This window comes from Ochotona curzoniae, unplaced genomic scaffold, assembly GCF_017591425.1.
Source record: "Ochotona curzoniae isolate NIBS_2020 unplaced genomic scaffold, NIBS_Ocur_1.0 contig_3819, whole genome shotgun sequence".
NCBI lineage: Eukaryota > Metazoa > Chordata > Mammalia > Lagomorpha > Ochotonidae > Ochotona > Ochotona curzoniae.
This window is the reverse complement of record NW_024466004.1, coordinates 58493878-58782235: the sequence shown is the minus strand read 5'-3', so window position 1 is coordinate 58782235 and position 288358 is coordinate 58493878. Positions and strand designations below refer to the sequence as shown.

General features: G+C 41.0%; 3 protein-coding genes, 1 long non-coding RNA gene and 2 pseudogenes across 6 annotated transcripts; 3 read left to right on the top strand and 3 right to left on the bottom strand.

Annotated features, from left to right (window-relative positions):
• Positions 1-73221: 73221 nt before the first annotated feature.
• Positions 73222-237303, top strand: REV3L (REV3 like, DNA directed polymerase zeta catalytic subunit). 3 transcript variants are annotated; one of them, XM_040983899.1, is made up of 33 exons: positions 73893-75111; positions 82757-82884; positions 124593-124782; positions 129274-129348; positions 134583-134743; positions 138133-138229; positions 145082-145176; positions 146110-146214; positions 150329-150413; positions 150498-150646; positions 153951-154070; positions 156951-157188; positions 160401-160543; positions 164761-168910; positions 177272-178176; positions 182546-182628; positions 183899-184024; positions 189107-189299; positions 190241-190352; positions 192887-193002; positions 199125-199243; positions 202445-202563; positions 205012-205153; positions 207068-207312; positions 208116-208224; positions 210373-210579; positions 223863-223972; positions 228065-228179; positions 229370-229507; positions 231255-231445; positions 231928-232174; positions 233261-233470; positions 236187-237303. In XM_040983899.1, exons 3-33 carry the CDS (start codon positions 124688-124690, stop codon positions 236325-236327), a joined length of 9141 nt encoding a protein of 3046 aa, XP_040839833.1. In that variant the 5' UTR covers positions 73893-75111; positions 82757-82884; positions 124593-124687; the 3' UTR covers positions 236328-237303. The 3 variants fall into 3 exon arrangements, with proteins under 3 accessions (XP_040839831.1, XP_040839833.1, XP_040839832.1); XM_040983897.1 differs by lacking the exons at positions 73893-75111; positions 82757-82884 and adding an exon at positions 73222-73468; XM_040983898.1 differs by lacking the exons at positions 73893-75111; positions 82757-82884 and adding an exon at positions 118865-119480.
• Positions 106174-106329, top strand: LOC121158874 (annotated as a pseudogene).
• Positions 157213-159899, top strand: LOC121158823 (annotated as a pseudogene).
• Positions 237304-254501: 17198 nt separating the features above from the next.
• Positions 254502-276737, bottom strand: LOC121158824. Its single transcript, XR_005884219.1, has 2 exons — positions 276132-276737; positions 254502-256397 (listed from the first exon to the last, which is right to left on the bottom strand). It is a non-coding gene; the product is annotated as an uncharacterized LOC121158824 (long non-coding RNA).
• Positions 261587-270019, bottom strand: LOC121158822 (sodium-dependent glucose transporter 1B-like). The gene is made up of 4 exons (XM_040983901.1): positions 269978-270019; positions 266252-266420; positions 264769-264885; positions 261587-262831 (listed from the first exon to the last, which is right to left on the bottom strand). Exons 2-4 carry the CDS (start codon positions 266415-266417, stop codon positions 261615-261617), a joined length of 1500 nt encoding a protein of 499 aa, XP_040839835.1. The 5' UTR covers positions 266418-266420; positions 269978-270019; the 3' UTR covers positions 261587-261614.
• A 4471-nt stretch (positions 276738-281208) lies between the features above and the next one.
• LOC121158821 (sodium-dependent glucose transporter 1B-like) lies at positions 281209-287312 on the bottom strand (the record flags this gene model as incomplete). The annotated part of the gene is given in 5 exon segments (XM_040983900.1): positions 281209-281644; positions 281646-282633; positions 284829-284945; positions 286260-286428; positions 287238-287312. Coding segments are annotated over 5 exon segments (1572 nt in total), but the record flags the coding sequence as incomplete, so codon positions are not given.
• Positions 287313-288358: the final 1046 nt, after the last annotated feature.

Below are 288358 nucleotides of genomic sequence, written 5' to 3'. Positions count from 1 at the left end.
ACTTTACGCATACCAGGGGGTCTATGGGTTAGCCCTATTCAGTTCACCTCCTGTCCTAGCAGGAACAGTGGCTTTTCCTGACTGGCCTTCAACCCAAACTGGTTCTTGTTGGATGTTTCAGCCCAGCCATGGTTTGTCCATACCCACATACGGTTCACACATGGCTCATTAGGGGTTGAGAGCTAGTCTAGTCTGTCCCACATCTACCCTGGTCCTCCAGAACACCAGACGGTGTTGGGGTCTGGCCTGGCTTGGTGCATCCAGTCCCAGTCCACACTTGTGCCAAGGGAGACTACAACTGTTTCCTGATCAGAATACAGCCCCCACTCCAGCCCATGCGCCACTTGGTGGGAACCTCAACCCAGTTAGGATGTCCCCTTAGCTCCCCAACCGGGCCTGTTCCCAGCCACAGATCACACACATGCCAGTGGTGGCACTGACTCTTCTTGGCTCAGTCCCTCACCTGTCTTGACCTCTGCCTTAGACACTGTGGCTTGGTGTTCCTGGCTCATGCAGACCAGTAGGTACAAGAGCCTAGCTCGGCCTGAGCTGTGCTCCATCCTGGTCTCTAGTTTTGCTTGTAGGCTAAGGTTTGCTCAGTCCTGCCCAGTACATCCCATTTCATTACCAATTCACAAATTAGCCAGCTGTTGGAGCTACTTTGCCCAGCTTGTCCAACCCCCTGGTCTGGACCACATGTTCACCAGGGGGAGCTATGACTCGCCAGGGGAGTTTCCCAAGTTCCTCCATTTGACCCACTCCCAGACCCAGTTATCATACATGCCAAAGGGTTTTAGGCCAGTGCCTGGTGCAGTCTGGCCTTCCATTTGGCCTTGTATGAGCTGGTGGGCATTGCAGCCCAGCCCACCCCACACCCTATTCAGGATGCACATTTGAGTGTTGCTGCCTTGACCTGCTCAGACTGTTGCAGGTTCCTTTACCTGAGATTGATGGCAGGCTCCTTGGTCACACCTAGCTTAGTCCATCACCACCCCAACTCTTGAGCTAACCAATGGGGCTGGAATTTCCACAGGGTTTGGCCCACACATCCCCCACAGAATCTACCCCTGGATATGGGTCTTTCTAGTGCTAGTTAATGTCATGGCCCTGCCTACTGTGACCCTTCTGCTGATCCATCATCATGTAAGGTAACAGTATATCCTGCTGGACAAGCCCCGAGTCTTAGCTTTTGCATGAACTGGTGTTTAGTGCTCAGCATTGTTAAGTGATTACAAGTCTGCAAAGGAAGAGTTGCTGTCATTGGGAATCTTAAGGATTGATTCACATCCCAGAAGCACAGTGGGTTCAACCTGGAGCTACCTAAACAGTGATTCAAAGAACCAAAACCCAGAGAACCAAAGAACCAAAGAACCCAAAGAACCAAAACCCAGAGCTTCCCGGCTGGGTGACTAGCAGGTGGAGCCCGGCGCCAAATGGGCACTGGCTGGAAGGCAGCATTCTTGAAAATGGATCACTAGTGTGGGATGTTGGAGTCAAAACAAGTTGAACAGGGAATGTGAGATGCAGACACTTGGTGGAATGATGAGAAAGTCTGTATTAGGAAACAGCCCATCCTGGGCCATAGGAGCCAAAGCAGATGCACCATGTGACATGACACGATGAGAAGAAAAAACAAGAACACAGCAGGCAAAACACAGAATGAAGGGCATGCTACAGGATGGCCCAGATTCTTCAATGTGCTCAGAGCAAACAATCAAGGAAAGGTGGAGGAACTATTCTAGACAGAAAGAGACAAAATGTGAAGGAACAAAAAAAGAAAAGAAAATGGTAACAAATAATTGCAATGTGTGATCTGAATCATAATCCTGCTGGAAATGATCATACATTACTGGAAAATAGAGAAACTTGGCTGGGCTGTGAGGATTAGAGCCCAGCAGATGGATCAGTGTAACTTCGCCAATTTTTTGCTGTTTATATTGTGTTATGCCAGTGAATGTCTCTATTGAAGAAATGGTCACTGAGGTGATAGGAAACTCAAACCAGCTACTTTCTTTCACATGTTTTAAGGTGAGGAGGGGAAAAGAGTCTGAAAATTTGAGATTGTCTCAGAAGTTGCACAAGGTAACAAAAGAAATTCCAAGAAAGGGATATGATTAAGAAATGTATTTATAGTGAGAGGAAAAATACTATGTAGCCTTTAAACATGTTTCAGGAGGGCCTGGAACAGCTGCAATAGCCTAGGGGCTGAATCCTTGCCTTGCATGCACTGGGACCCCATATGACCACCGGTTCATGTTCCAACTGCTCCACTTCCTATCCAGCTCCCTGTTTGTGGCCTGGGAAAGCAATAGAGGATGGCCCAAGGGCTTGGGACCCTGCATCCATGTGAGAGACCCAGAGAAGGCTCCTGGCATTAGATCAGATCAATTCTGGTCATTGCGGTCAATTGAGGCTGAACCAGCAGATGGAAGATCTTTCTCTCTCTAGTCCACCTTCTCTTTGTAGATCTAACTTCCGAATGAAAAAAATAAGATCTAAAAAAATTTTTTAGGAAAAGTGAAACAATATTCAGAGTTTTAAAATAGAGGATAAAAATTCATGTATAAATATGAGCTACTATGTAGAAGTATCTTGTAAGGGCAAGGGCAGCAATAGGGTGGATTTCATAGCCCAAACCCCCACCAGTGCCACATCAGGCGCCATTTTGAATACTTTGCCAAAGGCTGTAAGACTGGAGGGACAACAGTGAGCTGAGCATGCATTAAGCCAGGAGCAAACTCAATTTTGGCTCAGTGCATTGCACTGGTCCCCCAGGGAAAACAGAACCAAACTAGAATCCTGTGGGATCTACCCAAAATAGGTCCAAGTAGCTACCAGACCTAATGACCAGCAGACCCAGAACACCATTTTGTGTAATGTGGCAAAGGCTATCAGACCTGAGAAACAGCAGTAAGCCAGGAGCAAACTCTGGCTCAGCCCTTTGCCCAGGATACCAAGCATAATCAGTAAAATTAACCTGTAGATCTGTGGGTTACACAGCATAGAAATCAGAATAAAGGAGAAGAATCTGCTTACTGAATAGCAATGACCAAGAACAAAAAAAGAGACAGAGAGGCGCAATGAATATTACTGATGCCTTCTCTCCAAGGGAGCAAAACCTTTGCCAGCCTCAGAGTTCTGAGGAATACATAGAGCAAATGGGGGTGAAGAATTTTGAAAATTTGAAAAGTTACAAAACTTCTTATCAACAGCAAAAAGCATATACAGAAGTTCATGAAACTTAAGAAATAAGTTATACAGGGAATAGCAGCAATGAATCAAGTGAAAGCTGATATGTTAGAAACTAATAACACACCACTTGAGCAGAACCCTTAGAGCATGTTGCATATTGGGGACCCTGGGAAGACACTGGGTAGCCATTCCCTATCCCTGGGTACTGAGGAGGTTGGGAGGCTGGGAGGCTGGGAGGCTGGGTGCAGCCAGCATCTCTCCTAATCTCCCTCTTTCCCCCAGATACAAGAAAAAGAAAAAGAAAATTTGGAAACAATTGTCTCACCCACTATGTAAACATCATTAAAAATAAAATGAAATAAAGAAATTAAGAAAAAAAGGAAGCAAATTAAAAGTACAGTAGAAAGGCTCAATAATAGAATGAGTGAATCAGAAACAAGAACCTCAGAATTGGAAGATATTTCTTGCCACAATGGGTAAACAACCAAAAAGCTGGAAAAGGAACCTAATTAAGAAAAAAAAAAAGCACATGTTCAACAATTAACAATCACTATTAAAAAGTCAAATATAAGAGTTATGGGAGTTCCAGAAGATATAGAAAGAGAAATTGGGTTTAAGGATACATTCAATGAGATAATAAATGAAAATCCTCTGAATACGAAGAAAGAATTGGTCAACAACATACGGGGGAAGGGGAGCACAGAACTCCCAGGAGAGTTGACCAAAAGTGATTTTTAACACAACACATGAAAATCAAGCTTTCTTCAGTCAAACATAAGGAAAAGATCCCTCAATGTGTACTGAAAAATCAATTGACATATAGAGGACCCTGATCAGACTCACAGTTGACCTCTCAGAGGAAACCCTATAGGCCAGAAGAAACTGGAGAGACATATTCATATTTTAAAGGGGAAAAATTGTCAGCCTAGAATACCTTACCCAGCAAAGCTGTCCTTTGGTTTTGAAAATGAAATAAAATTCGTTCACAGTAAAGAAAAGCTCAAAGAACTCACTTCTTTCAGACCTGTCCTACAAATGACATTTGAAGATGTTCTTCTGACAGAGAAAAGGAATAGCACCTACCAAAACCAAAGACAAACGTGGAGAACATCCCAATAAAATGACTACAGATGATTAAATCAAACAATGAAAAACCCATTGCTAAAATGACAGGACCAAATTACTACCAATGCATAGTAACCCTGACTGTAAATGGCTTAAGCTCATCAACCTGTTGCCTACAGGAGACACTTCTCACCAACAAAGATCAGCAGAAACTGAAAGTAAAATGATGGAAAAAGATATTCCAGGTTGATGGAAAAGAAAAATGAGCTAGCATAGCCATTTTCATATCAGATAATACAGACTTTGATGTGAGAAACATGAAGAGATGAAGAAGGACACCACATAATGATCAAAGGATCCGTTCAGCAAGAAGAGATCATAAACGTATACCCACCAAATGCCAGGGCACCTAGCTATGTGAGACAAATATTAATAAACTTAAGTTGAGAAATCAACTCCAATACAATAATAGTGAGGCACCTTAATATCCCATTAACAATAATGTGGACAGATCCACGGGACAGGGAACCAGCAAGGAAAAAACAGAGCTCACCCAGACACTAGAGCAAATGGACTTAATTTATATCTACAGAACCTTTCATCCTGCCAAGAATACACTTTTTCCATCAGTACATGGAATTTTCTCCGGGATTGACCATATCATAGGTCACAAAACAAGCCTCAGTAAATGAAAAAAAAAAAAAAAATCCAAAGTATACCATGCATCTTCTCAGACCATCATGGAGTAAATTAGAGACCAATAAATCAAAATATCCCAGAAGATATGCAAAGACCTTGAGACTGAGTAATATGCTACTACATAAACATGGATTATAGAAGAAAGCAAAGGAGAAATTTAAGAATTGCTTGAAACAAATGAAGGCGTCAACACAACACAAATTATATTGGGAGGTCTCCTAAAGTTTATGAAAAAATTTCAAAGATTAATCTCCTCAATCATTTTCACATTTTGGGAAATTTTACACTCTTGTTTTCTAGTTATTTTGAAATATAGACTTTTTAGAGGAGACTACAGTTACTCTAATACGCTAAAAAAAGGGGGGGGGGAGGGTATTGGTTCTATTGGTGTTTTTCTTCCCATTACTTAACATCTTTTCATTCCCTACTCACCTGACCCTTCCTAGCTTTTAATGACCAGTGTTCCACTTTCTATTTCTATAAAATAATTTTTTTTCTGTTTCCACATGTCAGGTAAAACATGAGAGTACTTGCCTTTCTATGTCATGTATGTACAGATCATATATATATATATGAAATAAAGGAAAAATGGATATGTACATAAAAATGCAATTTTAATTTCATTTTTTCAAGAGGTTTTATAAGTACTTTTGTATATGTTTGGAGAAAGACTGGGCATTAAAATAGATAGATGTCAAAGGTGAGTTAGTAGATATTTTATCTTTATTCTTTCCCAGGCTTTGCCAATCTTCAGCAAAGTGTTTCACTCACATATTATGTTTATGACACTGTCTCTACATCTGATATATTGTAGAAACTCAAGAATATTTGTGGAATGAATCAATTCTTCTCAGTACAAATATTCCCCAAATACAGTTTTTAAAAACACTACTTAGGAAAGTTGGCATTGTGGTGCAGCAAGTTAAGCTGTTGCCTGTGCAACCTGCATCCCATATAATCATTGGTTCAAATCATTGGGGAGCTACTGGCAGGTGGAAAATTTTTTCTACCTTTCTATCTCTCCGTCTTGCTCTGTAACTCTTTTTTTTTTTTTTTGAAGTGTTGGCCTTTGTTGATTTATTCTTTTATGGTAGTGGACAAATGTTACACTCAGTGTATGCTTCAATGAGCTAAAGAAGGCAAAAAAGAAGGTCCATGGCTGGCATTAAGCTGCAGAAGGTTAACTTGCCACCTACAATCCTGGCATCCCATGTAAGTGCCTATTCCTATGCTGGCTGTTCCACTTCCTATCCAACTTCCTGGTAATGGCCTGAAAAAAGCAGGAGATGACACAAGTACTTGGTCCTGTTGTCTAGGTGGGAGACCTTGCAAGAAGCTCCTGGCTGTGGCCTGGCCCAACCCTGATCATTGTGACCATTTGGGAAGTGAACCAGAGGATGTGAGGTCTGTGTCTCCTTCTCTCTTTGTAACTAGAAGTACTGGGTATAATCTGAGATTTTAGTTGATATTTGCCATATGATGATAATGAGGGGAGTCATGTTTTAGGAAGATAGAACAACCAGAGCATGGAAGACCACAATATTGTTTTACTGTATTAATGATCTCTGTATCATCTATTTCCAGGAAAACTGGAGGTGACACATTATTCTACTTTGCACATGCACTGAAGGGGGAATTGCATGACAAAGAGCCAAGTGCCTTGGTAGTGAAGTCTGTGGTTATGGAAGAATGGAAAGGTGAGATGATGTGCTGTAGTTAAATCCTACACTCCTGACAAAAATGGCTGTACAATTCATTTGTAGCCAAGGCTAAGCACCATAGCAGTGTTGCCCAACCCGAAGATTCTCAAAGACTGCATCTGGTAGTCCTACTATGTATTCTATATCTACCAGATCAAATCAACTTTTGAAGTCGTCCTCTTTGTCTTGTACTCCACTCTAATTCATTGACACACTCTGTTACTCGACCTTCAAACTCTAGTAGGTTCAGAATCTGGCTACTACCTACCAAAGATGACTGAAGTTTTAAATTACTCCTGACTTTAACAGAGGCCCCCTGATCTGTTTCTCCCCCAGCAGCCAAGAGAATCTGTTTAAATCTAAGTCAGACTTTGTCTTCACAGGAACACCTTGTGACCACAGATAGCGCTTACCAAACAACTCAATTTATGTCCCATACCTCTGTTTTTTCTCTGACGTAATATTCCACAGTTTCCCCTCACTCTCTTCACTCTAGCCATGTTTCTGAGACATCAGTTACATTTTGCTTTTGACAATTCCTTTGTAGAAAGTTGTTCCTACCTCCATCCAGCTTTCTCTCTCCCCCCTAAGATTTCTTCTCAAATGTCATATCATCAGAGAGAGCTTCTTTGCCCAACATCAAGAAGTGTCACTTCAGGGGCCTAAGCTTTTAAGCTGTTTTTTTTTTTTAAGATTTATTTACTTGTATTTGAATAGCATATTTTACAGAGAGAAGAGGTGGAGAAGCAATTCCATCCTCTGCTTACTCCCCAAAATGGCCACCATGACTGGAGCTGAGCTGATCTTAAGCCAAGATGCAAGAGTTTCCTCCTACATAGGCACAGGGTCCCAATGACTTGGACCATCCTCCGCTGCTTTCTCAGGCCACAAATAGAGAACTAGATCAGAAGTGGAGCTGCCAGGACACGAACTGGATTAGTATATTGCACCAGTGTACTAGTTGTACCAGTGTGAAACTCACCACTCTATCATCTCCCTTTTTCACACAGACAAGCCAGGTTCTGATCAGCTGTGTATGTGTGTGTGTGTGTGTGTGTGTGCGTCTGTAAGGGGAGGAGGGACACAGTCTTCAAGTGGCCTTGATACAAACATAAAGTTGCATGAAGCAGAACTCCCAGCTGACCTGAAACTTTATAGTATTTTTTAAAGTTTATTTATATTTATTTGCAAGGTAGAGTGATACATGTATATATGTGTGCGTGTGTATAGTATATGTATATAGAGAGAGAAAGAGAGAGGGAAAGACAGAGAGAGAGAGTGAGAGAGAAGAAAGAAAGATGGAGAGAAAGAGAGAGAGAGATCGATCTTCTATCTGCTGGTTCACACCCCAAATGGCTGCAATAGCCTGCACTAGACAACGTCAAAGCCGGGAACCAGAACCACATCTGGATTTCTCATGTGAATGGTAGGGATCTAACTACTTAAGTCATCATTTGGTTTCTCCTAGAGTATGCACTAGCAGGAAGCTGAGAAGAAGAGATGGGACTGGGGTATCCCAAGCATTAGCTTAACTCACTGCACCGGAACTTTGCTGTAGGTCACCAATATACTGAAGTGTTATTGCTACAAAATCACCTAGTCTATCCTGATTGATAGACTCCCTGGCATACTTACAGATTTTTATCTGTGTCCCTGTAAGGAGTTATTCGAATATCCCACCCTGGACCCGGCACCATTTCATCTTCCTCACAGCTCATGAAATTCGTGCCAGTCCAGCCGTCCACCAATCAGATGTAACCCGGCATTTCACCTGAGAATCCCACCCCACTTCTCCTAGCCGCTTCCCCAACTCGGCTGCTTACCAATCATTCTTGGGCAATCACCTGTGATGGTCTCAAGCACCAATCCCTTGGGGCCTGCCCTCAATCCTTCCCGATCCCCGACCCTCCCCACACACTTTGCCGGCTCACCTGAATGACATAAAGGCCACCAGGTGCGGCTCTCTCTCTTCTCCTTCCAGCTCCCCTCATCCTTCTTCTGCTTCTTCCTCGCTGCTCCACCACCACCCTGTCCCGTCCCTGCCCGGCTGGAATAAACCTAAGGTACCTCGTTGCGTTTGGGGTTTCAGCTCACGGTAAAGAACCAGGCTCTGAGAATTTGTTGTGTTTGGGGTTTCAGCTCACGGTAAAGAACCAGGCTCTGAGAATTAGCCGTGTAATATCTTAAAAACTAGAACTGTAATTGTTTTAAATAACAGCCCCCTTCCCCAGCTTTAGATTATAATCCCCAGGATAGTAGGACTCTAGGTTCACTGCTAGATCCCTGAAGCCTGAACAGTGCCTGATACACCATAGGTTTTCAATAATCGGTGTCAGTCCACCGAAGGCCTCATGAACAACGATTTCATGAGCTGCAATAGGCATCCTGAAGCCCAGCAGGTGATTTCTAATTCTGAACTCATTGACTGTAAGCATCATTCTACCTGATGTGAATGTGAACCAAACGGTGCCTGATTCAAGAAGTGTGGCTGCTTATCTCACCCGCAGCAGTCTGAAAGCACGGCTAGCCTGCGGGTACCTCGCATGGCTGGTCATGAAAGCACACACAGTAGCTGGAGTTCCCCCACACGGGCAGACCGGGGGTTCAGGGAGGGTCACAAATAGAAAAGCAGCAGGAGTGTCAGCTTCTCTCCTTTTCCACCCCCAACCCCCGCGTGGACATTAGCATTTGAAATGAACTGAGATTGGGCGGCTGGGGGGATTTTGTCTGCTGTTATCACAAACTGGTGTGGAAGCCCCTCTAAGGACTTCTGCAAAAGCTGTATGTGTGTGCTTTTGTGCGCGGCTTTCTTTTCACGCGCTTCCTCCTGGTCTGCCTGAGTTTGGATGGAGATAATGCATTTCCTGTATCATGTGGTCCAGTACAAGGAAACTCATTGTATCCCTCCAGAGGAAGAGTACATCTGTAAGTAGTTTTGAAGAGGGTACTGAAGGATCTTGTTAGGGTGACTTATTCTCCCAGTTCCATTTGGTTGATGAAGTGGGTCACATGACAGATGTGCATAATGAACTGCTTCAGCCGCTGCCAGTGGGAAGCACAACCTACAAAATGGAGAATCTCATGGAACCATTGAGGGTGCGATCGCCTAAGAGAGAAACTGTGTTGAGGTGTCATTTCTTGCAGCTGCGTACAATGCACCAGTGTTACCAGGCTTTCGAATTCACACTCTTTCTTCCCAAACTAACTGCCTTTCCAGTTTGTTCCTAATTCAGACTGGAAAAGACAGCCATTTCTCCATACAATTCCCTAGGAACAAACATGATTAAGAAATCATTATATACATTTGCAAGGAATCTTTAGTTTTCTCATTAAAGAACAAAAAGAAGCATTGTATCAGGGAACAAGATAGGTGGGGTTTTATGCTTCTTATCTCTTTTCCTTTCCTTCCTATATTTCTTTTCTTTCTCTGTTGCGCTAATATATTTTTATACTTTTCATTGCTAATTTCCTAATGATTGCAACCATAAAGGGTGTAATTTATCTCCCATTTTCCATGGTGAGGGGGTGGGTGACACAGAACAGTGGTGTCCTAGCTAAAAAGTCAAACGAACCAACCAGAAGCTGGGAAACCCATTCCAGGTGTGGTCCAACTTGAAGTTCACACTGGATGCTGCTGAGTCAGTCAATGAATAGGAAGAGACTATGTGAACCTTGGTTCCCAGTATGATGCTTGGCATGATGATCCAAAAGTCTGAGTTCAGGGCCAATGCAGTGATGTAGTAGGCTAAACCTTTGCCTGCAGCACTGGCATCCCATTTGAACAGCAATTGTCCTGGCTGCTCCACTTCCGATTCAGCTCCCTGACTGTGACTTGGGAAAATGACAGAGGATGGTGCAGGGCCCTTCGGCTACTATACCCACTTGGAAGAAGCTTCTGGCTCAGCTCTGGCCATCGCAGCCATTTGGGGAGTGGACCAGTGGATGGAAGATCTCTTTCTCCCTGTAACTCTGTTTCAAATATAACTAATTTTTTTTTTTTTTAAATGAAGGCTGTGAGTCAAAATCCTCTGATTTCTCCTGTGGTGATTCTGCGTGTGCTCAGCACTATACTAGACCCAGCCAGTGTCAGGAGCTGAAGCGGCAGAGCACACGGCCCAGATGTGAACAGCCAGTGAGTAAAGGGTGACAGCCAAAGCTGACAGCAGTGGCACACGTATTAGGGCTTTAGGTGTTCCCAGGGGGAGGACTCCAGTGTCAGGAAAGGCTGTGAGCAGGAGATGAAGCTGAACTGGCCCTTGGGAGACAGATCGGTTCTAGCTGCTATCAAAGCAGCAAGCGTTCTCCAGAAGAGGTCAAGAGTGCATCACAACCGAAATCAGGTTCAGCAACAGGGCCTCCCCGGCTGTGCGGCCCCAGGTCTCCAACTAACCACACGTGTCAGGAGGTCAGGTCATCCGAGGGACATTTTTCAAAGCACTCGGAAAATGTTAGAGTACAGCAATTAATCACACCAGAACGTCAGAGCTAGAAGTTTTAAACTGATCATGAAGACAGTAGAATTATTTACTTTGAATACCACTAAGTCTCATGGATTAAGTGCTGCTGAATTGAAAGGAAATAGAAAATGGAATCCAAGAAATTACAAAACTTCTTCTGGGGGAGTTTAACATACATCAGATTCAGCCTGAGTGAGTTGTGTGAATTTAGCTCGACAGGCAGGAAGTTGGCCCTGGGACACTTAACAATATAAACTCCCTGGGCATGTCAGCCACCTTGCTGCCTTCTGCCAGCCCAGTGGACTCAGGGGAAAGCTGCTGGCTTTTGCTTGTAGGGGAAAGCAAGGCCTGGCTGTAACTGGTGTGAAGGCAAGCGTCAGCTCAAATGCTAGTGTTTGACTTCCTGAACCTTCCAGAGAAATTGTAGCATTCACAAGTTTAATCCTAATTAGAACACTTTTGCGGTGGCTTTCCCGGCCATGAGACATGCCCCTTTTCACTGTTACTTCTCCAAAGACCCTTGTGAAGATCTGAACTAGTGGTTTCGGTTCCAAAATAGCTACCACCTAGAACTTACTTCCAAAAATAACTCGTTTCTATTTCACTTATTTCAACAACGTGGTTTGGGAGGCCCTCAAGAATCCGGGCAACTCATCTGCTGGACAGAAGTTGTAAAGACTCGCAGAGTTCATATTGACACACCCTCCTGATTCTGAAATGCTCTGAATACACACACATTCTCACACATCACCTATTTTATGGAAAATACCACAATTGGGTAAGCTTTAACATATTTTTAAGATTTATTTGTTTTTATTGGAAAGGCAGATTTACAGAGAGGAGAGAGAGGTCTTCCACCTGCTGGTTCATTCCCCTAACGGCTGCAACTGCCAGAGCTGAGCCAATTCGACACTAGGGGATAGGAGCCTCCACTGGGTCTTCTATATGAGTGCAGGGTCCCAAGAGCTTGGGCTATCCTCTGCTAATTTCTTAGACCACAAGTAGGTCCCTGGAACATGGACCAACTAGCACCCATATGAGATGTGGGAGCCAAATGGTGGAGGAGCAGCTTGTTGAGCCATGGTGCCAGAGCCAACTTGAACTTTTTTAGTGCTAGCTTTAGCTTTTTGTTGGTGAGTATCTGAGAGGCACCTGTTTGCAGGTGGCTGAGGGCAATGCTCAGTGGCCTGAAATCTGAAGTTAGGTGCCGTGGATGATTCTCTGAAGAGACACTTCCCTCTTCTCCCCACTCCATCCCCTTGGTGTTTTCTTTCCAAATTCTGCTAGCTCCACTTCCTGCAGGGATCGAAGTCATGGCAGACAGACCTTAACAGGGACCCTCTGGAAAACCAGCAAGCAAAAGGTGCTGGCCCCAGGATCCAACAGCAGGAGGAATGCCAAAGACCTAGAGAGTACCTTGAGGGCCCTTGGCTTCCTGTATTTTAAAATGTCTTTTGCTTCAGTCTCAAAATCAGAGAAATCCAAAGAAATACATTAACCATGTTGCCGTTACAGTCTTTACACACATGCAGTGGTTTTTTGTTAGTTTCCTTTAAAGACAGTGCAAATTATGTGCTGTAACGTAAAAGCCCTCTGAATCATCAGAGTGGGTAAACTGGGTAGCCCTGATACTGTATGCTATGTGAATCAACTTTCATTATTCTTTAATGATGGTTTGCAATTATCTTTTTCTAAAACTTTGCAACCTTGACTTGTCTTCACCTTGCTGGGGAGCACTTTAAAGGGCATTTCATCTAGCAGAGGAAAATGATAAATTATAGATGCCAAATCATATAGTAGTGATTTAGATAGTGCTAGCATGATGTTGTCAGCAATAAAATAAAAATCTTCCCAATCAACCTCTGCCTTAGGATAAAAAAAAAAAAGAAATAGCTGTCTGCTTAATTAAAGAGAGATATGTCAACATATTCATTAATATGCTAAGATTAGGAGCTTTTAAGAAAACTTGAAATTGGGAAGCAAAATACTGGCAATTTTTATCAGTGTAAGTGAAGAAGTTCTGCATTTATGATTGAGAACAGAGTAATTTTATTTTAAGTGTTCAGTAAAAATACAGACATCAAAGAAGGGGAAAAAAATACCCCCACACACCCCAACAACAACAGCAACAAAACCCCTTAGGCTTACTCTGCCGTGTGTGTGTGTGTGTGTGTGTGTGTGTGTGTGTGTGTGTGTGTGTGTGTATGCGCGCGCGCTGTGGGGGGAGACAAGGAGGCAGCTGGGAGTTTTCCTGGGTCTGAATTCTAAGGCCCTCCTTAGCTGTGTGGCCTCAGGCAAATCACTTAACTTCTCTGGGTTTTAGTTTGCTCATTTGTAAAAGTAAGTCTTTTAGGGATTCCCACTTCATAAGGGCTACATAAATTACATAAAATAGACTACAGGAGACCAAATTGACCTGCAACATACCTTCTTGTTTCTTGGCCCAAAACTCTCTAAGTTCAACCTAGGGCCTTGCCCTGTCCAAGGGCTCACGTAACCGGGCTGCATTTCTCCTTCCTTTTCCTGACCTCTCCCATCCCTGGCTCAGGCCTCTTTTCCTGACTGCTCCGTGGGCAAAATGTGGACATCCTCCCAGCCTTGGACCTATGTGGTAACTCTCCCACCTGCCTTGGGCCTTCAGGTCTTAACTTCAAAAGCACCTCCTTCCCTGTGTCACCTAAGTAAAATTTCAACAGTACATCGCCAGATACTTTATGGCACTTTATTGTACTTTGCTACTTTGTGTATGTGTGTGTGTGTGTTTTAGTAGTAACTACTGCAGAGACTATACATTTACTAACTTACCTGATTTTTTTTTAATCTATCTCCCATTAGTGTGAACTTCAAGAAGATAGGATTTTTTGCTTCCAGTCAAAATTGTATGTTTGGTGTCTAAAGCTGTGTTTGTCACAACAGCTTATTGCCAGTAACTCTTTAATGGCTAAACAGATACATTGTCCTGAATTCTACAAAATAACACTTATAACCTATAAGTAAGAGTACTTTTTCACTCCAAAGCTTAATGACAGGTATTTTGGGGGAGGGGGGGTAGGCTTTTGACCTGGAGGTTAAGCTGCTGCTGGGATGCCCACATTCCCTAACAAGTGCTAGAGTTCAAGTCCCAGCACCACTTCTGATCCAGCTCCCTGCTCACGCATATCCTGGGGAAGGGCACAGGTGACAGCTCAACAGGCAGGGCTCCTGCTACACAACTGGGAGACATCCACTGAGTTCCCATCTTCTGGCTTCAGTCAGACCCAGTCCCAGTCATTCGGAGGCACTTGGAGAGTAAAATGGGAGCTTTCTGCTTATCTGTCAGTTGGCTTACCTGTCTGTATCTGCTTTCAAAATAAGAACATTATCTAGGTAGGTAGGATAGTTGTCAAGCACAGCAATAACAACAACCATTCCTTTTGTTAAAATGCATTTCTAATGTTGTTTACATAGTTGAGAGGGATGCATGCTCATGAGGGCCACATGTTAGGATGTAGAGGGTCAAGGTATGAATGAAGGAGGTTGGGACAAATGTTTCCATTTTTTTGTTTTTTCCTGTATCTGCAGGGGATGGGGAAGGAGGGTGAAGGGAAAGGGCACTCCTTGCTGCCAAATTACATCAGCACCCGGAGATGGGGGGGGGTGCTCGTTTGATGTCATCTTAAAGACCCCAACGTGGGGAAGAATGTTTAGAGGCTGTTACTTCAGTGAGATGTTGATTTCATTGCTCCAAGGTTGAGAATGTCTTTCCAACCTTAGTGCATTCACAGACCCAGGAACATGCTGAGAAATTAACCAGGATTGTTGCCCAACCGGTTCTGCTTTCCATCCTATGACATCCCCTGCTGGCCTAGATGCCTGTCATGTCCCTCATGTGCACCTGGAACAATCATTCCTTAAAGATCTGATAATTTTGTACTGAAATTAAAAGGGTGTGGTTAGGCCACCTGGCCACAATGAAGCTGTGCCTTCTAAGCCTTCACCAAGTAGGGGTAGGCCATTTGGATGTTTATAACATGGCCATGGGCCACACAAAATCATCAACTTAAAAATTAGCCTGCCAAAGATATATCAACTTTCGAGTCCCACCTGCAGTTGCCTTGGCAGGGCCAGACGAATTATTATGTGGTTCTTATATGGCTCACAGGTGAGACACTCCCCACTCCCTGATAGAGGAGGAAATTAAGATGCTTGCTGGACTCTTGTCCTCCAATTCCTCCTCCATCCACAGATAAGTCAGGAACTCCCACTCTTGTGATTTGCCCTTTCCACCCGTCCTCTTAGTAGTTATGAGGAAGAGGAATCTCCTTGAGAAAACAAGACTTGTAATTTCTAAAATCTGAATGTAGTCAAGGCAAAATATATAGAATACTGCAAGTTGTCAGGATTTTTCCTAGGGTATTTCTAAGCTGGGACATGTTTAGTGGGACAGGACATGAGCTGGAAGATAAAATTTCCCTAATGTCCTATGTCCCTGGCCCTTTAACACTGGCTACTCAATCTAGGAAAAGTTATATAGGCAGCACATGACCAGTAAAGACCCCAGTAGGGAAAGGAGAGTAGCAAATAGTTCATAGAGACAATTTGCAATTGATTTAATGAGGTTGGTAGGAGCAGAAATGGGGAAAGGACTGGACAGGACTCATGACAGAGGCAGAACAAATGAATTTGATTTGGGAGAATGAGAAGGGAAGGAAAGTCACAAATGAAGGGCGAGCAGGTGTGGTGTAATAGTTAAAACAGATCTGTATGCAAATCCCAGATCCCATCCATTTACTGTATGACCCTGTATTCATCCCATATGAGGCAGGCACTATTCTGGGCACCATGGATATCCTCGTATCAGAGAACAAAATGGAAAGATTCATGCTCTTCTGGAACGTACACCCTGTCTTAGCATTACTAAGCCTCAGTTTCTTCAGACATAAGATAGTATCCATTTGTATAGCAGCTGTGATGGTTACTCAAATGAGACTAGTGACAGTATGTACATGTTTGGAGTCTGGGTAATAGGATAAAAAGGTGATATTCACAGAAAGTGTGAAACTGGAAATATAAGATAGACTAAATTTTGGGCTTTTTATCACCCCAAGTTTCTAATAATGTGTGGCCCAGAAATGTTACAGATTGGTCTGACCTTGAGGAGGGGTGGTCTTTAAATGTCCTTTAAATGAAGAAGTTGGAACTGTCGATTCTTGGCCTGTGCCAGGGAAGCTAAGTGGTCTCAGTAGGAGGGCAGTACGGTTGATTGGCAGGCAAAACTAGAGACTCCACCATTCTCTGAAATGAACTTTGGAGCTTAAGATTGTATCACAAAACAATAGGGCACCTTTAAGAGGCTGAAGACAGTGTGGCTCAAGACTGGCGACTTCTCACCAGCATTCTGCCCTATGGCAGTAACTATATCATGGGGGGGGGGGGAGGACAAAGATTAGGGAATGCCCACCAATTCCTCAATTCCTTGTGGGAACAATTGTGAAAGCAACCTGAAACAGCCAACAAGGCCTAAAAACATCCAGTTCACCCAAAGCTAGATGTGTAGTCATCAGCTATTCTAAGTGCGGTCCCTGGATTAGCAGTGTTAGCATTATGTGGAAGCTTGTTGGAAATACAGATTCCTGGGCTCCATCCCAGAGGGCTTCTAGAATCTCCAGAATGAGGCCTTGCTGGGTCTCCCCCACAGATTCCTTTAGTACCCAGTTGCCGGAGGGGATGAGCCTGCTGCCTGCCACCCAGCCTCCCGGCTCATGAGAGACAAACAGATGGACAGGGGTTGTGTCTAAGCAGTTCTGATTTATTGGGGAAATTCAATTTCTTATAAATGGTAACGGATAGCCTCAGGCCGGGAATTTTGGGAATTCCAGGAGGGGAGGAACTAGGAGCCAATTACCGGAGAATGACTGCAGAAGCCTCCTCCCATAGACCAGTGGTAGGTGAGCAAGATGGCCCTGGTTAATCAGTATTTCCTTGGGGCTACGTGACTCCTGCCCTGGTTCATGCCCAGGGCTCCGTCCTTGGCCACCATCTTGCCTGCCACTGACCTGGACTGTTAGTCACCATTTTAGTGACCTCTTTGTCCCGAACCCCACAAGGCCCAGCCATCTGTGCTTTCCCAAGCATTCAGAAGACTCTCTGGTGTATGCTGAAGTTTGAGATGTATGGAGATAGATTGCTGAGCTGAAAGATCTCTTCCTCATTGGGGGTCTCCAGCCTCCCACTGCCTTCCTCCCAATATGTCTCCCTAGAGGCAAGCAGGCTCTCTCCACATTGACAGTGTTAGCTTGCTGCTTCAGGTGGCTCCATAGGTAAAGAAATGACCTTCAGTGAGGTCCTAGAAGGATATCAGTGAATGAAAACCCTAAACTATCTTTTTTTTTTTTTTTAATACTTGAAGTCATTTTTTTTTAAGATTTATTTTTATTATTTTTTTTATTGGAAAGGCGGATATACAGAGAGGAGAGACAGAGAGGAAGATCTTCCGTCCGATGATTCACTCCCCAAGTGAGCGCAACGGGCCGATACTATGCCGATCCGAAGCCAGGAGCCTCTTCTGGGTCTCCCACGCGCGTGCAGGGTCCCAAAGCTTTGGGCTGTCCTCGACTGCTTTCCCGGGCCACAGGCAGGGAGCTGGAAGGGAAGCGGGGCTGCCGGGATTAGAACCGGCGCCCATATGGGATCCCGGGGGTGCAAAGCGAGGACCTTTAACCACTTGCGCCACCGCGCCGGGCCCAGCTAAACTATCTTTTAAAGCCTGGCAAGACATACACATATATTTTCCTTACAGCGTGTTCCACTTATTTTCATGTTCAGTAGTAAGACACTTCTAATTTTTCAGTCTTCTCTGCAGGACTGTGAATACATTGAATTAGACTCAATATGAACTAGAGGAATTTAGGATAATAGGAATTACGGCAGCAACTACAACTGAATGTTTATTATGTCATGGGCTCGGTGGTATGTTTAAAAAGACTTGCTTAATTCTTTAACAACCCATTGTTAAACTCTCACTATTCCATTTGACAGATGACCATATTGAGACTCACATAGTTAATTTTTTTTTCTCAAGGGTCAAAGATCATGAAATGACATGCCTGTAGTTTGAAGCCAGTTAAAATGGATCCCAGAGCTAAAGTTTTTAATCACTATAACTTAATATCAGGACTACTGGGGGAGTGTTTACAATGATTTTGTGTTGGGGCTAGTGCCCTGCCTGCGGCATCAGCATCGGATATTGGCACCAGTTCATGTCCTGGCTGCTGGGGTCCTGATCCAGCTCCCTGCTAATGTGCCTGGGGAGGCAGTGGAGCAGGGCCAAGTCCTTGGGCTGCTGCACCCATGTGGGAGTTATAGAAGAACCTGGCTCTTAGCTTTAGACCAGGCCAGCTCTGGCCATTGTGACCATCTGGGGAGTGAAATGGCAGGAAGAATCTCTCTGTGACTACTCTACTTCTCTTTCTGTAATTCTGCCTTTCAAATAAAAATAAAGAAATCTTTTAAAATAATAATAATAATTTAAAATGCTTTTATGTTATTCCCACCCCCAGAGATTCTCATTTAAGTGGCTTGGGGGTTGGGCCCAGGACAGATACTTTTTCACAGTATCCAGGTTGAGAACTGGCTCAGTACACAATACAGTCTCTGTGACTATGCATTCTACACAAGGCCAGCTGTGTTGGTGGAGCCCATTTCTTTCTTTCTTTTTTGAAAGATTAATTTGTTTTTATTGGAAAGGCAGATCTACAATCTACAGAAAGAAGGAAAGACAGAAATATCTTTCATCCACTGGCTTATTCCCTAAGAAGCCGCAAAAGTAGGAGCTGAGCCAATCAACAGCCAGGAGCCAGGAGCCTCTTCCAAGCCTCCCACGCTGGTGCAGGGCCACAAGGCCTTAGGCCATCCTCTACTGCCCTCCCAGATCACAAGCAGGCAGCTGGATGGGAAGTGGAGCAGTTGGGACACGAACTAGCGCCCACAGGGGATCCTGGCTCATGCAAGGTGAGGACTTGGTAATTGTGCTGGGCCTGGTGGAGATGATTTCTAAATTCAAATATGTATGGACTCAACGTTTGGTTCAATCATTGCCATCACCTTGACCAAGACATTTTCTATTCACTTTCAAAGCACCTCATGTCTGAAGGAGCCTCACAATGTGCACAGCAAATTCAAAGGCACAAAAAAAGTAAAGAAGTCTTTAGGGGACCTGGCCTTGTGATACAGCCTGTAACGTCAGCACCCAACATGAACACACGGATCAAGTCCCGGCTGCTTTACTTCTGACTTAGCTCCTTGCTAAAGTACGTGGGAAAGCAGCAGAAAGATGACCCAAGTACTTGGGTCCCTGCTACCCACGATAGAGACCCAACTCCTGCCATCTGAAGAGTGAACTAGAAGATGAAATTCTTCTGTCTATCCCTCTCTTTCTGTAACTCCACCTCTTGTTTCTGTTTAGAAACAAAACCAAGTCTTTAGCTCACATAGCTTATGAAAACTATTGTTTTCAAAAAATAGTTTCATGATTTTCTAAATAATCTAATGTCTTAAAAAAAGATTTGGCTTCTGAAGAGTCTTCCAAGAATAATGGCAAAATACAAACTTTTCCTGTGTTCTTATAAACTGAAGTGGTTCTTCAAGGCAAACAAAAACCTTTTCAACTACAATTTTAATTGTGACCAATTTTGGTGCCCTGGGAATTAGCTCCAATGTTTGGCTCTGGTTTTCTGGCACTGAGCATTGGGCCTTGTCCTCAGGCCTGCACGGGCTCACCTAACAGCTCATCTTGGGGCAACACGTTGCCCTGTGGTTTACCAGCACACGTGGAGCCTGGGTGTGGAGCCTGGGTAAGAGAAGCATGCTAGAATGACACTGTAGCCAACAAGGAGGAGTCATATCCTATAGCACTGGAGCATCCTCTGACCTTTCTGGAAGAAAACTAGAACTAGTTTTCAAATAACAATGGAGATGCGTGCTCCTCAATGCTTAATTTACGGACTAGAAGGTCATAGATTGGTATGATTACTGTAGAACAGGAAAAATTCGTAACACTTCCATGAGCAGTCAAGTTTGTAACAGGTGTTTCAGAAATAGAGAAGACCAGGGACAGTGATCCTGCCTCAGGGACCAGAAAAATCAGGGTTTGAAATATGGTCTTCCTGCTAACCAGCGAGGGAATTTGGGACAGATATCTTAACCAAATGGTGCCTCACTATCCTCATATATAAAATAGGAGTTTGATGCATTAAATGATTTCTAAATTTTAGTCCTAAAATTTTATTATGTGTACATATGCATATAAAAGAGATCCTTCAAAAAGTTCATGGAAAATGAAAGATAAGATGTTTTAGGTGCAGGAAAGTTTTTGAAATTTATGTAAATTGTTTCAGAATATGCATTTCACATGAATTCTTAAAAATTTACTTATGTTGGGCCCAGCGTGGTAGCCTAGTGGCTAAAGTCCTTGCCTCGTATACACGCCCGGAATCCCATATGGGCACAATTTATAATCCTGGCAGCCTCGCTTCCCATCCAGCTCCCTGCTTGTGACCTAGAAAGCAGCTGAGGATGATCCAAAGCATTGGGACCCTGCACCCATGTAGGAGACCCAGAAGAGGCTCCTGGATCCTGGCTTCAGATTGGCTCAGCTCCAGCCATTGCAGTCACCTGGGGAGTGAATCATTGGACGGAAGATCTTCCTCTCTGTATATCTGACTTTCCAATGGAAATAAAATAAATCTTTAAAAATGTTACTTACGTTTCTTTGAAAGAGAGAGGGAGAGAGAAAGATACCCACTGGTTCACTGCCTAAATGCTCAGAGCAACTGGTACAGGGCTGGGCTGAAGCCAGGAGCAATGATTTCTGGGTTCCTACCTTAGGTGGCAGGGGTCCACATGGGACATTCATCTGTTGCCTCCCAGCTGTATTAGCATGAAGTTGGGTGGGAACTAGAATAGCTGGCATTCATACTGGCACATCCTGGGAGTCAGGGTGTGGCAAGCACAAGAAGCAGCTTAACCAGCTATGCTATAATGCCCACTCAATTGTCCATGAAAATTTTGAAGACCTTTCTTATTTTTATAGCTTTTCTATTGTAGTGTGACTGCTTGAAATCCATCCTTTGCCTAGATAGATCTGAATATCTAATAGTTGGATATTATCATTAAATATTGAATTTAAGAAAACAGTTTTACCTATAGGAGACTATTATGATAATTTAGTCAGATTTCCTCATTTTATCTTCTTCCTTCTCTCTCTTTCTTCTTTTGTCAAAAAATATTTTGAGTTCTGGTAGACTTGAAGCATTGAGTTAAGTACTTAGGACCAAGATGGAGTCCTTAGTCTTAAGGAGATAAGCAGGTGATTAATATGCAATGATGTGGGCCTGGTGCCATGGCTCAGTGGCTGAATCCTTGTCTTGAATGCACTGCGCTCCCATATGCATGTCGGTTGGTGTCCTGGCTGTTCCATTTCCCATCCAACTCCCTGCTGCTGGCCTGGGAAAGTAGAGGAGGATGGCCTTGGAACCCTGTACCTGTGTGAGAAACCCAGAAGAAGCTCCTGTCTCCTGGCTTTGGCTCAGCTCACCTCTAGCCATTGAGGCCACTTAGGGAACAAACCAGAAGTTGGAAAATCTTTTTTTCCTGTATCCTTCTCTCTGGAAATCTGTCTTTCCAATAAAATAAAATAAATCTTTTTTAAAAAATGCAATTAAGTAAAGGGCTGCAATAGAGGGGCCAAGGCCAGTATGTATGTGTTGATGGTAGAGGGGCTGGGATGTTTCTAGGCAGAAAAATAACAATTACCTGTGTCTATTGGGGGTGGGGGACAATGTAGAGCCCTGAGATTTGCCCAAGGGCATACAAGTGGCTGTAGAATGATACTCAAGTACCTGACTCCAAAACCATAGGCTCAAATAAAAGTTGAAGACCAGAATTCAAGGTTTTTGGGTTTGGGGTCAGTTTTGCGGTGCAGTGGGTTAAGCTACTACACGTGACACTTGTATCCCATTTAGAGCACTGGATTGAGTCCTAACTGTTCTACTTCCAACCCAACTCCCTACTGATATGCCTTGGGAAGCAGCAGACAGATGGCCTAAGCAGTTGAGACCCTGTCACTCATGTGGGAGAGCTAGACAGAGCTCTAATGCTCTTAGCTTTGACCTTACCCAACCCTGGCCACTGAATGGAAAAGATCATCTCTGTCTCTCCCTTAAACTCTGCCTTTCACATAAAATAAATCTCTCTCTCTCTTTTTAAATTTATTTTTGCTTTGGGGCAAGGTGAAACGTTGCAATGACTGCCTTTTCTGCTACTAATTTAAGTAAGACTCATGTTCTTTCTTGGCCTCTAGACTTGGGATTTCTTCTCTTCTGGCTCTGGTGTCTTCCATAGTAGCCCATCAGCACAAACATCACAGGCCTGACATCTGAGAGGCACCATGGCTAATCTGTCACGATGAGGACCCTTCCCTGACTCAGGGCATGCTGGAGATCTTGGCTGCTGCTGGTCTAGGAGACAACTCTTGGAACCAATAGCTCAGTCACATAAGACACTTAACCATGATGACTGTCTCCACATGCTTGAAGAACTGCAGGAGGGATTCCATCATTCTGTGTATGTTGGAGGGGGAAGAATAAGAACCAAATGGAGAGTTGGGATATGCATTAAGAGTATTTCCCCAAAATAACATGAGGCCAGTGTATTGTATATAACAAGTATCTCTACACCAAAAGTGTTTAAAGTAAGGGCAGAATGGGCCACTTCCTGGGGATGTGACAAAGGGGATTTGTGCCTCCAGTGAGAACTGGAGGAGTGAGGCCTGATCAGATCCTTCCAGCTAAGAGCTTCTGTAAGTCTGTTTTCTTTCTTCTAATTTACATTGATTTTATGCTGACTTCATTTTCCCAGCCAGAAGGTTATACTTAGTCAGCTCTCCAAAGAAATCATTTCCTGCCATGCCACCTCCTCTTGGGGCTCAAGAATGGCTTATTCCTCTTCAGTGAAGATCATCTTGATGGGACCAGGGGTGTTCAGGAGTGAGTTAGTCCATCATGGGTTCAGCAGGTACGATGGTGCATCTTGGGGGCTTTGCTCATCTTGACATGTTCATTGACCAGAGACTCTACACCCAAACCCTTAAGGTCAGTGTTACTCTCTGTAGTTATTAGGCATGAGCAACAGAAATGCGGCATTGTTTTACGGACCATCTACCACATATCTAGCCCTACAGGTTGGTGTAGGCACATCTACCAACTCTGCCTTTGTAATGGCAGAATGGGCACACTTTGCTTCTTTCATGTGACATAGGTGATTTTTTAGGTATATATACCCTTGATGACCTGGATAGTCTTTCAGGTATTCTTTTTTTTTTTTTCTTTAAGATTTATTTATTTATTGGAAAGTCAGATATACAGAGAGGAGGAGAGACAGAGAGGAAGATCTTCCATCCGATGATTCACTCCCCAAGTGAACTCAACGGCCGATGCTATGCTGGTCCGAACCCAGGATCCAGGATCTTCTTCCGGGTCTCCCTCACGGGTGCAGGGTCCCAGAGCATTGGGCCGTCCTTGACTGCTTTCCCAGGCCACAAGCAGGGAGCTGGATGGGAAGTGGAGCTGCGGGGATTAGAACCGGTGCCCATATGGGATCCCGGGGTGTTCAAGGTGAGGACTTTAGCTGCTAGGCCACGCTGCCGGGCCCTCTCAGGTATTCTTAAGGTGAACACAAATATTTGAGCATTTAAATATGCACAATTTTCTGGAATTTTCTGGGTCAAACCAAACCATTTTCACAAATCACCTGAAGCTGCTTGCAAAGAGTCTGTATCTTCCACACTTGGCCTAAGCCGACTGAGGTCTCATCATTTTAGCCTCTCATCCATTTGTCATGAAGTACGGACTCTCAGGTCCAATTAATCAACATTTAAAGCAAATTATTTTTACATTTATAATAGAAGGCACATTTATGGAATATTGTAATATTTGAGAAGGAAATGTACTATTTTTTCTTCATATAATGCATTAACACAGGTTCTGCTAGGTCATAAAACAGCAGCACTTCTATGCCAAGTTTGGCACATGTACATGCCCCACACCCATGCACAGGCTCAGGCATACTGCTGCATTTTAAGTATACTTTACTTGTGATTCACACCCAATGGATACTCATATCCGTCCTCTCACACACTCTACAGAAATTTAATAACTTCTCCCTTTCCTTTATTTTGCCCTGCCCCCCTTTTTAAATTGTGGGAACTGTGCTGCTGAAATATCTGTTTCTTTTACCTGAAGATATGAAGGAGGTGGGGGAGAAGACAGTAAAAAATGGACACTATTATTGGCAGCTCTTACAGGTGCAAGTTAGATTTTGTAAACCTCAAGTTATTTTGGAAGAGCAGTGGTAAGAAATGATTTATATTGTTTTGTAAGGCAGATAATTCTGTTGCCAGCACAGTAAAATGAAACATACAATTTGTGTTCACCTGAGTCCTATGCGGGTATGTGAAATGAGTAATAAATCAAGTATGCTAAATAATTATTTTGTTTTAAATTAGCATTTGTATAATACAATGCCTAAAGCTTAAAATACTTTTTTAAATAATTGCTTTTTTCAAAAAGAGAAAAAGAATTCAAGCACATTTTTTAAAATAAAAAATTAAGCATATTCAAAGGATTGGTCCAAGTGTGGGTGTTTGACACAGCGAGTGGCCAAGCTGCTGCCTGGAATGGCTGCATCACATGGTGAAGGGCCTGGCTTTCAGTCCCAGCTCCCTACTAATGTGTGGCTGGGAGGCAACAGGTGATGGCTCATGTACTTAGGACCCTGCCACCCATGTGGGAGATCCAGGTGGGTTCCAGGCTTCGGGTTGACTCAAACCTGGCTATAGAAGACATTTAAGAGAATGAACCAGAGAATGCAAGATCACTCTCCCTCTACACCCCTCCCCATTCTTCTGCCTCTGGAAAAAAAGAAAAAAGGAAAAGGAAAAGACTTTAAACAGAATGGGAAAAGCAAGTGGACCCTAGGCCAAATGCCTTGCAATCACTAGGAGCCAGAACCCAGATGGAGCACTGCGCAGAAGGTGGCAATGGGCCATTTTGAAAGAAAATAAAGGACAACTGGGAGCAGAGGACAGTGGTAAGACATACCAAGCAGGGGAGAAGACAACAAGAAAATGTTAAGGCCGCTGCAATAGTCACCTCTGTTTCAGAGTAGGGGTAACTGGGCTTAGCTATGAAAGGCAGGGAATAAAAAACATGGGATGCCTCCCGTTTCTAACCAACTGGAATATAATCTTCATAAAGCTCATCCTGTTCTCATGAGGTGGCTATTTTTAGGACTCAAATATAGGCAAAAGGCTAAGCAGCCTAGCCACAAGCCCAGTGGGGTCCTTCCAAATGACTGAGAGTGCATTGTAATTTGTAAAGCAGATTCTAGAAACAAACTTATAGCTGGAGCCTTGGGCATTAGAAACCGTAGCAATTTAGCAGCATGTGAGTTGTGGCCTCAACTGTTTCTGAACTCATAAGATACTCTGTCATATATTACCTTATTATTCATAGGCTTTCAGGTTATTATTTCTTGCTTGTTTGTCTCTATTCTTCTTCCTTTTTTGTTTTTTTGCTTGCTTATTTGTTTTGTTTTGTTTTTAGAGGCAAAGAGATGGACAGAGAGCAGGAGTCCCTGTCTGCTGATTCACTGGAGTCCATAAGCCTACAGGAACCAGGAACTTGATCCAGGTTTCTGACATGGTGTCAGGAACACAAACAATTGAACCATTACTATTGCTTCCCAGAGTCCACATTAGCAGGCAGCTGGAGCCAGGAGCAGAGCTGGCTAGCTTCCCCATACTCTGTGTGATATGGAGTGCAGTCTTCTTAGCAACTAAACTGAATGGCCATTCCTATTTCTTTTTCTTTCTTCTTCATTTTTTTCTTAGATTTATTTTTAATTTATTTGGAGGCAAGGTTCGAGAGAAAGAGAGAGGTCTTTCATCCTTTGGTTCACTCCCCAAATGGCTGCAATGGGAAGAGTTGAGCTAGTCAGGAGCCAGGATCACCCATTTGAGTGCAAAGGCCTGAGATCTTGGACCATCTGACTCTGCTTTTCCTAAGCCATGAGCAGGGAGCTGGATTGGAAGTGGAGCAGCTGGCTCTCAATTGGTGCCCACATGGGATCCCCAGAGTCACAGGCAGCAGTTTTCTCCAATATTCCACAATGCCAGCCATCTCAGATCTCCATTTTAAACCCAGTACAAATAAAGGGAGTTGGTCCATTCGTTCTGAGATGGATTTCCAAGAGCTCTGACTCCTCTTGAACTTTGTATTCTCCTGAGACTTAGCTTTGGTTGACTTGAAATCATGGTGAGGAAATAATGCCGTGCTGGGGACGAGGATGGATAAACAGGACACAGCTCCCCTGGCCGCCCCCTGCTTTCTCCAGGAGCCACAGGCATGTTACACAGCAGTTTCAGCCTCTTGAAAGCAGAAAACACTTAGGATCAGAAGTAGATGTCCTCCACCAGTGTCACCAAAGGGGAGGAAAAAGTGAACATGTGTGGTTCCTGGACTGTTTTACACATGAAACCTTCAACAGGCTCGTAAAGATTTAGTAATCTGCCTAAAGCCACGCAGGAGAGTCAGCACTGAATAAAGTTTGTGGGATTCCAAAGCTTCTTGCTATTACAAGACAGCATGGTGGTCTCAGAATTCTACAGTTAATAAATACAGACAGGGAACACAGGCTTTGTGGATTCACACAGGGTTTAAGCTATTTCTTGGCTCTAGGTCTTCATGAAGCTGGGATACACTCTTGCTTGCTCTCATCACTAGTTACAGCCACTCACATTTACTCTGCTTCTAGCCAAGTTTGGGCCAAAACCCAGCAACAGCAGCTGCACCATCTCCCAGCTTAATTAACAGCACACAATCTGGATTGAGAAGAGGGAGGGAGTGGGCAGCAGAGAAGGTGGTTGTAGTCTGAGCAGCCCAGAACAACCAACATATAACCAAATGCAAAACTCTTTGTTCTATCAAGGTATGTTCTTATCACAAAGTTTTGAGAGTTGCCCTATTTCCACAGAGCACTTCAACTATCAAAATATCAAACCTGGTCTTTAGCATAAAGCTTTATTCTTCTATTCAATTTTTTTTAAGGTTTGTGTATTTAACTTGAAAGTGTTACAGAAAGAGAACTAAGAGAGAGAGAATCTTCTATTTGCCGTTTTACTCCCCAGATAACTACAATGGCCATTGCTTGTCCAAGTCAAAGCCAGAAGCCAAGAGCTCCATCCAGGTCTCCCACATGGGTGCAGGGATCCAAACATCTGGTCTATCTTCAACTGCTTTTTTCCAGGCCATTAGAGAGCAGCTGGATCAGAAGTGGAGCAGCCTGGATGTGAAATGGTACCCACATGGAATGCCAGGATTACAGATTATGGGTAGAGATTTAAACAATAAGCCATATTCACAATCTGGTCTCACCTGGTCTACTGGTAAAGCATTTCCAAAATTTGGGTTTTCCACTCCTTATTCTCATGAGATCCCTTGTTCTTGCCTTCATTCTGCAAGCTGATGTTAAACTCTCCATCTGTGAGGAGCTGAAGACTAACGAGGCCCCATTTTGGTTCACCTAAAGTTTCGAATTTGGTTTCATTTCTGTAAAGTCTCCTGCTATTTAGCTACACGCCCAATTTTGTCTTCTGCCAATCCGCTGTAACAATGCTATTCACCGGGCCCGGCGGCGTGGCCTAGTGGCAAAAGTCCTTGCCTTGAACACCCCGGGCGGGGTCCCTTATGTGCGCCAGTTCTAATCCCCGCAGCTCCACTTCCCATCCAGCTCCCTGCTTGTAGCCTGGGAAAGCAGTCGAGGACGGCCCAAAGCTTTGGGACCCTGCATCCGTGTGGGAGACCCAGAAGAAGTTCCTGGCTCCTGGCTTCGGACCGGCATAGCATCGGCCGTTGAGTTCACTTGGGGAGTGAATCATCGGATGGAAGATGTTCCTCTGTGTCTCTCCTCCTCTCTGTATGTCTGACTTTCCAATAAAAAAATAAGTCTTCAAAAGAAAAAAAAATAATGCTATTCACCAATCTAATTTGCTGTAGCCTCAGGGTACTACTGATGGCCCTATCCACCAATCCCTCATGGCCCTGTGTTCCCAATAGCTGTCCACTTTCTATGGAGTGCGGAGTCTCTCATCTCTCTCCTGCCCTCCTGCCCTCCCGTTGGCCTCGCTTGGAGTCTCCTCTTGTCACAATGGCAGAAGACCTCTCTCTTCTCTCTTCCTCTCTTTGTCTTTGCTCCTTTTCCATGGCCACCTTCCTCTGCTCTCTCTTCTCCCCGCAGGCTGCCTCTCCCGCTTGAATAAAGACCTCCTGTGTGACTCTATGCGTCTAGCATCTTGGGTTAATAGCAAAGATTCCTAACATCATCTAAAATGCCTTTATGTGTCTGCCCAGCAAACCCCACTCACCCCTTTCAAAGCCCACCTTCTCTATACTAAGTTTCCCTTGGTACATCAAGGCAGGAGTGGCCTCTGCATCCTTTACAGCCCTAACCATGTTTCCACTCAACATTTTTGGATTGGGTTACTTTCAGCCTAGACTGTGTGCGCAGCCTCTAAGCTCTCCTCATCACATTGTTGTAAATCCTCTAGTCATCCAACTGTAAGCACCTTGAAAGTAGAGGCCCTGTCAACTGGCAAAGGGCACACCAGAGCCGTAATTCCCAATTCCAGTTTATTCTTATTTTAAAAAGTTTTTAAAGATGTATTTATTTTTATTGAAAAGTCAGATATACAAAGAGAGGAGGGGTGACAGAGGAAGATCTTCCATTTGCTGATTCACTCCACAAGTGGCTGCAATGGCTGGAGCTGAGCCAATTGGAAGCCAGGAGCCTGGAGACTCTTCTGGGTCTCCCATGCAGGTGCAGGGTCCCAAGGCTTTCCCAGACCACAACAGGGAGCTGGATGGGGACTGGCACCCATATGGGATCCAGGTGCGAGTGAGGCGAGGACTTTAGCTGCTAGACTACTGTGCAGGGCCTTTTTTTTTTTTTTTTAATTTTTTAAAATTCAGGCTTAAGTTAGTTGTTAATGGAGAGATGTCGCTCTTTTTAAATTTTTTAATATTTATTTATTTTTATTGCAAAGTCATATATACCAAGAGGAGAAGAGTCAGAGAGGAAGATCTGTCTGATAATTCACTCCCCAAGCTGCTGCAATGGCTCGAGCAGAGCCAATCCGAAGCCAGGAACCTAGAGCCTCCTCCAGGTCTCCCACAGGGGGCAGGGGTCCCAAGGCTTTGGGCTGTACTCACCTGCTTTCCCCAGTCGCAAGCAGGGAGCTGGATGGGAAGCAGGGCTGCCGGGATTAGAACCAGAGCCCATATGGGATCTTGGTGCATTCAAGGTGAGGACGTTAGCCACTAGGCCACTGCACCATGCCCAAGTTGTTGTTTTTTGATATTAAACTAAGTTGGCTCAAATCTCATTTCTTGGTGGGGGGTGCCCCTGCCGGGTCGGACCCAATGCGGGGGACTCACGCCAAAGACACTGCCACAAGGCAGTGAACGAGTCCTCGGCCTCCCCCAGGACCCAAGAGAGCTCTTCCCTCAGAGCTAAGTCCGCCATGAGGGAATGGGAAATGGGTGGAAATTCCTAGCTCGCCAGCTGCTAATACATGGGTGTGGGAGTTTGGGAGGAGTCGGTTCCTTGGGCTTGGGCAGGCACACTGCGCTCCTGAGTGGGCGGAATGTGGGGGTGCCCTGCCGGGTCTGACCAATGCGGGGGAACTCACGCCAAAGACACTGCCACAAGGCAGTGAACGAGTCATCGGCCTCCCAGGACCCAAGTGCTCTTCCTCAGGGAAAGTCAGCCATGAGGGAACTTTGGGAATGGGTGAAGATTCTAGCTCCGCCAGCTGCTAAGACCATGCGGTGGGGGAGTTTGGGAGGAGTTCGGTCCTTGGGCTTGGGGGCAACTGACGTCTGCAGTGTGGGATGTGGGGGGTTGCCCCCTGCGGGTCGGAACCCAATGCAGGGGTACTCCCGCCAAAGACACTGCCCACAAGGCAGTGAACGAGTCATAGCAGTGCACCAAGTGAGTGCCAGGTTTGCTGCTGCGCCGGAAGGGCAAAATCTGGGTTTTCAACATATGTAATTGCTGCTGGTACTCAGGACTAAGTCCTAGGTTGAGTGTAGGTGGCAAAGTGAAATTTTGGGTATTCTCTGTGACAGGGTCTGAAAAGATTTAAGGAGGCAAGGGGACCAAGACTAGTGGTTTGGGGGAGTGTCCAGAAGATAATTTTAGAAGAAGATGCAAGCTCAGTTTTGAATACAGAGTTGGGATATTAGTATAGAACTTCATGATCACATATTGTAGCCACACCGAAGCTATGGATGGGTGCTCTTTTGGCAGTGTTGGGGTACCATTGGCCCGACTGTGTGTTGGAGGTTGTGGAGTGGTCACATTTGGCAGGATCAAGACACTCTCCAGCAACTAGAGAACTGGGATGGGGGTAGGCCCAAACCTTTGGAATAAAATCCCCGGGTAGTTCCCAAGTCTGGGGTTGCAATGGTTAAGTAGGTGTGAACGCCATCTGCCATCATCATGGGTAAAGGAATCCACAAACAGTCAGGGTAGGTCAAGGCAGCGGGCACCAAATTGTGCATCTTTAAACAGGATGTGGGGTGGGGGGGGCGGCCCACTGGAAAGGGGACTGAAGGGGGCAGGTGAACAAACTTAACTCGCAAGTAACAAACGAAATCAGGTTGGATGCACAGCTCATGGCCAGGTTGTCCTGGCACATACTGATCTGTGTGAGGCAGAGGCATAAGCACAGCATCCTAGGGGCACGGACAAGTGAGGGGCTCATGCAAGCGGAGACAGAACAACCACCGGCCTACACTGCTATATGGCAGGGCTGGAGACCCGGTTGGGGAAATAACCGGACACCCTAGCTGGGTTGAGTTTCCACCAAGAGGATGGGTGGAACTGTAGGCTACATTTGATCAGGATACGATAGTAATTCTCACTTGGCACAATTGTGGACTGGGATGGGACGCACCAAGCAGGCCAAAATTCAACACATCGGTGTGCTTGGAGGACCGGGGAGGGTTGTGTGACAGACTAGGTATAGTCTCAGCCTTACTGAGCCAGGTGTGAGCTTGGTAGGGGTATGGAAGAGCATGGCTGGTTGAAATATCAACAACAAGAACAGTTGGGTCGGAGGCCAGGCAGGAAAAGCCATGTTCACATAGGATGCAGGCGAAACTGAATAGTGCTGCTCTGGAACATGGTATGCGGAAAACTGGCATTGGGACAGGTTCTGGTGGAGGAGCCCGGGCAATTTCTCTGGCGGCACAGTCCATGCAGGTTAAGCGCAAGCAGCTAATAGAAAACCCAAAAACAGGCAATGAAAATTATCCACTGGATAGACACATGGCAAGGGTTGGGGGCTGACCAGCCTGAAATTGTTCTCATTACCTTCTGGTGAATCCGAGCCACCAGAAACAGAGTGTGGGTCGCGCCAGGTTTGGTTGCAAAATAAGAACACAACAAGTAATGCAAGGTGGATGAGCCGTACCGATGTGGCGCAGCACACAACAGCACATGTGACAAATCAGGGAGGAGGCAAGCAACAGGGGAACGTGGGGCACCCTGCTGGATAAACTACTTCCATTCGGGGAAAGTGGATTACGGATGGGGGCAGTTCAGATAGGCAGGCTTTTAGCACTGATGGGCTCACGGTGTGCTGACTGTTATGATGGTGCAAGTTAAAATTAGGAGTGGGTGATGGGGGTTTTTGTTTGGCTTACCCACGAGTTAGTGGCAGGGCTGGTACTAGGGCAATTCTGACAAGTCAAATGCTCAAACTACCTGGAGATGCTACTCTAGGAGTGGTGTGGCTAGTGGGAAAATAAGTGGGGCACCTCCTCGGGTTACCAACCTTCATGGACAGCACGAAACCCAGGCTGTAGGAGCAGGGTGGCTTGGACAGAAAGGCACCTGCCAGTGGGTGTATGGGCTGGATATAGGTTGGTTGGGTTGAACCAGGCTTCAAATGTCATTGATTGTAGTGGAGAGCTAATTGGGATGTGGGACAGACTGACAAGCCTGCTGTGCATATGGCAATGAATTGGGAACAGGGTAGGGGGCAGAACTGGTAGGGTTTTGGGGAGTGCCTTCAACTAGCTGCAGCTCCAATGGTTTGCATGAAGACCGTGTATGAAGTGGGTAGATCGAGCTGGAACGACAACTCCCATTGGTTCACAAGGAGACAGGGCTGGAAGCCGATACGGACTAGTTTCGCACGCCCAGTTGGCAATAAGCTGATTGGTATGACGCACGTGTTGGAGTCTGTATAGCAAATCATCAAGAATCAGATCTGGGAATCAAAACTAAGATATGAAGTTTCTTTGGATTTATTTCTCGACTGAATGTGATCTTGGAACCCAACCATAAGAAGGATGTCAGCCTGTTGGATCTGATGGATTTCATTGGTTGGGACGGAGAGATTGGCAGCAATCCCAGAACTGATGAACTATCAATACTGGTATGAGCTGGACCTTGGACCGCGCGCCTCATGTTGGGATGGGGGGATGGGTGGGAGGTAGGGTGGGGCTTTCCCCTTTGTTACTCCCCTAACCTAGTACAGCGGCAAATGATTATATTAGTGTGGAAACAATGATATTACCCACTTTCACCCTGTAGCCCGTGACCCTTTGTACCCTAATAAACTAAGATTATTTAAAAAAAAAAAATCTCATTTCTTGTTGCAGTGGGAGCCTTCATTCCTTCCATCCTCCTGCATGGGGTTGTTGTGGTTCAAAATTTTTTTTCTTACCCCTCTTTGGGTCCAAGTTCTTGCTTTTGTAGATCTAGTTCAAAGACTATGAGAAGCATATTGCTGTCCCTGAGCCCAATATCTCCCTGATATGCAACTCAACTCCTTTTTCTGTTTCTGTAACAAGGGCCAGAAAAGGAGTAATATTTTCTCTTTGGAGAGAAGCCAGAAGTATAGCATGTGTGTCGTAGGTCTTCCAACAGTAATACTTTACCATGGGTACTGCTTGCTTTTGAAGCCTTAGGAGAAAAACACTTTGTACTAATTAACCCTTGTTAACACAAGATATCATTCTGGAAATTTCTTTTCCATTCTTCAAAATAACTACTTGTGGCATAACAAAGGAAAGACTAGAACAGTATTTGTATTTTCACATGTGACAGTAATAACATGTCAGCATATTCAACGCATGTAGAGGAACGCCTTCTCCCTGTATTCTCACAGGACAAAAATATGATGGTGTCTCTCCAATACCTCTTTTAAATGGGAACTAATCATCTTATTTGTTATCTCCCAAAGTCCCCCTGCTTTTTAAAACATTTATTTGAGAGGCAGACGGGGAGAGAGAGACTCTCATCTCCTGGTTCACTCCCCAAACTCCCATAGCAATGGCTGGAGAGGCAGAAACTGGGCACTTGTACAGGGTCTCCTTAGTGGATGGGTGGCAAGAACTCAGCACTTAAACCATCACTGCAGCCTCCCAGGGTCTTCACATACCAGAAGCTGGAGTCAGGAACTAGAGTGAGACATCAAAATCAGGTGTTCCAATATGGGATCCAGGCATCTTAGTCAATATCTTACTAACTAGGCTGAATGCTCCCTTGCCCCGACCCCATTTTTAATATCATCACCTTGAGGTTAGGATGTCAACAGAGAAACTTGAGAGTGGAAGGGAATAATCATTCAGACCATGGCAGGGGTCAGCTGTAGCAGCTGCAAGCCAAGCGAGGCCTTGGAAAAAACCACAACTACCAACCTCTTTACATTGAACTTTAGCCTTCAAAATTCATGTAAAATAGTTTGTTATCTAAGCCACTCCATCTGTGGAATTTTGTTATAGCAATCTAGCAAACCAACATGGGCACTGAGATTAGACAGAACCTCCCCAACCCCCCGAAAAAAAAAAGAAAGAAAACATCGTGAGAAACAAATGGTTTGTCTGATAGCACTGAATTGGTAAGGTAAATCCAAGAGATTTCAATTTTTGTAAAGGTGATAGCATATTGGTTTGGAGTGCTGTGTTTCAGTATAGTTCAGCCATTTTCTAGCAGTGTAACTTCAGGCAAGCAAAATCTTAAAATGCAAGTAAGGACTTACATGTAAGTGGCAGCAGTTCCTGGCTATGTCAGGACTGCATGAGAAAACGTGCAGCACAATGCCTGGCACATTATAAACATCCAGTTAATCAAATTCTACCTTTTCGGACTGTGTCTCTAGACACTTCTGATGGGCAGGAATTGTGGATGACATTTTCTCAGGATCTAACATTTTCTGCCTTTCTTTATATGTACATTTTAAAAACCCAGAAAGGGAAATGGAAGCTTATAGAAATTAAGTGGGGTTCATTTATGTGGTCATACAGAGTATGAAGGAGTTGGGATTAACACAGGTCTGTCAATTCCAAGACTTCTTGTCTTGTCACTTTACCATATTTCCTTTCCCACTAATTTTCTAGGACCTATAGATTTGAGTATACTGTGTATGTATGTGTACTTTTATGGGTGAAAGACTTTTAGAGCCCAAGCATTAGAAAATGAAATGCTATTTTCAAATCATCACATATATGGAGGAAAAACAAAACAAGGTCCAAATGTGAAGGAGAGGTAGAAGCACTAGTTTTGGTAGTGCTACAGATGGGCAATGAAACAGCCATGTTATAATGGCCTCATAAGTGTGTGCCACCAGTGATTTATATTCTCATACTGCAGTGTCCTGATTTGAACCAACAGATAAAGTTTCTAACGGATTACAAATTGTGCAGCTATTGGACTAACCCCAATGTCTAATTTTAGCATAAAACTTGCTCCTGCAGCATTTAATCCTAGTTAGATAAGCAGAGTGTGTTCCTGATTGCTGAATAATAGCTCTCCATTTCATGTAACTTTGCCATACTCCAAGTTAGAATATCTATGCAGTTAGTGTAAGATATTCCAATATGGCACTTTTTCTAACTAGTTTCTTTAACAAAACAATAAAGGAGTCATTTCTTGAATCATCTGATCTTCTTAAAATTAGCTCCCAGGAAAATGTATCTTTCATTTGTGGTAACAGTCAAGTCACAAATCTTTATTTTTGATAAAAACAGTATGTGTGTGGTCTTTAGCATAGAAAATAAGGGTACTACATTACACATTTGAGTGCCTGGGTTTGATACCTGCCTTTGGATTCTGACTCTGCCTTTCTACTAACGTAGTGACAATGTCTTAAATATTTGGGTTTTTGCCACCCATGTGGGAGACTTCAGTTGGAATTCTGGCTCCCAGGTTTTTGTCCCATCCCAGCTCTGGATCTTTTTTTTTTTTAAAGATTTATTTATTTATTGGAAAGTCAGATATACAGAGAAGAGGAGAGACAGAGAGGAACATCTTCTGTCCGATGATTCACTCCCCAAGTGAGCACATCTTCCGTCCGATGATTCACTCCCCAAGTGAGCACAATGGCTGGTGCTGTGCCAATCCAAAGCCAGGAGCCAGGAACTTCTCCCACACGGGTACAGGGTCCCAAAGCTTTGGGCCGTCCTCGACTGCTTTCCCAGGCCACAAGCAGGGAACTGGATGGGAAGTGGAGCTGCCGGGATTAGAACCGGCGCCCATGTGGGATCCTGGCACGTTCAAGGCTGGACTTTAGCCGCTAGGCCACGCTGCCGGGCCTACAGCTCTGGATCTTTGCAGGCATTTGGGGAGTTAACCAGTGGAAGGGAGTTCTCCCTTCAGCTCACAATTAAATGAAAATTTAAAAAGTAACACTTAAGGGCCCAGCACAGTGGCCTAGTGGCTAAAGTCCTCGCCTTGAACATGCCAGGATCCCAAATGGGCGCCGGTTCGTGTCCCGGCAGCCCTGCTTCCCATCCAGCTCCCTGCTTGTGGCCTGGGAAAGCAGTGAAGGACAGCTCAAAGTGTTGGGACCCTGCACCTGTGTGGGAGATCTGGAAGAAGTTCCTGGCTCCTGGCTTCAGATTGGCACAGCACTGGCTGTTGTGGTCACTTGGGGGGTGAATCATTGGATGGAAGATCATCCCCTCTGTCTCTCCTCCTCTCTGTACATCTGACTTTGTGATAAAAATAAAATAAATCCTTTTTTAAAAGTAGCACTTAAAAGAGATGATATTGCAATATCAGTTCTAAAAATGATACCAGCAAGGATACTGAAGGCAAAAAAGGAGGAGCTGAGGTTGCTAGCTCTTTCCTCTGACACCTCCTACTCCACTCTACCTCCCATCCTTGAACTGGTTTCAACTAGACTACTGTCCAGGACAAGAGTCAATGGAAAAATAATAGCAGTCAGCATTTCCACAATGACCTATTACAATATCATAATAAAGTGAACATGGCTGACACTTGCTCTGTCTCCATGAATCCAATACCATGACAATTCTGTTTCCAAAAATGGGTATTGGCTAAACCCCCTCCATTCCCCAACATTTCCCATAAACAGTCAATTAAACCCTGTCCCAGACACCACCCTCTACACCTCTAAATCATGTAAAGGGATGTTTTGAAACTTGTTGGGTGTAAGCTGCACTCTTCCTCAAGTGCATATTTATACTTAATTAACAATCTCATTTCTCTGCTAATTTTTACCTGTGTCTCATTTCCAAATGCTTTACTACATCAAAGATGAGAACTTGGACCAGCCAACCCATAACAAAATGTCTCAATAACAATGGCCAAATATATGTTTATACCACTTCAATTAAAAATAAAAGATCAGAGGCTGGTACTCTTTGCATAGCAATTTAAGACTCTTTGCCTGTGGCTCTGGCATCCCATATGAGATCTAGCTCCCTGCTTATGGACTGGAAAAGTAGAGGATGCTGGCCCAAGTCCTTGGACCCCAGCACCCATGTGGGAAACCTAGAAGCTGTTGGTTTCAAATGAACCAGCTGATGGAAGTGTTGTCTGTCCTTCTCTATAAATATACCTTTCAAATAAAAAATAAATAAAATAAACATTTTTAAAATATGGTAGAAGTATTAAAAATGTGTTCTGTAAATTGCAATGTTAGTCTGAAAGATCTGAAAATGTTTTTTTAAAACATATTTATCTATTTTAATAGTTGAAAATCAAAGTACAGAGAAAGAGAGAAAAAAAAGAAAGGCACAGAGAGAAGAGAAAAGAGGGTGAGAGAGATCTTCCATCTGCTGGTTTGCTCTTGAAATGACCACAACACCTAGAGTTGGACCAGTTTGAAACGAGGGGCTTCTTCTGGATGTTCTACATGTGTGCAGGGGCCCAAGGACCTGATGCATCCTCCACTACTCTCCCAAGCCATTAGCAACCAGGTCTGGCCCAAGTCTAGAATTGGTACCCATATGGGATGCCAGTGTTATAGGTAGAGGATTAGTTTGCTATGCCACTACGCCAGTCCCAGAAAATGGTTTCTAAAAATCTTTTTATCTAGGATATGGGCAGGGTGGGGATGGGTGAGGAAACTCCACGGAAGCAGAAAAGTTTTTCTTCCTTTTGTCCACTGGGTTGTTACTTTCTGGGAAGATGACAAAATTATTTCAAAGTGTCTGAAAATCCACACATTACCTCCAAACAGATTGAGGACTACATGAAAAAGGGCTCTCTTTTTAAAAAGAGGTAGAAAAACACTGACTTGTCCCTGCTTGTTTGACTTTTCTCCTATGATCTTCAAGAATGGAGGGTTAAGCAGAAGAGCATAGCTGAAGTGGAAATGTGGAGGAAATCATGGCACTGGCAGATTCATCATCAGCCAGAGGTATGAGAGGGAGTAAAGCTGGGATGCTTTTCTTCCTTAATCTATTCTGGCTCAACCCCTGGGTTATGATGGCACCAGAGCCGTATGGAATCAATCACTTTATGGAAAGTGATTATTCTTCATCTGAATTGCTTTTCCTTTGGGGTTCCTCAAAATGACTGGGAGGGCTTAGAGATGTTGGTGACTATCAAGCTGAGACAGAACATGTAGTTTCCAATCAAGGTGGCATGATGAATTCATGTTTCAACTCATCCAGTGTACTCTAAACACAGAGTGACAGTGAGGAAACCAAAAGCCCATTGCAGGACTTAAAAAAAAAAAAAAAAAAAGGAACATCTTTGAGAACTAGAAACACTGCAGAAATGTAAAGCAGAGAACTGGGCAATTTATTTAGGATAGATCTATCAGGATCTGAGTCTTATAAGCAGTTAATGGGCAACTGAAAATTCAGTTTTTTTGGAACATGTGGGCAAAAATGCTCTACAAAAGGTGGCAACCAAAGCCAGCTTTTTATTATTGAAATCCAGAAACTGGAGCAGGACTAAAGTGAGCATTTATGAGATCTAGGAGGGCAAAAGAACAAAAGAAAGAAAAATTACTACAGCCACTGAGCTGAGACAGCGGCTCACTCAGGTACTGGATTGGTCAGTAAGGAGCAGGAACCCTCTAAAAGCCTTTTAAAAACTGGTTCTGGACCAGGGTATATCATGGGGAAAAGGGCAGGTGGAAATAGCCATTAAATTGAGAGATGAGGTAAGAAAGGATGAATAACAATAAAAGTATCTCCCATGAAAAGTGATTGTGCAAAACAAAATTCCAAGCATATAAAGAAGTAAATGCTAATGAGGACAGACCTAATGAGGGATTAACTAGTATGGAATTACTTCTCCTGTAATGGAAAAAATGCTAACACAGATACAATATACAAAATAAATATTTTGAGAGGCTGAATACCAGGTGATGTGGGAGTATGATCCTGGGGAGAAAAAAGAAAAAAAAAAGTTGAGTTCCACAACTGTCTCATTTTTCTGCCTATGGAATGATTTAGAAAGAAGAAGCCAAGAGTACAGAGGTTTCATCAGACTTAAGAGAGAGAGGACAGAACCTAGGTAATTGCAATTTGAGAAACAGAGTACCAGAGGAGAGAAAGCAGTGATGAGAGTTCCAGAAGTCCACATAAGGGTCATGTTGAGATACACATTCATGAAGTAGAACTCCACAAAACCAAGGCCAACAATGACTATCCAGAGGACAGCAGAGCTGAGACCTGAGAAACACTTTCACAAGGCAGGGAAGTACTTCAGTTACAACCCAGAGAAAGACCTCTCGGACATCTGGTTGCTAAAAAGGCAATCCCTATGGCATTTCTACAAACTTTGAGACAGCTCTTGTTCCAGACTATCTTTCCAGGAATGTCTGTACAGCCAGCAGTGTTTGAAGGGCATAGAGTGTCACCCTCTGAGACTGAAGGCAGGTTGTTACCTGACCAGAATAATAGAGAGTAACTCCTGTTGGGGTCAAGAATTAGCAGACTTAGAGATTTCCTAAATTCAGGGATCTCACATGTGATTCAAACATGGGTGTAATATTCACCTGGACATACTCTATATTGTTTCCATGGGGTCTAGGCACCAAGGGAATCAATGCAAACATGAAATTCATAGTATACTTTGCTGTGAGTAATAAGGTCCTTTGCCTCTGAACTAGGAATCATACTGCCAGCATCTGTGAAACTTTGACAAGCTCATTTTCTAGCTTTCAAGTAGAGCAAAATCTCAGACCCTGATTGTAGAGACATGAGAGGACGTACTGTGATTACAGTAGCTCCAGAGTAAAGAATTCTTCAGGACAAGGGTAAGCAAATCCAACTCACAGGCCAAATTTAACCCACAGCCTAATTTTGTATAGCTTCTAGGTAAAAAATATTATTTACATTTCAAAGGGTTTTATTTTAAAAAAGAAAAACATGCAAAAGAGACTTACAGGGCCATTAGCTGCCTAGCTGGGGAACTGAGCCAGGGAGGATGGGCTAAGAGTTAAAAAAAAAAAAAAGCAAGAGAGACTGCAGGTCTTGAACTATTTGCTATTTGGCCAATTTAAGAAAAGCTGTATTCTGCTTTATTTTAGAACCATCTTAATAAAGCATAAAAATAAGATTAAAAAGATCAAACCCATCTGAAAGCAAGTGGACTACATACTGGAACAGAACACTCTTGGAGGAACGATAAGAAACTACAGAACACAACAACATGATCAGCACAATGTCCAGCACCAATAAAAACATTATTGGACACATAAATAAGCATAGAGACATAACCCATACCCATGATAAATCAGTCAACAGAAAGACTCAGAACCGACAGAGATGGTGAAATAATAGAAGACGTTAAAGCAGCTATTATAAATATGTTCAGCATGGCTTGGAAAATATGAAATAATCTCAAAACACAGATTGTACCCATCTGGTGTTTTGTTCTCCAACAACCACAATAACTTGAGGCTAGGTCAGGCCAAAGCTGGGAGTTGGGAACTCATTCCTGGTTCCCCATGTGACTGGCAGGGATACAACCACTTGAGCCATTACACGCTGCCTTCCAGGTGTACATTAGTGGGAAGCTGAGCTGAGACTTGAACCAAGGCACACTGATACAGAATGTGGTTATCTTAAATGCTAGGCCAAATGCCTGCCCTAAGTTGCATATCTGTAAGTAATCCATAGGTCAAAAGAGAGATAACAAGGGAAATTACAGGAAAATATTTTAAACAGGATGATAATGGAAATACAATAAATCAAAACTTATAGAATGCAGTTAAAGCAGTGCTTAGAAAAAAAATTTATAGCAATTCTAAGCAGGAAAAATAAAAAGAGTATGTATAAATATGTGCATGTCTGAAATGAATTTTTAGAAATTTCAATAGCAAGCTACTGAAAATAAATATATACCTCATCTCAAGGCACTTTTCTTCTAAAGTACACAAGAGGAAAGTCTCAGAATTCCTAGAAGAGGGAGTGACTATAGAAACCCATATAAAGTGAATACTGTATTCAAATTACATATATAAGCAGAATTGGTGAAGCAAATTTTCAAAAATTTGGTTTGCATGACTGACTCACAGATCATTTTTCAATTACTTTTATAAAAATTGTTTGTTCTATACCAGATATTGAATACCTACTAGGTTCCAGGAAAGTAGCAGTAATATGGGAGGGTTCTAAAAAAGAAAAAAAAAATTCTAGTTACTCATAGATCTTATTTGGAAAGAGGGATTGAGGGAGACATAACATAAGCCATTAACAAGCAAAAATAGTGTTTTGCAACACGGAGATAAGCATATTGAAGAAAATAGATCAGGAGGAAGTTATGACTTTAAAGAATGGGGAGGGAAGTTCTTATTTATAAGTTGACATCTGAGGAAAGATTAAGAACAAAAGCAAAGGAACAAGTTGTGAACAGCTGGAGCAAGTGGCAAAAGTATATCTCTGTGTTTCCGGAAAAATAAAGGAGCAGTTTGGCTTAGTAGCTCAAATGCCTGTAAGGACACCTGCATCCCATGCTGCAGTGTTGAGGTCAAGTTTGGGGTCTTCTTGATTTCATCATTCAAGTAATGGTCCTTGCCAACCACTTAGGTAACTTGGGTCAAGTTCCTGGCTGCTGGTTTCCATCTGATCCAGGCCTGGCCATTGAGAGCATCAGAGACTGCCCTGCATCAGTGGATGAGAGCTCTTTTTGTCTCTCCAGTAAATAAATAAAAAAGTAGTTAGTGTGGCTAGTATAGGGTGAGTTGAAGCAAAGGGAAGGATATTAAGTTAGGTAAAAAGAAGGAAAGGGCAGGAATACCAAGAGGTTTTGTAGGGACTTTAACTTTCATGGCCTCTGGAAGGTTCTGAGCAAAGGAGTGATAAAATCTTCAAGTTTAGCTGATTTGTTATGGTTGTTATAATAGATCAAAGGAGAGGGATGTCTTAAAGGAGAACAGTTAGAAATCAGGAAAGAACTGATAGTTGCAGTTCAACTTAATTGGGATGATCCAATGGGTGCATTGGAATGGTAAAACAGGTGAGAGGAGAAAGTGGCTGAATCACTGTGTTTGAGTAGAAGGGATGGGATATCATGAACAACTTGCAGGGGTATGGAACAAGGAACATTTCATTTATATGAACAAGCAGGCAGAGAATAAAGGAACAATTATACATAGCTTGTTTATAGTGGTGGTGGTGGTGAGACAGTGGCTTGCAGAACTTCTTTGCGGATTACTTGGATTTCTCAGGGAAGTGGGAAATGGCTGAAAAGGAAGATGGATGAGTGAGTATTGATGACCTGGGGAGATCTGAAGCAGCTGATGGTGAGAACAAAGTGAATAGCTTTACCATAATTGGTCTTTTCAATCTAAGACACAATTGGAAGAGTTTTCTAATTTTCTGCTCCTAAGTCTATGTACCCAAGTCTATGATGTGAGTCTATGATGTAAGTCGTATCAATGTCTACCCGTATTCATTGTGCACATGCTACTGCAGAGACAGCAAATCCTTCATCTCACAAGGGTGGGTATGCCTTGGAAAGGTAGAGCAAAATGTGAATTTCTGAATTCCTTTTTTTAAGGGTTTATTTGAAAAGGCAGAATTATAGGGGTAGCACAATGGCTCAACTAGCTAAGCTTCCGTCTGCAAGTGTCATCATCCTATGTGGGCATCGGTTCATGTCTGGGCTGTTCCACTCCCCACCCATCTCCCTGCTTTAGATATAGGGAAGCAGCAGAAGATGGTCCAATGCCTTGGGACCCTGCACCCATATGGGAAACCCAGAAGAGGCACCTACCTCCTAATTTCAAAAAGGCTCTGCTCTAGCCATTGTGGCCATCTGGAGAGTAAACCAGAGGATGGAAGATCTTTCTCTTTCTCTCTGTAAAATTTTCCTTCCCAGTAAAAATAAATAAATCTTTTATTTTTCCTTAAGGCAGAATTATAGAGAGAGAATGAGAGAGAGGGAGAAAGATTTTCTGTTCACTGGTTCACTCCCCTAAATGGCTATAAAGGTAGAGGCTGGGCCAGGTGAAAGCCAGGAGCGTGGAACTCCATCCAGATCTCCCACATGGTTCAGGTTCACAAGTGGAACGGCTGAGATGCAAACCAGTTTTCATATGCCATGCCAGCATCACAGACAGTAGTTTAAAGTGTTATGCCATAGGACTGGCCCTTGAATTCATTTCTTACTAAAAGACTACCTTTGGGCCCAGCACAGCGGCGTGGCCTAGCGGCTAAAGTCCTCGCCTTGAATGCGCCGGGATCCCATATGGGCACCGGCAGCTCCATTTCCCATCCAGCTCCCTGCTTGTGGCCTGAGAAAGCAATCTAGGATAACCCAAAGTCTTGGGACCCTGCACCCGTGTGGGAGACCTGGAGGAAGTTCCTGGATCCTGGTTTTGGATCGCCACAACACTGTCCATTGCAGTCACTTGGAGAGTGAATCATCGGACAGAAGATCTTCCTCTCTGTCTCTCCTCCTCTCTGTATATCTGACTTTGCAATAAAAATAAAATAATTCTTTTTTAAAAAGACTACCTTCAAAATATAATCAATGCATTATAAATTTAAATGTGTTTATATTTCTCATTTATCCCCAAAATTATTGTTGGAATGAAAACTCCCAGAAAAAAAATTAATTCAGAAGGGAATGTGCTTCAATGTAAGAGGTCAGAATATTAAAATATTTTCAAAAAGACCATGGAGCTTTCTGCTGATAGCCTCACACAGAAAGCTTAGAAAAGGAAATCATGGCTTCTGTTCCTAGCCTGCAGGTATCTAATACAATTTCAAATAAATAAAAGTACACGTTGTGTCATAAGTAGGCTACACATCAAAATTAAAAATCTATAAAATCTTTGATGAGGTGATGAGAGTCTAATTATCATTTTTTGTGTTTTTTTTAATTGATGCAACTGACGAAGAGAGAACAGCAATTTTACTGTTTTACAAGACAAGAACAGTGTGTTAACGCCCTAAAATGCCTGGTAATCTCCTGAAACTTCATATTTGAGAAAAAGGAACTCAAATCTAAATTGCAATATTGGACTACACTTCTATGTGTATATTTTTACACAATCTGACCCTTTTGTAAATGTCATGTTGAAAATGCTCCTATTATGGGACCTTTCAGCAGGTGTTCTGAGACAAGAATACCCCGTACTCCCCAACAGTGCATTCAAAGGAGTGCTATCTACAACTCACAATTATTAACAATAAAGTGATGGACTGTTTGTATGTGTGCATGCATGCAAGATGGTAGATTTTTATTTAGGGAAAATTTGGCTACTTCCCACCATATAATTACTATTCATGCATGGGAATGAGCTGTTAAAATAGAATCATTAGGAATACTCAAAAGCAACCAAAGGCTCAGTGCATTCCATTTTCTTTTGGTTTATGAATGAAGCAAAATTAACCAGACTAATTGGTTCCTACAACATTGAAAGGTCTAAAAATGGCATTCTGATTGCTCTCACAGGCACAGGAAAGCAGAATTGAGCAGAATTGTTTATTCTGCTTAGTTCAGGTTTTGGTTTTGAACAACTTTAAGCCGTTTTTTCATTCCCAGGCAGAGTCCACACAACCACTCCATGATAGCTTTCACTTTTTCCAGATCTAGATAATTTTGAAAATACTGGCTGAAAGTGAACACTATTCAAATGAGGTCCAATCTGTGATCACAGGGGCCAGAGGTCTGTGCATGCAATCAGGAGGCTTGTCCCCTGAAGGAGCTACAGACGCATCCAAGGAGACCTGCATCCCCTCACTGAAATACTATAAATGAACGAAACATAATCTGTATGGACCCAGATTTTAACGAACAAAGTGCTTTAAAGGGCAATTCATATTTTCAGCCCATTCTACCTCTTGAAGAAGTAATACTCCACAGGCTTCATTATTTACCTTAAATTTGTCATTTCATTGCCTCACAGAAGGGAAATGTAACTCAAGAATAAATTCCAGTCATAATGCCTCTAGTGGAAGATGTTCCTAATGAGTTTTTAAAAAATAATAACTAAAACAAGGTTTCTGTTTCCCTCGCAGCTTTTAATCATCTCAGCAGCTCTGGCTCCTCATTTGCACATGTAATTGAAGGTTGAACGTGCTACCACCACACTTCAAATTTCATTCTGCTACAATCAATCATCTTCAAACTTTCAAAGTGTCTCCGGCCTGAATTTCTTGGCTTTCTCACAATAGCGAGTACATCCATGTTGTGTAGGGAAGGAGAGGAGACAGTATGTCTCACATTGATAGTTTCAAGGAAAAGCTAATATGAAAGTCTTATTTTGACCAGTCATATCAAATGGAGGAACCTAGAAGCTTAGGAAATCTTTTTTTTTTTCTAATGTGGTTTTTTTTTTTTAAGATTTCTTTATTTTTATTACAAAGTCAGATATACAGAGAGGAGGAGAGACAGAGAGGAAGATCTTCCATCCGATGATTCACTCCCCAAGTGACCGGTGCTACGCCCATCTGAAACCGGGAACCAGGAACCTCTTCCAGGTTCCCCACACGGGTGCAGGGTCCCAAAGCTTTGGGTCGTCCTCGACTGCTTTCCCGGGCCACAAGCAGGTAGCTGGATGGGAAGTGGAGCTGCTGGGATTAGAACCGGAGTCCATATGGGATCCTGGCACGTTCAAGGCAAACACTTTAGCCACTAGGCCACACTGCCTGGTCCAGGGTTAGGGAATCTTAAAGCTAACCCTATTGATAGCAGCTGTTCTGATTCTTTCTCAAGAAAATGGAGTCTGTTGGCCCCATCCCCTGTGTTTGAGGGGAGTGCTGTTAACATACTGTGTGGGTGCTGTCACAATCTAATGCCACCATTCTTAGCTTCTCCAGGAAAAGATGCTCACCCAAATCACTTAGCTGTCACCCAAGTTCCTATTCTGTAACTTGCCTATATTGAATACCAAATATACCTTTGTCAGTTCCATCAATAAATAACTTTGAACTTGATGATCTTAAAATTTCTTGATCCTTACTTGTCTCAATGTCGATTTCAACAGTTTCTATGGATGTTTATGTTAATACAAAGCAGTTGTCAAATTGGTCACTAATACAGCTCTAATTCTCTTCCGTAATTTTGTTGATGATATAAGACTCAGAATGAAGTTTACACACGGCAAATCCTGCTAACAGGTACTCTAGGTCCAGCACTGTCCAAGTGCAATATGATTCAAGCCAAAAATACAAACCATAAACATTTTTCAAGTAACCATATTAAAATACTAAAAAGAGGTAAAATTGATTCTAATATTTTATTTTACACAAAATGTCAAGCAATATCATTTCAATATGCAACAAATATAGAATGATTAAGATATTCTTTTTTCTGTATTAAATCTTCAAAACACAGAGTGTACACTTATAGCATAACACTGACTCAAGTTTGGGTATGAACATAAAGAAGTTTAGATTGCTATGAGAAAATTTTAGTCTTTTAAATGGATGCACTTTAGGATTTGAAAATACATGCACATTTATTTACTTACTATATCAATACATTATTGAATGCCTGTACTGTTCCAGACAATGAAAATTTGATGAACCTATTATTGATTAGTGTCAATCTTAATTCTCATGGGATCAGTTCCTAACTAAATCTCTATTCATGTACACGTAAGTTATTTCCAATTCCCCCAATGAGTTTTTAAAAGAGACTTATTCTTATCTGAAAGGCAGATTTTCACAGAGAAAGAGGTCTTCTATCTCCTGGTTCACTCCCCAAAAAGCTGCAATAACCAGAGTTGAGCTAATCTCAAGCCAAGAGCAAGAAGCTTCTTCCTGGTCTCCAATGTGGGTGAAGGGCCCAAGGACCTGGGCCATCCTCTGCTGCTTTCCCAGGCCACAAACAGAGAGCTGGATCGGAAGTGGAATAGCCAGAACATTAACTGGCATCATATGGGATGTTGGTGCCAGCAAGTGTAAGACTAACATAGTATACTACCACACCAGCACCCTCTCCAATTTTTTTTTTTTTAAGATTTATTTATTTTTATTGGAAAGGCAGATATACTGAGAGGAGGAGAAACAGAGAGGAAGATCTATCTGATGGTTCACTCTCCAGGCAGCTGCAATGGCTGAGTTGAGCCAATCTGAAGCCAGGAGCCAGGAACTTCTTCCAAGTCCCCTCACGGGTGCAGGGTCCCAAGACTTTGGACCATCCTTGACTGCTTTCCCAGACCACAGGCAGGGAGCTGGGTGGGAAGTGGAGCTGCCGGGATTAGAACCGGCATCCACAAGGGGTTTCCAGAATGTTCAAGCTGAGGACTTTAGCCACTATGCTATTGCACCAGTCCCTCTCAAATAAATTTTTAACTTCAATCATGACTGATAATCTGCTAATAATTTTCCCTTAGGATTGGTTGAGATCTGGGGCCAGCACAGTGGTGCAGCAAGCTAATCCTGCTCCCTGTGTCTCCAGCATCTAATTTAGGCAACAATTCAAGTTCAAGTGACTCCACCTCCTATCGAGCTCTCTGCTTATTCCCTGGGAAGGCAGTGAACAATGGCCCAAGTCCCTGGGACCCTGATTCCATGGACCAGGCCAAGATCTGATAACATGGAAAACCTGGAAGAAGATCCTGGCTGCTGGTTTTAGATCTGGTTATGGTCATTTGGGGAATGAATCAGTAGATGAAAAACCTTCTCTTTCTTTCCTCTCTCTATAGAATCCGCCTTTCAAATAAAAATAAATAAATCTTTAAAAAAGACTGTGTTAGTTCTATTTATGTAAAAGGCACAGAGATAGTTATCTTCTAGCTGACACGCCAAATGCCTGCAACAACTGGAGTTGGGTCAGAGTAAAGCCAGGATTCTGAGACTCCATCAGAGTCTCCCACATAAGCAGCAAGAACCATACTATTTACTGTTTGTGTATCAGAATGAGCTGTTAAAATAGAATCATTAGGAATACTCAAAAGCAACCAAAGGCTCAGTGCATTCCATTTTCTTTTGATATGAGTGAATTTTGCTTCATTCGTTCCTGCAACACACTTAAAGGCTTAAAAATGACATTCTGATGCACCTACAAACAGGAGAGCAGAATTGGAGAGACCATTATCTGCTACCTCCCAGGTGCATTAGCAGGAAGCTGGATCAGAAGCAGAGACAGGATTTGAACCCAGTTCTTCTGATATAACATACTAGTGAATGCTCAATCTGCTCACTGCACAATGCCAGGCCAAGATCTGACAACATTTTCCTAGAAATTCTCAAGGGAAAAAATGGGTATGTAGGCGGCATTCTTGGTAGAGAGAACTGCATTGCTATACAGCACTGTTGAAGATAGGGAGGTTAGAATCTAGCTCTAGACAGCTACCGCAAGCTTCATGTAGGGAATGGGGTTCATTTTTCATATTCCTAAGGCCACTGGTTTTCATACTTAAATGGACACCAGGATCACCCAGTAGGGTTGTTAAAACAGATTACTAAACACTGCTTCTGATTTGGGAGATCTGAAATGGGACCAAATAAATTGCCTTTTATTTTTCAAATGTTATACAATTTTTATTTCATCTCATTTGAGAGAAAAGAGAAGAAAGAGGAGGGAGAGAGACAGAGAGAGGAAGAGTGAGAGAAAAAGTGGGAGGGAAGGAGAGGGAGAGAGAGAGAGAGATTCTCACTTCACAAATATCTGAGATAGCCAGGGCTGTGCCAGGCAGAAGTCAGGAGCCAGGAACTTCATTTAGGTCTCCCACAGGGGTGACAAGGGTCCAAGTTCATAGGTCATCATCCATACCTTTCCCAGGCACATTAGCAGGAAGCTGAATCAGGAGTGGAGTAGAGGGATCCTAAGTAGCATTCCAGTACGAAATGCCAGCGTTGCAAAAGGTGGCTTAACCCCATGCCATGATGCCACAATGGGCTCATTTATTTCCACTATTCATTTTATAGCTTATTCTGGGAGGTTTGTAGTCACCAGTTCAGGATCACAGAGCATTGTAATCTTTAAAACTCTGGTTCTGTGCTGACCTTATTTTCAGTTATCCACCTTTTATGAATTTTGTCTCTGCTCTATTCTTGAAGAACTTACTGCATTACTCTTCTGAGTTTGTATGTATATAAACAATGAGGGACAGTTTATTATTTGATTCTTTGTAAAAGCTTTACTTAGAGAATGGTTTGGAACTGAAGGTAGATTTTATTGATTTATTTGCGCTTCATAGCAACAAAGCTTTTACTCTCTAATTCAGTCATCACCAAATAGTATCAGGTGCAAGTGGGAGACAGGTCTTCCATGTGGGTGGCAGGAACTAAACCACTTGGATCATCACCTCTGCCTCCTGGGCTTTACGACAGCAGGAGCCTGCAACCAGGAGGCAAAGCAGGGCCCTAGTACTTGGGTTGCTGCCTACCATGTGGTAGACCCAGATGGAGTTCTGGGTTTCTGTCTTCAGCCTCACCCAACCCTGGAGGTTGTGGCTATTTGGGAGAATGAAGTGAAGTTATTCTGACTCTGCCTTTCAAATAAATAAATAAGTCTTAAACAAAAAAGAAAAGGACCAGAAGCACACTTTTTAAAATGTCTGTAAAATGTGAACTTTAGAATACCACAGAGTGTTTTACAAGAGAAGCAGAAGTAGCAGAAATCCAGTGGAGACAGCAGTGGGGCAGCAATGCACTCTGTCCTTTATTTCCTAAGGCCATTAGAAAAAGTGATAAATCATTTCAGAATGGCGTATACAGAGTACATTGCTGCCCCGTTACTGTCTTCACTGGATTCCTGCTACTACTGCTGCGAGAGCGAAGGACCGGACACACACTTGATGTCTGTTCCACAACAGCCTGACTCCCACTTTCATGATACCCCCATTCTTACTAGAGAGAATGAGTAAGCAGTGTTCTCTGCAAGTCCAACTGTTAAGAAGGCATATTCTCATTCAAGGGATGTGGGTTGTTTATCCTTAACTGTGATGAATTAAGCAAGTTACAGAGAGCCAGTGTGCAAGGGGCTTAAAAAGTTTCTTGGAGGAGCTGACATTTAGCTACATCCCATAAAGGACTGTGGTTACTGACCCCCAGCTTGAGATTCTGACTCCAGCTTCCTCCTAATGCAGATCCTAAGATGCAACTATAATGCTTCAAGTAACTGTGGTGCTGCCATTCATGTGGGAGATCTGGAGAGCATTCCAGCTCCTGGCTTTAGTCCCACCCTGGCAATGGTAGGCATTTGGATAGAGAATCAGTGAATGGGAGCTGTCTCTGCCTCTTAAATAAGTATTTAAAATTTAATGGAAAATGTAAGGCCCAGCACAATAGCCTAGCAGCTAAATCCTCATTTTGCATGGTGTTCTATTTGGAATCCACTTCCCATCCAGCTCCCTGCTTGTGGCCTGGGAAAGCAGTAGGGAGAATGGCCCAAATGACACTGCATCCACGTGGGAGTAACCTGGAGGAAGCTTCTGGGTCCTGGCTTCGGATCAGCTCAGCTCTGGCTGTTTCGGCCACTTGGGAAGTGAACTGGCGGAAGGTAGATCTTTCTCTCTAGACGTCTCTCCTTTCTGTAAATATGAGTTTCCAATTAAAAAAAGAAAAACCTTTAAAAAAGTTAATGGAAAGTGTGCTTTTTATTTGAAAAGATTTATTTATTTGTAAAGAAGAATAATAGGGAGAGAGAGAAAGGTTTTCAATCTGTTGGTTCATTTCCTAAATGTCTGCACCAGCCAGGGCCGGGCCAGGCAGAAGCCAGAGGCCCACACTCCATAGAGCTCTCCCACGTTGGCAGGGACCCGAACACTTGGGCCATCAGCCATTACCTTTTCAAGTGCATTTGCAGGAAGTGGATCTGAGGTAGAGTAGCAGCCTGCATTTAAATGGGCACTCATACACGGGTTGTGGATACCCTCGGCTACATGTGCAGGCTTAACTTGCTATGCTGCAAAAGTGTTCCTGAATTACTTTAATTGTATTTTTGTGACCTTTTTGAAGTTCCCTTGTAACCATTCTAATATTGTTTCAATGAGAAATATTTGAAGGTCTGAATGTTGACTAATTACCAAAGAAGATACAACCTGTCATAGATTGGGAAGTGGTTAGATATTATTAAAAGTTTGATTTACACAAATTCTTCCACAAGTGCACTAAACACAAGCATTTCTGGAGTTCTTGAACAACTGCTGAATAATCATAGTCTCAGAACTAACATATAACTAAAAGCACAAAGTTAACTTAGAGTATCATCATATTATCTCGCTTTACTTTTATGTAAAATATCTATTTTTTTTTATAACAAAGAAGTTAAAAATACCTTTAGATCATAAATTTCACAAATCCCCAAGGATCAATCTAAATCAAAACTGAGTGGCAATGAAAGAAACTCTAGCAAAAAGCAAAAACTTAAATTTTGAAATGCAACAATACAGATTGCAAGGCAACTATCAAAATGCTATGAACACCCGAAACAATGCATCCACTTTAGATTTTATATCATTATTGTTTTTACTTATGAGTGTCTTTCAAATACCAATGCATGACATTTTTAAAAATCATTACACGGGCCCAGAGTGATGGCTCAGTGGTTAAATCCTAGCCTTCACATGCTGGTTCATGTTCTGGCTGCTCTGCTTCCCTTCCAGCTCCCTGCCTGTGACTGGTAAAGCAATGGAGGATGGCCCAAAGCCTTGGGACCCTACACCCATGTGGGAGACCCAGAAGAAGTCCGAGGCTCCTAGTTTTGGATCAGCTCAGCTCTGGCTGTTGCAGTCTTTTGGGGAGTGAACCAGTGGATGGAAGATCTTTCTCTGTCTCTCCCTCTCTGTAAATCTGTCTTTCCAATAAAAATAAATAAATCTTTTTAAAAAATCAGCATACAACAATAAAAACAAACAAACAAAAATCCAGAACTAAATCGAGGCAGGTCTCCTTACTAAGTTGGGTGTATAGCAAAGATATTTGCACAACTGGAAAGATAATTTCATTTTAGATTTTACTTTGACATCTTATGAAGCATAAGCAAAATATGTATTTTTATCAACATTTCAAATATAAAGTCTCAACAGTGACCATCTTTGTGATCTGCACTTTAAAGTATCCAAAACTGATTGCAGTTAATATAAGAAACAAAAACTACAATTTCCAACATGTTTTTAATGTATTTATTTCTTTAAGATGCAGTTTAATGGAAGACAGATTTCCTGAGACATAATTTTATCAAGCTCAGAGTTAACACATTTTCTCTTTAGACATCTCTAGCCAATTAATACATTTCTATAACATGTTTTCAAAAACAAAATATTTGAAAAGCCCACAATGACACGATATGAGAGCAATAATTATAGTAGACAAAATAATAAATGAAACATGATATGCCTTCTGCTATGTACCTATGAGTTAAACAGAATAATCATTACAACAGATGTCCTTAGAGAACAAAGGAGAATGAGAGTACGAAGGTGGGGGAGGCATGGGAGATATTTTCTGTTATCTTTCACTGTGTGGTCTTTTACTGCGCTATTCTTTAAACAGGAAAAGGTCTCCTCAAGGGCAAGTCCTGCTGCAATGTCCTCTTACTCTCTTGACTACAGAATAATGTGTTTGTGTAGTATATGATTACACCAGACAAGACTGCGAACACATGTGATTTACTCAATGATCCTATTCTGTTTCCTTTTAAAGATAAAGAATGCATTTAGGTCGACTGTGTATGAGACTGTGGTAATTCCTTAGAAGGCTCCCTTCACACAGAGAACAATATTACCTTATTTTAAAACATCAAGCACATAGCCATTTTCTAATCTTCAGTTTCTTCCCATATAACACCACCAATTAATAATTTTATTTATTTTAGGACAGAAAGCTGTAACAGTAACACACAAATAATTACTTTATATAATTTTCTTTTTTTTTCTTTGAACAACTAAGTATCTTCATAAAACTTTCACTTTGGCTATGACACTAACTTACAAAAATTCTCTGTATGATTGAAAAAACAACTAAGATAACACAACACAACCAACTTCCCCACTGCAGCTCCTAACAGTAGACCAGATCAAGGTGCAGATCTATGGAAAACAAGCTGCTCACATTCCCAGAACCACAGCCCCCTGGGAGGAATCACATCTTCTTGAACTTGCTGGGTGGTGGAGCCCAAAGGAATTCCTCAAACTAACAAATTCCCAGAGTGTGATCACCTAGGGGGAGAGCAGACAGACATGCCCTGAGCATGGTAATGATTTTCTTGTCACCACAATAAAGAAAACAATATTATGCGATCAAGGTCATGTGAGCTTCAGCTTCAACAGGAAGGTAATTGTGTGCGTGTTTGCCAAACACAACATTTGTTAGCCAAGGAGGAGAATATCTCATGTTAACTTGCCATTTTTTCTTTGAATTCTCTAAAGCACTCATATACACTGATTGTGGATTTAAGTGGCATTTTTCAACATTAACTAAAAGAAGATTTATTTGAAGAGCTGAGTGACACACACATGCATGCAGGTATGTGTGCACAGGAAGGGGTATAGAAGGTTCTGATACCTTCCACCCATTGGTTCATTCCGCAAAAGGCCACAGCTGCCAGATCTGTGCCAGAACTTCACCCTCACTCCCCAGGATGGAGGCAAGAGCTCAACCACTTGAGTCATTGTTCTTGCTCCTGACGTCTACCTTAGCAGGGAGCAGGATCAGGAGCCTGAGGTGGTGACTGAACTCCAGTGCCCCAATATGGGAGGCAGTCATCTATACCAATTTCTTAATCATTAGGCTAATTGCTTGGCCCTTAAACTGTATTTAAAATAATAGAAACCAGCCAACAGGTGAGGGCTAAACTATGTGTCAGAAGTATTATTACAGGTACTTCACATGGTTTATTTCAGTTAATCTTTACAATATCTCTAGGAGGGTAGAACCATTATTATTTCTATTTTACAAATACAGAACTAGGAAAATAAGAAGTTAAGTTACTTGACCAAGGTCAACCAAATTTCAGAATCAAGGACCCTGTCTGCACAGCTCTGGTTCTACAACCTGAAGTTGGATTTTATGATACAGAACACGTCCTCCAAGATGTTAAATTCACATTTTCAACTTCCTTCCACCTGATTCACTGTGACTGCTGCCCTCTCAGTTCCTCCCATTTAACCTGCTGGTTTTGCCTGCTTGCCTGAGCAGCCTGGAGCCCAGTCATTTCAGTTATGTACAAGACTCATGCCCAGGTCTCTCCTGTTGAAGTCTAACCAAGGTGGTCCCCTGTAGCAGCAATCTCTGCCACTATTTCTTCCCAGAAGTGAAATATCACTGCTGGTTTATAGTATTTCTTTAAATATTTATTTATTTTTATTGCAAAGTCAGATATACAGAGAGGAGAAGCAGAGAAGATCTTCCGTCTGCTGATCCACTCCCCAAGTGGCCACAAAGGCTGGAGCTGAGCCAATCTGAGGCCAGGAGCCTGGAGGTTCTTCCGGATCTCTGACATGGGTTCAGGGTGCCTAGGCTTTGTGTTGTCCTGGACTACTTTCCCAGGCCACAAGCAGGGAGCTGGGTAGGAAGCAGGGTTGCCGGGACACGAACAGGTGCCCATATGGGATCCCGGAGCATGCAAGGCAAAGACTTTAGAAACTAGGCTACTGCGTTGGCCCCTTACTGCTGATTTAATCCAACAAAAAGTAATGCTGTTTTCAAATGGGACCTTACTACCATGCAGCAATCCTTTCATCAACACTTCACAGTATCCACAGCAGCTGTTTCAAACCTTTTCCAGGGCGAAATCCCTAAATGCACCTATCTATTGCTTTGTACATCATTTTAGCACAATTTATTTTTAAATTCATCCAAGGTAGGGTTGTCTAATAAAATACACGATGTCCAGTTAAATTTGAATGTCAAATAATAAGGAATATATTAATGCAAGCATATCTCAAATATTGTATTATACACTTACATGGTATTTAATTTACTTAAAAAAAACAGCACATATAAGAGCAAATATTCCATGAAACACACTTTCTACTGAAGTTATTGTTTAATGAAAATTCAAATTTAATTAGGCATCTGGTATATTAATCTGCTAAATCTACTCAATATTCTGTTCTTTCCATTCCCCAAAGTATCCTTCCTCCTCAAAGGTTAATTCTCTATACCATCATCTCTTCTCCCTCCCTTCCTATTCCTTCCCCGCTACTTTCAGGCACATTCAGGCCATCTCTACTGTGGCATTAAAGGTACTGATTCTCCACACTCACACACACACACTCTTTCCCCACTTGTTGATTATGGCTAGGCCATGTGAAATGCTTTGGTCACAAAAATGAGGCACACGTGCCAGCCTGTCCGTTTGAAACCTGAGACTCTAGAAGCCTCATGTGTTTGCTTCTTGAAACATGGTTGTCTTCTCCAGGGAAAAGAGGCCCAAGCACACGAGAAAGTCCCAGGAGGATAGCTGAATCCCCCAACAGTGGTTGTCACACCACTAATTTTTTTTTAAATCTCTATGTCTGAACTCTCATTGAAGCTCTAGTTCATCTGGTTCTCAAAGTGTAGTGTACATCAGAATTACCCAGTGGGCTTGTTAATACATTTCTGCGGCCCCATTTCCAGAATTCCACATTCACTAGGTCTGGGATGGGCTTTCAGAATATGCATTTATTTTAATTGGAAAGTCAGAATTTTAGGGAAAGATTTTTCATTCACTGGCTCACTCCCCAAATGGCTGCAATGGCCGGAGCTGACCCAGTCTGAAGTTGGGAGCCAGGAACTTCTTCCAGGTCTCCTACGTGGATACAGGGCCCCAAGGACTTGGGTCATCTGCTGTTGCTTTCCCAGGCCACGAGGAGGAAGCTAGATGGGAAGTAGAGCATTTGAGATATGAACCAGCACTCAGAGGGGATGATTAGATTGTTATACCACTGCTCTGGCCCTCAGAATATGCCTTGCTAACAAGTTCCCAGGTAACCCACTTATGCTGCTGTAGGCATTGAGGTGACTACATTTCTTCTGGTTTCCTGTTTCCAGGTATCCTTCAGCCTCTGGCTGGTTATCCATAAATGCCTCAAATCACATAGGATGTCAATAGGGCTTTTTTTTTTTTAAGGGTAAACCCTAAGAAATAATTTTGCTCACTAAAACAAAACCAAAAATTTATCAAGGGTTTCAGAGAATCAATGTGAAGGCTTCAGAACTATGTTCAAGTAAGAAAGGGACCAGAAAAGAGACTACTTCACAGTAGGAATATTGATCCCATGTCTGAAGAAGTAAACTTTCCTGCGGATTTGTGTCTCTTTGTTCAACAATCAACTCCAAACAAGAGTCAACTGCCAACTCCTTAGTCACACCATGGGAATGGCAGGCAGGATTACAGTGGAAACAGTAAGGTAAGACTTCTTCCTTTCAGCTTGTCTTAGCTTAGGGCTAGAAAAGGTGAGTTACTACAAAGGCCTCTTTACTCTTTGTTTACTCCAATATAACTGTCAATTCCCTGTCTACATCATCTTCATTGATCTCTTTGAGACGCATGTTGTTTTCTCCTTTGCCTTATCTGGTATAGCATTCTTGTCTTCTTTAAGTAAGAAATTAATTGCCTTTTTTTTTTTTAAAGGCAATCGTTAGTCTTAGTGGATTCAAAACTGGAAGCCATTCTGGAGCATATGTAATATATTCATCATGCAGTGAAGGCCCGATTCCCAGGTGTTCAGGCAAGGGTCAGAATTAGCATACCAAAGTTTTGCAGCGATCTCCTCTAGGAGCCTTTGAGATCAATGTCTCACCAGACTTTGGCAAGGATCTAGTCCTCACTGCACCCCCAGCACCTCACACAGAGAGGTGCTTAATGAAGTGAACAGTCTTCATTTCCAGATGCTTCCTACTTCAGATTACTAGTCTACAGTCTCTGCCAGCCTCTTCTTCACCTTCTGACTCTCAATAGCTGCTCACCAACTCTACACTCATCAGTACTCAGAGCCTTCACGGACCAAATTAGCTTTTCTTTCATGCCTCACACTGTTAACCAGTCTGGATGCATAAGCTTTCTATAACATGATTCACTTTTTGTTGTTGGCTCACTTTTTGAAAGTGTCTTTCTCACAGTACCTCCCTAGCTGATACTTAGTCTCATTATCATCTCTGGGCTAAAGGAGATGTGGCGTAGTAGGTGAGGCTGTTGCCCATATGGATGCTGGTTGGAGTCCTAACTGCTTCATTTCAACACAGCTCCCTGCTGCTGTGCCTGGGAAGACAGAGGAGGATAAGCAGGTGCTTGGGCCCCAGAGCCCATATGGGAGACCAGAAAAGGCTCCTGGATCCTATCTTGGGATCAGCCTAGCTCTAGTCATTGCAGACATTTGGGGAGTGAACCAGTAGCTGTCCCTCTGTAACTCTACCTTTCAAATGAAAAATAATTTTTATTAAGATATTACCATCTGTCAGTGTTCCCAGTCTTTTTAAATCCATCATCCACTACTCCATGTTCTCATTGGTAATATTTGCATGCATTCCATTCTCCTTAAACTCTTAATTAAAACTCTTTCTATTGTGGCTTTTGTTAATCACTATCCTGTTTGCATATATAACTCCCTGATAGTTGGAATACACTATCTTAAAATATTATGAATACTATGTATTATTTGTTCTATATGATATTAGAATCATTTTGGAGATTTCTGAAGACAACTCATCTATGTATCACCTAGAAATTTCTATAGTACCTCACTTAAGGTGAGTGATGAGTAGAAATTGTGGAACAGATGAATAAATGACATTTATAATACAGAACTAGTGCTTGAGATAGGTACCCTTGAGATAGCCAAGGTCGTGTGTGGCTCTGTCAGGACTTTATATACTGCCAGATTTAGCTAATATAAATCCTAGCAGCTTGGAACATGAAGCTGAGTCTAAATCAAAGATGACCAGGTTGAGCAGAGATTCAAACGCCAGGAAGCCAAACACAAGCTTCAAGTGAAAAGGTGCAAAAGATGGAAGTAGAGATGAACTGTACAGAAAGGAGTATGGAGTCAGGCAGAGACTTAGTGAAAGCGAAACCAGTGGAATAGGTTGACCAGGACCTGGGATGGTGGACTTTTTTCTTTTGGGGGTGGGATGAGGGGATCTAAACAACACTTATCAAAATGAGTGGTAAAATGCAGTTGCCGAAGAATTAGAAGTTAGGTTAGCAGTCATTTATCACCTCCAGCAAAGAAACACATACATGAAAATGAAAAATTTATAAGAGCAAATGCAGAGAAATTAACAGACACCAGCTTTGAGAAATGGATTGAGGTTGAGTTTGAGCTCCATTTTCTTGCTTCTGTCTCACCACACTAATTTGTTTCCCACATTTGCGTGGTTCACATAGAAACTGCTTTTTGTTCATCTGTATATGGATCAAAAAAATACATTTTTAGAAAGAAAGTGAAGTTTTCATTGCTAAATGAAATGCATGAGGCAGACTAATTCTGCAAAGAAAAGGTTTCTTTACCTCATTGTTGTAGGGGCTCAAAGGCATGGGCTGACATCAGCTTCATTCTAGCGAGGACCCTCTTGTCTACTTCACATGCAGTGGAAGGAGGAGGCAATTGCCTCTACATACAGAAAGCAAGATACAGTTGGGTGGGGCCGTGTTCAGTTTCCACAGCAACTCTCACAAGAGTTAACTGCCACTGGGTCACACAGGGCTACTTAACCTTAATGTTTTTCCTAGGCATGTCCCAAACTGGACCTCCCATGAGGCTTAACCTTTAAAAAATTCCATCTCCTCCCAGTATTACCACTCTGTGGACCACACTTTATAGTGGTTTTAAAAGAACCCCTAATGGGTATAGTAGACTAGGCCTTTACCTATAGTGCCAGCATCCCATATGGGCTCCAATTTGAGTCCCAGCTGCTCCACTTCCATTCCAGCTCCCTGTTTATATTCTGGGAAAGCAGAAGACAATGGCCCAAGTGCTTGGACCCCTGTACCCATGTGTGAGATCTGGAAGAAGTTCCTGACTCCTGGCTTCAGATTGGCTCAGCTCAGCTCTGGCTGTGTTGTGGCCACTTGGGGAGTTAATCAGCAAATGGAAGACCTCTTTCTCTGTCTCTCCTTCTCTTTGTGACCTTGCATTTCAAATAAAAATAAAATAAATCTTTAAAAACACCTAAAATGTAAAAAAGGCACCCTATTTATAAGAAGTGTGTATTTTTATATTGAACACACTGCAGTTTTAATTTCTTACAGCTACCTGGGCTACAATCATTTGTTTGCCTGTCAGTCTGTGAGATTGGATTGAATAGCTCTCTGTCATACACAGCTTTTTCTTGTACTAATTAGTACCAAGCAGTGTGGTAAAGACTAATATCCACATGAGGAACACAGCAAAACTCACCTGAAATCCTATTGTATAGATGCAAAAGGCCTTTGTGTGAACTGTAAAAGAAATCTGTCATTTTGAATTAAAATAAATGCTGAATAAATAACTACCTTATATATCACAAAATAATAGGCACTATATGATATAACTATATGAATATAATTATTTTACAATATAATAGTATACATAGATTATGTATTATTCTTCATGGTATTAGAAGAATCAACTCTTATGCTAGCGATTTTGTCATATTAGTTTCTTTAAAAGTTAGTATGTTTGTCAGGTAGTGTATAAGAATAGGAAGATCACCTCACCAAAGCAGTAGGTAATTTGGATCCCGTTTGTCCTGTGGGCGCTCAGACAAACCATTTACTCTGAGTCTCAAACTCCTCATCATTAAGCTGAATTGTTTCACTGGTTCGTGATGTGGGAGACTGCAGTAGCCTTGCCTAAAAACATTCTGCCTTGGTAACTGTGAGGGCACAGGGTCTGAATAAGGTGCCTATCCAGCTCCCCTCCAGTGATTCTGATGCATATGGCTGATTGAGAACCAACATCTTAATAATTTCTCAGGTCTTTTGCAATTTTAAGAGTTGACTTTTTATATCCAATCAATGGAATTTTAGTAGCTCCTAATTTTCATCATTACTTTCTTGTTAATGAATAAGTATATTTTAGGAAATAGAGAAGCTGATTCTAAATCATGAAGAGCTTACCAATTTAAGATATTAACTAATTGAGCTTGGGTAATTCAATTCATACAACACGGTGAGGCAGGTATTAGCATTACCTCCTGCTTACCACAGATGGAAGAAGGAGGTACAGAAGGTAGTGTGTCCAAAGTCACCAGGCAGGTGAGGCAGGGAAACTGGCCTGCAGAGCCTGAACTCTCACCACCTTCCAGCAAATGACCTATAGAGAGACAGCGCTTATCATTATTCCTCACCCACATAACGCTGCTTGCTATGGGGGGAAGAGGGTTGCAGGTTGTAGAAGAATGATTTTTAGCAAATCAGTAGAATCAAAAATGATGGAAAGAGGAAAGGGTGGGAGAGGCAAAAAGGAAGTGAGTCCAGGGATCCGAGCCTAACAAGCCGACCATGATTTACAACACCTAGGGAGTGCCTCATCCTACCAAAGCCTCTGTAAGCAGCAGTTTCCTTCAGTTATCATTTCACCTCCCAATGTCAGATATTTCTTGGTAACTAATCTATTTAGAAGTACTATAAGGCCCAGCGTGATGGCTCAGTGGCTAAATCCCTGCCCTGAATACTCTAGAATCCCACATGGGTGCTGGTTCATGTCTTGGCTGCTCCACTTCCCATCCCGCTTCCTGCTTGTGGCCTGGGAAAGCAGTAGAGGATGGTCCAAAGCCTTGGGACCCTGTATCCATGTGGGAGACCCAGAAGAATCTCCTGGCTCCTGGTTTTAGATCAGCTTAGCCACAGCCATTGCAACCACTTGGGGAGTGAACCAAAAGATGGAAGATCTTTCTATCTCTCCTCAGTAAAATGGCCTTTCCAATAAAAATAAAGAAAACTTTACAGGCCCTGCATGGCAACCTAGCGGCTAAAGTCCTCACCTTGTACCCGTAGGGATCCCATATGATGTCAGTTCGTGTCCCAGCAGCCCTGCTTCCCATCCAGCTCCCTGCTTGTAGCCTGGGAAAGCAGTTGAGGACTGTCCAAAGCCTTGGGACCCTGCATCCATGTGGGAGACCCAGAAGAGGATCTGAGTTCCTGGCTTCGGATTGGCTGTTTCAGCTGTTGTGGTTGCTTGGGGAGTGAATCAACAGATGGAAGATCTTTCTCTGTCTCTCCTCCTCTCTGTATATCTGACTTTCCAATAAAAAATAAAATAAATTTTAAAAATCTTTATAAAAAACTTTTAAAAAAAAGTATCACAAAAAGAAGTATTATAAAATTACCTTATCAGATGAGCCAAACTGGATACTGTTACAAAAAACAGGAAAGAAAGCACAAAAGCTAAATTACAGTGTCAGAGAGTAATGATAACCAACATGATTTGATTCATTTCTGATTTCTGCTGTGCAAGGAATAATATATAACACCATACCTTGGCATATAGGGTATGAGGTTCAAATGGCAAAGATATATATATTCCAATGTATAACCTTCTCTTTCCAATGGCATGGATAGAGAGGGATCTAGGTGAAGTTTGAGATCCTGAGTACACAATGTTGAAAGGCACTGCACAGCAGTGAGGTTCTTTTTTTTTTTTTTTTTTTTTAATGTTTATGTATACTCAGCAGTCTGCCTGTCAGCACACAGTTGGATTTGGTGTTTTGCTAGGTGAGTGACAAGCAGGGTAACAAAAACGACGTATTTGTGGTTCCTGGCAAGAGAGTGGTAACCTAATTTAATATAGGGTGCAACAAGAGATAAGGGAAAGGGAAGGCTGAAGTCTGATCAGGAGAAAAACAAAACAAACAACCAACAATAACAACAAAACCCAAAACTGGAAGTCCAAAGTTTGAGAAGTCAGTCAGAGAAGAGTGACTTGCTCATTTTAAGAGAGGGAAGAGCACTGGAGATGGGTTGTCAGGATGAAATGAGAAAGGCAATAGTGGAAGGAACGGAGAGGGTTGACCTGAAAGCTGTGGCCCGAGACTGTTAAGACTACATTTGCAAAACTGAAAGTGAAGTACCTTGCACTGCCAAAAGGTTCAAGGTGTGGTAACAGAAGTGGCTGAACAAAAGTGGAGGTTACTGGAGACAAGCATGCCAAGGAACTGCTCATACTGATAACACCACAACCTGACTTCTCAGAGATGAGGTTCCCTTTTCAACAGTAGTAACAGGTGGGCTACTTGCTTGGGTGATGAACTTACTCAAGATGAATGTGAAGCTATGATAGAACAAGACTATAATAGAAGCCAATTGCTAAAGTCTTTTATAATTTAGGTCTTGAAAGACTTTGGATATGCTTAGGCAAGGGAGCAGATTTTCTAGAATGGGAATCCTTTCCCTTGTTCTACAGGCTTTCATTATAAAACAGTTCACACAAAGGCAGAAGGTAAGCAGTTGCTTGAGAAAAATGAGTAATGCTTTCCTTCATTCACACAACTAATCTTTGTTCCACTTTTTAGACTTGGCAAGCACCTCTGGTTCACATGTTCATCCTAAGGCTAGATTTTCTTTGCTGAACACGAATGGAGAATGAAATTGCCTGCTAATTCAGGCAAGAAACAGCTCATCTCCTGCTCTTGTAAATCTGTGAAAATAAATGTTTTAAAAATAAATTACAACTCAACTGCTCCATTTCTGCTTTGAAGATATTTAGTAAGACCACTGCAGTTTCCTACTATTTTTTTTAAAGTGTAAGACAAAAGCTTTTTTTTCCCCTCCCAAGATGATTTTGAAAGGACAGAGTCGCATGCTTTACCTGATAACCTGACCTTTACACAAAGGACCTCTACCTTCAACAAGCTGAGCATTATGCATACTGATGGCTTCGGATTATCACTGTCTATCTCTGAGAGCAGCCTTTTCGTCCAAGTCATAAAGAAGGGGCTAGATGCACATCATCTGCTCACCAAATGGCGTGACACAGAGGGCACGGAGAAATGATTTCCACAGTACTAACCGCAGGTCTTGAGCTTACGGCCACATCCTATCTTTTATGAAATCGAAAAAGTCACTTGCAGTGGCTAGCATAGGACTTTATAAACATCAATGAGTGAATAAAAATTCAAAATGAGACTTAGAAATGTTTGATATAGGTGACTTAAGTGATGGCAGTTGAGCTGATGTCATTATCTATGAATCTCAGCTACAAAATCTTGCTTCTATTCTCCTTTTATAATGTTTTTATTCTGAGTATGTACTGACAAAGGGAGACACAAACTCTTGTTCATTTTAATCTTTAGAGGAAAAGGCCGGGTCAGGCTTTGTTGCAGGCAGGACATGGAACTGGGCTCATCCTATGCTGGGTAAAGGGTGTCTGAATTCTCACCTGTATTTCTTCCAAGACAGCCAAAAAACAACCTCATTCAAGCCTCCAAAACTAGTGACCAACTTGTTCCTGAAATGTTTCTTCTGGGATTTTCATAAAGTTCGTGACCTTTAGACCAATATTTCCCAATACACATATTCCACACATCCACAGTTGTCCAGTCCAAAGTGTCTGTAAGGTTTTAAACTTCATGGCACTGCTACACCTCATTGATTGTTCCTTCTGTTTTTCTGCCAACATTCCTTCCTCTGGGGAAGTATTAGGTGCTGAATCTGCCTTCTCACTCCATACATTACCTTCACACAAGGTTCATCTCCCTCTTCAGCAATCATCAAGTTGAAGAATGAATTTCTGTTTAGGCTTTTCCATGCTTTACATGTTCACTGAGCCTGTTGCCCCTAATTTATCCAGGTAACTTCTCTTCTTCCTCAAATCTTAAAGTCATTTTCCTCAAGAAAGCCTTTAATCCTCTCCCTTTACCAGGCTAGACAGTTCTGCCATGTGACTTAATTACACTTGTCCTTTCACTTTGAAGTATTCATTATTCCAAATGATCTGTTCAGTGGATGACTTGTCCACTAATCTAGGGGTCAATAAGCAATAGCAGAAGGGTCAAACCCAGCCTGCTGCCTACCTTTTTTTTTTTTTTTAAGATTGATTTCAAAGGCATATCATCATACAAAGGGAGACAGAAAGAGACAGAGATTTTCCATCCTCCAATGGTTCATTTTCTAAAGGGACACCATAGTCAGGGCTAGAACAGGTGGAAATCAGTAGCCAGAAACTTCATCCTTGTCTCTCATGTGGGTGTCAGGAACCCAAGCACCTGGGTCGTCCTTGCTGACTGCTAACTCCTGGTTGCATTAGCAGGAAGCTGGACTGGAAGAATGGAGTAGTTGGGAATTGAACCATGTACTCTGATGTGATATGTGGGCACACTAAGTGATAACTTAACCCTCTGTGCCATCATGATGTCCCACTGCCTGTATGTTAAAGAAAGTTTTATTGGAATCCAGCCACATGGTTATGCATTATTTGTGATAGTTTCTGCATTATGTGACAAAGTTGAGAAACTGTGTGAAAGATGGGTGGCCTAGGAAGCCTAAAATACATACCACCTGTTCCTTTACAGGAAAAGTTTGCAGACTTGCACTAATCGTGGGACTCTAAGCTCATGGGACTGTGAGTACCATGAAGGGTGAAGTCAAGTCTGTCATTTTCACTCCTACATTCCAAGCATCTAGTATAAGGCAAGGCACAGAAAAATTTTTTGCCTAACTTTATTTCAATCTCAACATTTTGCTCATCTTGTTACAGCAATATAAACAATATCACATTATTGACTTGTGTTTATAACATTATAATCCCTGCTCATTCAAATAATAATTGCAATATTTGAGTCCAAGAAAAGAAAATGAAATTAAGCAAATAATATACAAATAAAAAGATCAGGACAACCAGAGGTAAATTCTATGGGACCACAGTGTAGATAGAAATGTTAACAGAGTGCCATAATCAAACATAAAAAACGGGAAGGGTTCTCTCAGGAAGTGATCTCTGAACTGAAATCAGAGTAAACCGGGCAGTGGCCAGTGTTGTGGCAGAGGAGGTAGGGCTGCCAGGCGCTAGGGATCAATTTGTATCATGGCTGTTCCATTCTGACGCAGCTTCCTTCTGATGACCTGGGAAGGACAGTGGAAGATGGCCCAAGTGTTTGGGTCCATACGACCCATATGAGAAACCTGGATGATCCTCCTGGCCCCTGGTTTCAGGGTGGCTCAGTGGCTACTGCCATCATCAGGGCAGTGAGCCAGTAGATGGGCAATTTTCTTCTGTCCGTTTCTCTCCCTCTCTCTGTAAATAAAATCAATCTTTTAAAAAAAGTTTAACAAAAGAGACAGGAGAAAAGGAAGAGGAAATCAGGAAGAAAGGCTATCACCCACAATTTTCTCTTTTGCAGAGAAAATGGCATTTACCAGAAACTGTTGTTCTTGTTAAATAAGGGACTTTATGGAGCCTAGTGTCACAGTTAAATTGGCTAATCCTCCCCCTTGCAAATGCTGGGATCCCATATGGGCACCTGTTCAAGGCTTGGCTATTCCACTTTCCATTCAGCTTCCTACTTCTTGCCTGAGAAAGCAGCAGAGGATGGCCTGAAGCCTTGGGACCCTACATTCACATGGAAAATCTGGAAGAAGTTCCTGGCTTCGACTTAAGATTGGCTCAGTTCTGGCCAGTGCAGCCATTCGGGGAGTGACTCAGCAGACGGAAGCTCTTTCTGTCTCTCCTTAAAAAATAAATAGTAAATAAACAAAATAAACAAATAAAAAGAACTTTATAAAGTTCCTCAAGTAGTTAAGAATAAGATCCAATGTGAAACAACATGTTCCATCTAAAATTGATTCCCAAGATATTATGTTACCTATTTTAGAGGCAGCAAGAGAGAGTTCCATTTTACTGGCTCTTTCCCCAAATGCCAGGTCTCAGCCAGGCTGAAGGCAGGAGCTAGAAGCCCCATGTTTACTTGAGCAACCACCTTCTGCCCCCACCCCCAGGATGCTCAATAGCAGGAAGCTGGAATCAGCAGAGCCAGGACTTGGACACATTCTAAAGTAGGATGCCTTAATCATCAGGCTAAATGACTTGTACTGATACTTACAATAATACAAAATTTAAGTTATTCTGTTGTTGGCTAATAGTGGGAAAATGGTTGGATAATTTGTCACATGTCAATAGCATATTCTGTAGTCATTACATATACAATAATGTATATGCACAAATCTTAATCTGCTTGTGCTATCATGCAAATTTAGAAAACTAGGACATTATTTCTATCATGTATTTATAGAAAAAGCTTCCAAAAAATGGACTAGAATGTTAATCAGATGGACTCTTGGAGGGCTGAATGTTCCATATTTTTTATGCTTTGCATGTAAAACTTTGAAAGTTAGAAAAGTAGATTTTATCAAGAAAACATGGAAATACATGGGGGTTGATCTTTATGTATGCATCTGAAAAACTTTCTTGGTCTCTAGTATGAGGTTCAAAATCCAAGGGAATTCATTGTCAATAACAGAATATTAACGGCAGTTTTCCTGGAATTTTATTTAAGCTGTGCATATGAAAGTGCAGTGGGGGCTCTGAAGACACCCTGAGAAACACTGCTCCAGATACTTGTCTTTAATATTTTACACCTTAATTATTTAAATTGAGAATTTATCCAATTCCTACTTGGTGCTTCTTCTCTTCCAGCCTATATAATCCATCAGAAACCTCCAAGTACCAATTCTAGATAGATGCTTTAAATGAGGGTTCTGAAGGGCTCAGGCATCAGTTCTAACATACTCTATTATGACAATTTTTAAATTTTTTGTACTTTTGTTTATTTGAGATTTATTTATTAAGTTGCACAGAGAAGGGAAAGACAGACATTTTCCATACGTTGGCTCACTCCCCAAATGGCAACCAACAGCTAAAGTTGGGCCAGTTGAAAGCCAGGAGCCTGGACCTTCTCAGAGGTGTCCCATGTGGGTGCAGGGACTCAAGTGTACTTGTGTCTTCCTTTGCTGCCTTCCCAGTAACACTAGCAGAGTTGGATCAGAAGCGAAGCAGCCAGAACTAGAACTAGTGGCCACATGGTATGATCATAGTACAGACAGAGGGCTAGCTTGCTGAGCCACCATGTCTGCCCTGCTATTAAAATGTTTGTTCTTCAAACATCATATTTAATTTACAGGTTCACTGGTTCTTCCCTTAAATTGTTACTGCTGGCCTTGGCATGATGGCACCATGGTTTAATCCTCAAGTTGCAGGTACCTGGATCCCATTTGTGTCTGGCTGCTCCACTTCCCATCCAGCTCCCTGCTTGTGGCCTGGGAAAGCAGTAGAAGATGGTCAAAAGCCTTGGGACCCTGCACCCATCTGGGAGACCCAGAAGAAGCTCCTTGCTCCTGGCTTTCAGATTGGCTCAATTCTGGCCAATGCGGCCACTTGGGGAGTGAACCGGCAGATGGAAGGTCTTTTTCTCTGTCTCTCCTTCTCACTGTACATCTGCTTTTCCAATAAAAAAAAAAATCTTTAAAAATTATTAGGTAATTTATGTAAGGAAGAGTTGTCCAGAAAAGTTTTGCTTCTCCCAGTAATAGTAGATTAATCGGTTAAAAAGCTAACAATACAGAGATCTTTTGTTCAAGAAATTCAAATACCACCACATGATCAATTTTACTTCTGTTCGGTTTAAAAAGAAATAAAATTCCATTTCTTGGGTCAAGCAGCATTTTATTAATAATTCATGAAATATTTATCTGCCTACCTCATACATAGGTTAGTGCTAAGGATAAACCAGAGACCTGCATGAAACCTTCTGGGACTGGACAGAGCTGAGAGCAATTGCCTCCAGAGTTTGGTAGACTTAAGGTTTTTAAATCCCTCTGGGAAGGAATGAGGTTTGCTTTCATACTCCTTCCTAAGGGCAAAAGAAGGGCTGGGTAAAAATTTCCTTAGATTAGACCAGCGTTTTTTAACCCCTGCACTACTGACTTTAGATTAGGTAACTCTGTTGTAGGGACCATTGTTTGCATGTTTAGCCACATCCCTGTTCTCTTGCCTAAGAGACACCTGGAGCAGTCTAGCAGAAATGCTAATCCAAAATGTTTCCAAGGGCAGGTGCTGTGATGCAAACGAAGCAAAGCAGATGGGCATGCCATTAGACTGAGTCTCCTAGATGCTTCCCATCCAGTTTCCTGCTAATGTATACCCTAAGAAGCAGCAAATAAGGAGTTATGTGTTTGTGTCTGTGCTACTCATGTGAGAGACCTGGATGGAGTTCCTGGCTCCTAGCTTTGGCATGGCTCAGCCCTGCTACCATCGGTATTTGGGGAGTGAATTAGTGGAGGAAGATCTTTCTCTGTTGCTCTGCCTTTCAAAACAGACAGGCTTTTCAAGAATTCTCAATTTTACTAAATGTGTATGTATATTGAGTGGAGGGAACAAACATTCCTGGCTAAGAACCAGACATCAGACATCTGATCCTGTAGCTGTTAAAAAACCTGAATTCTATGAGAGTAAAGGGATGACCAAAGGTTCATTTATCTTGGAGTCTACTGAAGTTACTAAAAAAAGAATAAACAAATGACTGAATAAGGAAGAAAATACAAATCTTGCCCTTGTGCGTCTGGGCATGCCGTCCACTACACAGGCTTCAGCAAGTGAGGAAGGCTCGTTCTGACACGTGTACTCCATGGTCAGACCACAGATCCTGTGGCTGGAGTTTTGAGTCCAGTGGTTCAACTGGCAGGGTGGTAGCTCTTTGTGGCTATTTATGATCAGACGAGATTGGGTATGTTCAGGGTGGCATGGCTGTAGACTTTTTGTGGCTATTTAAAACATAAGTGGGATTCTCTTTTTTCTTTTTTTAAATTAGTGGGTATACTTTTATCTTTTCATTTATTTGAAAGTCACAGTGACAGAGATCTCTCATCAGTTGGTTTTCTCCTAAAGTGCCTACAACAGCTGGAGCCACCAGTTAGGACCTCAATCTGGATGGCAGGAACCCCAATAATTGAATCATTATCTGCTGCCTCCCAGGGACAGCAGAACTGGGACTCAAACCCAGCCACTGATGTGGAATGTGGGCATCCAAAGTGGGATCTTACCCACTGTGCCAAACGCTCAATCCTTTATGAGGGATTTCTGACTCTCACAGTGGCAATGTAGTACCCAGGGAGTTTAAATATCCTCTGCAATAAAGAATGATTTTACCCAAAACGTCAAATTTCTTAGAGAAGCTCCCATATTATGGGCAGGTGTGCAGTCATACAGGGCCTGGTGCTTGGCTGAATGCCCTGGAGCCAGCATCTTGAAAACTTTATTGTTCAGTGTGTTTTATGAGTGTTGAGTAAACCCGCTTTGATATCTACCACAAGACTACAGTGGTCACAGCCTTCTGCTCTAGCTAAAGCTGCTAGAGGGCAGTTGCTAAGATGTCAAATTGTACTGGTACAGAATGTTAGGCATGCTTTTACTAAAGGCATTACACGATGCCCTTAGTAACCTAAGTTATAAATTAGAACAGACAGTAAAATATGAACCAGTATGGTTACAATTTTTTCTATCATGCCGCACTATATGCTCACAGACCAGGGACTGCATTTGTCTTGTTTCTTTCCATATCGCAAAGCAGCTGGCAAATGGTGGCCACTCAAAAAAAACAAAACAAAACAAAAAAACCTTCAATACTATTACAGTGATCTTGACATTTCTCATATGGTGCATAACAAAGGCAATTACAAATGCTTATTGCTCTTTTCAGATGAGTTAGGCTTCTGCATATGAAGTTTACAACAATACTTTCCCATTCATTATTTGAGCCCCAAGATTCTTGAGAAGTAGGAATTTCTATTCAATCCAGAGATGAGGAAATAAGCTCCAAAAAATCATCTGTCCAATTCACTGAGGTAGTGAATGATGGCTTCTTTTTCTGTGTTCCAAATAAACATTTTAAAAGCTCTATGTGTGCACGCAGGTGTTTGGTGCAGTGATTAAGGCACTTTGGGATGTGCGTGGATTGAAGTCCAGGCTCTGCTCCCAATCCCAGCGTCCTGCTAACTTACACCTCAGCAGGCAGCAGGCGATGATACAAGTAGCTGGGTCCCTGCCACCCAAGTGGGAGTTCTGAGTCTGAGCTCCCAGCTCCTGGCCTTAGGCGTGGCTCAGCTCTCGCCGTTGCAGGCACAGTAGGTAGTGAACAGGCAGATGGGAGATCTCTGTCTTTCAAATAAAATACAGGAAAAATTTCATTCTGATTCAAAATTGCAGTACTTACTTACTCCAGGAGTTATTTATAACAAAAGCAGATGATAATTAATGGTTGCTATCAGGTGTTTAATAATTAGCTTTAAATTACACACAATTAATAATACAATCCCAAGTTCATGCTGTGTTTTTCTTCAAGAGCAAACACTCTTTCCCTGGATTTTGAGAAGGATCTGAATTGTGGTTACTGCTGCCTTTTCATAAATAATGCTGATTCAAAAGAAGGTGGGGGAGGGGGCAGCTCTTGCTCTAATAGCTAGAAGGCCTGAGACTCACATCAGAATAAGGAATTCCATTCCCGACTTTGCCTATGGTACCTGCTTCTTGTAACATAGGCACCAGACATGGATTGAGTTCCAGTTCATAGCGCAGTGTGGGTGTCCCGCAGAGCCAGAACTAAAAAGATTTAAGCAAAGCTGGTGCTGCGGTATAGCCAGCATCGTCATGCTTTGTGGTGCTGGCATCCCATTTGGGTGCTGTTTCTAAGTCCTGGATGCACCACTTTCAATCTAGCTCTCTGTAAATGTGCCTGGGAAAGCAATGGAAGATGGTCCAAGTGCTTGGGGTTCTGCACCTGCATGGAAGATCTGGAAGAAGCTTCTGGCTCCTCAGACACTCAGTACATGGAACCTCTGACTCTTCCTAACTCTGCCTTTTAAATAAATAAGCTCTTTAAAAAAAAAGAATTAATGGGAAAGAAATCTTAAAGTAGCTAATTCATTATTTTTATGCTTTTGCCTTTTTCTAGTTAGAAACAGGATAATGTATGATGAACTGATTCAAATTATAATATAGTACAGGTGTTTTCAATTTTCTATTGAGTTCTTGGCACTTCCTTCAACCTAGCCCAGCCCCAGCTGTTGCTGGCATTTGGGAAAAGAACCAGAAGAAAAGGATCTCTTTCTTACCAGCTTTCAATTAAATAAATAAACCTTTTAAAGAAATACAGGGTTGGCAGGTGGGGTTGCTAACAATACAGACTTGAAGGAACCATTCCCCAAAATGTTAATTCAATCTGGGCCAAATAAGAACACCCTAGATTCCACAGAACATTTTGAGGATCACTGATAATGTATATTCAATATTCAGGTTGTACAAGATCTTAACAGAAAATGAATTTTAAGACGGTAGACATATTTTTAAGTCATTTCTACAGCCTTCTAAGATTTCAAGTCAATTTTAGGAGATTTTGCCTCTTTAGACCATTATTAAAGTAATTTCCACTACATTAGCAGAAATTTTGCCACCTATGTTTATAATCATGCTCCGAGGCTAAAAACTGCCGGCTAATTTACTGCGGTAATCAGTCTCCATTCCCCGGGAGCCTAAGTTTTTATTAGCATTTCTATGTTATGGAATTTATACACAGCGCCTCTCCGTGACCTGCCCCTCTTCATTTTCATGTTTGAAGACCCGGGCTGGTTCCAACTGAGCAGCTTCAAATACCTGACAACCTAAACATTAAAAGACACCTGTACAATACAGCTGCATTTAAGAACCACCCCTACTTGGAACTGAAAAAACAAAATCGACCGTCAAAAGACCTGACTCCTTGACAAATTTCCAACATTAAATGATGGTTTCTGCTGAGGATGGCTTAAATCTTTCCGAGGGGAAGAAACCTTTAAGGATCGTCATGACACAGGAGAAAACTGAGGCCCAAAGAAATCCAATTAATCGTCCAAGGTTACGCCCATTATTGATCAAGTGAGACCTCCCCCTCCAAAATAAATAAATAAATAAAACCCGCCATCGGTTCTCATTTAACAGCCGCCCACTTCTGTTTCAAATTCCCTGACTGCCGCCACTTCACCCTCTCTGGATTTCTGACTGAAGTTGTCTAACGGTCTTTTGCCAGGCCGCTGGCGTAGGGATGCCTGCGGGTGGTGAAACCTTGCACAACATAAAATGAGTCACATGAGGAGCCCACGTCTAACGCGGTGACTTTCACGGGCCTTGTTCTCGGGCCAGCATGTTCTCTCGCAAGGCTCGGAACGCCACATTCCGCCAGGGGAGAAGGGGAGGGAGGCGGCGCGGGGCAGGTCACGGCGAGCCGACAAGTCCTTACATGTACTTGCGGCATGCCCGGGCTTAACCCGAAGGGGCCGGGAGGAAACCAAGCAGGGCCAGCGCCGGGACGAACAAGACAAACAAAAACCACGGTGGCGATGGTGGGAAACCCCTGCGCACCGGATCTGCCAAGCCCGGGCCAAACGGAGCGGAGCCGCGCGTGCATAAATCTCATTAAGTGGCCGGGCGCAGGCACTGCAGCAGGGAAGGAGGCAGTCCCGAGGAGGAGGGGGCGCCGGGGCGGCCCTTTTATAGGCCGCGGCCCGCGCGCGCCCCCGCCCTCCGCGCAGCCGCCGCTCTCCCCGACGAGGCCGTCGCCGCCCGCCCGCCCGCCCTTTCTCCCGCCAGGCCGCAGCGGCCGCGGGACCGGCGCCTGGCCTCCCTCCGCCCGCGGGCGGGTCTTCTTACCTGCCGTAAAACCGTCTGCTCGGCCTTCCCTCCACACGCTCCCTCCCTGAGCCCCTCTCCCGGCCTCTTCGGCAGGATCTGTAATGGCGCTCGGCCGGGCGCCTGGCAACATCCGTCGCAGCTCCGGCTAAGCCCGCGGAGCCGCCTCCGCGGCCCTGAACCCCGCGGCGACCCCCGCGCCTCGCCGCCAGCCTCCCCTCGGGGTGTGTGTGGGGGGGGGCCCATCCATGATCTCGGCGCTCCGCCGGCCGAGTCATCGATCCCCCCCCGCCCCTCACACACGGGCCCCGCTCTAGGGCCGGCCTCCAGCCCGGGGGAGGGGGCGAGGGAGAAAAAACACCTTCTCGCCCCCCACCTCACCCCGCCCCTCACCTCCTCACCCTGGGTCCCGCCCAGGCGCCCGCCCCGCTCCCTCCTCTTCCTCCCGCCGCACCCCTCCCCCTACTACTCGCAGCCCTGCCCGCGCCCCCCCCTCACACACACGCACTCCCCTCCCCCCCTCCCCCAGTGGTTGCGTCCGTGACATCATCATCATGGCAACAAGAGCTGCAGCCTGGGACGGAGGAGCCCGTGTGATTCCCGGCGGCGGCAGCGGCAGCACCGGCACCGACGACCTGGCCAGGGCTCCTCTCGCGCCGGCCGTCGCCGGGTGCTCCTGAGGGGGCGGCCGCCGCGGCAGCAGCAGCAGCGCCTTCCAGCGCCCCGCCCGCCCGCCGCTCCGCACGGCGTCTGTGTGTGACGGTCACACGGTGTGTGACGGGAGGGGGCGCGGACGCCGCCGCCGCTGCGGACGGAGCTGCCGCCGCTCCTGCCGCTGCCGGTCGCCGGGGAAGGGGAGGCGGCGGCGGCGGTGGTGGCGGCGAACATGTTTTCAGTGAGGATAGTGACTGCCGACTACTACATGGCCAGCCCGCTGCCGGGGCTGGATATCTGCCAATCCCCCCTCACCCAGCTCCCTGTCAAGAAGGTGCCGGTGGTGAGGGTCTTCGGGGCGACCCCGGCAGGTAAGCGGGCGCGGGGAGGCTGCGGGGCGCCCTGGGCCGCCGTCCCCGCCGCGCGCGGGTGTGTGACTGTGTGTGTGCGCGCGCGCCGCCCTCTCCCGGCTCGCCTGCCGCGTCCCCTTCGGCTTCCCTCGCGGTTTCCTCTCGTGCGTGACAAGAGGCGCAATTAATGTGGGTCCGCGTGAGCGCGCTCTCTTCTTCCCCCGCTTTTCACAGCCCCCCGATTCCCCCGGCCCCCGGGGACGGCGAGGCGGGCCAGCGCCGGGTGTTTACACTGCGGGCGGCCGCGGGGTCAGTGCCCCGCTGTGCCCCGGGACGGTGGGCCGGGTGGCCGCTCCCGTGTCCTCGCCCCCCGTGTCCTCGCCCCGTGTCCTCGCCCCCCGTGTCCTCGCCCCCCGTCCTCGCCGGCCGAGGGGTTCCCAGGGCTGGGCGGCTGAGGCGGTGGCGCTGGTGGTGGAGGGCGGACAGCCCCTTGCTCAGCCCCTGGTGCATCTTCCAAGTGCCCCTTTCTGGAAATGGCTCTGGTGGGGAGAGGGGAAGTGTCGGCCGTGTGTGTGGTGTGGCAGTCGCTCCTCGCGCGCTCTGCCCCTTCCGGGGACGCGGAGGGCTGGGCGGCTGGCGGCGCCCGGGGCCCTGGTGACCCTGAGGGCCCTGCGGGTGAGGGCAGGTCGGGTGACCCGGGGGCAGCATCCTCGGGGCGCGGCTGTAGCCCCCCAAGGCCCACCCTCAGCGGGCGGTGGGTCACCAAACGCAGCCTCACGGGTTTTTTAAGAATCACCCGAGGCCAGGTCGTGGGGTGGCGTTTCACACGGGGGGATGTGTTCTAAAAAGCAAACTGTTTTGAAGCCGGAGTGTAGTGAGGACTCCCAGCAGTGACAGAAGCGGCTTTCTCAGCAGCTCCCGGGCGTTCTTGGTACCATCAGTAGGCTAGTGAGCACGTTTCCTCGACGGTTTTAAGTTGGGCTTTTCTGCACGCTGGGAACTGCGTGCCGGGAGAGAATGGAGACGCCTCCTTGGACAGGGATGCTCTCCCTCGGGCTCTGTCGCGCCCGCTGGGATTGTAGCGCGCACCTTCCACTTGGTGCCCTGGCCCCTCGCCTGCCTTCACCTGCCCCGGCCCGCCTCCGTGGGCTGCCCACGTAGCAGCAGCACGGGCCCAGACACCCGCAGGCCCTCCAAGCGGTGGTCTTTTCATGTGGAGTCTCTGTTAAACGCGGCAGTGTCATGAGATCTGGTAACATGATTCTGTTGTGAAATAGCGAAAGCAATTTTTAGTGCAGTTGAATCTTGATAAGATAGGTCTTGGCTGTTCACAGATTGTGGAAAATTAACACTTGAAACTTTGAAGTGTGGAAACCGGCGCAGTGCATGTCTGAAGGATAGGAATTGTGCATCCTTAAAAAGAGTGATGCTGTTTTTCTAACTGGAACTTCATTGTGATACACGATTTGTTTTCACTTTAGATTCAGAGGAAGAATAACATAGTGAAGTTGATGTACCTCTGGTCAGCCAGATTTCCAAATCATGAAGTTACATGCCCAGTAGGACATACTGTGGTATTTCTGTGTTTACAACTTGCATCGTTTGTGTTACTTTTGTACATCAGAATGCCCTTATGTGAATTTCAGGCTCCGTTTCATGGGAAAGTAAGCTAACCTAATTCTATTATGTGAGAGAATATTCTTTTAAAAATTAAAAAAAAAACAGGATATACTTATTTTTTGAGGTTTTTAAAGAAGCTATTCTGTGATAACTATTTATATTCTGCTGGACATTTAAGAGTAGATTACCAGCCCCTCCCTTAAAAAACAAAAACCCATGCTATTTTATTTATTTATTTTGATATATACTTTGAAATGTGTAGTGTAGATGAATAATAAGATTTTTTGGTACATACACTGAAAGACATAAAACTCAGTACAGAAAAACCCAGACTTCAAATTATTAAGGATTATACAATTCAATTTGCTGTAATTCAAAGTTCACAATTTAAAGTTTCATTTGTTTAACAAGAGAAAGGAAAATCCCAAACCCTTGGCATACATTTATGGTTTACAGCTTTCATAAATCAAGTCAGTATTTTAGCGTGCTAGGAATTCCCAGTGAAATTAAATTAATGTAATCAGAACTCCAGTACCTGCGTTTGAATGGTCTCCCTATGAAAATGAGCTCAGACCATCCAGTAAAATAAAACTTCAAAGTAATTAATGTGAAAGAGCAGTCTGGCTTAATAAAGTATGCCTTCTAGAATTTTTAATGAAGACAGGTTTATTATTTCAAGATAAAAACTATGTCTTGATTAATAAGTAAAATAACTCAGTGAAAATTTGTTATAGTTAACGTACTTGTAAAATACTGTAAACATAAGCCTTAAATAAAATACACATGAGTCTGTTTTGGAAACTGGTTTGTAGAAAATGTTTTTAAATTGAGGTGCTTTACAATTGAGATCTTGAAAAATAGCCATGGAAGAAATTTCTTTGAAAATAATGTGGCCATACCATTCCAGAATAATGAATTCCAATCTGATTGGATTAATGCATTAGACCAGTTTTCCTATTATTCCATGAAAAGTGTTTTTCTGCTTTAGAAAACAGTCCAGTTGACTTCTGATTGTTCTGTGTTTTGAGGACTTTTATAATTATAAGAAAGAAAGAAATTAACTCATGGTTATAGAGCTCCGATATCTTGAGTTGGTGAAATTTGAAAAGGTGTTTTAAGAAGTGACATTCAAATTTGAGTAGTAAATCTTGACAGACTTAATTTTTTGCTGAGGGTTCCTGAGAGAACCTTACATGTTTTTCATGTGAGAGATGGGATTATTCAAAGTAAACAAAAACTCAAGAAAGCCTTTCTTGCTTTTAACTCATTTTTAAAACGTCTTGAACATTGTTTTGATACAACTGCTAAATGGCATTGTCTGTAAAGTTAATAGTTAATTTTTTTTGTCTGTAGGTCTATTTTGGTAATTTGTTTCAGTTGGGGAGACGAAGTTATGAATAAAGTGGAAGAAGAAAAATTTTGCACTTACATTTGAATATGGGCGATGACTGCTCAGAAAATTCCCTCAAAATCCTCAGGTTTCTGGGCCCTGTGTGATAGTGTAGCGGTTAAGGGCCTCGCCTTGAATGCCCTGGGATCCCATATGGGCACCAGTTCTAATCCCGGCATCTCCACTTCCCATCCAGCTCCCTGCTTGTGGTCTCCTGCGCAGGAGACCTGGAAGAAACTCCTGGCTCCTGGCTTTGAATTAGCTCAGCTCCAGCCGTTGCAATCACTTGGGGAGTGAACCAATGGACGGAAGATCTTCCACTCTGTCTCTCCCCCTCTCTGTATATCTGATTTTGCAACCAAAATAAATAAATACTTTAAAAAAAAATCTGTGTTTCCTTGTGTGGACCTGCCTCTTGCTTAGTTGTCTGCTGTGACTCACCTCATGCTGGTAAGCTGATAGCGCTCAGTTTTCTCAGCATCAGGTTGAACAGAATTTTCCTTCCAAAGAGTTTCCCAGTGGAGATGCAGAGTAGGAGTAAATTGCAGAAGTCCACAGAGTGGGCTGACTAGACCCTAGAGGGAGCTGTGTCAGCCGAGGAGGACTGTAAGGAACCACTACTTTTCCTTCTGTCTTTTGCTCAGTCTTTAACTCAAACACAGCATCTAATTTTCCAACAAAAGGAGCTGATAATTTTGAAATTCACTGTTTATGTGGATGCTTACCACATTATATATGTTTGTTATTTTTATTTTTACAAAATTAACCACAATAAACTATCAAACAGGCCTCATTTTTTTAAAAAGATTTATTTTTATTGAAAAGTCAAATTTACAGAGAGAAGAAGATACCAAGAGAAAGATTTTCCATCCGCTGGTTCGCTCTCCAAGTGGGTATGATGGCTAGAGCTGAGCCAATCCGAAGCCAGGAGCCAGGAGCTTCTTCTGGGTCTCCCACACAGGCACAAGGTCCCAAGGCTTTGGGCTGTCTTCTGCTTTTTTTCCCTGCTTACAAGCAGGGAGCTGGGTGGGCAGTGGACCAGCTGGGACATGAACCAGCACCCATATGGGATCCTGGTGGCTGCAAGGCTGCATACTGGACCCTATTTTTTCTTTTAAATTGAAACTATAGCATTTATCAAAATCTCATATTACAAAAATTTCTGAGGTGACATTTATCTGCTCATACCTCCCCATTTTTGTTAAACTATTGGAAAATATTTTAGGATTACATAGCTGTTACATTGTAATTATTAGAAATTTTCAGAAATACTAGGGAGAATTAATGACTCATCACAAACAGAATCGTCCACCTTTCCTTAGTAGGTACTTGAAAGCCCTTAAGAGCAGATTTTGTTAGCTTCTCATATTTGATTGAAGTCACAATCAGTAAATCAGAGGCTTAAGCCAGAACCCTCTTAAATCTGTGGGCATAGTAGAACGTGGTGATGAATGACATGGTTCATCTGGGAACACTTGGTGAGTGCTCATTGTGGATCTCAGGTTGTTATTAGAGAAATTGACTCTCCAAAGGCTCATGTGTAGTAGTGAGAGACACATAGTCAAACGTTAGACAATCACAGAAGTGTTTCTAAGATGTAGTAAGGACTCAAAAGAGGACATGTGACCACCAAACAGGCAATGAAGAAAGTACAGATTAAGTCATTTTAAAGGAATTTTGAAGAACTTCAATTTTCTGAAAGAGGAACAGATACAAAGTGATTCACAAATGAAGGAATCTGTTCTCTATAAAGTATTGCTTGGCAATGTATACCTGAATTCTTGAAGTTTTTTTTTTTTTTACTTTAGTGATTGTAGTTTTGGGATTTTAATCTATGAAGAGAAATCATTTGGCAAATATGATTGTCTTGAATCTACTTTTCATTATCCATCACCACCCTAGTTGGGGCTACTAGCACTTTTGGATGGGTATATTCTAATAGCATCTTAATCTTGGTTAATGCTAATCCACTCTGTCCCCTTCTAATCTGTTTTCTACATGTAATCAGAAAAGTCTTTTCAGAATACAAACCTGATTACATGAAAGCTTGAGTAGCTTTTCATTGTCTTTAGGATGCGGGTGAAACTCCATGTCTTATGTGGTGGCATCTACTTGTCTTACAAAGTCTTCTATAGTGTAGCCCCTGTCTTTCTGCCTAGTTGTGGTGTGAGCAATGTTCTTCTTGCCTTGCTCTTTGTGTTCAGTCATAATGGTGTTATTTCAGTCCCTTATTCTTGCCATGCTTCCTCCCAGAATGAGGGCTTTGTACCTGCTGTTCCCTCTACCAAGAATGTTTTATCTTTTCCTTCACCTGAACTCCTTAGGAGAGCTTTCACTGTCATAAACTCTCAAAACTCTATGAACTCTCTTTAAAGCACTTGCAATAATTGTATTATTATCTGTGTTGGAGAGTCACATCTGTTTTTCCCAATAAGTGATAATCTCCAAAAATGCTGGTAATGGGTTTCCTTTTGCTTACCATAAAAAGCTGAATGCTTACCATAGTGCTTGAAATGCAAGTGTTTGTTGCAAGAATTAATAGATGGTCATAACCGAACAGCCCCAAATATCCTCAATTGGAAAACAGTTGAGTAAATTGGATATATTTGTATTCTAGAGTATTATATATCATTAGAATAACATTTTAGAAGAATAGATAATGAGATAGGGACATATTGCCAGTATGATATGTTTTTTTAAAAAAAGTTTTAAAAAGCCACATATTAAAAATACAGAAAGATATACCAATATATAAAGGTTAGTTATTCAGAAGGTATGTTTTATATGTTTCAAGGTTTATGTAGAAAACATGTACTAACTTTATAGTTAAAACTTTCCTTGAACAAAATTAAGGGGAAATGAAGGTTTTTAGATATTAAAAAATATGGCAAAAGGCATGCAGTTGATAATGGATGTCAAAGTAAAAGCTGGCCAAAATGCATGACTGCATGATGGTAGGATTGGACTGGATTGTATAAGTTCTGTGTAGAGTTATTTAAAACTGTTCGTCATCTAGAAAAAGATGTCTTCCAACAGTCAAAGATTTTAGTAAAAAACAAAATGTGTGTTTGTTTTATATAATTCAGAAATGGTGAGGGTTTTTCAGTGTAAGCAGAATTGAAGCTAGATTGTTTTTTGTTATAAAAATAAAATTCTACATGGGGAAAGCATAAATGAAATAGAAACTGACTAGTAAAACTTGTGTTCTTTTCAGAAAGGACTAATTACCTTGTAGTTCATGAAGAGCTCCTAGGAAACATGCCAATGGAAAAATGGGCAGAGTTCATATGAAAAGATATATGATTTTATTTATAAAATATGCAACTTAAAAGCTGCAACATATGACTTATGTCAGCTTAGCAGACATAACCATCAGATTAGCAGATTGGTTATGAGTTTTGGGGAGGATGGAGGGGAGTTGGGTACCCTCATACATTGCTGGTGAGAAGTGTAATGTCCTGCTGGAAACAATTTGGAAACTGTTTTTAAAAATTTACATGTACACTTACTTTTGGCCCTTCTATTCTAGATTCTCATCATCTAGAAGATTTTGCTTGTGTGTTAAGTAAATATGTGAGAATGTTTGTGACAGCATTTTTGTCATTACAAAAGATCTAAAACAACCTAAACACAAATCAGGAGGGGAGTAGTTAAGTGAATTATGCTGTATCTATTCAGCGGAATTTCTAAAAACAATGAGACATTAGTGTATGGCTGTGATGCTGTGTGTGATTTAAAAGAGAAAAAAAGATCAAGATTCTATAGTATCTTGCCATTTCTATAATTTAAATGGGGTGGGTGAGAGGGTAGGTTTGTGTAACAGATAGTTGTGGCTGTGGAGTATAATATGAGTGTACAGTTCTTTGTGACAGGATACTTCAGAGTTTTCTAACAATAGTAACCTCCGGTGGGAACTGGTTCCTGGAAGACAAATGGATTAACTTTTTTTTAGTGTGCTGTTTAGTAATTTTTAAAGATTATTTTTGTCATGTGCAAGCAGTATTTATTCAGTTAATACTTTTAAGTTTGGTTGTGCTTACAGGAATTGGTAAGGCAGAGCAAAAATAAAAGACCATTGTAGTTGCTGTAAACAGTCAAGTAATTACTACAGTAGTGTGCTTAATTTAAGTTTTGTTAGAAATCTAATTCAGTGCTTTTGGTTCATGTTACAGGGCTCACTGAAGAGTGGCCCTACTGGACTAGTGGTTGAAAAAGGTTCCTTTGAGCAGATGCAGCCTGTGAGAGACAACCAGCACTCACAGATCTTTTTGATGTTTTGAGGCGTTGAGGAAATGCTTACTCCTTGGGCTTTTACCTCAGCAGCCAGCACCAGAGGACGTAGCTACTGCCTCTTATGGGAGAGGAATCTTGGGGTTGTTGGATTTGTATTCAGGATGCCTCGGGAGCATCAGGCACAGGAAAGCAGGGTGTCTCCTGGGGCTGTAGTTCTAGGCCTGAGTCTGGGTTGGGTCCTGCTTGCCATGTAAGGTGACTGCCTATGTGTACTTCTACAGAAATATAACATTGTTTTGAGGTTGTGTTTTGATGTGACAGTGTTTTGCATTCCAAACTCATGCATACTAGCAAGAATTTAGCATTATGTGCATGGAAAAAATGAAATTAAAAGCAAAGTTTATTTTGGGGTAAAAAAATTGAAATCCATGAAACTCTCCCATAATACATGTTACCATGAACATTTGTATCGTTCTTTTGGTCTCTATTTGGCTTATTTCTTCCCTTATTTTGGTTATTTCTTTTTTTTTCCTGCTAATCTTGGGGTTGCTTTGCTGCTGTTTTTGTAGCTCCTTCAAATGTATGATTCGCGTATTTACTTGTTGTTTTTCTAATTTCTTAACATAAGCATTGATTGAGAACATGAACATTTTGAATACCTTTATATCAGAGATTATCTACCTTGATACCTTGAAATCTAATTTTTCTAATATAATTTTATAAAGAAAATATGATTAATTTTCACCAGTCTCCATGGAAATGCTTCCATATGCTGTAATGTTGTTCAGTACATTTTAGTGAGGACTGGGTATAAAAATTGAGCATCTTGACTTTCAGCTCTCACTGCTTCACACTAAACCTGAGAAAACATGGGAGAAGGCATTGCTAATAGTTGAGAGGCAGAAATATAGAACATTGGAGGAACTTAAGCAAGAACTGCATGTATGTAGATTAGGAATCTTTGAAGGCTTGCCATGTCCAATTAAGAGTCTTGTTGTATGATAGATTACTGTGTTGATTGTCACTATGTCCTTTAAGAAAAGCATAATAAAGATTAAGACTAGCTATGACAATTTATGTACAAAAATTGATTTGAAAATTACGGTTTTCAAGAAGGTCTTTTTAAAAAAGCCATATTTTACACATGAAGTTCCTTTATTAAGAGGAATACTCAGAAACTTACTGCAATATGGGATATGGTGTGAGATTTGTCACTGTGGTGCCTGGCTGCCACAGTAGCGTTATTAAGAGGGGGAAATAATAGGAGTTAAAGTACAGTGAACATTGGCTAGATTGCGTTAACTTTCCATTTCCCTGTAAATACAGATAAGTTAGGACTGGGTGTCTAAAGTCATTACGGAGAAGTGTTTCTAAGAACAAAAATATGAGGAAGACCCTTTTGGTGATGGTCTTTTTGATATCGTTGTTTATCATTTAAGCTTTCCAGATGATCCTCTGAGTTTCTTGCAGTTATCTGTAAATCTTTAAGTGCTTCATTTTTTTACAAAAAAAAAATTGTTTTGTTGCTTGAGTTGTATTGGCAAACTGGACTGTTTTCTGTAGCAGAAATTGAACATACTCCTAGTAAAGCAAATTTTGAGAAAAATGGGTAGTAATTGTTAATGGAAAATTTAGATTTTTTTTCTGGCCAATTCTGTTTTCCTTTTAAATGACAGTTTTGGGGACTACTGAAAATTTGAGGTTAATTTCTTAGAGGCAGTTATTTAATTTTCTTTGGATTCAGAGAACATTTACTGTATAAACATTTCAAATAAAAGAAAGCGTGTTACCTCAAAAATGCCTGTGTAATGTATAACAGTTTGCACGAGTTTTATTTCCATTCATTACAATTACCAAAGAAGTATAAGTATTAAAATAAATAACTTATTTCAAATATATTTATTCTTCAGAGTATTTTATATATTAAATTAGTTTTGTTTGAGATGTAAAATGGAAGACTGTAAGTAAGGATACATGTTGATATGTGAAAGAATGTAAAGTACAACATGTTGGCATACTGCTAGTTTCTCAGAATAAAAAAATGACTAATCTAAATTTCATTTCAGAATAAAAACCAAGACAAGCCACATAAAAGCAACCTAAAAATTAAACTGTCATCATATTATTTGTTTTAAAGCTATGGAATAATATATCTGAGGAAGATTTCTCTCAAAATTGTTTTTCTGAATTTCAAGTAAGTAATTTATTTTGGTTAATATATTGTGGGGGGGGTGGGGGTGAGCCTTGACATTGAAGTTGATAAATCCCTACTCATCATCAAAATAACAACTGAAATAGGAACCTCTTTAAAACCTCTGACTCCTTTGTCCACACTCAAAAGATTATCTCGTTGGTTTCCTAAGTCCTAGCCCCCTTCCACATTATTCTTAAAGGATTTACTACACTTGAGTATTGGGTTTGGCTATAGGAGTAATTACAAGGCACTACCCTGCTTATGTGGCCCTCCCTCCTACAACACTCCAACACCACACTGCTATGTATTGCTGAGTGTTCCTGGGCAAGTCATTTTTTACTTTTATGAGCCTTAATTTCCTCTGTAAAATAAGTAACTTCTACTTCATAGGACTATTATGACTGAATAAAATATCAGCATATACCTGGCAGATTTACAGAGAAAAGGAGAGATGGAGAGAAAGCTCTTCCAGCTTCTGGTTCACACCCCAAATGGTCACATTGGTCAGAGTTGAGCTGATCTGAAACCAGGAGCCAGGAACTTCTGGGCCTCCCATTTGGGTATAGGGTCCCAAGGCTTTGAGCCATCCTTTACTACTTTTGTAGACCACAAACTGGGAAGTGGAACAAAAGTGGAACAGCCAGGACACAAACAGGCGTACATATGGTCTTGGCACATGCAAGTTGAGGATTTAGCTACAAGGCTATCCGCTGGACCAATATCTGGCATTTATAAGGGAACATAAATACTAGTTTCTGACTCTTCTGTCTTCAGAATCTGCCACAATAAGTTTTATATACTAAATGCTCTTTAAATGGAATTGGATGAAAGTGGAAACTTCTTTATTTGAAAGTCTGAGAGGAAGACTCTTCCATCACTGGTTCACTCCCCAAATGGCTGCAATAGCCAGAGGTAGGCCAAGCTGAAGCTAGGCACCAGTAACTCCAACCAGGTCTCTCACCTAGGTGGTGGGGGCTTGGGTGATCTGCTGCTGCCTTGCCAGGAGCATTCTTGGCAGGAAGCTGGATTGTAAGTTGGAGTAGCTGAGACTTGAAACTCGTCTTGGTTATAGAATCTAGTTTTGAGAGTGGCAGCTTTACCTATCACACCAAAATGCTGATCTCAAAAATAGAAATTTTTATGCTTCTTTATTGCTTACACTAGTATAAATTGGAACACCTGTACATTGTCACCTTATTTTTTTTTTTTTGTTATTGCCTTTTCTTTTTCAGTCAGTTGCTGACTCATATCTACAGTCTAAATAATTCATTACCTATTGAAAATAATTTTTTCTTAGTTGGTTTTAAGTACCCCACCTAGGCCTGACTTTAAAAATTTTTAACAGTTGGTGTATATGCATAAGTACCTACGTCTTGACGTTGTAAGTTTTTATTTGAAAGACAGAAATCTCTTGTCAGTTGGTTCACTCTTCAAATGCTAAAGCAGCTGGGGCTAAGCCAACAGGGAGCAGGAGACTCAATTTGGGCCTGCCTGCCTGCCTGCCTGGATAGAAGGAACTTAAACGCTTGAGTTATCATCTGCTACCTGAGGTGTACAGTAGCATGAACCTGGAATCAGAATCAGAGCTTGGACTCAAACCCAGACAGCCCCATGTGGGATGTAGGTGTGTCCCTAGCCTTGTCTTAACCGTGAAGTCAAGTGCATGCCTCAAGGCCCTCATATTGCTTTGAAATAAGCAATTTTGAGCCATTGAGCAAGGAGTAACTGTTTTCCACTGCCACAGATAAAGTATATTTTGATGTATCACACCTTGGTTGATGATACCTTAGTGTTTTCAAAAACTTTGTTCTTGGCAGCTGAATAAATCTGGAGGTCTTGACTTCACCAAGCGTGAGAGACCACCAGGTGTGAGCCCTGTGTAGCCTGTTCTGAGTGACCTGATCCTCACAGCTGTCCTGTGAGACAGTGTCATCTCCTTTTACAGTTTAGCAAATGAGGCATGAAGGGGTTAATAAACTTTGGCTAAGCTTCTGTAGTGTAATATTTACCTTACTGCTTATGAAGATTAGTGAGAGCATGATAGGCCATTACCTTTTCAACAGTAAAAACAGTGTGCATGTGAAAGAGGTAACTCCTAGTGCATTTGGAATTCAGTAATAGCCATTGTTGAGTCAGGCAGTGACCCCAAATACATTCTTATTCTTTTTTTCATGGTAGTGTTCCTTGATACTCTGTACTGACTTTTTTTCTAATCGGTATTAATGTTTCCTTTAAAATTTATGTTTCTGTTTAGACTGAAGTATGTATGTGTGTTTATAGGGTGATGGCAGTACTGTATTATAGCACCAGTCTATTTTTTGTAAGTCTAGTTTTAGTTAACTGAATAATGCGTGAATATGCAATTGGTCCTCCATAGATGAAAGTTTGGTTAACTGCAGATCCAACCCATTGTGGCTTGAAAGTATTCAGTAAAAGAGAAATGTACCTTAATAAACATGTACAAACTTTTTTTCTTGTCATTTCCTTATATTAGTATTATAAGTAATCTATAAGTATGTGCATAAGTTATATACAAATGCTATGTTATTTAATATAAGGGATTTGAGCATCCATATCCATAGATTTTAGTAAGAGGGGGTCTTGCCTCTGGATAAGAAGGGATGACTTTTATTCTTAGTGGGAAATTAAAAAGACAGAAGGAGTAAAGCAAAAAAAAAAATTTTTTTTGACTTTCAGTTTTTACCCTTCCCACTTGTATCAGCTCTTGATATTACGCAAACCTGAAACCTTAGTGCTGTAAGTATTTGCCATTTCTGAAGCCCACAATTCTAGGCTCAGCTCAGTGCAGCAATGCTATTCCTAGTACTGTCTGAATATACTTTTATGGCTATGGTCAACTGATGGGTCTAGGATAGCTTTACTGATGTGTGTGGAAATTTGTGCTGGCAGTTGGCGGGGGGTAACGAAGGGTTCTGTGTAGCTCCAGCAGGCGAGCTATGTCTCCTTTACTTGAAGGCAGTAGTGGAGTTGACAAGGGCAGCAAGTAGAAGCAAGCCCCAAATATTTTCTCTTGTCCTATGGGTCGAGACACCACATGGCCAAGCCCAGAGTTTGCAGGGAGAGATTTGCCAGGGGAATGTGGCAGTTTAGGGGACAACTACTGCAACTACCTTATTATGCTATTGGCTGATTCCGTTTAGTGGAAGGATTTGCCAGTGTGACGTTTTCCCTTTATTAAATGATGTTTAAATAAACAGTTCATTCAACAGCTAAGACAAGTTTAGCTAATTCCTGATCTTGTTTTTATTCCATTCTGATCGCCTCTTAGCATCAATTCTGCTTCCATTCACTCAATAAATATGTCCTGAACACACAGTAAGCATACAGTAAGGGATTGTGAAGTGAGTAGTAGCATTTGGAGAAAGACTACTGTATTCATCACCCAAGATTCATTAAAGTTGTCTACTAGTCTGCTTCAGTAATGAACAGACTTCTTTAAACAATTGTTTTTTTGAAAATTATCTACAGCCCATGCCAGGAGACCAGGCTAAATATATCTTTTTTTTTTTAAAGATTTATTTTTATTATTATTTTTTTTTATTGGAAAGGCAGATATACAGAGAGGAGAGACAGAGAGGAAGATCTTCCGTCCGATGATTCACTCCCCAAGTGAGCGCAACGGGCCGATGCTATGCCGATCCGAAGCCAGGAGCCTCTTCCGGGTCTCCCACGCGGGTGCAGGGTCCCAAAGGCTTGGGCCGTCCTGACTGCTTTCCCGGGCCACAGGCAGGGAGCTGGAAGGGAAGTGGGGCTGCCGGGATAGAACTGGCGCCCATATGGGATCCCGGGCGTGCAAGGTGAGGACCTTAACCACTGCACCACCGCACCGGGCCCGGGGGTTAAATATATCTTATATGTTGCTTGTCTAAAACATCCTGTAAGGATTTCTTCAAGCTTTTTAATCTGTACTTTTTCCATGTCTTCACCAAGATCATATTTTTCTTTTTTTTTAAGAGTTAATTTTTACTTGAAAGAGACAGAGACAGATCTTCCATCTACTGCATCACTCCCCAAATAGTTACAGTGGCCAAAGCTGGGCAGATCTGAAATCAGGAGCTTCTTCTGGGTCTCCCTCCTGGGTGCAGGAGCCCACTGACCTGAGTCTTCCTCCACTGCTTTCTGAGGCCATCAGCAGGGAGCTGGTTTGGGAGTGGAGTGGCCAGAACTCGAACCGCTGGGATGCCTACACTGCAGGCTGTGGGGATTAGCACCACACCGGCCCCTTGCCAAAATCGTACTATAAAATGTTTTGATCAATGTTAGTCTAACAGATAAAAATACAGGATCTCAGTGTAGTTTTAATTTGCATCTATGATATGAGCATGGTATTCAGTGTCTTTTCAGGTGCTTGAGAGATGTTTATACTTCTTTTTCAGTGTATTTGTCTTTTATCCATTTTCGCTTTCTGATTTTTGGTCTTTGGCTTACTGATTTTAAGAGCCCTAGTACTGTAAGAATATTTCAAAAAATGTGGGAAATGCACATTTTCAAATAACTATGGAGGTCCGTGGTGCTTAAAGTCCTCGCCTTGCATGCGCCGGGATCCCATATGGGTGCTAGTTCTAATCCCAGCAGCTCCACTTCCCATCTAGCTCCCTGCCTGTGGCCTGGGAATGCAGCTGTGGACGGCCCAAAGTCTTGGGACCCTGCACCCATGTGGGAGACCTGGGGGAAGTTCCTGACTCTTGGCTTTGGATTGGCTCAGCTCCAGCTGTTGCAGCTGCTTGGGGAGTGAACCACTGGACAGAAGATCTTCCTCTCTGTCTCTCTCTGTATATCTGCCTTTCCAATAAAAATAAATAAATCTGAAAAAAAAAACCCTATGAATAGATGCAAAAATCTGTTTCACTAAAACTAAATTCTGTTTTCCCACAGACTTCTTGCATCTTCATGTAATAGAAACATTGGCTTATTTGAATTGAATTGCGAATACTTTTTTCAATCTGCATTTATACCAGTACCTTTTACTTAAGTAATGTTTTCTTTCATTTTATAAAGATTTTTTTTATTAATAAGATTTTAAATCAAATAATAATGAACTTAGTTTTAAGCATTAGGCGTGGGAATGGGAGAAAAAGATCCCAACATCACATTCTATTTAAGGAACTTTAAAAATTGTGCGACTAAAAATGGAGAGATGTAAAAGGAGCCCATTTAAAAAGAAAAAAGTATATTAACAATTTTGTTTGTCTTAGAGAGTTCGCTTCTGTAAACTGGCTCACTTCCCCAGCTGGCCACAACAAGTGGGAGCTCTGTCCTGGTCTGCGATGCAGCTGGCAGGAACTCAGGTTCTTGAGCCATCATCTGCTGCTTCCCAGGTGCATGCATTAAGTGGGAACTGTCTTGTAAGTGGAGTAGATGGGACTTGAACTGGTACCTGATAGGCGCTGGAGCCTGCCTAAGCAGCCCCTTAGAGTACCGTGCCATAATGCCTATGCCAGGATTCCGTTTTCCATTTAGTTTTTTTCTCAGTAAATATGACTCAGTTATGAGACCATTCATTTTGACAGGGCAATCCAAGAAGTAGAATGACTGTTTTTAGATGATCAGATTATGTATCAAAGGTAGAAAAGACTTGGTTAACAGTGCATTGTGGTGGTGTTTTTAGCTTTTATGTGTATGCTCTATGTGTACAGCATGTGTATATATATATATATATGTATATATATATGTATGTATATATATAGTGTTGATTAAAGTGATTCAACTTATATATACAAGGTTACTTTGAAGTTTCTGTTGAATATAATTAAAACATGAATTTATTTTGCTGCAAGAAAATTTGAAGTCGACCAGTGTTTCTTTGATAATACACATTTCTGTGAATATCTTTTCAAAAAATTTATTTATTTGAAAACATAGTGACAGAAAGAGAGAGGAAGAGACAAATATCTTCCATATAGTGATTTATTCTCCAGCTGACTCAAACAGCCAAGTCTGGACGAGGGTGAAGTTCAGGAGCCAGGTATTCTGTTCATGTCTACTGCCCAAGTGGCAGGCACTCAGGTGTTTGGGTCATGTTGTGTTGCTTTCCCAGGTGCCTTAGCGGGAAGCTCAATTGGAAATAGAGCGTCCAGAACTTGAACAAGTGCTTGAACATGGGATCTTGTGGGTGCTTAGCTTGTTGTGCCACAGTGCTTATTTGTTTATATATATATATATATGTATATATATATAAGCATATAATAATATATTTATTAAACATACAATAAATGTATTAACATAGACTAATATATTAAATATATATTTGCATATATGTTTAAGTTAAAAATTTTAAAATTTAAAGGCAGTTACAAGGAAAAACACAGAGATCTTTGATCCATTGGTTCATTCAAGTGGCTGTGACTGCTGGAGCTGTACCAATCTGAAGCCAAGAACCAGGAGCTATTTCCTGATCTTCCACATGGGTGCTTGTGACCAAGGACTTGAGCTATCTTCCACTGTTTTCCCAGGCTATTAACAGGTAGCTGGACTGGAAGTATAGCAACCTGTACACAAACTGGTGGCCATATGGGATACCAGCATCAGAGTACATTTTGCAAAAGCCAAAAGCTGAAGGAAAGATAAAGTTACTTAAGTATTTACAGAGGCCAGTGCCATAAGGTACTAGGCTAAGGCCTTGCTTGCATTGCCAGCGTCCTGTGTAAGTGCCTCTTTTGATCCAGCTCCCTGCAATGTCAGGGCTGCAGGTGGAGGCTTAGCCTGGTATGACCTGGCAACGGCCCCCAAATATACTTTTTAAATAACTTTATTCTACTGTTTTTGGCTGTTGTAGCATATACTGTGTCTTTTTCTTTTAAAAAGCTTGAATACAAAGATGATTTTTAAAAATATACCAAATTCAGTTTTAATTTTAAAACTCAAAAGAGAATTAGAGCATTTTCTTTACTACTAATTGAATATCCCTTATCTGAAATGCTGGAGGCAAGATGGATTTTTTTTTGTATTTTTGATTATGATTTTATAAAATATTTTTAGTGCTGCCTATGTTTTGACCCAAGATGAGGTGTAGAATTTTGTACTTGTGGCATTTTATTAGCCATCAAAAAGTTTCAGATTTGGAGCATTTCTCATTTTGAATTTTCAGATCAGGAGCGTTCAACCTGTGTAAGAAATTTAGCTTAGTTTAGGTTTTCAAGACTCTTAGCTTCCCATGGTGATCTGTAAGAGTAGTTGTAAAAGCTGACTTTTAAAAAATACATATTTGTTTAAGAGAGCAACAAAGAGAGAGGGATTGTTGCCTTCTCCAGATAGCTATACCAGGTGGGCCTTGGCCAGCCTGCAGCCAGGAGCTGGTGACTTCATCTGGCCTTGGTAGCAAGGGCTACCAAGTTCTTGGACCGTGCTGATCTGCTTCCTGAGTGCATCACTAGGAAACTGAGTCAGGAGTTGGCACTTGCACCAGACCTCAGGTACGGGGTGCTGTTGTTGCAGGCAGTGCCTTAGCTCATCACAACTGAACACCAGCTTTGTGGAATAACTGTTGTCTTTGTAAAAAAAAAAAAAAAAATTTAGCGTATGTATTAAATTTCAATAAGATAATCTGGATTCAACACTTTGTATTAATTTGCTTTGTATGTTTTTTAAAAATTAGACTTTATGTCTATTCTATTTTTTTTGAAAGATTTATTTTTATTATTATTATTTTTTTTATTGGAAAGGCAGATATACAGAGAGGAGAGACAGAGAGGAAGATCTTCCCAAGCGAGTGCAACGGGCCGATACTATGCCGATCCGAAGCCAGGAGCCTCTTCCAGGTCTCCCACACAGGTGCAGGGTCCCAAAGCTTTGGGCCGTCCTCTGCTGCTTTCCCAGGCCACATGCAGGGAGCTGGAAGGGAAGCGGGGCTGCTGGGATTAGAACCGGCACCCATATGGGATCCCGGGCGTGCAAGGCGAGGACCTTTAACCACTTGTGCCACCGCACCGGGCCCAGACTTTATGTCTATTCTAGTTTGTGTGTAAGTGTTTTTATTTCTTCAGTCTCTTCGATTTAATTTTCTCTGTGAAAGATGTTCTACAGAAACCTTATTTTCTTGAATCTTACTGACTTTTTACAATTCTTTTTTTATTTAAATTATCACAGATTTTATTCTTTGGAGATTTTTTAAAAGATTTAAAAATATTTATTGGAAAGTCAGATATACAGAGAAGAGAAGCGACAGAGAGAAAGATTTTTCATTTGCTGGTCGCCACAATGGCTGGAGCTGAGCCAATCTGGAGCCAGGGGCTTCTTCCAGGTCTCCCAGTGTGTTTGCATGATCCCAAGGCTTTGGGCCATCTTCATCTGCTTTCTCAGGCCACAAGCAGGGAGCTGGTTGGGAAGCAGGGCTGGCACCCATAGGGGATCCCGGTGCATGCAAGGCAAGTTTTAACTACTGGGTTACTATACCAGACCCTCTGGCAGTTTTGATGAGAAGATCGTTGCCGCTGAATGTCTCTATAAATTCTGTCTCATGCTTATCCCTTCTGTGTACAAGAGACCAGACTTTGTATTTACCAATAGGCAAGGCATGGCAAGTTCGCTTAGTCATCTTCATTCTTCATTCGTATGCTTGATAGTATTGCCCTCCTTGATATTGAAAGTTAATGATTACATATAACCCAGTTGGATGAAAACATTGATCCAGTGTTAAGTTCTTTCCTTGTTCTTACTGCAGGATTCTCTGGCATGTAGGAACTAACATACCTGGATAATCTGGAATAGTGTTTGTTTGCTTTTATTTTAACTGGAGATTTGCATGAACATGTTTAGATTATAAAGGTCCTCAGGACTCTTGGTCATGTAATTAGCTTGTGGAAACTGTTTATTTGCTTTGGAAGCCAGTTAACACCCCATGGTGGAGAGAACTGTGTTCCATCAATTATGTTGCTATTAGGCACTAGGTTTTTTTTTTTTAAAGGATTTATTTTTTGTTTTATTTGAAAGGCACAATTCAGAGAGGAGAGTTGGAGGCATCTTTGCATCTGCTGCTTTACTCCCCAAGTGGCCACATGGCTGGGACTGTGCTGATCTGAAGCCAGGAACCAGGAGCTTTTTCTGGGTCTTCTGCAGTGATACACAGGCCCAAGAATTTGATCTATTCTCTGCAGCTTTCCCACGCCACAAGCAGGTAGTTGGATGGGAAGTGGAGTTGGGCTTGGCTTAATGGCTAAAGCCTCAACTTGTTTAATGGCAAGCCCTGGGATCCCATATGAGCACCAGTTCATGTCCAGCTGTTCCACTTCCCATCCAGCTCCTTGCTTGTGCCTTGAGAAAGCAGTAGAGAAATTTGCCCAAAGCCATGGGATCCTGCACCCATGTGGGAAACCCAGAAGAGTCTCCTGCTTCAGGCCTCAGATAAGTTCAGCTCTGGCCATTGCAGCCATTTGGGGAGTGAACCAGTGTTTAAGTCTTTCTTACTATATTTCCTTCTCTAAGTAAATCTGATCTGCCTTTCCAATAAAATAATATTTGATTTGGAAAAGGTGGAACAACTGGGGCTCAAATTCGTGCCTCTTTGGGATACTAAAGCTGCAGGCAGAGGATTAGTTTGTGATGCCATGGCGCCATCCCTGGTACTAGAATTTTTTGAATAAATAAAGAGTAAAGTATTGAGAAGAAGAATATAAGTTTAGATATCTTAGAAAGTTTTTAGTTGAGGTCTGGTTTCTGTGGAGTAGACTATGTCTGTAGTTTAGAGAATAAGTTATCTTTTTTTTTTCTCTTGTTATTTTCATGGTACAGATTCTCCCTTCCATCTTCCTTTCTCCTTGCACTGTTTTCCTCCATGTTGTTACAGTAGTGTAGTTCTTCAGTAACAGTCACAAGTCCAGTGTTTTGATGTGTAAGTGTATCATGGCACTGTAGGTATAAATGGTAGATAGTCTGGTATCCTATTGTCAAAGTATATTTAACAGTTTCAGTGAGGGAGAGTCCTTTTATTTGGGAGTAGAGTTGGCATATTGCAATTTATCTTCACTTCCTGGTATGCTAGTCTTCATTATACAATTAATCTTTGAGGATATATGTATAAACATATTTACCTGTGTATCTGTTTATCTTATATTTTGCATGAAGGTAGCCTTATAATGGACAGAACGTGTGATATTTGTGGTTTTTGGATTGCCTTATTTCACTGAGCATAATGATCTCTAGTTGGGACCATTTTGTTGCAAATGGTGTAATTTTGTTCTTTTTAATGGTTTAGTAACATTCCGTGGAATAGATACACCAGGTTTTTTTTTTTTTTTTTTATCTATTTCTCTTTTGACGGGCATCTGGGTTATTTCCATATCTTTGTTATTGTGGATTGTGCTGCTAGGGTTGCAAGTCACTTTATGTACATTTTGTTTCCCTTGGATATATTTGCAGGAGTGGTATATCTGGGTCAAATGGTAGATCAATTTTCATTTGTCTGAGCACTTTCCATACTGATTTCCATAGTGGCTGCACTAGTCTACATTCCTACCAATAGCAGAATAGGGTACATTCCCAGGGTTTTGAGTATAAGGCAATCTCACAGAAATTAGATGGAACTTCAGTGTGGGTTTTATCTGTTTAGCTAATGGCTAGTGAGCCTGAGCATTCTTTCATATGTGTATTATTTATCTTAAAGATTTTAGTGAAAAATTGGGAGATAGTTTGTTCTGTATTCAATTGATTCTGATGTGTGTACAAGTTTCCATCCTTCTCCCACTTTTGCATATTGGTAGTTGGAATGTGTTTTATATTCAGTGGTGTAACAGGTTTAGTTTATAGAAATAATTAGTAATAAAAAGTAATAAAATCTTAAAACCTTTGATATCCTAGCTGTCTCACCCACTTTCCCCTAGTCCTCATCCCTGTCCACTCTAATCAACTGTGTAAACGTCAAAAAAAAAAAAACTTTGACATATTTGATTTGTGAAAAATATTAGAAGATGTATAGCCTAGTGCCATATTTGTTATAAAAAGAGGGTTAACATTAACCTGCATTTGTCACTTTTGACCAGCTTTCTAGCTTTGTTCACTTGGAACCTGAGAAGATTGAATGCCTTTTGTTTAACCAAGTGCATAAAAAATGACCTGTGAGGACTGAGTGCTTGGCAATACTAAACAGTTGAGACACGGCAGGACTGGTGTTTGGCAGAAGAGTTAGGATGCCACTAAGGATGCCCGTGGCCATATCTAAGTTACTGGATTCAGGTCAGCTCCATTTCTGATTAAATTCCTGCCAATGTGCTGGAGACACAGGTAATGGTTCTAATAGTTGGACCCCTTCCATTCATGTGGAAGACTGAATTTGAATTTCTGGACCCTTGCTTCAGCTGAGTTCAGGCCCAGAGATTCTGTGGGCATTTGGAGAGTGATCCAGAAGATTTCCTTTCAAACAAATTTAAAAAGAGAGGCCCAAGTCCCAAGTCAAAGTACCTGAGTTACAGTCTTGGCTCCAGTTTCCTAGTATACTGACCTTATGAGGAAGAGGTGATAGTTCAAGTCATTGGGTTCTTGCTACGCACCTGGGAAACCTGGATTGAATTCCAAGCTCCCTGCTTTGTCCTGACCCTACATGGCTGTTGTGAATGTTTGGGGTATAAACCATTGAGTAACAGCTGTCAGTCTGTCTGTATCTCTCTTTGCTGTTGCTGCTGCTTCAAAAACAGTTGACTCATGATTAGTAAATCATGTATGGACAGGAGAGCTGTGAATCAACCGTAAACACTTGTGGGAAGCTTTAGTGTTGCTTTTCCAATATAGTATAGTTGTTCTAATTGAGCAAGTTGGTGCTGAGACTCAGGAATCTGTGTACAGATGGAGAAACTGGCTGCTAGTTGGTACCTTTAAGCTGGAGTTGTTAATGCATTAATCCTGTGTTCTCTTTCTCTGCACTTAACCTGTTACCTGGCATGGTCAAACGGAATGTTTAATACTGCTTTGTTGGCATGTTGTTAAAGTTTTATATCTTACTAGGAATAATCAGTATTTTGTTGCAGAATGGATCTCGTGATCATTATGTGGTGTCCTTCATCTCTTTTAATGCTTTTCTCATTAAAGTCTGTATTATCTGATATAAGAATACCTACACCAGCTAGTTTTTCCTTTCAATTAGCCTGATTGTGGCCTATCTGGATTGTGTGAGTCTCAGTGTCTAGTTGAGCCTAATAGGGCTGTTGTGCCTGTGCTCCGTGGTTTTATTATTTGGTTTTTCATTTGAATCCTGAACAAATTTGTTTTAAGATTTATTTCTCATAAAAGTTTTAAATTATATCTAAATTATTAATGCCAGATTTTTTTTTCTTAAGTGGTTGTACTAGACTGTAGACCACCAACGATGTGTGAGAGTTTGTTATGTCCAGCATTATTAGTAACATTTAAAATTGTCAGGCTTTGTAAGGTTTTAATTCTTAATTTAAAACATCTCACTGGTTCTATATTTTTCTCTCAGTAGTGAGATTGATTTTTTTTCAATTTGTCACCTGTTTGTTCTATAAAATACTAAGGAGATTGTTAAGATCTCTAGTTTATAGCTTTGTTTGTTATTCCAGTTTTTTTAAAATAAATCTTTAAAAAAAAATCTCACTGTATCTCCGGAACACACTTGAGGCCAGAGAGTCAAACTTCCATTGACAATTCTGTCTACCTTGTTAGTTGTTGAGCACTGACAGGCAATTTGTATTTGCTGTGCTGCAAAGGGAGACTTTCTAAATTACTGAAATGTGATTGGAATTCTGCTCCTACCCATACATAAACCCAGCATATAGAAAAGTGCAAATAGATAATTTTTTTTAAGATTTATTTATTTATTACAAAGTCAGATATACAGAGAGGAGGAGAGACAGAGAGGAAGATCTTCCGTCCTATGATTCATTCCCCAAGTGAGCGCAACAGCCGATGCTATGCCGATCTGAAGCCAGGATCCAGGAATTTTTTCCGGGCATCCCACACGGGTGCAGGGTCCAAAGGCTTTGGGCTGTCCTTGACTGCTTTCCCAGGCCACAAGCAGGGAGCTGGATGGAAAGTGGAGCTGCTTAGAACCGGCACCCATATGGGATCCCAGGGCGTGTTCAAGGTGAGGACTTTAGCCGCTAGGCCATGCTGCCGGGCCTGATAGTATTTTATTATACTAACATTTTCTCAATAATTATTGTTTGATACATGATCAAGTTTTGGTAAATATTTGTTGAAGAAAAGGGGATAAATTATTTCTCATATGTAATCTTAAGTTGATGACAATCCCTTGGACGTAGATTATGGACTTTCAGATCTATTCTGTCCATTTCCATTGCTAACTACTTTATTTGAGCTCTCTTTATTTTTGCTTAGAACTTCAAATGGCCTCTCTGCTTGCCTCTGTCTTTGCTAAAGTGGTCTTTCAGAACTTCAGATTTCATCCGAATGTTGTCATATCAGCAGTGGCAGAGAACTGCAAGTGGAAAATTAGTAATAACCCACATGTTCCAAAATGAGAGATAGGATACATGTGGTTTGTCATGTCACTCTAAATTTTAGTAAGAATAGCAGGGGAAAATGTTTACTTTTATAAATAAGTTAAAAATCGGCTTCACAATGGTTATACCGTGTGATTATTTTTACTTTTAAAAAAAGGCATGTAATGTAAGCACACAGGACAATAATAATATACACTGGGATCTAAAGCACTGGTATGAGTTTTTTTCTAGTTATTTTAAAAAAACATTGCTTTGCACTTAGGAAAAAATCAATAACACCAAATTGTAACCTATTCAGATAATTTTTCTGCTTGTAACCATCATCAGCTTCCTGTATTCTAATGGTATTTCCTCAAATGTAACCCCTGTGCACATGTCTGTCTTAGAATCAAATCAAATTCTTATTGATACTATAGATTCCCAAAATTCACCCCACACAGAGAAAATGGAAATCTTTAAGGTTGTTCTAGGAATGTGTACACAAGGACTTTAAAAAGTTCATGGAAGATGTAATTAAAGAAAGTAAGGGACCAGCCTTGTGGGCAGGTTAAGCTGCTGCCTGTAATACGAACACCCCACTAAAGGTGCTGGTTCAAGTCGCCACTGTTTTGCTTCCAATCCGACTACCTGCTATTGTGCCTTAGAAAGCAACAGAAGAAAGTCCAAATACTTAAGCTACTGCCGCCCACATGAAAGACACAGATGAAACCTCTGGCGCCTAGCTTCAGTCTGGCCCACCCCTGTCATTGTGGCCATTTGGGGAGTGAACCAGCTGATAAGAGGTCTATCTCCAGTATCTCCACAATCCCCCTGTAGCTGTGCCTCAATGAAATCGTTTTTAATTGAGTTTTTCATGAGCTTTATGAGGATTTCTTATGTACTAACAGGTACTACATTTTCTAAAGTTCTGATACTGACTCAGTGTGAAACAAAACTCTGAACATATAGGGTTTCTGTGATGTGACATCTGACTACTTTTTCAGCTCCTCTTCTGTTTCATCTTCAAGTACTTTGCTCCTCAGCCTGAATTCTTGCTGTTTCTCAAATGCATAGCTCATGGTTTTGCATGTGCTTTAGTTAAACCAAGCAATCAACCAACCAGGGACCTTGGCTGTGCGGTACTGTACAGTGACCAGCATATTGTCATCGCTCATTAAATGTTTGAGACAGTGAATGCGTTTCTTCTGAATAGAAATCCCTTGTCCTTTGGGTGAATTCTTCATACTTAAGGGTTGTCCTAAGTTGTCATTTCCTTTGTGAACTTTTCTCAGTGTTAATTTGTATAACTAATGTACTTTGTACCTGTATTACTCACATAGATTTGTGAGTTTGTGTTTTTTGGTCTGGCTTCCCTGGTCAGAATGAGTTTAAGGTAGATCGGATTACTGACAGTCTTAGTCTTAGTGCTTGTTAACTAGGCATACAACAAAAAGTTAAAATCTCATGAAAGAAAGACAAATAAATGATTCTAATTATATGAGCTGTTTAGTATAGTCATTCATAAATAAATTGTTGGTGACCTGAGGTAAAGGTACGGGATTTATTGGTTTTTTTTGGGTATCGTTCGAGGCAGTAGGAACATTCTGGAGATGTATTGTGGTGATGATTATGGCAGTGTTCATGTTAATACAACCGAGATGGAAACCCAGGAAGGATTAAAATGGAAAAACTGTGTCATATGTGTTTTGCTACTTTATCACTTTTTTTTTTAATTATTTATTTTTATCGGAAAGTCAAATTTACAGAGAGGAGAGGAAAAAATCTTCCATCCGCTGGTTCACTCCCTAAGTGGCCACAATAGCCAGGGCGGAGCTGAGCTGAAGCCAGGAGCCAGGAGCTTCCCCTGGGTCTCCCATATGGGTGCAGGGTCTCAAGGACTTGGGCCGTCCTCTACTGCTTTCCCAGGCCACAAACAGGGAGCTGGATAGGAAATAGAGCAGCTAGGATACGAACCGGTGCCCATAAGAAATCCCAGCGCATCAAAGGTGAGGACTTTAGCCTATAGGCTTTTGTGCTGGGCCCTACCACACTTTTTAAAAAGACAAAACTAGCCTATTTTCTCAGCTTTATTCTTTACATTTCTTGAAATCAATAAAGTTTGGGGTTTTTCCTCACTCAGGGCTCCTTCCTGTCACTATGCAGGAGTCCTCTCTCTTAAATAAATCTTGTTTTGCACAAAAAAATAAAATGTATAAAAGAAAGGAGAAGACAGCATTTACCTTTAAAATATGTAAAGAAAGTATTTTGTGATATTAGAATTAACATTCAAGTGACTGTCCCTGGTGCTTAAAACCAGAAACAGTATGACATTGTGTGAATTCAGCCTTGAGATGGTTAAACAGTTTTTTTCTCCTGCTTAGAATTGTCTTTCCTACCTGAGTCAAAGATGATTGCAGAACAGTACAACATTATCTCTCATGTCCTAAGCAGTTTTTCTAGATTATCTGATCGGAGCCTCTTATGTTTCCATGAAGTAGGGATAACTGTCACTATTAAGGAAATCATATGTGCTTATTGGACTCAGTCATCCCAACTTAGTATATGCCTAAAACCACAGATAACATCATATCCTGCATTTTCTGTGTGCTCACTACATGTCCCCTCTTTGTGTTAAAGCTCAATTCATGAATTGGGTATAGTAAGAGATTAGTAACAGTAGGCAATAAATGGAATAGTTATAATAATATACTTGAATAAAACGTTATGTTAATGTGGTCTCACTCAGAATAGCTTACTGTTAGTTTACATTAATTTTGTTCTTTAGTTTCTGACAGGCCCAGCAAGTGCCAAATTTCATACTCCTCACTCCCCAATTATTTGGGTCCTAAAAAAATTATCCTAGTCATTTCCTTGATACATTAGCACACTAGCTAAAGGATGTGACATTGAGGCCAGTGTTGCAATCCCAGCATCCCCATATGAGCACTGGGTTGAGTGTGAGCTGCTGTGCTGTGAACCAGCAGATGGAAAATTCCTTCTCAGTTTCTGTCTCTGTTTCTCTGTCTCTCACACTCAAGTAAATAAATCTTAAAACACCAGTTATCTTTTTCTGAATGGATTTGACATTTTGTATATTCTAAGGCAATAAACTAAGTAAAAACCTGCAACCTGGGGTAGCTGCAAGTCAGGCCTTGCTTCCTGTTTGTCCGAGAGTTTGGTGAAGAATGGTTGACCGGCTGTGGCCGGTGTTTTTCAGTAGGAAATAAAAAAGTTAGCAAGATATTTACTAATTACAGTTGATTTCTTACTGAGATTGTTTTGACATACTGCAAAGCCAAAGAATATGATCTTTGTGTGCCAGGGCTAGAAACATAAAAGGGAAGATACTGATGAAAGGTAACAAAAATGGTAATCATGGAAAGTGAATAATATCTGGATTATGTTAAGGTGTTGACATGGTGTTGGGGAGATGGCTAGATCATCCTGTGGAGAATGTTTTTACTTTCTAACATGGCTCGTAATCTCAGACATTTTTGTTCTTTTGGACACAGATGAGACTTCATTCATTTGTTCGTTCATTCATTTGTTTATTAATATTTGTTTGATCTTTCCGACTGCTGCTCTTAGGTTTCTGTTAGTTCTTGATTTTGGTCCATGATATTGTCTCAGGCTGTTAAAGTAAAGGATGGTTGTTAAGGCCAAAAATCAAAGCATTTATGGGAAATTAAAGAGAATATCATACTGTATTTTTATCTTTGTACTTAAAGGAAGCATTTTAATGACTTCTGTTAGGCTTATTTAATTGTCAACATCACTATTACTGTACTTTGGGACCCATAAGTACAATAAAGGTTCCTTGGACACAGGCAGTGGTATTCCATGACATTTGAACCATATATGTATATGTATGTATATGACTTTGGTATTCTGGACAAAGAAATGATTAATATTTGGGATAGGGCAGAACTGAATGACACAAGATTTCAGCATGCTGCTCAGAATAGCCTGCAATTAAAAAAGATTTATTTGCTTTTATTGGGAATGCAGATATACAGAGAGGAGAAGAGTCAGAAAGGAAGATCTTCTATCCCCTGCCTGGTTTATTCCCCAAGTCACCGCAGTGGCTGGAGCTGAACTGATCTGAAGCCAGGAGCCAGGAGCTTTCCAGGTTTCCCATGTGGTTGCAGGGTCCCAAGATGTTGCTTTCTCAGGCCACAGCAGGGGAGCTAGATGGGAAATGGGGCCTCTAGGACATGAATTGGCAGTCATATGGGATCCTGGTGGGTGCAAGGCGAGGACTTTAGCCATTAGGTTATTGCACCAGGCCCAATAAGCTACAATTTAAAACATATTGTTTATTTCTGGGATTCTCTTTTGAGTATATTAAACTGTAGGTGATCATTGGTAACTGAGGCTGTGGAAACAAACCCAGGATAAGGGGGGATACTTTACCATTGATCTGGAATCATTGCAGATCCACTTGATGTAAGTGTGCACACTGTATTACATACAGATCTCTGCAGCAGTGCTTCACTTAGACTATTTGAAAAATAGTTTTTAAAAATATTTATTGTATTCATACAAAAAGCATAATTACAGAGAGGTGTAGAGATAGACAAAGATCTTCCATCTGCGGATCTACTCCTCAAATGACCCCTGGAGCCATTCCCAGTTTTATTCCAGTTCTCCCACAGGGGTTCAGGGACCTGAGGGCCTAGATCAAACTCTGCTGCTTTCCCAGGCACATTAGCAGGGGCTGGATTGGAAGTGGAGCAGTGGGGACTTGAACTAGTACCCATATGGGATGTAGGTGATTGCTTAATCTGTTGTTTTTTTTTTAATTACTTTTATTGAAAAGGCAAATATACAAAGAGAAGGAGGTACAAAGAGGAAGGTCTTTTGTCTGTTGGTTTACTCCCCAAGTACCGTAATGGCCAGAGCTGAGCTGATCCAAAGCCAGGAGCCCGGAGCTGCGTCTGGGGTTCCCGTGCAGGTGCAAAGTCTCAAGGCTTTGGACCATCCTTAACTGCTTTCCCAGGCCAGAAGCAGGAAGCAGGATAGGAAGTGGAGCAGCCAGAACACAAACTGGTACCCATATGAGATCCCAGTGCTTGCAAGGTGATGATTTAGCCACTGAGCCATCACAGCGGGCCTGATTATTCTTTTAGAAAGTACTTTTGGAGATTATTTTGTTCATGGTCTTACCGGCTTTGAGGTGACATTATAAAACTTCCCTCTAGTATTTGGTCAAAAGTTTAGTTTAGATATGCACAGAGTATTAGTACAAAGCAGCACAGAACTATTTTGTATCCTAGTGTTATAAATTCTGATGTTTGATAATAGTTCATTTCTGTGAAGGGATAATTACTCTTATGGTAACACATTCATCACACTTAAACCAGCTTGGCAGTGTAAAACTGAAAGTGTTTACTCATTTTCTGAGTTACTAGTATGAACACATATTTTTGCCTAAGTGAAATAGAATGCCTTTTGTTAGGGAATTTATGGTCTAGAAAAGGTTGTAATATGGCTAATGTATAAAGATGAATGACAAATCCAGTTAAAATGTTCGGTAACTCAGCTTGCTGTATATAGAACCATATAAAAACTTGTGAGATATTCTGAATTAGATACAATGTATGCTTGGGATTTTCCTGGTTTATGACTCCATGGGTTGACCTTGGCCTCTGGAATTGTGGTTCCTTACCTCATTCTCACCTCAGGTCCAGGGTATCTCTTTTCATGTAGAACTATAAACCTACACGTCTTCACTCCCCAAATGGCTGCAGTGGCCAGAGCTGAGCTGATCTGAAGCCAGGAGCAAGAAGCTTCTCTCTGGGTCCATCACACAGATAAAGGAACTCAAAAACTTGGGACATTGTCTGCTTCCATTCTAGGTCATAGCAGGCATCTTCATCAGAAATGGAGCAGCTGGGACTCAAACCGGTTGCCATGTGGGATGTCAGTGCTTTGGCAGAATATTAGCCTGCTAATGCCAACATGCTGACCCCTCTTTCTTATTTTTTAGAAGAATTATTTATTTGAAAGGCAAAGTCAGAGAGATAGGAAGAAAGCGAAGGATTCAGAGAAAGTGAGTGAGAGAGGTCTTTTGTCGGCTGGTTCATTCCTTAAATGGGTACAACACCAGCTCTGGGCCATGTGGCAGCCTGGAGCCCGGAACTCTCTGTGTCCCACCATGGTGCCAGAGGCCTAAGTGCTTGTGTTCTCCTTGCTGCTTTCCCAGAGACATTATTGGCAGGGAGCTGGATGGAAAGTGCAGCTTTTTGGGGACTCATAACAGGCTAGGCATGCCAGTGTGGGATGCCAGCACTGTAAGTGATACTTTAACTAGCTGTGCCACTTGTCTGCCTCTCTTAGTAAGGCAGCCCTTAGATTGACAAGAATGTGAAGCAATTTGTTTTCATCATTTTAAAAAATAATCTGAATATAGAACTTTTCTCATTTCTTTCCTCCTATACATAAATGTCATACCATCCTGAATGTGCCCGATCTGGTAAAGCTAACCAGGGCCAGGCCTGGTTAGTACTTGGTTGGGAATAGCCTATTGTGCCCCCACAGCAGTGAGCCAAAGAAGATAACCTGTCTTTGGTCCATGATGGCAATTGAACACACACACAGCCATATATTTCCATATCCATATACAGGCAACTGTGCCTAGTCATGCCTTCAAATTACTTATATGAGTTTATAGACAAAATGGCCCAAGGTCAGAGCATTAGGTAACACTTGGGCAGCTAGCCAACAGATGGACCTGTTAGTTACAAACACCAGTTATCATATAAAGACAAGTAAACCGGAGCGTAGAGATAAGGGGCAAGAGCGAAAGGTATGGAAATTTGATATTTTCACTTTCTCAAGTTCATCTCAACAACTTCATTCTGTGTAGTTCTCTTTGGTGCCCTAGCAGGCAAATCCTAATCTGTGGGCCTTGCAGCTTTGCTTCTTCACCTCAGGAAAAGTGGCAGGTTTCTCCGAGTTGTTCCTCCCTTTGCTTTCTGGAAACTCCACATGGGCATCTGTTGGTAGGGAGCTCTCATTGCGTTCTCAGAGATAACTGTCCTACATTGGGCAGTTTCTACAAACCATTGTTTGATATTTTTGCTATTTTTTAGTTGTTTCCAGCGTAGGATCTGTTAATTGCCTGTTGCTTTGTCTAGTTTAGAAATTCTGCCTACTCTTTTTTTTTTTCTTTAATCTTTAGCTCAAGCCTTAAGTCTTCTCCACAATGTTTTATATTCCATTCATTTTCTGAACAGTAGTTACTTTGGTTGCAAAGCACAAGAGCTGTTTCAAAGAAAGCTCACACGAAAGAGGAATTTATTATTACAATACAGAGAAATCTCACAGATCTTCATTGCACAGTACAAACAGGCTTCACTTCTCTAACATTCTGTTTACTAGATAGCAGTTTCTCCAGAGTTCTTCCTGCTTTCCTTTGCTTTGCTCTTGCTAACTCTAGCCTTAACTCAGCTTGACCTTCCTTCTCCATTCCTGGTAGTAGGTAGTAGCGTGGTATGATGAATATGCCTAGGAAGCCAGGAAATCAACATTAATCTGAGAAGCATGATTAATAATGCAGTTTGAGTAAAACTGCTTGTTTTAAGACTTAAAAACAAGAATTTTGTGTCAGAAATATCAACTGATAAATTTTAAATTAGGAAGTTAGAATTTCAAATAATATTCGGTAAACACAATGCTTATGCCAAGTTAGCATTTCCGTTTTGCTTGTTTTTGTTGTTTGTTTTTAGATTTGAGAGAGGGGAACTTTCACCTGCTGATTGACTCCCAGAGTACTTGCAGCAGTTGAGCTTGTGCCATGTCAAAGATAGGAGCTGGGATCTCAAATCATGTGCCCCACTTGTGTGGCAGGGATTCAACCATCATCACATGATGCCTCCCAGGGTGCACATTTGCAAGAAGCAAGGATCAGGGGCGGAGCTAAGACTAAGCACTCCGATATGGGATGCAGTCATCCTAACTGGCATTTTAACCACTAGGCCAAATGTATGCCCTTGCTGAAGTTTTGATTATTAAGGAATAGGATTCCTATATAAATACTCACACATAGATTGGGTATCAGGCACTGCCCAACACAACAGAGACATAAAAACTCATTTTTCAGAAAAAGGATTGACAACTTGCAGCTTGTGAACAAAATCCAAATCAGCCACCTGTATTTTGTTAGTGAATTTTTATTGGATTACAGCCCCTCCCATTCGTTACATTATTATCTGTTAGTGTTACCATGCTTTGATAAAAGATGACTAAAAGCATCAGGGACTCCAGGATCCACAAAGACTAAAATATTTATTTTTTTGGCCTGTTTTGGAAACCTTTGGCATTAACTGATAAAGGGTAACAAAAAGTTGGGGCAATTGTTTGACCTTGGGGTTAAGCCATTGATTAGGAAGGGCCCTTACATCCCACATTGGTTAACCTAAGTTCAATATCAACTTCCAGTTACTGATCCAGCTTCCTGCTAATGCCTGTGTGGGAGGCATGCAGCAGTGATGGCTCACGTAATGTGGTTCCCACACCCACAGGGATCCTGGATGGAGGTTACCGTTGACACTTGGCTCCATATGCAGCCCAGCTCCCAGCCTTGTGAACATTTGGGAGAGTGAATCAGTGAATGGAAGTTCTTTTTCCATCTCTCTGCCCCTCAAATAAGTGAAAAAAAGTTAAAAACATGTAAAAGTTTGTGTTGATATAGTAAGAAGATTTTCTGTAATTGGGTCTTAGACTTTTGCTAAATTAATAGATTATATTATTTACCCAGAGTCTTCACATTAGGTTACACAGTCTTGGTCTCATTCTTTCATTAATATCATAGGATTGTTTTGTCTCTTAGTTTCTGTTTAGTGCTAGTGAGATTGCTTCTTTCTCTATAGTGATTCCTCTTTGCAAGAATGTGGAAGTTGGACTTAAATTATCTCACCATGTGGACCTCTGGGTTTACTGGTGACAGTATATGAGCCATCTGCTGCTACTTTTTCAAGGCATGTTAGCAGGGAGCTGCATCAGAAGTGGAGCAGCCACCCGCAAATCAGCATCCATATAGGATGCTGCTGGCTCCCTTCTCGTTAATTCTTGAAAATGAGGTAATCAGTTGTTTGGATGCCTAGTTCTTTGAGTTTATCATTGTTTTCCATGTTGCCCCCTCCCTTTGTCTACTATTTTCCAGAGAAAAGTAGGATTAAAAGTATCTGAGGAAAGAATTCCTTAAACATTTCTAGTGGTAGGAGTTGGGTTGGTTTAACAGAGGGCAAATGATATTACAGCCTGAGTATTTTTCTTTCACCCAAATCTTTGTGAAAACTGGGGTAAGAGAAGACTATAACTAATTCTTTAGATATGTTATCTTAGTTGCATCAAATTTCCTTTTGATTTTAGAATTTGGACAAGCAATTTAAGTTATTGGGTTGATATGCTTGTATTTCATTTTAGTGGGTTTAGATTCACATCTTGGCTTTGCTCCTGATTCCAGCTTCAAGCTAATGCAAACCTTGGGAGACAGCAAGAGAAGACCCAAGTGGTTAGGTTATTGTCATCCACTTGAGACTTGGATTGGGTTTCTGACTCTCAGCTTCTGCCTGTTCAACCCTGGGGCCTTTGAGGGCATTTGGGAAGTGACTTAGTATATTAGAGCTCTGAGTCTCTGTGTGCTTTTTTGACTCTCAGATAAAAGAAAAAAGAAAGTTCTGAGTGAAAGCAGAAGTTCATGGGGATTTTCAAAATCTAAAACCAGTTCTCAGTGACTGCCTATTTTAACAATCTATCATGTGTGTGTGATCTAGTGACTGGAAATTGGAAAGTTTCAAAATTCTTTTCAGTGTTTTTATCACATCCTAAAGTTTGAGTGTCGTCCCCCCCCACCCCCCGTGTAGTATTTCACATAGTTGCTTCTCAGCCTTTTGGCTAAGATCAAGTGTAGTATTTTATATGCATTACAAGGTACGGATTATGACTTTTAAATGAAATAGGAGATCAGTTGGTTTTATCTACTGCAAATTGTTGCATAGTACATTCTTGGATTATGATAGGGATAAAATCTGAGGTTAATCTGTTCTTACATTAGGAGAATTTAGCATATAGCTCAAAAGTTATACCTTAATCCCTTATTTGTTGTGAGAACATTTCACATTAGTGTAGCATCTAAAGATATTAATGTTTCATAAGACAGTTAACATTTCATCTAGACTATCTGAGAGCTCTGAAACCTATTAGAACTTCTGCTGGAACTTAACATCAATTATAATAGATCATAGAGTTGCTTATAGCCTCTGAGGAAGATATGTCAATTTCTTCTAGTTCACTCCAACTTTAATTAGTTCACCTGCATTAGGCAGAAGGGCTAGATATGTTTGAGTAGGCAGATGGTGAGATAGATAAGCAAATGGCAGTCTCACTTTGAATGCTTCCCTTCTTTTGACTCCTTAGATTTAAATGGTGCCACCATAGTCTTTCATAGTGAGGAAAAGGAAGTAGCTTTTTTTTTATTTGAAAGGCAGATTTTAGAGAAAGAGGAGATACAAAGGTCCTCCATCTACTTGTTCACTCCCGGAATGGTCATGAAGACCAGAGTTAAGCTGATCTAAAGCCAGGAGTCAGGAACTTCTTCCAGGTCTCCCACATGGGTGCAGGGTCCCAAGGTCTTGGGCCATCCTCTGTTGCTTTCCCAAGCCGTAAGCGGAGAACTGGATTGGAAGTGGAGTAGCTAGGATGGATACAAACTGGCACCCATATGGGATGCTTGCCTCAAGAGTGGAGGATTAGACTGTTGCACCATCGTGCTGGCCCCAAGAATATATCTAAATAGGTGATTTATTTGATGATTTGACAGATTTAAAAGAGAATTGGGAAACAGGAAGTTGTCTAGAAATGCTGGAATTTGAGGCTGGTGTTGCAGTATGGCATGCTAAATGATTCCTGTGATTCCAGTCTAGCATTTAGGTGTTGATTAAAGTTCTGGCTGCTCCATTTCTGATTCAGCTTCCTGCTAAAGCAGCAGAAGATGGCCCAAGTTTTTAGACCCCTGCATCCACATGGGAGACCTGAAAGAAGCTCCTGGCTTCTGTCTGGCCCAGCCCTAACCATTGGGATCATTGAGCCAACAAACAGAAGATTCTTTCTCCCATCTTCTCTCTCTGCCTTTGAAATAAATACAAAACAGTTTTAAAAAGAAGAAGAAATGTGGGAATTGAGAGAATGTACCTCCTGAGACATTATAAGATTTACCAGGAGAAATTGGTGAATGTAAAATATTTTCACATTAAGATGGAATCTAAGGCTTAAATGCTTAGGAGACATTATTGGAGAAGAGCCAAAAATCTGAAGTCAGCAATGGCAGAAGTAAGAATTAGGATGGAATATAGACAATGTTGCTAATTCTGTAGTTTTCCTTAAAGATTTTAAGTGTATCCAGTTCAATTATCTTTATTCATTTTTTAATCTGTGAGGCAGAGCAAGCATTTCCATCTGCTGGTTCAGTTGTCAAATGCCTGCCAGGGTCATAGGCAGGCGTTGAGGTGAGGAGCCGGGAACTCAGTCCAGGTCTCCCAGATGGCTAGTAGGACCCTAGTCATGGGAGCCATCACTACTGCCTCCCTGACTTCTCATCAGTAGAAAGATGGGGTTAAGAGCAGCCTAAGCCAGGTACTCCTTTATGGAACACAAAAATTCTTTCTTACTAAAATACATTATTGCATTCTTAAAGCTTTATTGTGGCAATTTTTCTAAAAAAAATCACAATACATCTGTGATCACAAAGAGAATGCTTCTTTATAAATTAATTTATAATTTTATAACTAAAGTTATTTTATAATTGTGTAAATTATATAATTTATATGATTATTTTCTAAATTAGTTTTATATAATATGCATATTCCAGTTTTCTTTCATTTTATTTGAAACAGTATGTTGGTACAGTGAAAAGAACAACAGATTAACAGGAACTTTGGGATCTTTTGATCCTAACTCTTTCCCAATTTACTGGAATTTTAGGCACTCAGTCTCTCTTTCTATAAACAATAAATAAAATGAAATTGGAAAGACAGGCTTTTAATAGTTAAATACACAATGAACTCAGTTTTCCTAATTGTTGATGGACATTGATGCTGTGGCCTACATTTGACTATTATAAAAGAATATTGTAGTGCACATTCTTGTACATGTTTATAAGGTATATGTGTGGCACTCTAACTTCTGGTCTGTGGTGTATATACTTCTTCAGTATTGTTTGTTTATTTATTTGGAAAAGTGGGGAGGTCTCATCCATTATTTTTCTTCCCAAATGCCTACAGAGGCAGCTGTTGGACCAGCCCAAAGTCGGAAGCCAGGAACCCAGTTCAGATCACGAACTGCCTTCCAGGGTGCTCAGTAACAGGAATCTGGAAGTGGGAATGGAGCTGAGACTTGAACCCAGACATTCCTGTTTGGGATGCAGATATCTGTAACTGCTAAGCCAGTGCCCACCTTCCTGTAGATGGCAGAACAACTCCCACCTGAGTGACAGGAGCCTGAACAACTGAGCCAACTCCTGCTGCCTCTCATTGTTTACATTAGCAGGAACCTGGGTCCTAAATGGGGATGAAACAGACTCTTGCACTCCTAGATGGGATGTGTATGTTTCAAGTGCTGCGCAAATCACTATAGCATACTACCAACCTTTGCGTTTTTTAATTAATTTATTTGAGAGATAGCATTCTCCTGTGTCAGTTCACTACCCAAATGCCGGCAACAGCTGAGGCTAGGCTGAGCCTAAACTGGAAGCTGGAAGCTCCATTGAGGTCTCTCTTAAGGGTGGCGAGAACCCAACTCTTTGAGCCATCACCGCTGTCTCCTGCTAGAAGACTTTAGGCACTAGGCCACGGTGCCGGGGCACATACTTGACTTTTTATTTCACTCTTGACTTTGACCTAAGCAGCTCGAGGTGTTGTGGACATATGGGGAGTAAACCAACTGGTAAACACTTTGTCTATCTCTGCCTTTCAATAATGTTTTTTTAAAAACTTAAGATACTATATTAAGTACATTGTTACATGGTAATAAAATGTATAAATGATTTTAGTGGCTAATATGCCTAGGTAGAGAGTTGTTGGTTATAGGATAACTGTATGCTTAACTTTTTGGAAAAGTACCAAACTTGTTTAAAGTATGTTCACCATGTTAAAAGTCTACTAGCACTGTGTGAGGTTTTATAATGTCTTCATTGCCTCTGTTATTGTCTGTTACTGTTGTCGTCGTTTATAAGTCTCCTTGTCAGCATGAAGTGGTATTTCATTGTTTTGATTCTGCATTTTTTTGCTGGGTGCTGATATTGAGCAAACTTTCACATATTTACTGACCTTCTGTGTATCTTTGGGGGAAGATGTTCAGATCCTTTGCCAATTTAAAAGTTATAGTTTCTTTTCTTATTAAGCATATTTACTCTGGATACAGATTCTTTATCAGATATAATTTGCAAGTATTTCCATCCATTTTATGGGTTGCCTTTTCACTTTCCAATAGATGGGTTAGAAAAATAAGTTTTTAAAGAAGTTTCTTTTACTTGAAAGGCAGTTACAGAAAGAGGCAGAGACAGAGATCTTCCATCTGTTAGTTCATTTCCCAGCTGTCTACAATGGACAGGCCAGATTGACCCCAAGAACCTGGAACTCCAGCTGAGTTTCCCATGTGAATCACGGGGGCCCAACAGTAGAGCCACCTGCTGCTTTCCCGGGTACATTAAGCAGGAAACTACATTGGAAGTGGTACTGTGTGGGATGCTGTATTACAGGCGATGCCCCAGACCACTGAGTAACATTAGCTTCTTGTTCAGTAAAATTTTAAACTCTGTTGATATTTGGCTATTGTAAGGTGTGGTTGAATAGTTTATTGGGCTCATATATTAAATATCAGTAGTATGTATGTATGTATTTTTAAATTGCAAAGTCAGTTATATATAGACGAGGAGAGAGAGAGATCTGTCTGTTGCTTCATTCCCCAAGCGGCCAAAACGTCTGGAGCTGAGCCAGTCCGAAGCTAGGTGCCCGGAGCCTCTTCCGAGTCTCCCACACAGGTGCAGGGTCTCAAGGCTTTGGGCTGTCCTCAGCTGCTCCCAGGCCACAAGCAGAGAGCTGGTTGGGAAGCAGGGCCGCCAGAATACAAAGTGTGTGCAAGGCAAGGACTTTAGCCACTAGGCTATTGTGCTGGGCCCACAGTAGTTACTTTTGAAAGATACTTATGCAAATTTGACTACATGACAATTTATTTTAGTATTATTTTAAGTTGTCTGAAGTGAGTTTTCAAATTGTAATCAGAATATTAATTTTAAATATGTATTAAATTATTGATCTTTTAAATTAATATAAAAATTAACATTTGTGTTCATCTTGCCAAAACTGTCTGAAATTTTAAAATTTCTTGTATAAACCATACTTTTATTTTCAGCTATGGTTGATAAACACTCACTGTTTCAATGATGTTTAGTCTGAAACGTGCACATTGAGGCTGAGACTTGATACTGCTGTTAATTTCCTTCTTTAAGGATAGTCTTTTTAGAAAAACTGTTGGGGCCAGCATTGTGTAATGGGTTAGGCTGCGACTTGCAATGCTGTCATTCTAAGTTTGAATCCTGGCTGTTCCACTTCCAGTCTAGCTTCCTGCTAGTGTGACTAAGAAAGCAGTGGAAGATGGCTCAAGTTGTTTGAGAGACCTGCATGGAGTCTCTGGCCTCTGACTTCAACCTGTCCTACCCCTGGCCATTGCAGCCCTTTGGGGAATGAACCAGCAGATGGAAGATCTCTCTCTCTCTCTCTGTCTCTCTCTCTCTCTTCCTCCCTCCCTTCTTCCTACTGCCTCTCTCTCAAAATACAGCTTTTTTTATAAAAGAAAAGAAAAAGATTATAGCATATTATGGTATGGGTCTTTGAGCAATACCCAAACTGAGTTTCATAGTATTTTAAAGTCAGTGGAATTAATTGATTTTCTTTGTATAACAGTAATAACTAAAAATTAAATTACATAGGAATTTTGGATGTATCATTCATCAGATTCCTGACATATCAGTCATAACTGAATAGGTATTCTATCTTACTGTTCATTCCATGGTGACAACTATTCCATCTGGAACCTTGGGCATTCACTCCCATCTAGTTCCCTTATACACAGGGGAGAATGTGAGGAACATTATGTATCCTAATTGTTAGTATTTGAAAGGAATTACGGGGCCTGGCACAGTGGCGCAAGTGGTTAAGGTCCTTGCCTTGCACGCCTGGGATCCCATATGGGCACTGGTTCTATCCCGGCAGCTTGGCTTCCCTTCCAGCTCCCTGCCTGTGGCCCGGGAGAGCAGTCGAGGATGGCCCAAGGCTTTGGGATCCTGCACCCACGTGGGAGACCCGGAAGAGGCTCCTGGCTCCTGGCTTTGGATCAGCTTAGCTCCAGCCATTGTGGCTGTTTGGGGAGTGAATCATCGGATGGAAGATCTTCCTCTCTGTCTTTCCTCTCTGTATATCCGCCTTTCCAATAAGAAAAATAATAAAAATAAATCTTTTTTTAAAAAAAGAAAGGAATTAAGAGGAGGAAATAAGAAGAAATCAACTTTTCTGTTAGACTCCGTTGAATGCCCTTTCTAGGAGGCACTCGGTATGAAAAAGACATTCTGTAGGCCAGTTTTCCAACCGTACATTTTCATTTTTCTGAACCCACCTGTGACTGTTCTGCAGTTCAGTTTGATTCTAATATTGACTGTCAGAGTTAATGGAGACTGCATAGGGTAAGGCTCCATCTGGCAATACCGCTGCTGCTCCTTGAGATGTTAGTCATAGAAGAGCTTCAGGCTACCTGTATTTGACCACAAATTTTAGCATTCCCCTAGCCACCCTCTCGTGTTTAATAAATTACTAAAATATAACAAAATTCATGAAAATGCTATATTACAGTTTATTATAAAGGGTACAAATGAAAAGCTAGGTGAAGAGATACACAGAGGACAAGAAAAGTCCAATGTAGGGAAGCCTCTGTCCCTGTGCAATCTGGGTGCAAAATCATCCCAGTTTACCACCATGTTCATCAACTGGGAACTGCTCCCAAACCTTTTTGCTTGTGAATTGCTAATCAGTTTCATCACAAAGGCACAGTTGACCAAATATTGGCCATTGGTAATTGGACTGAATTTCAGCGGACTCAATGGGAGATGCTTTTGTATAGAAACTGAGATCAACTACCACATGACAGATTTATGTGCCACTCCTCACACAGCGCTAGACTGGAAGCATTAGCAACATTTGTGTTCTCTTGTTTATTCTTGTCATCTCTGTCTCGCTTCATTCTCCTCATTCTATATTTATGGGATTCCATGTATTGACAAATAGGACATTTCAAAACGGCTTATGGAGATTTTGTGTTAAAGTATGTTTGGATTCCAAAAGTTTTGATACCCAGGCCTAATGCTTCCATGATAGCATTTTCCATGAATTTATTCAAAGGTTCCTTGGAGTATACTGTGACATTGTCATTCCTTGAGTTTCTCAGGTATGCAGATATTTTTTTTCATCAAATCTGGGAGATTTTCTTTTATTATTCACTATTGTTTTTACTTGTTGCTTGTTTTTCACCTCTTAGAGTCACATTATGCCTGTATTGGTGTGCTTAATGATATCTTATAGGTCTCAGAAGCTCTAATCATCATTGGGCATTCTTTTTTCTTTTTGTTCCTCAGAGAATCTCAGATGACCTGTTTTCAAGTTTACTGATTTTTTTCCCCCTGCCAGTTCACATAGCAAGGTATCATCAGGGTGTCCCATAATTCAGTTCATTTTTGCACTATTTATGAAAGACTCAGATGAAAAACTACATTGAGGAAACTTGTAGGGCAAGGGAACCAGCAAGAGGTGAGAGAGCGTCCATATCCTCAAGGTCATACCAGCCTCAGGGACCTCCATATGCTCACTGTTCCGGAAATTCTCCAAACCAGTCCTTTGGGTGCTTTTGCAAATCTGTGATTGATCAGCTCAAGCTTCAGTTTATTCCCTGGAGTTTGGGGATGGTGGATCTAAAAGGTCTAATTAACAAATATAAATAGATAGATAGATAGATAGATAGATAGATAGATAGATAGATAGACAGACTTTACACAGAGAAATAGAAGGAGATTGTTCATCTGCTGGTGTACAACCCAGTGCCCTCAATGGCCAGAGTTGAGTTGATACAAGGCTAGGAGTCAGGAGTTTCTGCTGGGTGCAGGGTCCCAAAGACTTGGGCCATCCTCTGCTGCTTTCCCAGGCCATAAGCAGAGAGCTGGATCAGAAGTAGAGCAGCTGAGACATGAACTAGAACCCAGTTGGAATATCAGTACCACATGGTAGAGGGTTAATGTGCTGAGCCATCATGCCAGCACCAAGAGGTCTAAAATTTGATGACATGGTGGTTCACCTGGCTCATGCTATGGTTATCCAGGAGCCCCAACTACAAGTCAGTTAATTCATTTTTCACAATATTTCGAGTTTTAGGAATGATATGTGGGAACCAAGGGCAGAAAGCAAATAATTTCTTATTATTTTTTTAAGATTTATTTTTTTTTTTTATTGGAAAGGCAGATATACAGAGAGGAGAGACAGAAAGAAAGAACTTCCATCCACTGCTTCACTCCCCAAACAGCCACAGTGGCTGCAGCTGAGCTGATCCAAAGCCAGGAGCCAGGAGCTTCTGGGTCTTCCATGTGGCTGCAGGGTCCCAAAGCTTTGGGCTGTCCTCTACTGCTTTCCCAGGCCACAGGCAGGGAGCTGGAAGGGAAGCAGGGCCACCAGGATTAGAAACGGCACCCATGTGGGATCCAGGTGTGTTCAAGGCAAGGACTTTAACCACTACACCATCATGCCATACCCTGCAAATTTTTCTTTTCAGTTATTGTATTTTTCTACTTTAGAGTTTTTTTTTAACTTTATTGATATTTTCTTCTTGCCTGTTTTTGGCTCAATGTGATTCTTTTATTTCTTTGAAGTAGTTATGATCGTTGATTTAAAGTGTTTTCCAGTGAATGCAGCATTGATTTCTTCATAGACAGTTTGTTTTGACTACATTTTTTCCTTTTTTTCTGTGTATGGATCATATGTTCCTGTTTTTGCACTTAACATATTTCATTGAAAAGTAAATTTTTAAAATTTTGTAGCAGTTTTTATCACATTCCTCTCTACCCTCAACATTTTTTTAAAGGTTTATTAATTATTTGGAAGTTAGAGAGAGAAAGAAAGAATGAACAGAGATCTCCAGTGCACTGGTTCAGTTCCCCAAATGGCAACAACGGCTGTAGCTGACCAGGCTGAAGCCAGGAGCCCAGAATTCATTGGGATTTCCCACACTGGTGGCAGGTGCCTAAACACTTGGGCCATCTGCTTTCTCAGGTACATTAGCAGGCAGCTGAATCAGAAGTGGAGTACCCAGGACTAGAACTGGAGCTCGGCTGTGACGCAAGTATCACAAGTGGCAGCTTAATTGCTCTTCTCTTCCCCCAAGATTCATTTTTGTTCTTTGTTGTTGCTGTTACTTATTTCTTTTAATAATTTAAAACACAATTCTAGATCATCTTCCCTCTTTGAAATTTTTGTTTAGCTAGCTTTATGACTGACCAGAGACTTAAATGCCTTGAACCAATAGATCTGTGAACTTTTGCAAAGGTGCCGAACAAATGTTGAAACAGAACTTTAAGGTCTCTTAGAGATGGAAGACTAGGGCATTCTTAGGTCTTCTAGGTACATACACAACTCACACTTATGCATGATCTGACTTCTGTAGACTGTGTCAAAGCTTTTCAAAGTCCAGTAATGACATCCTATTCCTTGGTTTTTCCTTTCAAGGTTTTGGCTAACCTCTTGTTATCCCCGCTCATAAACTTTCACTCAAGCAGCTGCAGTGTTCACTGATGGTTCTCCACAAATAAAGCTGTTAACACAGAAAGAGTTGTGAATCAGCTGAAATGAAGAGAATCCCTGAGAATGGAGCATTCAATTAGATGACACATTGAAGAGTTCGTTATCAGGGACTTTGGGGAAACTCCAGAATTGGTTTGGGCCCCTACTGGCTGCTTAGATGTTGGTTTTCATAGTTGCTAGAGCTGCAGCACTTGGGATTTGAAAGCTTTTCTGGGGCTGTAGAGGCAGGGATCAGATTGGGACAAATTACAATGTCCCAAAGCTTGCTTCTTTTGACACTTCAGCTGGTTTACTTGAATATTCACTGGATTCTTGAATAAACACACGTTAGGTTGTTGCAATGCCAGAGTCCAGCTCCAGCTGAGTTAGGAATTCCAGAAAGGTGTGTGGATTAGGCATAAAGAGGGAAGAAATGGACCATTACAATTTCATGATCATAATGGACAAGTGCAAGAAAGCTGTCCCCTTTATTTATACAGAATACTTCACAAGCTCTGGCACGCACTTTTGACGTCATTGTCAAGTTAGGGTATCCAAGAATAATTCTGCCATTTCTTTCACCTAAAAACTCTAGAAGTTCCTACTACAATTCTTATTCTACAACTCAATCTTGAATCAGTTAAGGGAGGAAATGTATCACAAAGAAAAGGAGAACCTAAAGATCAAGGAAAGAATGAAACCCTAAACAGATCCCTTGATTAGTATAAGGTCAAGACAGCTGAGACAACGGGAATAATAAAAGGCCCTTTGCAAGACCTTATTATTGTCATTAACCTCCAAGCTCACATTGATAGAAAAAAGCCAACTCCACAGCAGCAAACAATGCCTGAATGGGTTAGAATTCTTCCTCAGGGTGGTTGGTGTCCCCCACATCCACTGCACGGACCCCAGCATTGCAAGTTTTTAGTTCTAGAGTTTTTTTTTTTTTTTTGAGGAAAAAGTTTATTTCAGCAGGTTTTTTTGGTTTTGTTTTTGTTTTTACCCAGTGTTCTTTGTTACCCTTTATGGAAGGGCAGATATTCAAAGGTCTCTTTCTCTGCCATTCTGGAAGGGTCTCTTCCTACCCAGATATACTTGTATCTGTATCCTGCTTCCATTTTCTGATCCACTCTTTCAGTATTTTCCCAACTCTTTTTTGTTTTTAGACTTGGAGAGGCAGGGGATAGATCTTCCATCTGTTCTGTCACTCCCCAGATGGCCCCAACAGCCAGCACTGAGCCAGACTGAAGTCAGCAGTCAGGAGACAGAGATTCCTTTAGGTCTCCCATGTGGATGACAGAGCCCACACACTGGGGGAGGGGCCATTTTCCACTGCCTTTTCCAAGCCATTCACAGGGATCTGGGTTGGACAGGGGGCAACCAGTACATACGTTAGCACCATATGGCAAGGGAACATTACTGGCCACACCTTCACCTATTCTACCACAGCAGCAGCCACTGCTTGCCTCTTACACTTTTCACTGGACCTGTGAAACTGGTTCCAAAGCTAACATACTCATATTCTCAAATTTTCAGTATTATCTCCCATTCTTGCTTGTTGGTGGCCCAGTTAAGGGTGCATTTTTCCAAATTCCATACAAATCAAAATAATTCCTTAAATGTTATTTGTCATATTTCTGGCCTATTTCCCATCTCTCATCTGTTCATTCTATCTGAGCAGTCTTACCCAGTTGTTGCTTATGCTTGACAAATTTTTCTCTAGCCCAGTTACCTGTTGAACACTGTATCTGTGTAACTGTGCTTAGCAGAATTTCCACTTGGAAATAATGTAAGTTCAAAAACAGGAATCACCTAATCTTCCTTCTCAATTTTCTTTGAAATACATTGCCATCCATCCAGTTGTCCAGACAAAAATCTGAGAGTTGTTTTTGCTTCTTCCCTTATTCTACTTCTTAGTTGCATAGTTTCTTGCTTCCACTCCTTAAATCGTTGATTTTTTTTCTCCATCTCTACTGACGTCACTCACCTAAATTCCTCTGATAGTCTCCTAAACAGATCTTTGTACTGTAATTCTCTTACCAATGTCTCTACGTTGTATTCACAAGGAGCTTTAGAAAATGTAAATCCAGAGGTCAGGTAATGTATTCTGACACATTGCCTTTCTCCTGGTACTATTTCTGCTGATCATAATCTTGCCATGTTCTCTTTCTGCCTGCAGTGTGGTATGTATACTAGCACATTCTTTGCCACAAAATCTTACTTAAATTTGAAACATCAGCTTAGATGTCACTTCCTCTGAGAAGGCTTCCTAGAGTCTGAGTTAGATATGCATGTTGCTGTAGGATTTTGTGCTTTTTGTAGTACCTGTCATGCCATATTGTGCTCGCCCGACTAATCATCTTTATGTCCAAACAGACTTTAAAGTCTGAGATCAGGGACTGTGACTATGAGCAGCCTGTGACGTAGCACTTAACATTGGGCCTCTATAAATTGTTTGATAAATAGAGAACTTAATGGCTACATCTAGGAATGAAGGAACCAAACATATGCAATACTATACAATAGAGTATTGAAACATCTGGTATTTAGGGATTCAGTTGCAGTTAGTAAAGTGGGATTAGCAACTTAAAGCAAAAGTTTTGTGTACTTTACTTGAATAGATAAAATGAGAAAAAAATGTGAAACCATAATGCATTGCTCACATAAAAGAAAATGAAACTTTGCTCTCCATATGCACATGCATGAGATATATGTTTCTTGTAGAGTTAGTGATTGTATTTTCTTTTTTAAATTTCTAGGTCATTAACTTCTTCCTATCTGCTTTTCACTTTTATGCATGGACTACAAAAAGTTCATAGAAAATGGAATTAAAAGATATTTATTTTGTTGCAAAAAATTAAAATCCTTGCATAGGTGTTTTTTCAAAATACACATTTTTCTGTGAATTTTTTGGAGATTCATTATATTGAAAAACAAACGATCAGAAAGAAAAGATTACCCATTACTTAGTTTCCTATATTTTATGCAATTTTATAGCTCATTTTGGCCTCACCGTAGATGTGTCATAAACATCTCATGCTAGGAAGTAATCTTCAACACCAGATGCTGCTTAAGTTGGCAGACTTGTTCTATAAAGGGCTTGATTGTATGTATTTTAGGTATTGAGGGATATGAGGTCTGTATTTTATCTACTCAAGTGCCTGAAGAAAGCAAAGACCATTTCAAGTGGGTATTATATACCCCAAAAGAACTTTATTTAAAAAACCAAACAGCAAGCATGCTTTGGTCCCAGGGGCCATAGGTTTGTTAATGTGAGTATGCCATAATGAATCAGTTTTGGAAATTGTCTTCAGTTTTTTCTACTGTTTTAGTAGTATTGTTTTAACACCTTAATATCTAAATCTTCATTAATTGTCTCTTAGTACAAATTCTGAACATGTAATTTAATTTTTTAATATTTCATTTACCATGTTTTGTTTCAGTAGTATAGTTATTGTATAGAGATGTCTATTATTCCATTCTGTGAATATGTCATCATTCCTTTATTTATTCTGTTGTTGAATGTTTTTATGTATTGAAGAGGCAGACAGACTTACCAGAGAGCTGCCATCTGCTGGTGCTCCCCGAGTGGTTGTAACAGGCAGGACTTGGGTCTGTCCACTGCTTGGAGTCATGGAATCAGTCAGGTTTCCCGTGTGGGTGGCAGGGACCCAGCTGTTTCAGCCATCACTTGCTGCCTGTTGGAGAGCACAGTAGCTGGAATTTGGAGATGGAGCTGGGAATCCCAGCATTTTTCACCTCTCAGCAGATAGATGCCTTGTTCCTGGAAATGTAATTTGTGAGTCTAAGATTACATCCTTGTAAGTTTTTGTTTATTTTTTAATGAAAACAGATAATTTAACACTTATTTTTAACTGTGACTGAGGAATTGTATGAGGATGGCAAAGAAAGATGGAGTGAAACATCAGAAAGAAGCCAAGAAGACCACAGGGAAACAGATTGAATAAATAATAGTGATGTAAAACTTCAGATGTTCCAGAAATAAGAAAAAATTCCATAAACACAGCCTTTTCTGCTCACATACTGAGTTTTCCTGCTGTAACTCTAGAGGTTTATTTAAAACCTGTGTACACTGAGTTTGAGATTTAGGAGATAGGGTTTACAAGCCACAAAATAAATAGTTCTTATTCACTGAAATACTCAGACTAACGTGATTTTGATTGTGGTTACCAGTCAGTTTATATTCAAAGAAAACATTAAACTTCTCTTTCTAGATGATGCTAGCAAAGAACTATCAGAGCAAGGATTTACAGAATACAATCCATGGAACATATATACCTCCTGTTACCTTTTTGTAAGTGAGACTTTATTAAGACAAGCACGTCCGTTTACTTCAGCTGTCTAGGGCAGCTTTCAGGCTACAGTGGCAGAGTTGTACAGTCATGTGATGGGAAGTATGGCTTGAGAAGGCTAAAATATTTACTTTCTGCCATTTTACGTGAAGAAATATGTAGTATAATTCATTTGTTGAAAATGATTCTTAAAAACAAAACAAAAAACTAATAATTTTGCTTTAAGACAGAATAGCAAAAATTTTATATGCTCCATCCAGAGGCCAAATTTTAGTCCTTAAAATACAAAACAAATGCTGGAAAAGGTTATATAATTCTGAGTTCCATGAAAGACCATATTCAAAATATTCACATATTCATTGCTAAATAGGTACGTGCCTTAGTTATATAAGGCCTACTTAGGCAAAGTTGAGAAGTAGCCACCTTCCAAAGATTTTGTCATAATGTGTTCAAAATCCAGCAGTCACATTTTATGACAAGTTTTGGTGATGATTTTTCTAAAACAACTGTTGCAGCTTCCAAATTAGGCAAAACCAGTCAAATGGGAAAATTGAAGCTCAAAAAAATCTTGGTTTGTTATGTTTGTTTTTTGTTTTTTGCCTCAAAGGCTGTGTTTGTTCTTATTGGCCTTGTTTTCTAAATTCAGTTTGACTAGTTAACAAGGGAATATCTAATAGGGGAAAGGGAGAATAGGATTATGTTTGTTAAAGGGTACAGAATTTCAGTTAGATGATTACATTCTAGAGATCTATTTACTGCTTGGTTAATTGAAGTGTGTACTTGAAAAACTGATATTAGGTCTTAAACATGCTCACCATAGAACAGTATGTTAATAATGGATATGTTTAAATTACCTCATAATGTATGTATGGCTTCAAAAGTTTATGCAAAAATGGAATTAAAAGATGAAATGTGTTTTCCAGGGAACTTTGTGATGTCCCTTCAAATCCATATATCAAAACATGTGTTGTAGACTTTTAATGTATAAAATCTTCATTTGTCAACTGTACATTAAGTCAGAGAAGGGAAGTAGTGAATATGGAGACTTTATTTTTTTAGATCAGTCTACGGTGTCAGCTAGATATAGCCAATATTCTAAATCTTGTAAGAATCTAAAACTAGGGCCCGGCGCGGTGGCACAGTGGTTACGGTGCTCGCCTTGCACGCCCGGGATCCCATATGGGCGCCGGTTCTAATCCCGGCGGCCCCTCTTCCCTTCCAGCTCCCTGCCTGTGCCTGGGAAAGCCGTCGAGGACAGCCCAAAGCTTTGGGACCCTGCACCCGCGCGGGGAGACCCAGAAGAGGGAGACCCGGAAGAGGCTCCTGGCTTCGGATCGGCATAGCATTGGCCGTTGCGCTCACTTGGGGAGTGAATCATCGGAGGGAAGATCTTCCTCTCTGTCTCTCCTCTCTGTATATCCGCCTTTCCAATAAAAATAAAATAAATCTTAAAAAAAAAAAAAAAAGAATCTAAAACTACTTAGACGGCTTCTAAGTACCATAGCTTCCATAAATTATATAAAACCTTCTTTAAAAAAATCTTGTATGTGGAACTCCCGTGGTAGAGAAAACCTCTGAGCTGAAGTCACAAGGTTGTCCTAACTAGGCCCCTGGTAAAATGTTGGAAAAAGCCGAATTTTTAGTACTAGCCACTTATCTCTGGACTTCTCTTAATCTAGTTTATTTTAAAAATAGATTTACTTATTTTTCTTGGAAAGTCAAATTTACACAAAGAAGGAGAAAGAGAAAGATCCTGCATCTATTGGTTCACCCCCACATGTGGCTGCAATGATGGAGCTGAGCTGATCCAAAGCCAGGAGCCAGGAACTTCTTCCAGGTCTCCCACATGGGTGCAGGGTCCCAAAGCTTTGGGCTGTCCTCAACTGCTTTCCCAGGCCACAAGCAGGGAGCTGGATGGGAAGTGGAGCTGCCAGGATTAGAACCGGTGCCCATATGGGATCCCAGCGCGTTCAAGGGCGAGGACTTTAGCTGTTAGGCTACCGCACCAGGTCCAACTTCTCTTAATTTTAAAGCCACTAATATTAGGATATTTTCCAGTACTTGAACCTCATCCTTACTTTAGGAGTTGGAATAGACTATTTTATCTGTAAGGAACTTTACAGGTGTCTGGCCCCACACACTTGGCATGGGATAGAGCTGGCAGAGGAAATGGCCTGTGTCTTGTCAAGATAAAATGATGCTGTTACTGAATTACAAATTGTACAGCAGTAAAAATGCTGTTTTCAAAAAGATATTGACTCTCACATTCATTTGTATACATTTCTCTTCCCATTTTTGACTTTTTAAAAACTTGTTCATCATTTTTCTTTCTGTTGTGCTTAGTATATTTTAGCATTTTTATCCTTTGTGTTGTGGTTGCTCTTCTGGGGGCAGTTCTGGAGGCAGGGGAGGAAGGCACTGAGCCATCGCCAGCTCACTAGAGAGAAGCGTGTGTTGGTGCAGTGAGTGCAGCTTGAGTGGGGCTGTAGGTCGTTTAGGATAGGAAGGAGCAATGAGCACTTTTTCCCTCAGAGCTGAGGACCGCTCTGTTCTCCTGTAACCCTAGCAGTAGTTGTGGTAATTACATTATTATTTCTTGTAATTCTGTATATAGTTATGCTAGCCTTTCTTTTAATTAGTTTTTTTTTCTCAGATATCCAAAGACATTTATACTATTCCTTTCTCCCTAATGAGTCTCTTTTGTTGAGCGTTTTACTCATAAAATAAGTATTTACTAAATGCACACTAGGTGTTTTGTGCTGAGTTCTGGAGGTACTGTGGTCATTCAAATGTAGTTTCAGATCCCAAAGAATGTGCTAAGGAAACAGTTGGGAGAATACTTCAGAAAATTTATGAAGAAGTAGAATTGAAAATACTATGAAGTATAAAAACAGTTTTGAAATAGTTGTATAGTTTTTCTGTAATGGGCATGTGTTATGGAACACCAAAATAAACCCATACTTTTAATTGCTCTTTTTCCGCAAACTTTTTGAAATACACTTTGCACAAAATAAGAGCTGAGGATTTAAGGGTAAAATAAGCCAATATTTTTAAAAAACTGAGCTTTTTAAAAAAACTGAGCCAACAAGATTGAATGCAAAGAGCCTTGGTTTGGATCTCACTGATCTGCTTTCAAATCCTGATTCAGTTGCTTAATGACTGTGTGACTCTGGGAAAGTTAACCGGTGTCATACTTGAAAGGTTTTTGTAAGTTTTAGAAATAAATAGATACGAAATGCTTAACTCCGTGCCTCCTGGATAAATCGTTTCTTCCTTTTTTCTACAATACACAGTCCAAAATTATAATTCCAAAGAATATGAAAATAAATAGGAAGGTAATTTCTTTGTCTCCTATTTCATAGATGTAAAATGTGAATATAAAATTACTAAAAACACTTTAGACACTCTTTCCTTACTAACAGATCAAATTGTAAGATGATTTCTTATAAAATTTACACAAAATTTCACTAATATATTTTAAGCACAAACCTAATATGTTAGAACTTACAATACTGCTAAAATATATCGAAACTTCAGTAATTCTGCGATCAGAATTAGATCATGAATTTGTTACCATAAGAAAAAATAATTCTGTCTACTCACTTCCCTCATTGAATCAACTTGTGTATGTCCAGAGGGTAATGTTTATAATCTCTATTCATGAGATGTAAAAATATTTGAGTAAATTCATTACATATACATTTTTTAGGATTCATTCATTATTCTAAATGAATTTCATCTATTTGAAGAATTTGAAATTGAAATGTTTAGGAAATAACACCATATGTAGTAATGAAAGAATTTTAGTGAAAAATGTTTTTTTATTCCTTAAATAGTATAACTGCTGCTAAGAATAGAAACTGGTATTGATATAACAGCAGCACAATTTTTAATTGTTAAAAATATGATAGTTTATAGGTTACATCAGAACTACATTGTAGTCCAGAGGTTAAAAGTCTTATTCCAATATGTAATACATTTTCCAGATTTACTTGTTAATTGTCATAGTTATATCATTAAAAAATAAGATAAGGTGATATTGTAAAAAGCACAAGATAGTAACAGAATTTAGAAGTTTGTGTATATATAAACATAAAGCTGTGTAATTTATATAAGTAAATATAAAAATTGATGTGATACAGGTATAAAAGTAATCCTATTTAATTTTATATAATTCATCAAAATGAAAGAGTCGCTGAGGGATAGTAAGGAAGAATCAGGAGTCGGCTTGCCAGGAGCAGCTCAGTGATAGTGAGTGCCTCTGCCTTTTCTTGCTGTTGTTTCTTTGTGGAAGATAATATTAGCATGTGCTGTGGCACTGCTTTTGTAGATTCGCATATCACTTTGTTTGTTATGGTTGTGCTTATTGTTGATGATTCAGTGCCATTTACCCTATTCTTCTGTACCTTGTCTGATACATTGGCTGGGCCTGGAGTGTGTGTGTGTGTGTGTGTGTGTGTGTGTGTGTGTGTGTGTTTCCCCTCTCATTGTGTCTCCTCTTTTCCCATTCCACCAATTAGAGAATGTAGTTATCCAGAACATCTTACAGATAACTTACCTATAGAAATTTTATTTTTTGATTTTTGTCTGGGTGGTTTTCTTTACTAATGGAGAAATTTTATTTATATCCTCCTCCATACACTTATTAGCAGAACTCCACACACAGAATCTGCTTTTACCTATTCCTTTCTTCCCAAGCTATCCCTGTCTTAGGGAAACAGAAGCCTTGGGTTTGAAAACAGTGATACCAAGTCATTTTACTAAGCTTTTCGTGAATTTATGTGAGATTCACAACACTGTCCCAAGTGATACTATAGGGTGACTTAATGAAGTATATAAAACCAGGTGGATTATGAGAGAAAAATAGTCAAATATCTGTTCACCAAAAGTACTATTGTATTTAGATCATACTGCAATTTTGTGTACAAAATGTTTTTGAAATGTTGTGGTAAAATATAGTTAGCACAGGTAACTGAAGTGTAACTGTGACCATGGGTTAATTTCCTTCACCTCAAATAAGCTGTGTTGCCATTAGGACAAAAAATGAGTTGCAAATTGAATTTTGTACTGTTAATGTATCTCAAGACTAAACTTTATAATATGTTACATTTTAGGTCAGAAGACATGTCTTCACCTGCATGGCATCTTTCCTTACCTCTATGTGCCATACGATGGTTATGGACAGCAGCCAGAAAGCTATCTTTCTCAGATGGCATTCAGTATCGACAGAGCACTTAATGTGGCTTTAGGCAATCCATCTTCCACTGCTCAGCATGTGTTCAAAGTGTCATTAGTATCAGGAATGTAAGTATATGATTATGTCTCTTTGAATTTTTATTTATTTGCATTTCTGTTGCTGTTAAAATTAGAGGAAAAATATCAGGTTGAAATGTTTTCTGTATTTTATTTCCAGTCTTGCTGTAACTTTGAAAGTAAATTTTTACTGCAGTGAAAATTAGATAAATGGTTAACAGTGGTTTGTATCAACCAGTAGGGAAATCAGAGAATATCTTATTGGCAAAGCCCTAGGTATGGTAAAAATGTTGGAGCAACATAGAGATCACATGGCTGGACTGCAGAGTCAAGGGAGAGCAGGATAACAGGCGGTTAGATAATGACAATGGAAGTCACGAAGGCCAGTGGTTCTAAAGTATGGTTTGTATCTCTTGGTTTCCGTATTATCAGCATTAACTGTTTTTGATACAGCAACCATAATATACCACTTGGATCTCCAAATCCAGGGAGCGTGATTTAACATGGTCTCAACTGTGCCAACCACAGCATAAGGTTACTCTAAGCCAGTAACTGAGCATGCAAGGGTGTAAAGGTGGATCTCTCTTTTTGGGAAGGTGGATCTCTCTTTTTGGGATGTTCTTGAGTACTTCTCAACAGCCTTGTTGTACTTTCATTTGAATCACACTGCAATAGAATTCACACTCCCTCAGATTTTCCTGTTGTCCCTGTCTCCTTCATTTGAGATCAGACCAGTATTTGGTCTGTTAATTGTACCAACTCTTTCTGACTGGCTCCTTGCTTATTTTGGCTCACAGATATTTCTCCTAACAAATTTTTTGCACACTTGTCATTTATTTACTTCTTAAGTGACTCAAACTAATACACCTGGAGCTTTAGGAGAAATACATTTTCAGTCCCATCCAAGAAGTAATGAATCCTAGTGAGAGGGTCTAGCAGTTGTGTTTTAATAAATCTTCCTAATGATTCTGATACATGCTGATGTTTGAGAATGACCACAGCAGGCTGGTCTACTCCAAATAGACTTGTTGATTTTCACTGAAATGTTGCATGATTGGGAGTAGGCAAGGTCTGACTTAAACTTGTAGCATTAGCAACTGTACTAGAGTAGATTGTAGGGGACAAGGGTAGAAGTAAGTATAGTATTAAGATTGTTTTATCGCTCTGAATAAAAATATGGTGACTTCAGGTAGACTAGTAGCAGTATAAGTGGTCAAATTTTAGCTAAAATCTGAGTCAGTATATGCTGTGTAATTGAAGTTTGTGAAAGAGGAGCCAAGGATAACTAAAAAATTTTGACACTGTAATGCTCATGAGATAGAAGGTACAGGTGGAACAGACCGGAGGCCATACTGAGATTTGCTTCTCAATATCTGTGAAATCCAAGTAGAATCCTCAAATCTGTATTCTTCCATCTTAATCTAGGTTTTCCTCTGGACTTACCATAATGTCCTTTTAAATGAATTCATTTTTTCCTGTTCTGTCTTCAGAGCAGCAAGTCTCTTCTCGTAATGTAAAGTGGATCCTTTAAAATAATTTAAAATTCTTTAATTGGTTGACCACATATATTATAATTTCCCTGGGGTCAGAGTTTGAGTCTAACAGTCAAGTTGGGGAGAGTTCCCCAAGAAAACTCACCTAGGATGATAGAGTTTCTTTTATTGAGAATTTGATATTTCTCCAATCCTTTAAGTCCTTGACCTCTCCAAGATAATTTTCTTTGATTACTTTACTTGAACTAAGATATTTTTTAATTATGCTGTGTCCTAGCCCATTCTTTGTTTCAGCACTTAGTATAGTTTGTACTTTGTTTTCTATTTTCTTAATATTTATGTGTTTTTCCCATTAACCTTTTCCATGAGGAAAAAAAGACCATGCTTGCTTTTTCATTATTGTATCCCTAAGCATCTTGTGTAGTATTATACATTACATTAGAGTTCTCCAGAGAGACAGACCAATAAGAATGTAAATATAGGAGAGAGGATTCATTAAGGGAACATACATGAACATAGAGGATGAGAAGTCCTGTAACAGGCCATCTACAAGATGGAGGCCCATTTATGCTGGTGCTATGGCTTAGAATCAGAGAAGCTGATGACATGGTTCTCAGTCCAAGGAATTAACAGCCTGGAATCAGCAGATGCTGCAGTCCTGCAATCAAAGGGTTATAAAACCTGGAGCTCTAATACCTCAGGGAGAAGAATGTTCTGGCTGCAACGAAAAACATGCTTTTTTTCTGTTGTTTTGATCTAGGCCTAAAGCTAACTGCATAGTTCCCACCTACATGGAAAGCAGATCTTCATCATGCAGTCCAACAACTCACATCTCAGTCTTTTTTGGAGACTTCCTCACAGGCACACTCAAACATAATGCTGTATCAGTTGTCCAGGTTTTCCATAATTCACTCAAGTTGACACCTAATATTAACTATCACAGGTAGCTGAATAGTACCCTATAGCTATTTTAAGGTGTATAGCAGCCGGTTCTGTGTATAAACCAAAATTGAAATGTCAATGAAGTAGTCAGAGGATGCGGTTAACAATTTGCATTTTCTAACATATTTGTTACTCAATACATGTCAATTAATTCCATAATGTTGTAAATTGATGTTGATGTTGTGGCTTTTAATTGATCGGGATGATATTCTGCCAGCTCTGCTTTCAGACCAGAGATGGTCTCCCCAAGAAACCGTTGAATTTATCTGGACAATAAGATGCTAGACTCTATGCTTACAATGAAAGAATCTTGACTGAACTTGAACTGTAATACTGCAACAAGGTGGAGGAATCCACCATGAGGGGAGGGTTTTGGGAGGGATTGGGGGAATCCTAGAGCCAGTGTCACATAATACAATGTAATCAATAAAAAATAATATAACAAAAAAAATTTTTAAATAATAAAAAAAAACCCTATCACAGGTACCTAGTAGATATAGATGGCTCAATAATTGTTTGAATAAATGAGTGAAATGGTAGTTGTGTTAGATAACATTCACAAGTGTTATCTTAATTTAAAAATTCTTCAGTTTCCAGAATTTCCACATACATGCTTAGGAGCTGGATCTTCAAACAACCCACTGAAATACATAGTCATCAATGATGAATGTTGATATATTGTGGCATTTGTTAAAGATGTTATAACTGTCAGAATAATTGGGTTTGAAAATGGACACCTAGGGCAGAGGATCAACTGCTTGATCTAATTATTTATTCTCTCTTTCTCTCTTTTCCTCACATTTTTTTCCCTTCTGGATCCTGTTTTTCCTTACCAACAATTTTGATTTCCTGGATTCCTTTATTACTCTAGTATTCCATACTTCTTCAAGGTACACAGGCTACTTTGAGTTAAAGTCTGTACAAGGTCTAACTCCCATTTCCCGAGATATCACTATACTGATCCTGGGTTAAGGAAAGTTAAAACCGTGACTTCTGGCTCTTTTCTGGGATTCCTCACCGTTCATCTGGATTCTTCTTGCAAATAGCGTCTTAGTCCATCTGAATCATTTGAGCCTTTGTGTTGTTCATGCTCGTTTTCCTTTCTGTTGGTATAGTCAAAAATCAGATGGAAGCATTTGGCACACAGTTAAGATGCTGCTTGGAATGTGTGCATCTCATAGCAGAGTTCTTGGGCTTTAATCTGGCTCTACTTTGAATTAGCTTCCTACCAATGTGCATCCTCTGAGGCAGCTGCAGTACTTGAGTCCCCACTACTCATGTAGGAGGCCTGCACTCAGGTCTGGGCTCCTGGCTTCAGACTGACCCAGCCCTGGTTGGTTTAGACATTTAGGGAGTGAAGTTGTAGATGGAAGAGCTCTTTCTGTCTCTGTCACTCTGCTTTTCAAATGAAGAGTGATTGAATTTATTTCTTTAAAAACTTAGCTGTTCATTTATAAACCAACTATGCAAGTAGGAAGATTTATTTCATGTACAATTTTATAACTTCATTATTCCTAATTACCTAATCTTTAAAATTTTTGCTGTGCATATCAGAACTACTTTTGGTACTTTATGCTGAAATGATAAAAACGAGAGCCCAGCTTATTTCATCATGCATTGAGATTCTCTTTCATGTAGTGTTTTACTTATGTGCATATAGAATATGTATTTTCTCTGTAGTAAAATTGGAAATGAGTAATAAACCTCTGAACAAGGAAAGCAATACAAGTATTCATGGAAAATTGTAGTTTTGATAGAAAAAAAAATCAGCAATGGAAGAAGGTGCCTGAGTCTATCTTGTGTATGATAACTGAGAACTATTTTTTAATAGTGTCACAGTGATTGAGATTCAGGCAGAAATAGTTTATCGCTTCTCTTTAGTCCCTGGTGTTTTCAAATGTGGTGTTTAAAAATTTTGTCTTTAATATTTCATATGTTCATTTTCCTAGTTTTGACTGAAAGATTTTAGTTTTTAACAATATTTTAATTAGGCAATATTAAAATTAAGACTGAATTAGGTCTGCTCAGCCTAACTAGGGCAGTAAGTTCCATTATTTCATCTCTGAATGATGAAAATAATTTGAAATATCTTTTTCTTATATTTCAGGCCTTTTTATGGTTATCATGAGAAGGAAAGACACTTTATGAAGATCTATCTTTACAATCCTGCAATGGTGAAAAGGTACAAAAATAAACAAAACCAACATATAAATAACTATTATCTAGGTATTTTAATAATAAAAAAGTGTATCAGGCCTGTAATTTGTAGTATTATTAAAGAACATAAAATGTACATTTATGTGTAGAAACAAAGACTCACTCCAGGGGTGGGAATCATCCAGTGCAGGCTGTCAGAATCATCAGGCCTAGCCCTGCCAAGACACCCGTGGGCAGGACCTGAAATGTAATCAGTCGGTAGCAGGCTTAGACTGAAGTTGTTCGTTTTGAATGGCCCATACATTATGTTATAAATATGCAAGTGGTCCTTGGCAGAAAAAAAGTAAGAATATTTTTAAAGTGGAGGGAACTTGATTTATGGCCCCAGCTGTATCTTTTAGAGTTTGTAGAAGTAGGTAAGGAGAGTGATAGCTTACCTGATATGATGCTGATGTCCTGCCATTCAGACCAGTTGTTTAATCAGTACTGAGAGAAACTACCTCTTCATTTTCAAAGCAAGGAGAAATTTGAGGTGCGACAAGAAGGAAAGGACTTATCAGATCTCAGAATCTTGTTTATGCCATACTAGAATTTAGTGAAAACTTGTATCCTAGTTTTTTGTTTTAGTTTTCATTTCTCCTGCCACCAATTGGTATTTCTGTCTCTAGCCTGCTCTAGCACTCAGGAGAATGTGCTTACACGCGTGCGCACACACACACCCCTGCCTCTGTCTTCAAAGGGTTTTCAGCTATCATATGGTGATTAGTAAGCTAAAAGTTGCTTTCTAGGAATGTTGAATATTGTTTTTCTCAGAATGTCATCTCTGCCAATAGGTACTAGATTCTAAAAGGTAGCCTTTTGAGAAGATACAATGTTTTTCTTCAGATTAAATAAAGACAGTAGAAGTGTAGCTTCCAAGGAAATGAGACTTTTCTGGATTAAACCAAGTAAATATTTCAGTAATCATGGCCATGATACCATCAGCAGTTATTCCTTTCACAGAATCATTAGAAAACTAAATGTATTGCTATCTGTAAATCCCCAAAATAGAACCTGACACATTGCAAGTGCTATGTATGTGTCAGCTATAGAATGCATATAAAATGTTGAAGTACACTGAGTCTCACCCGTGCACTTAGAGGATTTCCCTAGACAGCTGTGTGTGCTTCTGCTTTCCACATATGTGTGTGTATCACACTAGAATGAAACTCCCTTAGTGCAGACACTTCTGCCTACTATGTCTCTGCTAAATCCCCAATGCTTGATGTTGCGCCTAGCTCACAGTAGTAACTCTTGAATGAATGATTAAATGAATGCGTGAGCACTGTGTGCATGATTTGAGGACTAGCTTCTTTCATAGGTGACCTTTGGCAGGAATTCCGGGTTCTGGAGTTAGCATAGTATTTGCATATCTTCTTGTATACTTTAGGTCATCTCTAGATTACTTATCATTACTCATATATCTGATATAATATAATCTTATTAATTACATTGAACATACTGTAAAGGATTTTTTTTTTTCTTTAAAGATTTATCTATTTAGTTGAAAGGCAGAGTTACAGAGAAGGAGAGGCAGAGGGAGGAAGATCTTCCATTTGCTAATTCACTCCTCCAGGGGCCGCAATGGCAGGGGCTGGGACAGGCCAAAGCCAGAAGCTTTGAACTCTATCCGGGTCTACCACATTGATAAATTAGTAACTAGGGTCTATGTGTGTGGGCCCTCTTCTGCTTTCCTAGACACATTTGCAGGAAGCTGGATTGGGAGTGGGACAGCCAGGACTAACCAGTGCTCATATGGGAATGCCTGTCTTGCAAGTGGCAGCTTAACATGTGATGCCATAGCCACCCCTATACATTCTATGTGATTGTCAAGCTATATTCTTTTAGGGAGTAATGGCAAGGTAAAGGTTTGTACATGTCCAGTGCAGATGCACTTGTTTTCCAAAAATAAATACTTTCTTGTGGAGGTTTGCTTGGTTCTGAGCTATGAATCTGTAATACAAAGTCCACAGATGCAGAAACTACAGATACAGCAGGCTGCCTATACTTGCTCTCTTAATATTTACTTCTATTCTCTGTAAATTACTTGCTGTCTTGACCACACCACAGAACTTATCCAACCTGCAAGATTTTAAATGCAGGTTAAATCATAGTTCTAAGTACAGTCTTTTAAAAAAATAAGTCATTGAAGTATTATTTGCATGTCACAAAAGATACACATTTTAAATATGTGCTTTTCAAAGACCTTTTAAAATTTTTCTTACTTATATACCTATCACTGAATTTCATTTTCAGAACCTTTTTATGGCTCCCATAAGATCCTTCATATCTGTGGGTGTTTTGTTTGCTTATTCATTTTTGTTTTTTGCCTTGTTCTGGTTTTTACTCCATCCCTTCTGCCTGTTGTAGACTGTAAACCTCTTGGCTCTGGTGTTTCCCATTTTCTAGACTACTTCCCCTTTCTTTTCTCCTCTGGTCTTTATGCCTTTGAGCTTGTTTGCCAGATTAAAAACAATGAATTCAGAATTAAGCCACTTATTTAATGGCTTAGCTAAGCTAAAGTATTTGATTACTACAGGACAAAAGCAAGCATGTATATTGGTACCTCTGTAAACTCAAGTTCTTTGACTTTAGCTGGATGCTTCTCTGCCCTACTTTAGTTTTATCTAGTTAATTTCTATTTGCCATGTTTCATCCTTTTAATTCAAATGTTAAGCCCTTACTGGAGCCTTAGTTCTTCCTTTATAGAAAAAAAATTTGAGGTCACCATTCTAAAACAGGAGTTCTGAAAGTATGAACTGAAGATTCCTGACACCTTTTCAGGGAATTTATATGATCAAAATTATTTTCACGATAGTAATATGATTTACCTTCTACACTATGCTCGTTGATAGATAAATTTTCTGTACCTTGTCCTAAATCAGCATACTGGCATAAAGCTCCTAAATCTTCATATTTCCTTCTACTAAACACTGATAGTTTTTACATTTTATATATGTGTCCATGGAGATAGTAAATTTTTAAAAATTGCTTTAAATTTTTAACTTTGTATATATATATATGTATATATATGTATGTATCTTTTTAATAGTTACTTGACAAAATGAAAGCAAGAAATACAACTGTGTGCTACAGTATAATGATTGTCCCTAGGCAAGAAGTATTTATACTCATATGGTGGCTTTCACCTGCAAGCTGAACTGGCTAGCTTTTGCAAAGGTTACTCATTTAAAATGCAGAGTAACCAAAAGAGAGGAAAAGTTAGAGACATCTTTCCATTCACTGGCTTGGCCTGCAATTGGCTTCAACAGGCAGAGCTGAGCCAGGGCAAAGCATGGAGCCACGAACTCTATGGAGTCTCCCGTGTGAGTGGCTAGGAATGGAGCACCAGGGCCATCATCTGCTGCCCCAGGCACATTAACAGGGGGCTGATTTGGAAGCAGGCAGCCAGCACAGGAATCAGCACTCCGATATTAGGTGTGACATCGCAGGTACCGACCCTAACACTTTTCTAAAAGTTGGAGCATCTTTTTTTTTTTTTTTTTAACATGAAACACTTATTTAAAAAAATTAAAAAAGTGAGTCTGTCACTTCAAGGCAAATAAGGCTGTTGGTAATGAGAAAGTTTGAGTTTTCAAGCAATTTTGAAAAAGTTTCCTACTGTTAATGATTTTATAATACTTTATTGTATGATTTTTCTGATTAGATGCTATTAAATATGATAAATAATAAACATTTAGCAGTTCCATGTAACTTACCAGGTCTCTGATTTCAAAATAACAGGCACAGTGCATGGTGCAGGAAATTATACATTGGTGAAAACTATTCAGTGTGCAAGGTAGACCAATAGATTTTAATGCAGTGGGGTGTAAAAAACTCATTGTTATGATTTCAGATGCTACATTACAGCTAACCTTTAAAGAAATTAACATTTGTTGAGTTTCCAAGTAACAATCAAAGAAGAATATTAGCAGTTACTGGAAAAGGCTATTAAATTAGTATTCCCTTTTCTAATTACTATTTGTGTGGCTGAACTTTCTTCATGTGCTCCAACCAAAATAATGCATTATAGCATATTGAACAGAAGCAGATTTGAGAGTTCATCTGTCTTCTGTTAAGGGATTCATAAACATGTAGAACAATGGTTATTTTCTTAAGTTTTTGTTTGTTTTGCAAAACACAATTTTCATTAAAAACGTTACTGATGTTAACATTTAATGAGTTAAAGGGTTTTCAAATTATTAAGCACAATTTCTAAATTTCCATATGTATCTAAATAAAATAACACTATTTTAAAGTGAAGGCTTATAAGGCAGAGAAAATTTTGTTAGCTGCTAGCTATTCCTGTGACTTGTTCTGTGATGTGACAACTCTTCTTTTTTTCCTCAAAGGTTACTTATTTTGAAAGTCAGAGCTAGAGAAAGGAGCAAATTGGCCTGTTTAAAGAGGAACCAACTTTTCTCCTTTGTTTTGTGTAACTCGGACTTTCAAATAAATAAATCTTGAGGGAAACAGTGTTAATAAGCTCTGAATGGTCTGACGTCTCAGTATTTCTGCAACTCCAGCTCTCACTACAGCCCCTGATATTGGATTGCACTTTTCCTCAGTGAATTAAATTGTTAATAAGCCATGTTTTCTCTTGATCTTCTACATGTATAATTTTGCATGAACTACTCATCTTCCTCTTCAGTAAAGAAGTGCCACTAGATCACCAGGCACTTGCTTGAAGATATCCCCCCCAAACGGTTTTGCAGAAAACCTCTATACACCTCTATTGATGCACATTCTAGGTGCTTGATATACATCCTCCCATGGGAATTTTTATGTTTTTTATAATTGCCTGTTGTCTGTATTTGCTCATTATAAGGAAAAAAAGCAAGAGAGAAAAGTATTAAATCGGTAATACCTCTGAGGGGTAGATTGGGAATATTTGCTCTTAGTTTTGTGAATTTTTATATACTCTTAAAAATTTTTTTGTGATTCTTAAGAGAAGTCTCATTTGATATTTTATTTTTTCAATATAGTTTGCATTAAGTTGATCTAAATCAAAGTATTCTTCACCTGTCAAGTTTTTTTTACATCATTTAGTACATACTGTTTAGTTTAAAATTTGATTTAAACTTCAAATACAAATTCAGAGTAAAACTGAAATGAGATGTTTATCTACTATTGTGATTTTCTTACTATATTTGTATAATGATTGCTTCATTTAATATTTTATGAACAATTCTTTTAAATATAACATTCCTTCTGATGTAGGATATGTGAACTTTTGCAAAGTGGAGCCATAATGAATAAATTTTACCAGCCTCATGAAGCACATATTCCCTACCTCCTACAGCTGTTCATTGACTACAATCTTTATGGAATGAATTTAATAAATCTGGCTGCTGTCAAGTTCCGAAAAGCAAGAAGGAAAAGTAAGGTTAATTTTCATTTTCTAATTAAAGCTTTGGAATGAGTATTCTACAATCAATAATTTAAATTACATATTCACACTTCTTAAAAATTTTGTAGAAATCGAAAGAGACAGAGATAGTTGGAGAGAGAGCTTTATGTGCTGATTGACTCCTCAAATGTCTGCAGCAGCCAGGACTGGGTGAGCCAAAACCAGGAGCTTGCAATTCCATGTGAGTCTCTGAAAGGCAGAGTTTGAGAGAGAGAGGGAGAGATCTTTTTTGTCTGCTAGTTCACCACTCCCCAAATTGCTGCTATGGGTAGGGCTTGGCCAGGCAGAAGCTGGGGCCCCAGGACAGTTCTTGCTGCTTTTTTCAGGGGTATTAGCTAGCAGGAAATAGGGGAAGTCTTTTGTAATTAAACTATTTTGTAGTGAAATCCTAGGCACCCCAATATGAGATGCAAAAGGCTACTAAAGATATGGGTGCACCCATATGGATCCCAGCGCATTCAAGGCGAGGGCCTTATTATGCTATCGTGCTGGGCCCAAAAGAAGCCAGATTATTAGTACATAGAACTCTGATGTTCTTGTATTTTTTTTTTTTTTGTAAATCAAAAAATATTCCAAGCTAAAAACATTAGGGAAAATATAATACAATGGGTTATCTATGTCAAATACAATTGAGAATTTAAGAAAGATTGAGAAATGGAAAACTTCTGGAGTATGTACAGTACGTATTGCAGGAAAAACAAATAGCTTTCAAAATTTCAAATTTGGTTTTTATCCCCCCATTATGTGGAAAAACAAAATAGAAGTTTGAATTTGTGGCTCTACATAAATCATTTGTTTTATTTTTAAAAGTTAGACAACTAATGGAGTTATAATTTCAGTTTTAAAAATTATAAAGGACATTTTTACAGATTTGAAGGCAGAACTATTTGCAATTTAATTAGGGGAAATTAAAAGCAAAGAAATGTCAGTATAGTGAAATAAAATTTGTGTCTTCATTTGCCACAGAAGTGGTCTTTAGTGTATTTATTTTTGTTTAGTGGAGATAAAAGATTATAGTGAAATCACAAAAAGAATAATTTTTTATTTTGTTAAGAAATAATGCAGTTACTGACAGCAAAATTTTGTAGTAAATAAATATGTGTAGTGTAATATTAAAAGGTTATTGTCACATTGTTAATATAATTTTACTTTTTTAGAAAATTATATTTTTTAAAATATTTAATTAAAACTTGAAAATGCTTACTTGAAAAGCAAGTTTGCAGAGAGAGAATGAGATTCTTCAATCCTCTGGTCCATTATCCAAATGGCTGCAGTGGTCCAGGCGGGGCTGATCTAAAGCCAGGAGCCAGGAAATTATCTGGATATTCCACATGGATGGCAAATGATCAAGTAGTTAGTTGGGCCGTGTTCCACTGCTTGGCTAGGCTCATTAGTAGGGAGCTGGATCAGAAATGAAGCAGCTGCAGACCCGGTGTGGTAGCCTAGCGGCTAACATCCTCACCTTGCATGTTCCTTGATCCCATATGGGCACAGGTTCTAATCCCGGCAGCCCTGCTTCCTATCCAGCTCCCTGCTTGTGGCCAGGGAAAGCAGTCGAGGACGGCCCAAAGCTTTGGGACCCTGCACCCGTGTGGGAGACCCAGAAGAAGTTCCTGGCTCCTGGCTTTGGATCAGCTCAGCTCCAGCCATTGTGGCTGTTTGGGAAGTGAATTATCGGATGGAAGATATTCCGCTCTGTTTTTTCTCCTCTCTGTATATCTGGCTTTCTTAAAAAAGAAAGAATGAAAGAAAGAAATGAAAGCAGCTGGTATTCCAGCTGCTACTGATATGGAATGCCAGTGTTGCAGGTGGCAGCTTAACTCACTGTGCTACAATAGCTTCAATATACTTTTACTTTTGAAGGTGAAATGCGGGGTCCAGTACAGTGGCATAGCAAGCTAATCCTCCACAGCTCCCTGCTAAAGACCTAGGAAAGCATGAGAGTGGCCCAAAGCCTTGAGCCCCTGACTCATGTGGAATATCTAGAAGAAACTCCTGGCTCCCAGCTTCGGACCAGCCCAGCTCTGGCTGTTACAGCCATTTGAAAAATGAACCAACAAATGGGAGGATCTCTTTCTCTAACTCTTTCAAGTAAAATAAATGTTTCAAAAAAAAAAAAAAACAGAAAGTGAAATATATATATAAAGGTGAAAATTTTAGGAATCTGAATATTGTATATACATTTACAATTTTGTCCCCAATCAGTTCATGATCAGTTGTCAAATGGAAATTTACTTATTACTATAGCTTGTTAAAAATAGGCATATTAATATTTAAATAAGAACATTAATATTTAAACCAAGGGATTTTATTTTTATTACCACAAAGGCATTTTTAGCATTTATAGTTGAAAAAACCTTATATGTGCATATAAGAAACTTACAAGTACGCTTAGCAAATATGCTAAGAAAATAGATTATAGGTAAGATGAATTTTATAATGTGATTGGTAAATGAATTAGTAAATTCATTTTTTACTAAATACATTTTTTAGTAAATCATAAATTTACTAAAAATAATTTGTTACAATTTACAGAAATAATTTCTTATAAATGTTCTTTCCATACTGCAGCAAAACCTTTTATAACTTGTTTTTATTGAATTAAGAAAAATAATGATGTTGACACTTTATTTTGTCTTAATTATTCCGATTTTTAAAGAATTGAACTGGGGGTGATTGTGGATGTAAAGTCTTTGTTAATGTTAGGATTCTTTTTCATACATTTATTCAGCTCTTATGTGAAAAATTTGAATTCCCACAGTAGATTATTTAGAAAGGTGTTTAAGACTATCAAAAACATGTCACAATTCTTTAGGACACCTAAGTGTAAGTGTAGAGTCTCCTCTTCAACTGAGTATCAAATTTCATTCACATGTCTCAGGTTTCCACTCACTGTTACAGCTGTTACTTCTGGAGTATGTTGTGTTTAGTTTCTTATTTTTATTTTGTTTTATTTTATTTTTTAACCCAGGAATTTTAAAATTATGTTTAAATTAGTTTCTGCCGGAATTTTAGCTGAGGCTCATATAGCATACTTAGGAATTTAAAGTCAACCAAAATTTAATTATCCTTATTTTTCAAGTGAAATTTTAAAGTATTCCTACCATAATAGCATACTCAAATTATCATGCAGTTATTCTATAAAAATATTGTAGTGGTTTCTCTTTATATTGCAAATACTTATCATCCTGTCTTAGTTTGGAATCAGTACTCTTATCTATGTATATGTATTCCGTTGTATGTATGATATTAGATATAGTTTTAGGAACAAGTCTTATAGGATCTATGTTATTTTACTTAAAAAGTAATTAAATGTGCATTATGAGTAGAATTTATTCCCTTTTACCTCTCTATTCCTAGGTGGGACGTTGCTTGCATCTGGGTCATGCAAGGAACGGTTATCAGGAAATTCCCTTGCTGGTACTTTATTTCGGTGGAAAGAAGATGAAATACCAAGGTTGGTTAATATTGCAAAAGAAATGGAAATTTTACATATCCCCTAGTTATGATCAGAAACAATGGCTTCCATAATTTACCCTAACCTTTTATTATATTATTTCTTTTTTAAAAAAAGAACAAACTCAGTGTTAATTTTCATGTAACTACAGGATTTTGAAAAAAAATTTTGAAAATGTACCTAGTTACTACCTAATTAATGAGACAAATCTGAGATAAATGGTTACATTTTTCTCAAATGTTCATTTTTATCACACATTCTAAAATTCAAAAAAATCACATCTGTAATAAAATAGCTATTTAAATCTGAAATTGCAAATACTTTTAAATAACGGATTAAATTTCTAAATATTAAATTTTTATAGAAAAATATTGATGTATTGTGTAAAATGTGCTTATCTGTTTGAAAGACAGAGAATGGTCTTCCATCCCTCGTTCACTTCCCAAATGGCTGCAAAAGCCAAGTGCAGACAGAGTGAGGCCAGGAGCCACAGACTTCATTCTGGTCTTCCACATGGGCCCAATTTACAGTTCATAGGGTCCAGTTGCTTCAGCCATCTTCTGTTGTCTTCCAGGAAACATTGGCAGGAAGCTGGATCAGAACTGGGGCAGTGCTATGATCTGGTGTCCCCAGAGGTGGCTTAACCTGCCACACCACAATTCCAGCCACTCTTTTAACTGTTCTATTGTTGATTAGATTCAATAGAGAATAGATTCTGAATGCTTAGATTTCTGTACTGTAAAGCAGACATGTAATTCTCATGTAAATTATCATTCAGGCTTATCTACATAAAAAATGATTTCTGTTTTAGCCACAATATTGCCCGAACTTCCTTGATTTCTTTATTGACTAGTTAAATACTGGCAGGTTGGTTGTAGTTTTCCTCTTTTCACTAAGTAGATGTCAATTTTTTTAATCAGTTTTTTTTTATTAAGAGTGCAGGTTGGAAATAATTTTTAATTGTAAGTGGCTTATAAGCAAATGTGAATGTATAATTTAGATTACTTTTTTCTTTTTAAAAATATTTAAAATATTTAAAAATATTTTTAAAATATTTTAAAATATTTAAAAATATTTATTTATTGCAATTGTTAAATCTACCTCCAAACTCACACCTGCTGAATGTTGTGTCTTCTGGCACGTCTGGATGTGGCAGCAGAGGAGAATCACCATTACCTGTCTTAAAAAATAAATAAATGAAAGACTACCAGTTTGTAAGACTACCAGTTTGAGGTGGCAGGTGGTGTGAAGCTTAGTATCTCTGAAATTCTAGGAGAGTTGGAGTGGTGGTATGCCATACAGCTAGCACCCCTACCCATTTCTTTACCTGAGAGGTTTATCAAGGAGCCATGAAATCAGTGATGAATATGCAGCTTCAGATTGGTGAGGAATAGATGTCATTTTGGGGGGCATTTTTTTTAATACTATATTTTTATTTTGAATTTTGAATTGTGTGGTACAATTTCATATAGGCTGGAATTTCCCCCCAAACTCCCACCCTCCATCAGATTTTCCTCATTTTACTATAATAGTGTAGTCCTTCATAAGGAATCATAATTCTATTAGTCTCTTATTTAAATGTACCCCAACATTGTTGGTACAGACAACGTCAGGCAGTCCAGCATCCCATTGTCTACATGTGTCCAACAGTTTCATTGGGAATCCATCTTTCATCTGGTAGCAGAGATGCATGCATGTTCCATCATTCCCCCACATCTGTATATGACAGACCCCAGTACTCCTTCACTCTACATTTCCATAATTGAGAAGCCATGAGACATGGTCAACAATTGGTATGAGTTAGAACAGCCACAACAACAACAACAACATCAACAACTAATTATAGCACCATGAAAAAACACGCCACTGAGTAGCCAACACATGAGTGACAAAAAGGAAACACAAAAGTCTCTTGGGAAAATTATGCTACCATGTAATCCATGAGCCAGTGATGAATTCGACCAGAGAAAAGATATTATTTGGAATAAACAAAACTGAAATAAACATAAAAATACATGGGATACAGCCAAACAAACAGAAACAGCCAACAGAATGGGAGAAAATTTTTGTATAGTGCACAAGTGATAGGGGACTAATATCCAGGATTTACAAAAAGCTTCAGAAACCCAGGGACAGCACAAAAAAAAAAAAAACCACTATAACAAAATGGGCAAAGGAGATGAACAGACATTTTTCAAAAGAACAGATTCAAATGGCTAACAGACATATGAAAAGATGCTCAGGCTCCCTAGCCATCAGATACACAAATGAAAACCATATTGAGGTACCACCTAACTCCAATGAGACTGGCCTACATTCAGAACTCGACTAACAATACCTGCTGGCATGGATGTGGGGAGAAAGGCACCCTCCTTCACTGCTGGTGGGAGTGTAGGCTAGTGCAACCACTGTGGAAATCAGTATGGAGAGTGCTTAGAAAATTGCAAATAAATCTGCCATATGACCCAGCTATCCTGCTCCTATGAATATACCCAATAGAAGTGAAATCTGCATATGAGAAGGGGATCTGTAATCCTGTCTTTGCAGCAGCACAATCTACAATAGCAAAGACATGGAAACAATCCAAATGTGCATCCAAAGAAAAGTAGTTAAAGAAACTGTGGTACATCTACTCCATGGAATATTATTCAGTTATTAAGAAGAATGAAATTATACTATTTACAACCAGGTAGTCCCAACTAGAGACCATTATGCTCAGTGAAAAGAGTCAATTACAAAAGAACAAATACCATATGTTCTTTTTTATATAAGGAAACCAACATGGACAATGTAACTTCAATAATCCAATCCATACTGTTTTTTGTTTGGATGTCATTTCTTTAAACCAGTCTGCATGTTATTTGTTTGTGGTGTTCACCTCTCCCAGCCCCACCCTGGGTGACAGTGACATTGGGGAGGGAACTGAGGAACTAGAAACTTCCAACTCACCCCTCCTCACTGGCTCTGTCTCTTGTAACCTCCACCTGCTTGCTGTCTGCTCTGCTGGGAATATTGAGGCAGCTTTTCTTATTTCCCAAGGAGGGATACAGTCAAACTCAAGGGTAGAGTTAAAGCTCAGGGTATTTTCTAAGGGTCTGCTCTTGCCCTTGAATGGCCTTGTATCTCTTACCTGGTGGCCATACTTAGGAGTAAGGGGGCCAGAGTTCGACAGAGGGAGCCCACCAGGCAGGGCAGCACGGTGCCTGGTGTGTTCTGTTGGAAATGCAGGCAGGGCTGGGCTTTAAGGGCCCATTTGTGGTGTTTCAGGCCCCATTGCCCAGGGACTATGGTGATGATGGAGAAAATCTAGAACACACCTGCTCCCCAAATAGGAGACGTACATGGTCCTAGCTTTCATCCTTTGGTGGGAGGCAGAGGAGCCGACAGACTGTGCTGTGGATGGGAGGTGTACACATGTTGGAGGACTTGGAAGATCTGTAAATAACCAGTTTCAAGGTTATTCATGAACTAATAAGCAGTGTTCAGCATGACACAGTGGGAACACAGGCTGAATCAAGACCTTCCTGTTCTAATATCTAGACTAGGGTTCTCTCTCTACCCCCCATTTTCCACAATGAAATTATTTTTTGCAGAGCATCTCCTGCCTGTGTGGCGGGGCTCTGTCACAGATTACCAGCTCATTGCAGTGGCACTGGCCCCGGGACTGTGGCCTAGTGACCCCTTCCTGCCATGGCTACTAATGGAAACAGCAAGTGCAAAAAAGGCAATTCTGGGTGTAGGGCCTGAGCTGTGAGGAGAGCAGCAGCTGCTGTCAGTGTGACACCAGGGACTGCTCCCCAAAGATAGTTTTCTGTATGTTTAATTTATGTAATTTCAAATCCTTAATACTAGTATGTACTTCGCAGAATTTCCAAATTATAGAATTATTTGGGATGATCTAATTAAATTTATGTGGTGGGCCTTTTGTAGTACAGTTGAGACACTGGTTGGAATGCCTGTATCCCATGTGTAAGTCCTAGTTTTGTTCTTGGTTCCAGCTTCCTGCTAATGCACACACTGGGAGGCAGCAGGTAATTGCTTGAGTATGTGGTATGGGCCTGTTGCCCATGTATGAGACCTGCATTTGAGTTTCTGGCTCCTAGCTTTTGTGGTTGTCTAGGAAGTGAACACCCTGATGCAAAATATCTACAACTCCAATCCTCCCATCCCCCACCAAGTCACGGCTGTGCTCTTATGAAGGATATTTAAGATAGTTAGGTATCAAAGAAACTCATTAAAAAATGTTAGAAGTCTTTTATGACTCGTCTGTTCTATCAAAATGAGTATTGAAGAATGAAATAATGGGCAATTTGTCTGTTGACTCAATTTGCCACAATGATCAGAACTTTTTGGTATGTACAGATGTATGCTTAGTTTCTTCTCAGATATAACAGAATTGTTATTTGTAATCATTTTGTAATAGTATTAAGTTTAGAGAGATGATTATTTACCATCCTGAATTCAAGTTTTAATTTAGAGTAAAGTTACTAATATGCTACTTGCTGCTTCATTTTCTTATGCCTATGACACATCATTCTCATGCTAAAATTAGCAAAACAGCTTGACACAGACACTTTTTTCCTACTCACTAGGTCCCCCAGTTTTCAAAGTTTGCAGTTAGTAGCTTTTTTTTTAATTGTTTTGTGTTTATATGATCAATCAAATTAAAACTTATATGTAATTTGAAGCTTTTTTTAAACATATATTTGTGGTTGGGTCATACACACATAATAAAGTGTCCTTGATTGGAATAATTTTGGGAAATTATTTAAATGAAAAGTTTGAACTTTATATGTTTTTAAGAAACTCATTACTTTCAAGAGTTGAATAAAGTTATGGAAAAATGAGTAGGAAGCCAATGAAAGCACTCAGAATTGAATTTTATAATAAATACAAGACATATATATATCAGATTATTTTATATTTTTGTGTTTTTATCGTTTTATATGAAATGAAAATCTGTAATTTCATTGAATACAAATAATAATTTCAAAAGTTTTACCATTAATTAGTACTCTGTAACTGTTCATCTTACTTTTGTTCCCAGTACTAGCATCTGCTAAGTGCCTTCAAAAACAGATAGATCGTATATCCCTTTACAAACATCACATATGTGATAAGTGACAGAGAGAGCAACGAAGGTGGAAAGAGATGGGAGATGAGTCAGCAGCTCCACAAATCTGACTTGGCTTAAATTGCCATATACTATGGAACATACTTGTTATGTTTACAAAGTATTAAGTTCACAAAAATCAAGAGGTTATAGTAGAAATCTCAACCTGATAATCCAGAGTGATCTAAAGGAGATTTTCAAAAGTACAGTTATCTGAGCTGTGCTCTCAGAGATTGCAGTCTAATAGATCTCCTGTGTTAAATTATGGCTAGAAATGTTCAGAAAGGCACACTTAAAAGGCATACTTATTTTATTACTATTGTATTGGTTTCTGACCTTTCATGATCAAAGTGAATGGGCTACTACATGTATTTGTTGACTCAGTATATTTTTTTATACTTAACTCTGTGTACAGGAAACATTTTTAATTCTGAAAACTATTTCCTCTCCCCAGGAATACCTCTTGCTCTGAATGTCTGGAGCAGTTTTATAATAAGGACAAAAAAATTTAGTTGTAAATTTCTACTGTGAGATTATATTATTTCCTTTATTGACATAAATGTACTACTACCTCTAGGATATTTATTCATCCTTGTCATTTTCAGTGTAACTTCAAATTATGCAACTTTTGCATAGAAGAGGAAACTAGCTGATGATAAATTATTTTATCTGGGACTTTCATCCATAGCAAGATAGATTTTGTTAGATTATATGACTAAAAAAGATGATCTACATTGAGAATTATTTTTATTCTGGAAGGTAAAAATGTTGAGATAGGTTGGCTGACATGTCCCTTCTCTACCCATATGTGTCCCTACATATATGAAAGTGTGTTTGTGAGAGTATTTGCATTTTAAAAATTTTCACCTTTAATAAATTAATTTCTAATGTTACTTCAAAATTCCCTCAGACATAGATATGAAAAATGAACATTGCAAGTGTTTCAAATCAAATTGAAACATGGCACTTTCAAGTAAAATCATGGATTTGGTTTGTTTTAGTAGGACATGTTATTTTGAATTGAGTACACTGGAATCCATGCTAGATGTTTTCTCTTTATTCTGTCATTGAAGGACATGCGGTATCTTTAGAAACTTCTTTGACTGCAAAAAAAAAGAAAGAAGCACTTTTGAATTATAGAACGTTAGTGGAAACACCTTTCTGTAGTTCCCATAAAAATTAATGACTTTGTGATGGCATCACTTTTCTTAGCTAGGGTCCCACTGTTGGAACATTCTTGTGGTTTGTGGATTCTGTGGTTAGCTGTGCATTTTGAAGAGTCATCCAGCTCAGCATTAGTTGAGGGTAGGAAGAACAGTGCCATTTGCTACTTTTCAGTGTGCTTGCCTTCCATTATCTCTTGTTGTACGTTCTTTCCCCATTGTTTGAAAGCTATCTGTGATTGTAAAAGAGGAAGCCTCTGGGCAACTGATTACACATGTGTGTTTTCTTATAGCCTATGTCATTCTGCCCTGGGTATGACCATATGCTAGAGCAGTGTATTTTCCTTATATATGTAATGAACCAAACATGAAGAATATATAGCAGATCTTTTTCTAATTTTCTCATCCTGTTTCATTTATATTTCGACATACAATATGAATTATGAATAACTGAAATAATTTAATATAAGGTTTACAAATTACTGCCTAAATATGAAATTTTGTGTAAGTAAGAAAAAAATCTTACATAGCTTAATCTAACATGATTATTGTACTTTTTGTATTTTTTAATTACAGCTCTTTAATACTGGAAGGTGTTGAGCCGCAGAGTACATGTGAATTGGAAGTGGATGCTGTAGCTGCTGACATCTTAAACCGGCTGGACATTGAAGGCATATACACAATTATTCTTAGTTTATATTTTTGTTTTTAAAAAATTAGTGACCCAGCAGCAGTAAGTTTGCATAACAGTTAACACACACACACACACACACACTTGGGATACCCACATCTCCCTTTAGAGTGTCTATCTTGTGCTCGCTTTGGCAGCACATATACTAAAAAAAAAGTGGAATGATACAGAGTGTCTATCTTGGAGACCTAGCTCTGCTTCCAGTTCCAGTTTCCTGCTAATGCACACTCTTTGAGGTGATATCCCAAACCTGTGGGTTCCTACACCCATACAGGTAACCTGGATTGGCATCCCAGGTGGAATTCCTTTTCATGGATGTGGCCTGGACCAGTGCAGTTATCTGGGAGTGAAACAGCAGATAAGACTTCTGTTTGTCTTTTGCCTTTTAACATAAAATTAAGAAGCAAATCAGTGATCAAAATAATTTGGAATTTTAGTAGGAAATGTTAGTAAGATATTATGGGAGAAGGATGCAAGTATTATCAACATTGTAAGACAGTAATTTTTCATTTATATGGCTATAATTGTATGTATATGAACATAAAGGAATACTAAATAAAATTAGCCAGTATAAAATTACGTTATGTATTCTGCATTTTACTTTCAGTTAGGTAGATTTATTGGCTACCATCAAGTGTTAATATTTTACTCATTTTCTGGACTTTCGGTGTTGAACCACAGATTACATATAGGAAGAAAACAAAAGACGTGATGTAATGAGAGTAGAAGAAAACTAAGAACAAAGCAACAGTAAATCTAAACTGCGACAGTTTGTCTATATTATAACACAAACTAGACACTTGCTCTTAAAAGGCAAGGCTTATTAATGAAAAGTTTAGATTTTTTAAAAGCAAGTATTTTTTTTTTTACTTTGATCCTTATTATATTAAAGTGCATAATGTTTATGTTACAGCTCAAATTGGTGGAAACCCAGGTTTACAGGCCATATGGGAGGATGAAAAGCAGCGTCGAAGAAACAGAAATGAAGCTTCTCAAATTAGCCAACCTGAATCACAAGGTATAGATAATGATATTCTGCTGAGTTTTTAAAATTAAACATTTTAATGGAACAGGTTAATCATTAGTTCCTCCTTTGACATTTGAGTTTACTTTTCAGAATACCTTTCAGTTTTCTATGTATTGTTTCTATTATGATTGCTGTATAACCAGATAATTATTTACCTTTATAATCTCCAAAGAGACATTGTCTGTCTCTTCCCCAAAGAAATTGACATCTTCACCATTCTTGATTTTCCATAACTCATTATCTTACCCTACGTTTTTGTTTCTTTTCAATCTTCTAATATATGATAAAACTGTTTCCTAATGAGATAGAGAAAACTTGCAAAAAAAACATGAATTTCTAATTTGAAATACTGCTTAGTTAATTAAGCTTTGAAAAGTAATCATTGGCATAAGGCTGCTAAATTGTTTCTAGGTTTGTCACATAAATGCTAATTTTGATAATTATAGACAGCTTGGAAGAAAATATTTTATTCTTATGCACTGCTGCATTCATGCAGAATGTTAAGGGATTTAAAACACCATATATACTAATGATTGAACAAGGTAAAAGATATATGACCAGTACCATCGACAAGATAATTTTCGACCCTGAGGGCCAGCATCCCATATGGGCACTGGTTCTAATTCCAGCTGCTTTTCTTCAGAAGAAGAAGAGTGAAGGATGGCCCAAATCCTTGGGACTTCATACCCATATGGGAGACTCAGAAGAGGCTCCTGGCTTCAGATCAGTTCAGCTATGGCCATTGCAGACATTTGGGGAGTGAACCAGCAAATGCAAGGCCCTCTCTATCTTCTCTCTGTGAATTTACCTTTCGAATAAAAATAAATACCTGAAAAAAAAGATTAGGGCTAGCATTGTGGCACTGCAAATTAAATTGCTGCCTGTAACACTAGCATCCTTTTGGGCCCCAGTTCATGTTCCAGCTGCTCTGCTTCTGACCCAACATCCTGCTAATGCCCTGGGAAAGCAGGAAAGGATGACCCAGGTGCTTGGGCCTGTGCATCCACGTGAGAGACTTGAATAAAGATACTGGTTCCTGAATTTGTCCTGGCCCAGTCCCAGCCATTGAGGCTATTTTAGGAGTAAGGACTAAACCAGCAGATGGAAGATGTCTCTCTTTCTCCATCTAGCTCTACCTTTCAAATAAATAAATCTTTAGAAAAGGTAAGAAATTAGGGCCCGGCGCGGTGGCGCAAGTGGTTAAAGGTCCTCGCCTTGCACCCCCGGGATCCCATGTGGGCGCCGGTTCTGGTCCCGGCAGCCCCGCTTCCCTTCCAGCTCCCTGCTTGTGGCCTGGGAGGGCAGTCGAGGACGGCCCAAAGCTTTGGGAACCTGCACCCGCGTGGGAGACCCGGAGGAGGCTCCTGGCTTCGGATCGGCATAGTATCGGCCCGTTGCGCTCACTTGGGGAGTGAATCATCGGACGGAAGATCTTCCTCTCTGTCTCTCCTCTCTGTATATCCGCCTTTCCAATGAAAAAATAATAAAAATAAATCTTTAAAAAAAAAAAAGAAAAGGTAAGAAATTAGAAGAGATAATGTAAAGATCTATTTTAAATACACTAATAAACTTATATTGGAATCGAAATAAAATTTTAAAATTTTACTAAGTAACTAATATAAAAATGTTCTGATGTATCTTAACAAGGGAAAGGTATTTAGTTTCAGTGTATATGAAACATATGTAGGTTGAAAACATCTTTTAAATTTAGACTTTAATTGTAGAACTTGAACTGATTTTTTTTCAAGTCCTTGGATTTTGTAATTTGTTTTTTTAAATTATTATTATCGTTGCCATCATCATCATTTTATGATACAGTTCATAGGCCTCTGGGATTTCCCTTATCCCCTCCCCAATTCCATTCCCCACACCAAGTTCCCCTATATCATTACTAAAGCATAGTTCTTCATACACAGTCATATGTCCATTATTGTGGGCAAGGACAGTGGCAGAGTCCAGCATCCTATTGTCATTATAATAAATAGTTTCATTGGGAGTCCGTCTTTGATTTGGAAGTAAAGATGCGTTCTGCATTGTATCCTCACATCTGGATATGTTAGTCTTCATTACACATTTACTATACATCCTCTTAAATGAAAAGCCACAATACAATATCAACAATAGGAAGAAAAATAGAAATTTACAATGCCATGAAGTTAAATAACATGTTACTAGATATGACAGTCTCCATTACACAGCTACTATACATCCCCTTAAATGAAAAGCCACAAAACAAAATCAGCAACAGGAGGAAAAGGGAAATTAGCAACATCATAAAGTTAAATAACATGCTACTGAATGACTAATGTGTCATTGAAGAAATGTAAAAGAAAATCAAGAACCTTCTTAAAGAAAATGATGCTACTGTTTGATCTATGAGTCATTGAATAATTTAATTACAAGAAACTTTTGAAGAGATGAAACTAACAACAATAAAAAAATCAAAATCCATGAGATAGTTTCCACTGACTTTTGTTGGTGAAACGTGTTTCCTGTAGGCAGCAAATAGATGGGTTTTGTTTTTTAATCCTGTCTGCTAATCTGTGACGTTTGATTGAGCTTAAGCCATTTATGTTCAAGGTTAATCTGTAGGGGGGTAATTTGGTTCTGTCATTTTAGCAATGACTGTTCATTGATTTAGTCTTCTGTGGGATGTTCTTCACATTTGCCTCTGGTTTTGGAAGGTGCTATTCCTCTTCTCTGTCAAGAGAACACCTTTAAGTATCCTTTGTAGGGCAGGTTTGGAAGAGGTAAATTCTTTTAACTTTTCTTTACTGTGGAAGAATTTTATTTCATTTTCAAAGAGAATAGAAAGCTTTGCTGGATATGTTATCCTGGGCCGACAATTTTTTTCTTTTAGAATCTGGAATATGCCACTCCATTCTCTTCTGACCTGTAAAATTTCCTATGAGAGGTCTCTTGTGAATTTAATTGGCATTCCTTTATATGTCAATTGATGTTTTTCACATACACATTTAAGGATCTTTTCTTTATGTTTGATTGAAGAGAGCTTGATTATCATGTGTTGTGGTAAAGATCGCTTTTGATCAAGCCTGTTGGGAGTTCTTTGCCCTTCCTGGATATTGTTTCCCAATTCTTTCTCCAGATTAGGGAAATTTTCCTTGATTATTTCATTGAATACACCTTTAATCCCACTTTCTGCACCTTCTGGGACTCCCATAATTCTTATATTATGCCTCTTAATAGTGTCTTTCAATTCTTGAATACTTTTTTTTTGGCCTGATCCAACTCTGCTTCCAGCTTTTTGTTTGTTTCCCCCTGGTGACAGGAAATATCTTCCAATTCTGAGACTCTTTGTTCTGCTTGCTTCATTCTATTTTGGAGACTCTCCACTGTCCTTTTAATTTGCTTCACTGTATTCTTCATTTCTAATGTATCAGCTTTCATCTGATTCGTTTCCAGTGTGACATATTCCTAAAATTCCTTGAATGCCTGTTTTATGTGCTTCTCATTGTTGATCAGAAACTTTATAACAAGTATTTAATTCTGTATCTCCCATTTTCTTGATGTATTCCTCAGTGAACTCTGAGGTTGGCATAGGGTTTTGCTCCGTTGCAGGGTTGTCTTCAGTAATACTCATTTTGCCTTTGTCTTTTTTGCTCATTGTACTTCTGGTTAGCAGAATCTTCTCCTTGGGACAGGTTTCTAAGCTCTGTCACCCACAGTTCTGCAGTTCGATTTTACTTGTTGAAGTTGGTATACGGCTCTTTGTTTACAGCCAATTGTGCCACTCCCTCCAGCGAGTTCCAGGTCTGGGTTCTTATGTTAGATTTCCACCATGGTCTCCGTAGCCCCAGCTCCTGGCTCATTACTCTCCACCTCCTGTGTTTCTGAGCTGAGGCTGCACTGTTGTCTCTACAGCCTTTCTCCCACTTCCCGGATTTTGTAATTTCAATAAAAATCATTTGTTTGATTCTATAATAGAACTACACATTAGATGGTGTTGTGTATGTCAAGGGCAAGATAGGAATGTGCTACCATTTTTTAAGTTAATGTAGAAGAAAGCAAAATATTTCATGCATTTGCTGGATATGTATATACTTTTATGTATATTTAAAACATTGCTTTGAATTTTTTTTCTAAGATTGCAGGTTTGTGCCAGCATCAGAAAATGAAAAAAAATTTCATAAGAGACTTCAGGAAATCCTCAAACAGAATGATTTCTCAGTGTAAGTTTTTATTATAGCAGTCAGAACTAATTTCACTGTATTTGTTATCCAGCTTGTTACAAAATGTATGTTTTAATTAAGCAGAACATTGTCAGGATCTGTGGACTACAGCGATGGATCCCAGGAATTCTCCACTGAGTTAACGTTGCACTCAGAGGTTCTGTCTCCTGAAATGCTTCATTGTACACCAGCCAATATGATAGACATCCATAAAGACACAGAGTCAAGCAAGGGTAAGATGGTCTCTTTTTCAAGACATCTGCGATATCTTGGTAAACAAAATACTATAAGTGCCATCTGTGTATCTGTACTGAGATGTTAATATTTTGTTGCGTTTACCGAGTTGTGTTTTCCTAAGAAATAAAACTGTATATGGCAAACCACTCTTTTCCATCCCTTTACCCTTCCTATATTCGTAAAGGTAAGTACCACTCTGCTTTAGTATGAACTGTTACCATATGTGATTCTGAAATCCTTTATGTCTACAATATGTACTACTGTTTTAGATTTTAAATTTTATTTAAATGGTATCCTACTTGGCATAAATTAACCAACTTTTTTCATTCAGCATTGCGTTTTTAAGTGTGTAGTTCAGCGACTTATGCTAAATGTTGAGAGCTACATAAACATTTCCATAGTCCAATTTTAGAACATTTTGGTCAATTCTGAAGATCCTTTGCATCCATTTATAATTATGCTTGCTCTTACCTCTAACCCAAGTAACCAGTATTCTGTTTTCTTGCTCGACATTTGCCATTTCTAGATAAATGCAATAAATACACGAAGCTTCCAGCATCTTGTGCCTGACTTCTCTTACTTAGAGTAATACATTCAAGATTTCTCAATGTTGCAGTATATATCAGTGCCTCATTCTTTTTTACTGCTGAGTAATAGTTCATTGTATGGATATACATTTTGTTAATCCAGTTATTTGTTGGTGCATGGTTTGATTTGTTTTCCCTTTGGACTGTTAACAATAATGCTGCTATAAACAGTAAAATATGAAATGTATAATAAGCATGAGAAAAATTTTGAAAGATTGGAAATAATAGCAAATTAAACCAATTTGAGAATAAACATTACAAAGCTGCCTTCACTGAGAAAAAAGAGATAATGTTGCTATGAAAATTTATGTGGATACAGGCGTGTAAGTTCATTTCTCTTGAGTGAATACCTATGAGTAGAATTGGTAAGTCACTTGATAAATTTATATTTGTTTCACATAAAGCTGTTTTTCTAAGTAATTGCAGTTTTGGTTTTTTGTTTGTTTTTAAAATTTATTTATTTTATTGGAAAGGCAGATGTATAGAGAGGAGGAGAGACAGAGAGGAAGATCTTCCATCCAATGATTCACTCCCCAAGTGGCCACAACGGCCGGTGTTACGCTGATCCGAAGCCAGGAGCCAGGAACTTCTTTCCGGGTCTCCCACACGGGTACAGGGTCCCAAAGCATTGGGCCGTCCTTGACTGCTTTCCCTGGCCACAAGCAGGTAGCTGGATGGGAAGTGGAGCTGGCAAGATTAGAACCGGCGCCCATATGGGATCCCGGCACATTCAAGGCGAGGGCCTTAACCATTATGCTATCGTTTTGGGCCCAGTAATTGCAGTTTTTCATTTCCAGCAGCAATCTGATACTTCTGTGGCTCCACATTCTCATTAGCATTTATTATTACTTTTTAATATCTCCTCTTATTATTATATAAAGAGATGGTATGGCGATACCATCTCTAGGTGTTAATTTCTTTCCTTAATACTGATGGTAAGCATTTTTTAGGTGAATATGACTTTGTAGTTCATCCTTGCTTATTCTTTTTGGCTGCTGATTAGTGTTCCATTTTTTAATCAACTTACCCATTTTTCTACAATAATTAGATGTCTTTCACTCTAGGTGTTAGGCTATGTATAGTGCCCTTCACCTAGGAAGCATGTATTGTAATTGAATTTCCATCATGCATTTAACCCTTATGTGACTGGCAAATAAGGGAATGGTGAAAATTTTACTCAGGAGTCACACTGTTTTAAATGTATTAATATGTATAAAGTATTTTTGTCACTCCAGTTCTTTAAATTGGCATTTACTTATTTCAGACTGCATTTCTTGATAATTGAGCTGTAACTTCTTTAGTGGCCATTTGGATTTTTTTTTTCTAAGACTTGTTAATTCAGGTTCCTTGTGCATATTGAGTCACTAGTTTTTCTATCACTGATTTGAGGAAGTTCTTCATAGTTTACAGATATTTAGCCTTTACCAGTTACAATTCCTATAGAGAAATTTTCTCCTACTCCAGGCTTACCTTAGAAGTCTTTAAAAAGTGTTTACTTCTTTTTTTAAAATTATTTTTATTTTTAGTGCTTCTGTATCGTTAGCTGAAATATGGAGTTATCAGTATTTTCCTTTGGCTTTCTGCAGTTTATGAGACTATATCTACTGTCATGAAAGTTTTCTCTGAAATATTCATGCTGAGGCTTATTATATGTACTTCCAATTTGATTTTTCACATCTGTTTCAGTTAATGGAAATCTTACTATGTTTTTTCTGACTTTAAAGGAATGCTTTGTATGTTTTGTTAAATAAGAAATTTACAACAGGATCTTGGTCAACATACCTTAATAAAGTTAATATCCCTTCTAATTTATTATTTTTTTCTAAGAAATTATTGTTTTTAAGTCATGAGTGGATGACTGAAACTTTCATGGTGTTCTTTTCTATATTTATTGAGGTAAACAGCTTTTCTTTTCCACTTGGTTAATGTATTAGGTTATATTAAAATGATTTTTATGGGATGAACATTTGGCACAGTAATTAAATTGCTAAATAGAGTGCCCATATCATAGTGCCTGGATTTGAGTATTTGCTGCCTTTCTGATCTAGTTTCCTGCTAATGTACACCTTGGGAAAGCAATAGATGAGGCTTACGTGCCTGACGCCCTCCCAGTATGTGGGAGATTCCATTGGAGTTCTGGGCTTTTTCCTGGTCATTTGGGGAAAGAATAGAAGGAAGGTTGGTTAATTTATTCACTCTCCCTCTTCTCCATCTTTTCCCTCCCTCTCTCTGTTTTGTTATGCCTTTCAAATAAAAGAAAATACATAAAACTTGGCCCAAGGAAAACTATGTTTTAGTTAACTTTCATAATAATTGCCTGTCATTTTTTGGTAATACAGTCTTTCCCCCACTACAGTGTGCTGTTTTCTCTTCCTCTTTGGATGGATTATGAGATTATTAGATCTTTGTTCTTAAAATTATTTAATTCCCCTGTGCCTTAACTACATGCACTAAACAGATTTTGAAATGCAGATTTTAATTCATTGGTAGTCCATAGATGCCAAGGGATTTTTGTTTGGTTTGCCTTTTTATTAATCCATGTGACTGGTTGAATATTCTATGGCTTTTATGTTTTATTACATTTTTATATAATAAATGTTACTAATGCTTCTAGGATTACATTGTAATGCTTCTCAGTGTACACAAATGGTAAATGACAAATTTTATACAAAGATTATTGCTTTGATGTTTTTCTGTTCTTTCTCATCTTAAGGTCACACTAGACACAAAGTGGAAGAAGCTCTTATTAATGAAGAAGCAATTTTGAATCTCATTGAACATAGTCAGACTTTTCAGCCGTTGACCCAAAGACTGAGTGAATCACCAGTTTTCAGTAAGTAACAATGCTACCGAAATATTCATTATTTTGAATCAGAATTATATTGTGTGTTTAGGAGTATATTTTCTTTTATTTGAAGAGATTAAATGTTGAATATTTAGCAGCACATACTGTTAGTAAGGGTTATATTAAATCAAGTGTTTTTGTTTTCCATATCACTTTATAAAGAACAATTGAGAAAGAAATAATTTTTTAAACTTTGTTTGAGGTAAAACCATATTATATTGCATTAGGGTAGTAAAAGCATTTATTTTGAGTTAACATTCTCCAAAGCTAAGTGCATTTAAAAATACTATGATTGGGCTATTTCTTGCTTAGTATCAGAAATTTCACAGGACAGTTCCTTTCAAGCTGTTAATTTTTGACTAGTATAACACACAGCAGTTATTTCTAATTGCCTTTGCATCACATGAAATGCATTTTCATTAGCATCATAAAGTATTCACAATATTTCTGATAATTTAAACTTAACCTTCTGACATCCTTTACAGAAACTTGTTTAAAATTTCATTGCATTGAGACATCATTAAACTTTATGCCTCTTATCTTGCTTAGTATAGTGATTTTGTTTCCTTCTTCCTCTTGCATTTTTTTTAGCATCAAATGTGATTTTAACTCCATATAATGTCCTTTCTTTGCTGATAAAATTTTTATCTGGAGGAAACATAGGTTTACTGATGGACAATACCAAAATTATTGGACACACTGATGTATAAGCACACATGCAGGGAAAAGTTACCCTGAGATCACATTAAAAGGTTAACTTGATATTTATAGTCTGAACTGTTTTATTGTGCCATTTAAATAATAAGAAAAGATCTTAGGAGAAATTAAGGAATTGGAAATGGGATAGTGATAAGATATATTTCTATGTAATTTACTAATACTAATATTTCTAAGAAAGTGGGAAAAGCACATTGCTTTTTTAGATTTAAGAAGCTAATCATTTAAAAATGTAATTTAAGTTAAATTCATATTATGAATTTGATGATTGTTTAAAACCCTTGTCTATACTCAACAATGATTTTTCTACTTACTACTTACTGAATTCTTTATTTAGTGGAGGATTAAGCTGGTAATTATAAGGTAGACTGACAGTATGTCATTACAAAAATTACAAGATTAAAGGAGAAGGGAGAGTGGGAGCTGGGGCGGGTAGGGACAAGGGGTGGTATAATGGGAAGTATCATTGTTTTCTTAAAACTAAATGTGAAATGCATATAATTTTTCCCTTTGTATACATTTTAGAAATTAATCATTGCAGCTATTATTTTTAAAAGCAAGTATTTCCGTTTTTGTATTACATTTGATAGCATAATTGGACTGTACCAACAAAGAATACCTTAAATCTAGTGTTTGTTTAAATGGAGAAGTTTTCCCCCATTTTATGGAAAAAGCCTGTATAAACAGACTAGAACAAACTTCTATCTTTTTGGCCTTTTTTGTTTTTTAATAGCAGCTTTATTGAAATATAATTCACATACTGTGTAATTCACCATTTAAAATGCATTTTGCATCAGGTTTTAGCATTCATTTTTACAAAAAGTTCTTTTTTTTTTTTTTTTTTTTTTTTTGATGCACAGAGAGGAGGAGGAGGAGAGACAGATAGGAAGATCCATCTGCTGATTCACTCCCCAAATGGCCACAACAGCCATAGCTAATCTGATCCAAAGCCAGGAGCCTCTTCCAGGTCTCCCACGTGGGTGCAGGGTCCCAAGGCTTGGGCCGTCCTTGACTGCTTTCCTAGGCCACGGGAAGCGGGACTGCTGGGACATGAACTGGCATCATATGAGATTCCAGTGTGTGCAAATTGAGAACCGTGAAAAGGCCTCTAGGTTACCACACTGGCACTGGGCCCTTTAGCTTTCATTATTGTGCAATTGTTACCGCTAATTCCAGAACATTTTCTTTCTTTTTAAAATTTGATATTTATTTGAGATGTAGAGACAGAGAGTGCATGCTCCTGTCTGCTAATTAACCCCCAGAGTGCCCTGATGACTAGGCCCGATGTTGGAGCAGCTAGCCAGGAACAATATCGAAGTCTCATGGTGGCTAGGCTTTCACTGCTGCTTCCCAGGGTCTAAATTAGCAGGAAAGTAAGGTAAGGAGCAGAGCCAAGCATGAAACCTAGCACTGTGACAGAGGAAGGGGGTGTCCCAACTGCTAGTCCAAACTCCTGCCCTAAGTGTTTTTATTACCCATAGAAAACCCTAATACCCAGAAACAGTGATTCTCCGTTCTGTTTCCCAGCACCTGGCAGCTACAGATCTATTTTCTCTTTTGCTGAATATCATTTAATATTTTTTTACATCCTTGCAACCCTTGATATTATCTTTTTCATTTTAGCAGTCCTAGAATATGAAAAGTAGTTTTCTAAGTAATACCGTTAACCACTTTGATAGTAATAAGTTAACTATTTTTCAACTACAAATTTCCTTTGATTGTTCTGAACTGAGGAATCGAATTACATAATTCCTAAGGTACATTTTTAGCATTAGTTCACACTTTTATTGTTAAGTTTTATGCTTATTTTTTAACTTAAACACTTGTGGTCCAAGTTTAGTTTTGTATTCCTCGCTTAATTGTAACAAGTGCTTTGGGCCACCTGTTAAAATCAGTATTTCTGAACCCTGTCCCAGAAATTAAGATTCAGTGAATATGAGGTAACCTCCCAGAGCCTTCTTTCTAATGAAGTCACTACAGTATTGTAAAACAGATGATAAAAGGATCACGTTTTGATGGGAAAACCATACCAACTGTATTTTTTTTTATCTTGTGCTGGCATCTGATTTGTTATTGTATAATGGATCTAAATTACTGGGTTATTTAGAAAATTTAAGATATTTGTTGGTGATTCCCTTATTTGTATTATAGTGGGCAGTAGTCCTGATGAATCATTGGTACATCTTCTTGCTGGTTTGGAAAGTGATGGCTATCAGGCAGAGAGAAATGCAATGTCATCTCCATGTTGCTCCTTTGGAAACAATAAAAACCTCCAAAATAGTGATGATGAAGAAAATGAGCCACAGATTGAAAAAGAAGAAATGGAGCTTAGTTTGGTGATGTCCCAGAGATGGGACAGCAATATTGAAGAACATTGTGCCAAAAAGAGGTATTTTTTGTCATTGTTATTCTCTAAGTACTGTTAATCATAATACAAAATTCCTTAAGAGTTAAATTGATTTATTTAAAATTTTAAAGCTGGTTTGTTTTTCAGGTAGCGTGCTCATCATTATTCCAAGGGAAGTAAAATTTGGCTATATTTTAAAAGACTAATTAAATTAACTTTGTAACTCTGTTTGCAGATACAGTGTTAACATGTATGAGTGATAAATGTGGCAGAATCAAAATATCGCCTTACCACAAAAGTTAGAAAGAGAGCCCTCTGAGAGCTAACCTGTCACAGAATCAGTTTGAAGGTGAAGAATGGCTTGCATGTCTGATTAGGTTGAGGGAGTTAAACAAATTAACGTGAATAAGTAAACTCAACACAACCACTGGTACTCTGGTTGACTTGTTTCTCAGTGTAAATGAGTAAGACATGGTTTTCTAAATCACTCTCTGTAAGCTTGATTGGTTTGAGTTTGTCACTGAGTTGTGTGTTCTGTGTATAAGGAAGATTAAGCCTCTGAGTGTAAAATCCTGGATGTGCTTTCGCTTTAAACCTTTGTGTAGACTACAGTGAAACTTCTGGAGTCCCTATTTGAAATCATCTGCCCCAGCCAAATCCATTATTGAAATCAAGTAAACTCATTTATACATAAAATAACATTTTCTACTTAATAAATCAAGGTATGGAAATCTCTATAAAACTTTGTAACATAGGCTCTGTAAAAATAAGCACTGTTTTAACCTTGATTCAGTTTATCCCTGTGTTAATTTACTGGACCAGTTCTGTGGACGTCATGCCAAGCTTAACATTTCATAAACAGGCTTCAGTAAAAGGTTGATAATAGAGACATAAAATGGAATCAGTTAATTCTACTCTGGATATTGGACACTGTATTTTACCCTGAGTACCATAGTTTTAGAATATTGAGGATGTAAAGGTATAAGAAACTAGACGCATCTGTAAACACTGTTACTTTTGAAAACATTTAAACAGGCAATGTTTGGTCTAATTAAAAATGAATTATGGGACAAATGATAAATATCTTCATACATTCCAAAGGTTACTTTGTGGAAAATGGCATAGACTAGCTCCATATGGCTAAAGAAAACAAAGGCAGGAAGAACGTGGAAGTTGAACCTAGAATTTTGTGTAATATAGGAAGATAAGTACTGACAATTAGAGCTGGTAATGGAAAGATTACAAGCCAGTTAAGTGAAAGCAGATCTGTTAAAAGTGAGGCTTTCTCCCTGGCAGGATACCATCCTACACAGCTCTCCTTCATAGCAGTGGGCATCTGTGTCCACCTAAGTGGGAGCCACCGCCTCATGGAAGGGTCAATGGATGAGGACATGATTTCACTCCACCCTCTGTGGCCCCAGAACTAATCTTTTTGGTTGTGAGCTAAAAGCTTATAAAGATTATCACTTTAAAGTGCACAGTGATGAAAATAAGCACCAGATATCTTTAAGAAGAGCCATTTTAGTGACTGGTGCAAGGGTAGAATTGGACATTATTAAAGAGGAGATCATCAGTTGTAAAGGCAGTCCAATTAAACTAGCTCTGGTGACTTGGAAAATGTCTGTACAGTCAATGGTTTCTCTTGAGAGCTTTGAAATAACACTACCTGTGGTCTTAAGCTTCAAGTGTAGCTCAAGGCCTGTTCATATTAGAGGACAGCGCTCAGCTGTGGAGGAAGATGCAGAGTCAGAGGTGAAGAGGAGGGGGGCAGGAGACAGTGATAAGTGTTTCTAGAAAGTGATTTGTACCTGGAGGTGGCAACAGGATACCACAGAAAAACAGTAAGTTAAACTTGCTGCTGATGAAGATGACGGTGAAGAAGAGGTTCTTTTCCATGATGAGGGAATTGAAGAAAAAGAACTCAAAGGGGAAATCTACACAAGATACCACTGCCAAAAATTCACAGAAATAAAACTGGAATTGTAAAGACGCAATGCCAAATCAAAAGTTCAAGAAGCCTTGAAAAAATTCCTGACAAACCAGAATGATCTAATCCTGTAGAGCAAATTACAAACAATGTAAGCAAGTATAGAAAAATGTTTTTCTTCCCAAAAGTAGAAGCAGAATTCATCAGTTAATGTGGAGAATTACCTCAAGTGACTGACCAGGAGGCTGTTCAAGATCTTTGACAGAATCTGGTACTACACAATAGTAGGTTAAACCTCTGCCTGTGGTGTCAGCATCCTTCCTAGGCACCATTGGAGTCTCAGCTGTACCCTTTCCAGTCCAGCTCCAAGATGATGGTCTGGGAAAGAAGCAGCAGATGACCCAACTCTTTGAACCCCTGCTCCCAAATGGAAGACCAAGAGGAAGCTCCAGGGTCATGGCTTCACACTAGCCTGGCTTTAGCCATTGCAGCCATTCCAGGAGTGAATCAGTGGATGGAAGACCTCTCTGCCTCTCTCCTTCTCTGTGATTGCCTTTCAAATAAGGATAGTTTTTTTTTTAAAAAAAATTGGACAGTGAACAGTGTCTCCGAAAATGCATTAGTTTGTTAAAATTGTAAGTCTTGGGCGTGGCACAGTAGCCTAGCCGCCAAAGTCCTCACCTTTTATGCGTAGGATCCCATATGGACACTGGTTCTAATAATCATGTTTCATTCTGTAACAGTTGATACCTAGCTGTCCTTATAATAGTGCAACATGAGATCTAAGGCTTTGGGCCATCTTCTTCTGCTTTCCCAGGCTACATGCAAGGAGTTGGAAAGGAAGTGGAATGACTAGGACATGAACTGACATCCATAGGGGATCCTGGCAGATGTGAGATGAGGATTTAGCCACTAGGCTATTGCGCCAGGCCCTGAATGTACTATTTTTTCAAATTCAACATATAACATATTTTCAGAGGATTTTAAAAAAAGTCAGAATGCTGCCTTTCTAGATATCGTTGTATTTGTATATCTGAGGATAAGGTGAGGCAGAGCATATACGACAACAGATATGATTAGATCTGGTAACCTCACTTATTATAGAGCAGTGAATACAGAAGTTAAGCTGTTTACTGGCTCATATGAAAGGGACTGTATTTATAATAACTGCTTATATGTACTATAGTAGAATATTTTAATAAAATGAAATAAATCTTTTTGAGGTTACAAGATTTACATTTTTGTTTTACTATTACAGAATCAAATTACATCCCAAATGCTGTGGTTTTAATGCTTTTGCTCACTAGTGACTCTTACTGTTCTCTAGATCGCTGTGCAGAAATGCCCACAGAAGTTCTACTGAAGACGATGATTCCTCTTCTGAAGAAGAAATGGAATGGAGTGATAACAGCTTGCTTCTAGCCAATCTTTCTATACCTCAGTTAGATGGAACTGCAGATGAAAATAGTGGTGAGTAAATAAGATTACTGTGCACATTTAGTTATTTCAGAACAAAGAATATTTTTTTAAAGATTTATTATTTTTATTGCAAAGTCAGATATACGGAGAGAAGGAGAGACAGAGAGGAAGATCTTTCATCTGTTGATTCACTCCCCAAGTGAGCACAACAGCCAGTACTGCGCCGATCTGAAGCCAGGAGCCAGGAATTTCTCCAGGTCTCCCATGCAGGTGCACAGTCCCAAGGCTTTGGACCATCCTCAACTGCTTTCCCAGGCCACAAGCAGGGAGCTGAATGGGAAGTAGAGCTGCTGGGATTAGAACTGGTGCCCATATGGATCCTGGCGTTTTCAAGGCAAGGACTTAAGCCACTAGTCCACCACACCTGGCCCTAAGAATATGTTTTTGGTTTGAAACTGTAATCATATTGCTATGTAAGAGTTTATATTAAGACTGATGTTTCGGAGAATCAAGATGGTTGAATAGGGTAAGGACACATTTAATCACATGGAGAAACATTTAATCGGGATAAAGCAGAGAGGACATATTTCAGGAAATAGAAGAGGACAGAACAACAGCAGAGGGGTACCTGGAGACTGACAGACACAGTAAAGCAGCCGGCACAGCAGTGTGGTGCTGCAGTGAATGCTACTCCAGCACAGTGATCTGAACTCCAAAGGCAGATGGCACTCCACCAGCAACCAGGTGGGAAGGGACTTTCACTGGGAGCTTGGGAGGTGAACCCAGACAAAGTGCTGTCTGTCCTGCTGGTCCCTTTGATTTGACCAGGAGCAGAGACAGAGCAGCAAATCTCAGGCAGTGCGAGAAGAGTGAATTTCATAGCCCAGTCAGCCCCCTAGAGCTGAATTGGGCGCCATTTTGCGTAAGGAGAAAAGGGCAAGGGAAAGGACTGAGCATGCTCTGAGCAGGGAGTGAGCTCATTTCTGATTCGGTGAACTGCAACGACATGGCATTCTACAAGTTCCATCCGGGGCATGTCTGGGTAGCCCTCGGATCTGATGGCCAGCAGATCAAGAACTGTTGTGGTAGCACATCGGGCGCCATTTTGCGCATTGTGGCAATAGCTTTGGGACTGCAAGGGCAAACAAAGAACTGCGCATGTGCTGAGCTCCCAAGAGCTTGCTAAGGTCCCGCAGGAAAATAATACCGACTGTAACATTGTACCGGTCAAAATAGGTCCGTGTGACACCCAGACCTAACGTCCAACAGGTTCCAACAAGATCAGTGCCACCAACAACCTAACTAGATAGTACACCTGGTGTCTCTCTAATCCTGGAACCCACTGCAACCGGAAGAGGGAGAAAGGTTGCAGAGACAACGGTGCAGCCTCAGCACGGTATCACAGGAGGTAGAGAGTGGTGAGCCACGAGCTGGGGCTGTGGAGACCACAGTGGATATCTGACATAAGAACCCAGACCTGGAACTCGCTGGAGGTTGTGGCACAATTGGCTGTAAACAAAGAGCCGTATACCAACTTCAACGAGTAAAATCGCATTGTAGACCAGTGGGTGACACAGCTTAGAAACCTGCCCCAAGAAGACTCTGCTAACCAGAAGTACAATGATCAAGAGTAAAAGAAGAGACAAAGGCACAATGAATATTACTGAGCACTCCCCTGCAAAGGAGCAAAACCCTTTGCCAGCCTCAGAGTTAACTGAGGAAAACATTGAGAAAATGGGGCACACGGAATCCATAAGACTCATTTTGAAGATTCTGGTCAAAAATGAGAAGCTCATGCAAGAGTTCAAAGAATTTAAGGAAGCAGTAAAGCAAATCAAGGCTGGTAAATCAGAAATTAAGAACACAGTAGAGAAAATTACAAGTACAGTGGAGAGTCTCCAAAATAGAATGAAGCAAGCAGAAGAAAAAATCTCAGAATTGGCAGATATCTCCTGTCACCAGGGGGAAGCAAACAAAAAGCTGGAAGCAGAGCTGGATCAGGCCAAAAAAAGTATTCAGGAATTGAAAGACACTATTAAGAGGCCAAATATAAGAGTTATAGGAGTCCCGGAAGGTGCAGAAAGAGAAGCTGAGTTTGCAAATGTTTTTAAGGAAATAATCAAGGAAAATTTCCCTAATTTGGAGAAAGAATTGGGAAACAAGATCCAGAAGGGACACAGAACTCCCAACAGGCTTGATCAAAAGCGATCTTTACCACAACACATGATAATCAAGCTCTCTTCAATTGAACATAAGGAAAAGATCCTTAAATGTGCACGTGAAAAACCTCAATTGACATATTTAAAGGAAGGCCAGTTAAGCTCACTGGAGATCTCTCACAGGAAACTCTACAGGCAAGAAGAGAATGGAGTGGCATATTCCAGATTCTAAAAGAAAAAAATTGTCAGCCCAGGATAACATACCCAGTAAAGCTTTCTTTCATCTTTGAAAATGAAATAAAATTCTTCCAGAGTAAAGAAAATCTAAAAGAATTTACCTCTTCCAAACCTGCCCTACAAATGATACTTCAAGATGTTCTCTTGACAGAGAAGAGGAATAGCACCTACCAAAACCAGAGGCAAATGGGAAGAACATCCCAGTAAAATGACAACAGAAGACTAAATCAATGAACAACCCATTCCTAAAATGACAGAACCAAAGTGCCACCTATGTATATTTAACTCTGAATGCAAATTGCTTAAGCTCAATCAAACATCATAGATCAGTAGACTGGATTAAAAAAACAAAACCCATCTGTTTATTGTCTGGAGGAGACACTCCAACAAAGATCAGCAGAAACTCTATCACATGGGTTTTGTTGTTTTCTGTTGGTTTCATCTCTTCAAAACACTTTCTTCTGATTAAATCATTCAATGATTCGCAGATCATTCAGTGGCATCATTTTCTTCAAGAAGGTTCTTGATTTTCACTTCAGCTACACGTTAGACATTTAATAGCATGTTGTCTAACTTCTTGGTGGTGTTAATTTCTTTTTTCTCTCTGATGTTGATTTTGTTTTGTGGCTCTTCATTCAAGGGAAGGTAAAGTAGTTGTGTAATGGAGACTGTCATATCTAGTAACGTGTCATTTAAGTTCATGGCATTGTAAATTTCTATTTTTCTTTCTATTGTTGATTTTGTATCATGACTTCATTTCATTTAAGGGAATGTACAGTAGTTATGTAATAGAGACTAACAACCAGATGTGAGGATGCAGTGTGGTATGCATTTCTGTTTCCAGAGAAAGATGGACTTACAGTGAAACTGTTTATATTATATTTTGACAATAGGATTCTGGACTCTCTGCCATTGTCCATGCCCGCAATGATGGACATATGACTCAGTATGAAGAACTATATGTTAGTAATGATATAAAGGAACTGGGGGAGAGGTAACTGGGGAGGGGATAAGGGAATATGGAACTGTATCATAAAATGATACCAGTAATAGTAAAATGTGAAAAAAAAAATAAAAAAGACTGATGTTTCCTGTACTATTGTTTCTTTTGAATCAATGTACAAATCTAATACCTTTTCATTTATAAAAAGATGTAGCAATCACAAATTTGAAGCTTCATAAATATCATTTTATCATGTTAGTATTTAAATAACATAAGAAACTATAAGAAATAATGCTATTTTTTGTAGTGCACATTATTTTGTGAAACATTTTTAAATGACATTATTTTCCCTAATTATTTCAAAAAACACTTAGCATAATGTATTTGTGGTTAAAAGCATGTGTTCAGGGTCTGGCATTGTGGTAGAGCAGGTAAAGCTACCACATGTGACACAAGCATCCCACATCGGTGCTCATTTGATTTTTGACTATTCTACCTACAATCCAGTTCCCTAGTAAAGCACTGGGGAAGATAGTCCAAGTGCTTGGGCCCTGCTACCTTTATAGGAGACCTGGAAGAAGCTCCTGGCTTCTGTCTGGCGCAACGCTGGCCATTTCAGCTGTATGGGATGTGAACCAGTGGATGGACTATCTGCCTCTTGCTTCTCACTCTTGCTCAGTCTCCTCTCTCACCCTGAATTCCAAATAAATAAGTAAATCTTTTCAAAAGATTTTAAAAGCACATGTGTTTAAAATAATTGTTAATATAATTTGATACTTCAGATGGAGTAATGTCGATTATAGATTGACCTTTTTTTGAGATAAATTTTAAGCACTCAAGCCTAGCTTCACATAACTTCTTTCATCCTATGGAGTGTTTTAAAAATTAAAAGAGTAGGAATGAAATGACTTCTTTTTCTCCCATTCCAGACAATCCGTTGAACAACGAAAATTCTAGAACCCATTCTTCTATGATTGCAGCAAGCAAGCTATCAATAAAGCCCTCCATCTTTCACAAAGATGCTGCTACATTAGAGCCTCCATCTTCTGCTAAGATTACCTTTCAGTGTAAACACACAAGTGCCCTTTCTTCTCATGTTTTGAACAAGGAAGACTTAATTGAAGACCTTTCACAGCCAAACAGCACAGAAAAAGTTCTAGATAGTTCAGTCACTTCCTTTGCAAATGAAAGCACTTATTCTATGAAATACCCTGGATCTTTAAGCAGTATCCACTCAGAAAATTCTCATAAAGAGAATAAGAAAGATGTTCTCCCAGTATCTTCCTGTGAAAGTAGTGTTTTTGATTATGAAGAGGATATTCCATCTGTTACAAGGCAAGCACCAAGTAGAAAGTATACAAACATTAGAAAGATTGAAAAGGACACACCTTTTATGCATGTGAATCGTCACACTAGTGAGAATTCATTGGGAAAAAACTCCTTCAGCTTTTCTGACTTAAATCATTCAAAAAGTAAACTATCTGAAGGAAATGAAAAGGGAAACAGCACAGCTCTGAATAATTTATTCCCTTCATCATTAACTGAAAATTGTGAACTGCTGTCATGTTCAGGAGAGAACAGGAATATAGTTCAGTCTCTTGATAGTATTGCTGATGAAAGTGGACTGAATAAACTTAAAATCAGATATGAAGAATTTCAAGAACATAAAACAGAAAAACCAACCCTCAGCCAGCAAGCGGCACATTATATGTTTTTCCCTAGTGTTGTTCTTTCTAATTGTCTCACTAGGCCACAGAAGCTGTCTCCTGTCACTTACAAACTACAACCTGGCAATAAACCATCTCGATTAAAACTGAATAAAAAGAAACTTGCAGGTCATCAGAATTCTACCAAAGGTAATGAGACTGGAGCCTCAAAAGATAATTGTATACAAAGCAGTATACAAAATATTCATTATCCTGAGAAGGACAATCTGTTGACCAGTGATTTCATTAAAGCTACTCATGGAGCTTTTGAAAATAAAACACCTGCAGATGGTTTTGTAGACTGTCATTTTGGAGATGGAACCTTAGAAACTGAGCAATCCTTTGGACTGTATGGAAATAAATACACACTTAGAGCCAAACGAAAAGTGAATTATGAGGCTGAAGATAGTGAGTCAAGTTTTATAACACAAAACTCAAAACTTAGCCTACCTCATCCTGTGGAAATGGGAGAAAGTTTAGATGGAGCTCTCAAATCTCGAAAACGAAGAAAAATGTCTAAAAAGCTTCCCCCTGTCATCATAAAGTATATTATCATTAATAGATTTAGAGGGAGGAAAAATATGCTTGTGAAGCTAGGGAAAATTGATTCTAAAGAAAAACAAGTCATTTTAACAGAAGAAAAAATGGAACTATATAAAAAACTTGCACCTTTGAAGGATTTTTGGCCAAAAGTTCCTGACTCCCCTGCAACCAAATACCCCATTTATCCACTAACACCAAAGAAAAGTCACAGAAGAAAGTCAAAACATAAGTCTGCTAAGAAAAAGAATGGTAAACAACAAAGGACAAATAGTGAAAATATTAAAAGAACTTTGTCTTTCAGGAAAAAACGATCACATGCTGTTCTGTCTCCTCCCTCTCCATCTTACCATGCTGAAACCGAAGACTGTGACTTGAACTATAGTGATGTTATGTCTAAACTGGGTTTTCTTTCTGAGAGAAGCACAAGTCCCATAAATTCTTCTCCACCTCGCTGCTGGTCTCCCACAGATCCAAGAGCTGAAGAAATCATGGCTGCTGCAGAAAAAGAAGCAACGCTTTTTAAGGGCCCTAATATATATAATACTAAGACTGTTCATTCTCGTATAGGAAAAAATAGTCGAGCAAGGGCACAGGTTAAGAAATCCAAAGCAAAGTTTGTTAATCCCTCTGTAGTTACTAAGAAAAGGAATAAACGAAATCAGACAAACAAACTAGTAGATGATGGAAAAAAGAAACCAAGAGCAAGACAGAAACAAAAAACTAGTGAGAAAAGTACACCAAAAAAATACACAACACTTAAGGATGAGAAAGTAAAATCAGACTCTGGTGCTGACGTTAAGTTTGTGCTGAAACACCAGAATGCAGCTGAGCTCACAAATAATCCTGGAGGCTCTCAACTACTTTTTAAACAGAAAGATGTGTCATCAACAGGCTGTGCTGTAGAGAATCCCCTTTCTGCTTCCCTGCCCACTGGAATTAATGCACAACAGAAGTTTCCTGGCTGCTTTTCTTCTTTTTTAGAAAGCAAGAAGGCTATAGATATGCAAACATTCCCCAGTTCACGAGAGGATCTGCATTCGTCAGTTGTCTATAGTTCTGTAGGATCTGGAATCTCAAGAGTTAATGCTCAGAGATCTCATAATCAGAATGCTATGTTTACTCTAAAGGAATCAACTTTGATTCAAAAAAATATATTTGACCTTTCTAATCATTTGTCTCAGGTAGCGCAGAATACACAAATATCTTCAGGTATGATGTCTCCAAAGACAGAAGAGAATGCAAATATACAAAAAAATTATCTGTCACCTATTGGAAAGTTAAGTGAATATCGCAATTCCCTAGAATCAAAGCTGGATCAAGGATGTTCCCCTATTTTTTCCCATTGCAAAGACAGTCAGCAGCAGATTGTGTGCATGGCAGAACAATCAAAGCACAGTGAAACTTGTACTCTGGGAAATGCAACTTCAGAAGAAAGCCAAATGCCTAACAACTGCTTTGTAACTGCGTTGAGAAGTCCAATCAAACAAATAGCATGGGAGCAGAAACAAAGAGGTTTTATTTTAGATATGTCAAATTTTAAGCCTGAAAGAGTAAAACAGAGGTCATTGTCAGATGCAATTTCACAAACCAAAGCACTTTCTCAGTCTAAAAATCAAAATGTGTCAACACCTTCAGCATTTGGTGAAGGACAATCTGGACTGGCAGTTCTGAAAGAACTGTTACAAAAGAGACAGCAGAAAGCACAAAATTCAAATATGCAAGAACCATTGTCTAATAGACAGCAACCAAACAAAAATATTCCTAGTTCCTTAGAACACAACAAAGCAAATAAACAGACACGAGCAGTAACATCTCCAAGAAAACCTCGAACTCCCCGAAGTACAAAACCTAAAGAGAAAACTTCCAAACTTCCAAAAGTAGATTCTTTAAACTTGCAGAACTCTAGCCAGGTAGATAACTCCCTCTCAGATGATAGTCCTGTCATTTTTTCAGATCCAGGTTTTGAGAGTTGTTATTCACTTGAAGATAGCTTGTCTCCTGAACATAATTATAATTTTGATATTAACACAATTGGTCAGGCAGGATTTTGTAGCTTTTATTCTGGAAGTCAGTTTGTCCCAGCTGATCAGAATTTGCCTCAGAAATTCCTAAGTGATGCTGTTCTGGATCTTTTTCCTGGGCAAACTATAGAAAAAAATGAGTTTTTGAGTCACGATAATCAGAAATGTGATGAAAACAAGCGTCAATCAGATTCAGCCTCCTGGATTAGGTCTAGCACTTTAAGTCCTGAACTTTTTGAGAAATCACCCATGGATAGCAATGAAAATCTTCGCCACAACCAGTGGAAAAACAGCTTTCACCCTCTGACAACTCGATCCAATTCCATAATAGATTCTTTCTGTGTCCAGCAAGCAGAAGATTGTCTCAATGAAAAATCCAGATTGAATAGGAGTTCCATAAGCAAAGAAGTGTTTCTTAGCCTGCCACAGCCAAGTAATTCAGACTGGGTTCAAAGTCATACCAGAAAAGAAATGGGACAGTCTGTTGACTCAGTTAATGCCTCTTTTGCAACTATTCTCTCCTCCCCTGATGCTGAACTTGTAGATGCGGCCTCTGAAGATTTAGAATTGTATGTTTCAAGAAACACTATATTGACACCAACTCCTGATAGTTCACCAAGGTCTACCAGCTCTCCTTTGCAATCTAAAAATGGCAGTTTCACCCCTCGAACTGCTCACATTCTGAAACCACTCATGTCCCCTCCAAGTAGGGAAGAAATTGTGGCAACGTTGTTGGATCATGACCTTTCAGAAACTGTTTACCAGGAGCCATTCTGCAGTAATCCTTCTGACGTACCGGAAAAACCCAAGTAAGGAGAACTTTTTTTCCTTTAAGTCATTCTGAACAATTAATTGTAAATAATATGTAAAAACAGTTGATGCTTTAATTGCAGGTAATACTATATATATAAATATTGTATAAACTATAATTACATGAATAGTAACTTGACTCTTGGGTGACTGGCTAAGATGCCTGTGTCCCAGCTTGCAGTGCCAGGATTGGACATCTGGCTCACTTCTGACTCCAGCTTGCTGCTAATTCCAAACCTGGAGTCTGCAATGATGGCTTGTGATTGGATTCCTGCATCTGGTTTTGGATGCTGTCAGGGACCATTGTGATCATTTGGCGAGTAAACCAGCAGATGGAGAGCATTTTCTTGATCTCTGTTTCCCTCAAATAAATACACAGATTGCTAATTTTTTTAACTAAAAATATTCACAAACTAACTGGATGATTGCATGTAGGGAAATATACTTAAGTTAATGACTCCTGAACTTGAATCTGCTATATTTAAAGATTAGAGATATGAAGACTCACTGTGTCTTGATGAAAAATTGAGAGAATAGCATAATACCTTTTTTTTTTCATAGTACATTTTTTAAAAAAAAGATTTTATTTTTATTTTGAAAGGCAGAGTTGCCGAGGATGAGAGAGAGAAAGCTTCCATCTGCTAGTTCACTCCCCAAATGGCTGCAACGGCCGGAGCTGGGCTGATCCGAAGCCAGGATCCAGGAGCTTCTTCCGGGTCTCCCGCGTGAGTGCAGGGGCCCAAGGACCTGAGCCATCCTCCCCTGCCTTCCCAGGCCATAAACAGGGATCTGGATCAGAAGCGGATAAGCCAGGACATAAACTGACGCCCATATGGATGCCCATGCAATAGGCTGAAACTTAACCTACTATGCCATGGCATTGGCCCCTGTTATAATACTTTTTAAGTGAAGAATTTGTTAGTTTTTTGAAAGATAACAGAACAGGGGTTGTGGAGGAGGACCTTTTTCATCTACTCGTTCATTCCCCAAATGGCCAAAACGATGAAAGTCTGGATCAGGGCAAAGCCAGGAGCCAAGGACTCCATCCTGGTTTACCACACTGGTGGCAAGGGCCCAGCTACTTGGGCTATCAGCTCTTGCCTTTCTGAGTACATTAACATGAAGCTGGATTTGGTTGTAAACAGAATACAATCAAAGAAGACTTGAGTCAGCTCTCTGATGTAGGATGCCAATGTAGGTGGTAGCTGCTTATCCCCACTGTGCCACAACAATGGCCTGCATAATACTTTAAAGGTGTTACATTGATCACTTTAAAATGATGTGCGTGATCTTATAAATGTTAAGAGTTTGTGCATTGTGAAAGTCATTTCATTTTTAAGAAGTGTTTGAAAATGAGCATACGTTGTTATTGCCTTTAAATTTTCAAAATGAGCTAATTTGGTTGTTTCTGTTACAAAACTCTCTTTTTATGTGTATTCATTATCTTCAGTGATAGTGTATTGGTAGTTTATATAGTTATTAGCAATGTAAATGGACTTTAGTTCCTCTTCTAGATTTTTTTGTAACATTTTATTTATTTGAAAAAATTAGAGGGAAGGGGAAGATCTGACATCTACTGTTTTACTCTCCACATGGTTGCAATGGGTGGGGCATGGGCAGGCCAGAGCCAGGAGCTAGCAGTTCCTTCCAGGTCTCCCACCTGGGTGGCTGGAGCCCTCACGCTTGGGCCATCTTTTGTTGATTTCTCTAGGCCATTAGCAGGAAGCTGAGTTGGAACTGAGGTAGCCAGGAAGTGACCAGACGTCCATAGAGGATGCTAGCATCACAGGCAGCAGCTTTACCTGCCATACTGTAATGCTGGCTGCTTGGCAGTGTGTGTGTCCTTCTGTCTCTCTTGAAAGAGTGATATAGAGAAGGAGGAAAGGAGGCAAAGAGAGTGACTGATGTATTTTCTGTCTGCTTGTCTGCTTCTCAGGTGCCCACAGTAGCTAGGTCTGGGCCAAAGCCATGAGGCTGATATTCCATCTAGATCTCCCACATGGGTGGCAGGGACTCAGCCACAGCATGTGCTGCTCCCTAGGCATGTTAACAGGGAGCTAGTACAGAAGCAGAATAGCCAGATTGGTAACTAGCACTCTAATATGCCCTAATATGGGATGCATTCATTGCAAGAGACCACTTAACCCACCACACCACAACACCTGCTCTCTCTTCTAAGATCTTTCAGGGAAGTGATATATATACACATGCACACATACAAGCAGCAGCGGGCAAGTTTCCAGCATAACCTTAATCACTGAGTTAGGACATATCTGACAAGTACTAACTTGAATATACTAGAAGATTTTCAATCCTAAGCATGGAGCTATGACCCTTTATGCTCAATCAGTTTCCAAGAGATAGTTCATTTCAGCTATCCAATGGGAAGCAGATGTCTGGGATGAGTAAATCAGACCCTGCTTGATTTAATGGTAGGAAGAGATAAGAAGAACCAAAAAACGCAGAGACTACCCTGTGTATATAAACTGACTTCTGGCAGAGAGAGAGACAGGGCCAGCGAGGTGGCTTCCTGTAAGTGCTGACATCCCATTTAAGCACCAGTTCTAGTCCTTGCTGCTCTACTACCACTCCAGCGCCTACTTATGGCCTGGGAAAGCAGTGGCAGATGATGCAGGGCCTTGAGACCCTATACCCATAAGAGAGACCCAGAAGAATCTCCTGGCTTCAGATCAGTTCAGTTCTGGCCGTTGTGGTCATTTGGGGGAGTGAACCAGCAGCAGCAGATGGAAGACCTGTGTTTATCTTCTCTCTTTAAAAATCTTCCTCTAAAATAAAAGTAAATATTTAAAGAAAGGGGGAAAAATGGATACATGTCATTAAATACTTGTTCTTATCATAAAATGCATGAGGCCAATATTCAGTCCAGGTGAGTTTTGTGAGTTGTCAGTGTAGGATTGTGAGTTGTAATATATTCTGCTGTTGCTGGGATTGTAATAATAGAAGAGTGTGGAGCAGATTCGGAAAATCTCTATACCTTGTAATTTTTCTGTGAACCTAAAGCTATTCGGAAAAGTCTTTTTCAACAACAAATTTAGACAAGATGAATGCCAAACTTTTACTCAGCAGATTAGCAGTTCCTGTAGGTTTCTGTTTAAGGAAGAGGAGAAATTGGTAAACAAAAATAGATAAGTTCCTTCCTGTGAAGACCTAATGTGAAGCAAGAATCACACAGGTTTGTTTTTGTTTTGCCTAGTACTCACATGGAATCTTTTTTTTTTTCTTTTATGATTTATTATTTTTTTGAAAGGGCAGATCTCTTTGAGTCATTCTAAGCTAGGAGCCATCGGTGTCAGGGAATCACATACTGGGACCATCTTTCAGTGCCTTCCCAGGGGCATAGGCAGGAGGCTGGGTAGGAAGTGGGTCGTACAGGATGCTTTGCTACAATGCTAGCTCTGCCACCTGGGACTTTTTGTTTGAAAAGCCGAAAGGTAGTTAGAGGGAGAAAGAGATAGATCCTCCCTATGCTAATTCATTTACCAGATACCCCAAAAGCCAGAACTGAGCCAGACCAAAGCCAGGAACTCAAAACTTAGTCCAAATCTCCCATGTAGATGATAGGGACCTAAAAACTTGAGTTTTTGTGTACTGTGTTCCAGGTTGTGCAGTAATAGGAAATTAGATCAGAAGCAAAGTAGTTCGGATTTGAATCAGGCAAGGTATATGGGATATGGGTGTCTCAAGTGGCAATTTAACTGCTGTGTCAAATGTTTACTCCTAAGGTTTAATTTTAAATTGAACTTTTTTCTACTTTAGCCTTACATAAACTTTCTTTTACTAGATTTACCTTGAGATAGTTGTTAACCTTGTGTACCTGTTAATTGTTATTGTCCCATTTTGGCATTCTGTACTACAGCTAAAATGAAACTGTACTAATGATGATTCTTTAAAACAATGTTTTTAAAATTTTTTTTAAAAAACTATGTTCAATGGAGAAGATGCAGAAACATAAGGGAAAAAAATAAAAATCATACTATTTCTCTTCCTAGTGATAACCACTATAATATTGTGATATGTTTTCTTAGATTGTTAGTCTAGTTTTTAGTTGATTTTGTGAATTCTTATCTTACTGTAGCCACAATATTGTGCCCAAATTTGTTGGTAGCATATTATAAATATTTTTCTAACTTACAAGTTTCTTGAAACATCATTTTAATGACTCAGTAAATTTCCTTTACTTCTATGTTATTGGATAAAAGGATGGCCATTTTGCCAAAATATGTGCTACTTGAAAGTGTAGTTAAAAGATTATTTTGTACAAAATTTTTTTAATTCATGCATAGTTTTTCATAATATGCGCTACCTTGAACTTTTAAAAAATATGTATTGATTTATTAGGCATAGCAAGGAGAGCATTCACTACTTCAATCCCAGAAAGACTACAATGAACCAGAATTTCATCCATACCTCTCATAAGGGCCACAGCGGTCCAAGCACTTAGGCTGTCATTTCTGCTTTTCCAGTTACCTTAGTAGGAAACTGGAGTGGAAATTGAGGGGCTGGAACTTGAACAGATAACTCCTATGTGGGTCACCAGTCCTTCTCTCCATGAGCATTTTGAAGTATACTTGTAAGTTAAATTGATCTGTGTATATTTTATATACACATAAACACACATTACTTTACTTTTATTGTTTACAAAGTTGAGAAGCATGCTTGCCCGTGTTGGGCCACTGATTGGTGATGGGAAAGGTCAGGGTATGAGGGAAGGAGATTGGGATAAATGTTTCCCTTTTTTTTCTCTTTTTCTCCTGTATCTGCAGTGGGGGGGTGCTACCAACTGTATCAGCACCTGGAGTGGGGGAGAGTCATTTGATGTCACCCTAGAGACCCTGATGTGAAGAAGAATGTTCCAAGGGTGTTACTTGAGTGGTTTTGATAGTTCTGAGATGTTGCTGGTTTCATTGTACCAGGGCTAAGAAATCTTTCCAAGGTTGACAGAATCTTCCTTAATATATCCACATGCTCAGACACTTGCTGCCAAAGCTTGGCCAGAAGAGATGTCCAGCCTATTCCTCTTTCCATCCTCTGACCTGGCACTCAACTTCTAACCTAGATAATCTGGCAGTCGTGGTCCCTGTGTGCATCTGGGCATGATGTCCACTGCACATGCATCAGCAACTGAGAAGTTCCATTCCCAATACATGCACTCCAAGGTCAGACCACACATTAAATGATTTTCCCTGTGGCCAGAATTTGAGTCCAGTGGTGTAGCTGGGGAGTCCCCCAAAAAACCTTACCTGGGTGACCCCTATGTGTGCCAGCTAGTGTAGGATCCAGTTAAGTTCATCATCCACATCAGCCTAAGCACACACTAATGAATGCCTTGTCTGTTCCTCCCCCAGCACCATCTCCCATGCAAACCAATGAGTGCTATAGCTTAGCCTAACCCAGCCTGCCACAAACCCAGCTCTTTACACATACCAGCAGGAACTGCAGTCTAGTCAGGGCGACCCCAAATAATCCCCACCAGGCTCACCTCCTAGTCCAGGTTACTGACCATACCAGCACGTGCAGCAGTCTAGTTCTACCCATCCACATCCCATCCGGCTCTTGTACACACCCATCGGTACTATACCCTGGCTCAGTCCCACCCACCCCCAGTCCTACCCACCCACCCCCACGTGTACTGTCAGGTGCTATCGCCTTATCCAGCTCAGCCTATCCCCAGCCCTGGCTCACATGGTCACCAGTGGGAGGTGCAGCCCAGCAAAGGAGTGCTCACAGTTCCCCTACTAGGCCTAGTCCCAGCCCTGGATTTTGTTTGCCAGGGTACTGTGGTCCAGCTTGAAATGGCTTGCACCCAGTCCTTGCATTTGCCAGCAGATGCTACAATAAAGCCTGACAGCCCACACTTATTCTGGTTCTTGTATGTGCCAGTGGATGCAGTGGCTTGGCCTAGCCAGGCCTGCCCCCAAACCCAGCTCACATGAAGTCAAACAGATGTTACAGACCTACCCAGCCTGGTCTGCTGCTCTAATTCCAACTCTCATGCTAACCAGTGGGAACAATGGCCTAGCAGCCTAGATCCTACCAGGCTCACTCCCAGCCCCAGGTCTTGCACATGCCAGTGGGTGCTGCAGCCCACTCTGGCATGGCCCTCCCCACCATGGTATTTGCCAGTGGGTACTCCCAGCCGGTCTTCTCCTAGTCCCATAATTATGTTGGTGGGTGCCACCTAGCCCACACTGGCTGTATCCCATGTGAACTGGCAGCTTGTCTCAACCTGGCCTGCACCCCATAGTGGCTCTTGCCTCTGCCAGTGGGTGCTGCAGACTGGCCCAGTGCTGTAGCCCAGCCTGGGCTGCTCCTGGCCTTGGCTCTTGTGCTTACCAGTGAGAGCCGCAGCCTAGTAGGAGAAATCCCCAAGTTTACCACACTTGTTCCCAGACCTGGATCTCACTTGTGCCAGTGTGTGCTAGACCCTTATCAAGCATAGTCTACCCCGAGTCTTGGCCTCTGCATGTGTTGGTGGATGCTGCATTCCCTGAGTGATCTACAGATTCCCCCACCCCACCCACTAGTACAGGCCCCGGGGTGGTTTTCTGACAAGGCCTTCCAGCTCCTGGCCCATTGGTGGCAGCGTGGGGCTTCGCCCTTGGCAAATACAGGCCATAGATAGACTTCCTCACATATCTTTAAAGAAAAAAAATTAGGTTAGACAACTATGCTAGTACACTGGAATACAAAATTGACATTAATCAAGCCCGAATGCCTGCCAGCTATGGGCTGAGTTTCTTCCAGCAGTGTAATACTTGCGTAGATACAAGGCAATGTAGGCAGTTGCCTACAGCTGGGGGCTTACTGTCTTTCTGATGAGCATTTCTTGTCTGCTGGTGTTTTGTCTAATAGCCCTGGCAGTAGGAAAGAGGTACAAGAAGCCAAGTAGTGCAAAGGCCACACTGTGTGCATGCACAGACATTTAGCAGCTACCATATTGAAATTTTTAAGGGTCTTGATATGTATTAGTTTTTTCCAATGAGTTACAGTGACTTCTTCCTGTTGGCAATGTGTAAGAAAACTGAATTCACTATACCTCATTACTTTGTATTCACTTCATTGTGACCTCTATCACTTGCATTAGAATTGCATTAGAATTCTGTTTTCAACAAGGCCAACAAGTGAGTACAATAAAGGTGCTGGATGCTGATTAAAGAGGTGACTAGTAGAGGCCAAAATCTTTCCAGATAAAGGGGGCAAGCAACTCCAGATCTGAAAAACCTGGATCCAGTTAATTGAGTCTTACCTAGAGAATGACCAGGACTTTTAGGGAATCATTATTTAACTGAAGTGATTGAAAAAACTAAGAACTGTTTTCATATCCGTAAGATAATTATCATTCAAAAGAAATGGTAGATTTGTTTTTATTTTGCTGTAGTATGCAGATACAACGTCAATGGGTTAGGGGAAAATGGAGATTTCATTTAATATTTATAAATATTGGAAACTAAATAAGGTTGTTTTACTCTAGGAAATATGTGTGTGTGTGTGTGTGTGTGTGTGTGTGTGTGTGTATGCAGTTAGTTACATTTAAGCTATGCATTTTGTGAGCTCTGACAATTCCTCAATACCTATATTAGTGTTAAACCTGCCTCCATTGTGCATACTTTTCAAAAACAAAAATTCTCTGATAATTTGACAGTAAAAGGCTGTAGAGTAGGCCTTTTGGGGTTAAATATATTTGCAGTCCTTTGAACCCCTGAGAACCATGTTTCCTAACATCTGGGGAGCTGTCAGCTCTTGCTTTATGTAGTTGGCTTTCTGTGCCATTTTCCTTTCTTCTTTGGGAAAAGCCAAGATCTGAGTGGTGTCATGTGACTCTCAGAATCTTTGTATGATTGTTTTTTAATTTTAATTTTTATTTTTTGCTTTTTGAGGGTACAAAAAAAATTTTTTTTAGTTGACTGGCTTTGCCAAACTTCCGTTGATACTGGGTATATAGAAAGAGGCTATAAATGCTCAGTAAGGTAATCTCTCATAACAGTACAGAGTCACTCAAGATTAGTAGAAGAAAGGAATCTGATGAGTTTGTCATTTCCTTAAAGGAAAGACAGTTTCCTGGAACACTAAAACAGCACAACAGAAAATACCTTCTCCCTTTGGTATTAATGATATCTTCCAAAGGAAGTTTGTTTAGCAGTCAGTCATATGTCTGTGGGGAAAGCATATAAAGATTAAACATAGACTATTTCTGCCTAAAGTGGTGGATAGGGAAAAGAAAGGAACTTTTTAAAAAATTTTTTTACAATTCTTGAGAAGCTAAAAATCTCTAGGAGGTTAAATATTCTGGTAATTGCACTTTGAGACAAAACATTTGTTCTAAAATATGTTGTTTGTAGGGAGATTGGTGGACGGATCCTCACAATAGAAACCAGACTTCCAAATGATCTGGCGGAGTTTGAGGGAGACTTTTCCTTAGAAGGACTTCGTCTGTGGAAAACAGCATTTTCAGCAATGACTCAGAATCCAAGACCAGCATCACCCCTTCGTAATGGCCAAGCAGTTATCAATAAAGGATCAAGCAATAGCCATAATATGGTTGAAGACAAAAAAATTGTGATTATGCCTTGCAAATGTGCCCCAAGTCGACACCTGGTTCAAGCATGGCTTCAAGCCAAAGAAGAATGTGACCGTTTCAAGAAACTGCCTAAAACTGAACCAACTGGAGGTACAAAATCTGACTTCCACTCCTCAGTTAACCCAGATGACATACCTGTAGTGCCTCCAAAGACAGATGTAAGTCCACAGATACTTGCCACTACAGCACATACCAAGGAAAGTATTGATACTCCTCAGAGTACTTCACGTGTGTCAAATACAGGATGCTGTCCAACTGTGAGTGGCAGGCAGATTCCGCCACCAGTTGCCTCTGCAGATGATACGGAGGAAGATGAAGTTGATGATAACCACTGTATTAATTATAGTTCCCCTGAGTCTCCAGTAATTCCTCCTTGGCAACAGACAGCATCCCCAGATTCCAGAGCGTTAAACAGAGAGGATAGAACCTCATCACCAGTGGAGGAGCTATGTTCTTTCGCTGCAGAGAACTTCTCACAGCCAATAAAAGATGACCTACAGAGCAGCCCCTGCAGGGAGCCTCCAGAGCCTCTAGCAATATCTCCAATTAATGTTAGGGCAAGAACTGGGAAATACGAATCACTTTGTCTCCACAGTACACCAGTCATGCCAAGAAAAGTCATGGAAAGACTTCCTGAAACAGCGGACCTTAGCCCTTTATCAACAGGTAGGTGTATAAATAACAGACTCCATAATTGTTCTTTAAAAATAATGGTAACATAAGACCAGGTAGTGAAAATCAGTGGTTTGTATTATGTCTTAGTTATTGCATGGACATTTTTTCATCTTTCTGCTATGGAATCTGCCTCACTGTTTCCATCCTATCTTCCTGCCATCTTGTAAAAGTTAGGAGTCCTCTCAGAAACTTTCTTGTCAATTTGACTTTTCCTAGTAAATTGCATACATACTCAAGCTTTTAAAATAGGAATGAAAACTAACTTTCTTTGCTCTTACATTTCAGCCAGCTTCTGTTCTTTCTCATCCCTTCAGATCCAAAGTCCTTAAAATGATTACCTTTTATTCATTCATTAACCCACTTTAAACGAATTCTGGACCCACACATTTGCCACTTATAGCTCTTGCTCAGAGCTCCAATAAACATCTAAAGCTAAAGCCAGTGGGTGTATTTGGCTGGTATTACATGCTTTTCAAAAGGTTTATTTATGTATATATTTGGCAGAGTGCAGGGGACAAGGAAGAGGTAGACAAAGACAGAGACATACCTGCCACCCATTAGTTCATTCCTCTAATAGCCACAACAGCCAGGATTAGAAGACTACTGTGGTTATCGGGGGCTCAAGTACTTGGGTCGTCTTCCACTGCTTTCCTAGGTGCATTAACAAGACACTGGATTGGAAGTGGAGCAGCCAGGACTTATTGGATACCCACATCCCTGATAGCATTTAACCCACTGTCCTAGAGTGGCTGGTCCATTACATGGCTTTTAAGTGCTCCTTATCCTAATGAGCACACCTTCTTTCTTGGCGCTTCTTCCTTTGGGTTTCCTCCTACTTCTTTGTTTCTTCCTTCTTTTGTTTGAAGCATATGTCACTGCTGTGAGTTTTTATTGTGATGCTTGATCTGAAGCCATTATAATTTCCCCTAAATTTTCTAATTTCTGTCTAAGCAGTTGATACAGATTAACTCACAAATTGGGATTTCTGATTCAAAACTTTTATCTCTTAAGCTCCAAAATACTATATCCACTTGCTTGTTTGGCATTTATTCTTGAATGCATTAAGGCACTGCAAAGTCAGTCAGTGTGACAGCATGTCAGGCTAATCTTCCACCTGCAGTGCCAGCATCCCATATGAGCTGCTGTTCTTCTCTCCAGCTCCCTGCATATGGCTTAGGAAAGCAGAGGAGGATGGTATAAGTCCTTGGGCCTTCGTGCCCACATGGGAGACCTGGAAGAAACTCCTGGCTTCTGCTTCAGATCAGCTCAGCTGTGGCCATTGTGAATATCGGGGGGGTGAACCAGTGGAGGAGGATCTCTGTCTCTCCATCTCTCCGTAGGTCTGCCTTTCAAATAAAGATAAATAAATCTTTTCAACAAATGATCTCACTCACTGCATATTTTCAACATTTCCCCAACATGCACACACATGTGTGCACACACACACACACACACACACACACACACACACGCCTGCCTGCCTGCCCAATGGTAGAAATACATCTCTTTGTCTTTCAGTTTTCCTTATCTCATTGAATTAGGTACCACCATTACTCAGGCAATTATGGAAATCAGAAAGATAATGAAATTGTCAAATATATCTTGACAGTAGGATTCTATACTTCCTACCATCATCTATATCTACAGTGCCATGAGGCACTTAAGTAGCAGAATGTTGTACTGTGACTGTTACTAAAAGACTATACTGTTACAACAACAGGAAAGAAAATGGTTTGAGGCAGGGAGAATGGGGAGGGGAAAGAAGAGGTGGAAGGGAGAATCCCTATACCTACAAAACTACCACATGGAAAATAATTTTTTTAAACTAATTTTTAATACTAGCTGATGCTCTGAAAATGCACCATGTGGTTTCTAGAAAGCCCAGTAACAAGTCTTGTCATTTGTTTATCTCCAAAATAACCCAAATAATTCTTTTTTTTTATATTTTATTAAGTTTATTGTTATTTTTTTTTATTGTTGTTAACATTGTATTATGTGATACAGTTTTATAGGCACTGGGGATCCCCCCCACCCCTCCCATACCCCTCCCCCCATGGTGGATTCCTCCACCTTGTTGCATAACCACAGTTCAAGTTCAGTTGAGATTCGTTCCTTGCAAACACATATCTAGCATAAAGTCCAGCGTCTTATTGTCCAGATAAGTTCAGTGGCCTCTTGGGGAGACCTTCTCTAGTCTGAAGATAGGGCTAACAGAGTAAAGATCCAGTCAGTTAAAAGCCCCAACAAAACCTCAGTATCAATATACAACATTATGGAATTAATTGACATAGTATTGGGTAAACAATATGTTAAAAATAATGCAAGTTCCGGGCCCGGTGCGATGGCGCAGTGGTTAAGGTCCTCACCTAGCACGCCCGGGATCCCATATGGGCGCCGGTTCTAATCCTGGCAGCCCCGCTTCCCTTCCAGCTCCCTGCCTGTGGCCCGGGAAAGCAGTTGAGGACAGCCCAGGGCTTTGGGACCCTGCAACCCGCGTGGGAGGCCCGGAAGAGGCTCCTGGCTTCGGATCGGCATAGTATCGGCCGCTGCGCTCACTTGGGGAGTGAATCATCGGACGGAGGATCTTCCTCTCTGTCTCTCCTCTCTGTATATCTGCCTTTCCAATAAACAAATAATAAAAATAAATCTTTAAAAAAAAAAAATAATGCAAGTTCCATTCTTCGAAACATCTGGGTTGAGACAGTGTCAATGACAGGTTCAAAAAATAACCAACAACCAAACAAAAATTACAAGTTAAATCAAGGCAAACATGTGGTATCTAACCTTTTGGGATTCGCTCATTTCCCTTAGCATTATAGTTTCCAGTTGGGCCCATTTAGCCACAAAGAACTGCATTTTGTTTTTTTTAATAGCTGAGTAGTATTCCATGGAGTAGATGAACCAAAGCTTTCTTATCCAATCTTCTGTTGATGGGCATTTCGGTTGCTTCCATGTTTTTGCAATTACTGATTGTGCTGCTATGAACATAGGGAAAAGGGAACCCTACTCCACTGCTGGTGGAGCTGCAAATTGGTACAGCCTTTATGGAAATCAGTCTGGAGAACACTCAAACAACTCAAAATCTGCATACCATATGACCCAGCAATAGCACTCCTAGGAATATATCCAAAACACCTGTTTTACGACAAACCAACATGCATCCCTATGTTCATACCAAATAATTCTTCATTTTACCTCTGTGAGCACAGCCTTTGGACAGTATTGTCATCAATTCTCTCCAGGCTGCAATAACGTTTTTTATCCATGCTTAATAATCTCCAGTTTTTTGTGTGTGCAGTAATCATTGAAAATTGCCACTCTTTTCCTAATAATTGCTAACTCTTCATGTGTCAGCTGAAGGAAATTTGCCCTAATCTTGACTTAAAAATTCTCAATTATATTTCCCTTTTTCTGTACTTACAGCTTTCCCCCCTTATCTATCTGTGATTTCAGATCATCTGTAATCAATTAAGAGTCAAAATATTAAATGGAAAATGAAAGATGTAAGAAATTCCTACATTTTACAGTTCATCCTAATTTGAGGAGCATGGTGACCACTCGTCAGCTCTAGTTCTCTTAAGTTGTAAAATATCTCTGTCCCCAGTATCCACTCAGTAGACAAGAGTTCTTTTAGAAGTTCATGGAAAAATAGAATTTAAAATGTTTGTTTTGGTGTAAAAATTTTGAAATATATGCATAGTTCCTTTTTTAATGCAAAATTTCCATGAACTTTTAAAGCTCCTTTATTTGCTTCCTCCCGTTAGTTCACTCCCAGCCATCCTGGTTATCACATCAGCTGTTGCTCAAAACAGTGCTCTGGGAACCCTTGTTTGAACTTGATAATGGTCCCAGGGCACAAGAGTAGTGCACAGTTCAGATGTGCCGGAGAGAAGGCTTAAACTTCCTCCATAAAGTGAAAATGCAGTAACTGAAAGGGACACCACCTTCATAATAACTTATTAAAATAAGCTATTACAGTTAACTCTTTTGGTTAATCTCTTACTGTGCCTAGTTTAGAAATTCAGCTTTTTTATAGGTATGTATATGTACAAGGAAAAACATTGTGTATGTTGGCTCAGCTTTACCTACAGTTTCAGGTATCCACAGAGGGATCTTGCACCATCACACTAGATAATGGGAGACTACCATAATTACTTTCCTGAATCTGATGAATGTCTGATTCTCTAGATGAGAATTAAATTTTTTAATTATTTTGGTGAGGACAAGAAGTTTGAATTGGTTCCATTTTAAAATTATGTGATCTCTGGGCTGATTAACAGGTTAATATGGTACTTAACTATTCAAAAAACAGAAGCAAATAGTTTTGGTGTGCCTATTAAAATGAAATTTCTTTCTACAGAACCAAAAACCCAGAAGTTGAATAATAAGAAAGGAAGTAATACTGACACTCTTAGAAGAGTACTTTTAACAACACAAGCAAAGGTAATTATGTTATGCATATTTAAAAAACAGTGAATGATCCAATCTTATTAGATATCAGTTGGATAATTGATAATTTTGTCTCAATTAAAATTTTTATTATATTTTTGCATCATTATTTCATATCACTGAGACAACAAGAAATTGCCTTTTTCTTTAAGTTTTTTTTTTGTTGTTGTTGGGATCTAAAAGATTCTTATATGTAAATACAAATATTACAGAGAAAGTGAATATGATAGCCAAAATGTGGATTATGAGGATACAAATACATTAACTGATTACTGGCAAAATCAGAACAATCCAATGACAGCAGAGCTCAAGTAAGTGATTTTTGATCCCACCAAAAATATATCCTTTTTCTTGGTTCATTTTTTCTCAAATATAACTTAATTTTTCAATTTATTTTAGTAAGTAGCAAAGAAAAGCAACTTTATTTATAACTGAATCTCTGAAAAGTCATAAATATCTTTATTCGAATGCTGAAAATGTGACAATATTTCAGTGTTTATAGTTGTGAAAGAAGTATACATTAAACGTGTCGTTGGAGATATGATAGAAATCAGTTCCATGTTGGCTACTTGTATGATTACATAAAATGTTTGTATTTCTGTTTTGAGACTATACTTACTACACTTCATTTATGGAGCAGTATTGTTGCATGACAAGCCATATATGTTAGAACATGTGCCAGTGCATTGGAATATAAATCAATATTTTGTAGGAAATGGTTAATTTAAAAAGCAGAAAAATATCTTCTAAACAATGGAAAATTGTTTTTAAGTGCTTAAAGATTATTTATACTGTTTTATTTAATTCAGTTTTCAGGTAAATGTTGTATAAGGGTAGAATACAAATTCAAAATTTCAAATCTTTTATAAACTTTAGCCAAACTAGTGGCAAAACATATTAATTACTTGCTTGTCCTTCTTGTAAGAAAGATCAAGACAAAATCCAAGTGATATAAATGTCAGCTCTGTAAAACAGTGTTTTTTTTTTTTGCAGTATTTTGGGGCTTTTGAGCTCTAAAGATCAACATTGGGCTTGCCTAAAGATTATGTCAAATTTTCGCATCTATCCAGTTCTGTTATAAATGTCATGAGTTATTAGCATGAAAAATAGAATTGGCTTTTCTTGACTTTAAGAGATTATATGTTTGTTATTTATTACTAAATACATAAGGCATGTTTATCTAAGTGATAATAAGTAATCAGAAGAAAGACAAAAGACAATGATTGTTACTTATTTCTTTTTGGTTGTGTGTCTTTTTTAATAGAACCAATTTGCAACAATAAATACTCCAAAGAAAGACTCTTCTCAGATTGATGGACCATCTTTAAACAATACTTACGGTTTCAAAGTCAGCCTGCAAAACTTACAGGAGGCAAAAGCTTTACATGAGGTAAAACTGTAGCAATAAGAACATACATTCCATTTAATTTTTGTGTTTGATTCTATAAAACAATTATGGGAGTTTTTAGATGAGGGTGTATATATATATATATGAATTCCATAATTGTTACTCTTCATTTTATTCTTATTTATATGAAATAAAATTTTAAAGTCTACTATCCGTTCCTGAGAATGTTTTGTGGTTTTAAACTTTCACAAATTTCGTAGCTGAAATTCTGTTAACAGAAACTAAAATTAGAGAAGATTTTTGAGCTATTAGGAAATGGATTTTTTTTTAACTTGGGGATTGTTACATTTTGAGGTTATATTCGATCCTGAAATGTAATATTTGCTAATATTTTCAGTAATTCACATCTTGCTACAAAAGAAGGATACATTCGTGGAGCTATACTAGAGATTAGGCAGGACATTATCTCGCAAATTTGTTAAAGAAAATACAACTCAAAGCAAATACCTGATTGACTGCAAAGTAGAAACCCGTATGCTTTAATTGTTCATATCTATGCTTTCATATGGGAGCAACACGGTTTTTGAGAGCTTAAAGTTTACTTTTACAAACAAGGTGCTGAATTTTAAATTTTACTTAATTTGGATTTAAAAAGCATTATTCCACTCATTTATTGAATACTTTTGTTAAGAGTGGTTGAAACAACTTAGGTATATGAAACTACTTTTCCAACTGTAAATTTCACAAAATCTAAATAGAGACCATGTATTTCAACAGGAAATTTGGAATCTACAATGAGATGTGCTATACACACATTCTGATTTCAAAGCCTTAATTGGGAAATTTTATAAGATATCTCATTAGTAATTTTTTGCTTAGTTATACTTTGAAAGAAGAATGTTTCCGATAAAAAGTTGAGCAGACCTAATCCAATCCCTGACATTTAAGTGGATAATTCCATACCTCTAACCTTTTAAGTCAGTGGTGAATACTGAGGCTGGCATTGAGCTTAATGGTTAAGATGTTCACTCTCCCACCAGAGCACCTGGGTCTGGGGCCAGGCTGCTTCGGCTCCAGCTGGCTGCTAATGTGGACTGGAGACAGGTGAGAGTTCAAGCGTCTTGTTCCTAACCCCATGTTAGAGACCTGGATTGCATTCCTGCTGCTGGCTTCTGCCCCATTCCAATCCTAAATGTTGGGCGGCATTTTAGAAGTAAGCCAGCAGATGAGAGCTTTCTCTATCTCTGTGTTTCTCTCTCTTAAATGACCTCAAGCTCTGCAACATGTGTGATATATAAATGAGTTGTGTGCTTAGACTTGAGTTCTGTCCCTAAAAGATCCACAATGTAGGTGTGAATATTTTAAAATAATTAGAAAGTCTTAAAAAATACTTTTGGTCACAAACTTTTCAGATTAGAGATCTTCAGTATATATTTGATTACATAAAAACATTTTTTATGAATTTGGAATATTTTTACTTATTATAAAGTGGGTAATAGAAAAATTTAAATTGTATATAGCTTTCATTGTATTAATTGAACAGTGCTGGTTTACACAGTTGTTTATATCTTTGCTTTTAAAGGCAAAGAATCAGTAGTAACTACCTATAATTGTGACTCAGTTCTTTTAAGTTTGTGTTGTTTTCAAGTTCTGTCTTTAGCTGTATTGATTAATACAAATGAAGAAATACTAAAATGTTTCCCATTATTATCCAAAATTTGAGCTGAAAATTGTGTTTTTATTTAGAACAGTATTACTCCTTCATTTATTCTATTCATTTTTTCCATTCGGTGACATTAATATAGTTCCCGTTTTGTACTTAATGCTGTACAACCAGTATGTGAAGAATAGTAATAGGCCTAGAAATTCGTAGCTTAAGTACACATCCAAAATCAGAAAAATAGAATGTTTTGCTTAAAACGTCTTAATAAAGTAAACTTGATAGTCCTTAGCCAAAAGACTTACTACATTTCATTGTTTGATTATTTGAAAATTTCATATCTAGGCTGTTACTTTCGTGAATCATGGGCCCCTTGAGCTTAAAAGTGACAAAAGATATCTGATTGGTTGCGGACATTCCAAACTCAGGCTTTATTCATCAGTTGACAAATATGTAGGCTTTATTCATCAGTTGACAAATATGTAATAGACACCTGGTGGCCAAAAAACATGAAGTAAACTAAAATACTGCCCCCATACTCTATCTAGAAAATTGTGTCCATAACCTTTTTTTCTGTTTCCACTACTGTGAGCTAATCTCTCATCCTTATGCATATGAGTCCAGATTGTAGAAGAGAATTGTTCTCCTAGTCTCTATTTCTCACTACCTTTGCTTAATCACACTCAGTAACTCTCTGTAGCCCATGCATTTGCTTTAAAAAAAAAAAAAAGAAGAAAAGAAAAAAGAGAAAAACAGATTTCCCCTTGGGTCAGTAATGCATTTCCTGTGAATGTACAACTTGACCATTGTGAGAGGGTGTTTCCTGAGAGGTTCGGACACCGTTTGGAATGCTCACACTCCACATTGGAATGCCTGGGTTTGCATCCTTGCTCCATTCCCCATTCTAGCTTCTTGCTAGTCTGTACATTGAGAGGTAGTTGGGCCCTTGCCACTCAATTGGGATCCTGTACAGTGTTCCCAACTTTGACCTGATGTAGCCATGTCTCTTGCAGGCAGTTGAAGGCTTAAAGCAGAAGATAAAAGCTGTTTCTCTCTACCTCTCAAATTAATGAAAATTACCTTGTTACTATATAAATCTAGCTCCAAGAATTTTTGTTTAATTATTTGAAAGGTTGATAAATGGGGAGAGATAGAAGTCTTCCATCTGCTGGTTCACTCCACAGATGGCTGTGAAAGTCACAGCTTGGCCAAGCCAAAGAAAAACAGATCTTCCACATGGATGATATTACCTGCTGCCTTCCAAGGGCTTTATCAGGAAGCTAGATTGGAAGCAAAGCAACTGGGGCTTGAATTGGCAGTGTGACGATGGGATGTGGGCATACCAAGTGGTGGTTTCACCCTGTATATCACAACCACCACCCCAGTCCAAAATTTGACCTGAATTTGTCTTCACAGTATTTCCAATAATAGCCTTTCCACTCTCCATCCTTTTCTAGTCAAATGATTGGTTGCTTTGTTCCATTTAAGAGATTTTCATTTTAAAAATCTATGCTTGCTCAATTAATGCATGCTGATTGTTAGATCCTAAAAATCAGGCATTTAAATTTTTTTTCTCTAGTTCCCAGGTTTGATTTATTTAAAATTAGATTTGCAAAAAAATAGATAATATTTCAGAGATAAGAGGTAAATTTGAGAGTTTTTATTATTCCTTGTATGTGTCATCAAGGTTTTTTTTTTGAAGTATGATATTTACTAATGAATTCAAGCAGTGTTACATGTACATGGCAAAACTGAATCAGGACAAAAAGATTTACCAATGAAGAATAAGTTTCCCTCTACCCTCCAGGACAGCAATTTTCTTTCCCCAAGACAGTAGGTATAAAAATTTCCTGTGCATACTGCACTCACTGGTGTCATTTATCAGTATATCACACCAGTGTTTCCATAATAGGACAGAGATGTTTGGCCTGTTTCTGTGTGTGTATTACCAACTCTGTTCACTCCCCAAATGTCCACAATGCCTAGGGCTGGGCTGGACTGGACCAAAGCCTGGAACTCAATCCAGTTCTCCCATGAGGGTGACAAGGACTTGACTACTTGAACTAACACTTGCTCAATCCCAGAGTGTTAGGAAGCAGAGCAAGACTCAGACCCAAGCATCTGAGTGTTGCACATGGACATTCTAGCCAGGGTTTAAGAGCCAGGCCAAATGCAGGGTGTTCCACTGTATGTCACCTTTATGCAGGTCACATAATCAATCCCCAGTTGATAAACATAGGTTTTCCCCAGTTGTTTGTTGTACTCTTGAGTGAACATTCTTATGTATGTGTTCTGATTACATAGTATAAGTTTGTAAGATTCTCAAGAGTGTAAATATCTTCTGTTTAAATCAGAAGTTGTTCAAATTTTAAATTTTGATAGGCATTTCTAAATTGTCTTCCAAAGAGATTTACCAAATTCTATTTGCATCATCAGTGAGAACCTGAAGGCACATTTCATCACTAGCTTGAATGCAAAAAAAAAAAAAAATACTTTGTCAAAGTTACATGATGAAAAATTATTGAGCCCGGTGGCGTGGCCTAGCGACTAAGTCCTCGCCTTGAATGTGCTGGAATCCCATATGGGCGCCGGTTCTAATCCCGGCTGCTCCACTTCCCATCCAGCTCCCTGCTTGTGGTCTAGGAAAGCAGTCAAGGACGGCCCAAAGCTTTGGGATCCTGCAACCGTGTGGGAGACCTGGAGGAAGTTCCTGGTTCCTGGCTTCGGATCGGCATAGCATCGGCCATTGTGGTCACTTGGGGAGTGAATCATCGGACAGAAGATCTTCCTCTCTGTCTCTCCTCCTCTCTGTATATCTTTGTAATAAATAATAATAATAATAATTAATAAAAATTATCAATATTATAATAGCATTTTGTTTTTCATTGCCAGGTATATATGTGCATGGTAAAATGGTGGAGGTATAATTCCAGTTCTGATCATGAATCCACAGCTATGTTTTGTTTTTCTTGCGCAGAACTTTTACTTACTTTGTTTTGATTTTAGGAAACTAAGGGTTATGATTAGAGTTTAAGACAAGTGTTTCTGGGTAAAAATCTTGCTTTAGTATAGTTGATACTGGAATATTTTTGGAGGTTGTGTTTTTGTTCTTTTTCATATTAAAGTTGAAAACATGTGCCTGGCAGATGCAAATTTAAATTTAAAGTAACAAGTAGTAAATAGAAATTGCAAGTCAGCACATTTACTTTATGCAGATATTCCAAGTATTGTCACTTAAAACCTACAGCTCTAACAGAATTTCCAAAATAAAAATATGAATTGATTTTATCTCATTTCAAGCAGAAAGTTTTGCTATGGAGTGTTAAATTGTGGCTTTGTCTTTCATAGTCATTTCTGTGTAACTTTACACACATCCTGGTGTAGTCTTAACTGATCATACTTCTTTGAATAGGCATGTCTCAAAGACTTTTTAAGCTTATTTTTTATTCTATTTCTTTTTACAGATACAAAATCTTACCATAATCAGTGTAGAATTACATGCTCGAACTAGACGAGACTTAGAGCCAGATCCTGAATTTGACCCAATCTGTGCTCTTTTCTACTGCATCTCATCTGATACACCACTACCAGATACGGGAAATACAGAACTCACTGGTGTCATAGTGATTGATAAAGACAAGACAGCCTTTGATCAAGGTATTTTTCATTTAGAATGAATCTTTGAATGGGGAGTTTCTGTGCTGGAGATCTAATCCAAGCAAACACCAGATGTTTGCTGAAGTGGATGTAGGAGGCAGTGGATAACTTTCTATACTTCTTATTTGAATTATTGTGAAAAGTCATCATTATCTTCACAAAATTATAATTAATATAATTCTAAATAGTTGATGAGCTGTTAATTGTTAGTAATTCATAATAAGTATATCTAAATTACATGGAAAATCTGTCCTTTATGCAAGTATATTGCTGCTAATACAGATTTTCTCTTTGCTTTAGGAAATTGTTACTTTTGTGAGTAACTAAATGGTTTAAGAGTAACTTTTAAGATATATTTTATCTTTGATAATATATATATTATCTGTATAATATTATTATATATAGACTCAGAGGTTTTTCAAATAATATACTGTAATGGGGCATCTTGTAAAGTACGTGGGGTCCCTCTGCAGTTTATTCTGATAAATACTGAAAATGCTTTCAAAAGAAATTTTTAGTGCAGGACAGAAGTGTAGAACGTTGTCCTGTCGGTTTAGTCAGTGATGTGCTTGAACTGCCACATAGCAGCTCACTAACCAATAATTGAATTTTTATTTCTTTTCCAACTTAGTTGATGTCACTTTGGTTTGATGATAAAAAGTCTGCATCAAGGAAAAGGGCAAACACTATAAATAGATTCTTTTTTCCCTAAAGAAGTAGTTGTTAAACATTTCCCAGCATGCTAGTGATTAAATAGTCTCAGCTAAGCATAGCTCTTTCCGTTAGGAAAAGAAGAGAAAAAACAGACATTTTTAAGAAATTAGGTTCATTATATTCTTACTTTGGTATATACTTTCTTTCTTTGAAATACTAAATAAAATATTTCAGTGGCATAACTCAAAAGTGAGAGATATATAATAAACATTTTGTTTATTTCTTAGATATCAGATATCAAACGCCATTACTCATCAGATCTGGAATTACAGGACTAGAAGTTACCTATGCTGCTGATGAGAAGGCACTTTTTCAAGAAATTGCAAGTATAATAAAGAGGTACTGTTTTGTAATTTCTGCTTTTTTTCAGATTTTGTTCAGTCTTTTTATGCCACTGCACATAATATAAGGAAGACAAGGAGAAAAACTTCTGCAGTGACCCTGAAAGTAGTTATGCCAAAAGGAAGATTTTGCAGTCACATCTCACCACCATCACTGTTTCTGTCAGAAAAAGAATGGACAAAATAATATTTCCTCAATTGAGAGGCCTATAGTAGAGATATATTTTCTTAGCTCCTAACTTCCAGTGGGATTTTAGGTCACTTTTCTATGACATTGAAATAAACTACACTGAAGTTAACTTGAAAGTGCTGTGGGTTAAGACATCTTCTGCAGTGTCTACATCACACACGAGCACTGGTTCCTTGAGTCTTTGCTGCTTGTCTCCCAACCCAGCTTCTCTGCCTGTGAAGGCAGTGGAAGATGACCTCAAGGCTGTGGATGCTGCTACTCACCCAGTAGATCCAGCTGCAGGTCTGGGTTCCTGGCTCTAAACTGGCCCATCCCTGTCCATTGCAGTCATTTGAGGCGTGAGCCAGCAGGTGTGTGTGTGTGTACGTAGACATGTACATTCCTCTCTCAACTCTGCCTTTAAATAACTTTCTAAAAAATTGAATTTTGTTGTTCATCAGGTAAGTTTCTATCATGAAAGCCAGCTACAATCTCGGTACCTCTTTATTTTAATACCTTCTCAGTTCTAAACAAAATAATCTTAATTTAAAATAATTAAGTGGATCTTGCATTTTCTCAAGGGAGTAATTGCTGGTGGCCATGATCTCTTATTAAATACTGCACTTATTAGGAACTGTAGTCTTCTCCCATTATTGGATTAAGTTTCTAAGTGCCTGAAGTGGGTTAGAAAATACTTTTTGTATCTTAGAGTAAAGGTTAAAGCTCTCCCTTGCGTATGTTCACCTCTTTCTACTGTGCCTCTGTAGTTTAACTCTCGCTTAAAAACTGAAATGACATTCTGCATTAAAGAGCAAAATGATATTCTACAGACTCAGCATCTGAATGAACCCCAGCTAGGTTACCAAGACTATTTGAAAATTAAAAAACTAGGAAATGATGTGTGTGTTTTCTGTAACAAAATTAGGTGACATGATGAATCATCAAAAATGGTAGATACTACCCACCCTTCTAGGAAAGGAAGATAAAAATAAAGTAACTTTATTGTTTTATGTCACTGATTATATTTATTTTTGCAAACAACTTGGTAAAATGCACATGTAAGCATTTTACACAACATGCTTATATATGTCCATATGCGTTTGGTAATGTTCCTGAACTTTGTAATGCCTTTAGAAGATTGATTTATTTTTATTGGAAAGTCAGATATACAGAGAGGGGAGACAGAAAGGAAGATCTTCCATCCAAAGATTCACTTCCAAAGTGGCCGCAATGGCCAGAGCTGAGCTGATCCGAAGCCAGGAGCCAGGAACTTCTTCTGAGTCTCCCACATGGGTGTAGGGTCCCAAGGCTTTGGGCCATTTTCTACTACTTTCTCAGGCCACAAGCAGGGAGCTGGATGGGAAGCAGGGCCGCCAGGATTAGAACCGGCGATCATATGGGGTCCCGGTGCATGAAAGGTGAGGATTTTAGCCAATAGGCTACTGCACCAGACCCTAAATTTTCTACCTATATCTGCTTCCTCAGGTGACAAATAGAATGATTGCTATAAAGTGATATTAAGCAGGTTGAACCAAATCCATTAGCTTTTCATAGCTGTTTTTCTATTTCTGTACTTCTTGGACTACTAATAATTTTACATTTACCATTCTCCCTAGCTTATTAAAGTATGCTTCTTCATTTTCTTCTTTTATACATTAAATTCTATTCTTTTAAGTTCAGCATTACTTTTTAGGATCATTCCTTTCCCCTCTGTGGTAATTGTCACTACCCTAAAGTACTCCATTCTCTCAAATGTACACGTTAGTGCATTATTCAGAATATGGAATTTGAAGCATCTTTTCTCTACCCAAGTAAATAAAACTGTTCTCCTGTTTCTGCTGCTTCCATCTCCAGTTTCCTTTTCTCCTTTACCGCTAACCCCATCTGCCCAATCTTATTCTTTGTATAACTTAGAAGCCTGATAGACTGAATAAAAATTTGCCAGAATAAATGTTAGCCCACTTTTACAAGGAGGCAAGGATTCCAGAATTAAAATGCAATCAGTTCTTTTCTGTTTAATTAATTGTTCATAATAACCATTTTTAAAAAGATTTATTTATTTGAAAGGTAAAGCGACAGATCTTCCATCATTGGGTTGACTCCCAAATGGCTGCAGGAGACTAGAACTCCCTCAGAGTCTCCCAAATGGGTGGCAAAGGCCCAAGCCCATGGACATCTTCCACTGTCTTCCCACGCGCATTAGTGAGCAGCTGGATTGGAAGTAAAGATGCTAAGATACAAACTAGCATATGGGATGCTGGCATCCCAGCTGGTGGCTTTACTTGTAGCAACCACAGCAGTGCCTCCTCCCAGTTACCCCTGCAAATGTATGGCTCTTGTTTAATTTCCTCATTCCTTCTTAGGTATGATCCTGATATTCTGCTAGGATATGAAATTCAGATGCATTCCTGGGGCTACCTGCTACAAAGAGCTGCTGCTTTAAGTGTGGACTTATGTCAGATGATCTCTCGTGTACCAGGTATGCAGTGTGTCGAATGTTTTGTACTTCTACTACACAGAAAATTATAAGCTAAAGACAAGATGTTACAAGGTTTATTCTAGTCCAGTTTTAAATACTATTTTTTTTTAATTCTAGAAATGCCATGCCTGCATTGTAGAGAAATATAAAAATCAAGAAATAAAATTCTTTAGTCTCAGTGCTCTATATTCTTTTAACATGTTGTTGGTTCTTTTTCTTTTACTCATGTTTTCATTTTTAGTTTTTTCTTTTAATAAAATACTCAGAATCTTGTTTTTCTGAATTGTGAAATTCCCTTAATAATTATGAAGCTGCATAACATTTCTTTAATATAACTTTATCCTATTTGTCTACTTTTATGTTTTATCCATGTGATTGTTAAGGAAGGACAGATGGTTCAGTTACATAAATAGTTAACTAATTATTTACTTTCTATTTAGGTCACAGACTAAACTGTAAAATATTTTACAAATAAATCCAAATAAATCCAAATTAAGAAGGAGTAATAATAATATTGATGCCAATTGTATGTTTTAGAATTACGTTTTCTTTGTAAATGTTGATTTTTTAAACATTTATTGCAAAGACTTCCTGCAAGTTCTCACTAGAACAAAGTAGCACAGACTGGAGAAAGTCAAACTTGAAAGATTAAATGGTGGTGATTATTTTGAGTTCTACAAAAGCTTAGAATAAAAAGGTAAATCAAGGGCCTGGGAAATGGCTTAATGTTTCAGTCTTCGCCTTGTAAGCACCAGGATCACAAATGAGCGCTGGCTCGTGTCCCAGCTATTCCATTCCACTCCCCATCCAGCTCCCTGGTTATGGCAGTCTAGAATGGCCCAAAGACTTTGAACTCCACACCCACGTGAGAGACCTGGAAAGAGTTCCTGGCTCCTAGTTTCAATTGGCTCCACTCTGGCCATTGCAGCCATTTGGCAAATAGACCAGTGGATGGGGGATTTTTCTTTCTCCTCTCTGTAAATCTGATTTACCTTTCCAATAAAAACAAATTAATCTTTCTTAAAAAAATTAAACTTACCTTTTTTTATGAATTTTTGGTAGCTTCTTTGTCCTGTGCATGTTAGAAATAGTGGTATATCATGTTTACACTATCCTCTAGAATGTATTTTGGAATGTTTAGGAGAGGCAGGACTGGTATTCAAGAAAACTAGTTAATTATTTTAATTATAATAGTAAGAGCTATGATTTTAGATTAGAAATTGAATAAAAATTGCTGTTCCTCAAAACTGCTGCTGAAACCATTTTTATGAGCTGCCATGCTACAATAAAAGTGAGTTGTCAGGGAAGCAGAAGGTCCTGGCAGACAGCAGACTAAAGAGGAAAGTTGGGGCTCAGCGCAGTAGCCTAATGGTTAAAGCCCTCACCTTGCCCACGCCAGGATCCCATATGGGCACGGATTTGTGTTCCAGTGACCCCGCGTTAGGCACTAGGCTGCCATGACAGTCCTGGTATAAGAAATTCTTAATCTAATTCTATGTATGAGCTTATGAGAATTTGTTTCTGAATGGAAACAATGGAATCAGACTTCTCAGAGAATTATTTCATTAAAAGTTATAATTTTTTCCAAGAAATGATCAGTTTGATAGAGGACTTTCTTTATGCTAAAAACCAAAGAAATTATTTACTTTATAGACATTTATAAAATTAGCTTCAAAAACTATCACTTTTAAAGAAAAACAGGTCAGGGAGAGGCTGGCGTGTGACACAGTTAGTTAGCCCCCACCTGTGATACCAGCATTACATATGGCAAGGTTAGTTTGAATCTCAGACCTTTCCTTCTGATCCAGGATGGAGTCTAAATTCTAGTCTAAATTCTAGCCCTGGCTGTTGTGGCTATTTGGAGAGTGAACCAGCAGATAGAGAGTTTCTTCCCGTGTGTGTGTGTGTGTGTGTGTGTGTGTGCGCGCGCGCGCGCGCACAACATTTCTGGATTTAACTAAGCATAATTGAAAATACTGAAAAAAAATTGCTTCTATATTGAACATATGCTGACATTTTTTTTCTTAGCATTAGTCCCTAAACAGTAACTGTTTACATAACATTTGCATTATTTGGTATTACATGTAATCTGGAGATTACTGAAAATATACAGAAGCATATGTGTATGTTTTATGGAAGTAGTTTGAGAACAGAGCTTTTGTTACAAAGAGGAGGAATGGTCCTGGAAACCATTCTGTGTATATGTGGTACATATGAAGAGAAAAGAGTGTACATCCAGGTATTTTTAGCTCACAATTTTTTTCATAATTAAAAAAAATTTAACAATGTAAAAAAAGACTGAAATCTAATCTTTTTTTTTTTTTTAATAATCTTAGTTTATTAGGGTACAAAGGGTCACAGGCTACAGGGTGAAAGTGGGTAATATCATTGTTTCCACACTAATATAATCATTTTGTCCTGTATCTAGGGTTAGGGGAGTAACAAAGGGGAAAGCCCCACCCTACCTCCCACCCATCCCCGATCCCCAACATGAGGCGCGCTCCAAGGGTCCTGCTCATACAGTTTTGATAGTTCATCAGTTCTGGATTGCTGCCAATCTCTCCGTCCCAACCGTAATGAAACCTATTCAGAGTCCACTGGCTGACAGTCTCTTGATGGTTGGGGTTCCAAGATCAGCAGTTCAGTTCGAGAAATATCCAAAGAAACTTCATCTGAGTTGATGTCAGATCTGATTCTTGAGTGAGTTTGCTAGTACAGACTCCAACACTGTTCGTCACACCAATCAGCTTATGCATATGCTGGTCGTTGCGATTACTGGGTCCGTTCGGCTTCCAGCCCTGTCTTCCTTGTGAACCAATGGGTGTTGTAGTCCAGCTCGATTCTACCCACTTCATACTCGGTCTTCATGCAAACCAGTTGGAGCTGCAGCCTAGTTGGGGCGACTCCCCAAAACCCCTACCAGTTCTGCCCCCTACCCTGGTTCCCATGCTTGCCAGTATGCACTGCAGGCTTGTCCAGTCTGTCCCACATCCCAATTAGCTCTCGCACACGTCAATGGACATTGAAGCCTGGTTCAACCCAACCAACCTATTATCCAGCCCATACACCCACTGGCAGGTGCCTTTCTGTCAAGCCACCCCTGCTTCTAGCCTGGGTTTCGTGCTGTCCAGTAAGGGTGGTAACCCTGAGGGAGGTGCCCACTATTTCCCTACTAGGCCACACCCACTCCTAGAGTATGCAGTCTCCAGGTAGTTTTGGCATTTGACTTGTCAGAATTGGCTCCTAGTACCAGCCTCTGCCAGCTAACGCTGTGGCTAAGCCCAAACACCCCTCAACCCACTCTAATTTTAACTTGCACCAGTCAGAACAGTCAGCTCACCGTGTGGCCCACAGGTGCTATAGCCCTGCCTAGTCTGAACTGCCCCCATCCGTATTCACACTTTCCAATGGAAGTAGTTATCCAGCAGGGGTACCCACGTTCCCCTGTTGGCTTTGCCTCCTCCCTGATTGTCATATGTGCTGTTTGTGTGCTGCAGCCACATCTGGTACGGCTCATCTCACCTTGGCATTACTTGTTGTGTACTGGTATGTGTTGCAACCGAACCTGGCTTGACCCACACTCTGTTCTGGTGCTCGGATTCACCAGAAGGTAATGTGAACAGACTCAGGCTGGTCTGCCCCCAACCCATGCCATGTGTATGCCAGTGGGATAATTTTCATTGCCTGTTTTGGGTTGTTCCCTATTGTGCTTCTTGCGCTTACCTGCATGGGACTGTGTCCTGCCAGAGAAGTTGCCCAGGCTCCTCCACCAGAACCTCTCCCAATGCCAGTTTTCGCGCATACCAGTGGGTCCATGAGCCAGCACTACTCAGTTCGCCTGCTATCCTAGGAGGAACAGTGGCTTTTCCTGCCTGGCCTCCGAACCAAGCTGGTTCTTGTTGTTGGATATTTCAACCCAGCCATGGCTCTTCCATACCCCTACCCAGCTCACACATGGTTCAGTAAGGGCTGAGACCTAACCTAGTCTGTCACACAACCCTCCCCGGTCCTCCAGAGCACCAGATGGTGTTGGAATTTGGCCTGGCTTGGTGCTTCCCATCCCAGTCCACAATTGTGCCAAGTGAGATTACGATCGTATCCTGATCAGAATGTAGCCTCAGTTCCAGCCCATGCGCTCCTTGGTGGGAAACTCAACCCAGCTAGGGTGTCCCGTTATTTCCCCAACCGGGCCTCTGCCCTGCCATAGAGCATAGGTGTAGGCCGGTGGTTGTTCTGTCTCCGCTTGGCAGAGCCCCTCACTTGTCCTGGCCCCTTGGATGCTGTGGCTTAGTGCCTCTGCCTCACACAGATCAGTATGTGCAAGGACCTACCTGGCATGAGCTGTGCTCCAACCTGATTTCTGTTGTTACTTGTGAGTTAAGGTTTGTACAGCCCTGCCCATTCTACACCCTTCCAGTGGCAGCCCGGCCCACCCCACATCCTGTTTAAAGATGCACATTTGGGTGCTGCTGCCTTGACCTACCCTGACTGTTGTGGATTCCTTTACCCATGAGTGATGGCAGATGGCGTGGTCACACCTAACTTAGACCATTGCAACCCCAGCTCGGGAACTGACCCGGGGGACTTGTATTCCAAAGGGTTGGGCCCACACAACCCTACAGAGTGTACCCCCAGCCCAAGTTCTCTTGTGTGCTGGAGAGTGTCTTGATCCTGCCAAATGTGACCACTCCACAACTCCAACACTCAGTCGGGCAATGGTACCCAACACTGCCAAAGAGGCCCCCATCCATAGCTTCGGTGTGGGCTACTATATGGTGATCAGTGAAGTTCTATACTAATATCCCATCTCTGTATTCATAACTGAGCTGTTGCATCTGTCTTACTAAAATTATCTTCTGGACACTTCCCCCAAACCACTAGGTCTTGGTCCCCTTGCCTGCTTAAATCTTTCATGACCCTGTCACTGAGAATACCCGAAAATTCACTTTGCACCTACACTCAAACTAGTCTTAGTCCTGAGTGACCCCAGGCAGCAATTACATATCTTGAAAACCCCAGAGTTTGCCCCTCCGGGCGGCCAGCAGGCAAAGCCTGGCACCACTTGGTGCACTGGCCACCCTGGGGGAGGCCGAGGACTCGTTCACTGCCTTGTGGCAGTGTCTTTGGCGTGAGTCCCCCGCATTGGGTCCGACCCGGCAGGGGCACCCCCCACAGTCGCCACACTGCAGGGAGCGTCAGTTGCCCCCGAGCCCAAGGACCGAACTCCTCCCAAACTCCCCCAGCCGCATGGTCTTAGCAGCTGGGCGGAGCTAGGAATTTCCACCCAGTTCCCAAGTTCCCTCATGGCGGACTTACCCTGAGGGAAGAGCTCTCTTGGGTCCTGGGGGAGGCCGAGGACTCGTTCACTGCCTTGTGGCAGTGTCTTTGGCGTGAGTCCCCCGCATTGGGTCCGACCCGGCAGGGGCACCCCCCACAGTCGCCACACTGCAGGGAGCGTCAGTTGCCCCCAAGCCCAAGGACCGAACTCCTCCCAAACTCCCCCAGCCGCATGGTCTTAGCAGCTGGGCGGAGCTAGGAATTTCCACCCAGTTCCCAAGTTCCCTCATGGCGGACTTACCCTGAGGGAAGAGCTCTCTTGGGTCCTGGGGGAGGCCGAGGACTCGTTCACTGCCTTGTGGCAGTGTCTTTGGCGTGAGTCCCCCGCATTGGGTCCGACCCGGCAGGGGCACCCCCCACAGTCGCCACACTGCAGGGAGCGTCAGTTGCCCCCAAGCCCAAGGACCGAACTCCTCCCAAACTCCCCCAGCCGCATGGTCTTAGCAGCTGGGCGGAGCTAGGAATTTCCACCCAGTTCCCAAGTTCCCTCATGGCGGACTTACCCTGAGGGAAGAGCTCTCTTGGGTCCTGGGGGAGGCCGAGGACTCGTTCACTGCCTTGTGGCAGTGTCTTTGGCGTGAGTCCCCCGCATTGGGTCCGACCCGGCAGGGGCACCCCCCACAGTCGCCACACTGCAGGGAGCGTCAGTTGCCCCCAAGCCCAAGGACCGAACTCTGAAATCTAATCTTTACCCATAATTTTTATTATTCTCATTTTCTTTGGCATAATTATCTTGAAAATTTGTTGTCTATGAGCCCTAACACAATTTTTATTCATTTGTATAGATGACAAGGTCGAGAACAGATTTGCATCTGAAAGAGATGAGTATGGATCAGATACAATGAGTGAGATAAATATTGTTGGCCGAATTACACTAAATCTTTGGAGAATCATGAGAAATGAGGTGAGGGAATTATTTTTTTTCTATTGATTACATTGTATTATGTGACACAGTTTTATAGGTACTGGGTTTCCCCTCACCCCTCTCCAACCCCTCCCCCCACGGTGGATTCCTCCCCTTTGTTGTGTGACAACAGTTCAAGTTCAGTTGAGATTCCTTCATTGCAAGCATATACCAAGCACAGAGTCCAGCATCTTATTGTCCAGATAAGTTCAACGGCTTCTTGAGGGAATTTATCTAAAACTTGACTGGGAATCAGAAATTAGAACAATGATTTTTATCAATGTTGAGTATTAGTGCCAATTACTATGTCACTTATGCTTTTTTATTATTTTTACTATACTTGAGAGTTACAAAGTACTACTACCTAAAATACAAAACTGTAGAATTATTAGACTTTATTGTTATTGATGAATTTTAATTTTTATATTTGTGTCTACAATAGCAGCAGCTAGAAAAGTCTGTAGCTATAATAAAGTATGTTGTATGTGATGAATATTCTATAATTTTATCCTTTTGCACTTGCATCATTTTTACACTTGTAAGCTAGATGAGTTCAGATTGGTTTTATTGGTTTATGGTAGTAAGAAAAGTTCAGTATAGGTTTGGGAAGGAACATCCTAAACTAAGGATATTTAAAAACTTTCTTTGGAAATAAACCTCAAATGGATGGTCCAACTAAGGATTTTTTTTAAAGATTTATTTATTTTTACTGGAAAGGCGGATATACAGAGAGGAGGAAGATCTTCCATTCAACGATTCACTCCCCAAGTGACCACAATGACTGGTGCTGTGCCGATCTGAAGCCAGAAGCCAGGAGCCATCATCATATGGAATCCCAGCGTGTTCAAGACAAGGACTTTAGCTGCTAGGCCACACCGCTGGGCCCAACTAAGGACTTTTAGTAGAATGATTTCAACAGTCTATACCATTAATCTGTATCATTTTCATTTTATAGAAAAACACAACAGCATGATTTCTAGATAACACCTATATTCTTAAAGTTGCCTCGTGTATCTTATTGAAATGTAAGAAAGTGCTGTGGCCTAGCAACTAAAGTCCTCACCTTGAATGTGCTGGGATCCCATATGGGTACCAGTTCTAATTCTGGCAGCTCCACTTCCCATCCAGCTCCCTGCTTGTGACCTGGGAAAGCAGTAGAGGACAGCCCAAAACATTGGGACTCTCAACCTGCATGGGAGACCTGGAAGAGCCCCTGGCCCCTGGCTTCAGATCTGCTCAGCTTCGGCTGTTGTGGACACTTGGGGAGTGAATCATCAGGCGGATGATCTTCTTCTGTCTTTCTCTCCTCTCTATATATATCTGACTTTGCAATAAAAATAAATAAAAAAAATTTTTAAGACACCTACTATAGCGAGTAGACATTTGGCATAGTGTTTAGCATACATAAGACACCCACGTCCCATATCAGTGTCTGGTTTCAGCTTCTGGCTCAGCCTCCCATACTGCCCTCCTACAAGTGCACACCTTGAGGAGCAAGCCAGTAGAACTCTGACTCTCATTCTTAGGCCCGGCGGCATGGCCTAGCAGCTGAGGTCCTCTCCTTGGACGCGCCGGAATCCCATATGGACGCCAGTTCTGGTCCTGGTGGCTCCACTTCCCATCCAGCCCCCTGCTTGTGGCCTGGAAAAGCAGTCAAGGATGGCTCTGTCTCTCCTCCTCTCTATATATCTGACTTTATAATGAAAATAAAATAAATCTTAAAAAAGAACAAATCTTAAATAAAGAACAAAGTGAGACCAGGGCCCCGGCAGGAGTGTGGAGGCAGGCCAAGAATTGCTTGGGATGTGTGAGATTATGGTGGGGTACAGTTAACTGCATGGTCGTGAGGGTGACTGACTATGGTTTGAATGAAAGACAAAATCATTAGGGGGAAAAATTAAAAGGATACGTTTTCCCACATAAGTTTTGTTTTCTACACATAAAATCTGGGGGGTAATTATAGTCTTTTTCTTTAAAATTTGAATGACTACAGTGCCATTCATTTTTGGAATTGGTACTGCAAAGGATAAACTAATTGTGTTTTGTCTTGCTTTGGTCCCTTTTGTGTTAGGTTCTCCTTTTAGAATCTAATGTGTCAGCCCTCTGTTCTCCCTTCCTTATATCTTACCTCTAACCATTTTTATCTCCTTGTCCTCTTAGTATCTGCATTCTCAACTAGCCACATCACTAACTTGATCTTTAAAAGAACTGTCCTATTTAACTGCTTTCAATTTGGCTTTCATGCTGTTATTATTGGTTTTGCAATCTTTCCTCCTCTTGTTGCTTTTCTACCTTTTCATAATCTATCCAAGGGTAAGTTGTTGATTATATTCACACAGTTTGGTGTAAGCTACAAAACTGGATTTCTAGAGATTGACAATTATGGTAGATAAAGCACTGCACTGAGATAATTTAGCATTTGATCTCTATTGTACTCCTGGACTGTACACATGAAAAAAATTATTTCAAAATCATAATGTAATAAGCACATTTGAAATGCTATATGAACTATTGTTCAGAATGCCATGCCTTCCGAGAGGGAACTGGTTCTTTAATTTCCACTTTGAATTGAAAATCCCCACCATTGTTAGGGCTCCTTTTATATTGTGGACATTGCTAAGATCATCTTGCCACAGGTATCCCTTTTCAGTGTTTTGTTTTGTTTTGTTTTGTTAATGTAGCATTTATCTATATATTAAAGATGTCATTTTCTACCTTTTGCTTTTGATATAAAATTAAGTGACTGTAATTGCTGTGAATTGGATCCTGGTCACACAGTTCTTGGGCTAGGAGTTCAAGGAAAAGAAATGTTTTGCTGCAACTAAATAACTCATTAAATATTATTAGTGAACATTAAATGATGAACCAGAAAGTAAGTATAGAAAAAAACAAAAAATTAATTGGCTTTTATCAATCCTTTTAATGACAAAAGAGCAAGAACTGGGATATCATAAAATAAATATTGCATGATCAACTTGAATCTCATCCAGGTCTGTTTTTTCCAGTTAAGTATTAGTATATCCTGAACATTTCTATGTCGTAGGCTATACATAGTTGTGAATTAATTATGCATCAGTTGTAACACAAACCACTTTGATAAGTAGTTTTGCTACCTGCCTACAGGGATATCAGGATCTTTTAGAACCAAATTTACTACATAAGTTATAAGCATTATAATAATGGCATCTTACTCTTTTTTAGGTGGCCCTAACTAACTACACCTTTGAAAACGTCAGCTTTCACATTCTTCATCAGCGTTTCCCCCTGTTTACCTTTCGAATGTTGTCAGATTGGTTTGATAACAAGACTGATCTGTACAGGTAATGTTTTATAACTCTGAAGATGGGAAGATCCTTTTTTAAGAACCAATATATTGAGATAATTTATATGCAGTAAAGTTCACATATTTTAAAGTAGGTTGTTCATTGACTTTAAAAAAATATTCACCTTGTAATCACTACCCAATCAAGATAAGCAACATTACCTAATACCTAGAAAATTCTCTTGTACACTTTCCTACTCAGCCTGCCCATCACTTGTTTAATAAGTACTAGTTGGGTTTCTATCACTGTAGATTACTTTCTGCCAGTTTTAGAACTTCATCTAAATGGACATATTAATATTCTAGCCTCTTTGTGTATGACATCTTTGGAGAAATGCAGCATAATGTTTCTTAAAATTCAACTAATCTTGCACAAGCCAGTCATTTGTTCATTGTTATTAGCTGTTTTATCTATTTGCCTGTCTGTGGACAGTTTGTGATGTTTCTGGTAGGAGGCCACTATAAATAAAAATGCAGATTTCTAGCAGGTGTCTGTGTAAGCATTTTTATTTTTCCAAGGGAGGAATTGCTGGGTCGGGTGGTTAGTATGTATTAACACTCTAAAAAAGCGTTGATCTTTGACTTTTTCTAATATGAATCTACTGGTGATAAATTCTGTTAGCTCTTACTTCCTGGAAATGTCTTTATTCCACTCTAATTTTGAGTGATATTTTCACTCATCCTAGAATTGAGTGTTACCTCTAAAAATTGTTCCCTTTTCTCCTTTGTTCCTGGTAAGAAGTGAATAGTCATGGTATACATAAGTCATTTTCTTTTTATCATCGGGTTTAATATTAGTTAACTGCTGTGGTTTGTCAATCTGTCCAAGCTTATAGTGATGGTGGCAGAAGAAGTTGCTCGGTTCTCCTGATTCAGCCTCAGTCTTTTGAAGTTTCTGTTCTTCTGGACTCAAGAGACTGGACTTCCTACTGTTTTTCTCACAGTTACAATTGACCTCTGCCAAGCAGGTTTCCTGACCCATCCAAGGAATAGATGGCTTTTTCTCTTACTCCCTCCAAAGCATTCCCTTGTGGGAATCTAGGATAGGAAGATTTCTTGCCCCTTTTCCAGTAGAGCTGTTGTTGTTACTTATTGCAAGACCCATGGTTAGAAAGGGACTGTACTGGCCCCAAAGTGTCTCCTAAGCTCCTCCAGCTTTACAGGACTCCAACTCAAAAATTAGTTTCAAGTTTTGTTTAGTATGGGTCTTACTCTGCAACAGAGATTTCCCTTGAGACCTGGCTCAATGCTGAAGTTGCTAACAAGGGAGTTACGCTGTCTGTCCACTCTGGTGTTACTAAGCCTCCAAGCCCAGCTCTGTCTGACCAGTTCTGCACACACTCAGCCCTCCAAAAGCTGCTCTTACAAGCCTTGTATGATTTTATCCTGTTTGTTTTCAACAGTCAGGGACAGTTATGCACAGGGAATCCCACCTGTAGTTCTAACCTTCAACTCCTGACTTGTGGTGCCTCCTCTGACAGATTCCACCTGTGAGCTGATTAGATACTAACAAGGTATACAAAATGCCTAGGAAATTATCTCCACCCTGAACTGGGGTTCAGCTCCTGAGTTTGGCTTCCTCACAAAGCAGCCCTAGGGCAGACTTTTGGCTCAGTGATTAAAACACTGGGTAAGATGCACACATCCCATCTTGGATTTCCTTAAATTGATAGATAGCAGGCTCCAGCTCCTAATCCCAGCTTCCTGGTAATGTAGACCCAGAGAGGCAGCAAAGGTGGCTTGAATTGTTGGGTTCCTTCCTTTTGTGGCTTGCTTCCTTTAACATAATGATGTCTAGAACAACCTAAGTTACAGCATATAGCCGTATTTTCTTTTATTACCAAATCATACTTCATAGCATTTATTCAAACATCAGTGGATGGACATTTGGGTTATTTCTACTTCTTGAATATGTATGCAAACAAAACTGGTTAAAGGTTCATTTTTTAGCTTTAAACAAAATTTCAGTTTGCAAAGAAAATTTGGATTTGACGTATCCTTGTCCCATGCATTCTTATTAAAAATTAATTTTTCAATTTTTCTAACCTGTCACCAAGTGCATAGTTGTTTTTTTCCTGTGAGAAGGCAGTACCTGATAGTTACAGTGATAATTCTGAAGCCTTTATGTTCTTTACAAACCTGTGGATACAATAAATATTATATTATCAATGAAATCTAAGCAACAGTTTTTTTTATAACAAAAGTATTTATTATATTACATAAAATAGTGACAGTAGCTATCCCTTTCAAATTCTGTTGTAAATTTTGATGCTTTTCCTGGATTTGATGTCATTGAAATACTGACACTTTCTAATGCTTAGCTCTTTCGTACGACTCTTCCTTGGGGATCTCACTTTTAATATGTAGGTTTTCAGTAGAAAATAGTACTAGTTTTAAGTTTTCAAATTTTTTCCTAATGCTAATAGCAAGGGTTCTCTTTTGGTAGATGGAAAATGGTTGATCATTATGTTAGCCGTGTCCGTGGAAATCTCCGAATGTTAGAACAGCTGGATGTGATTGGGAAAACCAGTGAAATGGCTAGACTTTTTGGCATTCAGTTTTTACATGTACTGACAAGGGGTTCACAGGTAAGAAATCAAGTTTGTTACACACTTGGAATTTCTACATGAGTAATATATCTTTAAGATGTTTGAAGTGATTGAGACTTTTTCAACTTGGATACTAATCATCAACTGGATAATCAAACCTAGTAATTTTATTTTTCTGGTAAAATTTACTATAAAGACTTTGTTCTATTTTCTCTATATACCAACCTTCTGGCTACTGACAACTTTCCTATTAAAAGAGTGGATCTCCATGCCCTTGAGAATAATACTTTACTTAATATTGTTACTGTGATTCAAGACACCTTTAAAACTGAGGGAGTGAGACCTGGCGCATTAGCCTAGTGACTAAAGTCCTCGCCTTGTATGCGCTGGGATACCATATGGGCGCCAGCTCATGTCCCATCTGGTCCGCTTCCCATCTAGCTCCATGCTTATGGCTTGGGAAGGCAGTAGAGGTAGGACTAAAGCCTTGGGACCCTGCACCCAGAAGAAGCTCTTGGCTTCTGGCTTCTGGCTTCAGATTGGCTCAGCACCAACCATTGTGGTCACTTGGAGAGTGAATCAGTAGACAGAAATCTTTCTTTCATTGTCTCCTCTCTGTATATCAGCCTTTCCAATAAAAACATAAATCTTTAAGAAAAAATCTGAGGAAGCACATAGAACATCTCCCTCTTTTATATTTCTAACTTTGGTTTCTTGCAACTCTAAATAGTTAATTTGGATTTGAAAATTAAGAGATTTAGAAATTGATGTGGGTGGCCCATATATTTTCTTTTTCCAGTGTTTAAAATGACATAGGAGCATTTAATTCACATCTTTCTAATTTCTGAAGAATAATGAGAGATTTTGACAAACACTGTGCAAAAATGATTTTCACACATCCATTCAACAAAGATGTATTTGCATAGTGATAGTTTGTTAAACTCTGTGCTGGACATCAGGAATACTACATTTAGTCACTCAGGTTCCCTAACCTTGAAAGTGCTTTCATGTAATTGTTTTAATTGCTTTATCTTTATGATGTTCCCCAATTTACTGGTATAGTAAACTTGCAAAAAATTTTTTTATTTTTGTTTTCCCGTTACATGTTTGTTTATTTGGTTTTATTGCTTATAATCTATTTATGCTTTGACATGTTTAAAACATTTTTGATCGGACTTATATTAAAAGACAAAGGTAATCTAAAAACCACTGGAGACTATTTCCATGAGCCTCTGCTGATCCTCATAAGTACTCTCTTCCTAGTACCCCAAACTGTACTTAAGAGCAGTTACTATGAGCTGACTGGCAGCAGCATCCCACGTAGACATTGGTTTAAGTCCCAGCTGTTGCACCTTGGATCCAGCTCCCTAATGGCCTCCTGAGAAAGCATAGGAAGATGGCTCAAGTGCTTGGATTCCTGCCACCCACATGGAAAACCTAGAAGTTTATAAACCGTCAGAAAAGTTATCCTTCCTTTATAGAATCCTTGTTTCCTTCTTGAAAAGTACTAATTAAAGTGCTTTATGTTTAAAAAAAAGACAAAACAACAAATTGGAATAACATTTATCTATTTTAACTTTCCTAACAACTCTTTAACTCTAGTTTTCCCAAATAAATTTCTTAAGGATTATAGACCAACTTTTCAAATGATTGTCAAAGTCTATAGTAGTCTGTCCTACACCCACTTATTACAGTATAGCTATATTTAAAAATAAAAAGAAATCTAATTAAATGTCTTTCCAAAGTTGATATTTCATAAATTATTTGGCATGGGCATAGAAAATTGGCCTGTGTTCCCTTCCAGGCCCTGAAGGCTAAGTAACAGATTGCATAAAGGTATTGTAAAGAAGCCGTTCATTCAGTCTTATCCTAAAGAGCAAAAATCATATGCAAATGGACAATATGTTTATATTTTAGCAGCATTTTTTCTCATCTCTCCCTCCCTTCCTACAGTACCGTGTGGAATCAATGATGCTGCGTATTGCTAAACCAATGAACTATATTCCTGTGACACCTAGCGTTCAACAAAGATCTCAAATGAGAGCCCCACAGTGTCTTCCCCTAATTATGGAACCTGAATCCCGTTTCTATAGCAACTCTGTCCTCGTTTTGGATTTCCAGTCATTATATCCTTCTATTGTGATTGCATATAACTACTGTTTTTCCACCTGCCTTGGTCACGTGGAGAACTTAGGAAAGTAAGATTTCTTCTTGTTTATAATTATGTTGTTGTGCTTTCTATTTGTTACTGAGACAAACTTTTTTTGCTTGACACAGCCTTCAAAGCAAACTAAATGGATTATACCAGAACTAATGTAGTGGTTGTAATTGTCTTAATAATTGACATGGGTCATTATATGATGAGTTTGGTGTCATGGGTGCATGACTGCGGAGTAGATAGACCTTGACTCTATTTCACTCTCTGTGGCTACCCATGGTCTCTTAAAGTGAAATTACTGTTATAAATTCATGTAAATATATAAGCTGAATGAAAATAGCATTTTAAATTCTAAAAAGGGTAGATGTTGATGTTGAACTGTAACAAATAGTTTTCCTTTACTGTGACTTTTATGTATTTGAGACCAAATGTTAGAGTTTTTGTAGTGTACTTACTCCTTCATACAAAGCCTTTGTGGAAATTATATTGGTAATCCTTTTTATAGAGAATTTTGAGGAATTGTTTATAATCTTTTTTATTAACTTTTTTTAAGGAAATCAGTACAAAGTGATTGTGTATTGAGTTGAAATTTGATATTTCATTGTAGAATTTACCAGATTTTAGCTAGGGGCCTTTAAAAAGTGTTTTAGGTAAATTATGAACTATCTAAAGAACTGCTTGCTGGTAATAGGAAAGCGTTTCACCTCAGGCCAGATGCTCCAGGTAAATATTATCAACCACACATGGATTCATGTTTAAATGTTTGAGGATTCCTTAAATTGCCTAAAATCTCTGTTCTGTGATTTGAGAAAGTATCTGTTTCAATGTTTGCTTTCTTAACAGGTATGATGAGTTCAAGTTTGGCTGTACTTCTCTGAGAGTACCTCCAGATTTACTTTATCAGATTAGGCACGATATCACAGTGTCACCCAATGGCGTAGCTTTTGTCAAGGTAATACTCTCTTGTAAATGAAAGACATCAACTGTGCCTTAACTTTTGGAAATCTAGCAGTGGTTTAAATATCGGCCTAAAGTATAAAACAGAAAAAATGAGTTTTCCTGATGATTTAATCCCAAAAGTCAAAGATACAGGAATCTTCTAATGGATCACTGTGGAGGGGGGCACGGGGCAGGTAGAGGGCCCCTTTTGTGTAAATTTATCATAAAACCTTTTAGTTACTAGATTTCTGTTGATGAAATATTTACAGACATGCATGTACATGTATGTGTACCTTCTGCCTTCTGATACAGCAATTTGAGATTTAAAAAATTACCTAAAAATTTCTGATTAGTTTAATATGTACACTCTACTTATCGTTCTATGTTATTTAAAATTAAGACTACTAGAGAATTAATGATACTCATACACTCTGTATGTTTGTTGATGGCATCTTTAAGAAGATAAATAACAAGATCCCTTTTGTCCTTTCTTAACCTCCCTCAAGAGATCAAGGAAATCCTTATAAATGGCTAAGGATGAAGGGGGAGATCTAGGAGATCTCTCATATGCCACTTCCATTCCTGTCTTTTCTATTTCCTTAGGAGTGGATCTGAGCTAGTCGTGAGATAAGTAGGGTGATGGATGGTAGGGTGAACCCCAGCAGCCCTCAAATTCACTCTTGTGATATTTAACAAAAGTAGCATGATTCTCTGCAGTAAGAGGGAATGCTAACTTAAAATTATCTATTTAGATGTGAAGAAGCTTTTCATCAGAGTTTATGGTATATTAATTTTTGGAAAATTTTCAGAGACCTGTGTAAGCAGATACCTATTTGGAGACATGGAAATAGACTTTTTCTTTAAATTATGAAATGCTTTTCCACATTTAAAAACATACCAATTTTGGTATAGCAGTTAAAATGCTACTTGAGACACACAGAGCCCATATCTCAGTACCGGATTCCACTTGGAATCCCAGCTTCCCACTAAGGTACACCCTAGGATATGTGCATTAGCAGGTGGTCATTCAAGCGGCTGGTTTGCTGCCATCCATGTGAGAGTCCCAGAGTGAGTTCCCAGCACCTGGCTCAGCCTGGCCTAGTCATGACCATTGTGGGCATTTGCGAAGTGGATCCAGTGAACAAGAGAAATATTCCAATATTCCTTCTCTCGCCACACCCCCCACCCCCATAAAACTAGTAAATAAAGTGATTTTTTTTATCAATTTTCATACTATATAAATTTTGCATTTTTATTTCCTGTTATCTTTATATTACTGCTTTAGAACATTGTGGCTGCTTCAAAAGGTACACCAAATGAATCAAATTAGAGTAAATATCTCCTTGTTGCCTATCTCTCAGGTTATATTAAATCCCTTTAACAGCATTTTTAAACTTATATTTTGATCAAATATGTAAAGCTTAAAAGTTTTTAATTATTCTCTCTGACATGCATTACCTTGCACGTGTCTGTGAATCATCATCAAAGTTGATACTATTTTGTGGTTTTCATTCCTGCTGGAGTTCTCATAAATTCTCCCTAGTCTTAACTAATACAAATGATTTATATATTTTTTTTTGGCATCAGCAAATTTTGTCACCTCATTATTCATCCCCTCTTCCAGATTGCTAATAAATATAGGCCGGAGGGGATGGCTTAGTGGTCTAAGCATCAGATTTGAAATACCTAGAGTCCTTGGAACTACAGGTTTGAATGTCAGCAGAGTCAACCCAGCTCATCATTCTTCCAAGGTAGATAAATTGAGTTCCATGCAGATTGCTGTGTGGGGTCATTAGATGAGATCTTTTAAAACTGAGGTTGGTTATGAGTGATTCAAGTCCCATATGTCTTCGAAAAAATGGGGGTTTGATCAAAGTTTTGAACAGTTCCCTCCAAGCTTGTTGTACGATCCCAAATGACATCCTCCTTCCTGGAGGTTTCTGAACTCACATAGTAGTACTACATTAGATTTTTAGGAGAATGCTCTTCAAGAGAAATAAAAAGTGATAATTTCGTTTTAACCTAGTCCTGTGGCCATTTTGATGTTAGCATATTTCAATTCATAATAGTTGGCCATTATTATGCATTGTGCTTCTTTCTTAATTATATAAATCTATAATGTTTGAGGGGTACCAAACGTTCTTTTTTTCCTTTCTGATAGCCTTCAGTAAGAAAGGGTGTGCTACCAAGAATGCTTGAAGAAATTTTGAAGACTAGACTTATGGTGAAACAGTCAATGAAGGCTTACAAACAAGACAGAGCCCTGTCCCGGATGCTGAATGCGCGTCAGCTAGGACTGAAGCTCATAGCAAATGTCACATATGGCTATACATCAGCTAACTTTTCTGGGAGAATGCCATGCATTGAGGTAAGCAACACAAAACTGGAGTTTTTTAAGTTAACACTAAAGCAACAGTTAATGAATGCCTGTTCATGAACACTTTTCATTTTATTTTGAAAATTTGGACTAAAGGGCTTAATTTACTCAAACTGGTGCTATAAATAAATGTTTACATGTATACTTTTTTACATTTACATACATTGTGTGTATGTGTGTGTGTACACTTTTATATCCATAGGTTTTCTCTATGAAAACTCTGTGTATCTCATTGATAATTTTAGAAAATAGCATATAAGCCCAGAAACTGCATATTCACAATTATAGTAATATTAGGTGCCAGCTCCTGCAGCTCCAGAATTCCATATCGGCACCAATTTGAATCCCAGCTGCTCCACTTCTGATTGTACGATCCCAACTAACTATTAGTCTTAACTAATAGTTAGGAGTTAGGAGTGGATCTGAGCTAGTCGTGAGATAAGTAGGGTGATGGATGGTAGGGTGAACCCCAGCAGCCCTCAAATTCACTCCACTTCTGATTGTACGATCCCAACTATTAGTCTTAACTATTAGTTAAGACTAATGAGCCTGGGAAAGTAGCAGAATATGGCCCATATGCTTGAGTCTCTGCACCAATGTGGCGGAGACCCAGAGGAAGCTCTAAGGCCCCTGGCTTCAGCCTGGACCCTAGTTTTTGGGGCCATTTTGAGAGTGAACCAGCAGATGAAACATTTCTTGCTCTGTCTCTCTAATTCTGCCTTTCAAAAATTAAGAAAATGGGGCCCAGTGCACTAGCATAGCGACTAAAATCCTCACCTTGCATGCCATATGGGCACCAATTCGTGTCTTGGCTGCTCTGCTTCCCACCCAGCTCCCTGGGTTGTGGCCTGGTAAAACATTCAAGGATGGCTTAAAGCCTTGGGACCCAGCACCCACATAGGAGACCTAGAAGAAGCTCCTGGCTTCTGGCTTAGGATCAGCTCAGCTTTGGCTATTGCGGCCACTTGAGGAGTGAACCAGCAGACAGATCCTTTTTTTTTTTTTTTTTTGTTTCCTTTCATTTTATGATATAGTTTCATAGGCTCTGAGGTTCCCCCATCTCCTCCCCAACCCCTCCCCCCATGGTAGATTACTCCACCTTAATGCAGCATTACAGTTCAAATCCAGTCATGTTTCTTTCATTGCAAGCATGTACCATGCATAGCATCCAGCATCTTATTGTCCAGATCAATTCAACAGTTTCTTGGAGATACCATCTCTAGTCTAAAAGCAGAGCTGGCAGAATATCGTTCTGACCAATTAAAAGCCATAACATAACATCAACAACAGTTTACTGCATTATGGAGTTAATTGACATGGCATTGAGTAACTGATATGTTAGGATGTGGTTAAGAACTTGTATTTTCTGTGACTACTTCATTAACATTTCAATTTTAGTTTATATACAACCAACTTCTATCCACCTTAAAATGGCTATAGGATACTATTCAGCTGTCTCGTGTCTATTTTCATTTTAGTATTTAGCAGTTTCTTGTATTGAAGCATAATTTTTCCTGAACTTGGCAGATTTTGGCAGGATAGTCCAAACTGGCTTATAACTTTAACAAGGCACATGTCACCAGTTGAGGCACAGAACAGTTTTAGGAGGGGTGTGCAGAGAAGTCTTCGATACCCCAGTGAGGAGTAACTTATTTTCGTGTCCTGCCTAGTAAGGTATATGTGAGTCCCCGCTGACCTTTTCCTGTCTGGTTCTAAGCTTTCCTTGTTGTTCTCTGTCTATTCTAATTTTATTATTGTTATTTTTTTGTTTTGTTGGGGGGGGGTGTTCCAGGGCGACCCTGATGGTCATTGTAGGAGAGGGTGGGGATCCAAAGTTGGAACTCAGGAAGGACCAGAGAAAGCTCCTCTCCCTAGTCCCGAAGGGAGTTTATTGTTCTTCTGTTCCCAGCAGACAGGTCTTTATCTCTTCTCTCTGTAAATCTGCTTTTCCAATCAAAATATATAAATATATAAAAAAAACAATAAGGAAATGGCATATACCTGTTTCTGCATCCTAATGTTAGCATGAGATTCAGTGCCATTTCTACAACAGCATTTACAACAACTTTGATACCAAATAATTCCTTTTAATATATTGATATAAATCTGATGTTTTATATTGACACATCCAACTATCAAAAACAAAACTCATTACATATTTACACTTGTGCCAATAGATATAAAGCAAAAGCTTTCTTTGACAATGATCAGTGACAATCAAAAGTTACTTCATAGAATAAAAGCAATTTTTTTTTTTTTTGAGTTTATTTATTTTTTTATTACATTGCATCATGAGACACAGTTTTACAGGCACTGGGATTCCCCCCTCCCCTCCCCAAAACCCGCTCCCCCCCCCCCATGGTGGATTCTTCCATCTTGTTTAGAGCCTTACAATTTTACAATTCTTTGATGTAGATCAGAAGCAGTCTACTCATATCGATTATTGATTCCTTGATTACTTCACAATATCTTATTGCATGAGATACAGGTTGTTTGGGGTTGAAATAATATTACTGTTTCAGATTGACATCAATTTATAACAACCACATCAACAACAACACTAACAACATCGACAACAAAGTATATCACCCTGAAAAAAAGTAACACCACTGAATAGCCAACACATGCATGACAAAAAGGAAACACAGAAGTCTCTCGGGAAAAATGGTGCCATCATATACTTCATAAGCACATGATGAATTCTACTAGAGAATAAAGATTATTTGGAAACAACCAAACTGAAGTAAAAACATCAAAAAACCAGCATAGATTGGACTGTTGGAGTTACCCTTTCCATGTTGGCTTCCTTATATGAGAGAGAATATATGGTATTTGTTCTTTTGTGATTGACTCATTTCACTCAGCATAATGGTTTCTAGTTGGGACCACCTGGTTGTAAATAGAATAATTTTGTTTTTCTTAATAGCTGCATAATATTCCATGGAGTAGATATACCACAGTTTCTTTAACCACTCTTCCTTGGACGCACATCTGGTTTGCTTCCACGTCTTTGCTATTGTAGATTGTGCTGCTATAAATATAGAATTACAGATCCCCTTCTCACAGGCAGATTTCACTCCTTTTGGGTATATTCCTAGGAGCGGGATAGCTGGGTCATATGGCAGGTTTATTTGCAATTTTCCCAGCACTCTCCATACTAATTTCCATAGTGGTTGTACTAGCCTACACTCCCACCAGCAGTGAAGGAGGGTACCTTTCTCCCCACATCCACGCCAGCAGGTGTTGTTATTCGAGTTCTGGGTGTAGGCCAGCCTCACTGGAGTTAGGTGGTACCTCAACGTGGTTTTCATTTGTATCTCTCTGATGGCTAGGGAGCCTGAGCATCTTTTCATATGCCTGTTAGCCATTTGAACCTGTTCTTCTGAGAAATGTCTGTTCATTTCTTTTGCCCATTTTGTTACAGGGTTGTTGTTTTTGCTGTCCCTGGGTTTCTGAAGCTCTTTGTAGATCTTGGATATTAGTCCCCTATCACTTGTGTAGTATGCAAAAATTTTCTCCCATTCTGTTGGTTGCTTCTTCACTTTATTAATTGTTTCCTTTGCTGTACAGAAGCTTTTTAGTTTGATGTAGTCCCATTTGTTCATTTTGGATTTAATTGCCTTTGCTTTGGGTGTCTTTTCTAAGAAGTCTTTCCCTGTTCCAATATCTTGGAGTGTGTTTCCTATATTTTCCTTTAATAGTTTGATGGTTTCTGCGTGTAAATTTAGGTCCTTGAGCCAGTTAGAGCTGATTTTTGTATAATGCGACAGGTGTGGGTCTTGCTTCTTTATTCTGCAAGCTGCTATCCAGTTGTCCCAACAGCATTTGTTGAATAAACCAGGTATTTTACCTGGATTGTTTTCCGTTTTCTTGTCAAAGATTAGGTGAGTATACATGTGTGGATTTCCTTCTGGCGTTTCTATTCTGTTCCACTGATCTTCTTCTCTGTTCCTGTACCAGTACCAGACTGTTTTGATAACCACTGCTCTGTAGTATGTCTTGAGGTCTGGAATTGTGAGTCCTCCAGTTTGATTTCTATTTTTCAGGATAGCTTTAGCTATTCGTGGTCTTTTGTGATTCCAAATGAACTTTTGTATCATCTTTTCTATTTCCGAGAAGAATGTTGTTGGGATTTTGATTGGGATTGCATTGAATCTGTATATTGCTTTTGGTAATATGGTCATTTTGATAATGTTGATCCTGCCAATCCAAGAACATGGTAATGTTCTCCATTTTTCAAGGTCTGCTTCTATTTCCTTCTTAAATGATTTATAGTTTTCATCATAGAGGTCTTTCACATCTTTAGTTAGCTTAATTCCTAGGTATTTAAGATTCCTCTCCTCTATTTTAAAGGGGACAGTACTTACAATTTCCTGCTCAGCCGTGGAATTATTTGCGTACACTAGCGCCATCGATTTGTGTTCATTAATTTTGTATCCTGCCACTCTGCCAAAGTCTCTTATGAGTTCCAATAGTCTCTTGACTGAGTCTTTTGGCTCCCCTATGTAGAGAATCATGTCATCTGCGAATAGTGATAATTTCAATTCTTCATTTCCAATTTCTATACCTTTAATTGCTTTGTCTTGCCTAATAGCTCTGGCTAGGACTTCCAAAACTATATTGAAGAGTAGCGGTGACAGTGGACATCCCTGTCTAGTTCCAGAATTTAGCGGAAAAGCTTCCAATCTTTCCCCATTTAGTATGATGCTGGCATTGGGTTTTTCGTAAATTGCTTCGATTATGTTGTAGAATGTTCCTTCTATGCCTATCTTGCTTAGGGTTTTTAACATGAAGTGGTGTTGGATTTTATCAAATGCCTTCTCTGCATCTATAGAGAGGATCATATGGTTTTTATTTTTCAATTTATTGATGTGGTGTATCACATTTATTGTTTTGCGAATGTTGAACCATCCCTGCATGCCTGGGATGAATCCCACCTGGTCCGGGTGAATGATCTGCCTGATGTGTTGTTGGATCCTATTGGCTAGTATTTTATTAAGGATCTTTGCATCTATGTTCATCAAGGATATTGGTCTGTAGTTCTCTTTTTCTGTTGTTTCTCTCTCTGGCTTTGGTATTAAGGTGATATTAGCTTCATAGAAAGAGCTTGGGAGGATTGCCTCTTTTTCTATTGCTTGAAAAAGCTTGTGTAAGATTGGGGTAAGTTCCTCTTGAAATGTTTGGTAGAATTCAGCTGTGAAGCCATCTGGTCCAGGACTTTTCTTGGTTGGGAGGGCTTTAATTACTGATTCAATCTCAGTGCATGTTATTGGGCTGTTTAGATTGTTAATTGCTTCTTGATTCAATTTTGCTGGATTGTATGTGTTCAAGAATCTATCCATCTCCTCTAGGTTTTCTGATTTGTTTGCATATAGTTGCTTGTAATAGGTCCTGATGATTCTTTGTATTTCTGAGGTATCTGTTGTTATATCTCCTTTCTCATCTCTGATACTATTGATGCATATTTTCTCCCTCCTTTTTTTGATTAGTTGAGCTAGTGGAGAGTCTATTTTGTTGATTTTCTCAAAGAACCAGCTTTTTGATTGATTGATCTTATGTATAGTTCTCTTGGTCTCTATTTGGTTTATTTCCTCCCGTATTTTGACAATTTCGTTTTTCCTACTAATCTTGGGACTCCTTTGTTGTTGAGTTTCTAGTTCTTTCAGTTGTAAGGTTAGCTGATTTACTTGGTGCTTTTCTAGTTTCTTGACATAAGCACTGATTGAAATGAACTTTCCCCTCAGCACTGCCTTGATTGTGTCCCATAAGTTTTGATAAGTTGTGTCGATGCCTTCATTTGTTTCAAGCAATTTTTTAATTTCTCCTCTGATTTCCTCTCTAACCCATTGCTCATTTAGTAACATATTATTCAGTCTCCACATGTTTGTAATTCTTCCTTGGTGTTTTGACTGCTTGGTCTCAAGCTTCACTCCTTGGTGGTCTGAGAAGATGCATGGTATGATTTCAACTTTTTTAAATTTGCTGAGGCTTATTTTATGGCCTATAACATGATCAATTCTGGAGAAAGTTCCATGCACTGATGAAAAAAATGTGTATTCTCTGTCTGTAGGATGAAAGGTTCGATAGATGTCAACTAAATCCATTTGCTCTAGAGTTTGGGTGAGTTCTATTGTTTCTTTGCTGAGTTTCTGGCTTTTTGATCTGTCCATTTGTGTTAATGGGGTATTCAGGTCTCCCACTATGATCGTATTGGAGTTTATTTCTCCCTTTAAGTCCGTTAATATTTGTTTCATGTAGCTAGATGCTTTGGCATTTGGAGCGTAAACATTTAGTATGCTGATCTCTTCTTGCTGAAGGCATCCTTTGATCATTATGTGGTATCCTTCTTCATCTCTTTTGACGCTCTTTACGTCAAAGTCTATGTCATCTGATATAAGAATGGCTACACCTGCTCGTCTTTCCTTACCATTTGCTTGGAATATCTTTTTCCATCCTTTCACTTTCAATTTTTTCTGATCTTTGTAGGTGAGATGTGTCTCCTGTAAGCAGCAGATAGTAGGGTTTTGTTTTTTGATCCAGTCCTCCAATCTATGGCGTTTGACTGATGAGTTTAAGCCGTTTACATTCAGAGTTATTATGGATAAGGGGCAGTTTGGTCCTGTCATTATGGCGATGTGTTGTTCTATAATTGAGTCGTTTGTTAGCCTTTTAGTGGGATGTTCTCCACATTTGCCTTTGTTGCTGGTGGTTGTTATTTCTTTTTTCTTTCATGGGAAGATCCTTGAATATCATTTGTAAGGCAGGTTTAGATGAGGCAAAATCTTGAAATTTTTCTTTACTGTGGAAGAATTTTATTTCATTTTCAAAGACAAAGGAGAGCTTTGCAGGGTAAGTTATTCTGGGCTGAAAATTTTTCTTTTTTAGGATCTGGAATACGTCACTCCATTCTCTTCTGGCCTGTAGTGTTTCCTCTGAAAGGTCAGCTGTGAGTTTGATTGGAGCTCCCCTATAGGACACTTGATTTTTTTCCCGTGCCCATTTAAGGATTTTTTCTTTTTGTTCAACTGAAGAGAACTTGATTATCATGTGTCGCGGTGAAGTTCGGTTTTGGTCAACTCTGTTTGGAGTTCTGTATCCCTCCTGTATATAATTTTCCAATTCTTTGCTCAGATTAGGGAAGTTTTCCTTTATTATTTCACTGAATACTCCTCTAATGCCAACTTCTCTTTCTGCACCCTCTGGAACTCCCATAACTCTTATGTTGGACCTTTTAATCATATCTTTTAATTCTTGGATACTTTTTTTAGCTTGACCTAGCTCTGCTTCCAGCTTTTTGCTTGTTGCTTCATGGTGACAGGAAATATCTTCTAATTCTGATATTCTTTCTTCTGCTTCATTCATTCTGTTGTTGAGACTCTCCACTGTATTTTTAATTTGCTCTACTGTGTTTTTAATTTCTGATATATCAGCCTTAATTTGATGTATTACTGCTATTTCTTCTTTGAACTCTTGTTTGTACTTCTCATTGTAGACCATCAGCTTTGCAACGAGTTTTCTGAGTTCTTTGTCCCCCATTTTCTCAATGTCTTCCTCAGTTAACTCTGAGAGTGGGCGGAGCTTTTGCTCTTTTGTTGGAGAGTCTTCAGTAACATTCACAGTACTTTTGTCTTGTCTTTTACCTTTTGTAGTTGCCGCTCTGTTTGACGAAATCATCTCTATGGTATATTACCTACAGGTCTATAAGTTGATTTTTATGTTCAATCAGTGCCCCGGATGTGGGAAACACAGCTGTCCTGACAATTGCTTTGTCTGTGGTACTGATTTTGTAGGCAGCACTGAGCTTGTCGCCCGCTGCTGGCCGATAAGTCAGAGTACCTCCTGGGGGTATTTTGGGTGGAGTTGGTGGCGTGCCTTGTATGGGCTGTTTTCTCTGCAGCTGTGCAGTGCTCTAAGATGGTGGTATTTTTGTCCCCAGGTCAGTACTTGGGTGACTCAGCTGTTCTCCCTTCAGTGTAACACTGTCTGGTCCCGTGACACTGTTATCTGAGAGCTGCCGAATTAGCACATGCGCAGATTACCACTCCTCCTCTTGCAGCTTATCAGTGGTTGGAGCACTTGCCACAGTGTCCAAGATGGCGCCCGTAGGGGCACCAGCAAAGGTCGGGAGGTGGGGGGGCTGTCCGCCGTCAGCTCCAGGGACCACACCAACCCTGCAGGGAGCGAAGCTGGCGTTTCCCTCCCCACGTAGATCAGTCCCGGGTAAACAGTCAGAAAGGAGCTGCTGTGCGGCTCTGTCAACTCCCCGTTCTGTCTCTCCGCACAAGATGGCGCCCTGAGTCCCCTGCTCCCTCCGCCTATTGCTGGTTCCAGTCACTCAGCTTGATTGTCAGCGCCCAGACTATATTAACTTTCCTATTCCCCACGCGGACCCAGGCTCTCACCTGGCGGTCACAAGAGCTGTGTGGAGGCCGCTGCTGGATGTTTGGCTGGCGCTGGAAATGGATCACTAGAGCCTGGATCACTGGGATCTGAGTTGCTACTCGCCAACTGCTGGTGGGTTCTTCGGTCCACTACAACACTGCTGTCTCGTTTCCGCAGCTTCCCTGTGTCCAGGGGAGTTCCAGGTGCCCCCTGCTTACTGCCTGAGCCCTATTTTTTCCCTGAAATCTACTTATTGTACCTCTCCTTGCCTAAAGACTCTCCATTCCACCAAACACGTCTGCACTCTACGCCGCCATCTTAGAAAACCCTAAAAGCAATTTTTAACATGTTTGACATAAATACACAGTTTGAGAATATAATTTATTAGTGATTGAGAAAATAACAAAGGAAATTTACTATGTTGTTAATCATTTCATGTCATATGAAAGCCAGGAGTGGTTGTGCAATAGTATGTTTGCAGTATTTCAATAGAAGAAAAGCAAAGCATGGATAAAGTAGCTTACGAGAGGTAAAGTGACCCCCAAAAGCGCATGAAGGGAAAACAGTGGCATATTCACATTGAGCGCAGCAGGACACTATTTGTAATGACAGATGAGAAAACAGACTTCTGGGTGGGGCTTCTGCCTTTACCTCCGCCTTTACCCCAGATACAGAAAAAAAATGTGGAAATAATAGTCTTACCCACTTTCCTGTAGCCCTTAAACCTTTGTGCCCTAATTAACTATGTAAAGATTTTGTCAAAAAAATAAATAAAAATAAATAGCTCAGCCTAAAAAAGAAAAAGAAAACAGACTTCTTAATTTTTTGGTAAAATTATTTTGTTTATACTGGGCAAGTTTTGTGGTTTGGTAGTTGTACTACAAACGCTGTAGGCAATAAGTTTGTATCTAGTCCTTGTATATTTTTTTTTTTTTTTTTAGATTTATTTTTATTATTTTTTCATTGGAAAGGCGGATATACAGAGAGAGGAGAGACAGAGAGAAAGATCTTCCGTCCGATGATTCACTCCCCAAGTGAGCGCAACGGGCCGATACTATGCCGATCCGAAGCCAGGAGCCTCTTCTGGGTCTCCCACGCGGGTGCAGGTTCCCAAAGCTTTTTGGGCCGTCCTCGACTGCTGTCCCAGGCCACAGGCAGGGAGCTGGAAGGGAAGCGGGGCTGCCGGGATTAGAACCGGCGCCCATATGGGATCCCGGGCGTGCTAGGCGAGGACCTTTAACCACTTGCGCCACCGCTCCGGGCCCGTCCTTGTATATTTTTTATTTAATATATAAAGATGCTCTTTTTTTGATTCTTGAGTTTGATAACTCAGTTTGAAAAACAGTGATCTTTATGACCTAATAGAAGAAAGTGGATATTTTATTGCTAATACAGAATTCATTACTCGTAATTTCTTGCTTACCTGTCTTTTGGAGAAAAATCTCAGTGCATTTTGTGCTGCCATAACTTGTTATAGTAGTGCTGAGAAACCCAAGGCTGTAAGACAACATCTAGCAAAAGCCTTCCTGCATCGTTCCACTACAAAAGCAGAAGGGCGAGAGAGTATACTTGCAAGAGGGAAACAGCCAAATTCAACCTCTTAGGAATTCATGCCCACAGTAACTGACCTATTCCCTCAGTAATGACAGTCTATTGATGAGGAGATGGTCCTTAGGACCTGATCATTACCCAGAAATTCCACCCTCACGTCCATTAAGTTTCCAACATCCAAAACATGAACTTTGGAGGAACCATTCAAACCAAAGCAAGAAATGCTTATTTTAAAATGCATAAACATGAGGTTGGTGTTGTTGTGCAATGCAATACCTGCCACTTAGAATGCCAGTATCCTATACAGGAATACCCATTTGAACATCAGCTGTTCAGCTTCCTGCTAATGTACCTAGGAAGGCAGTCATTATTATGCCCAATGTTTGGGCCCTTGCACCCGTTTTGGGGAGTTTGAATAAAATTCTTGGCTCCTTGGCCTCAACCTGGCTTTTGAGATCATTTGGAGAGTAAACCAATAGATTAAAGATCTGTGTCTCTTTCTCTGCCTTTCAAATAAACAACAAAAGAAGAAAAACCATAAATATTGTAACCATACCAGAATTTGTGGGTGAAGGAACTTGGGCTAGTAGTGGAAGTTCTAGAGTAGAGCTCTGCCAGAGAGGAAGTACGCTACTGCTTTGCATGTTGAAGTCTGATTGCCAGGATTCAGTCTGTCTCTTTCACCCTGCTCTTCACAGATATTTTGAGGTCAATAATAACTGAATATGCACTTAGCCCCTTGTCATTTGCCAGCTTCTCAACAGTACAGAGTTGTGCTAATGAGTGGATAAAAACAACAGAGAACGCCTGTAACAAATAAAGAAAAGTCAGTGCCAGTAGAATGAACAGGAATCTCCTGGCACAATTAAGGAGGGAAAGGTGGAGTAAGCGTGTTATGACCGTGGTCATGTGCTTGCCTTTAGGAAACAGAAATATTTAGCAGTGCAGTAAAGTTCACAAAAATGCTGTATCACAAAACAACAGACTTTTTAAGGAAGGATTTCTATAGGAAGAGTAAGGAGAATAAATAATGTAGTTAATAGTTGTAGGTTGAGGACCAGGGCTATGGCATAGCTTCTATGATGCCAGCATCCCCGCTGCGTGCTGGTTTGATCCTGGCTGCTCCCCTCCCCATCCACCCCCTATAATTGCCAGGGGAAGCAGTGGAAGATGGCCCAAGTGTTTGTGCCCCTGCTGCCGCTATGGGAGACCCAAAGGAAGCTCCTAGTTCCTGGCTTCAGCCTGGCACACTGCTGGTCATTGTGGCTGTGTGGGGAGTGAACCAGCGGATGGATTTATTCCTCTCTCTCTCTCTCCCTCTTTTCCTCTCTTTCTCTGTAACTGTGTCTTTCAAATAAATACATCTTTAGGGGGAAAAATTATTGTAAGTCAGTGTCATAGTCTCAGTTGGATATGTCACTGGCATTTTGTAATTAAAAATTTTCTGTGTTCACATTTTTCTCCTAATCTACTGATTTGATATTCATGCTAAAGATATATATATATATATTTCAACTAGTTGAACTTTGCTTTTTCCTTTTTTTTTCAGATAATCCATTTTTATTTTAAATATTTTTATTATCACTTTCTAGAACCCCAGTGTTGTCTAATTTATACAACCAGTTATTTTTCCCTTTTTAGGTCTTAGCCCTGTAATTGAGTAATACTTTTCTAAGTAGGTTCATGGAAGAATTATTTAATTATCATTCTTTCCCTTTCCTCTGGTCCTGTCTGATCTTCGATACAGCATGGTCTTTAGGGGAAGCTTCCAGAGTTCTTAATCATCCAGGTGTAATTTAATGGGTCAGAGTACGCATGTTGGACAGGTATTTAGGATCTGTGTGTATACACATATATTTGTAAGTGCATATTTGAAGGCAGACACTTGACATAGCAGTAAATAACACCGTTTGGGATGCCTGCACCCCATGCTGGAGTGCCTGACTGTAAGCACTAGCGTGGCTCTTGATTCCAGCTGCTTGCCAATGTGCTCCCTTAGAGACAGCAAGGGGGTGCAAGTGCTGGGGTCCCTTCTACCCAAATGGGAGACTTGGACTGAGCTCCTGGCTTCTGGCTTCAGACTGCCCAGGCCCACTGGTGCAGGCATTTGGGAAATGAACCAGCAGAGGGGGAAGAATAAAATTGCTCACTCTTTCTCTCCCCACCCCACCCCCACTTTTCAAATAAATAAGATTTTAGTAAGTTTGTTTTTAAAAGTGTCATTGACTTTGACTCTGGGGGCGCTCACCTATCCAGCTATTTGCCCTCACATGTTCAAAAGTTTACTTTGACAGTGGCAACAGAAGGTAGGTTGAAGATTTTTCAAACTTGAGTTTCAGTTAGATGGCATGATTGTTAAATACATTAAGGTATAATTCACATTCTCAGGGTTTTCTAATATATTTAGATCTCAACAGAATTTATGACTTAAAACTCAAGATTTCTGCTGCTGTTATTCCTTTGTTCATGTATGTAAAAATTTTTTAATGTAAATTTTTTTAATTTTTATTACTTTTATTTCAAAAGGAGGGAGACAGACAAATAGAGCAGTTCCCTGATGGTTCACTTTGCCAAAATGTCCCCAAGGGCTGTGCCAGAGCTACAGTTCAGGTCTCCCAGTGAGTGGGAAGAACATAGTGACTTAAACCATGACCATTGCCTCTGAGGGTCTAACGCAGGAAATTGGAGCTGGAAGATGAGAACTGAATGCACACTCCAGTAAGGGACATAAGCACTTAATCACTAGGTTAAATACCTGTTCTCAGCATTTTAAATAATATTCCTATATTAGTTCAGATCATTCAAATTCCATAGTAATAGTATTAATCATTACTACTGTTCCCTTCTTCAAAAATTAGACAAAATGCCTTTTTGTTTTAAAATTTCATAAGGAATTCTCTGTTGAATGTTCCAAAATAAAATAGCAATACAATAAAACTTTTTTATTAATTATACAATTCGATGAGGATGCGCTTTATATTTGTCAAGGCCTAGCTGAAAAGAATGGTGACATTGGTGACTACTTTTTACATTCCTTTCTCCTTATTTTTCAAAATATGTAGTAATTTAACTTTATTATGATACTTCAAAAGTTCATGGAAAACATTTAAAGCCAAGTTTTGGTGCAAAAAAATAAGCTGAAATCCATGCATTTTTTTCATAATATGCATTTCCTTGAACTTTTTTGAAGACTCTCTCAAATGAGTAGATTTCAAAAATATTATACCAAATAAACTTAATTCCACTTTCTGTGGACTTTCTAAAATGTCTTCATCAATGTTAGTCTGTGAACTTACACTGGGCTGTGTGAAGAAATCATTTCTGCTGTGTCTGTTCCACAGGTTGGCGATAGCATTGTTCACAAAGCCAGAGAGACCCTGGAACGAGCTATTAAACTGGTGAATGACACCAAGAAATGGGGTGCTAGGGTTGTATATGGAGACACTGACAGGTAATTTGTTTTTGTTTTGTATTTTCATACGTCTCTTCAGATCATCATTTCATTATTTGAAGTGGATTAAGGGCAATCTTATCTTTCCCAGTGCTTATGGTCTCATCAGAGTTAACACAGGTTTTGATTTATCAAATACAGCCTCCAAAAACAGAGGGAACCTATCCCGAGCCACAAACGGGATTTTCCTGGAATCCCTCAAGACAGGATTCAAAACCATATGCACAGGAATCTAGTCTATATAAAGAAATGACATTTAACATGTCATAATTAAACATGGCTGCAGACTTCTGAGTTTAAATGTATATCATAAACTGTGTTTAAAAGGTACTTGCCAAAGATATGAATGGTTACTTTTCATTATGCCACCAAAAAAGTGTTGCCCTTCTTATAAGTGTACATATGCAAATACAGTTTTCCATTTGATTGCAAAGGGTTTGCAGACTTCCTCAAGCCCAATCATTAGTCATGGCCTGGCAAAGAACAGGACTGGACTGCCTTTGAATTCTGAATAATCCCACCTGCTTTGTTCCTTCATTGATTAGTAAGTCTCTTCAGTGACTCATCTTTACTCACTCACCTACTTTGAAAAATCTTTGTACAAAAGTGTACTTGAACTTCTTAACCCAAAGATGAATGCTATTTAATAAATTAAAAGGACCAGTGATAAATGCAAATTCATCTTAAAGCAGTCTTTCTCTTAGCAGGCTAATTATCTTTATTCTTTAAAGTGACCAAAAACTTCTATTAATCCTGGCTAGTTCTCTTAAAGTTAAGCACCAAATCAAACTGGCCCAAAACAGCATAAAATGAACTCAAATAAACCCACCAACAAATCTAAACTGTGTATCCTGTTAGTAACTTTAAAATGTTAAAGTGTATTTGTGCATATTTTAATTGCTTTTATTTATAATTTTTTTTCTTAAAAATTTTTTCTTTTAGTTAATGTTTACATAGTTGGTCAGGGTGGGAAGGACCAAGGGTTAGGGGAATGATCATTGTTTCCAAGTTTTCTATTTCTTCTTTCTGTTCCTGGGGGAAGAGAGGGGATAAGAGGAGAAGCCACACCCAGCCTCCCAAGCACCCCAGCACCCAGGGATGGGGAACAGCTACCCGATGTCAACCTAGGGTCCTGATATGGCATATGCTCTGAGGGTTCTGCCCAGGTGGCTTCGGTAGTTCTGAAATGCTGTCAATCTTACTGATCCAAGGATGTGGAAACCTTTTCAGTGTCCATTGGCTGATGTAGTTGACCCTAGACTCTCTCCATTCTCCCAAATGTTTGCTGTCATTTGGGGTAGTTGTCCAATTTATTCTATCCTCCTCCTTCTGCTATGGTACCAGATGTCCTCTGCAGTTCCCAGTGGGCTGCCATTGCCTCAATATGCACCAGGGCCTGCCACCCACTGCTCTGTCTTTTCCAGTGAGGAGGACCAGTTCTTGCAGGCGGGCCCAAGGGCCTGGGCCAAGTGATCCAGGCCTGCCAGACCCCCACCCCCACCCCCAGGGCTCACAGATCCAGCACCCAGCATGCAGGCAGGCCTAAGGGCTCAGACCAGGTGACCTAGGTCCCACTGGACCCCTTATTCCTGGGACTCATAAACCCAGCACCCACTGTCCTCAGATTAGTATGGCTTACCTTCCATCAGCATCCACCATTGGGTGCTACAGCCTGGTTCAGTCCAGTCTGCTCCCTGTTCCAGCCTAACCAGCCCAGCCAGCCCCCATCCCGGCCCTAATGTGAACTGGCTGGTGTTGTGGCCTGACCCAGCCCCTCCTGCACCCTGTCCTGGTTCTCACATATGCTGGTGGATGTTATGGGCTGGCCCATCCCCAGACCTGACCCACATGTATGCTGGCAGGTACTGTAACCTGGTCTAGTTTGGGCTGCTCCCTTGCCTTGGTTCTTATGCTCACCAGCAGGGACTGCATCCTGACAGAGGAGTTCCCCAAGCTCTTCTATCAGGTCTCCTCCCAGTAGCATATCTTGCACACACCAGTGCCTAGGTTGATTTTGTTCCTGCCAAGACAAGAGGTAGATAGTGTTCTTGCCCCACTGGCCCACACCCATTTTGTTTATTATTTTTAATAAAATGGTGCACAGATATAATTCAACATGAGGATGTGCAGACCTGAGTGATGAACCACCACCCAATCTAAATACAGAACATTCTGTCACCCTACAATGCTGTCTACCTCCCCTGAGCCACATCCCCCTCATCAAGCAACCACTTGGGTGGTTTCTGTTGCCATAGCTTAGTTTGTACTGGACCCTTAAAGAAATGTGTGTATGTGTAGCACAATTTTTAAATTTTTGCATTCATCATTGCATCTGAACATTTTTAAGAATAATTTTTCATTAAGAAGTTTTGCAGCAAAATGAAATCAAACATACCATTAACATATGACCCAGCAGTTCCACTCCTTTATCTGCCTAAGAGAAATGAAAACATTTCCACACAGAAACTTCTATACAGATATCCATTGGAGCTTTTTTCATAATGAACCCAAACTGCAAATAGTACAAATGCCCATCAGTGTGTGAATGGATAAACAAATTGTGTAACATGCAAATAACAGAATGCTACTGAACAATACAAAAGGAACCCATTACTGTTACTCTTATACTATGGGTCAGTCTCAACAATATGGTAAGAGAAGCCAGACATAAAATATACTTCCACTTATGTAAAGTTTTTGAAAAAAAAAAAAACTAAAACTAACCTATATAATAATAGAAAGTCTTGTTTTGAACCTTGCACCAAAGTACAATGAATTAATTAAAAGAATATGCAGGGGAATGTTGGGGTGTCATGAAAACGTTCTGTCTTGATTCTGGTGGTAGTTACACAGTGTGCAAGTTTGCTAGGGTAGCCATAACATAGTCACAGATTTGGTGACTTAACAGATTTTATTTTCTCACAGTTCTGGACATTGTCAGTCCAAGAAGGAGGTGTTGGCAGATTTGGTTTCTCCTGAGGCCTCTCTCATTAGCTGTCACGTGGCTTCCATCTCACTGTGTCTTCATGTGACCTTGTCTCTGTGCTTAGAGTTCCCAGGTGTTTCTTAATCCAAATTTCACCTTAAATAAACACTGTTGTGACACTCTTAACAGTGTCATTTAATTTAATCTTTTCCATGAAAAACCTATTCTGAATTTTTTCAAATTCTGAATTATTTGAGGCTATATATGAGTTTTAGGGAAATACAATACAATCCATAAAGAATCTATACAATTGCTAAAATTGTGTTCATTTTTACATATTAAATATACCTCAGTAGAGTGGTTTTTATTAAATAATCACTGAATTTTACAATTTTTTAAAGAAAATAAGCCTGTGTTGGACCTTAAAAGAAAATACAAAAGCTTAAGTAATCTAGCTCATAGCTTAGCTGAAAGTGTGGTTGGCTGTCTAAGGCCATTAAATCTCAGCTTGAAACAATTTTTAAAGACTTTTACTTTAAAACTAAAGTATGTCACATGATTATTTTGTTTGGAATGTTATCCAAGAAAAAGGTAAAAATATCCAAATATTAAAATATGGTACAGTTGTACATATAATGTAAAAGAACAAAGTCATATGAAAAATGTTCATAACACACCTTTTGTTACAAAAACAGTTGCCAAATGAGAAAAGATTAACAGGATATATACAGTTTTTATAATGTTCTTAATGTTCTATAATGTTTATAATGTTCTTGTTCTTAATGGTAGGATTATAGATGGCTGTTTTCTTTGTTTTTGTAACTTGCTCACTGAACATGTGTTTACAAAAACATGCTTTTTAAAAGTTAGGTAGTTCTAGAAAGAAGATTCAGCCCATACCAGAAGTCAATTTTATTTCTTTATAATCACATTCTGTTGTTCTATGGTGGGCTTAACTGTCATACAGGACCTTTCATGTCAGTTGCAATATCAGAGCTCATGTCTCAAATACTGGATGCAACATGAGCTCTCATGAATTCATGAGTGACTTAATATAAAGTAAAGGAAAGAAAAATGATTTCCTCTTGTTATTGGAATATTAGGAAAGTCATTGTTTGACACTTTTCATAGTGACCCAATATCCAACTCTACTTTTAATCCTTTAGTATGTTTGTGCTACTGAAAGGAGCCACTAAAGAGCAATCTTTTAAGATTGGTCAAGAAATTGCTGAAGCTGTAACTTCGACCAACCCTAAACCAGTTAAACTGAAGTTTGAAAAGGTAAGAGGACTACAGTGTGAATCATCACAAATAAAATTCACCAATTAGCTTGGGCTTTTGTCCGAGCAATTAAAATGCCATTTAGACACCGTATTGTCTAGCATTGAGTCCTGGCACCGCTTCTGCCTTGTCTCCTGTTGTGCAACCTGAGAAGCAATAGACAATGGCTCAGGTACCTGGGCCCTGCCGCCCACACTGGCATCAGCTTCGCCAAGCCCCACTGTTGCAGGATTTTGTAGGGGAGCAGTGGACGGGAGAGCTTCTCTGTCGGTCATCTCTCTCTGCCTTTTAAATTAAAAAAATTAAATTATCTTATAAAATTCATAGTCCTCCTAGAAATTTCTGACTTGTTTGATACATTTTCAGAGTAATTAACAATATATGAGTCAATAGAAGTGTTAAATTTAAAATATGGGCTTACAGCTTATCATAAAGGATTGTAATGATATGAGAAATCAGTGGAGGGAAGGGATTTGGGGATGAAAGAAGGGAAATCCCCACACCTACAGAACTGTATTATAAAATAATAAAATATATAAGTTTAATATTAAAATATTTCATAAAGCTGTCTCAGAATTTTTAAAGTTATATCTTTTTTAAAGATTTAATTTTTTAAAAGGCAGTGTTAGAATGAAATCTTCTGTCCACTGGTTCATTCCCAAATGGCTGCAACAGCCATGGCCAGGCAGAAGCCACACAAAAAATTTTAAAGTATACATATAATTTTTAGTAGTACATATTTTTCATGAACTGTTTCAAGATCCCATCTTCCACAAACTGCCACACCTTGTACTTGCATAGACTGTCTCTGGAAGGGAACACAGGCCATCGGTAACAGAGTGCCTGCAGGGAAGAGAAATGGAGGCCAAGGAGCATCGTGCTGTGAACTCTTACAACTTATTAATTTTGTGCAATATGTAGGTGCCACATTAATATTTTAATTGATTAAGAAGATATAACTTGAAAGCAGTATTATGAGCAAAATTGGTGGTATAAAAAAAAGGAATAAGTGGTTAAAAAAAAGTAAGACAATTTCATTTTATGTGTTTTCACAAATTCTGCAATGAATTTATTGTCCTCCAAGTCATACAAACCATGTTTTTATAGTTGATATTTGATTTAAAAATATATACAAAATTCATCACAGGGATAAATAGTTATTTAGCAGCATTTTGTTGCTATCACTACAGGTGTATTTGCCCTGTGTTTTGCAAACAAAAAAGAGATATGTGGGTTACATGTATGAAACACTGGATCAGAAGGACCCAGTATTTGATGCAAAAGGAATAGAAACTGTTAGAAGAGATTCCTGCCCTGCTGTTTCGAAGGTAAGTTCCAGCTTGTTTCCTCATTAAGAAATAAGTGACTAAGAATCTGGTGAAATGTAGTTATCCTTAGCGTGCACATGTAAGTGGAAGAGCAATATCCTACAAAACTATATATAACTACGGGAAGAGCTATATAAATTTTGAGAGTTTTATTTCTAATGAAAACAGTTTACTTCATATAAGTCTGTGGTTTCCAACTTCTCAGCATGCCTTATATTTTAGCAAAATTGCTAAAACAATGCATGAACTTGGTAAAATTCTCCTATCTATTACCTGGAGATGTTGATGTATGTTGTCATATGACAGCTCCCCAAAATTATAGAATAAGAAAGAAGAGAAATTAACAATCAAGAAATTTCATGAGCAACATAATCAATCCCAGGTTGCCTGGAATTTCACTTATTTTGGTGATCAGATATGAATTAGAAAGGTTTCTGAAAAGTGCTAAAATTATTAGGTTTTTGTACTTTTAACCATAGTGTTTTTATTTTTTCATTACTCAAGCCCTGACCTCTTATATAGTAAAACAATTTTTAAAAATAAACAGTGGATTGGATACTATCAATTATGTTGTATTTTATATATATGATATGTGAATTTGGGGTATTAGTACTAGCTTCCAGTAGGTTCTCTACAGGTAGCCTTGAACATATGCTAAATCAAAAGCTTATAGTATAAAAATGCATAGGCCCAGTATTCATACAGAATATTCACCTGAAAGTTTCAGGTTTAAATATCCCCACTACATAAATCCCCCAGGTGTTGGCTGTTTTCTAGTAAAAATTTTATCAGTCCTGTAAAAAATTCTAACCACTTGGTACTTGAGCCTGTCATCTCTATAGTTGAATTAAGTCCTCTATATAGCAGTAAATAAAAACAATACATGAACTTAATGTCTTTTCTATCCCCTGGTTCATTCCCCACACGGCCACATCAGCCAAGCCTAGGCCAGGCTAAAACCCAGACCAAAAGCTTCATCTGGGTCTCCCACGTGAGTACAAGGTTCTGAGTGTTTGGATAATCTGCAGCCTTCTCAGGTCATTAGCAGGGAGCTGGCTGGGGGGTACAACAGCCAAGACTCAAACCAACACACATCTGGATGTCTGATTGAAGGTGGTGGATTTACCCATTAGTCCACACGCTGGTCTGATTTCTTATGCTTAGAGTACTTTGACTGTTTTAGAAAAACTTAGACATTCTTGTTGCTTATCACATGATAAATATTTCACCTGTTATGATTTCAATATGATTTTCCTCAAACTATATAATACTCCAGTTTTAGAAATAGTGGGGTAGGCATTGTGGGGCACCATGTTAAGCTGCCACTTGGGATGCTGGTTTGAGGACCTACCTGTTCCCCCAATTCTGATCCAGCTTCCTGCTAATGTTCCTGAAAAAGCAGCAGAAGACAGACCAACGACTTGGATTTCTGCCATCCCAATGGGAGACACTGATGGAATTTGTGGACTCCTGGCTGTTACAAACACTTGGAAAATGAACAAATGAATAGAACATCTCTCTCCTTCTCTCCCTCTCCTGTCTTCCTTCTGTCCACTTTCTCTTCTTCCTCTTTCTCACCTTGCCTTTCAAATAACTGTATATTTTAAAAATAGCAAGCTATTTATGGTCTCAAATATTTTCTAATTTCTAATAATTTTGTTATCATTATAAGTACTACATTATTTATGTAGATCAGCAAGTTTAACAGCAGTGACATATAGTGTGCATATTTTTTGTCTGTTTTAAGATACTTGAGCGTTCTCTGAAGCTGCTGTTTGAAACAAGAGATATTAGTCTAATTAAACAGTATGTTCAGCGACAATGTATGAAACTTCTGGAAGGAAAGGCCAGCATACAAGACTTTATCTTTGCCAAGGAATATAGAGGAAGTTTTTCTTACAGACCTGGAGCTTGTGTGCCAGCCCTGGAACTTACAAGGTAATGAAAGCACACAGTGGCACAGTCCTAACCAGTGTGGCCTTGGGGTTCTGCACAGACTTGAGAGTAAATGAGCACACACCTCATCTGCTTGCACAGATGCACAAAACTGTTGCTCCATCTGCCCACGTCGGGCCTCCCCTCTACTCCTCGGCCTCCCTGGGGAAACTAAGTGCAAAGAGATTGTGATTTGACACAGAACATGTTCTTTCCTTTAGTACTGATCCACCAAACACTTAGGTGGTCTCACCCTGGAATCAGATTGTTACACCAGCTAAATTTTCCCTCAGCCTGTTATATTATCTGTCAACTCATTTTCCAGGTGGCAGTAATTTACGGATGAGTTTTAAACTCTTAATAGTCTATCCATCTGATGCAAATTGTAGATTTCTTGTCTTTGATGTTTAATTCTGATTTCACATTCTGTAATGATGTTTGTATGACAGTCTTTGAGTATGTGTGTCTTATTTGGATTTGAACAGAAAAATGCTCACTTATGACCGGCGCTCAGAGCCTCGAGTTGGGGAGAGAGTGCCATATGTCATCATTTATGGGAGCCCTGGAGTCCCACTAATACAGCTGGTGAGGCGGCCCGTGGAAGTCCTGCAGGACCCAAGTCTAAGGCTGAATGCAACTTACTATATCACTAAGCAAATCCTCCCACCTCTGGCAAGGATCTTCTCGCTTATTGGTGTTGACGTCTTCAGCTGGTATCATGAACTACCAAGGGTAAGCTTACTAAATTGTACATGTGCTGGAGCTACAGAGAAAGTTCACTTTAAATTTCCTGTAAAACTTAACATTTTACTTTACTTGTTATAATGAGCAAAGCAGCTCATCTTCCATCCTACACTGGCAGCGATGCCACATTGTTCTGGTTTTCTAAAAGAGAAACTTGAAAGTTTTCTACAGACATCTTTCCAGCTTCTATCAGGCTGGCCAAGTTAACAGAAGTATTAAAGCTATTTTGGTGGTGAACACTTGACTACAGAATAACTTGGAGCAAACAAGCTGATAGGAAATAAAGAGTAAAACTTCAACATAGATGTTTAAGAATTATATGGGACATATGGGCCCGGCACCGTGACCTAGCGGCTAAAGTCCTCGCCTTGAACATGCCGGGATCCCATATGGGCGCTGGTTCTATCCCGGCAGCTCCACTTCCCATCCAGCTCCCTGCATGTGGCCTGGGAAGGTAGTCGAGGATGGCCCAAAGCCTTGGGACCCTGCACCCGGAAGAGGTTCTGGGTTCCCAGCTTCAGATTGGCACAGCACTGGCCCGACATTGTAGTCACTTGAGGAGTGAATCATCGGACGGAACATCCTCCTCTCTGTACATCTGACTTTGTAATAAAAATAAATAAATAAATCTTTTTTTAAAAAAAGAATTATATGGAACATAGTTACTAGAATTTTGACTAAATCAAAGAAATAATGTTAAATTAGCATTCCAGTAAATTAACATGGAGTCTTAGCAAAGGAGCCTTGCTTGAGTTGCTGGCTTATCATTAGAAGATTGAAGGAGCAATGTGTGATTCTGTAAATAATAATGCATCACATGTTTTAGAATCACCATTTTCTCTGCTGATTAGAATTCAGATCACCTCAGTCTTTTGCTGTTGTCTCAGACTGAGTGGCAGAGGGTGTTCAGGTATTTCAGTGTTTGGAAGAGTGCCTGGCACATAGTAGCTTCTCAGCATGTTGAATAAATGAATCAGTGAGTGAAATAATGCCTGAGCAAAGTCATAATTATGTAAGAACAGGAGCTCTGTTATGAAGCTGGCTCAGACTCATTTCTGAATTACGATTTTATAGATCCACAAAGCCGCAAGCTCCGCTCGAAGTGAACTGGAGGGGCGGAAAGGCACTATTTCACAGTATTTCACCACTTTACACTGCCCTGTATGTGATGACCTGACTCAGCATGGCATCTGTGATAAATGTCGGAGCCAACCTCAGCATGTTGCCATCATTCTCAACCAAGAAATCCGAGAATTGGAGCGCAAACAGGAGCAGCTCGTAAAGGTAGGATCTTGGTCAGCACCCAGCTCACAGGTAGCCTGACTCTCCAGGGACTCACAGATCACCTTGAGTTTCAGCATGAGATACAAAGCTTATATGACAAGTGCAGTGAGCACTCTACAGTGGCAAACTTGTTAACGATCTCAACAATGTAATTCAGCTAAACCATTAAAATGGCTTAGTCTTACCATTTTTATGGAACAATGATTATTAAAACCTAGAGCTAGAATGGTCATCTACCCAGTTTTGAATAGTAAGATTTTTAAGGGAGGAGGCGTTGGAGATGGCTCAAGTAATTGGATTGCTGCCACTCCTGTCTCCTAGCTGCAGCTGCTCAGGCAGTTGGGAAAGAAACCTGCAAATGGGAATGTCCTCTCTTTCCATGTCTCTGCTTCTCAATTTTTTTAGAAAAAATACTAATTTTAGTGGCAAAATTCTTTTGAGAATCAAAAGGTTCCAATTATTGTCATTGCTTAGTCTGCTCATAAAAAAAATCAGGAGAATTATTAGTGAATGTGGAAAGTCTGTAGTTCTAAAAGTACAGCTAGAAAAGTCAATGGCTAACATTCTTTCATTTATGAAAGACAATTGTTTATTTTATTGGGAAAGCAGACATTCTGTCCTCTGGTTTACCACATGCCCACACAGCCAGAGTCAGAGTTGAGTCACACAGAAGCACGCACTCCTGTGTAGGTGGCAGGACCCGACTCGGTGGCCACCGTCTGCTCCCTCCGAAGGTGTGCATGAGCAGGGAGCTGGAGTGGAGCCAGAGTTTAAGCAAAGGCACCGCAACATGGGATACAGGCAGCTCAAGCACTATCTGAACACCTGCCCCACATGGCCGAGTCCTTCTACAGGAGTTCTAGGAGCTCAGATCAGGAAACCAGCACAGTCATGTTACTAATAAATCACTGAGATGCAGTATGGGAATAATATGCAAAGATGATTTTTCACATCTGAGCAGAAATAAACAACAGCCATAAAGTTCAAGCTCCTCAGCAAGGTTTATAAGTCTCTGTTCGGGCTTTACTGCTACCCTTTTCCTTGTGCCATCGCCACACTGAACTTGTTTTGGGTCTGTGGGTGTACCCTAATCTCTCCCACCTCCTAGCCTTTACACACCCTACTCCCTTTATCACCCCCTACTCAACTAAGAGACTGTATTTCTGGAGTTATTATTAGCCAGTTTTGAGCCATTTGTGCTAGTTGTGGATCTCAGCAGTAAAACCACTGCAGTCTGCAGGGGTGCTTCCAGCTCTCTTCAGTTCATGGGCTGCATCCCAACAGCAGCAACCATCTTGTAGCAGATTCCCTTCTTGAATCTTAACCCAAGGCACAAACCAAGAACAGGATCCCTAGAGCCCTTCCTGAGTCCGGCTGAGTGTGATTTCTTCCTAGCTGCTCTTACCCGAGGTCCCCAGTGATGAACACTACGCTAGGAACATAAACTTGCCCAGAATGCTCCTTTAATGTTAGGTCTTATTTCTTAACAAAAATTTTGCTGCCATTTATAATTGATTTAAAAATGACTTACCATCTTTCAAGAGATATTAAATTTATCTTTTTTCTTAAGAGTTAAAAATGTGTTTTTCCCATGTACATATCTATAGAAACATTCATAAAACAAATTTCAGGAGATGTGATGAGAAGCAGACAATATTCCCAAGCGGAGATTCTGAGAATTCTAATCCAGCACTCAGAGAGGAGTACAGTTATTGAAGATCTCAACTCCTGAGGATTATATATCAAACTCGGCAACACAAAAGTGAACAGTACTCTTCCTAAATGTTTACAGATTAAGGAGTGATCATTTTTGTAGCATTCCATAAAGAAAGCCTCAATAAATTCCAAAGTGAAAACATTGTAACAATACAGTAGTAATAAAACTAGTTATTAGAGACTCAGAAAATAAAATGATTCATTCACTTGAAAATTTTATTAATGTCTACCTCTTTACAAGTTAAAATGTAGGTGTCCACCTTGTGGTGTTGAGTTTTAAATGTGAGTCTGAATCACCATGGAAAGATGTAGAAGCCCAGCATTCAGTTAAGCTTAACAAATCAAGTAATTCCATCCTGGCTTATTTATCAGACAGGCAGAGAGGGGACTTAAATATTTGTCCTGGCACCTGAGTATACCTACAGGATAGAGCTGTAATACAGAAAGTCTGCGTTTGAGAATATATTTGCATCTCCTGGCAGCAAGAAGCTTTTTAATAGAATGGCATATTCTGTCTTCATAGAATGCACCAAAGCACATGAATAGAGCAGCACCATAATACTGCATAGGTGATCAGATTGTCCAACAGCTGCTGGTCATTGGGTCATTCTTTTCTATTTAAAATTTGCTTTATTAGTATCATTAAGATTAAAACTTAAATATCAAATACCTGAGAGCCTTTAAAAGCCCAGTGCCCCAGGCTCACATGCAGATCCTGGGGTTCCTTGGTCTGGGGTTTTGCTTCAAGCCTCCCGAGCTGATTGAACACCACCAGTTACTACTTTGAAATTGACTTAACTTTGTCTACAGAGCAATAACTCTGTTATTGAAAAATGCTTACAATTAATTTAATATACAGCTTGATAACTGCTCAATTAAGTGGGCTTTAACCCAGTAAGATTCAGTTGAAGTCTTTTAAAGTTGATCAGGAATGAAATGAATTCTTGGGAGACTTTGTTTTTATGAAAATAATATCCTCTGTATTTTCTTATGCTTTCAGATATGCAAGAACTGTACTGGTTGCTTTGATCGACATATTCCATGTGTGTCTATGAACTGCCCAGTACTTTTCAAACTCTCCCAAGTAAACAGAGAATTATCAAAGGCGCCCTATCTCCGGCAGTTACTAGACCAGTTTTGACTTGTCAGTTTCACAGAACTCCAGGTGCTATTTTTTCAGTGTTTACCACTAAACTGTTGTGCATGGTGCTTTTCAACTTTCATCAAGTCAAGGCTATCATCGTCCGTCTTTCCCCCAAGAATCATGAAGACTTTGATGCTGAGTTGGAAACTGTACTTGTTGATCTCCGAATTGCTCACCTCTTACAGTGTACAAATTCCTCATTCTGTCACCTTTGTAACATTGTCTTCTAATGCAGGTGTTGGATTTGCTCCAGTTTGTGTAACATCTTGTAGATCCATTTGAGTAGATCACGTTTACTTCCCTGTGGAAGGAGCACTGAAAACCTCTTAAAGAAAAACCATTTGTGTGTTTTCCTTGAACTGTCTGTATCAAGACGTGTTAGAAATACCCATTCACTTTATAATTTTGACTGCGAAATATTTTGTAAATACACTTTTTTACTTTTCAAACAACTGAGTACAATAACGTGCAATGGATTTTATACAAATGATTTTCAAGTTGTTTGGTATATCTCCTCTAGGTTTTGCTTGACTCAAAGTAGATTCGTTATTTTGATCAAACTGTGCAAACAATAGTACCATGTGTAGCATTTTGAAACATTATTTTCTAAAAACCGCTGTCTTGCTTTAGCTATTAATGGGGCATTGTGAGGAACTGTGCAAAAAAAACATTTTTGTTACAAACCTGTGGGCCTGTTGCAATACTTTAAAAATGAAAAATTTTATCCCATTTTTGCTTGTTTTGTATAGACATTTCTATTGCTTCTAAATATGCTTAAAATATTCTTTCCTTATGTACTGTACAGTTAATCTTATTTGCCATCATCTTGAACACAAAATGTGTATTTAGAAATATTTGTATAACTGTATAAAATGAAAAAGGAATTATGTGGTCAGTGCATTGTTTTTTAAACTGGAAATCATTTTGTTTTAAAAGTTAATAATGGAAACCATATTAAAATTGAATAAAATATAAAGTATAGTGATGTGATTCTTGCTATAAATGACATCATCTTTATCTTTTATAAGCTTTTATTTTTTTAAGTTTACATATACTTAACATCTCACCCTGTCCATTTCTGAAATTTAATTAGGAAAGTTACCTTGCTTGATGTTACAACTCCCTTAACAGCAACAAAAAGGCAAGGGCAGCAACTTGGCCTGCTGGGCAGGCCACCAGTTGGGGTGTCAGCTGCCTGCATCGCTTGTGCAAGCACCTGTGTTCAGGTCCTGCTCCACTCCCTGTTCCAGCTTCCTGCCCAAGTGCATCCTGGAAGTCATTAGATGGTGGCTGGGTACTTGCCACCCACATAGGAGAACTGGACTGGGTCTATAGCTCCAAGCCGTGGCCTTCCCAACACTAGCCATTGCAGGCATTTATGGATTGGGAGTGAATGCTGTCAAATATTATAAAGAGCTCAGGAAAAAAAAAACACAGTCAAAAAGTTCTAAGGAGGTACTGGTTACAGCTTAGGTGTTTTTCATTTAGATATAATTACTCTTAGCCTCAGGGCTTTCCAGAGAGAAAGCAAAACTTTAGCTACCAATTTCAAATATCAGTTTTCCAGAAGTGAAAAGTTCTCATTCTAACATCAAGAGCTCATCTGGTCATTGGTCAGAAATATAGCTTCCATTGCCAGAATTTGTGCTCCAAAATATTGGAAGGATTTTTCTGAAAATGCAGCACATAGGCAATCAAAGAGGTATGGGTCATGTCTCTGAACACTTCTCTGTAGCGCTGCTAATAGCTAGTAACATTCACAGGGATCTTCTGGGTTTGGGCCACTGGGGCTGGTCCTCAAGATGAGGGTTTTCTTACCTTTGTGTGAGAGACACTGATGAAGTTAACTTCCTCAAATTCTGTGCTGGCACGACATGGCGCCACTTGGATCCCGGCGGCAGCATAGTGCATGCAACAGACTGACCAGTTGCCCATCATGCCCTGTTAACAGAGGGTCCAACTAGCTCGGGTTCACAGGCTTTGCCAAGTTCCAACTCGCTTGCCTCCCTTGTAACTGTGACTTTGGAGTCTGGAGTTGAACAGCCTCTTAGTAAAATATCTTCCTATCAATAACTGCCACCTGGGAGTGTGCTGAAATTTGCACCTGTATTTTACAAAAAGGTTTCTAAGAAGTTTTCAATAGTACTTTTGTTGTTTTCCTTCTGTGTCAGATCAGCTATGAGTGAGTTCTTTAATTCACCCAGATCACATACCTTAAAAAGAAGTTATTAGTGCCAAGAAACAGATTCCTTAATTTCACAGAACATATTCTTTAACATAATTTCACTTAGCTGAAAAAGAATGAGAGCTGGGAAATATCAGGTAACTTCATTAAATGTGCCCTTCAACTGTTAATATAACATTTTCTCTGTCTTGCCATTTTCCACCTGAGTTTTTGCTGAACAATGCAATTCTAGCTGGAAACAAGACAGTTTTCATAAAGATGACCAATAAATTGGGCCGAAACCAAAGTGAGAACATACTGCAGTTACAAGTTCTTGGACGAGGTTTCCTGTGAGGTGGTGCTGATAAGGAGAGCAAGATGCAAGCGACCCACAAGGCCCCTCCAGAGGGCAGACCCTCAATCTCAGGGGACACAGGCAAGTTGCCCTGACGAGCTATAAGCTCGTATTTTACTCTCAAAAGTCGTTGCAGCTGTGATTCTTCTCTGTAACTTTCATTTTCATAATAGCTGAGGGTGCTGTATTCCCGGAAGGCCTATCAGATAAACTTTTAGATCAACTTCAGAATAGGATTTCTTAAGACATTTACATTTGTAATTTCAAAAACAAACCTGGCTATAAGTGGCATTGCTGTGGCTCTGATGTCCACAAAGGAGATGGGCAGGAGGATGGCAGTGCCCACATAGCTAATTCTAAGCTGGTGCCTCACCTAGTAGAGGGCACTCTGTCTGCATGCCCTGTGCCCTGATACTCCCATAATACCCATGATACCTTGCCTGTTTCCTCAGATAGGATGAGAATTTTCCTTCAACCATTTGGCTGAATAAAATCCAATACCATCCATGCCCCTATTCTGTTGAATAAATAGCCTTCTATAAGAAAACAGTCATCAGATTATAACTAGCATTTGAGATTCAAGGAGGAAGTCCTCAGAAGTACACCTGCCTAAACTCACTGTTGTGTCATTTCATCAGCTACATACAACCTTCTTAGCACTTTGACCAAGTTCAGGGAGTGGCCACAAAAGCAAAGTGCTTTACAAAAGGAGCTCTCAGTTGCATATGTGGCGAGAAGAGAGGGTCCTCCAAAACACAAGAGCTTTCCCATGAACACCATCACACTGCCTCTATCAGTCCACAGAAGTATGGCAGTAACCAGGCTCCATAAACTGAGGCAACCACACACTAACCCTTCACACACAGCTGACTCTAGGTTTATTTCTGAAGAAGAGGAACAGCAAGGCACTGAACTTCAGCATACTGAGAGGTAAGGAAGAATTAGGTGCACTGCTGACAACAGGAAGATTAAATCACATCAAGGTGCAAAATGCCACAAGCAGTTCTGTTCCCCATATAACTGCTGCTTTGACTTAACAAGCTACATTTAATTATTTGTGACATTTGAGGAAGGCAGCTAAGCGCACATACACAACGTTAAAGTAAGATGAGCACCACCTATCTCGTGAAACACTTGAGGGTTCACAGGGATGGTGAAAGACAACCGGAAGTGTTAGGAGTATTAGTAACTAGGCTGGTGCTGGCTAACTGATGGTGCTGTGTGGTCCCTGGAGTTGACGTCTGACAGCCCCCTGATCTTTGTTGGTGCCCCTACAGGCGCCACCTTGGACACTGAGGCAAGTGCTCCGAACAGTGATAAACTGCAAAAGAGTAGTGGTAAACTGCGCATGGGCTAATTCAGCAGCGCTCAGATATCAGTCTCACGGGACCAAGCTCTGTTAGACTGAAGGGAGGACAGCTGAGCTTCCCAAGAGCGAAGCTGGGAACAAAACCACCACCATCTTAGAGCACTGCACAGGCTCCACAGAAAAAACAGACCCGGCAAGGCATGCCACCAACTCCACCCAAAATAATTCCAGGAGGTACTCAGACTTATCGGCCAACAGGGGCGACATGATCAGTGCTGCCTACAAAATCAGTGCCACTGACAAAACAATTATTCAGGATAATCGTGTTTTTCAAATCCAGGGCACTGATTGAACATAAAAAATCAACTTGTAGACCTGTAGGTAATACATCTTAGAGAAGATTCTGTCAACCAGAATGGCAACCACAAAAGGTAAAAGAAAAGACAAAGGCACTATGAATGTTACTGAAGACTTTCCAGCAAGAGTAAAAGCTTCACCCACTCTGAGTTAACTGAGGAAGACTTCGAGAAAATGGGAAACACGGAACTCAGAAAACTTGTTATAAAGCTTCTGATCAACAATGAGAAGCACATACAACAGTTCAAAGAATTTAAGGAATTTGTTAAGAAAGAACAGCAATAAATCAAATCAAGACTGATGTATCAGAAATTAGGAACACAGTAGAGCAAACTAAAAATACAGAGGAGAGTCTCAACAACAGAATGAATGAGGCAGAAGAAAGAATTTCAGAATTAGAAGATAGTTCCTGTCACCATGAAGAAACAAACAAAAAGCTGGAAGCAGAGCTGGGCCAAGCTAAAAAAAAAAAGTATCCAAGAATTAAAACCTATGATTAAGAGGCCCAACATAAGAGTTATGGAAGTTCAAGAAGGTGAAGAGAAGGTGGGATTAAAGGTGTATTCAATGAAATAATAAATGAAAACGTCTGTAATCTGGGGGAAGGAATTGGAAAATAATATACAGGAGGGCTACAGAACTCCCAACAGAGTTGATCAAAAATGAACATCACCACAACACATGATAATCAAGCTCTCATAAGTTGAACAAAAAGAAAAAATCCTTAAATGTACATGTGAAAAAAATAAAGTGACATATAGAGGAACCCCAATCAAACTCACAGCTGACCTCTCAGAGGAAACACTGCAGGCCAGAATAGAATGGAGTGACATATTCCAGATTCTAAAACAGAAACATTTTCAGCCCAGAATAACTGATCCTGCAAAACTCTCCTTTGCCTTTGAAAATGAAATAAAATGCTTCCACAATAAAGAAAAACATAGGGGTCTCATGCCAGAGGGTCTTTATGCTTGGATCCCTGACTCCAGCCACAACGTGCACGTGGGCACCGGGGCCCACCAGTCTCCCTCATTGGCAGTGAATGGGATTGGAGAGGGGCTCAACCTTGTGCCTGGGGGTTGAAACTTCCTGCAGCCTACCGGCTGCTGGTGGGTCTCAGGACAGGGCGTCTTTATGCTCAGATCTCAGACTCCAGGCACCACGTGCACGTGGTGAAGTGTCCCTGGGTGGCCAGCATGCCATTTGGCACCAAGCTCCGCTTGCTGCCCACCCAGCCACAAGCTCTGGGGTTTTGGTTCTTTGAAGCGCTGCTTAGGTAACTACATGTTGAACCCACTGTGCTTCTGGGATGTAAATCTATCCTAAAAATTCCCAATGACAGTAACTCTTCCTTTGAAGAACTTGTAATCACTGAACAATGCTGAACACGAAACACCAGTCCATGAAAAAGCTAAGGCTCGGGGCTTGTCCAGCAGGATCACATCCTGTTACCTGACATGATGATGGATCAGGAGATGAGTCACAGTAGGCAGGGCCATGACATTAACTAGCACTAGCGAGAACCATATCTGGGGGTAGATTCTGTGGGGGATGTGTGGGCCAAACCCTGTGGAAATTCCAGCCCCACTGGTTAGCTCAAGAGTTGGGATGGTGATGGACTAAGCTAGGTGTGACCAAGGAGCTTGCCATCAATCTCAGGTAAAGGAATCAACAACAGTCTGAGCAGGTCAAGGCATTAGCACCCGAATGTGCATCCTGATTAGGGTGTGGGGTGAGCCGGGCTGCAACGTTCACCAGCTCATACAAAGCCAAATGGAAGGCCAAACTGTGCCAGGCACTGGCCTAAAACCCAATGGCATGTATGAGAACTGGGTCTGGGAGTGGATCAAGTGGAGGAACTTGGGAAACTCCCTTCCCACTGGTGAATATGTGGTCCAGACCTGGGGCTTGGACAAGCTGGGCAAAGTAGCTCCAACAGCTGGCTAATGTGTGAATTGGTAATGGAACGGGATGTACTGGGCAGGACTGAGCAAACCTTAGCCTACAAGTGAAACTAGAAACCAGGATGGAGCACAGGTCTTGCACCTACTGGTCTGCATGAGCCAGGGACGCTAAGCCACAGTGTCTAAGGCAGAGGTCAGAATGGGTGAGGGGCTAAGCCAAGCTGAGTCAGAGCAACCACTGGCATGTGTGTGATCTATGGCTGAGAATAGGCCTGGTTGGGGAGCTAAGGGGACACCCTAGCTGGGTTGAGGTTCCCAACAAGGGGCGCATGGGCTGGAGTTGGGGCTGCATTCTGATCAGGATATGGTTGTAGTCTCCCCTGGCACAAGTTTGGACTGGGACTGGATGCACCAAGCCAGGCCAGACTCTAACACCGACTGGTGTTCTGGAGGACCAGGGTAGATGTGGGGCAGACTAGACTAGGTCTCAAACCCTAATGAGCCATGAGTGAGCCGAGTCTGGGTATGGACGAGCCTTGGCTGGGCTGAAACATCCAACAGCAAGAACCAGAATGGGTTGAAGGCCAGTCAGGAAAAGCTACTGTTCCTGCTAGGACAGGAGGTGAACTGAGTAGGGCTGGCTCATGGACCCCCTGGTATGCACAAAATCTGATGGAGGAGCCTGGGCAAATCCTCTGGCAGGACACAGTCCTACAACACCTGTGCACCTCATGTGGACTAGATCAGGGAAAAGCCAGGCTGAGCTGATTATTCCTACTGATGCAAACAAAATTAGAGTGGGTGAGGGTTGTTTGGGCTTAGCCACAGCATCAGCTGGCAGAAGCTGGCACTGGGGGCTAATTCTGTCAAGTCAAACCACAGAACCACCTGGAGAGTGCATAATCTGGGAGTGGCCTGGTAGAGAAATAGTGGGCTCCTCCCTCTTGGGTTACCACTCCCACGGGAGGGCACAAAAACTAGGGCAGGGGCTGGGGTGGCTAGACAGAGAGGCACCCTGCAACATCCATGAGGGCTGGATAGTTGACTGGGTTAGAGGGAACAAAGCTTTAATACCCAATGACATGTATGACAGCCAAATTGGATGTGGACAGACTGGACTAGTCTGCTACACATACTGGCAAACCAGAGTAGGGAGCAGGCCTGGTGGGGGTTATTGTGGGTTGCTCCAACTAGGCTGCAGTTTCTACTGGCTTATGTGAAGGCTGAGTATGTCCTGGGCAGAGGCAGGATGGACTGCAACACCCATTGGTCCCAGTGGAAGTAAGGGTGAAAGCAGAACCAACCCAGCAATTGCAACCACCAGCTTATCAGGTTGATGGACTGTGTCGGGCCCTGTACTTGCTAGTACATACAAGAATCTGGTCTGGGAACACCTTAGACAAAGTTTCCTTGGGGATCTCCCAAATCAGTAATTCAAGCCCTCCCATCCAAGAAAAAGTCCTGGACCAGATGGTTTCCCTGCTGAATTCTACCAAACATTTCAAGAGGAACTTACCACAACACTACACAAGCTTTTCCAAACAATAAAGAGAGGCAATCCTTCCAAACTCATTCTATGAAGCTAATATCACCTTAATACCAAAGCCAGATAGAGAAACAACACAGAAAAAGGAGAATACAGACCGATATCCTTGATGAACATAGATACAAAGATCCTCGATAAAACACTAGCCAACAGGATCCAACAACACATCAGGCAGATCATTCTTCTTGACCAGGTGGGATTCATCTCAGGCATGCAGTGATGGTTCAACATACACAAAACAATAAATGTGACACGTCACATCAACAATTGAAAAATAAAAATCATATGATCCTCTCAATTGATGCAGAGAAGGCATTTGATAAAGTCCAACACCACTTCCTGCTGAAAACCCTAAGTAAGATAGGCATAGAAGGAACATTCTACAACAAAATCAAAGCAATTTATGAAAAATCTAATGCCAGCATCATACTAAATGTGGAAAGATTGGAAGCCTTTCCACTAAAATCTGGAATTAGACAGAGATGTCCACTGTCACCACTACTCTTCAATATGGTTTTGGAAGTCCTTGCCAGAGCTATCAGGCAAGAAAAAGCAACTAACGTAATGCAAATTGGAAATGAGGAATTGAAATTCCCATCCACCTCCCTGCCTGCTTGTGGCCTGGGAAAGCAGTCAAGGATGGCCCAATGCTTTGGGATCCTGCACCCGCGTGGGAGACCTGGAGGAAGTTCCTGGTTCCTGGCTTCGGATCAGCTCAGCACCGGCCATTGCGCTCACTTGGGGAGTGAATCATCGGACGGAAGATCTTCCTCTCTATCTCTATCTCTCCTCTTCTCTATATATCTGACTTTGTAATTAAAAAAAAAAAAACACAATGGTGTGATATCCACAAGAAACACACCTCACAGTAGAGAACTGGGCAGACTGAAAGTTAAAGGACGAGAAAATACATACCACACAAATTAAAACCAAAAGCAAGCAGGAATAACTGTATGCCTATCACACAAAATAGACATTAATACAAAACATGTCAATGAAACACGGCCACTGCATAACAACTGGGGGTCATTCAACAAGAACACTGCAATGAGTGCAAGTGCATATGCTCTACAGGGTGCAACCCTCAACTGGGTAAGAATTATTATCTCTAAAGGAGATATCAGCTCTAGTATCACGAAAGAAACCAAAGTTTAGGAGCCAGCGTTGTGGCACAGCATGTTAAGCCACAGCTTGTAATGCCAGTGTCACATCTCAGAGTGCCAGTTCAACTCCCAGTGGCTCTGTTTCTAAATGTGCTTAGGAAAGCAGCAGTGTGGGGAGCTGTAGGGAGCCTGCATCCTACACCCTACACGGACAGCGCCAGACTGCCGCTTCCTCCTGTGCTAGAAAAAACAAGCTACAGGAAGTCTGCTGTGATTGGCCCAGGGGTGCGTGGATGGCGCGTGGACAGCGCGTGATCTGTGTGATGATTGGCCTGCCCACTGCGTGCACAGGTGACCTTTACTTTGATTGGCCGGGTTACCCAGTATATAAGGGAGCCAGAGAACTGGGGCGCGGAGAGAGCGCGCACCTCGGGGAGAGAGAGTGCGCCTCGGAGAGAGCGGGAGAGAGTGCACCTCAGACAGCGGGAGAGAGCGCACCTCGGACTGAGAGAGCGCACCCCGCGGACGGAGAGATGGTGTGGCTGCTGCGCGGCTGCATGGCGGCTGCTGCACGGCGGCTGCTGCAAGCCCACCGCGCGCCGGTTTTGCTGTGTCTTCTCCGCAATAAAGGCTCCGCAAAGACAACAAGTGTCCGGGTTTGACTTGCTGGCCAAGGGACCCTGACAAGCAGCAGATGACCTACGTGCTTATGCCTCTGCCACCCATGTGGGAGATGCAGGTGGAGTCAGGGCTCCCAGCTTCAGCCTGGCCCCACCCCATGCATTGTGGGTATTTGGATAATGACAATGAACAAAGGACCTGTCTCATCCTCCCTGTCACTCTGCCTTTCAAATCAATTTACTAAACTTTTCACCCAACCACTGCATGCACCTCTTCCCACTGGTCCATGGAATATTCTTTAGCACAGACCAGGATACTAGACCACAAGGCACAACAAATTCAAACAGATGAAAATCATTCTAATCACAATGGAAAAGTAGAAATAAACAGCAAAAGAAACGTTAGAATTATACAAAAACACGGAGGCCAAAAACACTTGCTTCTAAGTGAACCAATGGATCACTGTAGAAATCAAAGGGAAAATCATAAAATTCCTCAAAACTAATTAAGATGAAAGCACAAGTTATGGATACAGCAAATGTATTACTAAGACAAAAGTTAATAAGAATAAATATCTGAGGCTGGAGCATGGCACAGCCAGCTAAGCCTCCCATATGGGCACCAGCATTCCATATGGGTACCAGTTCGAGTCCTGACTACTCCACTTCCTATCCAGCTCCAGCTCCCCACTAAAGGCCTAGGAAGGCAGAGGAGGGCCCAAGTCCTTGGGACCCTGCACCCACGTGAGAGAACCAGAAGAGAATCTTGATTCCAGGTTTCAGATAGGCCCAGCTCCTGTCATTATGGGCATGTGGGCTGTAAACCAACAGATGAAAGATTCATTCATTCATTCTCTCTCTCTCTCTCTCTCTTTCTCTCTCCTCCTACCTCTGCCTTTCAAATAAAAAGAAATCTTTTTAAAAAGGAAAAAGAATAAATACCTACATCAAAGTATAGTAGAGAACAGCCCAAAGCCTTGGAACCCTGCACCTGCATGAGACCTGGAAGAGGCTTCTGGCTCCTGGCTCTGGATTGGTGCCGCTCTGGTTGTTGCAGAAGCTGGGAAGTTGCTTGCTTCACTTGGGAAGTGAACCAGTGAATGGAAGATAGTTCTCTCTGTCTCTCCTTCACTCAGCAAATCTCACGCTCCAATAAAAATAAATAAATCTTTAAAAAGTACAAAAAAGGGGCCCAGCACAATAGCAAACTGTTTAAGGTCCTAGCGTTGCATGTCCAGGATCCCATATGGGCGCCAGTTCTAATCCCAGCAGCCCTGCTTCCCATCCAGCTCCCTGCTTGTGGCCTGGGAAAGCAGTCAAGGACGGCCCAAAGCCTTGGGATTCTGCACCTGCATGGGAGACATGAAAGAAGCTCCTGGCTCCTGGTTTCAAATTGGCTCAGCTCCAGCCATTGTGGCCACTTGGGGAGTGAATTATTGGACAGAAGATCCTCCTCTTTGAAGATCTGACTTTGCAATAAAAATAAATCTTTTTTAAAAAAGTACAAAAAATATACATCTTTAAAAAATGATTATTCAACATGAGCAAGTAAGATTTACCCCAGGGCAGAGAAGTTTTAACATAGGTAAATTAACAAACATAACACATCATATAACACAGAATAAAGGATTCAAATTGCATCTCACTAGACTCAGAAAAGGCATTCAACAAATTCAACACCCATGCATGTTAACCACAAAACAAAAACCCTGAGGTGGGTACTGTGGGTGGTCGGTTCACCCACTGAGCCTAAGTCCCACCTCGGCCTGTTTCTGAAGTTGTTCCCTGTTACATGCCTGGAAAATGACAGACAACAACAGTGAAGGACTAAGTCCCTGTTTCCTCTGCAGCACCCTGATGAAGTTCCTGGCTTCTGGCTCCAGGTTAGCCCAGCCCTGGCTGCTGAAAACATCTGCAGCATAAAGCAGCAGATGGGAAGTCAGTCTCACTTCCCACATGTGCGTGTGTGTGTGTGCATGTGTGTGCGTGTGTGTGTGTGACTTTGCCTTCTAAAAAAGTCCTTCAAAATGAATAAACATAAAAAAAAACCCTCTAAAATTGGGTGCAGAAGGACCATGCCTCACTGTAATAAAGATTACACTGAGGGCCCGGCGCCCTCGCCTTGAACGCCCGGGATCCCATATGGGCGCTGGTTCTAATCCCAGCAGCCCCGCTTTCCATCCAGCTCCCTGCCTGTGGCTCGGGAAAGCAGTCAAGGACCGCCCAAAGCTTTAGGACCCTGCACCCGCGTGGGAGACCCGGAAGAGGCTCCTGGCTTTGGATCGGCATAGCATCGGCCGTTGCGCTCACTTGGGGAGTGAATCATCGGACGGAAGATCTTCCTCTCTGTCTCTCCTCCTCTCTGTATATCCGCCTTTCCAATGAAAAAATAATAAAAATAAATCTTTAAAAAAAAATTAAAAAATAAAATAAATCTTAAAAAAAATGTATAAAAAAAAAAGATTACACTGAGAGGCCCTCAGCTAAAGCATTTCCTGATCTTGAACCAGACTGTTTTAGCCAGAGTCATTAAACAAGAGAAAGCAATGAAAGGCATACTAATAGGAAAGGAGAAAGTTAATTACCTCTGATAGCAGACACCTGATCCTGCATATAGTCAAACCGTAAACACTGCACCAGAAGAACTAGTAGAACCAGAGATGAATTCAGTGAAGTTGCAGTATACAACACACAAAAATCAATAATGTTTTATACCCTTATACCTCTATAATGAACTGAAAAATTATGAGAGCAATACCACTCATAATAGCTAAAAACGAAATAACAAACTGGGCATTTGGCTGAGCAGTGTGATACCAGCTGGGAGCAGCAGAGGACAGCTCAAGTGGCTGGTCCCTCCCACCTACGTGACAGACCTGGATTGCATTTCTGGCTCACAGTTTGGCTTGGCCCAGCCCAGGCCCTGAGGGAACCAGATACGTAGGAGCTTGTTTTCTTCTTTCTTTCTTCTCCTCTTGCTTTCTCTTCTCTCAAATGCTTTGGAAGAAATTTAACCAAGGACATGAAAGACTTCTGCAATGAAAACACAGGGGCCTCATATGACGGCTCAATTGGATAATGCTCCCCCTATAAGCACCTAGATTACAAATGGGCATTGGTTCATGTGTCAACTGCTCCCACTTCCCATCTATTTCCCTGATTATGACCTAGGAAAACAGTAGACGAAGGCCAAAGCCTTGGGACCATGCATCCACGTGGGAGACCTAGAAGAAGCTCAGATCGGCTCAGCTCCAACAATTGCAGCCATCTGGGGAGTAAACTAGCAGATGGAAGATCTTTCTGTCCCACCTTCTCCCTGTAAATCTGATCTGCCTTTCCAATAAAACTGAATAAATCTTTAAAAAAAAAACTATAAAAATTAATTAAATTTTTTGAAGATACAAAAAATGGGACTCCCTCTCAAGCACGTGGATTGGAATAATTACTATTACTACATGTTTTTATTACTCAAAGTGATTTACAGATTCAACACCATCGCCAAAATACTGACATTCTTCACAGGAAAAAAAAAAACATTGCCAGAGTCCAGCTCCAGCTGAGTTCGGAACTCGCGAAGGCTGCGTGGATGAGACGCAAAGAAGAAAGACGGACCACTAGGATTTCATCATCATAATGGACGATGCACAAAAGCTGTCCGCTTTATTTATACAAAATCACTCAAACTCTGTTCAGACTTTTTACGTCATGGTCAAGTGGGTGTTTCTAAAGATAACTCTGCCATTTGTTTCACCTAAGGCTAGGATGTTATCCACCTGGCACCTGGCACCTGGTGCCTGGCTAGAAAAAAGTTCTCAATAGATGGTGCATATCAATCAGTAACATTACTACCACAATTACTCTACAGCTTCGTCTTGAGACAGTCAAGGAAGGAAGGGCTTCACAGGAGGGACCTAAAAAATCAAAGAAAGAGGGAAAGAATAGATTCCACTACACCTGAAGACAGAACACCCTTGATTAGCATAGGATCAAAAGGGGAGTTAGCACCCTTGATTAGCATATTGCCACAGGATGCAGCCGTAACAGCAATAACAGCTTTTTGGCTAAAAACAGCAACAGCAACATCAGCTTCTAAGCTCCTACTGATATTTAACAGTACTCCGCAGAGGCAGACAATGCCTAAATAGATTACAGAAATCTCAATGGGGTTGTCCAGTGTCCATGCAAAGGGAGGCAGAGCTGCATTCAGGTGTTGCAGAGACGTCCACCGGGCCTTGCCACACAGGGGGAAGTTCCTTGCGGCCTTGCCTGCAATGGAACGATACTCTTCACACCTTCCTGTCTTCCACACCCATCACATGGACCCCAGCAAAACATAATTCATGGGAAAGCATAAAAGATTCAGAATATTCAATCTTTTCTTTTCCCAATAATTATCTCAAGTCAACTGAATCTTTAACAAAAAGAACAAAGGTTATTTCAAGACATACTAGAGTTCCACTGTAAACCTAACAGATTGGTACTGGCAAAAACAGACACAACAGAGATTCCAGAAATAAATCCATATGTTAACCACACTTGATTCTCAACAAAGGCACCAAAGCATACAGTAGAGAAAGGACAGTCTCTTTGGTCAATGGTGCTGGGAAAACTGGACATCAGACACAGAGGAGTGAAATTGGCTTTCCCACCCCAACCCGCCAACACTATGTATTAACCCAAAATGGATCAAACACCTAAATGTAAGATCTGGAACTAGGATACTCCAGAAGGAAACATGAAAACACTTCCAGGCACCCATCTAGGCAGCAACTTTTTGGATAAGCCCCCAAAAGCATAAGTTAGAAAAGCAAAACTAGACAAATGGATTTTATCAAACTAGGAAACTTCTCCACATCAAAAGAAACACTCAACAAAGAGACAAAATGAGAGAAAACATTTATAAACTCTCCATCTAAGAAAGGGCTAATGTCTGGAACATGCAAAAACTCAAGAACAGGAGAGGGGAAAAAAAGCAATCTACAAAAGAATGCGCATTCTTCAGAAAAAGAAACAAGTGGCCAATGTTGCCAACCATCAGGAAAACACGGCTCAACACTTCAATGAGGTAGGACCAACTCAGCTCAGTTAGAAGGGTTATTATCAAAACCAGCAATCAACGAGCTGGACTGGATGCTGTGGCACAGTGAATTAACTGGCTCTGCAAAGACCCTCCCTCCAACAGTCACAATATGAGAGTCTATGAATTAAGGCTCCAACACAGGAATTTGCAGGGACAACATTCTACCCATGATATATAGGAAGAAATACACTTAAGTTTTGCAGAGATCTCATTTAACTCTAACCAATCAATTCCAAGAAAGAAAACTGACGCCAAGGGAAATTAAGTAATGTGATGACGGGAATACCAGGAGGTAGAGTCAGAAATCAAATTCAGGAAATTCAAGATGGCTGATAGGGAAAAGACAGAGAGATAAGAGGAGAGGAACTACATTCCCGGCAAATAGAGAACTTTGCAGAAGAAATTCTACAGAATAGAGCCCCATAGAGTAGCAAACACCTGAGTCACACAACAGGGAGCAGGACACTGCCTGTGGTTCCGCCTGGCGAGCGTGAGAGCTGGTAACGGGGATGATTGGGCTGAAATGGCTTCACCTTCCCTTGGCACATGGGTGGGATAGGTGTGGCAGTGTTCTAGACTGGGCTGAGCTCCATCACCTGCTGGTGCTCACAAGAGCCAGAGTGGATATGGGATGGGCTGTGCTAGGTCATGGCATCCGCTTGTCCACATGAGAGCCGGGTTGAGGGTGGACCAGGCAGGACAGGGCTGTAGCACCCACTGGTGAGAACCTGAATGCTTGTGAGCCCGTCAGTCAAGGCTGCAATATCTGTTTGTGAACATCAGTTCTGAAGGTGGGCCAAATCAGGCTATACCAAAAACACCCTCTGGTGCACCCAAGATCCTCAACTGTAAGCTGATCAGATAAGGGAGCTTGGAGAACTCCCCTGTTAGGACTCAGCCCCAGCTGGTGAGCACGACACCTGAGGCTACAAGCAGTCCAAGCCAGGCCAACTACAGTATCTGTTGGCATATATATGGGTCATGTCTGGAGACTGGCCAGACTGGGCCAGTCAGCAACACCTGATGACATGTGACAGAGTCAGGACAGGTATAGGTAAGGCTGGGTTGGGCTACAGCACCCAACAGTTCACAACAGGGCCAGGAATGGGGAGGGGGCGTGTGTCCAGACTGGGATAGGCTATAGAACTCAGCAGCATGAGCTAAGATTGGGGGCAGGCCAAGCAGAGCCAGGCTATAGCACTCACCAGTGAATGCCAAGGCAAGACAGGTCATGCCAGACTGGTATGCAGCACCTACCAGCACACACAAGACCCTGGGCTGGGAGCAAGCCTGGTTTAGAAAAGGGGTAGGCCCCCAACCCTGCCGGACCACTGCTCCCACTTGGGAGCATGAGAGCTGGGTCTGGAGCAGACTAGGCTGGGCAGGGCTGCAACTGTCACCTTGCATGTGAACTGTATTTGAGGGAGGGTTAGGCCACTGCATCTGCTAGCACATGCAAGAGCCAGGTTAAGTGCTGGCTGGTCAGGCTTTGGCAAATGCCAAGACAGGGTGCGAGTCACATCAGACTGCCCCACAGTAATCCCTGGAAAGTGCAAAATCTGGGGTGGGAGTGAGCCTAGTTAGGGCAACTATGGGCACTCTTCTGCCGGGCTGCAGCTCCCACCAGTGGCATGAGAGCCAGTGCTAGGGACAGGCCAGGTCAGACAAGGCAGCAGCATCTGTTAGCAAACATGTGGACTGGGTCATGGGGTTGGGTGGGTTGAGCTAAGCCACAACACCCATGGGTACACACATATAGCAGATGGGATGCAAGATGGACCAAACCAGTCTGCTTCACACATTGGTACATGCAGAAACCAGGGCTGGAGGTAGGCCCAGTGAGGGTTATTGGAGTTGCCTAATACTTCAGTCACCCAAACTGCACCCAACTAAGCTGCAGTTTCCACTGGTGTGTGCCAGTAGCAGGTCTGTAATAGGCTGAGTTGGGTTGGGCCATAGCACCTGTTGCTTTGTGTTGGTTATGGAGCTAAAGATAGAACTGACTAGGCAACTGCATTTACCAGTATGTGCATAGGTTGATGTGGATGACTGAACCAGACTCTGTACTGGCTGGTACATGTAAGAGTCAGGTCTGGGGTTTCTTGGGGCATGCCCCAATTGGACCACTGGACTCAAAACTCCAGCCATAGAGAAAATCACAGTATTTGTGATCCGACCTTGGAATGTATGTATTTGGACTGGGCCTCCTCAATTGCTAATGCTTATGTAGAGGATTGCATGCCCAGATGCATATGGGGACATGATGACCAGCTCATTTAGGCCTGCAGAGGACATCAAGTGCCATGTCAGAAGTTGGAGAGCAGGACAAGTTGGACAAATTTCCTGGCTAACCTTTAGTGCAAGCATCTGGGTGAGCAGAGGTATTCGGGTGGACTCTGTCAGCCAATGAACACTGGAATGATTTTCTCAACCTTGGAGTAATGAACTAAACATCACCTTGGAACTATCAAAACATCTCAAGCAAAACCCTCAGAACATTTTTATCCACTTTGGGTTTCTAAAATGACATCAAGTGGACATCTGTCATCCGCCACCTTCCCTTCCCCCGTTCCCAGATTAGGAAGAAAAGGAGAATTAAATTGTTGTCCCACCCACCTTCTTCCATGCTTTGACCCTCCCCACCCTAATCAGTGGTCTTCATGAGCATGCATCCTTGTCAACTATGTAAACAATATCAAAAATAAAATCAAATTTTAAATGTGAATAAATAAACAAGCCTGTTACTGGCACAGAACACACATATAAGCTGACAGAACATATTAGAAACCCCAGAAACTAATCCACACAGCAACACTTAATCTTTGACAAAGAGTGGAAAAAGAAAATATAGTATATATACACTATGGAATAATACTCAGCCATAATTAAGTCCACTATTTTGTAATAAAATGGATGCACCTAAAACCATTGTGCTTAATGAAATAAGCCAGTCCCAAGAAGGCAAATACCGTATTTCTCTGATACATGATTGTTAACACAGAATACTAAGAAATGTAAGGGAACAAAACAGACATCTTACGATTTTTTTGTTTTTAGCCTTGTTTATAGTTTTTACATGTTGAATATTACAGCTAGTGGTGCATTAAGCCTTAATGATAGAGTGGACTGAAAATAAATTTTTCCAAAAATAAAACAAAGAAAGGAAGAAAAGAGGGGAGTTGTAGGAGAGAGGGCATTATGGTTATTTCTGAGAATTATACCTATGAAATACATGAAATCTGTTCTCTTTACGCTAACTTCTAAAAAGAAAAAGGAAGCAATGCAACGCAGAGACCTGCATCACCCTTTCCCTGCACTTTGACACAAAAGCTGCTCTCAAGCTACCGGGCCTTAACAATGAAAATGCCACCAACCCAGACCATCATAACCCCTTCCACTGGCTCACAGCAGAAGAACCACAGCCAGTCTTCAAGCCTAACAGTGATATGGCTGAAGTTGCCCACAGAACCCACTCTCATGCCCCACCAAACCTGTGGGCATGAAGTGAAAATGGAAGAACAAATGGAGCTTCATGGAAAGCACTGGGGAGCCACTTTATATAACTTTACACCATGTGATATAAAAACACTGGGCAATGCACACGACCATCACATACATCAAGAGCTCAAAGGCACCAACACTCTAAAAATATACTTGAAGCATTCCTAAAAAAAAAATGCCAAAGTCAGTTTATATCACACAGAAAAATAAATAAAATGCACACAAGGAAATGTGAATCTTATCAATTTTATTGAAGTCAACATTTTTATAAACAAACTGTGCAAAGCCATGTAAACAATGAGGAGTCATACATTCAGATGTATAAAATATTTCTGAATAGGGAAGCTATACTTTAAGCACCCAAAATGAAAATCAGCCAGTGAAAATCTGGCTAGACAGACAATTTACAAAAGCTGTGGGTGGAGGTTTGTTCTGTATGCAACTTACATGGGAGCACTGACTATTCTCTTTTTTAAAGACTTATTTATTTTTATTGGAAAGGCAGGAAAGCTCTTCCATCCCCTCGTTCACTCCCCAAATCTTCTGTGTCTCCCACGTGGGTGCAGGGTCCCAAGGCTTTGGGCCGTCCTCAACTGCTTTCCCAGGTCACAAGCAGGGAGCTGGATGGGAATTGGAGCAGCTGAGACACAAACCGGCATCCACATATGATACTGCCACATGCAAGATTTAGTCACGGAGTCATTATACTGGGCCCTGGTTGTTCTGTTTAATCCACCAGGCAGCAGGAGATAACAGAAAATAAGAGTGCTCTTCCTCTTCGGTGTTCTTTCAGACAAAATGCATGCAAATTGAGGTACCCCCCAAAAAGCATGACTTAATTAAGCTCTACGTTCCTCTAAAAATAATAATACTGAGAAATATGTGTGACAGGCAGTTAGCCACACTAATAAAAGCTAATATTCACAACCCTGGCTGAGGGGTATATTGAAAACATCAAGACAGGGCTAATACTGTGTTGGCATGAGTAAGGCCACCTCGTACAACAGCATCCCATATGGCCATGCATATGTCCTGGTTTCTCTACTTTCTTTTTTTCTAATTGAACTGAATTTATTTATTTATTTTTCCATAGTTGATCAGGGTGGAAGGGAACGAGAGTTAGGGGACACTGGGTGAGATCATTGTTTCTGGATTTTCTTTTTGTTCCTCCTGTATCTAGGGGGAACGGAGAGACAAGTGGAGCTTCTGCAACTTTAATACAGCATCCTGCTAATGGTCTGGGAAACATGGCAGACGACAGTCCAAGTATTTGGGCCCATGCCACTCACATGGGAGAGCCAGAAATAGCTGTTGGATCTTGACTTTGGCATGGCCTAACTCAAATCATTAGAGCCTTCTGGAAAGTAAAACAGCAGATGAAAAATCTCTCTTAATATTTTGAACAAAATACATCTTTTCAAAATTGTCAGGGCTCAGGCTACATCACAGACCAATTAAAGGATGGCATGTGAGTCTAGCAGTTCCCAAAGGTAAAACCAGTGGAGCAAAGGCTTGTCACCTGCAGTCACGTTTTCCCCAGGTTCTTGTCCATGTTGGAGCTATTGCATGCTAGAGGCTACGGATGCACATGTCACCTTGCCCTGGGTCAGCACGACAGAGCACTTCCCACATCATAGGCAGAAAATTCTTTGTACATAAGATAAAAAAGAAATTGTAGGGTCATATAACTAAGCCTATCTAAACAAGATAACCTTGAATGCTCCCATAAACCAGGACTTGCCAGCGAGCAAAAGCAAGTGCATCCCTAGTTTTTGCTGTCAACTTTGTGGTAACAAAGGAAAGCGGCCACTGCTTGATGATCATGCATGCATCTAGGCAAACTCAGAAAGCATAGCCATCTCATGGGAAACACAAAAATAAAAACCCAGAACCACCTTGATATCATGGCAGGTAAAGTATTTCCTATGGGATTACTTCTGAGTCTTTTTCTTCACAGAAAGCGTCTGGACCTAGGATTGAACATGCAGATCTCCACATATGACAAGCAAGGGGCTGAGAAATGAGAACCCCCTCCCTCAGCACAAGGCTGTTCAAAGCTGAACCAACATCCACTTCATCGCTCTCCTCGTGGCTGCACTGCACAGATCCCAAGGTCAGTGTCACACACCTTTGCTGCTCTCAGCTTCCAGCAGGTTTTAGCTCCATCAACCCAAAGGCTCTGGGATAAATCATTTCTGCTCAACTCTAAGTCAGTCATGACTTGCCAAGACTCAGGAAATAATGGAATTGAACACGCACTCACACACCATGGAACCCACAGCCCAGCTACTTGGTTGGTTTGACTCTAGCTCAAACCTACTACAGGAACCTTTCCCAGCTCTTCAGCTAATAGAAATGTGATTAGGGCAGATCTTACTGGAATTGCTAAAATGCACGTTTGGTGAAAGCAAGGATGTCACTGTTTTGCCCTCATGTATGCTGCGTTTTCCCAGGCCTCTGATGACTGGACACACTCAGGAACTGCTCACTCAGTAGCTGTTCAATGGCTGAGCCATGGACTCGGGAACCTGCTGCTGCGCAGAGATCACTGCTGTGATATTTTCAGACTGGGAACCCTCTCCTAGGTCCTTCAGGTCTAAGTACTGCCCCTTAGCATGGAGCTTTTCTTTCATAGAAAATGGAATCTTCCACCAGCCTTGTGTGCTAAGCTCATACAAAAGGAAGACACAAACACATACAGAAGTATTAACACCCAAAGGGCATGGGTCCAGCTTTGTGGTACAGTGGGCTAATTTGCTACCTGTGATGCAGTAATCCCAAATGATGACCAGTTCAAGCGCTAGCTGTTCCACTTCTGATCCAGCTCCCTGCTACTGTGAGGCAGAAGAGAGTTCAAGTACCTGGGTCCTTGAAACCCACAAGGGAGACCTGGAAGAAGTGCCAGGCTCCAGACTGCACTCTGCCTCAGGCTTAGTCCCAAGGTGCCGCTTGGGCAGTGAACTGACACCTGCAAAATCTCTCATTCTCTCTCTCCCATCTTTGTTACTCTGCCTTTAAAACAAATAAATAGATCTTATAAAAACATAGCGAAAGGGTAAGAACCATTCTTCTCTGTAATCAGGAAAAAAGGCATACAGAACTAGAGAAGATATAACTAGAGCAGTCATCATAGAAATGCTGGATAATAAAGAAAAATTATTCTTAACTCTAAAAAGTCAACAATGTAAAACTTCTTCATTAAATATGAAAATTTCTATCTAGAGAAAAATATAGCTCAAATGCCAACTGGTCAAATTTGGCACGGAGGAAGTTTGATTTTTTCTGTATCTCTTCCCTTTTGAAAAGCAAGGTCAGCAGCCTCACTGCATTCCCATTACATACAATTGGGGCCAAAGTCTTCCAACCACTAAGCTGACTACCCGCTGTCATGAGTGCCTCCTACCAGGTGTTTAATGGCCGTAACCATGCATATCATGCATTTGATAAGTTATCTAGACAACCTTTCCGCCCCAGATACTCTCTCTTCCCAACACACTGAGAAACAAATCCTTCCTGAAAACCCCTGTGTGATTGCTTGATGCCTCATTTCTCCTGCTAGGCCTCTCCAGCCAAAACAGCTGCCCTTTGGATTAAATTAGCAATTCATTCAATGTCACACCAGCCACTTTAAAGGCCTACACTCACCAAATGTGGTCAGTAGTTGTGCTGGGCAGTGCAGACTGAAAATGCTTTCATCACCTCAGAACAATGAATTGGACAGCCCCATGCTAGAGCAGAAGCCCATGAGGCTAGGCTCTCCCAGACCTCTTAGCCTGTACAAACAGCTCCCCCATAGAGAACGCCAGTCTGGGAGTCCTACACACACACACAGCTCAACAGTCAAGGTAGCAGATAGAGACAACTGAAGACAACTGTCAAAAACCTCTCCATGTACATGCAGGGCAGGTAGTGTGCTGTGTCTGCATGTGTATGTACACATCAGAAAGGAAGGCTCCTCAGGGACTGTCGACTACCAAAGATCCAGAGTCAGAAATAGAAAACTTAAAACCTCTAAAATGGCAAAGAATTCAACACTCCCCCAAACCGGACACTACTACCCCAAGTGCAGCCCATGAACCATGAATACGCACCGTATAATAGCCTACTAAAAATAGCAATTCTCAGGAGTGTGGTGTTACAGCACTGCCTGAAATGCCAGGCTCAGGTCAGAACAACAGCTTCCAGTCCTGCCTGTTCTGCTTCAGAATCAGCTTCCTGCTAAAGTACTTGGAGGTCAGCTGCCAAACAAGTGCAGCGACCTAACACCACAGCCTGAGAGACAGTCGAAACAGGGCAGCTTTGGCAGGTCAGAGGAAGAGCATGGACTAAAAACAGGAGCAGACTATTGGCGGGTACTCCACCAGCCCTCCTCAAAAACACTGGTGATGAACACAAACCAGTAGAGAGGCAGGCAGATAGAGCAAGTAGGAATGGTCATAAAAAGTGCCATACTGGCCATACGAGAGAACAAACTCAAATTTACAGAACACACACAGGAGAGAGCAACAGGAGCCTGTGCAAAAGCTTAATTGGCTAATCCTCCACCCTAAAAGTGCCTGCATCCTAAGTGGGTCTTGGTTCATGTCCCAGCTGCTCCACTTCCCATCCAGCTCCCTGCTTGTGGCCTGGGAAAACAGCAGACTATGACCCAAGGCCTTGAGACCCTGCACCCATGTGGGAAACCCAGATATTGCTGACTCTTGGTTTTGGATTAGATCAGCTCAGCAATTGCAACCATTTGGGAAGTGAACCAGTAGATGGAAGAACTTTCTCTCTGTATCTCCTTCTCTTTGCAACTATGCCTTTCCAACAAAAATAAATAACTTTTTAAAAGAAGAAAGAGCAACAACTAATGTCAGATACATATTAGATGTTATTCAGCCTAGGATGTGCAGAGATGTAAACAGAACTGGCATCAGCTCAACTCATTTATCAAAGGACAGTGCGTGCCAGTGGCACCAGTGCTCATAGCCAGCACCCTTGTTATCCCTGCCTCTCAGGCCACCAAGACTCTCAGGTCTTCAGTTCAGCTCCATTGATAGATCAAACTCAGGATGGAGGGTCCCAGGGTGAGTAACACAAGTACTCTGATTTCTGGGAAAGATGGCGTTCACCATGGGATTACCCACCACACACAAGTAGGTCACTGCTGCTCTCAAACATGAAAATAACAGGGCCCAGCAGTAGGCTAGTGGCTAAATTCCTGGCTTTGCATGTGCCAGGATCCCATATGGATGCTGGTTCACGTCCCAGTGGCTCTATTTCCCACCCAGCTTCCTGCTTTGTGTCCTGGAAAAGCAATCGAGGATGGCCCAAAGCCTTGGGACCCTGCACCCACAAGGGAACTTTGGAGGTAGCTCCTGGCTCCTGGTTTCAGATGGGCTCAGCTCCAACCATTGCGGCCACTTGGGGAGTCAATCAACAGATGGAAGATCCTCTCTGTCTCTCCTCTTCTCTGTATATCTGACTTTAACAATAAAACAAACAATTCTAAAAAAAAAAAAAAAGAAAATAACAGTGTGACTTGATAAGAAAGAACAGAGCAGACTGCGATCAGAATTTTGAGTTCACAGACTGCTGGTGCCGTAGACCAAGGTCAAACTCTATAGACAATGATCTGTTATGTGGGCAAAACCTCAAGACCCCAGTCAAGGCCTGCAGACGAAGGTTTGCAGTTACAGAATGGTCAAGGCCACAGGACTGCATGCTTTAGGATATCCCTGAGACACTCACATACTGACTTCTCCACATCGCTCACACTGCTGTTTCCTGATCATCACCAAGCACTGGCTGGCCACTATCAATAAGACGTGGCTACCAATGTTTGTGCCACATCAATCCCTATAATTTGATGCCCTGAGCAGTTCAATAAAAGACTAAAGAAGTACCTTCTGGGTCAACTTCAATCCACAGAGAAGGGGCTTCCCTCTGGCTGCCTACATTCACAGCCTTTATCTTGTGTCTGCCTCTTTTCTTGTTTTTCTCAATTGCATGTAACTGCAACCTCCCCCCAACCCTGTTCATTTAATGCTAGCCAGGGTAGCTACCTCCTGCAAGAGCAAAGCTGCCAGCAGCCTCTGTCACTGAGCTAAGAGGGACTTCCAAACACCGCCCTCAGCTCTAGTCCTCATGGGATAGCTCTGAACCACAGGCTACACTCACATTACGGTCCTCAAATCCCATATGGACTAGAAACTCAACATAGAAAAAGCACTTGTGAAATCTCTCCAAAAATAGTGTAATCCCCATCAATAAATACTGTATTTCACAGAAATCAAAGACACTGATTGTATAACCCAACATGTGCCAGGCAGGTGCAACAAAAGGGATTGTGAAATAAACATTGCCACAATGTTAAATTATCACTGATGGTAAAATATATCTTCATTTCAGAGACAGAGAGTGGTAAGGAAAAAGTATATTGAAAAAAAAAAATCAATGAATCCAGTACTGAAAAAAGTACTCTTCATAATAATCAAATACTGCCATAATATTACTGTACCAACTTGACAGGTACAATCAGTAGTACTTTCTTAAAGCTATCACTTTGTTTCACTTCTCATTTGAAATGAATAGACTGGTACTTATAGAGGGGATCTTCAAAGAGTTCATGGAGTGCTATGATGCATGAGTTTCAGATATTACACATAAAAATAAATTATTCTTATAAATTTGATTCTACATACACATCAAAACTGTTGATGTAGCCTCAGCTTAATTACTAAGAGACACCTTACATAAAGAGTAAAATGCATGGATTCTCCAGTCAAAAATCATCTCCTTTTCATTCCTAGAAATCACACAGCAAGGGAATAATTACAAACACAGAGGAAAAGTCAGGCCTTGCAGCCAGGTCTCAGGCCCTACACTGGGTTCTCTTCATAGATGCTCAAACATGATCATTAGCATTCTTCTAGTCACCCCAGGCAAGACAAAGTCATCCATTCACCAAAGCTGCCCATTTCCTCTTCCCTGGCACTACGCTCATTTGTTCAGCAAATCAACTCAACCTCTACAGGACTTTGTCCTATTAGAACAGCACCCATATTCTCAAAAATAAATGCCTTCTTTGCATGTTCTGAGGAAGAAAGACATTAAAACACTATCTGGCCAGCCCCATGCCAAACACCAGCTTCCTAACAAGATGCTCCCATGTGAGACCACGGGGCTGCTTAGAAAGGCATCTGGGAGCAGCAAACAGGTCAACACTTGGTGGCATCAGCTGTTAGGAGGGGACCTGGAAAAGCACATGCCAGAAGCAGGCTGCCCACCTGTGCAGGCTCACCCCTGCCAGGCCCTTCCCAGCGGTGACTGCCAAGGATGTCAGCATAAGATACACCTGCTCTCAGGGGCAGGCCCTTCCACTCTGGTTTCCAGCAAGGTGCTCCACAGAAGAACTGCCAGTCTTAAGTGGAGAGGCCTCCGGCACCCGTGAGTCTGCAAGAAACTGGCTGGAGACCTCTAATGCCGGCTCCATTACAGAATTCCTAGATGCCTCTATTACCACTTCAAAATCCATCTCATTCCATTTTTCTGTGTCTTCATCTTCATTCGCATCCTCATAATCATTTAAACCAAGGTAAGAGAGCAAAGCTCGCTGGTCCTCACTCTTTCTGTGCTCCTTGCGCTGGCGAGCAAGAGGCCAGGTGGCTAATTTGTACATCACAGGAAATAAAACAGCAGTGAATATTGCTGACCCAAAACACGTGTACAGAATAATAGGCAAATCAGGATATTGACCTTGAAGAAATCCAATTATTGCCGGAATAGCCATTTCTCCCAACGTACCACCAACTACAAAGAATGCTGCCGATTTCCCATGGATGGTCGTGTACTGCTCAATCCAGGAAACACCGCTGGGAAACGTGGTTGCCATCGATGCCCCATACACCGAGGTCGCTACCCACAGGCTAATCGGGCTCTTGTCAAAAAGCACCAGGAACAAAGACGAGGCCAGGCTGCCAATGTTGCTCAGCACAATCATGGTCCCTGGCCGCAAACACGTCGCAAAGAAGATGGCCAGGCCCCTGCAGGCCGCAAAGGTGCCCCAGAAGATGGAGTTCAAGCCGGCCGCCTCACTCTCTTCCATGCCCACGTGGGTGGTTGCAAATGAGAACACATAAGAGCCGTACGTGACCTCGGCGCCAACGTAAAAAAAGAAGAACACAAACAGGAGGCAAAGGAGGCTGTGGTGGTATGTCGCCTTTTTAGACGTCCTCGTAGACATTTTTGCTTTTTCCCATCTTGAACTTTTCTTGAAAAACAGAGCAAACAGAAAGAAAGAAACTACAAAAACATAAGCCCCAATGACAGCATAAGCCCACAGTAAGTTCAAGTTTTCAGGGACTCCAAAGAGAGGGCCCGAGTCCACTTCAGATGACTGGTTGAGGGTGGGGAGATGAAGCTCCAGCTCCGTGTAGTTTCCAGCAGATGCTGTCGGACCCAGGGCCAACTTAGCTAGCAGGGGAGCCAGAAAGGCGCCCAAGGCAAAGCTGAAGTGCAAGGCCTGCATATGTGGGGCTCCTTTGTCGCCCCACAGAGCCAAGATAAGCACATTACCACCTACCAATGAAAGATGGGGAAAACGATTAAGTCAAACAGTAACTTAGGGACAAAAAGTTCAATTTGCAGAAAAGGATTGGGTCTACTTCTCACGTCACAAGCACCAGAATATTCTGTGGTGTTAAACATGCCCATCAGGGTGAATTCAATAATCAGGAAATTCTAACCCATCACCCTCAGGCAACTTGGCATCACCACCTCCCAGGTGGGATCTGCAGGGGTGCATAGCACTGCCCCTACGCCACACACCCTGGGAAAGACCCTCATGCCACAGCTCTGTTCACAAACTCTGGCAGAAAAATTCACATGCTTATTCACTTTAAAGAATTTAAGTATCTGTATATTTAAAAGGTTTGTTTCATCATCACATTTCTGCCAAATAACCAAAACTTCTATCCTTGCAATTAGTCATGACTTCCAGGATATTTAAAAACAAGACGCATGTTCAGGAACGTATGTGACACTCCCACATTCTGGGGTGCCCATTTCAGGAATGAGGCACCATTTGCCGCCTGCACTTGAAGCTGCCTGGATGCCAACGAGGGGAAAGGTAAGACACATCAAGTATTCAAGTATCATTTTCTTTAACAGATGTATTTAGATTAAAAAACAAATATTTTCACCCTGTGTTTCTTCCACCAAATTCAGCCCAAGGTACAACATATTTTCTCAATTTATCCAACAATAGGAAAGTAAGGAAAAGGGGGGCAAGAGGGCTGGATTTGGGGTGAGGGCACATGTTCAGCAGTTTTTTTACAGACATGATAATAACATAAGATGTAGTGAGAACCCACTGGGACAACGCAGGAAATTCTGAGACGAAAAAGAAAAGAGAAAGAACGGAGTGTCCCGCGAGCATCTCCTTTAGCTGCAAAGGCACCGTGCGTTTTGTGGTGGGTGCAGCTCACCCTATTAAACCATCAAGTCCTTACCCTGTGCAAGGATAGTTTCATCCTGAAGAAAAGCTTGTGCATGTATAGTACAACTGTCCACACCAGCAGCCCCTGCCCTGTTTGCATGTTCTACATCATTTTTGTCGGACCCAGCACAGTAGCCTAGTGGCTAAAATCCTCACTTCGTATCCACCAGGATCCCATATGGGCACTGGTTTGTATACCAGCTTCTCCACTTCCCATCCAGCTCCTTGCCTGTGGCCTCGGAAAGCAGTCAAGAATGGCCCAAAGCCTTGGGACCCTGCACCCGTGTGGGAGACACAGAAGAAACCCCTGCCTCCTGGCTTTGGCTCAGCTCAGCTCCAGCCATTATGGCCATGTGGGGTGTGAACCAGTCAACAGAACATGCTTCTCTCTCTCTCCTTCTCTCTGTAGATCTAACTTTCCAATAAAAGAGAATCTTTTAAAAAAACAAATAGCCTATTGAACTGTATCATAGAATAATAAAACAAATATACTTTAAAAAAGGAAAAAAAAATTAAAAAGAGAAAGAAAGAAAAAGCAGCCTGTGGAATATCTATAGAATTGGGAGATAAAACATTGATATCTAGGAATGCATGCCACATTTCATACAGATTTCACATTTTTTGCATGTTTTCAGGGAAAAGAGTCACAGTTTTTAAAGAACACCAAAAAATCTTCGATGCCCCCCAAAATTTAAAATCACATACTATACTATTCCTGTATTCATTTTGCTCTAGGATAATGTAATTATGAATAAATAAAACTGAGACAAAGAAAAAAATTTGTTTGTAAAAAAAAAATATTTTCACTTCAGAATTGTCTGCTCAAAATTAAGTGCCCCTGATTAGCGAGAATAACAGCTGACAGAGGGTGAGTCTGACTGGGTGACTCCAACTTAGTAAGTCTGTCACCTGCAAGGGGCAGGAGGAAGGGCCCTAGAGTGGCCGTTTAACGTCATCTGCTCTACTTGTTCTGAGTAGAAAGTTCTTCCTCCCGAGACGACACCAAACGCTCACTGACCTGTATCCAGAGTGCCAGCTGAAACTCCGAAGACGGACATCATGACGATCAGCAACACAGCTCTCCTGCAGAGAGGGACGAGGTACAGCCCAACGGTGGCAGCCAACGTGGACACCCCTGAGGAGACAGGTCAAGAAGTCAGCCTCTGGAAGCACCATTCCTGCCATCAAAGCTTCCAAAAATGTGAACCAGGACAAGCCACAATGAGTAACACTGAAGGGGTGAGGGCTGCAGTCCTGCACGTGGTTATTCCCATCAGAGTCATAGTAACACAGAGACAGCTCTAGCACTGCTAATAACTGAGTTAACTTTGCTACCAGCTGAGCTACACATTATACAAGACAGTTTTATAGCAAAAGACAGGAGAAACAGAGACCAGCACCGTGGCACACAGTGCTAAGCTATCATCCGTCAAGTCAGCAATTCACATGAGTGCAGGTTCAAGTCCTAGTTACTCCGTGCCGGTCAAGTTCCCTGCTAACGAACCCAGAAAGGCATGGAAGACAACCCAAGTAATTGGGGCCATCCATCCACCTGGAAGACTGGCATGGCGTGCACGGCTCCTGGCTTTGCAGCAGTCCAGGCCTGGCTGCTTCGGACACCCAGGGACCTCCCCATCTCTCCCTCTGTCACTCAGACTTTCAAATACATTAAAATCTTTTTTTCAAGACACCAGAAAAACACTATTTAAATGTTTAATACTAAACAAATAAACAAGAAAAATGCTTAATACTTAAGAAGCAAAAGGAATTTTTAGAAATTAGGCAAAACACTGAAGTGACAGAAATAAATGTAATTACAAGAACAGCTAGAGATAAACTTTAGTAATAAATTGGTATGAGATACAGGGAAGAAAAATTTTAAAAAGTCATTTTGACCCATTATGGAAACAGCAGGGATTTATTTAGTTATTCACAAACAATAAATTATCCTCTTCACTTCCAAATGAATTGCCACATTAATCAACATTTTCACTAAGCATGATAATCTATGCAATACAGAGAATGAGTTTAATAGTTCTGCTTATCTCACATTTGCAGGATGAGGTACAGAAATTGGGGCCTGCTATGGACATAAGACAACAGAGTACAAAATGTAGCCCGTAACCATTGCTCCAGCCCTCGTTGCCTTTGTTCCTAGCCAGTGTCTGTCCTGGCTACACTCCAGTTTATTCTGACTTCTCAAGGCCCAACAGCCCGATAAGCAGAGATGTTTACATCGTAATGCTTCTATTACAGTGAACACCTGAGAGCTGAAGGATTGCTAAGACACAGTACATCTACTAAGTTTTCAGTGGGCCCAGGACAGGATACCTGCACTTGTCAAGGTGTGAGCAGGCATCAAGTAAACCCAAGTGCCATTGAGGCCACCTAAACACTACCTATTTCAGTGGTCAAGCTCTACAGATTAGCATTTTTTAAATTTAAGGGCAAACGATAAATCCACTGGAAGTCATAAGGAACCAAAACGAGTGTTTACTTACCCAAAATCAGAAAGTTATTCATAAGGTCATAAAGTATTCCACCAATCACAGAGCCACTCAAAAATCCAAAGGCACGACCCACAAAAATTAGAGAAAGACTGCTGATATTTCGGTTCACGTTGGTTGCCAGATCTTGAAACGTGGGCCCAAGGATGGAGACACTCATGCCCTGGAATTGGAAAAGACAAAAGGTTTTACTTACATTAAAATAACACCTGTTGGTGTGGGAAATAGGCCACGTTGGCACTCCTCCGTTCCAGGCCCAATTCCACTCTCAAATCTAACTTCCTGCTACTGTCCACCCCGGCAGGCAGCAGGGGCTCTCGCTACTCACAAGGAAAACCCTAGATTGAGTTCCCAGCTCCCAGCTTCAGCCTAGCTCATCCAGCTATTCTGGACATTTGGGAAGCAAAAGAATGGATGGGAGCTTTGTCTTCCAAAACTTTGTGTAAATCATTAAATAACGATGTGTATCCTGTTGGTAGTTTTTGCATTATACCAACGAGGGGTCAGGAATTACAATGTAACAAATCTAACACCCAGGAAGAATTCACAGTGACAATAATAGTTATCCCGAGTGATACAGAATCCTACTGCTGGTATACTCCTCCCAGTTCTCATCATTTAAAAATCTTTTTTATTCTTGCTTTTCATTGCCATTCTGCTTGCTTTCAAACACTGGCATAAGAGACTATTTGGTTTGACACGTTAAAATATAATGTTAGGACTACTGAACTAATTTTGTACATTTTGGAACATACATTATAAATCCATTATAAATTAGATGTTGAAACCAGAACACCAAAATGTAACTTTCTTGATACTAAAACAACATTAATTCTGGTAGCATATGAGAACCATCCCATGAACTACTCTTATAAAATACAGAAGAAATAAACATCTCTGGGCCCGGCGCAATGGCGCAGTGGTTAAGGTCCTCGCCTTGCACGCCTGGGATCCCATATGGGTGCCCTTCAGACCGGCATAGCACTGGCCGTTGCGCTCACTTGGGGAGTGAATCATCGGACAGAAGATCTTCCTCTCTGTCTCTCCTCTCTGTGTATCCGCCTTTCCAATAAAAATTAAAAAAAAAAAAAGAAATAAACATCTCTATTGCCAACACTGTTTGGTGGAAAATGGGAGGAGGGGAACCCCAGGCTACACAGAATTATATGATAAATTTCAAAAAATAAAAATTAAAAAAATATATAATAAAAAAAGTTTAAATTAAAAAGAAAATTTTTTTCTTCTTCAGAGATCCCTGGCCATAGGAACCAAGGGCTACAGGGTTTTCTAGGAGACAAGACACTTAATGGACCTTCCCAAGTCGCCAGAGAGGCAGATGTCTGGCACGGTGGTGAGGACCTCACCTGTTAGGTCCATATCCCATCAAAGTGCCTCCTGGGACAGTCCAGCTCCCTGAGGAGGAGCAGCAGGTGATGGGCCCTGGTACTTGGGTCCCTGCCACCCAGGTGGGAGACATGAAAGGAGTTCCTGGCTCCTGGGCCCTGCCTGGTCTAGCCTCAGTTGTTGAGGACGCCTGGTATGTAAAGCAAAAAGAAACAAACAACAAAACATGGAATATCTGTCCCATTCAGTCACTCTGCCTTCCAAATAATCTTTTTTAATCTTTTTTTTTTAAAAAGTTCAGGGGTAGCATTAAGGCACAGTAGCTTAAACACCCTCCCCCTCCTTTTATCCTAACTCGGCACCCCTGTATCTCATCAAGTTTTGGGCATTCCAATTCCCAAGCAGCTCCTCCTAAGGCACCCGGGAAGGCAGTGGCAGACAGCCCTCCGGCTCAGGCCCAGCCGCCCACAGTTCCCGGATCCTAGCTTCAGCCTGCCTCAGCCCTGGCCGCTTCCAGCCAGCGGGGGAGTGAACCAGCAGACAATCTGTTTCTCACTCTATCCTTGTCACACTGCCTTTCAAATATATGAACTATTTTTCATAACGTTTCTTTAAAGCTTTACTTTTATTGGAAAGTCATATTTTACAAATGGGAGACAGAAAGAGCTTCTGCGCAGTGGTTCACTCCCCAAGTGGCTGCAATGGCCAGAGCTGAGCTGATTTGAAGCCAGGGGCAAGGAACTTCCTCTGGGTCTCACTTGTGCGTGCAGGGTCCCAAGGCTTTGGGGCCATCCTCGACTGCTTTCCCAGGAAGCTGGATGGGAAGAAGGGCTGCTGGGATTAGAACCAGCATCCATATGGGATCCTGGTGCATGCAAGGTGAGGACATTAGCCACTAGGCTACCACGCTAGGCCCCAAATACATGACTCTTATGTATATATATATATATACACATACACAGTTTTAAGCTCATGGAAAAAGTATACTTGGCAAATCCTTTGCTTGCATTGCAAAGAAAAAAAGTATATTTTCTGTTGTTTGTGGAAATGCCCTTGAATACATTTATAAAATGATTTTAACATTAAACTTTCTCACCTAGTTTTAGCAAGAACTATGGTTACAGCCAACTTTCAGAGGGAGTTCACTGGACAACTTGAAGAGAAAAGTTTAATCAGTCCAGATTTCAAAAATAACTGACTTTGGGCCCAGCGCCATAGCATAATTGTTAAGAACCTCGCCTTGAATGTGCCGGGATCCCAGATGGGCGCCGGTTCTAATCCTGGCAGCTCCACTTCCCATCCAGCTCCCTGCTTGTGGCCTGGGAAAGCAGTGGAGGATGACCCAGAGCACTGGGACCCTGCACCCGCGTGGGAGACCCGGAGACAAGTTCCTGGCTCCTGGGTTTGGATCAGCGAAGCACCGGCCACTGGGGCCACTTGGGGAGTGAATTACCGATGGAAGACCTTCCTCTCTGTCTCTTCTCCTCTCTGTATATCTTTGTATTAAAAATAAGTAAATCTTTAAAAATAATAACTCACTTTACCTGTACTACTCCATTCTACGCTTATCCCTATCCAAATAGAAACTATTCTGCTCTCAGGCCCGAGACCCAGGAGGCAGAGGCCCACGGCTGTCCGCTGGTACAAGCAGGCTGAATGCCAGCTCTCATCAACTTACAAACACCTGCCGGGCCTCCCCGCAGCACCAGGCATCCAGGAGAACTCATTTGTATCAACAAACCACCACTGTCACAAGAATGAGTGCGGCTCAGGGTCGCGGGGACGTTTAATGACCAGAAGTGACTGTCTCCCAGTTTCCCAGCTCACAGGTATCAGGTGCTAAGGGGGAGGCTCCCCAAAGGGAAAACTGAGGGCAGCCCCGAGAGTCCATGGTCGCCTTGCCGCCTGCGCCAAGCAAACCGTTTAGAATGGGAAGGCTGCTCTGCAAGAGCACCGTGGGCAGAGTGAGGTGTATTTCTGATTCCACTCTGGACCAGCCACGTCAACCAGGAAAAATCCCTGCCCTCCACATCTCTCTATGCAAAACTCCGTGGCTGACAAAATTTGCTCAGATTCCTGAGAGAAGGAAATCTGACAAAAACAGCTTTCCTGAGTAATAATTAGGGAGTTAACAGCGGTGGGAGGAAGGTCAGGCCAAAAGCGGCTTAAAAACACCTGAGAAACAATTTCCCCACTTCCCACGCAGAGGTACAAAGATTTGACAAAAGCTAAGACCGACAATGTTGCACCTGACCAGAACCCTCCAAAGGTTAGAGCCGTGCCCATTTTTCAGAGGAAGAAAGGAACTGTGAGGTCAAGGCCGGGCAAGTCTCCCGTGGCAGAAGCGAGACTCGAACTCGCGCCCCCCGCGCTCACCAGCCCCAGGAAGGCGGCATACAGGACGGCGGTGGTGAACCAGCGCAGCACGCTCCCGGCCCGGCCGCCGCGGCGCCCCGGCACCACCGCCCCCGGCTCCGGCTCGGCCCGCAGCAGCTGCTGGCCGGCCGCGGGGCCGCCTCGGGGCTCCAGTCGCACGTCCAGCGTGGCGGCTCGGGCTGCGGAGGACAGGGTCTTGCTGCGCCTGGCTTTTCGGCGGAGTGTCCGGAGTGTCCGGAACCCCGAGCCCGGCCCTGCCCGCCCCGCCCCGCCCGCCAGGGGCCCGGTCCCTCCCGGGACTCCTCGCCGGGACCGCCCTCAGCCCCGGCGGCTACGCGCAACTTTGCATCGCGCGGCTGAAGACTGCGGTGCGCGCGCCTCGCTTCGCAACGCGCATGCGTGCGTCTTGGAGGAAATCAAAGCGGCGATCGAACCGGAAGTTGGTGTGGTTGTCTAGGTGACCGGACGCCGTTCTAGGGCTTTCTTCCACCTTACACTTCGTGGAGACTCACAGAGCCGTTGCGGGGGCTGCCGGAGATACAACCCGTTACCCTGAAAATGAAGGGGTAAAAGATGACACCAGATCCGCAAAAGAGGAGCAGGAATTCCAAGGCAATCTGGGGTCCCTTCGCAGTGTCTCTGCGGGGAGCCGAGGGAGGTGGTAGATGCGACCATTTTTGGTCAATTTTGTAAGGTCCCTGTCCTACTCTTTCAAGATTTTTCGTGAGCTGGTCCTCCGTTCGTGACACTCTCAGCAGATTTTGTCGAATCGCATATAGAAACATTTAGGGTGTGTATTATCTTTGCTAACCTGCAAGACACGGTTGTGCCCATTTTACAGGCAGAAGGAGGAGTGACCTCTCCAGGGTCAGCCAGCGAAGTGGTGGGAAGTAATTCCTACAAGTACTGTTAGTGCTGTGAGGAGGTGGAGTGGGGTCTCGGCTTGTAGAATTATAGGATCACAAATGGCCACGGGGGTTGGACCAGGGCTGGAGCAGCTCTGTAGGCCCAAGTGTGGCGGAAGCCATATTAAGACGGGAGGAGAGCGAACTAGGGGGACGAGCCTCCCACCTTGGTCAAGAGGTCAGATTCCCTATGGCAACCCTCAGGAACGCAGGACGCTCAGAGGAGAGGCCCAGGCTCCGTAGTCCTACAGACCTGCGGGAGTGCCCTTGGCAATGGGTCTTGGAGGAGGAAGACAGCTCAGCCCACACTGGCAACATTAAGGTAACACTCGCAGCACCTACTGTGCAAAGCACTAAAGGGTTTGCAGAGGGAAGGAAGCCAGAAGGGTTAAGAGTGTGAGAGTAACTAGGCTGGTGCTAGCTAACACACCTGGCAGGCAACACCTCATAACCTTACAGCTCTTCTTCCTACCAAACCCTGCACAGTTCCTGATCAAAGGTACCTTTTCTAACTGGCACTTCATGTATGGCACCTGTGTACCTGGATACCGTGGCCTGGTTGAAAATATTGGCTAAACAGAGGTAGTGCGGTACAGCCAATTCAGCCACTGCTTGGGATGCCAACATACTGTATCAGAATGCTGGTTCAAGTCCCAGCTCTTCTAATTCCCATCCAGTCCCTTGCTGCTGTGCCTGGGAAGGCAGCATTAAATGGCACCAGCGCCTGGATCCCTGTGCACATGGAAAACCTGTATGGAGGCACTGGCTTTCACAGCCATTTAGGGAGTAAACCAGCAGAGGTAAGATACTGCTCACTCTGACCATGTCAGCCTCCCTTTCAAATAAATGAACTCTGTAAAAACATACTGATGAAAGAGAAGATTAGGGGTTGTATCATGGGGTTATATTAAACCTCAGATTCAAAAAAATGGCTTTTTATGTATAGTAATATCAGTCAATCTATCTTATAAATAAAACAAAACTAAAACGTGGAACTCAAACCAATCTGGAATGCCTGGTTTGAGTCCCAGTTCCTCCACTTTTGATCCAACTGTCTGTTCATGCAGGACAACAAGTGGTAATCCAGTAGTTGGATTTCTTTCTTTCTTTTTTTTTTTTTTTTTTTAGTAGTTGGATTTCTGCCACCCACACGGGAGACTCAGATCGAGTTCCTGGCTCCTGGCTGTGGCCTGGCCTAACCCTGGATGTTGCTGACTTGGGGGGAGTGAACCAGCAGATGGAAGAGTTTTATGTCTTCATGGGGACTTGCTCTGTGCCCTCAGCATCCCCTTCTTCCAATTAGAAGAATACCAGTCATGTTCAATTAGGGACATCACTAAGACTTCCCTGTAACTGAAATGCCTCATGGAAGACCCTATCTCCAAATACAGTCACATTCTATAGTTACGAAAGAGTTTAAACACAGGTACTTTGGGGGAACAAAATTTGTAATAGTAAGAGAATATGTGCTAAGTGCTTCTCACTTAATTCCATCAGCCAACTCCAGTGAAGAGAAACAATGCCCAAAGAGATAAGTAATGAGATTACGGTAGTATTGCAAGGTAGAGTCAGAAAACAAATCTAGGAGTTAGCATTGTGTAATAGGAGGTTAAGCTGCCACCTGCAATGTAAGCATCCCATGTGGCCACTGGTTTGAGCCCCAGCTGCTCCACTTCTGATCCAGCTCCCTGCCAGTGTGCCTAGGGAATGCAATAGAAGACGGCTCAGGTGTTTGGGTCCTTGCACCCAGGTGGAGATCCAGATGGAGTCTTGTGGCTTCAGCCTGGCTCAGCACTAGATGTTGTAGTTATTTGAGGAGTGAACCAGCAGGTGGAAGTGCTTACTCACTCTCTCTGCCTGCCTCTCCTTCTCTCTGTAATTCTGCCTTTCAAATAAATAAATCTTAAAAAAAGATTTATCTATTTATTGGAAAGTCAGATATGCAGAGAGGAGGAGAGACAGAGAGGAAGATCTTCCATCCGATGATTCACTCCCCAAGTGAGCACAACGGCCGATGCTATGCCGATCCAAAGCCAGGAGCCAGGAAGTTCTTCCGGATATCCCACACAGGTGCAGGGTCCCAAAGCTTTGGGCGGTCCTCGACTGCTTTCCCAGGCCACAAGCAGGGAGCTGGATGGGAAGTGGAGTCGCTGGGATTAGAACCGGCACCCATATGGGATCCCGGCATGTTCAAGGCGAGGACTTTGGCCGCTAGGCCACGCCGTCGGGCCCTCAAATAAATAAATCTTTAAGAAAAAAAAAAAAAAGGAATGAAAGAAGCAGATTGAATCCAGACAAAGTGACTCCAGATGAGCGTTTTCACCACCGCCCCTTTGAGGAGCTGCTTTCATGCAGGCAAGAGGAGCCATTTGTTGCCCAAAGCAAGGAAAATGAAATGGCCAAGTATAATGAAATGTGAGTAGATACTAAAATAAAATCCTCCAGACTGTGAGCTTTTCTACTGGGATGGAGCAGAAGGACCACAGCCATTCCTCAGGTCTATTCTTAGGAACCACAGTGTATACTCCGCCCTTGCAGGCCCAGATGGGGGGTCTCTAGCAGCAGCAGTGCTGTGGTCAGAGTGTGCACAGAGTCCACTCTCATGCCCCACCAAGTCTATGAAGATGAAGATGTGCATTGAGAAGCCAAGCCCTAGACCCAGCCTCATGGAAGCCTGTGGGGCTCTTTGGATAAAACATAATCAATTGTATATAGCACCTTTAAGTCTTTTTCTCCTGTTCCATGCCAAGGCTTTCCAGATGATTCCACAAAGGCCAGGCTGTGCCCATAGTCCCTGGCTGGAGACAAAGATACACGAGGATGCCAGCCCTGAGCAGAGCACATAGCTGTGACTCAGGGGCACTGAAGGTAGAGATAATAGCTCACAGATAAGGACACCTGGTGTGCTATTAATGAAAGCTGCTTAGGTAGGACAATATGTCTTAGGGCAGGCATTTGGTGAAGACACCAGCATCCCGCATCAGAGTACCTGTGTTTGACACGTGGCTTGTCTCCTAACTCTAGCTTCTTGACGAATCAGACCATGGCGGGCGGTGATGATGGCTCAAAGGATTGGGTTCTTGCCACCAGCATGGGAGACCTGGACTGAGTTCTTGGTTTCCAGCCTTCGCTGGCCTAGCCACAGCCACTGTATAATTTTGTGGAGTGAATCAGTAGATAGGCTCTTTCATCTACCTCTCTGTCCTTACAAAGGGTCAAGGGCCGAGGTTGGCAGTAAATGTGAATCAAGCTTCAAGTTAGAGGCATATAACCAGCTTGTTTAGAACAAGTGAAAAGCAGGGTTGTGGTCATTAAAGTGTGGCTTTCAGCTGCAGAGCCCTGCAGAGAAGGAATCTGGCAGAAGGACTTGAGTTCCTGCCTGCAGTGCAAGTTCCCTTTCCATCCTGCCACAGCGACATGCCTGAGATTGTCTCTTTGATCAAATTGCTACTCAGTTCAGAAATATCTACGAAGACATCCAAATAGTTACTGCAGCCTCTTTGGTGGACTGGCACATTTAGAAATGAGGTCATAAACTTTGGTGGATCAGTAGACACAGAAATGAGGTCATAAACTTCTTGAGAGAAGCTAGGGGTGACACATGTTGTATATCCTTTACAAAACAACTATGTGAAGGGAAAATACCACTCACGTGTTAGGAACATGACATAATGTCACCTATTTGGAGCTAAGAATACATAAAAATCTGGGAATATTCTTGAACCATTCCTGAAGGAAAGCTGCCAACATCATTTTGTATCACCATTAAAACAGATAATTAGACATGAATCTTGCTTTAAAATGTATTTATTAAAGTCAATACCTGATTCAAATTAGTTTTTAAGTCATACCAAGCCATGTAAACAACAATCATACATTGACCTTTAAGCACCCAAAATGAAAGTCTTCATGAGATCTGCGCTAGCAGATCAGTCTCCACAACCTCTGGGTTCAGTTCAGGTTCCGGCACACCACACAGCCGTACTGGTCATCCTCAGGCAGAGCTCCGTTTCTCTCCAGTCTTCCTTCAGCGAGCACAGAACTGGAGGCATCCACCCAACTGTGTGACTTAACCAAGCTTTACATTAGCCTTAAGAAACAATATGTGTGACTGGCAAATGTCCCAACTTTGCAGCAGTCCACGACCTTGGCTGAGCATCCCAAGAGTTACTGCAGGACACAATTCTGAAGGATACTCCGAATATGTCAGGGCTCAGGCTGCAATGTAGACAAATTAAATGAATTTATTAGCAACAGTTGTGAACCACCGCCAGGTGGTTCTAGCAGCTCCCAGAGTGAAAACCGTGGAGCAAAGGCTTGTTGCCTGCACAGGAAATATATCCAAATCTGCAGCTATGCTTTCCCCTGGTTCTTTTTTTTTTTTTTTTAAAGATTTATTTATCTTTATTGGAAAGTCAAATACACAGAGAGGAGGAGAGACAGTGAGGAAGGAGACAGAGGAAGATCTTCTATCTGCAAATTCACTCCCGCAATGGCCAGAGCTGAGCTGGATCCGAAGCCAGGAGCCAGGAGCTTCTTCTGGATCTCCCAGGGGCGTGCAGGGTCCCAAGGCTTTAGACTGTCCTCTTTTGCTTTCCCAGGCCTCAGCAGGGAGCTGGAGTTCCCCAGGCTCTTCTCCCTCTTGCAGTTAAGGGAAGTTGAAAGCTACAGAAGCACATGTCACCTTGCCCTGGGTCAGTTTGAGCACTTCCTGTATCATAAGCAGGAAACACTTTGCACATGAAATAACACAAAGTGCAGGGTCATATAACATCCTACCTAAAAAACAAGACATCTTGAATGCTCCCATAAACCTGGACTCATGAGCAAAAGCAAGTACATCCCTGGCTTTTGCTGTCAGGACTTGGTGGTAATCGTGGGAAGCAGTACCTCTTGTCCACCATGCATGGATTTAAGCAAACTCAGAAATGATGGCAGTCCTTTCCCTTCCCTCCCCTTCAAATACTGAGGATTTTATTTGGAAAAAAAAAAAAAAGAAAGAAAGAAAGAAAGAAAGAAAGATGCTTCTTTGCTTCCTTTACAGGTAAACTCCTTTCCTGAAGGTTTTACCTGATCATTCTCTTTACAAATGTTTGGATCGGAACTAGACATGCCCCTTCTGGGGTGGTGTTCCCTGCAAGCAACAAGCAAGGGGCTGAGAAATGAGAACCCCCTCCCTCAGCACAAGGCTGTTCAAAGCTGAACCAACATCCACTTCATCGCTCTCCTCGTGGCTGCACTGCACACACCTTTGCTGCTCTCAGCTTCCAGCAGGTTTTAGCTCCATCAACCCAAAGGCTCTGGGATAAATCATTTCTGCTCAACTCTAAGTCAGTCATGACTTGCCAAGACTCAGGAAATAATGGAATTGAACACGCACTCACACACCATGGAACCCACAGCCCAGCTACTTGGTTGGTTTGACTCTAGCTCAAACCTACTACAGGAACCTTTCCCAGCTCTTCAGCTAATAGAAATGTGATTAGGGCAGATCTTACCGGAAAGGCTAAAATGCACGTTTGGTGAAAGCAAGGATGTCACTGTTTTGCCCTCATGTATGCTGCGTTTTCCCAGGCCTCTGATGACTGGACACACTCAGGAACTGCTCACTCAGTAGCTGTTCAATGGCTGAGCCGTGGACTCGGGAACCTGCTGCTGCGCAGAGATCACTGCTGTGATATTTTCAGACTGGGAACCCTCTCCTAGGTCCTTCAGGTCTAAGTACTGCCCCTTAGCATGGAGCTTTTCTTTCATAGAAAATGGAATCTTCCACCAGCCTTGTGTGCTAAGCTCTTGCTAAAAGGCTTGCTCTCTGGTGTGATTTTCATTTTCCAATTTTGACTCAAAAACACTATCAGGCCTCCAGTTGCAGGGCCTGGCAATCTGCAGAGGCAGACAATCTCATTAGTCCTCAGCAGCTACTGAGCCCAGCAGCACCCTCCCTGCCAGCTGAGAGGCCTCCTGCTCTCAGAGCATGGGAGGAGGAGTGCAGAGGTGGCCATTCCCTTGATGGGAGCCCAGCATCAGTCCAGGGGGAGCCCATTCTTGGGCTCTGAGACCAGCAGCTCCTAAGGCCAGACCCAGCAAGAGTGATGGCAGCTAGCCAGCTCACACAGGTTTCTGCATAAATCTTCCCTAGAGACATTCAGAAAATGGTCCAGGAGGGAGCGACCACAGGGTATGACTACAGAGAGAGGGACAGGTGTGCTGTGAGAGGGGCCGACAGCAGGCCAGCCCACGACTTCCGAACCACGGGCCATCTGCTGCCAGGGCTCTCACAGGCATTTCAGTGTTTACTGCCAGCAAAGGGCCCAGGCCCCGGGCCAGGCATTTAGCAGAAGACTGAGCCCAAACCTCCATGTGCAGGATGGTGGTAATGATCCTAGACACTCTGGGAACAGGAGAGCAAGTTTGTGAATAGCACATGTAAGGTGTCAAGCACTTGCTCAAAGCCCAACCACAGGTTGGAAGTTGAGATGAAGCCTGACATAGCCTTGGTTCGAGATCCTTACTCATGATGTGGGCAAACCGAGCTGATTCTAACACAGGGTGGCAATCTGCTAGAGAAGGACGTAATGATATGCATTCCTGAATTGTATCCCTCTAGAAAAACTGGATTAAGACAAAATGTAAGCCATTTATTACAAACACATGGGAAGGTTAATAACAAAAACACATGACCTCGGCATTCCAGTTATGAATGCATACCTTACATAACTGAACACAGAATTTCCCAAAGGTATCTGTGTACACAGAGCAGCATTACTCACCGTAGCCTAGAGGCAGAGGGAACCCAGTGTGGCTTGTTCCATGGGCTCTGAGTTTGTATCACAAGGTGAATCGTAGCTCTGGCTGCTTAGCAGTGTGAGTGTACTGAATGCTGCCGAACTGTACACTTAAATCATGCAAATGATGGATGCTATGACAGATACTTTATCACAGATATACATATTTAAAGCTTTAATCTTCTCAATGAGTTGCTAATGTGCTAAAATTCCCATCTCTTCAAGCTACTCATGGTATCTAAACTTCTAAACATTTCTCCATACCACCTATGAATTAGGTCCTCCTGCAGGGGGGCCCCAGGCAAGCTGCATTAGATATGCAGTCCTGGGACAGGTGCTGTGATGTAGCAGGTCAAGCCACCGCTTAGGGTACCTGTGTCCTGTTCTGAGTGCCTGGGATCCTGTCCTGTGCCATCTCTTTCGGCAATCCAGCCTTTCTGTTGATGCCCCAGGACACGGCTCAAGCACCAAGTGCCTGTACCCCACAGGAGAGACCCAGATATGTGTTCCTGGCTCCTAGCTTTGGTTTGGCCCAGCTCCAGCTGTTGTGGGAATTTGAGGAGCGAACTAAAAGATGAAAGGTGCATTCTTGTTCATTCTCTCTTTTCTGCCTTTCAAATAAAAACTAATAAGAATTTTGAAAATCAGTGCATAGCCCCTATAGACAATCCATTTAGCAGTCAGAAATGCAATACAGAAAGAAGACATGAACACAACATAAAATAGCCAAAGAGCAAGAACCAATCTCCTCTGAAGGAATGAAAGGAGGTAAGGCATGGAGGGCAAGAGAAGACATCATTAAATATTAGAAAACTTTTTTAAAATTAGCAAAAAAAAATATCAACATTTAGATTTTAATCATTCAGTAAAAAGATTTCCTACCTAAAGAAAAAGATGGCTCAAATGCCAACTGGTCAAAGTTGGCATGGAAGGACTTTGATCTTTTCTGTATCTCTTTCCTTCTGACAATCAAGGTCAGCAGCCTCACTGCGTTCCCATCACATACAATTGGGGCCAAAGTCTTCCAACCACTAAGCTGACTACCCGCTGTCATGAGTGCCTCCTACCAGGCATTTCTTAAGGGCCATGGCCCTTAAGTTCATGCAACAAGTTCTGGTTGTGAGAATATAATTCTGATGGCCTGTGGGTCATGTGAAGCACATCATTTTACAGTAACGATCGGTGCCCTCATGCACACAAAGGCGTGGCCCTGTCACAGCTCTCAGGACTGATGAAGCTGCTTTTCATCAGGTTCTTTGGAGAACCTGAATTTCATGTATTTCATGTATACACTCTGAGATGGCCCCCAAGAGGCACATGCTTCTATTGTCACCTCCATCTTCAGTCTGGGCAGAAGCTGTGACAAGCCTGTTATGGAGGACTGTGGCAAAGGCAGGAGGATGCCACCCTCTGCCACACTGTGCCATTCCGTTATAGAAGACTCATTTAGCAGATACAGATGGAGGGTAAAGATCCTCCTGCAGGCATGACGGACACTGGCCCAGGGTGAGGGGTCCTGAGAGAGGCTATGGGGCAGAGCACATGGGAAGACTCAAAGTGCAGTGCCCAGCTGACAGTCATCCCAGTCTGAAAAACAAGAAAGTGAATTCTGCCAAAGCTCATGGCCCTTAAAGGGGAGCTGAGCTCCAGTGAGAAGGTGGCCTTGGCTAACGGTGACTCCAGCCCTGGGGCACTGAGGACAGAAACCCGGAACAGTCATGCCAGCTTGCCAACCCACACCAATGGAGAGATAACATAAATCTCTGGTTCTAAGCTGTGAGCTTTCCATGAATGGTCTACTCATCAACAGACACCTGCTGCCCAGGTGGAGTGAACAGGAAATGGTCATGAAGCTGCTAAGTTGCACGGATTCACAGAATGCCCGTAAGAGAGAGCAACAGCGCGTGGCAGACACATGCTAGGTGTTACTCAGCGTAAGACATGCAGAGATGAAGACAGAACCTGGCATTGGTTCTACCTCACACCCAGGGCTGTAACGCTCATAGGAAGTACCCGTCCCATCCCTGACTCCCAGGTCATCAAGTCCCCTTCAAATCTTCACTTCAGCTCCATGGGTAGATCAAACTCAGGACAGAGTGACACAAGTATTCTGATCTCTGGGAAAGACTGTGTTCACCATGAGCTTACGCACAACATCCATGTGGGCCACTCCTGAGGACAAGGCTGTAGGCAGCCTCTGAAACTGTGCTAAGCAGGGACCTCTGAAGACTACTCTCAGCCCTAGTCCTCACAGGGCAGCGCTGAAGCACAGGCTACACTCACACTAGGGTCCCCAAATCCTATATGGACTAGAAAATGAGCAAAGAAAAGGACTTAGGAAAAACTATCGAAAAATACTGTCATCCCCATTATGAAATAAAGTAGTATATTTCACAGAAATCAAAGACACTGATTATAGAATGCCAACACATGTCATGCAGGAGCAACTAAAGGGATTTTGAAATAAACATTGTCAAAATGTTAAATAATCATTGATGGTAAGATATATCTTGATTTCAGAGATCGTAAGTTGGAGAAAGGCATATCAATAAAGTTCAGTATTAAAACAACATTCTAGGCCCAGCATAGTAACCTGGTGGCTAAAGTCCTCACCTTGTGAGTTCTGGGATCCCAAACGGGCGTCTGTTCTAATTCTGGAAGCCCTGCTCCCCAGCTCCCTGTTTGTGGCCTGGAAAAGCATTCAAAGATAGCCCAAAGCCTTGGGACCCTGCACCAATGTAGGAGACCTAGTAGAGGCACCTTCGGATTGGCTCTGCTCTGGCCATTGTTGCCACTTAAAGAGTGAATCAATGGATAAAGATATTTCTTTCTGTCTCTCCTCCACTCTGTAATATGACATTTCAATAAAAATAAAAATAAGTCTTTGAAAAAAAGCAACATTCAGAATATGACTTCAATAACATATAAAAAAGTAAATTGAGTACAATGACTAAGATTTATACTAAATATTCCTAACATAACTTTTGCTTTATTTCTCAAGAAGAATGGGCTGGAAGTCACAAAGGGGTTTTCACAGAGATCATTTGGAGCGACTATCAAGAAAACCATATGTATGAGTTTTAATTATCTTTGTACCATAATAAACCTAATCATTTAATTCCATTTCCACAAAGGGCTGAAGTAGCTTCACCTTAATTACTAAGAGACACCTTACACAAAAATCATCTCCTTTTCATTCCTAGAAATCACACAGCAAGGGAATAATTACAAACACAGAGGAAAAGTCAGGCCTTGCAGCCAGGTCTCAGGCCCTACACTGGGTTCTCTTCATAGATGCTCAAACATGATCATTAGCATTCTTCTAGTCACCCCAGGCAAGACAAAGTCATCCATTCACCAAAGCTGCCCATTTCCTCTTCCCTGGCACTACGCTCATTTGTTCAGCAAATCAACTCAACCTCTACAGGACTTTGTCCTATTAGAACAGCACCCATATTCTCAAAAATAAATGCCTTCTTTGCATGTTCTGAGGAAGAAAGACATTAAAACACTATCTGGCCAACCCCATGCCAAACACCAGCTTCCTAACAAGATGCTCCCATGTGAGACCACGGGGCTGCTTAGAAAGGCATCTGGGAGCAGCAAACAGGTCAACACTTGGTGGCATCAGCTGTTAGGAGGGGACCTGGAAAAGCACATGCCAGAAGCAGGCTGCCCACCTGTGCAGGCTCACCCCTGCCAGGCCCTTCCCAGCGGTGACTGCCAAGGATGTCAGCACAGGATACACCTGCTCTCAGGGGCAGGCCCTTCCACTCTGGTTTCCAGCAAGGTGCTCCATAGATGAACTGCCAGTCTTAAGTGGAGAGGCCTCCGGCACCCATGAGTCTGCAAGAAACTGGCTGGAGACCTCTAATGCCGGCTCCATTACAGAATTCCTAGATGCCTCTATTACCACTTCAAAATCCATCTCATTCCATTTTTCTGTGTCTTCATCTTCATTTGCATCCTCATATTCCAGCCACAAGTAAAGAGTAAACTCGCTGGTCCTCACTCTTTCTGTGCTCCTTGCGCTGGCGAGCAAGAGGCCAGGTGGCTAATTTGTACATCACAGGAAATAAAACAGCAGTGAATATTGCTGACCCAAAACACGTGTACAGAATAATAGGCAAATCAGGATATTGACCTTGAAGAAACCCAACTACCGCCGGAATAGCCATTTCTCCCAACGTACCACCAACTACAAAGAATGCTGCCGATTTCCCATGGATGGTCGTGTACTGCTCAATCCAGGAAACACCGCTGGGAAACGTGGTTGCCATCGATGCCCCATACACCGAGGTCGCCACCCACAGGCTAATCGGGCTCTTGTCAAAAAGCACCAGGAACAAAGACGAGGCCAGGCTGCCAATGTTGCTCAGCACAATCATGGTCCCTGGCCGCAAACACGTCGCAAAGAAGATGGCCAGGCCCCTGCAGGCCGCAAAGGTGCCCCAGAAGATGGAGTTCAAGCCGGCTGCCTCACTCTCTTCCATGCCCACGTGGGTGGTTGCAAATGAGAACACATAAGAGCCGTACGTGACCTCGGCGCCAACGTAAAAAAAGAAGAACACAAACAGGAGGCAAAGGAGGCTGTGGTGGTATGTCGCCTTTTTAGACGTCCTCGTAGACATTTTTGCTTTTTCCCATCTTGAACTTTTCTTGAAAAACAGAGCAAACAGAAAGAAAGAAACTACAAAAACATAAGCCCCAATGACAGCATAAGCCCACAGTAAATTCAAGTTTTCAGGGACTCCAAAGAGAGGGCCTGAGTCCACTTCAGATGACTGGTTGAGGGTGGGGAGATGAAGCTCCGGCTCCGTGTAGTTTCCAGCAGATGCTGTCGGACCCAGGGCCAACTTAGCTAGCAGGGGAGCCAGAAAGGCGCCCAAGGCAAAGCTGAAGTGCAAGGCCTGCATGTGTGGGGCTCCTTTGTCGCCCCACAGAGCCAAGATAAGCACATTACCACCTACCAATGAAAGATGGGGAAAACGATTAAGTCAAACAGTAACTTAGGGACAAAAAGTTCAATTTGCAGAAAAGGATTGGGTCTACTTCTCACGTCACAAGCACCAGAATATTCTGTGGTGTCAAACATAGCAACAAAGTCAATTTTTTGCTTCCTTTCTTCCTTCTTTCCTTTTCTCTCTTTTTTGAAGGGCTTTTTCGGGGGAGAAGAGAAAGAGAGATCCTCCATCCACTTGTTCGCTTCTCTAATAGCTGCAACAAGGATTGTTCCAGGCTGGAGCCAAAAGTCAGGAGCTTCATCTAGATTTCCCACATGATGGCAGAGGACCTGTACTTGGGCTGCCATCAGCTGCTTTCCCAGCAGGACGCTGTATGCATTGAGGCAGCTGTGACTATAACCCATATTTTATGGAATGCTGGTATTGTAGGCATTGGCCTCACTCACTATTTGTCAACACTGACCCCCAAAGTGAATTCTGTGGTCAAGGAACTGTAACTCACCATTACCAAAGAATTCAGCATCATAATACTACCTCCTCCCAGGTCGAATCTATAGAATAGTAAACCACTATTGCAGTCCATGATACAGTTCTATCCAGAAACTGGGAGAACAACACATATTTATATTTTAAATATATACATTTATTTTAGTGATTTATTTGAAAATAAAACAACAAAAATAGATAGGTTGCATCTGCTGGCCCTCATATTCCATGCTTGCAATAAACATAAAGCTCAGGGGGAAGGCTGGCACCATGGCACCACAGGCTAAACCTCTGCTCTTGGCTCCAGCAACCCATATGGGCACCAGTTTTAGTTCTAGCTGCTCCACTTCTGAACCTGCCCCCTGCTTATGGTCTGGGAAGGTAGCAGAGGGCTGGCCTAAGTCCTTGGCACTTCGCAGACATACTGGAGACCCAGAAGAAGTTCTTGACTATGGATCAACCCAGCTCCAGCTATGGGAGATTGAACCAGCAAACAGGAGATCTTTCTCTCTGTCACTCCCCTCTCTTATAGCCCTGCCTTCCAAATAGCAATAAATTGTTTAAAATAAAAAAGAAACATAAAGCTTAGGGGGAAACAATAAAACTCAGTCCATACCCCTCATGCAGTTTGCAGCAACACAATTACCCAAACCATCGTTTTCGCCAGGCTCTCGATCAACGCAAGATGCAAGCAGGAGCCAGAGCTGAGATCAGGTGCAGCTCTCTGCAGTGGAACACAGGCGTCCCAACTTCCAAACACATGTGTACATATACACTGACTGGTATACACACATACATACTTAACAGGCAAAGATTTGGTAGCAGATCATGGCCCAATCATCAAAGCTTCTATGTACTTTCTTAGTACTTGGAATTAGTAATCACTCAAGGAATAGTTTTGTGTTTACATATAATGTAGATGCAAAACACGTGTGTAGAAGGCTCCAGCATTCTGATTGGCCCTGTACAGGAAACAAGGCACTATTTACCATGCACTCAACTCTGAACAAGGGGAAGGGCCAAAAGCACCAGCGTTGAAGCATCTTTTTCCTTAACAGATCATGTCAAACGCACACATAATTGTCCCCTGCATTTTCATAAGCAAGCTTAGCTTGAAGTACAAAATATTTTCTTGATCTTAAAAGTAAAATTAGAGCAAGAAAGGGCTGATAGGAAGCTGGATTTTTAAGGGCAAACTACCGCCATGCATTTTATGTAATACATTTTCTTGATAATCACATGGAGAGGAGAGTACTGCACAGCGAGGATTTCCCTCAGTTGCAATGGCACAATGCATTTCATAATGGATGGACGTTTGTGTATTTTCTTGCCAAAATAACAATTCCAAACGTAGTCAACCTAATAAATCATCAGTCCCTTCTACTTTGCAATGGTCAAGTTTTCTCCTGAAGAAAAGCCTGTTCGTGTGTGGTGTAATCAACCACCCCTCTCCCCACCAACACACAGCAGTTCCCGCCCTGCTTTCATGTTATGAACAATTCTTTCCTAGGACAAAATTCTTTAAATTCATTTCACAGTTGGTTGCTCAAACCTAGGGCCCCTGATTAGCAAAAGCAATTGTCAGAAGGGTGCTTCTGACTGGGTGATCCCACCTCAGGGCACCTGTGTGATGCTGGGAGGCACTGCAGGCGACAGCTTTGCTATAGCACAAAGTTCCTGCTCCCAGAGATGACACCAGGGGCTCACTGACCTGTATCCAAAATCCCAAAAGTAACACCGAAGATGGACATCACGACAATCAGCAACACAGCTCTCCTGCAGAAAGGGATGAGGTACAGCCCAACGGTGGTAGCCAACATGGACACCCCTGAGGAGACAGGTCAAAAAGTCAGCCTCTGGAAGCACCATTCCTGCCGTCATGGTCGGTGGCACCAAAGCTTCCAAAACTGCGAACCTGGCGCTAGTACTGGTAATAATTAGGCTATAAATTATATGAGGCAAATTTTATCACAAAACAAACAAAAAAAACCCAAACTTTTATTTATTTCAATGTTTCATATAGAAGAACACAAGAAGATTTTTTAGAGATATCAGTAAAACATTAAAAATGCAAATAAAATTAGTAGATTTTAGTAGACACATTACTTTGGGGGCTAAAGAGGTAAATAAAAAATATTCTTTTAACTCACTTTGGGGGAAAAAAAAGCATTTTAATTTACTAACAGTAAACTATTCTCTTTGCTTCCAAATGAATTCTAGCACATTAAACCATCTTCTCATTAAACATGGCTGTTTAGCATGCCCACACGCACACAGGAGGCCTGCAGAGGGTGTCTCGTACCGCGGAGGGCATGACAGGTTGGACAACTCTCCTAGTCAAGCTTTGACAAGTATCTGGGCAAGTGGAGACGCGAAGGTGGACTATATCAGCCAATGGACATTGGAAGGATTTCCTCCACATTGGAGCAACAAAATCAGTAGCATCTCAGAACAATCAAACCACTCAAGCAGTACCCTTGGAGCATGATCCACAGCGGGGCCCTGCAATGGCACTGGGCAGCCAGTCTTCATCCCCAGGCACTGATTGGGACTGGGCTGCTGGGAGCGGCCCTCTGCCCTTCTCGCCCCACTTTTCCAAGATGCAAGAAGAAAAAGGGAGACTGGAAACAGTTGTCTCATCCACTTCCCCCCATTCCTTGATCCTCCCCACCCTAATCTGTGGTCCACATGCGTATATAACTATGTAAACATCACCAAAAGCAAAATACATGCATTATTTTAAAAAAGCATGGTCGTTTATTCAGTGATGTGTTCATGGCTTTGCTATGTCACTGCTGCAGGATGAGGTCAGACAGTCTGGGGCAGTCACCAACACATGACAGCAAGGGCAAACATGTCGCCTCTCTTAGTGTCTCCATCCCTGCCCCACCAGGGGTCAGCCCGGGGCAGCTTCACAGAGCCCCACACCTTCCCTGAGAAGCAGAGCTGTGTGAGGACAGTGCCTGGGTTATGGAGCCAAGGATTTAACAAGCCTGTCTGTGGTGTAACTGTAATTGCCCAGGAAACCCAACTGCCACCAAGGCCACCAAGCACCTCCCATTCCAGTTGCCATTGTCATCTTTAAAGGCAAACTGTGAATTCACTGAAAATCACAAAGAAGGGAAAATTAGCATGTACTTACCCAAAAGTAAAAAATGATTTATATGATCAAAGAGTATTCCACCAATGACAGAACCACTCAGATATCCAAAGGCACGGCCCACAAAAATTTGGGAAAGACTGCTGATATTTCGGTTCACATTGCTTGCCAGATCTTGAAAGGTAGGTCCCAGGATAGCAATATTCAGTCCCTAAAATGTGTAACAGCAAAAGCATTTACATCCAAATCATGGGGTCTATGGGATAGCTTTAGTCACTCTATAACAGGGACAGGAATATAACAGGGATATGAAGTGACTTTAATTCCCATCAGGGAAAATTCATAGTAGCTAAAGTATTACTTGAGATACGTACTTCGGTTAATTTTCTATTTAAAAATTTTAAAATTTTTATTGGAAAGATAAATTTATAGAGAGAAGAAGAGACAGAAAGATCTTTGATCCACTGGTTCGTTCTCCAAATGGTCACAATGGCCAGAGCTGAGCTGATCCAAAGCCAAGAGCCAGGAGCCCTGGCTTTAGACCATCCTCCACTACTTTCCCAAGCCATAAGCAGGCTCAGAAGTGGAGCAACCAAGACACAAACCTTTGCCCATATGGTATACCAGTGCTTGCAGGCAGAGGATTAGTCAATTGAGCCACTGCCCTGGTCCCTGTTTTGCTACTTTTATGACTTTCAATTTTTTAAAAAAGTTCTTTAATTCTTCTAGGCTTTTTGGTGTGAAATTTTGTTCTTTTTTTGTACAATTCTTTAAAAGATTATTCTGTATCAGCTGTCAATAAAATGTAACAATGAAACGATTCTTGAAACAGCTTTATGAGACATTCGATCAGACTTGGAACAATCTTAGCACACTCACGCCCCCTACTGGGCTTCCTGAGTTCATTCCCTCTTCCTGCAAACGCACACTCTGGACGGCAGTGATGCTGAGAGTAGAGTTGCTGCTACTTCCTTAGGAGTCCCAACTGCATTGCTGTGTCTTGGTTTCATTCAGCCTTACCCAGGCCCCGCTGTATGGGCATACCACAGGTGAATCATCAGAGGCAGTGCCTCTCTTTTTCTCTGATTCTCTGCCTTTCACATAAGTCAGTAAATTTTGAAAAATATCTTTTAGCTTTTGAAAAATATCACATGTACAAATGATATAAAACATTAAATGTTTAAAATTAACATTATTGGGCCTGGCACGATAGCGTAATGGTTAAGGTCCTTGCCTTGAACGTGCTGGGATCCCACATGGGCGCCGATTCTAATCCTGGCAGCTCCACTTCCCATCCAGCTCCCTGCTTGTGGCCTGGGAAAGCAGTCGAGGACGGCCCAGAGCACTGGGACCCTGCTCCCATGTGGGAGACCCGGAAAGATCTGGCTCCTGGCTTCGGATCAGCGCAGCAGCAGCCGTTACGGACTTGGGGAGTGAATCATCGGACGGAAGATCTTCCTCTCTGTCTCTCCTCCTCTCTGTACATCTGCCTTTCCAAATAAATAAATAAATCTTTTTAAAAAATTAAAATTACTAAAGGCTCACAATACTGTTCTTTTTGTTTTGCATTAAACAGCAGTATATTTCAGCATGCATATGGAATCCCTCCACAGACATGCAACACTTCAAACGTTTCTCAGTCTGTATTTTGCCTCAGAGTAAACTTCCAAGCTGTGGGGAAGATAGCCTCTAATATTTTCTTTTTAAAAAGATTTATTTATTTAAAAAAATTTTTTTTCCATTAGAAAGGCAAATATACAGAGGGAAGAAGACACAGAGAGGAAGATCTTCCATCCGATGATTCACTCCCCAAGCAGCCGCAATGGCCAGAGCTGAGTTGATCCAAAGCAAGGAGCCAGGAGCTTCCTCTGGGTCTCCTACACTGATGCAGGGTCCCAAGGCTTTGAGCCATCCTCCACTGCTTTCCCAGGCCACATGCAGGGAGCTGGATTTTAAGTGATGCAACCAGGACACGAACCAGCACCTACCTGGGATCCTGATGCATGCAAGGAAAAACTAAGCCACTAGGTCATTGCACTGGGTCCTATTTATTTTAAAAGTAGAGTTAGAGAGAGAGAAGACCTTCCTCCATCTGCTGGTTCAGTTTTCAAATGACCACAATAGCCAGAACTGGGCTTATT

What these genes read in the sequence shown, in the direction of transcription:
- REV3L (XM_040983897.1), top strand. Translation starts at nt 73,330, where the DNA reads ATGTTTTCAGTGAGGATAGTGACTGCCGACTACTACATGGCCAGCCCG. An exon ending in AAACAGAATGATTTCTCAGT is followed by an intron (nt 150,414 to 150,497) that starts GTAAGTTTTTAT and finishes TTAATTAAGCAG; the next exon opens with AACATTGTCAGGATCTGTGG. An exon ending in ATGGCGTAGCTTTTGTCAAG is followed by an intron (nt 208,225 to 210,372) that starts GTAATACTCTCT and finishes CCTTTCTGATAG; the next exon opens with CCTTCAGTAAGAAAGGGTGT.
- LOC121158822 (XM_040983901.1), bottom strand. Translation starts at nt 266,417, where the DNA reads ATGAGTGTCTCCATCCTTGGGCCCACGTTTCAAGATCTGGCAACCAAC. An exon ending in GAATAACTTTCTGATTTTGG is followed by an intron (nt 264,886 to 266,251) that starts GTAAGTAAACAC and finishes CTGTCTCCTCAG; the next exon opens with GGGTGTCCACGTTGGCTGCC. An exon ending in AGCTGGCACTCTGGATACAG is followed by an intron (nt 262,832 to 264,768) that starts GTCAGTGAGCGT and finishes TTTCATTGGTAG; the next exon opens with GTGGTAATGTGCTTATCTTG.